At 45.1% G+C, this 276,136-nt stretch overlaps 25 protein-coding genes and 1 long non-coding RNA gene across 57 annotated transcripts in view; 19 read left to right on the top strand and 7 right to left on the bottom strand.

Annotated features, from left to right (window-relative positions):
• The first annotated feature begins 1,625 nt into the window (after positions 1-1,625).
• Positions 1,626-63,797, top strand: znf385c (zinc finger protein 385C). Of its 6 annotated transcripts, none has more exons than XM_057014246.1 (10): positions 1,626-1,766; positions 18,617-18,946; positions 47,865-48,007; positions 51,771-51,881; positions 53,985-54,198; positions 57,601-57,966; positions 58,056-58,240; positions 59,025-59,123; positions 59,631-59,699; positions 60,644-63,797. In XM_057014246.1, the coding sequence occupies exons 1-10, from the start codon at positions 1,703-1,705 to the stop codon at positions 60,872-60,874; spliced, it is 1,812 nt and encodes a 603-aa protein (XP_056870226.1). In that variant the 5' UTR covers positions 1,626-1,702; the 3' UTR covers positions 60,875-63,797. The 6 variants fall into 6 exon arrangements, with proteins under 6 accessions (XP_056870226.1, XP_056870230.1, XP_056870229.1 ...); XM_057014249.1 differs by lacking the exon at positions 1,626-1,766 and adding an exon at positions 1,871-2,428; XM_057014248.1 differs by lacking the exon at positions 1,626-1,766 and adding an exon at positions 17,489-17,547.
• Positions 63,798-65,972: 2,175 nt separating this feature from the next.
• nkiras2 (NFKB inhibitor interacting Ras-like 2) lies at positions 65,973-68,153 on the bottom strand. Its single transcript, XM_057014268.1, has 4 exons — positions 68,108-68,153; positions 67,576-67,685; positions 67,114-67,355; positions 65,973-66,954 (listed from the first exon to the last, which is right to left on the bottom strand). The coding sequence occupies exons 2-4, from the start codon at positions 67,667-67,669 to the stop codon at positions 66,712-66,714; spliced, it is 579 nt and encodes a 192-aa protein (XP_056870248.1). The 5' UTR covers positions 67,670-67,685; positions 68,108-68,153; the 3' UTR covers positions 65,973-66,711.
• On the top strand, positions 68,138-72,958 carry dnajc7 (DnaJ (Hsp40) homolog, subfamily C, member 7). 2 transcript variants are annotated; one of them, XM_057014255.1, is made up of 15 exons: positions 68,159-68,259; positions 68,593-68,744; positions 68,868-68,956; positions 69,067-69,191; positions 69,395-69,508; positions 69,668-69,742; positions 69,816-69,934; positions 70,012-70,165; positions 70,315-70,479; positions 70,740-70,831; positions 70,922-70,995; positions 71,087-71,233; positions 71,316-71,468; positions 71,649-71,711; positions 71,803-72,958. In XM_057014255.1, the coding sequence occupies exons 4-15, from the start codon at positions 69,069-69,071 to the stop codon at positions 71,838-71,840; spliced, it is 1,317 nt and encodes a 438-aa protein (XP_056870235.1). In that variant the 5' UTR covers positions 68,159-68,259; positions 68,593-68,744; positions 68,868-68,956; positions 69,067-69,068; the 3' UTR covers positions 71,841-72,958. The 2 variants fall into 2 exon arrangements, with proteins under 2 accessions (XP_056870234.1, XP_056870235.1); XM_057014254.1 differs by lacking the exon at positions 68,593-68,744 and having other exon boundaries at positions 68,138-68,259.
• Positions 72,959-73,121: 163 nt separating this feature from the next.
• Positions 73,122-75,943, top strand: odad4 (outer dynein arm docking complex subunit 4). Its single transcript, XM_057014256.1, has 11 exons — positions 73,122-73,325; positions 73,413-73,544; positions 73,635-73,788; positions 74,036-74,091; positions 74,181-74,331; positions 74,411-74,629; positions 74,704-74,911; positions 75,003-75,089; positions 75,196-75,392; positions 75,545-75,645; positions 75,728-75,943. Exons 1-11 carry the CDS (start codon positions 73,200-73,202, stop codon positions 75,752-75,754), a joined length of 1,458 nt encoding a protein of 485 aa, XP_056870236.1. The 5' UTR covers positions 73,122-73,199; the 3' UTR covers positions 75,755-75,943.
• A 246-nt stretch (positions 75,944-76,189) lies between these two features.
• Positions 76,190-80,308, top strand: cnp (2',3'-cyclic nucleotide 3' phosphodiesterase). 2 transcript variants are annotated; one of them, XM_057014244.1, is made up of 4 exons: positions 76,190-76,344; positions 77,326-78,689; positions 78,769-78,896; positions 78,996-80,308. In XM_057014244.1, the coding sequence occupies exons 2-4, from the start codon at positions 77,354-77,356 to the stop codon at positions 79,446-79,448; spliced, it is 1,917 nt and encodes a 638-aa protein (XP_056870224.1). In that variant the 5' UTR covers positions 76,190-76,344; positions 77,326-77,353; the 3' UTR covers positions 79,449-80,308. The 2 variants fall into 2 exon arrangements, with proteins under 2 accessions (XP_056870224.1, XP_056870225.1); XM_057014245.1 differs by having other exon boundaries at positions 76,195-76,344; positions 77,340-78,689.
• Positions 80,309-81,128: 820 nt separating this feature from the next.
• Positions 81,129-93,221, top strand: aclya (ATP citrate lyase a). Its single transcript, XM_057015509.1, has 25 exons — positions 81,129-81,290; positions 82,723-82,883; positions 83,865-83,987; positions 85,000-85,062; positions 85,137-85,327; positions 86,393-86,472; positions 87,030-87,160; positions 87,854-87,972; positions 88,460-88,568; positions 88,795-88,942; positions 89,184-89,325; positions 89,418-89,586; positions 89,650-89,754; positions 89,831-90,027; positions 90,099-90,180; positions 90,248-90,358; positions 90,445-90,572; positions 90,703-90,796; positions 90,924-91,078; positions 91,161-91,311; positions 91,387-91,530; positions 91,628-91,741; positions 91,829-91,911; positions 92,281-92,357; positions 92,449-93,221. Exons 2-25 carry the CDS (start codon positions 82,725-82,727, stop codon positions 92,541-92,543), a joined length of 2,970 nt encoding a protein of 989 aa, XP_056871489.1. The 5' UTR covers positions 81,129-81,290; positions 82,723-82,724; the 3' UTR covers positions 92,544-93,221.
• Positions 93,222-93,987: 766 nt separating this feature from the next.
• klhl11 (kelch-like family member 11) lies at positions 93,988-98,104 on the top strand. 2 transcript variants are annotated; one of them, XM_057014243.1, is made up of 4 exons: positions 93,988-94,136; positions 94,311-94,855; positions 95,011-95,078; positions 95,211-98,104. In XM_057014243.1, the coding sequence occupies exons 2-4, from the start codon at positions 94,320-94,322 to the stop codon at positions 96,593-96,595; spliced, it is 1,989 nt and encodes a 662-aa protein (XP_056870223.1). In that variant the 5' UTR covers positions 93,988-94,136; positions 94,311-94,319; the 3' UTR covers positions 96,596-98,104. The 2 variants fall into 2 exon arrangements, with proteins under 2 accessions (XP_056870223.1, XP_056870222.1); XM_057014242.1 differs by having other exon boundaries at positions 95,011-98,104.
• Positions 98,105-98,617: 513 nt separating this feature from the next.
• LOC130514614 (cytosolic 5'-nucleotidase 3-like) lies at positions 98,618-101,702 on the top strand. Its single transcript, XM_057014267.1, has 9 exons — positions 98,618-98,784; positions 99,135-99,233; positions 99,322-99,391; positions 99,488-99,534; positions 100,018-100,103; positions 100,177-100,266; positions 100,340-100,502; positions 100,582-100,782; positions 100,893-101,702. The coding sequence occupies exons 1-9, from the start codon at positions 98,782-98,784 to the stop codon at positions 101,001-101,003; spliced, it is 870 nt and encodes a 289-aa protein (XP_056870247.1). The 5' UTR covers positions 98,618-98,781; the 3' UTR covers positions 101,004-101,702.
• Positions 101,466-104,863, bottom strand: LOC130514607 (peptidyl-prolyl cis-trans isomerase FKBP10-like). The gene is made up of 10 exons (XM_057014252.1): positions 104,560-104,863; positions 104,123-104,268; positions 103,860-104,049; positions 103,612-103,757; positions 103,265-103,454; positions 103,053-103,198; positions 102,793-102,982; positions 102,469-102,611; positions 102,237-102,400; positions 101,466-102,168 (listed from the first exon to the last, which is right to left on the bottom strand). Exons 1-10 carry the CDS (start codon positions 104,754-104,756, stop codon positions 101,980-101,982), a joined length of 1,701 nt encoding a protein of 566 aa, XP_056870232.1. The 5' UTR covers positions 104,757-104,863; the 3' UTR covers positions 101,466-101,979.
• Positions 104,864-105,951: 1,088 nt separating this feature from the next.
• On the top strand, positions 105,952-109,484 carry p3h4 (prolyl 3-hydroxylase family member 4 (inactive)). Its single transcript, XM_057014264.1, has 7 exons — positions 105,952-106,522; positions 107,287-107,436; positions 107,508-107,679; positions 107,750-107,878; positions 107,957-108,102; positions 108,272-108,355; positions 109,114-109,484. Exons 1-7 carry the CDS (start codon positions 106,079-106,081, stop codon positions 109,261-109,263), a joined length of 1,275 nt encoding a protein of 424 aa, XP_056870244.1. The 5' UTR covers positions 105,952-106,078; the 3' UTR covers positions 109,264-109,484.
• A 206-nt stretch (positions 109,485-109,690) lies between these two features.
• Positions 109,691-122,540, bottom strand: LOC130514602 (disintegrin and metalloproteinase domain-containing protein 11-like). 4 transcript variants are annotated; one of them, XM_057014239.1, is made up of 26 exons: positions 122,013-122,540; positions 121,199-121,392; positions 119,673-119,749; positions 119,286-119,352; positions 117,829-117,911; positions 117,661-117,724; positions 117,536-117,593; positions 117,157-117,338; positions 116,824-116,895; positions 116,427-116,593; positions 116,253-116,337; positions 116,092-116,182; positions 115,613-115,664; positions 115,134-115,233; positions 114,899-114,970; positions 114,609-114,701; positions 114,369-114,449; positions 114,245-114,295; positions 114,101-114,164; positions 113,833-113,938; positions 113,635-113,754; positions 113,388-113,556; positions 113,151-113,262; positions 112,429-112,519; positions 111,588-111,605; positions 111,165-111,320 (listed from the first exon to the last, which is right to left on the bottom strand). In XM_057014239.1, exons 1-26 carry the CDS (start codon positions 122,071-122,073, stop codon positions 111,305-111,307), a joined length of 2,346 nt encoding a protein of 781 aa, XP_056870219.1. In that variant the 5' UTR covers positions 122,074-122,540; the 3' UTR covers positions 111,165-111,304. The 4 variants fall into 4 exon arrangements, 3 of the variants coding, with proteins under 3 accessions (XP_056870218.1, XP_056870219.1, XP_056870221.1); XR_008947025.1 differs by lacking the exon at positions 112,429-112,519 and adding an exon at positions 112,794-112,892 and having other exon boundaries at positions 111,199-111,320; XM_057014238.1 differs by lacking the exon at positions 112,429-112,519 and having other exon boundaries at positions 109,691-111,320.
• Positions 122,541-123,951: 1,411 nt separating this feature from the next.
• Positions 123,952-126,179, top strand: 42sp43 (P43 5S RNA-binding protein). 2 transcript variants are annotated; one of them, XM_057014265.1, is made up of 9 exons: positions 123,952-124,123; positions 124,193-124,293; positions 124,362-124,458; positions 124,579-124,667; positions 124,786-124,859; positions 125,078-125,158; positions 125,220-125,449; positions 125,551-125,604; positions 125,747-126,179. In XM_057014265.1, exons 1-9 carry the CDS (start codon positions 124,004-124,006, stop codon positions 125,987-125,989), a joined length of 1,089 nt encoding a protein of 362 aa, XP_056870245.1. In that variant the 5' UTR covers positions 123,952-124,003; the 3' UTR covers positions 125,990-126,179. The 2 variants fall into 2 exon arrangements, with proteins under 2 accessions (XP_056870245.1, XP_056870246.1); XM_057014266.1 differs by having other exon boundaries at positions 125,220-125,383.
• Positions 126,180-133,128: 6,949 nt separating this feature from the next.
• On the bottom strand, positions 133,129-149,018 carry LOC130514611 (SH3 and cysteine-rich domain-containing protein 2-like). 4 transcript variants are annotated; one of them, XM_057014262.1, is made up of 12 exons: positions 148,997-149,018; positions 142,268-142,426; positions 142,078-142,190; positions 141,054-141,148; positions 140,265-140,349; positions 138,777-138,892; positions 138,164-138,236; positions 137,969-138,063; positions 137,783-137,871; positions 136,419-136,470; positions 135,522-135,659; positions 133,129-135,087 (listed from the first exon to the last, which is right to left on the bottom strand). In XM_057014262.1, exons 2-12 carry the CDS (start codon positions 142,339-142,341, stop codon positions 134,989-134,991), a joined length of 1,029 nt encoding a protein of 342 aa, XP_056870242.1. In that variant the 5' UTR covers positions 142,342-142,426; positions 148,997-149,018; the 3' UTR covers positions 133,129-134,988. The 4 variants fall into 4 exon arrangements, with proteins under 4 accessions (XP_056870242.1, XP_056870241.1, XP_056870240.1 ...); XM_057014261.1 differs by lacking the exon at positions 148,997-149,018 and adding an exon at positions 147,518-148,159; XM_057014260.1 differs by having other exon boundaries at positions 142,078-142,426.
• Positions 149,019-149,906: 888 nt separating this feature from the next.
• On the bottom strand, positions 149,907-159,418 carry fbxl20 (F-box and leucine-rich repeat protein 20). 2 transcript variants are annotated; one of them, XM_057014258.1, is made up of 15 exons: positions 158,881-159,418; positions 157,175-157,236; positions 156,570-156,624; positions 156,356-156,430; positions 156,175-156,269; positions 156,028-156,096; positions 155,850-155,945; positions 155,638-155,764; positions 155,144-155,218; positions 154,803-154,930; positions 154,661-154,721; positions 154,318-154,362; positions 154,187-154,243; positions 153,880-154,092; positions 149,907-153,137 (listed from the first exon to the last, which is right to left on the bottom strand). In XM_057014258.1, exons 1-15 carry the CDS (start codon positions 158,920-158,922, stop codon positions 153,030-153,032), a joined length of 1,308 nt encoding a protein of 435 aa, XP_056870238.1. In that variant the 5' UTR covers positions 158,923-159,418; the 3' UTR covers positions 149,907-153,029. The 2 variants fall into 2 exon arrangements, with proteins under 2 accessions (XP_056870238.1, XP_056870237.1); XM_057014257.1 differs by having other exon boundaries at positions 154,803-154,933; positions 158,881-159,391.
• Positions 159,419-160,810: 1,392 nt separating this feature from the next.
• On the top strand, positions 160,811-172,693 carry cdk12 (cyclin dependent kinase 12). 2 transcript variants are annotated; one of them, XM_057014237.1, is made up of 15 exons: positions 160,811-162,722; positions 163,429-163,670; positions 163,749-164,109; positions 164,312-164,491; positions 164,580-164,719; positions 164,804-164,974; positions 165,302-165,491; positions 166,256-166,312; positions 167,489-167,590; positions 168,019-168,096; positions 168,191-168,307; positions 168,386-168,517; positions 169,024-169,235; positions 169,386-169,799; positions 171,150-172,693. In XM_057014237.1, exons 1-15 carry the CDS (start codon positions 161,563-161,565, stop codon positions 171,563-171,565), a joined length of 3,972 nt encoding a protein of 1,323 aa, XP_056870217.1. In that variant the 5' UTR covers positions 160,811-161,562; the 3' UTR covers positions 171,566-172,693. The 2 variants fall into 2 exon arrangements, with proteins under 2 accessions (XP_056870217.1, XP_056870216.1); XM_057014236.1 differs by having other exon boundaries at positions 163,429-164,109.
• An 18,366-nt stretch (positions 172,694-191,059) lies between these two features.
• LOC130515186 (neurogenic differentiation factor 2-like) lies at positions 191,060-195,375 on the bottom strand. Of its 3 annotated transcripts, none has more exons than XM_057015291.1 (2): positions 195,229-195,375; positions 191,060-193,088 (listed from the first exon to the last, which is right to left on the bottom strand). In XM_057015291.1, exon 2 carries the CDS (start codon positions 193,079-193,081, stop codon positions 192,017-192,019), a length of 1,065 nt encoding a protein of 354 aa, XP_056871271.1. In that variant the 5' UTR covers positions 193,082-193,088; positions 195,229-195,375; the 3' UTR covers positions 191,060-192,016. The 3 variants fall into 3 exon arrangements, with proteins under 3 accessions (XP_056871271.1, XP_056871269.1, XP_056871270.1); XM_057015289.1 differs by lacking the exon at positions 195,229-195,375 and adding an exon at positions 194,935-195,215; XM_057015290.1 differs by lacking the exon at positions 195,229-195,375 and adding an exon at positions 193,738-194,817.
• Positions 195,376-201,268: 5,893 nt separating this feature from the next.
• Positions 201,269-212,777, top strand: ppp1r1b (protein phosphatase 1, regulatory (inhibitor) subunit 1B). Of its 6 annotated transcripts, none has more exons than XM_057015569.1 (6): positions 201,269-201,671; positions 208,764-208,853; positions 209,382-209,457; positions 210,721-210,849; positions 211,385-211,503; positions 211,802-212,000. In XM_057015569.1, the coding sequence occupies exons 1-5, from the start codon at positions 201,558-201,560 to the stop codon at positions 211,486-211,488; spliced, it is 513 nt and encodes a 170-aa protein (XP_056871549.1). In that variant the 5' UTR covers positions 201,269-201,557; the 3' UTR covers positions 211,489-211,503; positions 211,802-212,000. The 6 variants fall into 6 exon arrangements, with proteins under 6 accessions (XP_056871549.1, XP_056871551.1, XP_056871552.1 ...); XM_057015570.1 differs by having other exon boundaries at positions 201,275-201,671; positions 208,764-208,847; XM_057015567.1 differs by lacking the exon at positions 211,385-211,503 and having other exon boundaries at positions 201,277-201,671; positions 211,802-212,777.
• Positions 212,778-214,478: 1,701 nt separating this feature from the next.
• On the top strand, positions 214,479-220,803 carry stard3 (StAR-related lipid transfer (START) domain containing 3). Of its 5 annotated transcripts, none has more exons than XM_057015551.1 (16): positions 214,479-214,590; positions 214,680-214,791; positions 215,403-215,641; positions 215,718-215,795; positions 215,971-216,048; positions 216,123-216,176; positions 216,358-216,508; positions 216,584-216,685; positions 216,765-216,820; positions 216,903-216,995; positions 217,115-217,177; positions 218,031-218,126; positions 218,219-218,298; positions 218,380-218,484; positions 218,571-218,664; positions 219,150-220,803. In XM_057015551.1, the coding sequence occupies exons 3-16, from the start codon at positions 215,429-215,431 to the stop codon at positions 219,270-219,272; spliced, it is 1,386 nt and encodes a 461-aa protein (XP_056871531.1). In that variant the 5' UTR covers positions 214,479-214,590; positions 214,680-214,791; positions 215,403-215,428; the 3' UTR covers positions 219,273-220,803. The 5 variants fall into 5 exon arrangements, with proteins under 5 accessions (XP_056871531.1, XP_056871528.1, XP_056871530.1 ...); XM_057015548.1 differs by having other exon boundaries at positions 214,481-214,590; positions 214,680-214,770; XM_057015550.1 differs by having other exon boundaries at positions 214,519-214,590; positions 214,705-214,770.
• Positions 220,804-220,947: 144 nt separating this feature from the next.
• Positions 220,948-223,748, top strand: mreg (melanoregulin). Its single transcript, XM_057015565.1, has 5 exons — positions 220,948-221,861; positions 222,031-222,193; positions 222,298-222,388; positions 222,468-222,631; positions 222,859-223,748. The coding sequence occupies exons 1-5, from the start codon at positions 221,773-221,775 to the stop codon at positions 223,063-223,065; spliced, it is 714 nt and encodes a 237-aa protein (XP_056871545.1). The 5' UTR covers positions 220,948-221,772; the 3' UTR covers positions 223,066-223,748.
• Positions 223,749-225,543: 1,795 nt separating this feature from the next.
• tcap (titin-cap (telethonin)) lies at positions 225,544-227,069 on the top strand. Its single transcript, XM_057015573.1, has 2 exons — positions 225,544-225,834; positions 225,940-227,069. Exons 1-2 carry the CDS (start codon positions 225,686-225,688, stop codon positions 226,331-226,333), a joined length of 543 nt encoding a protein of 180 aa, XP_056871553.1. The 5' UTR covers positions 225,544-225,685; the 3' UTR covers positions 226,334-227,069.
• Positions 227,070-231,603: 4,534 nt separating this feature from the next.
• On the top strand, positions 231,604-234,251 carry LOC130515386 (uncharacterized). The gene is made up of 2 exons (XR_008947185.1): positions 231,604-231,820; positions 233,466-234,251. It is a non-coding gene; the product is annotated as an uncharacterized LOC130515386 (long non-coding RNA).
• A 3,223-nt stretch (positions 234,252-237,474) lies between these two features.
• rprml (reprimo-like) lies at positions 237,475-238,862 on the bottom strand. The gene has a single exon (XM_057015576.1). The coding sequence runs from the start codon at positions 238,427-238,429 to the stop codon at positions 238,094-238,096; it is 336 nt and encodes a 111-aa protein (XP_056871556.1). The 5' UTR covers positions 238,430-238,862; the 3' UTR covers positions 237,475-238,093.
• A 3,702-nt stretch (positions 238,863-242,564) lies between these two features.
• LOC130515358 (integrin beta-3-like) lies at positions 242,565-251,321 on the top strand. Of its 3 annotated transcripts, none has more exons than XM_057015525.1 (16): positions 242,646-242,767; positions 243,538-243,649; positions 243,727-243,812; positions 244,108-244,309; positions 244,454-244,706; positions 244,832-244,994; positions 245,077-245,238; positions 245,328-245,423; positions 245,507-245,596; positions 245,683-245,817; positions 245,885-246,314; positions 248,677-248,899; positions 249,219-249,319; positions 249,463-249,582; positions 249,815-249,981; positions 250,171-251,321. In XM_057015525.1, exons 4-16 carry the CDS (start codon positions 244,294-244,296, stop codon positions 250,234-250,236), a joined length of 2,022 nt encoding a protein of 673 aa, XP_056871505.1. In that variant the 5' UTR covers positions 242,646-242,767; positions 243,538-243,649; positions 243,727-243,812; positions 244,108-244,293; the 3' UTR covers positions 250,237-251,321. The 3 variants fall into 3 exon arrangements, with proteins under 3 accessions (XP_056871503.1, XP_056871505.1, XP_056871504.1); XM_057015524.1 differs by having other exon boundaries at positions 242,657-242,767; positions 243,529-243,649; XM_057015523.1 differs by lacking the exon at positions 243,538-243,649 and having other exon boundaries at positions 242,565-242,767.
• Positions 251,322-252,138: 817 nt separating this feature from the next.
• Positions 252,139-254,748, top strand: mettl2a (methyltransferase 2A, methylcytidine). 2 transcript variants are annotated; one of them, XM_057015559.1, is made up of 9 exons: positions 252,139-252,323; positions 252,615-252,703; positions 252,914-253,173; positions 253,323-253,372; positions 253,454-253,514; positions 253,616-253,755; positions 253,837-253,943; positions 254,148-254,213; positions 254,298-254,748. In XM_057015559.1, the coding sequence occupies exons 1-9, from the start codon at positions 252,250-252,252 to the stop codon at positions 254,483-254,485; spliced, it is 1,035 nt and encodes a 344-aa protein (XP_056871539.1). In that variant the 5' UTR covers positions 252,139-252,249; the 3' UTR covers positions 254,486-254,748. The 2 variants fall into 2 exon arrangements, with proteins under 2 accessions (XP_056871539.1, XP_056871538.1); XM_057015558.1 differs by having other exon boundaries at positions 252,140-252,319.
• A 535-nt stretch (positions 254,749-255,283) lies between these two features.
• On the top strand, positions 255,284-266,070 carry tlk2 (tousled-like kinase 2). The gene is made up of 21 exons (XM_057015527.1): positions 255,284-255,667; positions 256,551-256,633; positions 257,849-257,926; positions 257,995-258,064; positions 258,143-258,186; positions 258,335-258,433; positions 259,221-259,322; positions 259,500-259,592; positions 259,760-259,870; positions 260,027-260,163; positions 260,437-260,589; positions 260,672-260,738; positions 261,333-261,430; positions 261,502-261,583; positions 262,837-262,928; positions 263,036-263,125; positions 263,207-263,376; positions 263,939-264,077; positions 264,396-264,507; positions 264,694-264,801; positions 264,884-266,070. The coding sequence occupies exons 2-21, from the start codon at positions 256,553-256,555 to the stop codon at positions 265,055-265,057; spliced, it is 2,100 nt and encodes a 699-aa protein (XP_056871507.1). The 5' UTR covers positions 255,284-255,667; positions 256,551-256,552; the 3' UTR covers positions 265,058-266,070.
• A 728-nt stretch (positions 266,071-266,798) lies between these two features.
• The window catches only part of mrc2 (mannose receptor, C type 2), a 16,219-nt gene continuing 6,881 nt past the window's right edge, over positions 266,799-276,136 (top strand). Inside the window, exons 1-11 of the mRNA XM_057015521.1 lie at positions 266,799-267,093; positions 270,155-270,565; positions 271,835-272,008; positions 272,120-272,284; positions 272,493-272,606; positions 272,826-272,969; positions 273,052-273,243; positions 273,408-273,562; positions 273,694-273,798; positions 275,666-275,781; positions 275,871-276,019. Of these exons, the coding sequence (XP_056871501.1) occupies positions 266,964-267,093; positions 270,155-270,565; positions 271,835-272,008; positions 272,120-272,284; positions 272,493-272,606; positions 272,826-272,969; positions 273,052-273,243; positions 273,408-273,562; positions 273,694-273,798; positions 275,666-275,781; positions 275,871-276,019 (1,855 nt within the window). The 5' untranslated portion in view covers positions 266,799-266,963. The remainder of the gene's footprint in view (positions 267,094-270,154; positions 270,566-271,834; positions 272,009-272,119; positions 272,285-272,492; positions 272,607-272,825; positions 272,970-273,051; positions 273,244-273,407; positions 273,563-273,693; positions 273,799-275,665; positions 275,782-275,870; positions 276,020-276,136) is intronic.

Raw genomic sequence — 276,136 nt, forward strand, 5'->3', positions numbered from 1 at the left:
CACCTGTAGGGCTGCATTCCCGCTCACATCCTGCAACCCCCCCATCCCACCCCCCCACCCCTCCGTACCGCCCCGCCTCCGCTCTCTCTCTCACCCTCAAGTCCATCAAAGTGTTCACGAAGTGGGGCGCAGCTTGTCATTTTAGTTGCCATGTCGACCAGGTTGACTAATGGACAGGTTGTGAAAGAGCAAGGGGAGTTTCAGTGGCTATCAACTTTGGACTCCCAGTTCTAGAAATCTACTTCTATCTTTTATCTTGATGGGGACAAATGTTGTCTTATAGAATGTGGCCTTTGTGTGAGCAGGTGCTGCGGCCATGTGCATTGTTGACGACGTGTTGCAGACTCTCCACATATGCAGCACGTTGCCACTCTGAGGGGAGTATGGGAAGTTCCAACACAGGCTCGTGTGCAGTGGGAGCCAAAAACTAGTGAGGCCACGACAACACAGACAAGAATAAAGGGAAAGAGATTTTTAATCATGGCTTCCTGTGGCACACTGAAGGTTGGAGCCACTATTATGACAGGGATTTTTCAGTTTGGAATCAGATAAAGAAGTAAATCCTATCTTCTTTTTTCTCCCCTCGACCTCACCGGAGTTCTGATATTTGTATGTAAGCCTGTTACAGTTGATTTATCAGGCGGTGCGGGGGCGCCGAAGGTGACGCCAGCACTGATGGACTGACAGTCAGATGTTTGAGGCCTTTGAGCCTTTGCACAGCCTGCATTTCAATGAGTGGAAGATTGTTCTTCTTCGTTCTTAAAAATGCAAACAGAAAGATTAGTGATTGAAGAGCAGAAGGTTTTAAGACAGAGGTGACAAGTGTGTGTGACAGTGCTGCCTTTCATCCACTAAGGGCCTCACGTTCTTCACCGTAGGTTATTTTTGTGATCAACACTTGCCTGGAGTGCCTGCACATTTGCATAAAGGAGGACATTTTCATCGCTTATAAAGAGGAGAGTCAGAAAGCATCCATCACCGCGACGATGACAACCTTTTTAAAGTGTTTCTGTCACTCATTCTATTGTCAAGAGGCCCGACATGCAGAAATTCATTCAGTCCATGGGTTGAAATTTCAAACGCAATTTGATGAAGCATCCAAGGCTTTCAAGCATAATCAGCAAATTGTGGATGATGGCGAGATTTACCTTGGATGGCAGAATAGAGGCAGTACAGATACATAAGGATTTAAAAAAGGACACATGGAGGTGCTGTTGTAGGCAGTTACTGGTTGAAACAGCGTGAATTTAAATTTGATTCGAAAAATATTTGGAGTAAATATCACGCCATGAAACTATAACATTTTTTTTTTAAGTTTAAAGTTTAAAATCATTATAACAATGCCTAATTCACCCACAATCGTTTCCAAAATGTTAAATCAGAATTAAATTTGTAGATCAGCAACGGCGACATCCGGTTATAAATTTCAAAGTATATATCTGATTTATTACTCTCGGACTATAAGAAAATGGGTCTATCCATCAAAATTATACATATTTTATTCTAATTCTTTCCCCCACAATTTATCATAAACACGACATCTGCTTTGTGATTATTTACCATTGCAGCGTCACGTGTCCCTCCAGGACCATACCTTTATTTTTAAAGGCCGTTTCCGGTTTGAGTGCTCATCACTCCGAGGCTTCGCCAAACGCCGCTCTGGACCTGTCTGGCTGTGCGTGCGTGCTGTCAGTCTGTCAGGATGAATCTGTCTCCAGTGCTGACGGACGCGGACGCGGACGCGCAGCGGAAGCGGAACGGAGCCGGTAAGACGCGCTTCTGTGTTTCAGGGCCACACGTGATGAGGAGCGTCTGTCCCCCAAAGTTACTTTGGATTTGCCATCAATTGGAATGCCAGAGTTTCGGGGAGGTTGATTTCGGTGTTGAGAGGTTTGAATGGATTTATAGGTTGTATTAATTTTTTGCTAAAACGAATGGATTTTTGTCTCAGTGAAATTCTCAGTTTTGTCTTTCGGTTTTGCTTTTGGAGGCAATTACAAAAGCACTTTTACCTGCTTTTGTCAGAGAACAACATGGAGTGATGAACAGAACAAATTCAGATCAGGGTTTGGTTTTTGCCACCTTGTTTTGAGGGATCATATGAACTTTCCTGCCAGTTAATATCTGGACGATTATAATCTGGCAGTTTTCCAGACAGCCAGAGGAAACAATAATAACACTGGATCCTTGTACACCTTAATTGCTTAGAATTCTGTTAGATTTTAAAACTAACCTGAAGCACTCTGCAGTATCCAGCTAACTTTTCCTCTTACCTTTATTTGAATTTTGAAGTGTATTACATTTTGAAGCAGGAAGAGCTGGAAGGTATCCTTGACTGTAGATATCCTGGGTCAGGACTGATGTAGCGAGATACCACACGGCTGATTATTGCTGCAGTCCCAGCGAACAGGTGGACCAAGGAGAAACAGTGCGGTTTGTTTTTGCTTTTATTACAAAGAATCCATCGTTTGACGTCACTGGTTTTATTCTGCTGATCTATTTATTTATTTGGTAGTAGAGAGAAGTGTGAGAGTGTCTGGCACTGGTGGTGGACTGGCCGTGTGTGTGTGTGTGTGTGTGTTATGTAAGACAATTTTCAGACTTCGGAAACATTCACATTGTGTTTTTTGGCTGTTACATACGACCGCACGAGCGGGGTTTGTCCAGCTACGTCGTCATGGTGAGCACAAATGACAAGGCGGAGTTGGGCAAAACTTTCCTGTTTGGGAATATTGTGGTTGTTCTCTGACAGCAGAGTTGAAAAACAGCAGGCTGGTTTAGTGTTTGTGAGCACTCCCCGACCCACAGGCCGGCGCTGCTGCGTGTCTGCAGGGCTGGTTCCGTTCTGTCCACTGTCAGGTGGAGGCAGCTGGTGGCCGTTTTGCTGCTGGCTTGTTTTCGGGCTGTTTATTCTGGGGTCGCTCCTCCGACTCTGCACCAATGAATATGTAGCGCCGACCAGGTGCGCGACATTGATGGGTGAAGGTAACTCTGCAGCATCTGACTGAGCTCTGGGTTCCACCTTTCACCTGTCACGCTCTGAGATTTCTGCTCTTTTGCCGCTGAAGTGGCTTCTCCTTCTTTTCTTTGACCTTGTTTTGATCCTCCTCTGGCTGCTGATCTGGAGCTCTGGTGTCTCTCCTGCTGGGAGAAGGTGACACTCCGCTCACACTGAGAAGCGCACACAGCCGGAGCCCGCAGGCCCCCAGCGCTGAATTTATACTCTTTTTTTTATCTTTGCTGACCTCTCTTGTTCTCACTCTCAGCAGGACTCCTGCCCTTGATTTCCTACTCAACTTGAAAACAATTGCAGCTTCGTGACCTTTAGTTCAAAAGCAAACTTCTGTGCCAAAGTGCTGGTTTGTTTCCTGGTTAATTTCTCCTCTGTTTTCTTGCACCCAGGCTTTTTAACACATCTCACATTTCATTGGATGTGGTATCGCACACAAAAGCGCGGTAAATTATAAATCTGGGTTACTGGGCGAGTGAGAAGCTAAGCAGAATTCTGCGTGGCAGGTAAAATAAAGGCCAACCCCCAAGAACCCTGGCCCTTCCCGTCATGCTGTCTCCCTCTCCCTGAACCGTGACAGGGTGGCGGTGCCCTTCAACCCACTGGGGCCCTGGGATGGCCTACGTTGCAGCTCTGCGCGAGGGCCGAGGTGGCAGCGACAGGGTGGCAGTCAGGGACACTGACAGCTGCACAGGGCCTGCCTCAGGGCATGCAAGCAGCCCTTTTCTCCCAGCGTTGGCGCCTCCTCCCCCAGCCTCCGGCCTGGCAGGCTGGCATGCCTGACCCCTGACTGCACAGCATAGACGCTGGGTGCACCTCAGCAGGGAGAGTAGACAAGTGACACGCTCGACCCCTGGGAGCCGAGGTGTGGATTTCACTTTCTTCCCTTCTGTGTGTCGGTGTGATGCCCCCTCCCGGGCCCCTGTGGTGACTTTTACACCTCTACCGTCCCCTTTAACCCCAAACAGGAGGTGGTGTGGTAGCGGGAAGCCTGCAGAGCAGACAAATGGAAGCCGGTCTGCTTTATTACCTACAGGAGGAGTATGGCAGCACTTCCAGGTACAGCAGCTCTGACTGGCTCTCACTGTGACAGTGGCCCCTGTGTTGTGAGCGCATGTAAAAACACATGCGCGCTCACAGTGCTGCGCTTATGCTGCTCAGATGCTGGTGAATGACGGCACTCGAGGCTGGAACAGTAGTTCAGTGTATTCGTCCAGGTAATCCCAATCAGCACTAAATAGTCTGCTTGTTAGGCTCCAGACGCACCGAACAGGAAGGGAGGCGCCCAAAATCCATTGATCCAAAACATGCGGTCAAGGTGTTTTCTCATAAATATGCAAATATTGCACAACCCCCCCCAACATTTATTAATGTATCTGTAGCTTTCCCCCCTTCAGATACAGTCATATATTCGGTTTTAATCATTCCTGGTCGGTTCCTGCTGAAGTCTGGAGGTGATTTAATTTCATCGCTTTTACAACCGAGGATGTAACTGTTCAGATCTGAATGGTTCATCATCGCTTCGCAGAAGCCGGTTTGCTTTCCACGTCCTGGTTTCAATAGTTGGGAAAAGAGTTGAAATCACTCTTTTCTTCTGCAAGTGTTAGCAGCTTCTGTGGTGAAGCAGCTCCTTTAAGCAGCATAATTAGGCAGAGGAGTGTGATATTTCCAGTGTGGAGTAGTCCCACTCATGCTGCACTTGACCTGAATCAATCATCTAGTGAACTCTGGAGAAGATTAAGCCAAATAAATGGGTGGAAGCTGGTATTCAACAGGGACACACTTTGTCAGACGCAGTCTTCTTGAACGGAGCCGCCTGCTTCTGCCTGACTGCCTGTTTGAATGCTGTGCAGGGTTTCTATAGATTTCTGCCTTTTGCCTTTCACCTTAGCGCCTCCTCTGTCTCCCACAGCTCCAGCTATCAGCCATCAGAGTCATTACAACCCTCAGGAGGTGGCATCAAATCCCCCCCACACACACAGACACCTCCGTGCTCATTGATTAGGCTGGAATGACGTCTGGTCCATGCTGATCGCAGTGACCTCCAGCATCTGGAAGGATGGATCTGAGGAGCACAGTCCTGTTTTACTTTGTTGTATTGAACCTCTCTGCTGGGGGGAGGAGGCGCGTGATTGATAAGCATGTCTTCAGGCTGCCTGATAGCATTAGCGATGCTAAAGACGGGCCTGTGATGCCACTACTGACGTAAAGACCGACGTCGTCAGGATTGCCGATGTCATTCGGCAGCCTTCCTCCACCCAGGTGTGCCCTTTGAACCTCGGCTCCGTCTCAGCGGTGGTCCGACCTTTGATTCAAAGTCAGATTATCACCCACTGACCATGTGTGAGTGGAACCAAGCCTGTGTGGATGTTTTGTTGTACTTCCTCCAGCTCCTGCTCTGTTTTACAGCTGAGGCGCTTTTCATTTATTTGCTGCCCTGGTGTGTGTGTGTGTGTGTGCGTGTGTGTGTGAGCGTGTGGGCAGGTGTGTAATGTGCGTCTGGCCTCTTCATCAGTGTTAATGTGGTGGGCTGAGAATGGGCAACAAATGCAAGGCTGCAGCTCTCTGCTCTTCAAGCTCTCCCATTAGCTCCAGTTTAGAATCCTCTCAGCAGCAGCCGACATCGGCTCTTAACTCCGACAGCTGAGGCACGCGTCGGCATGCTCTTCTATTTAATCACGTGCGCTCGAGGAGCTGCGGTCCAGCAGGTCTCTATCTCTGGTTCTGGTTGTAGCCGAATCACCTCCTTTTTATGTACGTATGTTTGTAAGGTAACGAGTTCAGAGCTCTTTGTTGTTTCTCAGTTGCCGTCGTTGCATTAAACCAAAAAAAAAAAGCTCAGTTCCTCGGGTGGCTCCTGACAACCTGCCCACTTCACAGGTTCTACGAAGGCAGCGTGTAAACTTGGCTGCGGTGGATAAACACACAGCCTCCTCACGCTCAGGTTCACATCACATATTTGAGGCTGCCTGCAGGGAAACTGGCTCCTGGCGAGCGGTGGCAAACACAGAGGGTGATTCTGTTCGTCTTCTGGTCCACGCCTTCGGTACAGTGGAGGCCTCACATGGACTGGAACATAGACCCTCTGTGCGTGTGTGTGTAACGTTTTCCCCCCATCTCCCTCTCTGCAGCACCTTCGAGCCTTTGAGTGCAGTTTGATTCTTGGTTTTCTCGTGTTTTTCCTGTCTGCTCTGTGATCACCGAAGCCAAAAAGCTTTAGCGGAGTTGCTCCAACTTCCCCAGTAGACCAACTGCGTTTCCGCATGAGAGACAGAGATACTTATTCACACCTGTGGAAGCCTCTGTGCCTTGGTGCTTTTACGCATGATAGAGGTGTTACGTAAATGAGAGAATAGTCTCTTTGCCGTTTGTTCTTGAGCTAAAAGCTTTCTCCCCTGTTAGTGTTTATGTTAATAACCCCAGTCAGCATCGTGAAGAGCCTGGATGACGAGCAGTTAGCCCAGAAACAGGAGTGACACTGACCTTCATCCACTTGAGGGAGATGCTCTGGTTTCTGACTAATAGACTGGGCTCCGTTCTTTTTCCCTCAACATGCACTCAAAATAGCTCTGATATGTCCCATTAAGCAGGAAGGAAAGGTTGTTAACATGGTGTACTCTGTCCTTGGCACACATTAACTGCTTTAATTAAATGTCAACCACAATTAAAGAAGGGTGGAGGACGATGGTGCACGGGCTCCGACAGCTGTTTATGTTTTTACTGTTTGGGTTTGTATAAGAGAGGGAATTAGTGGTAGCGGAGTAACGACCCCACCGTCAGGTGCAGTAGACTGACCCTCTGTTACCCCTGGGGAGTATTCCAGTAATAATGCTCACAGAAAAGCTTTTGCAACTGTCACTCGGGAAGTTCCCAGGCCCAAACCTCCTCCTATAGCTGGGGGATTGACTGTGGTCCATGGGAACAGGCAGTTATTGACTTACACTTTTGGATTTTTCTCTCTGGCGCTTTAACAGTGGGAAAAGCCTGCTGATGAGATTCTGGTGCGCACGTCTCTGCGAGGATGCAATGCGTGCCATGCATCACCCGATAATGGCGCCCTGCCTAATGAGTCGCGCTGGCATATCAAGCATAATGTTGTCACGGGAATAACGCACAGGCCTCTCCTCTTCTGAACAGAACCAATGAGCCCGCCGTGATGTGCAAAGGTGCCACAACGCCGGCGCGTACGTGCTCGCACACTCGAGTGCCGGCATCGATCAGCGGGCGAATGGGTGAGCTCTCAGAACGAGCAGGTGCTGACGTGGTCGCCCGTGCTGGGTTTTGTCACTTCGCAGCAGTGAATCACGCCATTACCTGCGCTTTAATTAGCACAGGGTGGCTACAGATGACTCATGTGACATTTGTGGGCCTGGTTCATCACACACACCTCATCATTCGATGCTCCTCTATGCAGCCTCTTGTCTGGGTCTGTCCCCAGCTCTTAGAGCCCTCCACCCCCCACCCATCCCACAGCCATCCCACAGGCCCAATTTCTGTGTGCTGCCAGGCTCCCATGTCTGCCATTAGGAAAGGAAATGAGGCAATGCAAATACATTAGACCCCTTGCTGCTCCCTGACTCATCACCCTGATGCAGAAACATGGGCGCAGCGAGGAAGAGCGGAGAGGATGGAGGGAGGAAGAGGCGGAGGGGGATGCTGATCAGAGAGACAACTGAATGTTTATTATCATACGCGCAACTTTTTTTTCCAGCTCTAATAACGAAAGTCCTGTCCTCTGTTCTGCTTTTGGTTGTTCAACCGTCCCGCCCGTGGTGCTATTTCAGCAGTTTCGAGGGTCATTCCTTTTCCCTCATTCCTGTCTTATCTCTCCCCAGCTTGCACGATTGTTTTGCAGATTGCGTTTTTTTACTGCTGGGCAGTTGAATCTCGCCCCTTTTTTCCAGTGTTACACTCAAAATCTCTCCAGCTGCTGTCAGTTATTTTAGAAGCCGCGATAAGAAATGAACTGCGACTGTGTTCCTCTGTGAATCTTGTGCATTGTAGAAGGATACAAATTTACACGTTACGTTTGCACGTTTACGGTGTCATTTTCAGGTGTCAGAAAGGAACTGTTTAACTGTTTTCTTTCCCACTGTAAGCAGTACTGTAAACACATATATAATAAACTGCAACTGTTGTAAATTATAGATCCTTCTATATTACCCATTATTCTACATTTCTCACATATAGAATGGAAACGACAGTGGAAGGTTGCTTTTAGCGCGCTGACACTGCTTAGTCAGCGTTAATAAGTGAACGTTGAATATTCTGGTCAAGTTCAGAGTGTCGGCATGCAAACATGAAGTTGCCCAGAAAGAAAAGTAAAGACAGAAGAAGAGAAGGAGTTTTTGTGTGTTCCAAATTATAGAGCAATCCACGCTTCACCTCACATGCAATGTGCAGATTTGTAATATCAAAGAATATCCAAGCGTGCACGCCTCCCAGCTTTTAAACCCTGCAATGCCCCTAAAAAGATGTTGAACAGTACAAAATTTGCTGCGTTCTAATCAAATTTGCAGTACTTTGGGAGCCGTAAATGCAGTCACATTTGAGCGGCTTTAGACCACTCAGCATTTTTCCCTCTAAACACATTAAACAAGAAATTACAACTGCTCTCATGTGCACCGGCGATGCCTTTTTATTTCATCTCCAATGAATAAACTAAACCAAGATTAACTGTCTTGTCTTTCATTCTTGGCTGAGAAGTGTTTAAGCCTCCCTCCTTTTCATCAGCTTGTTTTTATCAATTAGCAGTTCTTCACAAAAGGGAAAGGGTTTTTTTCTGCTGGGCTTAATTGGATCAAAAGTGCAGATTTTGCTGATTGCTTCTGTTGTTCCACCTCTATTTTGTCTACGGCTGCTGGAAGAATTTTCAGGATGTTTTGTTTGACCCAAGTGCTCGCTGTTGTAACCGTCAGCTCCTCATGCCATGTTTTTCCCATGTTATTCCCAAATCCATGACTCTAGTTTCATCCAGCCCGGACCTGTCTTTCCTGTGCAAAAGCACATTTATCACATTATATCAGAAAATCGCAGGGCTGACAAGGAAAATTGGGTCTTTCACAAACACAAAGAATGTCGCAGATAAAAGTGGCGCGTCTCCCTCCAGGCTGTTCACTTCCGGAGCAGAACGTGGGTTTGAGAGCACTTTCTCCTGTCTGTCAAGTGTAGGTTGATTAGAGATTTGGAGTGTTTCAGTCTCATTTGAAAAGGGTCAGGGGGCCCGATATAAGAGAGAGTGTGTGGGAGGTGATGAACGAGTTCTCGGGTTTGAGTGATGATGTGTGCAAATCTTGCAGCAGCAGACAGTCAAACCGTACCTGAGCTCACCCAGGAAAGTCTTCATTTCACCCTGCAGGAAAACTACAGCTCTCCCAGGAGTCTGTGGCCGTCCCTGGGGACACCTCGGGCTGTCTCCTCCCTGGACTGGAGAATATATTAAAAATGCTGCCCCCATTCACATTAGTGACCTTAACAGGCTCCAACATACTGATATATATTTTCAAAGGACAACAAAGCCAGCACGTAGGACATTTTCCATTTCCGGATGATTTGGGTTAATATGTGTAGGAAGTGCTTTTAGTGGCAGAATCGGGATCATCCTGAACACACAGAGCCGAAACCAGCCGGAAGTCACATCTACTTTAGTTCAAATGGAACAACCCTGATACATTAATGTGACAGCACCACTAAATTAGCCTGATAGCTGATGCTTGGCTCAATAGAGATCTATAGAATATCAGCATCACTTAGGCAGCTCGCTGAGGGGAAATGCTGCTGGTTGCGAACACATGGATGCTGTTGTTGGATCTGGCCTCACAGGGATTTCCCTCCACACTCATTCAGGGCTAAAAGCTAATTCTGTTGCATGGCATCATGTTGTTTTAAACTTCTGACCTTCTCTCAGTACCATCTTTCATTATGTAATAGGAACATTATCTGATGGGATCTTGCAAAGAAGGCAGAACCTATACTGGTACATGGGGGAAGCCTATTTCCCGGAACATTTATGCCTTCATGGATGAAAGATAATCACCGGCTAAGGTATGCATGTATATATAGAGGTCATTCTTATAATAAAACCAGCCAAACAGCTTCTCAATATACAGCTGGTCTCATCCAGGAATGTCAGCCATTGTTCATTCTCAGACAGTAATAACTGAGCATGATTGGAGTCACGTGCACCGTTCATAATCCCTCCTGTCTATGTGCCAGTGCGTGCTTGTGTGTGTGTGTAAACTAAAACCAGAGTAATCCACCAGAAAATGCTAGTGTAGCTGTATGGCTACGACATGTCTCTGGGACGTAGGTGGGACATGGAAAATTCCCTTAAATAAGGATTATTATGTGATTTAGAGTACCGGTGTCTTAAAGTGACAGAAAATAACTGTTGCAGCAGATCCAGAAATGGTTGATAAATGTATGTTTGTGCGCCCACGTGTGTGTGTGTGTGTGTGTGTGTGTGTGTGGTGTGTGTGTGTGTGCGTAGGTCACACACCCTCTTTTACCTGGAGGGAAACTTTCAGGGGATATCATCCCCAAACATCTGCATCTTTATGTAAGGATATTATAATATCTTAAGTGCATTTGAAATCCATTTATGGGTTAAAATAAAAAGGTAAAAGGATGATTTAGAAAATACCACTTCCCTGTGAAAACATGAGGTTAAAAACGTTTAAAAGTTTTTGCCTGTACTACAGCTGTTATTGGAGGTAATGGTAATAAGCAGTAATCCAATATAATCTCTGTCTGACTCTGTCTGTGTGTGTATGTGTGTGTGTGTGTGTGTGTGTCTGTTGTTTTAATGATAGTACAGTCTGCACAGCAGGTGCCCTCCCCACTGACTGGCATGTTAATCAGCTGGGATCAGCCATCGAGTGAGTACAAATGGGAACAAATGTGATGGAAAATGGTTTGAATTACACGCTAAACCCCGATGACCTGTAATCCACTGTCCTTGAGTGTGTGTGTGTGTGTGTGTGTGTGTGTGGTGTGTGTGTGTGTGTGTGTGTGTGTGTGTGTGTGTGTGTGTTTGACCTATATTGTGAGTGCAGAGAACACACCGAGTCTTCCCCCTCACACTGACCAGTTCAGGAACCGTGGGTCAGGTGATCCGGTGGCGCCCCGCCCTCTTTTCTGTTTCCTCCGCTCGGGACAGTTCGTCCTTCATCCCATCACACATTCCCTCTCTGACAGAGTCCCACTGACCTGTCACAATTTGGCTGCCTACCACTTTTCTGTCATCGTCATCATCATCATCAGGTGTAACAGATGGTACATAATCTGCACAGGGGAATAACAATCCCCTCATTAGGTGGGGGTGCGAATTATGTCTGATGTGCTCCAATTTGCAATCTGGGTTTGGCTCTGAAAGATAGGAACTGAAGAGGGGCAGAGTCGAAGTGACCTGAAGGACCCTGAACGAGCTGGAAGGAGCCTGAAGGAACCAAAAGTAGCTAGAAGGAGCCAGAAGTCAGAAGCCTATTCTAACGAGATATCAGACGTACCATTGACCTGGACAATACAGCAGAATCCTTAAGGTCAGGGTCTTCTTCTGTATGTATGTATGTATGTATGTGTGTGCGTGTGTGTGTGTGTTTTGCAGGCCATCCCAGCATCTCCTTCCATCTCCATCTCTCCCTCCCAGTGATGGAGTGACACCCTCTATATCAGTAGTGACAGTTCATTTGCTGTCATTACTCTGCCTTCATTTGACCCCCCCCACCACCACCACCACCACCATCCCACCCCCACCCTCCTCCTCCCTCACACACGTGAATGAATTAATGCGTAATTTGTCACAGCAGCACGTGCATCCTGTGAGGAAGGTGTTTGCTGTCAGCGTGTTCATTCGCCCGCTGACGACTCAAGTTCCCTTTTCCAGGCTGTCTCATCATCCTCATCCTCATCCTCATCCTCATCCTCATCCTCATCATCATCATTTCAGTGATTACCTTGACAACCACACTTAGAATCATTACTTTCCTCTATTCTATCGCGCTGTAATTTGAATAATTTCCACCGCTGACAAATGTGAATATCGGTCATCGCGATAATGAAAAAAAAAAGAAGTGAAGTCTGCCAATGAGGTCTTGGAAATGGTTTCAAAAAGCGTCTGTGTAAAAAATATATAAGAATAATGATTATTTTTTTAATCAAAGAGCAAGAACTTAATGTTTTTAAAGAAGTTTTGCAGACTTCTGCTGCAGATTTAAGAGTAGCTAAGATTTCTGGAACTAGTGTGTGTGTGTGTGTGTGTTTGCATACGTGTGTGTGTGTGTGTGTGTGTGTGTGTGTGTGTGTGTGTGTGTGTGTCTCCATTAAATTGCATTGAAACTCTGCTCTGAATTCCACCCACATCAGAGTGGAGGCTGATTTAGGTTCTCATGTATGAATCAGTCATGTATGAATCTTTCCTTCATGGGCTCTGAGGGTCTCTTTTAAGGACGCACCAAAGGGCATCTTTCCTGGTTCCTGATGTGTCAGCATGCGCTTTGTGCAGGGTTGGGGGAGCCTTTCACCCCAACCTCATACCCGGTGACATTTGTGCCCGTGCTGCTGTCGCTCAGCTCCGCAGGAGCGCTGCTGTGCACTCTCGCTCTGATTGCTCCCACTTTGTCGGTCACAGCAAGAATGCCGAATTAGGAGCACAGAGCCAACCACTTATTCACGTTCGACCTGATTATAACGTCTACTATGTCAGGAACACAGCGTGTGCAGGTTTACAAGATTTTCCCCTTGACACAATTGTCTGTGTGAAAACGTCTCTGGATATTTGAGTTGTCATTGTTAATTATTATCTTAACAGAATGGAGTAATTTGCCATTTGGATGCTATGCTGATTAATAATAAATCTAAATATGTCTTTTCCAGCATCTTTAAATGTATAGCATCTTATTCTTCACACTCCGGCCCTCCTACTTTCCTTGATTATTGGTTTTCACCACATCAGGGATTATTTTGCAGATGGATTTAATGAAACTCACTTGTGGTTTCAGACACTTGAAGGTTCCTCCGGTGATTATGTGATCAGAGGAAAGCGGCCCAGCTGCTCTTGACCCCATCGTGACAGCGTTGAGTCCTGCCGCTCACGTGGATGTTCCCTTTGTTGTGCTGCAGATGCGTACGCTGCCCCGCTCCTCGCTGACCTTGCACGATTCAGGCGTGTTCCTGCACCTCCAATCATCTCTTTTGCTTCATTGTGTGCTGTTTTAAGTAGAATAACAACCCAAAATGGGCAGATAATCCTCCCTCTAAATGATTCTCGTGCTGAGAGTGCGACAGGAGCTGATGGACACGGGGCAGCTTCTTGGACGGACAGCCTGCACATCACAGTTCGTTCCTGGATCACACTTTTGATGGGCAACGTGCACGCCTGCAGCCGGACCTGAGCTGATTGCTGAAACGGCGCTTTGGGAGCAGCGGCGGTGTTTTTCGCCTGTCCTGGCACATCGCATGTGTTTCCATCAGCGCCGTCATTTTGTCAGTGTGTCTGTCCACGGTCCAGGAGGACCACCTCCAGAACTAATGTCCTAATTACCTCTCCTCAGAAAGGCCCAGATATGGAATACAGATGAGCGGACTCGGCTCATTAGGAATGCCTGTACGCAGCGAAGACTCTTCCTTAAAACCTGCCCTCAGCTGGATTCAGGAAGAAGAAATTGATGAATTAAAGTGGTAGTGAGAAATGAGTGGGAGAGTCAGTGTTGGCGGAGTTGTGTTATTCTCTGTTTAATGGGGACGAAGATGAGGGATGAGAGGGCACCGCTGCCCTGTGACCTGGAAACGTGCAGGTTGGCTGCATGATGTTTGCTGCTCCCTGTAGCTGTGACCCCTGGAGGCTTTAATAATAATGAGCATCAGAGAGGCAGAAGTCAGCTTCCTTCTATTCAGAACCGCAGCTCCAACAGAACCCGTCAGGAGTCCGAAGCATCAGTCTCCACTCATCAGGGTTCATCAGGGTTCACTGTTCATCAGGTGACAGAGGAAGATCTTTCCACTGGTTTCTGTACGTTCTCTCTCGTCTGCTGCCGTCACCGACGCTTTAACTGGATGTCTGAGATAATCCACCAATCAAATGCAAATGTTTATGAAGGAGAGGAGGGGCAGCCCTAAACTAGCAGAACATGCACGTGGAGATGACGTAATCTTCGGAAGTTACTGACTCTCCGAGGGAAGACGAGTACATCCAGCGGCTATATTATAATATTCCACTGTTTCCAAACCACCGTTCACAGTGTAAATTTAATTATCCTCCACCGATAATAGAAGCAATACGTTTGTGCTGGCTCAACACGCATCTCTGGCAGCTCCATCTTTTCCATTAGGCCTCTTCTAATTGCAAATGCAGCGTCTGACGACGTCACGGCGCCTCTCTGTCCTTCGGTATGTAACGAAGCCTGAAGCCTGGAGGAGGTTTGCTCCACGGCAACGGCTTCAACAGATTCAGGGCGCAGCGCCGCCGCGTGCGGCTGGAAAAGCCCAACGCGACAGCAATAATGTCGTCGCTTGCCCTCTTTCTGCTCACACGCGGTGGCGTCTGTTTAGGTCAGCCAACCACGGTTCCTCGTGATGTCACATCTGCAAATGAGAAGCAGAGCCCAGCTGTTTATTACATCTAGGCAGCTGGCATGAGATGTGTCTCCCCAGTTTAAAGCACATCGTGGTAACGATCATTTGTGTGGTGAATAAACCAATGTAGAGACAGAAAAGACCCAACCGGGCTGCACCTGTGCCCCGCCTCCACCCGTCTCCCTGGTTGCTTCTATCCCCAAGGCAATCTGTTTCCTCCTTTCTCCATCAGTCACGCTTTCAGGGCCCGAGCGGCAGCCTCCGTTCGTCAAACTGTGAGGGGAAAATTACAGTGTTTTGTGGGAGCTTGGATGGGCTTTAGCCAACGCTGCAGTGTATTAGAGCAACACACCAGTTGTATTTACACAGAGATGTGTGGAGTCCAGATGTAAGGTTGATCCAGGATGCTGGGCTGCAGCAGCGTCTGCCTATTTTTCTGTGTTGGTTGGTTAGTTAGTCAGTGTTTGCCTGAAGCGGTGCATGCATGTGGCAAATGTCCCGGTGCTATTTCTAAATATGGTGGTCACTGAATGCAGCACGCCCCTTTAGGGCCTCAGAACGCCACGCATTAAGTGGATTAACATCAGTGTGGAAACAGATGCTAAACACTTTGCTTGGCTTTTGTGGCGGGGGACAACGTAAACAGGAGTTTCCTAACGCTAACTGGCTGAAGCTAACTGTCCTCCTCCCTGCAGAGGAGAACCTGTGGGGGTGTTTTGTCACTGCGAGCGGTTTCACCTCAGACCAACTATCTACTGATGTGCGGAACTGGTCCTGACATCTGAGGCTCCCTTTATCGGCCAGTACTTTTGTTGAATGTGTGGTGTAAAGCCCCTCTGAGCTAACTTTAGCGCTGTTGCGGTGAATGCTTAACTGGCCTTTTCTGTGTGGTTGAAACCAAGCACTGTCTGATGATGTCAGCCCATTCAGTAGTTTTGCTGATTGTGCAACCTGTTTTGTTTTTTAAAAACCATAATTTGGAAAGTTCAGTGGAATGCACTCTGATAAACACACAGTAAAACGGCTGCAAAAGTACAGACCTATATGTGAGAATAAAATAAAATAAAAACAGAGAATGAGACATTTTGTGCTCTCTTTAGCTTATTAAGACATGCAGCACCTGACATTGGATGTGTGGTGAAAACGGCATTTTTCTTTAATTTAGTTTAGTGTCCAGAAGCAGAGAAATATAAATAGAAATCTCATCCAGAGACTGAGGGGAAAAAAAGTATTTGAAACCATCTGTGACAGATTAGGAGACCAGAAATAAGTCTGAGAACAGTAAAAAGGATTAAGAACACACACACACACACACACACACACACACACACACACACACACACACACACACACACACACACACACGGACGCTCTGTATGAAAGAGCTCCAACAGTCATGCAGGATGTGATGACGCCATGCAGCACAGCTGGAGTCACCTCACCTTCGCCAGGACGGGCACTGACTGTTTGATTTTCAGCATAAATGAATTCTCCTCATCGCCATGGATACACCCAAAAGGCCTCTTCTTTACTGTGGTGCAGCTCAAACAAACAGACAATAGACTTTTCCCCTAAACTCTAATGAACAGCTCTGTGCAGAATGTGCAGGTAAAATGCTGGAACAGTATTCAGACTCTTCTGTCGATGCACCCCCCCCCCCCCCCGGTAATCTTTCTCTTTTTAATCTAACTTCTTGTTCTTTTATCTCTTCCAGTGCCCTCTGACGTGTGCACGCACGCATGCACATATGCAGTGATAGGATCAGCCTGATGTTGCGTAATAAATTTCCCCCGGTGAAACAATTTATTTTTTTCTGCTGGGATAGATGCACACACACACACACACACACACACGGATGGGCTTCCTGTGAGCAAAGATTAGAGAAAACATGCTTCTTTCCTCTCAGATTTGGACGGAGGCTGACAGATTTGCAAACCTCACCAGTGTAAAGTGTCTTTTTCCGTGGCGCTCGCCATTGTGTGTAATTACGCCCCTTAGAGGGAGCTTATTTCCCTCCCTAACCCTCTAAGGGGCGTACAGTGAAAACATCGAGGGGCAAGACCTCCGCCTGCTCTTTGGGTGCATCGGCACAGGAGCAGTGACATTAATGAAGGGCAGATTGTGCAAATACGATGAGTGCTGGAGCTTCATTTGTCAGTCTCTCGCTCAGTTTCTTGTATTTTCTTGTCTAGTTGATGCAGCGAGCTGCTCCCGCTGTTCTTTCATATCCTCCCCTGTGATAAAGAGAATCTCCTCCTGACACCCCCTCCCGTCAAGGTTATTTAATGTCAGGAATGAGCTTGGATTGATGTTTTGTACATCCAGATAGCGCTGATTGCCGTTTCTTTCTGCTATCACCTGTTAGCTGTTCTACACGCTGTCGCCTGATTGTGGCTCTCGCTCGCTCGACTGAATTAAATTTCGGTTGAATTACTGGAATTCATTCCACGCGCTCCAGGCAGCGGAGGATAAATTTAGTTTAGTTTGTTCATTTATGCATGTGTACCGCACTGCTTGTGATCTGTTTATGAAATCCGAGGGCAGCTGCTGTTGCCTATGATGGCGGACCCACATCTGAGGTCGGTGAGGAGCCTGGACGCCGGCGCCCTCTTTGCCACGTGCTCAGGTGCCCATCGCAGTGGGCTGGTGGGCAGAGCTGTGGTTTTGATTGCCGAAGTGATGAAGTGGGCTTCCTGGACAGGTCACAGCTGTGATTGGTGCCTCCCTGGGATGAGGGGAGTGGTGTGTGTGAGGAAGAGGAGTAATCGGAGCCTCTGGAATGGGTTTTAATATTCATTATGGCATAAGCAACAATCCACCTGACAAATCGGAAGCAACTCCCGCGTCAGTGTCTGGCAGTGTTGCAGAGTAAAGGGGATTTGAAAAGCAGGCTGATGGGGACCTTTTCGGCGACTTCTACTGACTTCCTGTTATCGTGGCTCGTTTTGTCTAAAATGGAGGTGGCGGTATGTGATTGCCGGGTTGTCACGGATGGTTTTGTTTTTAGAGCCATGCTAATTTGAGGCAGCTCGCAGAGGCTGGCAGAGGAGCCTTTGTAGGTTGTGCGGTTCAGACCACAGAGAATTTTTTTCATTCGGTGCCAGAGCTGCTTTAGAGAAAACATCTGATGGAGCCTCTCGAGTGCTCGCAGATTGGCGACGTGAATAGCAGCTTTCATAGACGCTGGCCTCGACACTTTTTTAACCTGTGTGTGTGCGTGCGTGTGTGTGTGTGTGGGTGGGTGTTTACGTAAATAACCTGAGGTGGAGGCAAAAAGCCAGCAGCTGAAATGCACAGCTGGGTGTATTTCGGGGACTTTTTTCTGTGGTAATGTCTCTGTCTTTTCTGAAGACCTACCTTTCATTTATTTATGGATCTGCAGGGGCGACAGCTGAGAGCGGAGCGCTGGGAGGGATTCTTGTGTAACCACAGGAGCGTGTGTAAAGAACAGGTGTTGACGTGAGTTTTCTTCATTCCAGAATAATCTGGAATCTTGCTTCTGGCCTCGTCCTCCCATCCTTTTCACTCGCCAGTCCAGGTCGGCCAGGCTGGTTTCACTGTCCTCCCAGTTCCGTGCGCACAGTGGGAGAAATAATTCAGCCTGAGCGTCCGCATATATGTATATTTAATGAATTCGCAGCAAGTGTTCTTATTTGAACCTCATCTCCACGAATGTCGTCAGAGCTGTTAAGTCGCTGACTCCTGGTTGTTTTCTTGTTTGCTGATCCACACTGGCAGTCAGCTGCAGGCCTGTCCAGAAAAGTGGACCCATTTGACTCAGGGGCCACTGTGGTCCGCAGAGAGCCCCTATGAAGCCCTCTGTCTCCCCCAAGTGGTGCATCGGTGAAGTCAAAGAGCGGCGTCACCAGGTTGTCCCTGTTGTAGTTACGAGTTAACAGTGTCGTTCATGTAGCGGAGCACAGTTGATTTGTGGAAACAGGTTTTTGTACAATATCGAGGCTGAAAATGAGAGAATCCTTCACGCCTGACTGGTGTTTGCAGCGGTACCACAGTGTTGTTTTTCTGTTTCCACAGGCATGAAACGTCCATACAGCCCATCAGCTGTGTTAAAGACTGAGCTGGACGGCAGCAGCTTCTCCAGAGGACTGGACGTGCAGATGGACGACGAGACCAACAGCGACAGCCAGGCTGAAGGTGCGGCGCAGGACCAGCACCCACAGGGGGTTTCTCTGCCTTCTGCACTCCACAAACCCAAACGGGAGAGAAAACAGCGCCGGTACATGTTGTGTGAAGTCTGCAACATCCAGCTGAACTCCGCCGCGCAGGCCGAGATCCACTACAACGGCAAGTCCCACCAGAAGAGGCTCAAGCAGATCAGCAACGGCAAAGCATCCAGTAACACAGGTAGATGCTGCTGGGTGTATTACACGTACAGTCTAGCACAACAGTACAGCACACACACACACACACACACACACACACACACTGTCCACTACTCCCTGCTTGTATTATTAGAAGTTAAACTAATTGGATTCAATTTTATAAAATGTGTTCAGACAGAGCTCTGGGTGAAGACACACACACACACACACACACACACACACACACACATGTGCACTCAAGTGGAGCAGAACTGAGTGAAGTCAGCAAGTGAGAAGCTAATTAAGTGCTGCTGGTGTTTGATGGTTTTGTTCCTGGCAGTGATGCTGCTGCACTTAAGCTGAACATTTTGTCATTCCAGTCACAGTCCCGGTCAGGGCTGTGCAGCGAGGAAGTTGCTCTTCTTCAGCCATCTTTAGCCTTCCTTTAAGTCCCAGATGCACAGTAAAACACAAAAATGCAGGTATTGGTTGGTAAAAAGCCCTCAGCTGAATGCAGAGCTGGGTGAATTTCATACACTTTGCACAGCCAGTGTGAAATTAGAAACAATCTATGCGCACAATCAAACTGTGTGTGTGTGTGTGTGTGTGTGTGTGTGTGTGTGTGTGTGTGAGGGGTGTGTGTGTGAGGGGGTGGGGCTGTTGTGTTGTGCAGATTCTCTCTGACATGCAGTCACAATCACACACTCTTATCTCTGCTCACCTTCTGTTGCCTCCCCAAGGCAGTCTGCCCTGCTGTGTCCTCATCTTCACCAAAGCTCCCAGCATGTGTGTGTGCGCGTGTGTCTCAGAGAGCGTGTGCACACTTGTGTGTTTCACATCATTTCAGAATGCGTCAGTGCTCTAATTTTTCCCGAAAATGAAGACGCAGAGTCTGCTGCATCTGTGTGGATGTTAGCTGCTAAACGTACAGTGAGGAAACGCTATGATGTGTGTGCCCGTGAGCGTGTGTCCATGTGTGTGCACGTGTTAATTCCAGCAAATCGTCTCCTTGTCTCCCCTCGTTTCCCTCCCTGTCTGCTTCAGTGCGCTGACAGTAGGTTCAGGCTCTTTTCTTTCTGCCTTTCGTCCTATGATGATGCAACGGGGGAAAAACCTGCATGACGAATGAGGCTAAATCTTTACATTTTGACCTTTCCCTCCGTATCTTAATGTGAGACTGCAGCCAAACCTGCAGTTCATACAAATACTGTTAGGATCTCAGCAATAGTGGTGTTTTCAGCTAAATATGAAGCTCCATCGAGATTCTGGCGCATGTGTAATTCTTCGCATTTTTCAGGCCTGGATTTGACATTTTCATTAGTGTAATAAAGGAAAGGTCCATCGCACAAACCCTGAACTTTAGGCTTGTTTCTGCTTCCATTTTTATTAAAACCAGAAGGTTCCTGCTTTAGAAAATCCAACACGGGGAGAAATCAAATAACGAATAATAATTACAACAGCAACAACAATAATAGTAATAATAATAATGGGTATAATAATTAATAATAAGAATGCTAATAGTAATAGTAGTAATAATAGCCTGATAACTGACAAGCATTTAAATCATGAAGTGTGTGTGTGTGTGTGTGTGTGTGTGTGTGTGTGTGTGTGTGTCCTCTAGTTTCTTCATCTCGGCCTGTGTCTGACTATCACTCAGGTTGTAATAAAGCGTGAGAAATTGGATTAAAGTGTGGATTTTCTGCTTGGATGCTCTGGCGCATCTGTGTTTTATTTTGGTTCTGCCTCATCATTTTCCTCTTTTCTGCCCCTCCCAGCAGAGCGAAGTGGCTCTCGCTTGGCCACCACAAGGTCTCATAGCAATTTGCAGTTTAGGCCAGTGCAAGAGAAAAACAATATCAGGAAAATCTGTAATCAATCATCATCATCATCATCATGCTACTGAATATTTTTAAAGCTTTTTCCATCCTCTCAGTGTGACCAGGATTGAGGATTCCTGCCCTTTGCCCTTTCTGCCCGTTGTCCTCCTCCCCTGTTTTGCCCCGGGCTCTTGCCCTCGGAGCGGGGGCAGATTGAGCTCTTGCGAAAAGGTCAGCGGTCGTGTCCGGTCGACCCACGAGGCTCAGCGGTGCGAGACGCATGAGGCGCGGCGTTCATAAGGCCAGGGGCCGAGGGGCACGTCTCTCAGAAATCATTCCATGTCTGCGTTTACTGGGACGGTGACGGGTCAAGCAGCGGAGAAGGCCGAGCCATTACGGGCCGGAGCCCTTATCTGGCTCCTTTCAAAGGCGCCCCGGCCCAGTTAGCAAAGACGCACCCGTCTGTTCAAGATCTGCTAAATGTCAACAAATCCCACCAATCCCCCCCCACGCGACCCCGCCTCGCTTCCCCGCCCATCTGGGCCAATTCTTGCTTTACAGTTGGAATCTTTTAGAAGCGTGACGATACAGGAAGAACCCGAAGAGCTTCTCTCTCCTTTAGATACATTAAACCGCTGATTTGTTGCACAAAGAGGCCTTTTCAGCCCCCCCCCCCCCGTCACACCTCCACCTCATCAACCTTGAGAGGGGCCAAACTGGCAGCTGCACGCCAAGAAAAGAGAAGCGGAAAACGGGCCGATGGAGGCAGAAGAGAGCAGCTCCACTGTAAACACGATGCAGTTGATTGAGATGGAGGGGAAATAGTGGAGTCAGGAGGGTGGAATCTGGCGGGGGCAGAGAGGAGAGGGTGCGTTCGCTTCCGTCTGATGTTTGCTCTTCCTCACACTTCCCAAGTTCACACACGCTTTTTCATCCTCACTCAGCTCTGGACCAGCAGACGGGTGCTGGAACCAGCTCTGCCCGCAGCAAATGGGAGCTGCTGGGAAATGGATCTCGGAGGCACCTACTCAAGCTGAAGTAGTCAAGGTTTAGCGAACAGAACTGGGTGAACTGGTTGAGACTGGAGGGGGCACAGGGCCAAGTACCAAATGCAGAAATCAGCGTCTCAAGAATGTAAATAACACGCAGGCGATTTTTATTATTAATAATACATTCACAGCAATCAAATGTCAACCTTTGATCCTTTGTTGTCTTTAGAATCAGGATAAAATAAATTTTTAAAAAGGTTCCTGATTCTTACGGCTGGACATCTGAGTTGTGATCTGGACTGGTTTAATGTGAATACAGAGCGAGTCGAGCTGAGCAAAGACAAATGTGACAAGTGCACCTCCTCCCGACAGCCACACACACACACGTGCGCGCACACGCAGCTCACAGAGTCACCGAGTCATGGCGACTTTCATTGTTATTCATGTATTAATTTATTCGCTCGTGGCAGACGTGAGGCAGGCCTGTAATATGCAGATGCTGGTTTGTTTCTCGATGGGAATTTTCCAGTCCACTGCCACAGGCTGCCACTAATAATAAAGATAGGCAAGCAAGGTCGTGCACGTGTGCCTGCGTGCATGCGCGTGAGGTGTGCGTGTGAGTTAGCAGAGATGCTGGGTTATTAGGATGCCTGGAGTGATACACGGCTCAAAAACAATTCCTCTCATTCCCCTTTACACAAACAAACACACACAAGCACACGTGCACACGCGCAGCCAGTGACCAGGTGCGATGTAGCTGTGAATGTACTTGTCCTTGACACAGAGGTGACGGTGTAGAGTTTTCTCTCTCCACTGCTGAGGCGTCGTCGGTGCAGCTGGGAGCTCTGTTGCTCCTCCGCCTTTAGATCGCTGCCAAACTTTGACATTCTGCAAACATCAGTGTGTCTCCCGTTCCATCCAACTACCTTTCCCTCCGTGTAAACATTACCTCCTGCACCCAGAAACAAAGTCTCTTTTGGAAAAAAAAAAAAACAACAAGAAAGAAAAGACACGATAGCTGAAATCGCAGAATAAAGCACATTTTGGCTGCATATGCAACCCGTCAAAATAAAAGCATTTATAATAGCATCTGTAAAGAGTAACCTCCCAGCATGCATCATGCACACTGACATCTTCCTCCAGTGATGTGTAGAAACACTTGCATGGCTATCTGGAGCTTTAGCCCACAGGCATGCACCCAGGCCCGAGTCCAAGCTGTGTCAAATCAGCACGGTCGTCACCAGAGGCCAAATCTGTAGCGTATAATTAGCTCTTAATCAGCACCCTCATTCAGGCAAGCAGCAAAGATTAGCTCTGCTTGGGTCTTGCTTAAAATACGCATTCATAAATGCGTGTGAAAGCCTCTGACCCATCGCATCCAATCATACACACAATGCGGCTCCCTCCCTCCTGTCCTCTCTCATCTCGCTCATGCTGCAAAGCTCCTATTTGTTTTCCTCTCTCTCCCTCTCCCTCTCTCTCACACAAACATACAGTCTCTCTCTCATCCCCTGGATTTTTGAATTAGTTAACATTCTAAACTGATGTTGCTTCTAGGTTTATAAAGGAAAATGCCCTGTTCCCTTATTTGCTGATTATTTTTGTGTGGATGGGAACACACAGACGCCTGTTTGACCTTAATGACATAGAGCGCCATGTTGGATAATCAAATACAGAGAATTTAGAGCCAGTTTCTTCATTAAAAATGCTGCTGGGTTTCAAGAGCGTAACATTTTAGATGAGCTTGTATCATTCTAATCCCTCCCTCTCCCCCTTTTCTCTCTCTCTCCCCCTTTTCTCTCTCTCTCTCTCTGGAGTGATCTGCAGCATTTATGCCAGTAATGAAGTGCAGTGAGATGAAAGCTGTTTTAATGGGATTTAGTTAAACTGGGACACAAACCAGAAAGTCAGGGAGCACGGAGCTGAACACTTCCTCATCGTGGCAACCAGGGCCCTTGTTTTTCAATGTGTGCTGCACTAAATGTCACTATGCAGAACATAAAACACAAAAATATGGATTTGAATTAGTAAGGAGAAAAATATTATGTAAAGCGCTCCCATTATAGGGCTGATTATGACTGTCAGAAATGAGCGTTTTCTTTGAACCAGTTAAGGATTCTTGTAGCTGGCTGCTGTTGTCATGCCAGTTGTTAGCCAGCTGTTCCACTGGTCTTTTGTCTGTGTCTCAGTGCAGAAGGCAGCACTGATATAGGTGACAGGTTACTGTGGGACGCTTTAATGCACCGGCGCTTTTCCTTTGACATTTAAGTGGTGCTTAACGTTAACTACATCTCAGATACTCTTCAATATCTCTAAATATCATTTTCATGTACGTATATATTCTCTAACATGGAAAACTGGATTTAAATACAGATAAAGGATTGAGTTGATCCAGTGTGTGTGACCGACACTGAGTTGAGCTCCAGCCGGCCAATGATCCAGCTGCTGTTTGGCTTGTGACCTCCTCAGTGTCACGCCGCCATATTGACACCCCCCCCCCCCCCATGCTTATTGTTCTGTCAACAGCATCTGTTGGGCCTGATAACAGGATTAGGCCGGGCCCCAATAGTCTGGCTGGATGAACTAACAACAGCCATTTTATATATATGTGTGTGTGTGTGTGTGTGTGTGTGTGTGTGTTTTGACACCAGCTTTCATCCTCCAGCTCATTTTTATTTGCATCCATACTAACCTTCCCGATTTCTTATATCTCTTAAGGAATCTATGAGCTTGCTGCACTATCGATGTCAGACGTGTTCCGCTCTTCACCCACTGAAGTGAAGGTCACATCAAGGTCACATTCGTGTCTGACTCATATAAACTATTTCTTTCTTTCCGCTCACGTCATTACACGCAGGCCCTGATTTCACAGGCAACAGCCCAAATCCCAGGTCATATAGCAGCCGTGCTTTTGATTCTCTATTAAAGGATTTGATAATAATCTCTGTTGGTCGTTTGTCTTGTTGGCACCATTGATCAGAAGGAAAAGCCTTGCTAACAACACACAGATGATAATGGTGACCCCCCCCCCCCCCAGGCCCCGCATGGTGCATCTGTTTGGATTCACATGAAATCCACAGACTTTTGGACAGGAAGGGGAATACTGGGTGGTCTGTTGGTGCAGGGACCTCGGGTTCAATCCCAGCTCCGTGGTTCTCTGTTGTGTGTGTGGATGGGAACTTCCTGTTTTTCCCTCTTGATTAGTTTTAGACCAGCTCGTTAGCTCAGTGGAAACTGCAGCGCCTCTCAGAAGAGTGACCAAGGAAGCGAAACTGAGCTGAGAAGTAACCAGCTGGACAGCACTTCCCATTCCCTCCATCCTGCTCTCCTTCCACCATGACCAGGGAAGAGACTTCCAGCTGCTCTGAAGATGAGGGTATTTTGCAGCTTCCCATTATGACACACATCAAGCCCGCTGCTTCTCCCTCCCCCCACCACCATTTCTCTCTGCACTGCTGTAAAAACACTGTGGGACATTTCACTGGAGCTCTCCCATTTCTTCCTCCTCCTCCTCCTCCTCCTCCTTTTCATTTTAAAGATGCCACGTGCAGCCGGGTGATTGTTGCCACTAACAGTGTGTCACCGTGACCCTCTTTGTCGCAGCACCCCATTCATTCCCATCCAGTCGCATTTATCACACATTCTTTGGAGGAGCCGCCGAATCATCTGCGCTTTCGTACAGAAGCAGAGCCGAGGGATCCGCTCGGATGGGCGCAGCCGTAATCTCTCCCCTCAGTCTCAGCAGCCATCACACGCGCGGACCGTCGCCTCGTCGCAGATGTGCTCAACGCTGCGACTTCGCAAACAAGATTCTTTCAATCGTAGGTTCAATCTTGATGGTTGCCCGGAGAGACGCACTTCCTGTCGCGTCCGCCCAACATAAACTCGCTGCACGAACATTTCAAGCTTTTTATAGTTTGAAATGAATTTGGATGTGGTGGGAAAATGTGTTGTTGTTTGATTCCAAACCTCCTGCAGGGAAGATTGGCTTCAGTATTCATCCAGGTCCCTCAGAGGTGGATCATTATCTTTCCTTCCATCATGGGAGGAAGCTCCTTCTTCTTCCGTCCCTCCTCTCCCTTGTCTCATTCTCTTTCTCTCACCACCTCTCTCTCTCTCTCTCTCTCTCTCTCTCGCTGGTTTTGTCTGTTGCTGTCACACATTTTCCCTCCCCCTCAACACCAGCCTCTTTATTCTGACACTTTCTAAATGGACAACCGTCGATCAATCGATTGCTTTAAATTCAGCTACATCTGCGTCTTCCACATCGGGTGTTCACAGAAACGCAATCGGGCGAGACGCAGGCGAACGCCGGCCTCCAGTCCAGACCGCCGTCTCCTTCAACCGCCACTTGGTTCCAGGGTTGCGGCTCATTTTTCCCCTTCCTGTCACTCTCCCTGCCTTTGTGAGACCATATTTCTCATCCACCAGTGCGTCCTTCCTCAGATATGTTTGATTTGTGTTTATCTCCTCGTGGGCCTTGCGCTGCTCCTGCTGCGCATCAATCACGTTGACCCATTTCAGGACATCCGGTAAAACTGCGGCAGCAAAACGCTGAAAATCAAATGCTGCCTTTGATTTATGTTGGCGTGTTAGCCTGCAATCATTGTTGTATTATATTTTTAACGGGGTGGTGATGAATCATAACATCTACCGAGGGAATACAGCCAGCAGCACGCTTGTGCCCCGCGGTTTGACTCATATTTTCAGAGCAAGATCACACACACTGGTTTGCAAACACACAGCTTCCGCTGTCTGGCGTGTTTGTGCTGGGGTGTTTTTCTGTGTGTATTAGTGTGGCAGAGATACAGATTGTGCTCAGTCCAGTAGACCCCTCCCAGTCAGAGCGGAGCTGTCTCAACGTGTCAGCGTTAGACTCGCGTGGCCCGCTGATCCACCCTGACAGTCCTCCACGGGAACTGATGGGAGGTGAAACAGCCCACAGCACCCATGTGACCCAGTGCACAGACAGGCACTGGGGTGCTGCAGACTGGGAGAGCCAAGGGAAAAACACGGAAGGAGTTGTCGGTAGCACATGGCAACGTGAACACGGGGCAGGCTGCAGCTGCTGTGACGACGGTTATTGAAGGAAATCTGCGCAAGTAGTGACTCATATATTTCCGATGATTGCCTTCCTACATTCATTTCTAAAAACATTCATTTTTTTCCGCTTTAGCAGGGGACAAAAGGGCCTAATTCGGTTATTCAGGCTCCTTCCTTCCCAACAACCGACTGACCAGGCAGAGCGAAGCCAAGGGCTTTTTATCAGGCAAATAACAAACTGTACTTACCCCTGTTCAGACAGGGCACCCAAAAATCCATAATGGAGCCTCATCCAAACGTTCTGCAGCTTTTCTGCAGACACACGTTAGGGTTAAACTCGGAGTACGAGGGTGCACAGCCGCAGCGTGCGCTGACTGTCTCCCATTATGGGCAGATTATCATCCACCACATTCACGCACTGAATAGTAAACAAATATGTCTGCTCAGAGTTATTAGACGTCTGCAGCCCGTTTAGATGATTGGTGTGAGCATCCGTCAGCAGGGTTGGTCTGCAGCATGTAGCTACATGAATGCTCACCCCATCATCGTCATTATCATCATCATCATCATCATCATCGTGAGTTTGTGGTTGTTCTTGACCGCAGCTGCACCAGGTCCACTTCCAGATGCTCTCATTCTTTCATCTCCTTTCTGTTGCCCTCTCATCTCCTGCTGGTCTTCATCCCAAACACTCTTCCTCGTTTAACACACAAACCTACTGATGGTTTAGATGTGTGAGATACATCCACTTTCTGCTTCCATTTTTCCATCTCCCACACGCACGCATGTGCACACACACACACACACACACACACACACACGCACGCACGTTAAATCTGTCTCCTCATTGGTCTGGCTGTGAAACTTCATATGACATTGATGCTAAATGTGGCGCCCTCAACCCTAATGTGATAATCTCTAATATTCTTCCTGCTGCATGATTTTCTTTAGAGATTTCTTTAGAGATATTTGCAGATTTGAGCTCATTCAAAGGTGGAGCTGTTGTATCAAATATAATAGTTGTCAACAAGTGTCATTTGGTTAGAATCTGTCCAACCAGTGTGGTTAGTGTCTCGTGTCTGCTGTGCTTCCTGTTGTCTTTGCAAGCGTTTGCAGCTCCGGGCAGCCTGGTCAGCCGCTCTCTGCAGCGTTAGCTTAACAATGGAAGCCTGTTCAGAAAAACTCAGACATGCTCCACGTGACGTGCCCACTTGCCGTTAAATGGTTTTATTTGTGGATTGTAAATGGTTGTGTTTATAAAGCCGAACATTTGCCTGACAAATGTCTGAGTGGACCAGTTGCCTCACAAGCTTATTTACCTGGAAGTCTGTAATCAATCCCTGCTATGAGCACAGCTGGATACCAGAGTAGAAAAGATCTAACATTTTCCTTCGAGGTGTGTGTGAGTGAGATGGAAAGATGGAAGCAACCATTGAAAATAACAAGCAAACAACAAAGATAAAAACATCTTTTTCTGGGGGCAAATTTTGTGAAATTTGCTTTAACTGCTCACACACTCTTTAGCAAGATGTGGTTCTCAACGGGCACATCCCTCAGCGTCAGTCAGTCAGCTCGCTGGCCTCGACATACAACTCTGCTCCCTCTTGATGCCCTGGAATTTATCTGTCGGAGAGGTAAAGTGCAATAAACAGAGAGAAGGAGGGTGAAGAGAAACCATCACTGCAATAAATACGGTTGAAGAGATGGATATTAAAAATAAAGTAAAGATAGAGCCCACATGGTCTGGAGCAAGTTGACTCTTATTGCAGAGGGGTGAGAGGAAAAAAGTTGTTAGAAGGAAGACAGTGAAAGATGGATGAGTGTTTGCTGCCAGTCATCGGGGCCGTAGTCAGACCTCAGTGGCGAGGCAGAGTGAGCGCCAATTAAAGAGGCCGCTGGCTTAGAACGGCAGAGGGGGGGGGCGAGAGCGGGAGAGATGAACAGAGATCTTTATACATGTACAAACTTCCGATGCTTATCTCACAAGAATGTTTCAAAAGTTTGGTTTCAATCATTCGTTCAACTGAATTTCCTTTGAGATTAATGATCTACTTATTTAAACTGTGTGGGCTAAATTCATTATTACCTAGATGTTCTAAAATGGTTTTTCTTTTCCAAAGTCAGGCTAATAATATCTCTCCTCTGTTGATTCTTCAGCTCTGTTGCAACACCTAATCCAGCGACAACATGCACACGTGCACCCACGTGCACGCCCATCTTTCAGCTGAGAGTATTGTTTGAAAATCTCTTTGGATGATGGTTGCAGACTCAAACTGCTGCCAGGAGAAAAGAGAGCGTGGACTAAAAAAAGACAGGAGAAAGCTTTGGAGGCAGCAGAGGTCGGGTGGCATCAAGAGAAGAAGGTCGAAAATGAGAGATGCTGCTGCACTTGCAGGAGAATTTGATCATTCTTCCAAAATGTTGAGGTTTAAAGAGAGACACGGGAATTTTTTTTTTTTGTTGAGACCACGTTCTGCTGGGGTCCGTTCTGGTTTTACCCATTGTACCCCCCGTACTTGCCCTCTGCCCACCCCAATTTTTCTTCTTCAATGTAACACGTGGTGCCTTTCCCTTTATTTAACATGTATTTGAATCTTTTAACTTATTAAACGCCCGGTGGCAGGTTTTCTCTCTTCAGAGTCCATCTGACCTTCTGTCCGTCTCCCATCAAACTGAATCACTCAGTAATGTCAGCTGGAACATCTGGAAGTCGTTTAGGCTTCAGCTTGACAAACTTCTCATCATTTTTCATGTCGGTGCTGTTTTAAGCGGTTTAGCAAATATCATTAAAACGATCTTCTGACGCGTGAAGCTCTAAACGCTGGAGCAAAGACCCCCATCCTCCTTCCCCGTGCAGGCTGGAGCCGCATTAACCCTGACTCTGGTGTGCCAGCCAGCAGGCTGACGGCTGGCATGAGGCAGAAGGAGCATCCCGCTGCCCTCGTCGTCCTCCCCCTGCAGGACAGAAACTCAAACCTGGATCGGAGGGGAGGACGCTGCCTCCCACCTGGCAGACTCTCTAAAGCAGCCGTGTTTCACATCTAAAGGGGGCCGACGCCTCTAACGGGGCCTTCTGATCGATTAAAAGAAACGGGTGTGGGATTGAGAATGAAAGCAAACGTTTTAAATGCAGAGAGAGGCGGCAGAGCAGCATTATTCAGAATGGTCCAACACATGTGAAAGCCTCACGAATGACGTCCACGCAGCAGCAGAGGAAGAGTGCACTAAGGGTGAAACAAAGGAGAGTGAGCTGAAAAAGGCAGAGAGGGAGCGATGTAATGGTGTAATTAGGCTCCTGATAGCACCCCGGGAGATGTGCTTTGGCTTAACTCCAGGACAGCTTAGCGTTGCACCGAGGCTCTTAAACACACGGCTCACACGCAGCACAAAGACACACACTCCACACTCCATTTGAACAAACAGACATTTATTATGAGCAGGTTCTTTCTGCTCCAGAGCCAAAGCCGGATTCACCCAGTAACGCGTCCATGGGAACAGACAACAAGGAGGAGCAGCTAGCAGGAGAGAGGAGGCATCAGTCCCAGCAACGTGCACGCGTGGTGCACACAAACCACAGCCAGGAGAATCCTGACTCAGATGCGAGTCTTCTTTGCTTTTAAGTGTTTTCCGCTGTGCTTCTGTCCCCCTGAGCTGCTCAGCTCTGCCCGCTTTCAACAATTACAATATTCTCTGCAATTCAAGGTGATGCTGACCTCTGAGTCTTCGTCCCCCAGCATGTCCTGTGGAGAAACTTAGGAGCACTCTTGTTTTCATTTGGCCAATTGTGAGGATTCAGCAGCATCAACGGTCTTTTCAGAACACACCAGAGCACCTCAACTGAACTGAACCAAACTGGCCCTGATGCAGCCCTCAGAAAGGTCACCTTTGGTCTTGTCAGTCCAGAGGACATCATCAGAATGACAGATTTTGTTCTGTTGGGTTTTTGGTTTGTTTTTCAAAGCTGAGGTGAGCTTTTTTGTTCTTTTTTGCTGCATGATTTTGACCTTGGTCCGGTTGTGTAGATATTCTTTCCTGGAGTCACAAAGCCTTAAAAATGGCTTTGTAACCCTCCCCGGATGGATGTTGTCGACTTTATCGCTATTTTTAAAAATGCTTTTAGATCCTGGCACTATAGTTTGCTTTTGAAGATCTTTGTCAGACTGGTTCATCAATTAAAAGCTGCACTGTTTATTAACCTGATGATCCGAAACATTTTGCTGCGGTTGACGAGCCCGTTTGACTAGAAAGGTAATTACTAATGTCGGATGGGAGCTATGAAAATATCCAGAACGGAGCATTCCTCTGAAGCTTGGAGAGAGAGGGGGGGAGAGAAAGAGAACAAGTGGTTCCACCCAGCTCTCTCTTCGACCCAGCTGTTCTTGGTTCAGGCGGCAGGACGAGCGGCGGGAGCGTTTGTTGGGAGGATAACGCGCATCCATCGGATCGCAGATTTCTGGAGCTCTGGTCATTAAAACAGACAGCGGATATATCAGGATAAATAGGGCATCGCGGAAGAGCGCGCACGACACATTTTGGAACTATCCAAAAGCTGGAGAAGCTGGTCTCCGTCTGGCACCTGTGCGCCCTGCGTGTCCTCGCTGTCTGCGGGGAGAAGAGCACAATTCCACCGCTTTTACGCACGGAGCCACCGAGCTGGACAGACACGCACACGCTCCTGGACGCACGATGTTGATCGGTGAGTGTAAAGCACCTCTCATCAGGCGCTGTGTCTCATTAATGACGGCGAGGTCAACATCGCGGCCATGTGGATGTTTGCTGAGATCAAATGTTCGGGTTCGGAGTCTGTGCGAGGCTGCGCTTGTCTTCGATGATCTCTCACTAGAGGCGCGTTTTTAAGAGGAAAAAACTCGTTTTTAAGACGCGGTTGTTTAAAAGCTTTTATGGAAGTACGCGGAATTCTTCGGTCGTCTGATCTGAGGGACCTTTGCGCTGCACCTGCGCCCGTCTGGTCCAGCAGCACATTTAAAAGTGTTTCGATGAAGTTACGGAGCCCCAAATCCTCCAGTTCTTGCCGACTTGTCGACCTCCGCGGCCCCTCGTTTCTCCTCCAGCCGTCTGTCCTGTCCGTGCTGCTGACCAAGATGACGCTCCTTATTATTGTGTCTTTAGGCCCAAAGAGCCGAAAACCTTTTCTCCTGTCAGGAAATAGAACCAAGTGGCTGGACGCCGTGATGCAAACCCAGAAAAATCCTAATTATTTCGTTTGTGCTCCCTGACCCTGGAGTGTTTCTGGTGTTTGGAAAGCAGATTTTATTCGCCTTGTAAAACGAGGAGAGTGTGCGCGCAAAATAGGGTTCCTGATGGAAAAATTATCTGGTTTTGCAATCAAATATCCTTCGTTATAGGCCCGAATTCTTTTTTTAAAGAAACAAAAGAAGACAATTTATTTGTTCTTATTTCCACAATGTATCATTTCATTTTATTAATGTATCATTTGCATTTTTCTTCTACAGAAGCAGAAATGGGCTCATTTATCAGATGACCGATTTTATAAGTATTAATTGTTTATTGGCTTTGACATAGTAAATCTATTTTCATCGGCCTGCTCTTTGAATGCAGAATGTTTTACTCTCTTGGCCTTTAGCAGCGCTCTGATCTGACTCGTCTTTGTTGGTTTCACACTAAATGAAAATGAAAATCTCTGACTTCAAAGGGTGCAGACCTGCACAAGCTGCTCACCTCTGATTTTTTCCGTAGCCTAAATGTGACACAACCCACCTGAATACTTGTCTCTCCCTCTCTGCTGCTGTTAGCAGACACAACACTGACTGACACACATCAAGTTATAACCAGCAGCTTCCTTAATACGCTTAATAATAATATTAAAACACATTTTATACTAAACCAAAAATTGATGAAACAAAACAAATGTTCCACAAGAAGAATGTGTATAACAAAGCATTTTTGTCATGAAGTGTAAGGAAGACACAGAGGAACCTTCAGCCACTTCCTCCCTCACTAAGAGCACCTTAAGTGACATTCAGGGGCTGAGGTGGAGGACTTCGTGCTTCCAAGACCCCCCACTGGGTCCCCAGGCAGGGAACAGTTTGTAGGTCTGTGGGAGGTCTGATTATAGGGCTGTTCTCTGACATTAAATGCCATCCTTCCTCTCCTACAATGCCTTTATCTGCTGGATCTGAGATGGGGGGTGGTTGCATGGGAAACAGGCTTAATCTTCACTAAACAGGGCCCCGGCTTGATCAGGGTTAATTACAAGGAGGCAGGGTTAAAGTCTGGGACCACTGAGTGGGGGCTGCCTGACAGGAGATTGATGGGTAATTAGGAGAATGGTGTTATTCTGCAGTGTTACAAAAATAACGAGGAATAATGCTCATCTCAAAATGTGCAGCTTAATCCACTGCAGAGATGATGGTTCTCGGTCCTCCCCAGCTCGATCGTTTTAAGGCCGGAGGGGCTTCTAAGCAGCAGGGGGCTGTAGAATGTCAGTTTTAAGTGGTCCTGCAGGTGGGGGGGTGCAATGAAGGGGTTAATGGAGGGTTTTGGTCCATTTCCCACCAACTCAACATCTGCCTCTCCACTGAAACATCGGCGCCTCGGTCGGGCAGGTCTGGCTGTCCTGTGTGTGTGTGTGTGTGTGTGTGTGTGTGTGTGTGTGTGTGTGTGTGTGGTGTGTGTGTGTGTGTGTGTGTGTGTGTGTGTGTGTGTGTGTGTTAGAGAGAGAGAGAGAGAGATTGTGTGTGCAGGTAGAGACTGAACGTCATTGGCTCATTATGATAGATGGATTTTCTGGGCCTCCAGTCTCTTTGTTCAGCCCTCGTTGCACCAAAAAATGGCACCTTTCCAGGCCCCCCAGCCCCCAACCACCCCCAACCCAAACACACAGCAGCAGAGACATCTACCCTCCTGCTGTATAAGCTCACAAATAACCAAATAACTGATCTGTAGTGGGCGAATCTGCACATGAGTTTAAACTAAAGGATTAAAAGCTATCTGCTATCTTCATTTGATACCTCGTCCCTCTGGTGTTATCAGCCTCTTTTATGGAGGCGTCAGCATGTGTCTGTGACTGCTTTTCACTCTGATGTGCCAGTCAGCCAGTTGTTTCCACGTGAGAGCAACAACTGGATGCGTCATCGATCCAAAGATTTCCGTTGCTCTACTTTAGCAGCTGAGGTTACTGTTCCTGATTTAATATTTATCTTTGATGCGGAGCACGGCGCAGTGCCTCTCAGGAGTCTGTTGTGATGATAACTTGATTTTTCAACATTCCTCACAGCCACTTAACAAAAACTATTCTATTATTGCTGCATACATTGATTTTTGAGGTTGGTGTGGGCAGAAAAGTCTACTAGTGGTTTTAAATGATCTTATTTCTGTCACACACCCCTTATTTTAGCTTGATGCACAGACATGCCTTAAAACACTGACTGAACATCAGCTGAAGTGTCAGAAAGAGAGTTTTGGCTTTTGTGCTCCATTGATTTCACACTCAGCTGTGACTTGCGCATCGATGTTCCTTATTTTGGGCGTTTCGGTGTTGTTGCACTATGAAAATGTGGAGGAAGAACGTCTTCCTCGCTCGCTTCCTGAGGTTGCTGATACATTTAGGATTATGTGGGACGCATGCAGCAGTAAAGCCCCCCCATAAATCAAAGTGAAATGCACATTTGCATGTAAATGCATTTGTCAGGTTGTGCATTTATTAAGGGGCGCTGCTTCTGTGGGTGGGCTGTGGTCAACTGGTCTGTTCATGCTGCCCTGTGCTCACATTTCACATAGGTTCAAGTCTGCTCAGCAAGGAATGTGCTGTTGCACGTGCTGTGGGCATGCCAAAGGTTGGCCAAAGGTTTGCCTTTGATTGACAGTTATTTCTCTGAAGTGATAGCATGCCTTTGATTGGGCTGCCTGCTGGAGTTATAGCCTGTGGCTGCTGAGAGCTGTTGGCATATGTGAGGCGCAGCGGGAGCTCTGACAACCTGAGAAATGGTCCCTGGCTGCACTGAAATCCCTCCACTTAGCCTCTCTCCCTCTCGCTGGGTGCTAAGAACAAATATGAACAGGTAACAGGAAGCCGCAGCGCATCGCCTCCCAGTAAGCCGCCTGCTCGCGCCAGTTTGCGTGCACTTCTGTGCTCGTAAAAGGACCCATTTTAGCGCGGCTTCAGGGAGTGAAAGAAGGGTTTAAGGAGACGAGAGGAGAGGAAGATCAGATTGAGAGCAGTGAAACAAATGTGAAACTCGAGGGAGTGAATCCAACAGGGGAAGCTTCCTCTTATTCTCTGCTGTTCTCCAGTTCTCTGTCCGTCTCAAGTGGATCGAATCAGATTGCCCATAAGTGGCCCGACCCTGTCGCTGAGAAAACAACAAAAGACAAAAGCTTGTCTTTTCTTGATGGTCAGCTGTTGCTCACCTAAAAGGGTGCCCTGTCCGCCCAGGTGCGATCCTGCCCGCTACAGTGCGTTTAATGGAGAGCAAAGCTAAGTCAAAGGGAAGACATTTGATCCACCTGGATCAAACAAGGAAAAAACAAGAAACAAAAGATCTGGGAATGTGCTGTTGGCACCTTTAACCGCTGCACGTTTATACGGTCAAAATATGCGTGCGTGCGTGCCCACACACGTGCACTGGCTCGTCTCTGTGACGGAAGTGCTGAGCGGCAGACTGGGAATGATCAGCTCTAATGATTCCATGAGAGTCTACGTGATTAATGTTGGCACAGCAGTGTGCTTGTGAACAAACCTCCCTCTCTCTCTCCCTCTCTCTTCTCTTCTCTTCTCTTCCCTCCCCTCCCTCCCACACCTCCATCCCTCCCTCAGCTCTGTGTGCCGGTGTCAGTGGTGCTGGCTGCCGTTTGCCACATCAGTGTGTGACAATGGTTTTCTTTGAAGTGTGTTATTCCAGTGTGGCTCACAGCCCAGCGCACTGGAGAAAGATGCTTCAAACTGGGCCAGCCGTGAGCGAGCGCGAGGAGGGGAGGCAAACACAAAAGCCGTCTCCTAAATATTCTTTACATAAGCGCTCCTATGGCTACAGGAACAAAAGAGTGCACTTTTACAGGCTGTGTAGGAGCCTGCGTCGTCCTCCATCGTCGTCCACCATCCACACCTTTATCGGCCATCTGTCCAGCCGTCCTTGCCTCCTATATGCTTTCCTCTCCTCTGTTCCCTCTGTAGGCCAAGTTCAATCTGGAAGCTTAGCTGAGCTCCGACTCTCTCTCATCTTATCTGCAAAAGCTGCCTCTTTCATTTGAGTAAATGCCTTCGTTCCGAGCTCCTCTATGCGGAAGATGATAAGGGATGTCTTTTATCCACAGAAGATTGGCTTTTTCACCAATCCCACCCCACCCCACACACACACACACAAATACACACACACACAACCAAGTGGGCTCATGAATTCACACATCAGCATGACATTATGCAAAATTACTTGTGAGGAGATTATATGTTTCTGGATGAATATTTTGTGCGAAAAGAGTTGGGATGTGCGAAAAGGTCAGCTTTTAAATTCTTGTGACAATGTCTGGCCTAGTTATGTAATTAAGGACACGATACAGTGACTCCATAAACATTTAGGACGTTTAACTGAATCTATAACATATGTGATTTATTAGAATGCGTAAAATCTGCAGAGATGCACCTGTTCTCTGCATCTGTGCTCTCTCTGTCTGTCTGTCTGTCTGTCTGCAGGTAATGATTAGGCTGCAAAATATGCAAATGAGTTGTTTTTCTAACTCTAACTCTCAGAACTGCAGACCAAATTAAAATGGATGCCAAGTGCACGTCCGCGGCGCGTCGTAGCTCAGGTTTCTCCTCTTACTGTTTATCATTCAGACGTGACATTTGTGTGATTGCACATCATCACAGCAGACCGCTGCAGCCTTGCAGGCGGCTGACGCGGCGTGATTAAGCGAGACGGGCTAATCATCGCCGCGCCTCGCTCCCGCGCCTGCGAAGGCGCGCCTGTCGTCGAGATTCCGCCGCCGTCACTGTCTGAATGTGAAATATTCCAGGCTTCATCTTTCCCGTCTCATTTTTGCCTGCATCCTGCTGCTGCCGTGCCTCTGCTGCCCACATTAGTTTGGTGCATTTCAGCTGCTGCTCTCCTCTGAAGCGTTGCGCAGGCTGCTCTCTCCAGGGATGGATGAATCAAATTTGCTAAACTGTTGGAGAACGCAGGAGGAAAATCCTCGGCGCTGCTCCCTGCGGAGCCCCAACCTCATTGACTGAGGGTTCGTTAGCTTGAGGCCAACAATGGTGTCGGGGCTGATCTCAGCGAGAGTCGATGGGAACGATGCGTTAGCAGCTCTGCATCTATTAAAGCTGTTTGCTGTGTTGGCGCCAGACGCAACTTTGACAGGATTTATCAAACGCTTACGGAGGAGGGGGTGCTTGAATTAATCTGCTTACTAATGAGGTGGGATTGCAAATTGCTCACTTCCCCAGCTACACTTCCACCTGTTAAAGCCATTTGCTCATTACTGCAATCAAATGCCATATTTGTTCTCAATCACAATCAAACCTCTTTTCTTTCCCCATCAGGCTCCTTTTGTGCTTTTATGTGCTGCGCGAGCTTGTGGAATTGTGGAACAGCATTTTTTGTTTTTTTGTACTAGAACTGAAGGCATTCGATTAGCTTTTAGCAGTAAATCCTATGTATAAGCAGGTTTTGTGCAAATGCAGATGCGTTTTATTCTCTTATTAGTATTTTTTAGTCTTTTTACCCCCTAAATCTCTTACATTACATTACTCAAACATTCAATCAACCTGTCGGTTCTTGCTCTTTGTCTCAGCAAATGGACAAAATAGATTTGATTAGCGATGGTTGTTTGATGTTCAGGAAGTCTTGATTAGGCCTTTTCTCTGGAGGGTTGTTGTAAAGAGGACCTTCTCCCAGATTACCAGTAAATCCTCTTTTGTCTGAGCTGTAGACATGCTGAAGTGGGTTAACGGTGGCCCGTACAGCCGGGCAGGGTTGTCAGAGTGTAACCTGAGCAAAGGTCAGCCAAGCGCTAGATCCTCGGGACTTACCGCGTGTCATCACCTGAAGAGACGACACCCCTGATGTAACCATTAAAGACGTCTCCATCCTTCTCTTACAATTCCTAGCTCATATTCTTTACTCGTTACTGGTTATCAAATGAACTTTAATGTAACCTCACCTTAAATTCAGAGATTTTTCAATAAATTAGGAACAATTTTCATTGATTTCTCAGTAAATATGACTTTATTACAGTCATCTCAGAGCATTGATAAACAGGCACTTCTGAATGCTGAATATATAAATGTAATAAAAGTTGTGCGCTTATTAAAACATGATGTTCACAGTTGTGATGAACGATCGTGATCACATCACATCCTGACAGGTCGTCATAACTCATTTATCTGCACCATAAAAGAAATGTTTAGGATGCAGAATTTACAGTTTGCTCCCAATAATAAATCAGAAGCCAGCGGAGACGCGGGACTTTGTTCCAGTCTGGTTAAAAAAAAACTGTCTAATGAAATGCTAATTTTTCTGACTGGAAACTTAGTTACAGCACACATAAATGCTGCAAATAGAATATTAACTGCACATTTCCTTCTTTTGGGCCTTCTGTGCTGCTTATCATGGTGACCAACACGTTTCTTATTGCTAAATAAATCAACATGACCTCCGTTCATGCCGAGATTACTTGAGCAGAGGCCAAAAATAGTGCCAGTCTCCTGTAAAAGGATGGGTCTGCGTGGCGGAAACACAAATCCTGTAGTTTTGAATTGACAAGGAGCCACAGGCAGGAAGAGACAACGCCTCCTAACTTAAAATTTCACATGACATGATTTTAAAGTCCCGTCCATGCCACATTTCAGCCCCGTTGGCTTCCTTGTATTGTCGTTGGCTTCCCTCCCACAATAAATATCAGTGCTGTGATGCTGGAGGACACTTTAACAACTTTAAATCAGGATTAATCTGTCTTTGAGATTGGCCAAGGTCTCATGTGAGACGGAGAGGTGGAGTGGGTGCTTATAAAGATGGGCCATTTGTAGCTGCTGTCTCAGACGTGGTTCTGAAACCAGGGGGGACGGCTCACTTCATCATTCAGCCATTTGTTATTTGGTCTGAAGGAGGAGTTGGAGAAATGTCTATCTCTCTACGCGAGCTTGCCTGGAGGTGAAATTCATTCATCATCCGGCAGAATGAGCGTGTGTGAATGTTTGCTTTTGCTGGCGTTCTTTGTGAGGCGTTCATGCTCACACGCTCACGTTCACACCAGTGTTTGCTTTTATGTGGGGCAAATTCTTGGGCTGTCTGGTGTCAGAAACCTATTCAGACCAAGTGAAGCAGACTAGATTCCTGTGATTCTGTTTGGAATTTCTTTGGTAATAAAGCAAACACGCCGGACAACCTGTCCCCCCCTCCTCTGCCCAATCACTCCCTTTTTTCATTTTGTGGCCTCCCGCTGACGATGAAAGTCTGAAACCGAGTTTGACTTCACGCCGTTATAGGTTCTGTGTGGCCAGGAGCGCTGGGAGATCCATTTGTAATTCCCAGTGAAACGCAGTGATCCGTGTTTCTGCAGTTTTGATGCCGGTTATTAAAAGCCAGGGGAAAGGTTACAGCAAATGCCACCCAGCTGATGTGCAGCTCAGGCTTGGCAGACCTCTCTCACCCCGGTCACATGGTGGAATTCACTTTTTACCATTTTTGGAGTGGAGTCGTTTCCCTTAATTTGCTCCTTTTTTTATCATAGTGCACATGCAACACTGGCATCTGGGTCAAAATTCTTAAATATGTAGCATTTAAAAGCAAACCCAAACTTAAGTCTGTGTCTTCCCTCCTCCTCCTCCTCCTCCTCCTCCTCCTCCTCCTCCTCCTCCTCCTCCTCCTCCTCTGCCTTTGCCTCATCAGTCCTATTCCACCGAGGCCCCCCTCCCCCCCGCCTCTCCTTGTCACCACTTCTCGAAGACGCCCTGAGCTTTCATCACAGAGGTCACACACCTGTCGCCTGCTGTAAACAGGAAATGAATAATTCAGGAGTCTGAGCTGGTTGACTGCAACAGCTGATGGGCTCTGAGAGAAGATTTATCCCAAGGATATGCGTTATAATCCTCAGCTGGAATCATATTAATGAGAGGACTCTTGAGAGGCCGAGGACCCATTCTGAGAGTGACCACATGTCCTTGACCTCGGCGGGCGATAAACTTAGTTTGGACAGCCAGCAAGTATATAGCGACAGACTCGACCACACGCCGATGCTGGAGCGTTTGGATTTGCAGGAGAAGCGAGCAGATCAGCATGGGTCAGAACCACAGCTGACCATCAGCCGCGGGGAGCATCTGGAAGTTCTGTGAGTGTCTGTCATGTTCTTTATTGCCCTATAGCAGGGAGATTTTCTCTCTCTCTGATGTAAAATACAGATAACAATGTTAAGTTGAGCTAACGCGCCCGGCTAGTGTGATTGAAAGTGCTCCAGTCGGCCTGGAACGCGATGAGAGGTGCCACACATGTGTTAGAGCTCTGTGCTGAAGCCTGACTTCATGGTAAAGAAAGAGGAGCTTTAACTGAAGAACCTGGCTGAACAAGGCAAAAACTGGAGTTTGCTCTTGAGAAAGAGACGTCCGTCTGTTGCCAACTTGCGGTGCTATAGCTGGACTAAGCGGTGCAAAAGTCCTGACTGTTGTGTTTTTTATTTTTGTCGCACAGATGAGGATATAGACGCAGCGTCCTCAGGTTTCACCTCAGCTGAGTGACACACAGAGACGACTGCTCTGTCCTTTCAGCCTGAACAGTTCCTCCATGCAGCCTTAGCTGGTACAGTAACTACAGCTTGCTTCTAACTGTCTCTCTTCTCCACTCCATGGAAAAAGCTGCAGAGGGAGCTGAAGTGTAACACAGTTCAGTTCTATTTGGGAAAAGTACTCGAGTCTCAGCTTGAGAGGTGCCGAGATGCCAGCGTTTGCTGCAGGCTACTGTAGAGTGATTGCTTTTGACTCCTTATCACCTCTCCAGCAGGTGTCTAAGGTACGCTGTACTCTACCAGGCTCTGAGGGACTCACAATTATGATGCCCTGGCTACCAGCTCCACCAACATCCATCCATCCATCCATCCATCCATCTGCACACCTTTTCTTTCTCCACATGTCAATTCAAGCGGCGCCACCAGAGTTACTTAGGAATCCTGTTATGGCTTCCCACCTTCAAACACCTGTACAGACCCCGATAAGAATCCTTATCAGCTCCGTCCCACATCGCCTCCCTGCACCCAGAGAGAGCAGATGGGCCCTGAGGCTGGAGCCGAGGGTTTATTACACTACCGGTGGGGGTCACAATTGATTGTTTTTCAACCGCATTATCGTGTCTGGTGAGTAATGTTGGCGAGCGGGTTTGGGAGCACGAGGGCGAAGGCAGCTGCAGCAGTGGAGCGAGGCGTTAAATCCTTTGCTGTGATGAAGTTTTCTATTTAAAAACGCTCCGGCTGTGCTGCCAGCAGTACAGAGCTCGTATGAGGAATCGTTGCTATATTGTGTCCCACCATCTTTATAATTACAAATGAGGAATGAGAGGAGACATCTGCGTGCCAGTACTTTGAGGAGAGGAGGGAAGGGACGACAAAGGACCCAGCAGCTCCTCACAAACGCTTTCCAATTTGCAGCTCGCAGCTGTTTTTCCTTCAGAGAGCTTGTCGAGCAGCCCATCATCTCTCCGCCTGAAAATGTCTCGCAGTCCTCTGGCTGATTTCTCTGCCGCTGATTAGAGGCCAGCATTTGGCGATGATCACGCATTCCTTTTTTAAAAATGCGAGTTCACCCGACTCGGGTCCATTAGCAGGTGTTTAATGGGGGGGGACGGAGGATTTTGCATGACGGTCAGACTGAGTCACGCTGCCCCTTTTAACGCTGCCCTTCTTGCATGTGTTGTCTCGCGTGTGGGGAGACGCCACCCAGAAGAGCGTGCACAAATACTGAGGAGTTGCTGTTTGTGTTCACTCGCTTCCTGAAGTTGCCCCATCGTTGCGTCTCCTTTGTTTACTGTAGCTACATCTGCTGAACAGCACCTAGAGTGGATCTAATAAATCCACTCGCAGAGCGCTGCAGCCCATAAATGAGGTCTCCCAGATGTGCTTCTGTAGATTAATCTTCACACTCACGAGCAATTATTCGGCCTGTGTTGCAGAGGCTGATTTTAAACAATTACAGCCCAGGTTGGACAAAATTAGCTTGTTCATTTTTCTGCTGCTGGTTGTTGAGTGAGGATATTTTACAGCAACTTCGATTCTTCCAGTGAATTATATAAATGTGAATTGTTGCTATCATATATTCTGTATAGCAACGTTTCACAGATGGAGGTGTGTGATTGCCACTTATTTCTATAATAATACAGCATACAGCAGTCAAAGATGACGCAAACACAATCTGCCAACCATTCTGATGCCACAGCTTCCGCAGGACTTTGTTAGAACAGAAAATGATAGATTTCATAGCCTGCAGATAGCTCTGTTATTTCGTAATTGGCTGTAGACGCGCCCCTGAAAGTGAAATTTAAATGAAGTCTAATAAAAACATAAAAACGGAAGCGCGAGAAAGGAAAAACAAATTTGGGGTGGATTGGGAGTTGATGATCAAGCTGTTAGATAGATGATGGAAAACACTTAAAGGCAGTTTTAAAAACACAAATAACTTGGCGGGAGATCAGTTCTCTAATAATAGCAATAATAATAATATTGTTTAGATAAATAAAGGTGTCATGGGCGCCTTGATCAGCTATCGCAGGCTTGCTCTGAGACGTGATGCTTCCTCCGCCTGCAGCGCAGCTACAGCAGCAGCGTTTTCATTTCACATTCGTCACAGCCTTCCTAGCAGCCCGGAGCGCCTCTGTGAGCTCCTCTCCTCTCATCTGGGGAGAGGTAAAATTAGCCTTTTTGCTTATTTTCTCCTGTGCGTTCCTCCTTTTTAAAGATCCCATCACGCCCACCATTTTTAATCGGTTTGTAATGACTGGTTACGCTTGCTGTCGCGGCCCCGTGACGCCTGATTGGCCAGCCTAATATTTATTCATGTTCAAAACGCTGTTGAACTTGATGCCTCCTCAAATTATTCCATTTGCTGAGGAAATGAAGCTGATCGGAGTTGCTGTCAATCCTGCCGTGCGTGGTGGCATTTTTAATCGCTTTGAATTTGTTTCCTTTTTTTTTTTTATTAACAGGCTGCAACGTGTCAAAGTGAAATGATAATGAAAATGAAGACGAGGCGTCGGATGTCAGGCTTTTAAAAAAAAATTCCATCAATCTAACTAAGCTTAACCTATTTTAGCCAAAGCAAAGACAGCTGATGTATCTCTGGAAGAAGTCAGGAGATTAAAAAATGGGAGGGGGGGGGGGGCTTATGAAGCTGCTGCCCCTAAAGACTTGGAAAGATGGGGGAAAAAACCCAAAACTTTCTTTGCTGTTAATCATCTCATTGAAGTTGCCATTGCTGTGTGGCCACAGGCAGCATCTGCAAAGATGGATGTGTCTGATAATTTTCTCCTCCCCCTCTCTTTCCCTTTTTTCTGTGGTAGCATCAGGACGCCGTAGCAGCTCTGCTGCCTGCCCGTATCTAACTGTCTCCGCGGGGGAAAGCTGAGCAATTTGTTTCTGGATGGCTCCAGGCCTGACAGATGGGCCTTGCCTCTGCTCAGGTTGGGTTTGGTAGAACCGTGCTGCTGCCTTCTTGCCCGACAGAACTAATTATAGACACTCTGTGGGAGGACGCACCTCTCCGTGAGGTCCTGTAATCACTGCTGGACTGCAAAGACTCACTGCTGAGCCGAGACTTGTCGAGCTGACGTCCGAGGTCCCGGCGACAGGACCAGACGTGACAGGACCGGCTTCCTGGTTTGTTGGCTACACTCTTCTTCCTCCACAATTTAAAGGAAGCATTGTGAAGCCACGTCCCTTCCTGGGAATACTCACTTTTCAGTCTCAGGTCAAACCGCTATTCAGGGAAAAGAAAGGAGGTCAGTTTGTGAGGTTTCTAAAGAGGAGATGAAGCTAAAAGTGGGATGAGACATAAGCCTCGAGAGAAGCGTCTGGACTCTGGTGTCACAGCCGGACAGATCCCAGCTGACATATTCTGATCATCTAGAAGTCCTGCTCTTCTGCCCACACAGAATCAATCAGACCGGTTCCTCTTGGCTGCTCCCACTTCAAAGTTGAGACTGCGCTCTGCTAAGATATTCCGAGCAGATATGTAACACTTTAAACATATCTGTCTGTCCATGTGCTCACCGGAATTCTGATTTGTGCAGCTGGTCAGGTGTTAGAAGCACTGAGAGTGAGTCTTTAGAGTATTTACATTTGAGATTATACTACATTCCTCCCATTGACGGGGCAGCCATGAATACTGTGTATTATTCTGCGTCTTTGCTTGTATTTAAAGTCATTTCCTTGGGTCTGCAACACTGGATCGGTCCAATGTGGTCTTTAACTCAGGTTTTCGCTGAAGTTGGAGGTTGGGTGAAAAACCGCGAGCGTTGACAGATGGAGGAGAATAAAAAGTGTCAGCTTTTAATTAAATCTGATTGCAGCTAATGCTCTCCTCCATGCTCTAACAGCTCCCACGGTGGCCTTTGCACCACCTAACCCATGAAGCCAAAGCCAAATGGCTGCTATTGCAAATCAGTTTTCCCTCTTTCCTCTGCCTCCCTCCTTGTCACTCTCTTTGTCTCACTGTGGGTCCATTAGTACTTCTAAATTCTACATGCATTCATTTATTCACACCTGGGTCAAATATGTCCTGGTGGTTAAGTCAGAAACATAAAGGCTGCAGTCTCATTAATGGGAAGACTGGCTCGTCCTGCACTGATGGGTCTGAAGTTTGAACAGCAGCTGGGGGGGGGCAGATCAGTGGAAGGACAAACAGCATCATCCTGCTATCACTGTGAGTTGCAGTCAGAGTCATTAAAATGGAAAACCTACAATAATTACCACTAACCGGCAGCTGATGGAACCACATAAAGTGCAAAGAGGCAACACTGGAATTAAGGGCCATGTGCATTCATGCTATAGGAAAGGGCATAAAGGCAAGAGTTTAAGGAAGGCTGTTAATGGAGAGAGAAGATCTACTTGCATGTTTTGATTGTCTGCTCTCAGCATGCTGATTGATCGGCTACTCGCTGTCTTAACCAAACATGGCTGGAGGACATTAAAGCTGTTGAACCAGACATCAGTGCCACATATAGAGCTTTATATTTTGAGTGGATGACAGCATCATTACACACATTGTCTCGGCACATCATCCTCATCAGTTCACTGGACATCAATTCAATTAGAAATTTCTATTCATACATTCCCATTGCGATGTGTAGCTATTAATAATCGCTGGCTGATGATCAAATCAGGGGCCTCCTGAAGACAAAGTGATGTTCTCCATATACAATCACTTACATTTTTATTTATTTCAGCTGTAGATTGGTTAGCTTTTAGGTTATTCTATTTTTAATCATGGAAACTCATCAGGCAGAGGGAAAAACAAGTGAACTCTCTCACAAAGATCTCCAGTTCTGTATCTCCCCTCCTTAATTACACTGAGTCTTAAATGAAATGCAGTTTTATTTGCTCCCCAGTGCCTTCCATTTCTTCCCCAAGTGTTGCTCGGCAGCAGATTGCAGGGGTCTGCAGAGCATGTGGGTGGGACGGGGTTAAGATGTGAGAAAAGGCAATTTGTCAAACACCTGAGGGAGCTCGGAGTGATGAAAAGGTGATGAAAAGAATCAAACAGCATTTTGCTAAATAACTGATTTCAGGTGGAAGAATGCGGATGGAGAGTTGTGCGTTTTGTTCTGGGATCCTGTCTTTTCCCAGATAAGCAAGTTGAAAATAACTGCACAATAATCAATGCATGGATTTTCCAGCTCAGATGCAACACGAACGCATATCTGAGTCAATTTGACATGACGGCGACTGTTGTGTAACCGGGCCCAGTGAGTCATGTGGGGGAGGAAGTCATTGTTGTGATGGCTGGAGGAGGAGGAGGAGAAGGAGAAGTGAGGAGGAGGAGAAGGAGAAGGAGAAGGAGGTGGAGATCCGCTTGGGGGAGACAGCCACATTCATTTGCAAAGTCATCTGGGAGACTTGGCAGTCTGGACCCCAGACCACATCAATCCAGAAACGTTAGCACTGGGGCTGACTCCATATGTGCACAGATTACGCATTCTTTAAACGAGTGGGGCATGACGCAGCATGAAAGAAGGAGGTTATCTGGAGCTGGAGGCAGTGTGTTCCTCCTGCAAACACATTCAAACCGTCCTTAAACTCTGAAAGTATCTGATTTTTGTGTCCTCCTACTGGAATCATCTAGTGCCAACAAAAAAATAATCCCTTGTTTGTAGGAGTTTGAGTCTTCAGCGGCTGTTATATTGACTGGCCTCCCTTCCTGGAGCTGCTTGTAATCACAGGTGTGCAGGCAGCTGTGTGTGTGCGTGTGTGCGTGTGTGTGCGTGTTTTTGTGTGTAAGCTGTGCGCGCTCTCATACGATCTTACATAGCTGGATTCGAGCCTCATCTCTGAAGCTGTGTTATCATTTAAAGAGGCAAACAGCCAGCTTCTGATTTAATAATCAGCCTGGGGAGGCACAGAGAGGTGGAGGAGCATTATCAGCTGATCACTGTCCTGCCTGCAAGCCCTGCTTATACTTCCTCTGATAGTCCAGCCAAGAGAAAATTCAATTTCTCCTCTCTCCCTTCCTCGCTCTCTCTCTCTCTCTCTCCCTTCCTCGCTCTCTCTCTCTCTCTCTCTCCTCTCTCTCTCTCTCTCTCTCTCTCTCTCTCTCTCTCTCTCTCTCAGTGTTTGCATTCCCCCACTGGCTGCTGCCCACATGTCTGAAGGCTGCATCCAACTGTAGCTGCTTCTCTCACTGTGTCAGACACAGCAGAAGATAACCCACACATGGCAGAGAATGCACTGGGAACCATATGCCCCCCCTCCCATATACACACACACACACACACACACACACAGAGTGAGAAAAAGGCAGACTCCAGGATCACTGTCTTTGTTCCTTGTGTTGTCTGCAGGACCTGCGTCAGACCCAAAGATTTAGTGGATGACAGGATTATTGCAGACCTGTAAATTGAGATTCGGTTCCAACAGCCTCTGTGAGGACTGTACAATAATCTCTTCTCTCCAAGCTTCTGTTGATGGTGTGTTGTTCATCTCTGAAATCATTTAGACCCAAGTAACTTTTCTGGTTTATCTCTTCTATCTTCAATCTACTGGTAATCTTTCAGGGTCATTTGTTGCTTCTTTTTCCCTCACTCTTATACACACATAAGACTTGAGCAGCATTGTTGTGTGTGTGTGTGTGTGTGTGTGTGTGTGTGTGTGTGTGTGTGTGTGTGTGTCTTGCTGCAGGGATGCATATTTTAACATGGTTGAATGGATTATTTGGCTCTCTTAGAAAAAAAGAACCTTATAATCTATTCTGTATCACTCCAGAAAGAGGTGTGATCATTTATGAAACCCTCAGACGCTCCGATTAAAAAGATTTCCTGTCTTTAGTTCATGCAAACCTGCACCACAGCGCAGGGAAACATTCCAGCTCCTGCCCTTCTCAGCAGCTGCACGTTGGGATGTCCACGGTGACCTGCAGCTGACACCGATGATTGATCCCGGTGCCGGGGTAAGAGCCTGTGCACCGTGGAGCACACAAGTCCACTGAAATGCAGCCAGGCGGAAAATTAGAAATCTCTTCATCCCTGGTCCATTTGAAATCCGATATCTCCAATCTTCCCTCACACGGGCACCTTTCCTCAGCCAATAAATCAGCAATTAAATGTGTGCGTGTGTGTACGTGTGTACATGATGGTAGCCGCATGTCATCCATGGTAGCGTTCCAGCAACTGGAGTAATGGGAGTCTCCAACCATGCTAAATGCCCCCCTCCCCACCCCAACACATGTCTGCTAGTCTATGTTGCACATTTAAAAGACAATGGTTTAATATGGGAGGTGAAGGCGTAACAGGGCTGCTGGTTCCGAATAAATAAGTCTGCCCTCCACCGAGCAAGGCAGCAGGACCCTGCTGAAGATCGCCAGTGTTTTTTACAGCCCCGCAGCCACGATGGGGCAGAAGCGTCCCTCAAGTCTTTGTAACATTGGTCTCTTTGTGCTGTCTAGGTACATCCGCCCAGGGCAGCCCGCTCCTGGCCTCCCTCCCTCTCCCGGGGCGGCCTCTGCAGCCTCAGCTCGACCTCAAACACCTCATGCCCTTCAAGCTCAATGGATCCTCTCCCCTCAGCCTTTTCCCCAACTTTAACACAGTAAGTGTTTCCCCCTTTGGCTCATTAGAGGTTGAAAGGGAACCAATTACTTTATGATTTTTATGAACAGCAACAATATCATTAAATGTCTCTGTGGGAGTTGGCAGCCTATAAATAATGCAGTGTTTAATCGGATATAGCAGTTATCATGTGAGGAGGGTTTGTTCTTTTCATTTTCCGTGAACCACTGATGAGTGTTATTTATACATCTGCGAATAGAATAGAATAGAATAGAATAGAATAGAATAGAATAGAATAGAATAGAATCAAGTACACGTCCTTGTTTTAAAAGGTCCGCCTGACTGGTAACAGCTTGAAGATCTTCCAGGGAAACACTCAATAAATCTTTATGACCCTCTGAAGTTCTTTCTTTTGTACAGCATCACAGCTGGAGAAGCAGACAGAGTTGTAGAAGGACACATGGAGGTTCTGGAGGAAGCTGTTCCTCCTGCTGTGCCTTCTGAAACTGCCATAGGGGTGTGCTCACGCCCCAGGTCAACTCCTCCTCGATGTGGTCTCCCAGAAAACAAATGTCTGTGAGCCCCTCCACACAGACCCAGCTGGTCATTACAGGGTTCTCTGAAAGCTACCACCCACTCCTTTCTGTCGAAGCAGTTTGGGGTGGAACAACTGACTATTGTGCAATTGAAGATCTGAGCCAGGTCCTCCGCATAGTCCTTGAGTCCCCATCCAGGGACACCGTCAGGGCACACAGCCGTCCTCTGCTTGATGCCTATCAGTGTGTTCTCACTCCACCACTGTGAGGCCGAGGCTGCTCTGTGCCGCTGGGGGGGATAAATTGACAGCAGGGGTCTCTCCTTTGGGTCCTCAATTAAGTAAACGTCTGAGTCAGAGAACAAGAGTTTGAAGATTTTTTGCTCTGCTCGATCTGAAAAATCGAAACTTAACACGCACGGGTGCAAAAGCAAAGACTCCAAGCGGTTGACAAGCCACGAGTCAGAGGTATTGATCATCAAACCATGTCTACATCTCGTTATCGATTTGTATCCTGAAGCACAAGCGCTCTTCCTCTTATGGGCCAGGATCGTGACACCAAAGTTTAAAGGTCACCACCCCCCCATTGGTGGGGCTACTCTTTATTCAGGCAGGTATTGTCCTCTCAGCTGCTTATCGCTGTCTCTCTGTATGTCCACGTGTTTGCACTTCTCATTAATTTGATTCACACGGACTTAGATTGCGTGTGAAGGCACAAGAATGTGTATTCTGAGGCCTTAAAATGAGCTTTCACTACTACCTACCACTCCTTTACGCCTTTTAAAACCAGGCTACAAGAGGGCAGCAGCAGAGCCGCGCAGACATCTGTCTCTGTGTGTTTTTTACAGTTTACGTGGGTGGACGAGACATAAAGGTGTCCTGTAGGGTGTCTGTATAAAGTGGAGCCCCACTGCCCGTAATGTAAAAAGCACTCTTTGTTCTGCTGCCCACCGCTTTTAGCTGCTGGATTGTCTGCATGCTCCTGTGGGAGACTTCATATGGCCAGAAGCAGATTTTATATATAACTATTTATATTAGCGGTGGAGGCAGCAGGGGAGGTCGCCGCTCAGTGTTTTGTCTGCGTTTCTATGCACATGTTTATTTGCACATCACATCCACCCTTTTCAAAGCTTTCAGTGTGTGTGGCAACCTGGAGTTTATCTTTCAGATTTTTTTCCCCACATTCTAATAATACATTTATTTTTTTAAGAAATAGGAGGGAAAAGTCACCTGATGATCACTGAATGCCACAAAACAGAACCGAGGGAGAACACCCCATATTTACCTGGACGTCCACACTTAATGTGATTATAGTGAATCTGCCACAACCAAAATTCTAAAACGGTGATAACTGAAAAACATTAAATCAGTGCTGCTTGAGTCCTGCGAGGAGAAAAATAGGCCCCGTAACATGCAGTGTGGCAGCGCAGCTGTGGCATTAATCACGCAGGCCATTCAGCCGGAGCCGCAGCTTCTCGCCGCTCTGACAAGGCACACAACGTCCCGCACGTGTGCGGGGAGGGATGGGGGGGGGGAGAAGATGAATGCACCCATCTCCACAACCTAATATCCTCCATTCGACCCCCCCTCCCCACCCTCGTATCTCCCAAAACACCATCATGGACGGGGCTGCCCTGCAAAGGACAGGTTCTGTCCGCAGTGTGCTGTTGGGGGTGGGGGGCTTGGACAAAAGGTGCATTTATAGCAGTTGGTTCAGGATGCCTGCGGACAGACAATGGACTCATTCTGCTCATCCTAAAACAAATAGCTGTGTGCAGCCTTCCCTTCCAGGGGGAAGAGAGGGCAGTGGGAGCAGGAGACTGAGGCTTCTGTGGTCGGGATGAAGGGGAAAATTCCCAGAGGTACATACGAGCGAGTTGCAGAAGACGTCAGATTAAAGCAGCAAAGTTGGAAGGAGAGACGTCACTGCGACACGGAGGTCTTGCTTTCTGGGGTGTTTATATTCTTACTCACGCCTGGAGTCAGCAGCTGCCTAGGACCTGGAGCAGGCACACAGGGATCCAGGTGATCCAGGACGTTGGTCCCCTTGGTTGAGGTATGAATGGAGGTTGAATTGTGTGCTGGTTCAAGTCCAGTTGCCCTGGGTGACTGACACCTACACCAGCTGGAACCTGCTGTCGGTCTCCATGGTTGTTGTGATCATGGTGACTTCAGTGCATCATCTATAGAGGGCATCTGCTCTGAGGGTCGGTCGGTTTTAGAACCGCGCTGTGTTTGGCCATCCTAGACAGGGAACCAGCCTGGCCCCATGCCAACCCTGGGAGAGATCCAAGGTGATTTGCGGCGGTAAAATCATCTGACAATGTGGCATCCGGGCCTCCTCTTGAAGCCGCGGCTTCCACTCTGTTTATGTACTACTGTTCAAGGACTCTCCAGTCTTTTCACAGCCTGTTATAACTGAATGATTCCACCCGTTAGCCTCTTCACCGTGGGTCACAGACATTCATCCCCTTTCATACAAGCACATCACTGTGGCTGCAATGAACCTGAGCTGTGTTTGGACTTTTTATTCGGCAAACCAAAAATACTTATTTGGGCATCAGAAGCACAGTAGAACCACAGCATGTTGTGCAAGGAAGCTAATATATTTATTTAACATGTTGAAAGTATTCCCTGTTTGCTTTGTTTGCTGTTGTTCAGGCCACAGAAGAACCCGAATGTCAGAGATGTAATTTAGATATACTCTTTGTATCTCTATTGTAATTCCAAAAGACTAAAGTAGACAAATACAAAAACGTTAGCTTGTGTGGGCAACAAATGTTAAATTACACAGAAGTGTTGTCAATGAATATTTTCAACACAGTCTTTCAAGCCCAAAAAAGAAAATAATTTCACTAAAGTTGTTTACAAAAGCAAAACCAGTAATTTCTCTAAAAGAAAAGAGGGGGGAAAGCAAAAGAACAACTCTCAATTAGCATGTCGAGAAAGGGCTTGATTGGTTGCAGAGACTCTTTCAATCACTTTTGTGTTTTTAACAGGATTCTGCCAACAGAACAGAGTCTCCAAATGATCATTCGATGTAATCAGGGGAACATTTTCCTTTTCAGGATGGCAAATCTCTGTCTATTTTATCTTTCACTCTTAACAAGGAGTCGGCCAACACGTCTATAAACTTCTCAGAAAATGTTGAATGGTGTTTTTCTACAAACATGCTGTTCAGCTCCAGAGGAATTACGCCGCTGACACTCCAATAAAATCAATCTTAAAAGCCTAACATTGCTTCTATTTGTCTTTGTCCGTCTCTCAGATGGATCCCGTCCAGAAGGCGGTGATCAACCACACGTTCGGTGTCCCTCAGCCCCTCAAGAAGAAACAGATCATCTCCTGCAACATTTGCCACCTCCGATTTAACTCAACGGTGAGGAACGGCCCACTGTAAAAGCAATCAATATGAAGGAGAAGAGCATCTGTTTGTTTTATGCTCGTCTCCACCCTGTGCTTTTTAAATTGCACCACTTGATTATCCATCACCTTCAGGGCACGCGGTGAATTCAAGCCCCCTGAAGACCGTAAAAAAGTGTGTTTTTGAGCATAAACTCGACACAAAGCTGAAGCTAACGTACATGTAAATATATTCACCTGCAATCAAAGCGGGCTGTTGAAGTCATCTAAAAGTTTACTTGGCTACCTACATGTGTGTCTGCTGTTGTGCTGTGAGGGATTAGAGCTGCCGTTTATCGGCAAAGAGCAGAAACAATCAGCGGCCACCCGGGGAAGCTGCATCTCAGGCTCTGCTTTCCACTCCTCCTATCGCTGCCACTTCACACACACGAGCCAACAAAAGCAAACATCCCCCGACATTTCATGCATATTCACACAAACAAACAGTCCAGAAGCCCTCAAGGCATCTTATGTATGGCCATTGAAACACACACACACACACACACACCCTACAAAGAAGGGCAGAAACGCAGGAGGCGATGAGCCCGTGGAGGAGAAGAGACTCACAGTCTTCATCAAAAACCGCCCCCTGAACCTGGGCACCACCATAAAAACCGTGTAAGAGCTGATTGTGTGCAGGGAAACAACACTACAGCTGATATAGACTTGACCTGTGGCACTGTTGAATCCTTGGACATGGCGGCTCTCTAAGAAATGCTCTTAATTTTCTCCGGTCTTTGTTTTGATGAAAACTAAAGCCCATTTCACACCTCGTCTTTCTGCCTCCACAGAGACTCCCATCAGTCCTGCCGGAGTCTGTGGGGGCCGAATCGGCCACGGAGCACTAATCTCTGCAGCTTTCCTGGCCGATCAATCGCGTGTTGTTGACACTCACATTCCTATAGAGCTCTACTCCACCAATTCAACAGCCTTATCAACGTGAAGTGAGGGTTGTTGGTCTGTAGAAGCGTTTTGGCGGGCCCAGAAATCAAGAAAATCCTCATTTTACTCTTTTTATATCTGCAGTCCCATCTGAGCATGACTTTCTCTCTCTGGAGGCTTCAAAGCATTCTCCTTTCAGTCTTTTTAGTGCACTAGTTCGGTGACTGAGGATTTGCATGATTTATTTCTTGAGGAAATAAAACTGGGTATGAGCTCAGTAAGTAAACGCTCCCCAGTGAAGAGCAGCTCACCTTCCTCTGCTTGTCAAACCACAAAAGAAATCGGTAGTGTCTTCGTTAACCTGCATCAGGGGTGTGGAAATACGAATAGGGTGATTTTGTGCTCAATGTAAAAACAGTAAACTAAAGACCAAAAATACAGCCACAAATAAGCTCTCAGTTGCCAGTTCTGTGATCAATTATTCATCTGTTTTAATCCCAGTGAAGCCATATTTACCAAGGAAAACTTGGTAATATATGAAGCAGATTTATCAAGAAATATTTCCCCCGAGAACGTAAAAGAGTGAAAGTCAGTAGAAACAGGAAATGGAAATCTTAATGTAGCATTGCACTGAAACTGAAGATTTCACCGGAGCAGGGTGATAGCATGACTTTAAGGTTGCACATTTAGCCGCTATTGTCTCGTATAGGAGAATCAGTGGTCGCGAACGGCCTTTGTTCCTCTGAGACTGCCTTCCATCCAGTTCAGGGTTGATGAGAATCCATCCCCAGAGGTCGTTTGAGTTTTAATGAGTGATCTCTGTGCTGGTTTCTCTGCTGTCCTTATTCATGGCAGCCTGCTGTTTGAGCAGCACTCAGTGAATAATGAGACTGTGGAGCCCATGTGGAACTAAAACCGTATGAACACACTCACTATTGTTTGATCCACGTTTGTGGTTTTGTGTACACTTAGATTAATGTGTGGTTGTGAGGTGGGACGCTCCCTTTGTTTGCATATTAAACATGCAATTATAGCTCCGGCCTTGCAGATTGTCATCACTGTTATCAAGTGAAAACAGGCGGTTCATTAGCTATCGCTGCTAGAGGGCTAATATTCGGGCGTGGATTTTAATATTTATTGCATGTGTACTAGTCTGTAGAAATGCATGAGGTCACTTCTTGCTTTCTCCTGCTTCCAGAACCAAGCAGAGGCGCATTACAAGGGCCACAAGCACGCCAGGAAGCTCAAAGCCATAGAAGCCCAGAAGAACAGGCAGCGACGAGCCGCCGAGGCCTCGTCCACGGTGAAAGAGAGAGACCGAGACAGAGAGCGTCATCGGGACCATAACAAGAACTCTGCGTCCGAGGCAGCGCCGCCCGCTCTCATGGATACAAGCTTAGAGGAAGGATCCAGTACGTACCTGATTTGCTTCACGCTCTTGTCGTCTGTCTCCTGTGCATCTGTGCATTATAATCTGGGAACGTGCGCCCAGCTCACATCCTGACCCCTCTCTCACACGGATCTGGGGGGGGGGGGGGTTGGATCCATGGCTCTGATGAATGAAGAACAGGCTCCAGAGCTGCCAACTGTGGGATGTCCGGGAGAAAGAGGTGTTCTGTAAATAAAGGTCCTCTCCGAGATCAATCGTAGCCTCACTGCTGCTTGTTTTCCCCCCTTTGCCTCTTAATTTCCAGAGCTTGTCTCATTTGTGTCTCCTGCTCTCTAAGAGCTACAACAAAAAGGCCAACACATTGAGCTGCAGAGTCTTTATTTGGGAATGGTCACATAAAAGAGTAATTAAAGAGAAAATAACATCGGATGAGTCAGGAAGGTTTGTTTTTCTCCAGTAGAATGTCAAGGTTGGGCCAGAATCTTTTATTTATCTATGACCTTGAATGGAGTTATTCAAAGTTTGGACCCAGACGAAGAGAATTGAAGCCCACTTTCCAATTTCTTCCTCTTTTGCTGCATCTAAGATAACTATCTGATCATAATGCACTTGAAGAGAGAGTGAGATATCAGAGAAGGGATAGAGACTTAGTGAGAGTTTGTACACAGCCCATTTTAAAAAAAATATTTTGAGCGCTGCGAATCTCCTTCAGAAGGAGAAAGTGGGACTCTGGTCTGGGACTCTGATATCACTCTCATCGAATCATAATTTAACGGTGCCAATGCAGAGGGGCGCTCGGAGGGAGTGAGGAAAGACTCGATGAGAGGAAATGAAAGATAAGATGAAATGAATGAAGGTGACAAAGAGTCGGAATAAAGGAAGAACATGGAAGGAAGTGAGAGCGAGGATGCTGCGAATAATTTCACACTTCTGAGGCAATTTTGTTCGGAGGAACAGCCCTTAATAAGCCCAATTGTGCGATTGGCCTAATGTGAAATTGAAATGCAGCAGTGCGAGCTCGTGGTGGCTCGGGCCACAATGCCGACCTGTAATGAAATAGCTCTCCAAATTAACATTCTATAAAATGGCTTGTGCCTGTCAAGAACTGAAGGCTAGTGGGTGGCCATCACGGGGAAATGGCCACATTGTCTGTCACCAGACGGTACTGACGCACCCGCTCGTTTCGATAAGTGGCTGTTCTGCCTGTGAATAAACTGCTGCTGAAGCCAGCAGTCTGTGCAGATATGAACTTATTTGCAGCTGTGGCAGGCCAGCGCCCACAAACAGAGGCTTCGCTTCACTCCTGCTTCAGCGTGACAGACGTCAATCGCTCATGCTGATGACTGAAAGTCATCTCCTGTCAGTCATCACTGCAACCATGGCCAGAATTCCAGCGCAGGGACTCAGATCAGAGCTCATCTGCTGGCCATCTGGGTCTAAACATAACGAGAGGCTCACTCTGCTCAAGTAAGACCTGTCCACTCCCAGGAACTCTCTAAGACCCCATTACGATATTTGGATGCTTCACTACGTGATCCTCGATCCAAGGGTGATGTGTTACTGTGTTCGCTCTCGCAGGGGATCTGCTGGCGCCGCCAGTCCGTTGGCATTTGGTGGGACAGTTTGCCAATGTTAGTGACAGTTTCCCTTATAGAGACGATCAGATAGAACGATGGGAGCTGCCGCGTCATATCGAGTTGTTCCGTATTTCCAAGAGGAAGAATGCAATGTCACCAAAAGGGCAAAGAGATTAATAAACAGAGTGAGGTAAATAATGTTGCCCACTCTGTTTACTCCCAGTTTTCAGTTTTGAATTATGAATTCAGGGAGAGTTTCAGAGCAAGACGGTGGCTGGAAGAACTACCCAATTCGGTCTTTTAAGTTTTAATAGAATACCACCAGACAAACTAAAAAAGGATAGAATGTGCTTCTGTGAAGTCGATCAGGGGTAATTCTGCTTTCAATTGCAAATTCATCTATTCAATTGGTGACGATTATCAGTCATCTTAACTGTTTAACAAATGAATAAACCAACAATCAGCTATTTATATTAATCACCGTCTTCTTTGTAGTTACCATATTATAGACTTTCCCATATGAAAATGTCTTTCAAAGTTACAAGGTTTATTCTAGTAAATCACATATAAGTATATATGTCATATGTATATGAGTATATGTCAACAGTGATCTCAAGCAGAATCAAATTACTGTTCAACCAAACAGTGTGCAGCCTCTTGACGAGTCTGGACCCTGAATGTAGTTACAGACAGGTCTTTAAACTATTCTGATGAGAGCTCCCTCGCGTACACCAGTTTTCCAACTAGTGAAAGATTCATCATATAGGGAACATGAGCACATCTGGTCCTCAGATAAAGTACATGATAAGGAAAAGGTACATATTATACAATCATTACAATAGTCAGAATCCTTTTCCATGACATCAACTATGTTAGAAAAAGGCCTTCTGTCCCTTTAACATTGGGACTTTTTTTAAAATATAAAACCCTTAAACTTAGTAGAGATAATGAAACTAATCTCTGTTGAATGAGATCTTTGGGGACCCAGGTTTTTGGATTTGAGACAGATTTGATTCTCTTGAACCACCTTGTCTTCCTTGCCGAGGTTCCAGCTTAGTCCACTGATCTTTATCACTCCCCCAGAGACTTTTCAGGTGGCCCCGTCTTTCTGTAAGCTCAGATCAGATCATACCTCCCCCTGCTCTCAATGAGAGGCTGAAATCCCTGGAGGGGTTCACTCTCATTACCGGGAGGGGACTGGCTAATCTCGCTCCTTTATAGGCCCTTTTTCTTTACGAGAGGAAGTCTCTTATCTTCCATGAAGAATTTACTTTAAGGCATAAAAGGGTAAATCGATGGAGCGCCGTCGCATTGTGTGTGTGTCTGTGTGTGTGTGTGCGTGTTCAGCAGGTGCATTGTGCAGTGATAGGGGCTGTTGTGTGTGACTCCTCCAAGGGGACAGTGGGGTGAAGGGGACAACTGTAATGGACTGCAGTGACTTATTGGCTGGCCACGGCAGTCGATGGGTTTGTTTATATTGACTTGGGACTTCAGGTCCACTTGATATTTGAGTGTTGAGGGGGGAGTGAAGGAGCCAGAAGTGAGGGTGATGGCATTTACTGAGCTGATGATGGATCAAGTGGTTTACAACAAAGGCTTCAGATGGCAGGAAATGGCACAATGACGCTGAGAGACAGACCTGCAGATTTATAGGCATTTATACAACATTTGTTTAAGCTGCCAGTTGCGTTTTAGCTCATTTTCACCTTCAGTAGGGTTATTTTTATTTGGGTTTATGCAGGGAGCTATTTTTAAAACCATAAATCAGAGTGTTTCAAAAGATGAACACTGTCTGATCAAACATAGACTCCACAAAAAGAATCACGTTGGCTCATCTTCTTGTGCAGGTCCTCAGTCAGATCAGGGACCAGCCAGCCAGGACGTGAAGCACGAGGACGCTCCCAAGAACGCGGTTGTGTTACGGCTTGTGTCTGAAGTGTCCACGGTGGAGCTGGTCGCCCTTTCCTCGCCTCAGATTTCACCATCCTCGCAGCTGTCGGACGCCGGCTCGGACACCAGCACGGCCGACGTTTTAGAGGCCGCTGATGCCACGGCGCCAACCACTGAGGGCGGCCAAACGGAGGCGACGAGCACGAATGGAGAACAACGCACTGATGAGGACAAGGACCCTAAACAGAGCAAAGCTCACCTCCACTGTCCAGTCTGTAAAGTCACAGTCAACTCCATCTCCCAGATGGAAGCACACAACAGCGGTACAAACGTCTCTTCTTTTACCTTTGAGTCTGTAGCGGTAATGATAAGAACCAGACAAAGCCCAGTCTTCTGCTGCTCTCTGCACCAGGCACAAAGCACAAACTGATCCTGGAGGGTCACAACGTTCTGCCCCGACGCAGAGGAAAAGTGGCAGTGGCTCGTGTCGGCAAGAGCAAGAGGCTGAGCAGCAAAGGCAGCGTCGGGGTGCCCAGCAAGACACTTCAGTGTGAAGTCTGCGAGATCGTCGTGAACTCGGAGACACAGCTCAGCCAGGTAAAACCAACACGTGTGTGCAAGTGTGATCAGGGGTGGACAGGCACCTCCCTCCTGAGGGTTCTACACAACAAACACAGCAGAAACGTTTCTTTAAACCCACCGAACTCGCGTCACCAAAGTCATTTTACAGAGGTTAAACTTTTGTCAAGTTCTGTCAGTCCTGCAAAGATGAACTTTACTGTCCATTTGCATGAAGAGATGGAGCCGGATCTCATCTAACTGGATCCCAGAGACTATTTAAACATAACCATGATGGATAGCGACCTAGAGTACCGCAGCAGTTTCATTTCCAGCTGAATGAAGGAAGCAGTCAGTGTCTACTTCAGACATTCAAGTAGCAGCTCTTATCCTGCATTAGATGGACATGACACCTGACCCCAGAGCTCTTTGGCAGAAGATCATCACTTACATTCAGAGCCACTAAGGCCTCAGAGAATTAAGGTTTGACCCTCAATGTTAAGGAGGCGATCTGGGCAAAAGCATTTTGTGTGTGTGAGGAGGAATGTGTCAAAAAACCAGGACAAGCCTCCCTGCTACTTTTGATTTAAATGCATAAACATTCCTTGTCCCAGGAGGACGGACAATAAGACTGTTTGAGCTCCTGGCAGAGAAGTACATGATGTGTCTGTGGGCAGGAAGTAAAGTGATGTTATTTGTGCTCACTTCACTCAGACTCGACATGTTTTCATTAATAATTCAGCAGATAACATTTGACGTTGCTCCGTTGTGGCACAACAGATGCTTGTTAGCTGGTCGTTGATAATTCTGCTCTTGTCTGCAGCACATGAATAGCAGGAGGCACAAGGATCGGCTGGCCGGAAAACCGCCTAAACCAAAATTTACGCCACACACTAAAAGCCAGCCGAGCTCCAGCTTAGTGGTAAGTCACAGCATAAAGACAGAACAATGAAGCCTTGCCAGTGGAAATGTACATGCACGCTCTCTGTCTCTCTCTCTCTCACACACACACACGCACACACACACACGCAAGAATGAAACATAACTGGCTTTACTCTTGTAGCTGATATGCTGCATCCATGCAGAAAATAGAGCAAATTCAGCCATGCTTGCAGACTAATGTACTTATAAACACAAGTTTTCATCCCTCTACACTTATAAGAAGGCCCTCGGATGAGGCTGACTGTGTGTGATGGGGAGCCAGCGTGCTGTCGTTAGGTGCAGCGCGCGGTGGCAACGGTCCCCTACCCCTGCGGCAGGCCTAAAACATTTCCTGCTCCCCCACACAGACCGGCTCTGACATCAGCAGCCTGACTCAGCGCTCCAGATTAATCACTTCTCTGCTCCTGTCATACACACCTCCTCATCTCTCCTTCTCCCATCCCCCTCCTCCTCCTCCACCTCCTCCTGCCCCCCCTCCGTCCTACAGAACATGAGATGGACTAGCTGTTCAGGTGTGGCGTCCAGCCAGTACAATCTCATCTCCCTGTGCCAGCAGGTCAGTGACAGGAGAGGCTGAGCCCGGGGTTAAACAGCCGAGGAGGCCTGACCGTGTTCAGGGGACTCAGCACAGATATTGATAATCATTTGGTTATTGATATTTAGTTTTCCCATCCGATGCGGCTCATTTTACTTTCTGCTGGCGAGGTTAAGTGGGAGGATAACTCTGTGTTTTATCTGGTTTCTGGCGTTAAATAATTCATAATTGTATGTAAAACATTAACCTTTAACCGGTTCTACCTGCATGATCTGCCACTCTTTCACAGCCAAGGCTTATTTGGGCCCTGATGACCCAGCAGCCATATTGTTGGGAGCAGTTTGCTCCATGTAATTTTTGTGATTACAAGCTGCTCCCCAACTCTTTAAATGGACATTAGTTCAGTTCATCTTTTTCATACTTAAGGGTTTTCATACAAAAATGTTTTTGCATAAGAAACGTATCTCTGTGGTGACTTCTTTATGTCATGAAACTGCTTTTATTTGGTAGCCGAAAGACACAGGAAAGCAGGATTTAAAATATTCATAAAATATTCATGAAGTCTTCTGCAGCCGAGTCTCCTTCCGACTGTTTGTTTTGTTGTTTATTCTAAAACAAATCAAATAGTTTAAACTAAATTAATAATCCAACCAAAAGCCTGGGGAATGTGGTAATGACAGTTTTTGTGGGACAGTTATAAATATCTCTTTAACATAAAATTCCTGTGACTTCATCACTGACGGTGAGTGAAGCATGTGTACCGGTAAATGCTGCTCTTTAAGCCTGAAACAAAACAGAAGTCAAGCCATCAGTTCTTGGTGTTTATGGCAGAGCAACACACCAGGATGCGTGTGCAAACCTTTGTGACAGCATGTTTAGCCAGCAGGGGTGCTCTGTCCTCTCTGTCCTCTCTGTCCTCTCTGTCCTCTCTGTCCTCTCACACTTGCTCCTCCTGTCTTCTCCAGACCAAACTGGCCTTGCAGAAGCAGCTGACCAAGACTTTGACGACTGGCTTCCTGCCCAGTCCCCTCACCCAGCCAACTCTGTGCACGGTGGCCACCAACCCACTGGCTTTGCGCCACCCAGTGGGCACCACCGCCTTCATCCAGACCCCCTTCCTGGGCCCAGCACTGTTCCGGCCTGCTCCGGGGCCACTGCGGGCCACACACACCCCCATCATCTTCTCCCCTTACTGAAGACTTCACCTGCTCTCCGTCTGACTTCAGCCTTCCCTCCTCCATCCCACAGGCCCTCCTGGAAGTGAGCCACATGACAGAGCTCACACACAAACTATGCAGCCAACCTGACTCACAATGGAGCGAGTGCACAAGTCCTGATGCTCAGTAGGCCACCAGACCTGAGAGCTCTTCATATCGCTAAGGCCAAGATCCCCCATCATGCCTTGTTTCTGCTCCTCTTATTCTGACCTAAGAGGAGGACAGTCCCCAGAGCAGTGGCTGGAGCACAAAGGCCAGTTTTAATAGCCATCGGTCAATATGGTTTGGATATTATTGTGTAACTTATTAGAGAATAAATATAGACAAGTTTAGATGTAAGTTTAGTGTGGTTGCCACAAAAAGTCCCTTTACTTGATGTTTGTTTAAACATTCTTAACTTATTTCTTTGGTGGTTTACGACACAACAAAAGCTGTGTGGCTGGAAGAACCTGCCAGTGCTTGCTGAACATGTAGGGCTGTTAGAATTAATGCGTTAATGCGGGATGGCTGTTTTGAAAAGCTGGCCTACCCAGCAAGGCCCAGTAGAGAAAAATCACGAGCTATTGAGTAAGTAGTGATTTGCACACACTGCAAGAAGGAGTTTCACATTTCACCGAAGCACTACGTGCTTGAAAAGCCATCTCGGCTCTGAGCGTCTTCTCGTCAGGCCTCCAAGTTCTGGTGCAATGCAGAAAACTGGAATTTATTGGCCGCGTTTCTGAAGGTGATTAATCATGATTCATCCTCAGCTACCCTGTGATTACTCTGGGTTAAATTTGACAGCCCTCCTCACCAAAATCAGAGCTTTGTTTCAGAGCGGAAAAAGTTGCTTGACTACTCGAAAATCTGCTCGTTGTGTTCTCGTGTGCGAGTCTAAAAGCCCCATCTCTCAAGCTCAGAGCTTGTGTAATGAAAACATTTGTTTCTCTCATTCTGAGTCAGCCACAGTCGGAGCATTAAGCACTCTTTAAAGGCCAGAAAAGGTCAACTTGTCAACTTGACTTTGTTTCATCCCGCTAATTTGTCAACTTTTTGTTTCCTCCAGTGCATCCTTCATGCAAATACAGCCTGAACATTAAGTTCCAGCCAGGCTAATGGCATGGATGCATTTTGCAGTTAATGTTGTCTTGTATGCTGCCTTTTGTCTTATTGTTGCATTTCTTTCTATTTGTCTTTCACTGCCATCATCTGGGGCAGTGAAATAGACATTCCCCACTCCCCGTGTGTGAAAATAACGTGGACAACTTGAATACTGGGATGACAATGGGGGAAGAGGCCGTTAACCAGTACTTGATTGACGTTGAGCTGTGACGTCTGCACACAGCGTGGGAGGGAATTAAGCACAGTGCCATGGCAACCATATTAAAAGCACCTTAAAACAATTTTTTTACCGAAGAAATGAAAATTGTGTTGATGTTTTTGCTGTAATTGTAGGTTTTACAGTCCCGACTCTGTTTAAGCCAGAAGGTTGCTTGGAGGAAAAAACAATCATGTGAGAATAATCACGTTATGGTATATTCATAACTGCCTCACATTTAAAGCAATAGATTCAGTCTTTGTGTTTATTAGTGTTTCTAGTGTTGCCGTGTCTTTGTGTTTCTGTTCTGGACACACCTCCAGTGGTGTGTTGTGTACTCCAGCACAGCCAAGAGCCATCTCCACGTTGTCAGCAAAGAGTCATTTGAATGAGGAGCTGTTGTGATGTCTCTTGATGTTCGCGGTCAGTCTCAACACGCTGTGACTCTCGGCAGAGACGTGTCCATTTATAGCTGCTCTCACGTTGCAGAAGAGGGGGCTTCAGCGCCGCACCACGTTGCTGTTCCGCTGTTTGAGTGGGATGGTGGGACTTTTGGATGACTTCCACTGAGCAAAACACTGTCAGTCAGAAACAAATGTTTGGAAAGAGTGTCATCACAAGTCCAGCATCGACTGTAAATTACTGTGTGCCCCCCTCCAACTGAGCAGTCGCATGGAAACCTATCAACACCGTACCGCCCCTCTGCCAAAACAAACTGTCTCTTTCACCAGGACTCAGAACATTCATTTTCTTACACCGTATCATGTTATTCTGGAATCACAAGAACCCAGCAAGTCCTATGCATTTGTCGTTGTGCAATATGTGTAGTTGTCTGTTGTGCAACAGTGCCCCCTACCGTGAGAAACCTGCAATTGTCATTCAGTACAGTCCAAGACGCTGAACAAGGAGCCCCCCGACACACACACACACACACACACAAAATGACCCCCTGTTGTACTACTCAGAGAACCATACAGCCTTTAAAATTCATTGTTTGTTTGTTTGTTTCTATTGCTCAGTGGAAACTGACCTGAAGAACTGGAAGTTTCTTAAGATAAAGAATCTAGCGAAGGCAAATTATATGTAGAAACTATAAAGTAAGTATAGAGAATTTATCAGAGTGTCTATTGTTATCTGTGTCATACTGAACTGCTATCATAGAAGCGAGTAGACGACTGTGTTATTGTGGGCTCTGTATGGCTGACAGGGACGTGACACATGTTTATTTTCTTTTATGTCATTTGTTATTTACATGGTTTTACTGAAATTTTTTTAAGTACAAGAGAAAATATTTCAAATCTTTTTCCGAGTGAGCTTTATGTGTCCTCGTTGACAGTGACTAAATTAATAATGTACTTCAAGGCCTTTTTAGAGATTATCTTCATATTAGACGGGCCTTCTCAGGGGTCGCAGCTTGAGCAAATGCTACCATTAACCATCCATTCAGGGGATCCCTCCATAGCTCTTGGGAGCAGGAAACACTGTAAACATGGATGGAATGGAAAAAAATAAATCAACAATGTTGTACCATAGAGAGGACAAAATGATGGATTTAGGAAAATAAAGCTTTTAGAATCCATAAAAAACCTTTTAGTTACTATGTAATTGTGTGTGGATGTGGTTTTGTGGGAACAACACAGACAGGCCTGCACTTTGATGGTAATCATAATAACAATGTGAAAGGTGGGCGTATTTGTGTGGGAGGTTAACAGACGACTGTTCAGATTCATGAAAGTGCTCCAAAAATTGCATTTGAATTGTTTAATCATTCATTTAAGAACAGAAATGATTCAGTCAAATCACCTGAGAGAGGAAATGGACAGATAAAACACAAATATTGCATTAATACACGCGTGTTTGCGGGTGCAGGCTGTTTATCAAAACGCCTAAAAAAAAGGTCTTGCAGCTCATCTGGCAACCTCCAGCTACTCGTTCTCCAGCCAGTTTCAGAATCGTCCTGTGGCAGCAGGATTGGTCTCAAGCCAAGATTTGACCGGAAGCTAATGGAAACAAGTTCAGGCTCTGCTGCATCTGTGGTGCACAGGAGTGAATGGAAATGCCTCTCCTTCAAGGTTCTCTACAGTAGGAATGGACTCACTTAGCTGCATACGTGAAGGTTTAGGACTAAACGGTGAATCCTGCTCAACCGTGAAGCAGCAGAAGATCAAGTCTAAATCCGCCGGCGCAGCTGTGTTACTGTTTTGATGTGCTGAGAACCAAAAGGTTCTTCACTAAATGGTCCCCATTAGTAGTCTGACTTGTGTTAATTCTGCCGTTGCCTCCTGTCATTGAAGGTCAAGCCATCAGTCCTGTTTTTTAGTTTTATCACCTAAATTTATAGGTGTCTTTCTCAGCCTGTCCTTGGATAATCAGGAAAGGCATCAAGCTCTGCGTGTTCTGTGGAGCCGGAGGAAGGATTCCCAGCATTCACGGCTGCACGTTGCTCAGTCAAGGACACGGTGACCTTGATCGGCCGCGATGCCGGCGTATCAGCTCTCTGCGAAGGCAGCGAGACATTTATCTGCTGCTGTGGTGGATGATAAGGAATTTACAGCTAAAGCATGTGTGTGCACTGTGCTGTTCACGGATGCATACGAGAATTAGAGCCACTCAATCAGTAACTCAACTACTCCATTACATAATTACCAGAGTGAGAAATAATCAGATTAAATATCCACAATTTCATTTTGGATTTAAACTCCTTCAGAATCTACATTTTTTTCGGTGTTGGTCTCCGAATGAATTGTTACATTTAACCACATACAGTAGTTTCAGCTGTAATGATGCCTTTATGTCTTTAACTCTACATATATTTCTTAGATTAATGAGAGTTAATGTTAGCACAGAGAAAGAGGTTAGAGAAGAAATGAAAGCTCAGATTGCCTTTCATTTAATTCAGATTCAGTCAACTAATATCAGACCTACCTGATGATGTAGAGAGGGTTGATGTCTCACTTTCCTTTTTCTCACTGGTGTAAAGACCTGGCCGGACGTGTTCACCCTTTACAGATCAGTTATTACTCTAAAGCTGGACGGAAAACAGGAGCAGCTTCTGGTGTGACATTGTATTTTTTTTTCCTTTGACAAAATAAAGGAGATAAAATGGGATCTTGTCATGGAAGGGTGAGAGAACTAATGGCCATCACACAATCACACACTCCCAGGAAAACCTGGGGACTAACGGGAATTCCTCTTTTGTGGTCGGTGTCTGCTGAGGGAATAAAAAGATCCATGAATCACATCCCTCATCTTGAGCTGTTTCTTGGAAGCTACTGTGTGTCCTTACATCAAGGTCTGAACTTGTGAACATCAAATTTGCAAAAAAACAACACTGGAGCAGGAATAGAGAACATGACTGAACTGAGAGCGTACATGATGGAGCCCTGGGGGGAACTGAGGTGAGCAGAATATCATTTTGTGAACGTTCCACTTGAGGTGTTCTCATTATCATGCATTAACCGCTCCATTCTCCCAGCGCCTGTGGAACTAGGAGATGCTTTTGTGTTCAGCTCTGACCTTCCCTCCACAGCAGCTCTTTTTCACTCCTTTCACTTCATCTCCAACAGCTTTCTGACTGAACTACGAGTTCAGTGCAACAGTTAGGCACAAAACAGTCTAATTTAACTACGATTCCTATGGTTTTAGAGGTAAAACAAAGATTTCTATATACTTTTTTATTATTTATTTATTTATTCACACATTAATATTTGTACACAGAAGAGTTGCTGTCGAATGGATGACAGTGCTTTTGGCAGGAAATACAAAAATATGCGAGACAAATACCAACAAACTCTTCACCTTTAATTCGTTTGCACCCTGAATTAATACAAGATCGGACAGCTACATTTTTACTACTAAAAATAGCAGCTTTAACTTCAGCAGTAACTTATTAATGGGTAAAAATGTTTTGCTCCTTAGTTTTACAACAGCAACAGCAAATTTCACATGTGGCCATCAAAAAAAGTAGCACCCGAGCCTGCAGAAACCACCTTTGACCTGAATATTTTTATCTTTAAGTTCTGTAAAGGCAATGAACACACATAACAAATGACAATCGTTCAGATTAAAATATGTAGCAGTGAATCTCAGCTGTAACAAATCAGCAGGTCAACAAACCTGTAGCAATAAAAGACCAGCCGTTTAGCATATAGACGGTCCAAAATAAAGTATAATAACTCTAGGGATGCATGTGCTGTACAGGTAAATAAAGTGGTAGTGTTATGCCACGATTTCTGTCAAATGAACTGAGATCAAGTGTCAGTAGTTCAAAAACTACTTTTCATGACTATAGGAAGGAGACCTAAATCACAGGGAATACAGAATAGCCCTTGAATCGTGCAGAGCTGTTCTGTTTCTTTAAAAATGACAGGTATTTTATCAAATACAGCATAGATCTGGAATTTTCTTTCCACATTCTGCAAAACTCACCACCTAATCCTTCATAAAATGAAAAGACTTTTTTAAAAAAAATCCCTCTCATGTGACCTTTTCCTCTTTCCCACACCTTCCCAGTGGTCCTTCAGCTGTCTGTTGACCCGCTGCCCTTATTCTTATTGCGACTGAGCGGAAACGTCGACTTGCTCTGGGGCTGGGTCATTTTGCTTGCCAGGTAGACAAAGGGTTCAATCAGTGTGCGCCGGTCCACCACCGACACCTCCCACAGACGCACTTTCTCATTCTTGGCCCAGTTCTGCGCCATGTTAGCGTCAACCCTCCGCTCATTCTGCTTGTCTAGCTTGTTACCCAACACAACAATGGTCACCTGTGGATCCAGACCAACAAACACGTAAGGAAATCTTTAAGGCCGTCTTCTACAGTGGTATGTAAATAGATGAAATCTGTAAATTGGACAGTTCCAGCTACATGTATTAACCATAAACAAACTCTCACACTTAAGGATGTCACCAGCTTTAGTCCTCACCTCTTTCTTGTCTCTGTGACGGTCAATGTCCTTCTTGAGAGCTTCCATCCGCTTAAAAGACTCTTTACTATCGATGCTATAGACGAGGACAAAGCCATCTGCAAATGTGTAGTAATGTCGAGGAAATTCCATTCCATCACGAAGACCCCGGGTGTCATAAAAGCGTACCTGCTCTCTTGTACCACGATCTGTCTCTATAGAGCCAATATAGATATCCTCCAGGGTCTCCATGGACTCTGACCCTAATGGTGGATAAACAATGCCATATTTTAGCGTGGTGTTGGAACAAAAGGTGATGGAACAAACAGATGTGTATCAGCAGAAATGCCTGTAAATTGAAAATGCATCTTTTTTTCTTGCTGACACGAGAATAATAATAATCATGCAAGGTCCATTTAAGGATTTATTCAACTGAATCCAGCACAGTGGCTTACTGGCTTTCTTTGAATGTGTCTTAATTACCTGCAACATGATTTGCATACAAAAGTTGTTCCAACACAGCAGTTTTACCAACTGCCCACTGGCCGCACACAACCACTTTGCAGCTTTTGCCCATGATTCAAACTGTCAATCTGTTTTAGGAAGACACACACACACACACACACACACACACACACACACACACACACAATTTAATGAAATAAACGGGAAACATTGCCAACGTAGGTCATGCATAACTGCACTGATACACCCATTAGTTGCAAATATTTATATAACGCACATAACAGTAAAGGCAAGAAAACTTGCCATCTGTGATGTTACGGCGACATTAGCTACCCGTATACCAATAATAAGCGCTAACCAGAATGCTAAATGGTTAGCTAATAGCAAAGAATTCGATTACGACTGAAAAATCCTCACATGGCGCTAACTATAAGCTTAAAACGTCTGCAGCAAAAATTAAAATATCCATAGGGTTACAATCTGTCTAACAATAGATAAATAATGACACAGTTCTGAAAATAAACGGGAACATATGCTACCGTCCTCTTACCTACAGCGCTACTTCCTGTTTACACTTTGCCATAGGAGCGCTTCGACACTGCAGCAAGTGGCCCCGCCCCTCCTTCCCATTGACGGCAAAATGGCGGCCGACAGTGATATGGATCATGACATGGAACTGCTAAGTGACGAAGAATTAGAGAGGTATTGCACTTAAGACTTTGATGTCACGGTTTTATGTGTATACCTATGATTGAATGTCGCACTGCCAGGTCTTAACGAAAATGATTGTCACGTCATCTTTTTCATATAGCACCTCGAAAGCTAACTGGTGCTACCGCTAACTGTTCATCGCCTCGCAGCGTGTTAGCTTGGTGGTTCCTCACTTTGTATCACCCTTTGCTGCAATTCTCGCCCTAGATTACTTTGGGTTTCGTAAAACATGTTCAGGCGGGTAATGCGTCTTTTACATACGTGTGCTATCTAAGTATGGTGCGTGCAGGTCAGCTCGATATTAACATTTATCCACTTTGCGAGGTCTGGATGATGTGAAACACGAAAGACTTCCAAAAAAAGTCATGTCAGTGGCCGGCGGGATGGTGTCATATGTTCCTGGCTCGGCTGCCCGATGTGCATCGCAAATAGCCATCTGATGGAAGCCATCTATGTTTAGCTAAGTGGGGGCAGAGGTAACGCTGGTTATGTCGGGGCCATGCTGTTGTTCCATGCTGATGTTGTGAACGTGTTTCTTATGTCTTGTGATAATGACATTTTTGAGAAATGCCTCCTCTCATTGTACCTTGTTTGTCCAGGGAGGCGGAGAGCTTCAAGGAGCAAGGCAATGCTTTTTATGTGAAGAAGGATTATTCAGAAGCATTCAATTACTACACCAAGGCCATCGGTAATTAGTTGTTACTTTCCGCGATCTTCCTGTCAGTTTTGAAGAGCCAAATAACGTTTTGTCTATGATTGCATGTCAGTAATTTGTATTCATATATTCATGCTTGGCAGACATGTCTCCGAAGAATGCAAGTTATTATGGAAACCGAGCAGCCACGTTAATGATGTTGTGTCGGTACAGAGAAGCTTTAGAGGATTGTCAGCAAGCTGTGCGACTAGATAACTCCTTCATGAAGGCAAGTCCCGGGAAAAGAAGCATTTTATTACTGGGAAAGTCCTCTTGTGTTTTACAGTTTCATCAGGTATTTCTTACACTATGATGTGATTAAGTTGGACCGTTTGACAACATTGTACAAAAAGCAGATGGACCTCAAGAAACAGAACTTAGATCTATAGTATTTAAGATGTAGATTGTGAGCTGTAAATCTTCTACGCACAGGGGCATCTACGAGAGGGAAAATGTCACCTGTCCCTCGGCAACGCTATGGCTGCCAGCCGTTGTTTCCAGAGGGTTCTGGAACTAGAGCCAGACAGCAGCCAAGCCCAGCAGGAGGTCAGGATAACTGGGGTTTGAACTCCAACAATTCACACCTGATTATCCATGAACAAAAAAGTCACGTTTGTACTGACCTAGTTTGAGCATCATATTACTGTGCATGCTTAAACAATACTACTGGGCACCAATAAATCCTTTATCAACATTTACTTCCAGCTGAAAAATTCCGAATCCATCCTTGAGTATGAGAGAATGGCAGAGATTGGATTTGAGAAGAGAGACTTCCGAATGGTCAGTTGTCTAGTGACTGGAATTTTGCCTCTTTGCAGACAAGCGCCGGAGAGTAACTGTTGGTGATTTGCAGGTTGTTTTCTGCATGGACCGGGCCTTGGAGTACGCACCGAGCTGCCACAAGTTCAAGATACTGAAGGCAGAATGTTTGGCCCTTCTGGGACGCTACCCTGAGGCTCAGTCTGTAGCCAGGTACAACAACATCACAGATGATGGGATTCGCTGTGACAGTCGTGAAAATGTTGCTCATGCGACCTGTCTTTGTATAGTGATATTCTGCGAATGGACTCAACTAATGCAGATGCCCTGTATGTTCGTGGTCTATGTCTGTATTATGAGGACTGCATTGACAAGGCCGTCCAGTTCTTTGTCCAAGCCCTGCGCATGGCTCCTGACCACGAAAAGGCTCGACTGGCATGCAGAGTGAGTATATTTTTACGCACGCTTGACTTTGAACGTTGTGTTTAGGCCCAAATGTCGAAATCAAATGCTGCAACTGCTCTTTGAGGTGTTTTGGGTTACTTTTGTGAACTTGTTCGATAGAATAACGCTAAGGATGATCACCTTTGCAGAATGCCAAGGCACTGAAAGCCAAGAAGGAGGAGGGGAACAAGGTGTTCAAAGAGGGAAACTTTGAGGCAGCGTATGACCTGTACTCCGAGGCACTAACAATAGACCCAAACAACATCAAGACAAACGCCAAACTCTATTGTAACAGGGCGACGGTTGGATCAAAGGTGAGAAATACACACCGGGCAGACGTTTGTGTTCATTCGGGGAGAATCTTAACCGTGTGGTAATCAAGTTGTGTTAGAAATGAGTTGTGATTGTCTAGCAGCATGTTTTGAGATGTACAGCCTCTGTAGTCTAAACGCAACACAGATGACTCCTCTCTCAGATGATACCAGATTTATTATCCATTGGTCATATTCTTCATATTTCCATGCTGTTCTGTCTCTCAGTCTCATGGTGACGCGTTGTTCCTTTTCTTTTAAAGCTTAACAAATTGGAGCAGGCCATTGAAGACTGCACAAAGGCCGTTAAACTGGATGAGACCTACATCAAGGCCTATTTACGGAGAGCACAGTGGTAAGTCTTGGTTTTCCTTTTTTTGACGTGGCTGGAGGGAGCTTTGATTTCAGTGTGGCTGTCAGGGTGATTAAATGTATTTTGCTGCAGCTACATGGACACTGAACAGTACGAGGAGGCCGTGCGAGACTATGAGCATGTTTACCAGACAGAGAAGACAAAAGGTCAGAACCAGGATGCTTTATTACTACTGAGATGATTCCTTGTTCTTTGCTCTGCTTGTTTTTACCCTCTCCTTCTGCTCTGCTACTGTAGAACACAAACACCTCCTGAAGAACGCCCAGCTGGAGTTGAAGAAAAGCAAGAGGAAAGATTACTACAAAGTTCTCGGAGTGGACAGGAACGCCACAGAAGAGGAGATCAAGAAAGCGTATCGCAAACGGGCGCTTTTACACCATCCAGGTGCTTACACACGAAAGGTCCCCAACGTGTCCTCACAGCCTTCGTTGTGCAGATTGACATCGGGTCACTGTTCTCTGTTCAGACCGCCACAGTAGTGCGAGTTCTGAGGTTCAGAAGGAAGAGGAGAAGAAGTTCAAGGAGGTCGGGGAGGCTTTCAGCGTGCTGTCAGACGCAAAGAAGAGGTCTCGATATGACAGCGGTCAGGATCTTGAGGACGAGGGCATGAACATGGGAGGTTAGTAACGGAGGAACACGTCAGGTTGGAGGTCTTGAGGATCGGTAAAGTAAAGATGGAGTGTGTGCTCCACTCAGTCCATTCAGCTTATTTAACTAGCTTGAGCTTGTAAAGCCTTAGAAGAACTATTATTTGTTTGGTGTTCTTTGTTCTAATTGTGCTCTTTGTGTCCCTTTCCAGATTTTGATGCCAACAACATTTTTAAGGCGTTCTTCGGGGGTCCCGGTGGTTTTAGTTTTGAAGGTACATTTTGCATCATATGTGTGTATAAAACTGTAAGAAACCGTATTAGTTGTGTTAATTTTTCAGCTAATTTGAGTGTGTTAACTTTCAGCATCTGGACCAGGGAATTTCTTCTTCCAGTTTGGTTAACTGGAGGACCTCTCTACCCAAACAGTTCTTACATCAGGACCTTTCAACAATGCCAACCCCTCAACCCACCATCCATATTTAATGACTGACTCATAGTCAGATTCTTGTCTATGCCACTGACTGAATGATGCAGCCTGAAGACGACATGCAATATAAGATTTAAAGCACGTACAGAAGGGAGACCAAAGGTCTGGTTTCCGTTCTCCCACAAATGGAACAAATTTACAGTCTGTTGTAGCTTTTAGGTGTCCTGGTCCAAAGGTTCTCTCAGCTGTTGATAGAATGTGCAGCTATTGTATCAGAGCTTTTAGGGGGGTCATTGCTGGAAATGACATCCTGGGGAAACTCTAAATGGAGCATTGAGCAAGTTATTACCGAGCTGCCTCCGACTTATTGCTGAGCAGGTATTTTTGCATAGAAAAACGAATAACTTGCTCAATGATTCGGGAAGAAAAACAAAAGCCTCTCCACCCTCTTGAAGAAACTGTCAGAGCGTTGGCAGCTGTCAATTCGCACTGAATCCTGCCCACCTGTCGAAAGCCAATAGGTAGATTTGAGCACTGTTTTCACCCGTCTAGTCTGGGCGTATAAAGCGTGAAGACTGCAGTGGAGACAGCTGTGCAGTGTTTGTTGGCAGCGCGTTCTGCATTTACAGGTTGCTACATACTTTATACTGGAATGTAAAGTCTTGTGATGATGCCTATTTTTTCCATTTTTTTTATATATGTATTTATTGACCACCTGTATATGATGAGGACACTTTTCGGCCATGTGAAACTCTAAACCAAGTACAGATCAGGATTGTCGGATAGATTCGGGGCGCTAACTTCGTGAAGGGAACGTGTAGAAGAATGGATGCTTGGAGGTGTGAATGTGATCCGAACCGGTTAGTTTTACTTAAGACGGCAAAAAAGTTTGGAGGAAGAAAGTTTCATTTTGTAAGAGAGACCTGATATGACAGTGGATACCTTGTATTGTTATATTCCTGATTGTACGCTGGTTTATCTTGTGATCGAAGAAAAGCCTCCTCATCTTTTTCATTGTTTTGGTGAAATCATCCTTTCTTTCCCCCAACCAGCCGTTTCAATAAAGTTGGCCATATCTTGGTTTCCCCAAAATTGTTTCCTTTGTTCTGGTCAAGTAACAAAAGTCATTTTACATATATCACATTTTTAATACTAACCCACATTAAATCTCATGTATGAACTTTAAAGTTGACCACTAAATGAATCCCCGGCGTGGCCGCTAGATAGCGCTGTTGCGCACGAAGTTTGTTAGAATGGTTTCTATGGATACCACAGGTGACCTGAACCCGGTGGCCAGTTTGGACAACTAGAAATTTATTTGTGGCAAAATAAAATGTCAGACGCAGAAGGAGACGATGAGCGGCGAAAGCCAAAAGGGGTTTTTTCGACTTTAGTGGCCAATGGAGCCTGGTTGTACCAGAAAGGAGAGTATAAAAAGGCCATTGAAAGCTACACAACGGTAGGTAGCTAACAGGATAGCTCCTAGCAAGAGTTCATCATTCTGCAGGGAATAAAGTAGAATATGGCAATCATTCTCTTTCCTTAGGCACTGACCCTAAAGCCTGGTGACACGACCTGCTTTGTTGGTCGGTCCAAATGTTACCTGAAGATGGGTCAGTATGAACGTGCGTTAGAGGACGCAGACGCTTCAATCGATAAAGATAAAACATTTTTCGAGGTAATCAGCACTTTTTGGGAGTCTCTTCTTAATCCTACATCTTGACCCTGTCAATACCCCCGAACGCCTTTGTATGGTAATGTTTTGTAGGGTTTGTACCAGAAAGCAGAGGTGTTATACTTGATGGGGGAATTCCAGTCTGCACTGGTGTTTTACCATCGGGGACAGAGGATCCGCCCGCACACACAGATGTTCAGATTAGGTATCCAGAAAGCAGAGGAGGCTATTGAAAACTCGGTTGGCAGTAAGTCTTTTAACCGGTTTCTTTTATTAAAAAGTCTTTGTGTCCCAAAATATTGACTTCTATGAAACCAGCAGTTGCTAGAGACGTTATAGATTTTGTGTAGTTTAATTTCTTAATTCTATGAAATGCAAATAATTAAGTGGCTGCAACAGAGAACCTAAAAATGCATGCTCCTGCACCTGTATCTATAGGCCAATACATCTTTCCACTTTAAAGTCCTTTGCTTGTGTGTGTGTGTGTGATTTAGGGCCAGAAGATGTAAAGACCAAGATAAAAGAGCAGTTAGTTTTACAAAAAGATGCGGTGAGTGATCATATTAGGGGCTTCCTATAGATTTGGACAATAGTTTTGTGATTATTCCTGACCTTTTTCCAAATGAATATCCTGGGAAGAGAAACCAACCGATCGCTGCCGTCGAGCATCTGACACGGGAAAAGAATCAGAAGATTCAAAAGACTCCAAAGAAAGAGAAGACAACCAGAAAACTGCTCAGAGAGTTTTACACTGACCAGAAATATCTGGAAGGCCTGCTCAAAGACAAAAGTAACTTAGCAAAATGAACTCGATACTTATTTCCCCCACTTTTATTTCTAATAATTTACAAATTTTCAATGTTTTGTAGATTTGGTGAAGAGTAAGATGAAGAATGGGGACAATCTGAAGGATGTCATTGAGGAAACTCTTGCATATCTTGACATTTGCACTGAGTTTTGGAACCAGGAGTGCCCTGAAACCCCAGAAAAGGAGAAGAAAATGAATTCTAAAGGTACTTCGTCCTCTCCCCGAATGCCAGCAGAACCTGCAGAGTTTCTGCTGAAGAGTCTAGAGGACATTGATGAAGGTAAACTGAACCTCGGCTTGAACTTATTGCTGATTTATTGTTTAAAATACTTAGCTGTATATTTTCCAACATAGAGTTGACATCTGGAAATGCAAAAAGTGGCCTAAAAAAGGCAGAAGAAGTGCTGAAGACTGTGCAGGGATGGTCAGAGAAGGAGTTCCCAAACAAGAAAGAGGTTTTAGGGAACCTGCACGGGTGCATTGGAAATGCCTGGATTGAGTTAGGAAAGATGGACAGAGCATTGGAGCATCATCACAAAGGTCTGGAGCTGGCAGAACAGTGGTGAGAGCTCTGAGAATCTTCACCCGCATCATCAGTCATTCTAACCAGCAGACAATGATTTCAAACGGCCGCTGATCTGTCTGATTGTCAGTAAACTCCCAGAAGCCACGTCCAGGGCTCTGGACAGCATCGGGCGGGTTTATGCCCAAATGGGAGAGTTTCAGCAGGCCATCCAGGTGTAAGTCATTTATGTAAAACTAACTGTGCTTTTTGATGCTTCGCAACGAGGTTCCAAAACATTTGAATGTTGGGCGCCGACTCATGATCATCATTATGTGATTTAGCTGGGAGAAGAAGATCCCTTTGGTGCGAGGTGATCTGGAGAAGACCTGGCTGTTTCATGAGATTGGTTGGTGTTATCTCGAGCTCGGACGCCACGAGGACGCCCGGGACTACGGTGTCCGTTCAGCTGCCGCCGCCGATGAAACTGCTGATGAAAAATGGCAGATCAACGCCAACGTTCTGGTAGCGCAGTCACAATGTAAATATTCTTAGTGTCTTTACCTAAAAATGCCGACCCAGATCTTTATTTTCTGCATGTCAGTCATTTAAATTAGGTTATATGATATTATATATGCAGTAAATGTTATTTACCTGATTTCAGATTGTAAATTTCTGTTTTCTTTGTCTCAGTGAAACTCGGAAACATGGAGTCAAGTGTCTCCTACTTTGAGAAAGCCCTGAACCTGGCCAGACGACACCAAGATTCTGCCATCATTAATGCGATCCAGAAGGTTTCTTCCTTAATGAGCTTTTTGGTTTTGGTCTGCACGTTACTTAAAGGATATTTTTCACCAATTATCATTCTGGTTTTAGGCTCTTGATGAGGTGGAGCAGCATTGAGGATGTCATCGAGTCCAACTAATGTTCATTAACATGTGTTTAAACAGAATCAATGATTTAAAATCAACTTGTGAGAATTTTCCTGTTTCTGTTATTATTGAAGACAGCAAAACAAGTCATTTCAGTGTCATTTTGTCTTCAAAATTAAAATACTTCTGGGTGTGAATGCAACGTGAAATGTTCCCCAAACACGGCAATCGAAATTCTATTATTGCTAAAATATGTAGATAAATGAAATGTGTTCAACAGGATGGGAGCAGACCATCATATTGATCATATTTATATCATTCGTTTTTATAAATTAGCCCTTTAAATTAATACTGAAGAGTCAGGATGGAAAGTTATTCATCTCCTTTTTGTGTAAACACAATTAGCACAATTAGTTTTAGTTTGTTTTTATTAATAATTCTCTTTTTGGTGGGTACCTGTTTTTTCCTCGTGTCAGGGGCGTGTGCATGACCACGCCCCGTCGCGCGTTCCCGTGAACTGGTACGTGCGTGTACATGTGTGCCCCGTAATCGTGCTTTGTATTCAGAAGTAGCGCGTGGTCAGCAGCAGCAGCATCTCGAGCTCCACGGCGGCCTTTAACGGTAAGCGACGCGGCGTACGAGCACACAAAAGGAGGCGTGTGGCGGCCTTCGCCTCCCTTCATATCGGCCTGTTTACAGCGACAGCCTCCAGTAAATTGCTCCGCCGGCATTGATTGACTTGCACGACGCCAGAAAATGGCAGAAAGTTTGTCCACGGCATGCGAACACGGTTTACCCGCTGGTGCTGGTCGTGGTTCGGGTCGTGGTCCGGGTCGTGGTCGTGGTCGTGGTCGTGGTCCTGGTGGTGTGGGCGCTCGCCTGAAGCGCACCCCACTCCCGCCTCGTCACATTGTGCGCGTCAGGAAATGTCGGGGACTCTTGGTTCGCGTTTGAACCCCGCTTCTCGCTCACATTTGGCCCTATACCCACCGCCTAATGTCACACATTGTGGTTAAATGTGCCCAGTTTTGATGCCGCCTCTTACTGCGCAGTTTGGTGCTGCGTTTCCTGACTTTTATGCGTGTCAACATTTCCTTTTCTCACTTTAGTTACAAACGACTTTAACATAGGCCGTTTGATTTTAGCCTTAAATAGTTCGCAAAATGTGATGTTTATTTAAGTCGCAACTGCTTCGGCTTCCCCTTTTGTCTCATGACAAGATTGCGTTTCGCGTGTCTGCTAAATCCGTCATAAAGGGTTAATCTGCCGCCCAAGAGGGACTTTAATCAATCCTCCATTTTCTTGACGATAATTCTCTTAAGGTTTAGCGAAGATATAAAAATAAAGCAATAGCGGAAACTCATTTAAATTATCTTCCTGTTTCAGACACAATATTTGCAGCCTTCAAAGCGCTTTAATGAGCCTGATTATCAGATCTGTAATACAAAATCTGATTTAAATGACGCTTCTTCAGGGTATTGACACTGCTTCATCTGCAAACATTGTCAGTGAATTCATGGTTATTCAGTAACTGGTTCACATGTGGGCTAGTCTTCACATATCAATGTTGACCTTCTAAAACCTTTCTCCTTTTTGTGTAAGGTGCGTTAATTCAGACGTGAAAACAAACATGGATGCCGAAATGAGCAATGAGGTTTCAGATGCTTCCGAGCCTGTGCAGCCAGAGGAGGCTGTAATGGAAAAAGAGGCTGTGTCATGCGTGGAGATGCCAAAGGAATCCACAGAGCCTGAGAAACCAGCAGCTGCAGAGGTCGCTGTTAATGGCCACGAGACACAAGCCATAAACCTGAAAGAAACGGAGGAGGTGGTTGTGACCGAAGCTGTTAAGCTGTCAGAAGAAAAAACGGGAGTGGAGATTGAGGTGAATTTGCCCGGAGAAGAATCAAAAATGGAGTCAACAGAAAAGGATGACTCGTCAGAAAAGGCTTCTGGACCAACTGCGGACAACATGGATCCTGAGCAGCCACCCGGGGCTGTCCCAGAGCCTGTCCACGTGCAGACGCCTCTGGCAGACAGTGCCCCTGAACCGGAGCCAGAGAAATCTGTACAGTCGGCTCCAGAATCCCAGCAACCAACCAGCCGAGAAGAGTCGGCGCCAGTGATGAGTGAGGCAGAACTGCAGGTCACAAAGGACACTGGAGCGGGTGGTGATGTGGCTGACACCACAAAGGAGAAAGAAGCCAAAACGGAAGCAACAAGCGATGCCAAACCTCCAAATGATGAGAAGGACGTTGAACCCGAAGCCAAAGAGCCCGATGCTGTGAAGGTAGTTGATGAAGGAGCCAACAACGAAGGCGTTAAGTCTGAGAAAAGTGATCCTGAGCCTGAAGAGGAACCAGTCTCCGCAGCTGGCTCCCTGAGTTTTGCTTTCCTGGAACAAGAGAAGACCAAAGAGACCCTGCGACTCTCTCGCACCATTGTTATCTTAAGAGGCCTTCCAGGAAGCGGTAAAAGCTTCTTGTCCCGCGCCATAGCTGATGTTTACCAAGATCAATGCTCTGTCATCTGTGCTGACGAACACGGTGTGAAACCAGAAAGCCCAGAATCATCGGTGGATGCTTACAAGGCTCTGGATGAGGCTGTCGTGGCCTGCTGTGGTGCAGCGACATCTTCGCCGCTGCTGATGGTGGTGGACGACACCAACCACTCCCTGGATCGCCTGGCTCGCCTGGCGGAGATCGCGGAGCAGCACCACTGCGTTACCCTCTTTTTAGAGCCGCGCACCGAATGGAGCAGAGACGCGGCGCAGCTGAGCAAGAAAACCAAGCGTGGATTAGCAGAAGCCCAGATAGAGGTCATGAAAGGTCAGCTTGAAGGAACATCACTTCCTCTCTTCTTTGGCTGGTTCCTTCTCTCGCCTGCCAAGGAAAAGATTTGCTGCACCTCCATGGATTTCCTAAAAACACTCGACACCTTGGAAGCTTTCAAGAAACACTTGAATGACTGTGAGTGTATACAAAATTGCATTTAAGTATCGAATACTTTGTAATCTGAGACTAAATAGCTGTTGGTCTTCATCCACAGTCACCCAGGAAGCTGACAAAGAGGTGGATTTGGAGCAGTACTTCAAATCTAAGGGGCCCCTCCACTGTACTACAAAATTCTGCAACTATGGAAAAGAAGACGGCGCCAAAGAGTACGCACAGAATCCGGTATGTTATCACAAATGTAGCGCGCATGTATTTTACATCACACACCCGGTGTATTAAAACTAATCCTGTGTTGCCTCATTTTGCTTTGATCCCCTCCAGGCGGTGAGAGAATTCTATGGTTCTGTCTCAGAGCTGTCTCTGAGTGCTCTCTTTGTCACTCCTCGCACTGTCGGCGCCTCGGTGGCCCTCACCGAAGAACAGCTTCTGCTGTGGCCAGCCGATGCCGAAAAGGAGGTGGAGGGTGCTTCCTCCCTACCCCTGGGAAGCCGCGCCCATGTTACACTGGGATGTGCAGAGGGAGTGGAGCCAGTTCAAACAGGTTTGGATCTGCTGGAAATCCTGGCAGTGCAGCAGGGAGGGCAGAAGGGGGAGCTCGTCGAGGAGATGGAGCTGGGCTCGCTGAGCTACTACGGAGAGGGCAGATGGCTGCTCAGTCTAAGAGAGCCGATCCGCACCCCAGCCTGCTTCTCCAGCGTCTACGGACCCAGAGAGGTCGTGCCCACCAAGAAAGAAGGCGAGAAGAAAAAGAAGCTGAAGTGCTCCATTCTTTAGATGGCAAACTGGAGGGCCTACATGATCGGTGAATTAAAACACAGGCTTAATTCTGTGCAAGGTTTGTGTGTTTTTGAGTGTTAATTTTCAGTTGTAGTCACCCCAAATCCACAAGCTGTGTGCCTTTTTACTCTTGATTTGCACCACAACCCAAAATGCCTTCTGACCAGCTAGGCTCTTTAACATTAATGCATCATATTCCACGTAGACTTTTGCTGAAGTGTGATTACAGTTCCTGCCATCTTAGACAAAAGTAGCATAGCCTGTTCCCACAGCTCTACAGTTATCTAAAAGATAGATTTATCTACCAGCATCTCTCAATATTCAGCTATACAATGACTAGGTACTCTGCATGCATTCTCTTACATATAAACACATTTCAAACATTCTACACATGCATTGTTGCTTCAGCACAGTTGCTGTTTCTTTTGTCTTAGCTGGAAGGTACAATGGCGAGCTGTTTTCGTGCAGATATGTACGTGCATCCAAGGAAGAACTTATACTTTATGGGCCGAAGTGTTTTGGTTTAAATGTATTATGTAAATGTTGTTCAGAGGTCCTTCCTTGTAAAATCTTTGCACTGTGCTTGGTTTAAAAGGGAGACTGCTGAAGAAATTGTTTCAGCACCTTGCACTTGGTAATTGTCAAAAGCTGTGAATTCCAGTCCATGTTTTGCAACGTTTTTGTAATCTTTTCTACTGCGCAAGACTGCACCATTGATCCCTTTTTTATCTCCATGCACTTCTAAAGTATTGCATTTCAATTTGTATCCTCTATGTTGTAACGGGCAAGTCCTACTTAATGTAGCTCACAATTTTGCACTTGTTTTGTACACTTAATAAAAAACATGCTTTGCTCAAGTCGTGCAGGTTATTGTCTTTTTACTGAGAATAACGCCTTTGGCTTCTCGTCAGCCTCAATTAATAAATGAAGTAATCGTGAAAGGTCTCTTTCGCATGATGTTGGTTTAACCAGCAGATGGCGCTCTGTGCTCATGTAGTTTAACAGCTGTTTTGACGTCACCTATATATTACATAATTTTTTGAAAAAGTTTTAACAAATGTAATCGAATATGACAGGCTGGTATCTAATTTAGGTCATGGCCAGGTGAAATCACCATGAATTGCTTCACATTTGGCACTTTTTTCGGTCAGAGGGCAGTGTGCTCGTGATTTGCTGGCCGCGTGCAACATGAAGCGATCACCTTATTGGTTGATGTGTGAGTAAAGGACAATGTTAACCAATCACCGTCATCGAAGCCCAATTATCTCGCTTTTTAGTGGAGTGGTGTGAGGTTTAACAAGAAAAAAAATTATGCCACTGTTTCCCATCATCTCATTTTAAATTTATGTATTATACAGAATAATTTTATACAATCCTAATTTGTAACAGAAAAAGGGAGACGCTCAATAAACAAAACTCCAAAAATTGACTGACATTTGTTGTTGAAATAGTTATTATACACAACTATGCAACTGTGAAGTTTGCCTAAAAAGCGTGAAAGTGATTTTGCTTCAATATTAGAAATAATATACAATTTTCGTGGAAATTCTACATCGTAATCGTCCGCTGATGTGGCCTAATTCCCACTGTTCATGAAGGCAGCAACGGAGCATGGTCGGAAACCAACCAATCAGAGCTCAGGAAATGTCCGACAACCTATCGGCAGATGAACAGTGGAGACAAAACCGAGACGAGCCGTTCTCGTGCGCTCTCGTGCGCTCTCCTCCGGCTCCTCTCTTCCTGTGTTCGGCCAGAGAGAAGCGACACATCGGTGGAAATTCAGACCTCCACACAAAACTTACTTCGCCTTTGAAGAAGATCGAATTTAAAGACAATAAGGTTGGTTTTTCACTATTTTCAAGAAAAAGAATGAATGTTTTTTCCTCCCTCCGACCAAACAATTGTTTCTTTGTGCCTCTTTGGCAACAAAAATAAAACAAGTTGGACCGCTCTGTCAGCTACAGTTTAAACCTGTATCCTACTCTGTCATCAGTAGATTAGAGATAAAGTATTAGCATTTTTGTAATTCATCCGTTTTGACCGGCTTGGAAAAGAACTATGTGAGAGAAAATAAACGAACTAAATGGAATTTAAGTGATCTCCATCTTTGGTACAGCTGCCAACAAACTGGCCCTTTCTTACCCGATTCCATGTTTTGCTGCTGTGATATTTAACATCGCTGGCAGGACACATGCTGAAGAAAGTGGTTGACAAATTAAATCTGGGTGCAGGAAAAAAAAATAAATGAAAAAGGCTCATTGCTCACCGCAGTACGGCTGTGACGCTGGGACACTGCTGATCAATAGTGAAAAAATGTCCAGGACAGTCCCATTAATCCACTTAAGAAATGGGTGCCAGGGGCAGCAGGTAGTTCAGGGAGCCTTGTTGGAGCTGACATCAGGGCTTTCAGCCTAATGAAGCCCATCGGAGGAGTAGATGGAGCAGGTACATCAACCTGGAAAAGACTATGCAACGGCTGTTCCTCCTAGAAAAGGTTGTTATTAGTCAGCGTGTAATATTTTTACCCTTGATTAGCCTCATTTCTTATTAATAATTGACATGAAAGGTTTATTTGAGGACTTGAACTGAAAGATCAAGCAGACCAGCCCCCACATTGTAAAAATGTGCATAAATTTAATTAGACATTTAGTCAATGAAACTTAATTATATGTTAATGTTAAACTGGTAATGCAACAGTTCTGAGAGTTTTACCAAATTAGAAGTCAAACATATAAAATATGAGCCTTCCTCCTAATATGCAGTATAATTTTACTACCCTACTGCTTGCATAATGTGATACAAAACAGAATAATTGATGTTTTTTCTTGACCTTCATACAAGCATTTAATTTGTCTTTTAATTAGTTTCTTCAGAAGAATCGCTTGGCTGTACTCTGCTTCCCATATCCTCCATCATAAAAATGTATCTCTGCGTTTAGATAGACCTCTGGAGTACACATTTACAAAGTAGCAAATTAGCATTGATTGTCCTGATTAGTGTGCGGCTCAAAAAGATTGTAGTTGATTATTTTTTTTAGCGGCGACATCCGTGTCGTTCTGAGGTCACTCTAAACCAAACCTGCCCGTGCAAAGAGCAAAATCCTGCAGATAAGCTGCAGAAACTTAAATGCTGCTTGCCAATAACCTGCGTTTCCACGCTGTTTCTCCTCAGTACTGCAGAAAGATGTCCTTCCTTCTCTTCTGTCTATGATGGATATTTATTAAATGTCTTCATTCATGCCACTGCTCGTCTGTTTAATCTCCCTGAACAGTCATGTCTGCCAAAGCCATCTCTGAACAGACGGGAAAGGAGTTCCTCTACAAGTACATCTGCACATCTGCAGCTGTCCAGAACAGATTCCGTTATGCTAGAGTGACGGCTGAGACAGACTTTGACCGACTAGCAAAGGAGCATCCATGGCTCCTGACTGAGGTGAGCCAGAAGAACCACTCTGAATGACGCTGCATGTGCACAGTCAAGTAAAAATATAGATATTTTTTGACCCAAGTGAAGATTTAATTACATTAGACTGATTTATAGGCCATAAATGAATTGGAGCAGGCACCAATTTGAGCCTGTGGAAGGTGATCTTGTCTTAATGGTGGCAATTACTTGGGCTGGCAGTGGAGTGGTCTAATGTTAGATGACATCACAGACAGCAGAGTGAGCCAGGAGCTCTATTAAAATCTTAGTGGAAATAAAATCTCAATGCACAGAGGAATAAAAAGGAAAAGGCTTTTTCTTTCTTGGTTCAGGTGGGGGATCAGGTCGTATAGAGGGATACACAGCAATTCTTATCACACACGTTTGCTGTCACAATGAAGCAGCAGGAGAACAGCAGATGCTTTAATGTCATTTAAAAGCATTCTTCTTGCATCTTGGAACGTAAAAGCCTCAAGTCTCCAGCACCACTGCAGGTTTTTATCTGGAGGATACGTAGAGGATGTGGAGATACAGCTCCGGTAGAATTGATTACAAAATTACATTAACTTTCACCCTCTGCCCTCTCTCTCTCCCTGTTCACTGGCGAGCACCCAGATACTAATGGACCCACTGTCATAACTCATCCTCTTTATCTGAATTGCATCTCTCGGACGCTGGGGGTTCAGTCTAAATTTGCTTCTACGTCAGAAGTGACGTTAGTAAAATTCTGGTTAATCATTTTCCACAATCACATTAACTGTTGGCACACATTTGCATCTATTTAGAATTTTTGATTTCACTGCAAAACATGGCTGTTTTTAGAACAGCCGTTCTGTGCATTACAAAGTTGACGTATTTGTCTTGAACTAAAAATGCTAATGATTTCAAGTGGTTTAAACTCCACCAAAAGTTGCACAAACCTCACCCTCATGTGTGTTAATCTCCTCCGTGTCCTGCTAAAATGGGCTGTAATCATTTACTGTGCTGCAGAGGCTGGTGGTGAAGCCAGACCAGCTGATCAAGAGACGAGGGAAGCTGGGCCTGGTGGGCGTCAACCTGGACCTGAATGGCGTCAGAGATTGGCTCAAGTCCCGCCTCATGAGGGAGACGACAGTATGTTATCCACCCACTCCCTGTCTGATATTTGTTAGCCAGCCAAACGCTCCTTCAATCAATATTGTTCCAGTGCTTTAGTCAGATCCGCCTCCCGTGACCTCACCCTTCACCCTCCACCGTGCATTTGTATGATTGTCTAGCTTTTTTTTGTTGTTAGATCGTACATGTTAAATGGCCGCTTACATCATTTAGGGGTTCGTAATCGGTCAGCAGTTTGTCGGCTGAAGCTTGAGGTATCGGTGAATAAACATCCTTCCTGCTGCCGGTGTAACCAGAGCACAGCAGCTTCATCACTGAGATGCTGCTCTGCCTCATAAAACAAGAGGTCCCGGGGAGACCAGGACGGCCCATAAAGCTCTGAGGGATGTGGGCATGTACAGTTAGAGGCATCTGCTCTGAAATGTAATGAAACCTGGAGCACCATGCTGATTGTGACTTGTGCTTCTAGCATGGTTGTAGATTTGCTTTATTTATAATGTTGAATTCCATAATCTTGGCTTTTACATGGCTGGTCGTAGCAGTTGCTTGTTTACTGTCAGTAGAGTCAGGATATAGATGTTCAAAATTCACTAAAGACAGTGGCTGGTTCATTTCCTTGTTCCTCACCCTTTAGTAGCCTCTTGTGTTAGTTTCTCTCTTCAGAATGAAAATGGGGTCTTGACCTTTTCATGATTTATTTTGGCGATTTCAGGCTGCCTCTCAGCCAGTTTTTACTTATTCTTTTGTTCCGGAAACAGTGAGGGCTTGATCAAATGAGCTGAAGCTTTGCCTGAAGTAATGAGCCTGACATTTCATTTTTCGTTCTTTTCAACCTGTCTCCCTCTGTTTCCAAATGTCACCAACTGGAGCAAGTAACAAGCCTGTATTATTCAATATTCTAGTTTCCTCACACTCCTCCAGTAATAGTATATGGACTCAATATGTAAATATTCATCCTCATATGGTGTTTTTTAAATCTCTTTGTATGTCACAATCTTAAAAAAACAACTGTCATCTTGATTATTTCTAGGTTGGCAAAGCCAAAGGTGTCCTCAAGAACTTCCTCATCGAACCATTTGTTCCCCACAAGCAGGTGATGCACTCATTAGTCTTTTTAATCATTATACCACACAAATGACTAATTTTGGCGTCCTTTCACTTGTTCAGGAGGAGGAGTTCTACGTGTGCATCTACGCCACTCGGGAGGGTGACTTTGTGCTCTTTCACCACGAGGGAGGGGTGGACGTTGGAGATGTGGATGCCAAGGCCAAGAAGCTCTTAATAGGAGTGGATGAAAAGATCAGTGAAGATGTGGTGAAGAAGCAGCTGCTCACCCTCATCCCCAATGACAAGAAATCGTGAGTTGGCTGGAAATATGATTTGAGAGGAATCTGCAAAGCACAAGGTCGTTATAGTTTGAAATAAATGCTTGTTGCACTTCATGTGTAGGAGAACACAGAGTTGTAAAGGTTGCAATTGTTGGCATTTATTAATTTGCGAACAGTGGCTGTGTTGGTGGAAGTGTAGTTAAAAAAAAGAAAGCCTGTTTGATATTGGCTGTAAGGGTGGGAGGGGCAGAGGCTCTTGGATGGATATTTTCATTAGAAAAATGACATCTTACCTCCCCTGCCCTCCTTCAATCAGCCCTCCCCCAGCCCTCTCCTCCACAGCCTCATTCCCAGCACGTCCGTTCCTTTGACAGTTACGACTCAGCCACTCCACTGCTCACAGCTCACCCATTTATCTGTGCAGCGGTGGCTGTGTTTACGGTCTTCGCTGCCATGGAAAAAACGGCACCAGAAGTCGCTCACCCCGTCCACTCCTTCCCCATCACCCTCCTCTGTTGCCCTCATGTCAGAAGCAGTCATGGAAAGCTGCGTCACGCTGGGCTTTGGTCTCACTTTTCGCCTCCCGGGCCAGTCATAGTCCTGACAGGAGGCTGACACGGTCACAACGGCCCGGAGCTGCTTACAAAACTGTCAGACAGGAGAGGAGTGCAAAATACTGACACCCCCCCCACCACCACCACCACCCCTCCTCCCCCACTCCTCATTGCCTTGTTTTGACAGGTGAAGACAAATGTGATTTTCTACCCTGCAGCGCAGTTTGCTGAATCTAATTTATAGGTGGATCATTTCCTGTCCAGACATCTTTAAAAGTCACGGATCTATATTTATCTGTTGTCTTTCCGCAGGAGTTAAAGGTATTTTTCCCCCTCAAAGATTTGCCTTTTTAAGGGAAATCAGATTTACTAACATCATAGATACTGTAGCAACCTGATCACCACAACAGGCAAGTGGGGGGAAGTCACCCTTTAATGTTGGATTACTATGAATGTGCTATTAAAAATGAGAGAAGCTCATAGACTCAATGCTAACGTCTACAAAGGAAAGACCTCAGGCTGTTTTGTCGTCTGCCTGCAGGGTCCTGTCCAGTTTCATCGTGGGGCTCTTTAATTTCTATGAGGACTTGTTCTTCACATATCTGGAGATCAACCCACTTGGTAGGTGAATTATTTTGATCTCACTCTCTTTGCTACCTGGATGTGCCCCTTGTAAACAACCATGACGTTTAGATTTTATTATTAGTGTATTAGACATTGCATAGAGACAAAGGTAAAGATGGTATATTACATGGATTATAACAGATCCAAATGGATGACACCAAACTTGTATTTGTAATAAAAACACCATCTTGACTCTCAAAGCCTGAAGTAGATACTGTGATATTATTAACACTGATGGAGAAAACGTTAAATAATTCAAACAAATGCCGTTTGATCAGGGCAGCTTGTGTTTATGATACAGTAATTGGGTGCCAGTACATGCCCTCTGGCAGATGTTTCTGTGGCTGTAGCAGAGCTGCTGAGTATGCTTCTGCTGCTTTGAAGTCACTCCGGTCCCGATTGCCTCTTGCAGAGACAGCAGGAAAGTTGTGGTGCCCCATTACGATCCACCATTACCTGTTTGCTGCTCAGGCCCTCTGCTGAGACAAAGAATCTCACTAGCTAGGAGTTTGATGGATGAGACATTAACAGTGTTCCTTCTCCTCCTCTGCAAGTGGTCACCAAAGAGGGTGTTTTTGTGCTGGACATGGCGGCCAAGATCGATGCCACAGCTGACTACATCTGCAAGGCCAAGTGGGGGGATGTGGATTTCCCTCCACCATTCGGCAGGGAGGCTTATCCTGAGGTGAGGGGCGTTCTGGAGAATCGGCAAAATGACGGACTAAACTTAAGCCGGTCGAGGTCAGGAGGAAAAAATGGAACAGAACTTACTAATTGAAGGGAAAAACAGTTTTTTCTTTTAAATTAACTAATTTATTTGAGTATGAATATTTTATATCTAAATAAATAACAGATCAAAACAAATCCCTCTTCATCTGTCGTCCGCTGCAGCAGTTGATGAGCTGATGATTATAAAACTAATCAGGTACACTTTGTTTCTAAATCTGGGTCCTGAAAATAAACTAATTTTTTTTTTTTATTGTCCACTCTTGGTGTGATGTGGCCATCTTTTCTATTTTAAGCCTTATATACAGCAGCTTGTTTGAGACTGTCTGCCTGTGTTCCGTCCATGCTCTAATTGGGCTGCTTAGCATCTCGAGTGGAGGTGGGAGACAGCAGGAGACTTTGATTGGTACCCCCCCTCCCCCCGCCACCATCACCCACCAGCTGGTTTCCAACTGTCACAAACAACCACTGTTGCACATCATTCATCATCTCTTGTGTATTTCTACAACATTTCATATTAATGGCGCTCTAAAATCCAAACTTTACGACAGTGTGGAGCGCTGCTGGTGCAAACCACAGCATCCACCATATGCTGCTGTGGGCCCTGCTCATATCAAACCTCTGTTTCACATCTTTACCGTGAATTTCACAGGAAGCCTACATCGCTGACCTCGATGCCAAGAGTGGTGCCAGCCTCAAACTAACCCTGCTTAACCCCCGAGGAAGGATTTGGACCATGGTGGCCGGAGGAGGCGCCTCAGTGGTGTACAGGTAACCGGTCCCAATCCTAATGGAACAAAAGACCAAACGAGATAAAACAAGGCAGACACCAGCACACAATTGCTGTACCACATAATTAAATGAGTATTTTTTCTTGTGTTTGTCTTTGTTTAAATGATTACATTATCCACAATTGGGTTTAGTGTTGAGCGCCTGCCAGGGATTCAGTATTGAGACTGATGCTGGTGGAGCTCAGACCCGTTGAGCTGTCTGCTAAACTTGATTCATAGATGGCTTCTGCCCAGGGAGAAATGAGCAGCGTCTCCATGCTGCCGTCTGCCGGGAGCATAAAGCGTGACAGGCACTCGCGTCAGCCGTGACTAATGGTTCCCTCTGTGTACACTCGTGTCTGCTGCAGAGCAGCTTTAATTGAGGACGGGCAGCAGAACTCCATAGGGATATTTGGTTCTGATCATGGTGACTTTTTTCAAGTTTTTCCCAGTTGTGACTGACAAATGACCTCGCGTTATTCTTCTAGCGACACCATCTGTGACCTGGGTGGTGTGACAGAATTGGCCAATTATGGGGAATATTCAGGAGCTCCAAGCGAACAACAGACGTATGATTACGCCAAGACTATTCTATTAGTGAGACCTCAGCAGTAATGCATTAGCTGTCCCAAGGCAACCATTAAGGCTGCATTGCATGGGCTTTCTGAAACCTGTGCACACACATGGCTGTATTTTTTTTCTGTTTACTTTAAATGGAGAAGTAAAAAAACCATAAGGGTCACTGTTCTGCTTTTCTGTTAAATAAAGGAAGTTATCCTCTAAATTATGAAAGACCACTGTTTTACCACGTAAAGCAGATTAATCTCCACCGAACCATTACTTGCTTTGCTCAGCAGCACTACAACTCTTTTTTCAGACCCCAGCATCCAGCAGAACGGCCTCTTTCTCTGAGAACAAAGCCAAAGTGGAGAGTTCTCCAGCCAAGAAGGCCAAAACTGGAGCACCAATTGGTGAGAACACGATGGTTAATATTGCCCCTTAAGAAAATGGATGGGAGAAGCCAAAATATTGATTTGTCCAGGTGCTCTTTATTCAGTACCTGTTAAAGTATTCAGGATAAACCACACAGCCTCGGTAAACATCCTCCAAGATTTTTCAAAACGCTTCAGTGCTATCAGTGTAATATTGCTATTAATAGATTAATCAGTTGATTCTCCATGGGAATAAAAGGTGGATTTCTTTGTCTTGCAGCTAAAGCAACAACCCTTTTTAGCAAACATACCAAGTCCATTGTGTGGGGTATGCAGACCCGAGCGGTGCAGGGCATGCTGGACTTTGACTATGTCTGCTCCAGGGAGGAGCCATCTGTTGCAGCCATGGTCTACCCGTTCACGTAAGCTTTAAGCTACTGTCACTGTTGTGGATCTCAATGGTGCATTTCATGGAATGAAATCAGTTAAGTGAGTGCTCTTTTCCACCTTTCAGCGGAGACCACAAGCAGAAGTTCTACTGGGGCCATAAAGAGATCCTCATCCCTGTCTATAAGAACATGAGTGATGCCATGAAGAAGCACCCTGACGTGGACGTGCTCATCAGTTTTGCATCCTTGCGTTCAGCCTTTGACAGCACTATGGAGACCATGCAATACCCACAGGTAAATGCACAGTCAGCCTGCACCATGTGGAGTGAAAGCTAAGCACCACTGTTTGTTTTCTAGATTCACACCATTGCCATCATTGCTGAGGGAATCCCAGAAGCTTTCACCAGGAAGATCATCAAGGCTGCTGATGAAAAGGGTGTTACTATCATTGGACCAGCAACTGTAAGTTTTCTTTCACTTCCCATTGTCGGTATCAATCTATGCCCCTAACTGAGAAGACGCTTGCGTTTTTGTTCAGGTTGGAGGAATCAAGCCAGGCTGTTTCAAGATTGGAAATACCGGAGGCATGTTGGATAACATCCTTGCTTCCAAGCTCTATCGACCTGGCAGCGTGGCTTACGTGTCCCGCTCAGGGGGCATGTCCAATGAACTCAACAACATCATTTCCCGCACCACCGATGGCGTTTTTGAAGGTGTGGCCATTGGTGGGGACAGGTAAATATCCCTGATCTGCTGGGCACAACTGTGAAGTGTGAACTGGTGTGTAACCATACGTTCTTATTTAGATACCCAGGCTCTGTGTTTACTGACCATGTCCTGCGTTATCAAGACACTCCTGGAGTGGAGATGATTGTTGTCCTGGGAGAGGTGAGGAATAATCAACACCGTTGCCTTTGATTGGCCTCAGACAGTCACGACGGCCTGTGTTCTACAGATTGGAGGCACAGAAGAGTACAAGATCTGTGAGGCTATTAAACGTGGCAGGATCACAAAGCCCGTAGTGTGCTGGTGCATCGGCACCTGCGCCACTATGTTCTCCTCTGAGGTGAGTGTGCAGCATAGCACCATTTTCACAATTTAAGAAAAACCCGGACTATTTCTGACAACTCCCGGGCCAATTCCTTCTCTTAGGTCCAGTTTGGCCATGCAGGGGCTTGTGCCAACCAGGCGTCTGAGACGGCGGTAGCCAAGAACAAGGCTCTGAAGGAGGCTGGTGCCTTTGTCCCAAAGAGCTTTGATGAACTGGGAGAAGTCATCAAGTCAGCACAATTTTTCTTTTCATACATTCTTCAGTTCAAACACTGCATTATGCTTTTTTTCTTTTCAGATTGCTCAGAGTGCTCTTTTAAGAATGAGTGCTGATTTAATTCATTTGTTTTGCCTGTTTAGATCTGTATATGAGGATCTTGTTTCCAAAGGGGTTATTCAGCCAGCTGGAGAAGTGCCTCCTCCCACAGTCCCGATGGATTATTCTTGGGCAAGAGTGAGTATGCTTGAGAGAGTAATGTGGATCAAGAGTTCTGACTATACAATCTCAGACAAAAGTTGGCTTTAAATGAGAGTGGAATCACTGATGGAGAGAAATGTACCTTTCTCTTTGTGTGACGCAGGAGTTGGGCCTCATCCGTAAACCTGCTTCCTTTATGACCAGTATCTGTGATGAGAGGGGTCAGGAGCTCATCTATGCTGGCATGCCCATTACTGAGGTCTTCAAATCAGAAATAGGCTTGGGGGGAACTCTGGGGCTGCTCTGGTTCCAGAGAAGGTTGGCTTCTTGATGCAGCTGTTGTAAGAACCCTTAAAAAACCTCGGAGCATCATAGCCGTTGTTGTTGCTCTTCTCCGCAGGTTGCCGAGGTACGCCTGCCAGTTCATTGAGATGTGCCTTATGGTGACTGCCGATCATGGGCCTGCCGTTTCCGGTGCCCACAACACAATTGTCTGCGCTCGAGCGGGCAAAGATCTCATCTCTAGTCTCACCTCTGGCCTTCTCACCATTGTAAGACTCTTGTCTGTGCTTAAGGTACATTAGTTTGAATGTTGGAGAACCTTTTTATCAATAATTTTTTATCAGGGGGACCGTTTTGGAGGTGCATTGGATGCTGCAGCAAAGCAGTTTAGTAAGGCATTTGACAGCGGAATGCTCCCCATGGAGTTTGTGAACAAGATGAAGAAGGATGGAAAGTTGATCATGGGGATAGGACACAGGGTTAAGTCTGTGAGTACATGGGTCCTTAGAGGTTGTGTATCTGCTTTAGGCAACCCTGATCATAGAGCCATTGTTTTAAATAAAGGAAGGTCTCCTTTCCATCTAGATTAACAATCCAGACATGAGAGTTCAGATCTTGAAGGACTATGTGAAGCAACACTTCCCCTCCACCCATCTGCTGGACTACGCTCTAGATGTAGAGAAGATTACCACGTCCAAGGTCAATATGGTTATATCAGTTAATAACATTAACATTAAAAAAACATTCTTTTATTTATACTGATTTATTTTTTTTCTCCACTTTTAGAAACCCAACTTGATCTTGAATGTGGATGGCTTCATTGGTGTAGCCTTCGTAGACCTGCTGAGGACTTGTGGTGGTTTTACTCGGTGAGATGACATGTTTATATGTTCTTTATAAGAATACACATCAAGTGCCTCTGCTCATAGGGTGTTAAGGTTTTTGCAAGTTTGGAGAACATTTTAAATATACATTTATGTGCATGCAATTAACAACACATTGTTTTAAAATGTCCCATTAATCACACTATTTAAACACCCTGATTTTTCATACAAATACTGTAAATGTTCAAATTCAATTTGATATGGTCTGACCACACTTTGTGATATTTTCCTCACCTTTTGAGACAAAACTAAACTCAGTTAACATTAATAGCATAGCACAAGTCTGTTTTCCATACTTTATTAATACTATAAGAAAAATGTGTAACTGCTGTTGTCCTTCAACATGTTTCCCAGAGATGAAGCTGATGAATTTGTGGAAATTGGAGCATTAAACGGCATCTTTGTCCTCGGGCGAAGCATGGGCTTTATTGGTAAATAAATCATATGTTTTTTTTAATGCTGTAGTGCATCCTGGAGGACACTTTTACCGTGTGTGACAATCACTCTTCCTTTCCACTACAGGGCACTACCTGGACCAAAAGAGGCTAAAGCAGGGTCTGTATCGCCACCCCTGGGATGACATCTCTTACGTCCTTCCTGAACACATGTCCATGTAATGAGAGGGACCCAAACATCTGCGTTCCGCCTCACACTGATGCGTCACTCTGTGGCAGAATGTTTCTGTTCATATAGCCATAAACGTACAATATTTGCTGCAGTACCATTCGTAAAACCTGCTAAACTGTGAACCCCCAGATTTAAACAGCCAAACATGTGAAACGGGACTCTAAGGTGGGCTTTCAACTCGCACCTGTCACAGGTTTTGAATCACAGCTTTGTTAACCAGTGTAGCCCTCTTCAGTGTCGTGAGCTTGCAGAAAGAGGTGAAATTATAGTGCAATAATATCTGTACCAAGACATCATATAACGGAAAATGAGTAGGTGTAATAATGTTGAAAAATAATTGTACAAATGTGTCAGATTTGTTTTCATATGTAATGTCAGTGTGTCAAAAATGGAACTATTTTACAAGTAATTTGTAGATGTCACTAGAAGATATTATTTCTCAGCAGGGATAAAATGTTGGAATATTTTTTTGTTGAAGAAGCCAACTAATCAAAAGAACTGAACAATTTACAATAAATGTAGATCTTTATTATTTTTGCTAGTACTTAATGTAGAATTATGTGGCACTGTTGTCACAGCTCATTGTAGTCTTTTGATGTGATCTAAATATACTGTATGTATTTACTAAATGTTGATCAGTAAAATAAATTAAAATCTGTGTTGCATGATTATGGTCTTTTAAAAAGTCTTTTGAGAATAAGACGTGACTGAAGGGTTTCGGGTCAGGGCACCTATGATTCTGGTTAGAGAACCAAGGTGCTGGTGGAGAGAGGTCTGAGTTGGTCGGCTTAACAGCATCTAGAACAACTGAATTGACTAATTACTTCTGTATATTTAATTCACAACTCTGACGTTGGGCGGGAAGCTTAAAGCACAATGTTGCATACAAAGGAGCTTTGTGACCAGACTCCTGGTCCTGGTTTGAAGATCAACACCCTGCAGGTCCTCGATGATGGGTTAAGTAAATTAATATCACTCACACAGCGGCCTAGAGCAGCAGTTGTTTATAGAAATGGTTTTTCTTTTCAGCTTTAAGTATCTGATTTATGTATCTGTGTAGTAGCTATGCATCCAGTAGAAAGCACCCGCTTGCTGTAAGAATTGAATGACTATCAGTTAAGTCTCTGAAGACGTTTCCATGAAGGTTTCAAAGTGGCTTTAATGTAATGCATCTGACTCCGTCTGCATGGTTTCATTACCAGCTTTATGTACCTGACTCTTTCGTGCAATTTTCAAAGTATCATTAATGTACCCGACTCTCACTTCTTGACACGTTGACGTCGAGCGCCGAGTGCCTCTCGGTGGTGCGTCAGTCTCTCGGCCTTATCGCCGGAGAACCCTCCACGTCATTGTCTCCGGGGGAACTCATCGCTGCGGGTTCGTGTTCCATTTTGTGCGCGCTCCAGTCCAGGCTTTCATGTTACCGCCCCGGTGTCGCTTCGCCGCACGCGCGTCCATTGACGTCAGCAGCAGTCACGCCTTTCCCCCACTGCGCATGTCAGCGGCGCTGTTGCTGTTTACTAAACTGAAGATAGTTCCTGCATTTATTTTCCCTGCGCTTCAATCACTCTGACACAATCGAGGTACGTTAAGCACTGGACAGCCCACGAAAATCGACTCGGTGCGTTTTATGCATCTGTGTTCGGCTATCTGTGTAATTTACCGTGGCTTAAAAAAAATAAATAAAATGCATACTTGCACCGCTTGAAGTCGCGCAAGCGTCTGACATGAAACGCACTTCCTGTCGTTCCCTCTAGGCTCCATGTATGTGTGGCTGCGTATGTCGCCTCCTTTCCTTCTCTAGTTTCCTTCATTTCCCTCCTCTGGTCACATCCGACGCCCGCAGCAGGATGGCAGCGGCGGCCCCGAACCCGGAGGACACAGGCAGGAGCAGCGCCCCCCCGACCCCCAGCGCACTGACGGGAGATGGGGACGCTGAAGAAGCCGAGGACTTCACCTCTTCCTCCCACTGCTCGGAGCTTTCTCGGCGGCAGAATGAACAGAGGAAGGAGGGCTTGTTCTGCGACGTGACGCTAGTTTTCAGCGGGGTTGCTAACGGGAGCGTGCAAAGCTGCGAGGTCTTCGCGCACAGATCGGTCCTGGCGGCGGCCACTGATTATTTCACCCCCCTGCTGGGAGGACAGTTCTCCGAATCGTTGTCCGGACGGGTAGAGATGAAGGAATGGAGCTCAGAACTAGGGCCTGATCCGGATACGGTGGAGGGTGTCATCCAGTACATGTATACAGGAGAAATACGCGTTAGCACCTGCAATGTTCATGAAGTGCTGGAGCTGGCTGACAGGTAGGATGTCTTCCTCCTCTCACCTCCATGCATGTGCACGAGAGAGACCCTCTTGTTGATAGGCAAAGCAAGGGCCCATAAAGTGTTCATCTGGGTTGTGCACTAACTCTTCTAAATGGTATTTTACTGTCTAATTTTGATTCCTGTTACCTTAGGTTCCTGCTGGTGCAGTTAAAGGATTTCTGTGGCGAGTTCCTGAAGAAGAAGCTGAGTCTGACTAATTGTATGGCGGTACACAGCCTAGCCCACATGTATACCTTGGATCAGTTAGCTCTACGGGCTGCAGACATGATCCGTCGCAACTTCCACAAGGTTATACAGGATGACGAGTTCTACACTCTCCCTTTCCATCTAGTCCACAACTGGTTGTCTGATGCGGAAATAACTGTGGATTCTGAGGAGGTGCTCTTCGAGGCTGTGGTGAAGTGGGTGCAGAAGAACTCAGAGGAGCGTACTCGCTATTTCGAGGAGCTGTTCCGTCTGCTGAGGCTTCCCCAAATCAAGCCTACCTACCTGGCCAGGGTGGTGAAAAACGAACAGCTGGTGGCTGGAAATGAAGCTTGTCTTCGGCTGGTGTCGGAGGCAGTGGAGGGCCACGCGATCCGCTTTGAGAACCTTAAGTCTGCAGATATGGAGTTCTGGTCATCTCACACGGCCTCTTTCCAGCCTCGCTTTGGCCAGAACATGGACGTAATCATGGTGGTTGGTGGGGTGTCCGAGGGAGGGGACTACCTGAGTGAATGTGTGGGCTACTTTATTTACGAGGATCGTTGGGTCAACCTGCCACACATCCACAACCACCTAGATGGCCATGCCATCGCTCCCACAGAGTCCCACGTCTACGTGGCGGGGTCTATGGAACCGGGCTTTGCTAAGACAGTGGAACGCTATAACCCAAATCGCAACACCTGGGAGCAGGTGAGCAATTTGACCACACGTAAGCACTCATTTGGTCTCACCTGCATAAAGGATGTACTGTATAGCATCGGAGGCCATGGGAACTTCAGCCCAGGTTTCAAGGACGTGAGCGTGTACGAGCCTGAGCAGGACAAGTGGCACAATCTGGAATCTGCGCCCAAAATCCTGCGTGATGTGAAGGCAGTGACTGTAGAGGAGCGCTTCGTATACGTCACAGCCCGCACGCCCGTCGATACGGACAACGAGGATGGACTGAAGACGGTGACCACTCGCTATGACACGGACAGCCGCCAGTGGCAAGACGTCGACTCCCTGCCCCTCATCGACAACTACTGCATTTTCCAGATGGCCGTGGCCTCCACCAACTTCTATCACACGGCCTCCTGCTGCCCCAAGATTTACACAATAAAGGATGAGGTTGCTAAGCAGAAGATCAGTGTGCGTATCTCTGATGAGATCTTGGAGAGCCTGCCGCCAGAGGTGACCAGTATCGAGGGCGCTGCTATTTGCCACTTCAACGAGGACGTCTTCATCATTGGCGGTTGGAAGAATAGCGACGATGTGGACAAGCAGTACCGTAAGGAGGCCTACCGCTACTGCGCTGAGAAGAAGCGTTGGATGTTGTTGCCCCCCATGCCGCAGCCTCGCTGCAGAGCCACTGCTTGCCACATTCGCATTCCCTATCGCTTTTTATACGGCTGCCAGCGCTATCCCATGCCTCAGAACCTGGCCCGCCAGCGAGACCGCATGCAGCAGATGCAGCAGCTTCACAGGCGCACGCTGACTTTGCGGCGGCAGCTCCAGTCTCAGATCGAGTGTTGAGCAAACCATCGGCGGTGCCTTCAAACAAGCGTACAGCTCTGGGCGAGAATACAGGGGTTGGTCATCATTCCATTGCCGCCACCATTCGTGATCCCCTCTCATGTGTGACATGCTGGGGCATGTTTTGTGTTGCACTCACATCGGATTTCGTTCAAATGAATCCTGTGCTATTGACTTTCATGCTGTGTTGTGATAGTATCAGTTCCGGGGAGTAACTAAGCATCTGGAGGTCACTGAGGAGAACATGGCAAATGTAAACATGTGAATAAGAGTGTTATATTGCAGCCAACAACATGATAGCCTTTTGTCCAGTTATGTTGATGCTGTTTAAATATAAATGGTATAAAGATGTATTTGTAAATATTTATATGGATCCTCTACATTCCTTTTTATTACTGGGGCGGCTGTGTGACCTTAACTGTATCCCAAATCCACTTATTGAAGGTTCATTCCATTGTAACACTGTGACAATCTCTCTGTGAAATTAAGACAAGTTTATGGTAAACTCACAATCAAACCAAGTCATAATTACTATCAGAATTGTCATTATAACTAGCAATTAATAAATAATTCCGGAAAGCTTAATCCTAAAATCTTTGAGTTTGCTTGAGATGACAGATTCTCTTCGACAGTTGTGCAGTGTCTTTCTGTCATAAAATACTTGAACACTAGAAGACTTTTGCTTATATCTGAATCTGAATATATAAGTAAGATGTCGTGTTAAAAAAAAAAGGGTGCAGTGGCAACATTTCTTTGATATCTTGAAAGATGACTTCTCAATCTTTGCTTTCATTTGCCTTTTGGTGGTATGTTGATGTGTATGCATATGTATTCAAGGATCCATAGATAATTGGTATGTAAATGTGTGAATGCCACCATGTGTATGATTGATGGTCGCGGGGCAAAGCTTTCTCAACAGTTGCACCTTTTGACATCTCAAAGTCTTATAGTAACATGGATTTAATTCGCCACTGCATTTCCATCTGTTATTTGTTTCATGTTGGACGAGGTGATTGTATTTGTAAAATGGTTTCTTTTACCTATTCAGACATTTGTCATCTATAAAAAAAAACGTTGCAGGGTTGCTTCTGTGATTAAATGTGTTAAAAAACAAACTTAAAAACTGTTATTATTAAATGTGACTTCTGTGTGGACATGCAAAATGCTTGATCTGCTCCATTTCTTTGTGATTTCCTTTCATTCCAACTCTCAGAAATTATATGAAAAGCAACATTAAAAATAAAGCAAATGACACGATCCTCTGGATGTGTTGTGACTGACATTCTGAAATTACCACTGCCCATACAGAGCTATCAATTCATACTGGTCACAGGGTGTAGAAATGATATTCATTTCTACTTTCTAACCAATATAGATGGCACTGGTAATCTATTGTGGAATAAGCTCCATGATTTGCTTTGCATGTGATAGTCGGACGCTTAGCACTTATGCTGAATGTAAGAAATGCTAATGTCATCACCTGTAATTAAAAGCTGTTTCATCAAACAAGTGCCTGCTTATTTCCTTGAGCTCTGCAGTTTTATTTACACTTTACACTTAGTCTAACCTTCTAGCAAGTGACGCAAAAACGTAGTTCACCTCTTCACCGCAACTAATTGCAACTAAATAACTGATTACTTCTGGGTTCAAGTAGCTTGTAAAGCGTTTTTATTTCATTTTTTTCTCATTTCAATGGGCCGGAACTAATAGCGGTGTGGTGGAACCTTAAATTGGCTCCTTTGTTTTCGGGGAAAGTTTCAACGTCGTCCCATTTTTTCCCTCATGTTACGGAAGTTGCACTGCTGCCTTTGGTGTTTCTGGCAGGCTCGTACAAGTGATGTCTCAGAATGACTGTATGACTATAAACCAGAAGATGCGCTACATGAATCAACAACATCGGCTAAAATAAATCATCAAGCTAGATATTTGGTGTGTTTTACCAGGAATCACATTACACGCATTATAAATGATAAACTCTCCATTTTTTAACCTCCTAATGTGAGTCTTTAAAATTTTCGACGTTTGCGGCAGGACGGGAAGGCATCATTTGAACTTCGTAACGCGCAACCAGCTCCGCGTACGTAGGATCGAAAGAGACCATCGGTTACTGACAACCTAGCTGAAGACTTGCTAATGAGACGTTGTTTGACTAATTGATAAAGAGGAACTCAACCGGCAGCAAGAAAATGGTAATTTCATTCAGCGAAATTTAAAAAAAATTGAAAATACTTTCATGTGTACGAAAATGCACTTAAGCTAGCTGCCTTTGTAGCCGTGAGTGTTAGCGGAAAATAAGCCCGGTATCATATCGTTACATTATTTAAGATATTCCTCAGAGTGACGCTCTCTTGTTAAGGTGGACGTCGTTGCGTATTTGCAATAAAGCTGTTATTTGTCTGGTTTGACGGTAAATGACAAATGCTTCAGCATTTTTAAGAAGTTAGCTTCCATGTGATATTCAGCCCAGTTAGCCGTGTTACTTTAAACGTCTTCAGGTTTTAAAATGTCTTTCACACCAGCGCATGTTTTCACTGTCAAGATTCCAGAATTCTCCAAACCCTCAGTGTTTATGAGAGACCCTCAGAAGGTGCAGGAGATCATGCAGAGTATGGTGAAGGCTGGTTTCAACACCCTACAGGTTGTACAAGAGAAAGAGTTTAATATATATACAGTATATATATTTTTTTAAAAGCTTCCATTAAATCGATGCGTTTTTTTTTCTGCAGGTGATTTCTGATTTTGACATGACATTAACACGATTTGCCTACAATGGAAAAAGGTGTCCCACCTGTCACAGTAAGTTTTCTATTGAGTTAAATCCAACTTGAGGAGTCACAGATCTAAAAGTTGTTTTTTTGGGCCTTTTGCTTGTCATTTGAATCTTATTTGTAGATATTATGGACAACAGCAAACTCATCTCCAGTGAGTGCAGAGCAAAGGTAAGCGAGGCTGCACCATAGCTCCTCTTTATTTAGGCATGAACAATGTTATCATCGCATATCTCAGAGATTAACCTTGTTTTCTGGGGGGGGGGGGGGGGGGGTTAATTGATCTAAAAAGCTGTACAAAGTCTGGCGACTTTAAGGGTTTGCTGGTGTTCTTCTGCCCCCTGGTGGACATTTACCATAATTCAAACCTCAGCCGGGGTCAGGCGTCACGACATGTTATTATTGTTATTGTTATTATTATTAATTATTATTATTATTATATTATTATTATTATTACCTCCTGTTTGGTTCCAGTCATGTGGCACCTGCGTTGCTTCAGTAATCCTCAGACCTGTTTAGATTGTTACGTTCTAACATCGGGGTTTTTAACACATTTGTGGTTTTGATTCCAAAGTGCCATTATGGGGTAAAATGTTGCAGTTGTCTTTATTTGAATTTTATTTATTTTTTCCTAATTGTTGTATTTCCCCACAGTTGAAAGAGTTGCTGGACACATATTACCCCATAGAGATTGACAGTTCACTGTCAGTGGAGGAAAAGCTGCCTCTGATGGTGGAGTGGTGAGTGTGAAATGCCGTCAGGGTTACTGTGGAGTTGAGTTGTTTAACGAATGATGCTCGTCCCGTTGCACAGGTGGACCAAAGCCCACGACCTGCTGATCCAGCAGGCGATAAAGAAAGACCACCTGGCCGTGATGGTGAATGAGTCTGATGCTATGCTCAGGTGGGAAGACTTTCCCAAGAACAGTTATACTGTTGAATTCTGGAACCATTTGGGAATGTCTGTGTTTTAATAGAGATGGCTTCCAGCTCTTCTTTGACCACCTGCACAAGCACAACGTCCCACTGCTCATCTTTTCTGCTGGCGTAGGAGACATTCTGGAAGAGGTTATTCGCCAGGCGGGGGTCTTCCACCCCAACGTCAAAGTCTTCTCCAACTACATGGACTTTGATGAAGCGGTGAGTGTCCACGTCGTAGGCTGATGTGATGTGGAGACTGGAACGCTGACGTGCTAACCATCCAGATGTGCTGCTACAGGGAGTCTTGAGAGCTTTCAAAGGGGAGCTGATCCACGTTTACAATAAACGAGAAGGCGCGATGCTCAACACCGGCCACTTCCAGGAGCTTCGGGCGCGGCCCAACGTGCTGCTGCTCGGGGACTCTCTGGGAGATCTGAACATGGCGGACGGTGTGCAGGACATGCAAAACATCCTCAAGATCGGGTTTCTCAACGATAAGGTATTCTAATTCCAGATGTGTTGCATCTGTCTGTGACCTTCAGCAGACGGACGTGCATAACCTACCTTTGCTTCCGGAAAGTGCTGCCACAGTTCCTCTTTTTTTCCAAGGTGGAAGAGAGGAAGCAAGCTTACCTGGACTCCTACGACATCGTCCTGGTCAAAGACGAGACGATGGAGGTGCCCAACGCCATTCTGCTGTACCTGACTGGAACCGAGTAGAGGTCAGGCTGCACCGCCGGACCAGTGACCTGGACTCTCTGGTGCGTCCCCTGAGGAAGAACCACTCGGAACGCTTTGCCTTTTATAAGCCGGAATAAGAATGTTCAGATCCTCCTCTGAGGCTGCTGCTGTACAGATGGAGGTCAGATGTTTAGGTTGTTTTTGTATTGGGAATGGGAACATAAAGCAGGAATTGGGATATATCAGCTCATTTAGAGAATACGTGGGGCTTATTGGGGCTTTTTAAATCCTCTTCAGCAGCGGTGGATCTTTTCCTTTACTGTATATCTACAAGTTTAACGTACAACTTGTATTTTTACGCACATTTTCTGTGACACTAGTTCATAAAAGTAATGAACCATAAAAACCTCAAAAAAGTATAACTTTGTATGTCCGAGGGCCCAATAAGGAAAAGAAACACAGCCTTGTACTTTTACATGTTGTATAATTTTACTGCAGCTGTTTAAAATGTCCTTTTTTTTTCTCAGAACACTTTTGATACACTCACATTTCTACCATCTAAAAGTTTGCCCTTTTTACCTTTTCCATCGTGAAATAACATGTCGAATCATCCATTTCTAAGCACGTTTCACAGGAAAATGTTTTCATTCCTTTTCAAACATTTATACATTCTGATCTGTACACAACAAATGAAGTCGCTCTTCATTTAGTATTAAAGTTAATGTTTGAATTGTACAATCTCTGATATTCTTTACAAACATTGACACTGTGTCGATTACTGATTTGTATAAATGTAATATTGTGGGAGAGGGAGCCCAAACAGGTGTTTCAGACCCGGTCCAGATGTGCACGTGTGGATCTTCTCAGGTTAACCGGAACAGTTGACGTAACCTCGGCCTTTAACTCAACCCAGCAAAGCGAACTCGCTCCGTCACCGACAGCGCGTGTGTCCCAGAAATGCTCTTCACAGTAAGTGCACGGCGGTCGCCATGGCGACGGCCTTACCCGAGACAGTTCACAGCTCGTCCCGCCCGGTTTTCTCGGCCTTGTCGTCCTCTCTGGGGCTCAGTTCGTCCTCGGTGACCTTGCCGTCCTTATTTTGGTCCTGGTTGTTGAACATGTCCCTGATGATGCTGTCGGGGTCGACCCCTGGACGGAGACGACCTTTCCCCTCTTCCACTTGGAGCCGGATGAAGGCTGAGAACTAAGAAAAGGGACAAACCATCATCCTCGCTGCTTGCGCGTGGCTTGTTCTACCGTTTTCAGCCGTACCTCTTCTAGCAGAACCTCTTTATCGCCGTTGAGGTCCATGGCAGGGAAAAGGGCGTCCGGCCCGTCTCCCAGCCACACAAACATGAACCCCTCCGGAACGCCCTTCTGCAGCTCCACTAACTCCAGCTGGAAGAACAGCACTGCACTCCTGGGAACTCCTCCAGCTGCAGACGCACGGGAACGGAGCATTGAGAGGAGCTGAAGCGCCACCTGTGCATTTCAGACGACTCACCTCCGTTTTCACCGTGTCCCCAGTGCGGCGGGACGACCACCTCTCTCCTCTCACCCACGCACATCCCGCGCAAGCCCTTCTCCAGACCTGGGATCACTTTGTCCGCTCCAAGAGTTGTAAAGGAAGGCGAGTCAAAGTGGTCTCTGAAAATGGAGAACGAAATCAAAATGCCGTGCACGTGTGGGCTCATCGAGACGCAGGCATGCGCGCTTTTGGAGCGCAGACAGCACGCAGCTCCACGGAGATCTGCCGGAAGAGGAGGCAGCAAGGATGACATGCAGCTGAGGATGCAGTGCGGCAGAGTGACCGGCAGAGGGCGCTCACGAGGAGTAGAGCAGGGTTCCATCCATTAAGGAGCAATTATAACGATACTGGATCAAATCATCGGCTTCGCTGGTCAGGCTGCAGTCCTCGGGTTTGTGGATCACTTTGATCTGCACCGGATCTTTGGGGTTGTGGAAGTCGATGACGTGGATGTCAAAGACCAGAACGGCGGAGCTGGGAATGAGCTCCCCTGTGGCGGGAACGCGGAAAACATCAGGAAGGCGCTCTCAAACGAGCCTAAACGCACGTGCGGGACTCACCGACTCCCGTTTCACCGTACGCCAAGTGAGGCGGGATGGTGATCCGCCTCTTCTCCCCCACGCACAGACCCTGCAGGGCCTTATCCATCCCCTGGATCACGTATCCCAGGCCGATGTAGGTGTTATAGGTGCTGTTCCGCTGATAACTGATAAAAACGGGAGTCGGTTTATTCGACCTACATTCTGAGGAGGGACGGTCCATCCCGAGGTACCTGGAATCAAAGGCCGTGCCGTCCTGGAAGCTCCCGTTGTAGTGGTAGCGGATGTAATCCCCGACCGCCGACCTGCGCGTGCACCCATCGGGTACTTCCTTCACCTCCACGATCAGGTCGTCTTTGGGATTGAAGACGTCGACCAGCAGCACGTCGAACACCAGCGTGGCCTGGGGAGGCACCAGAGTCCCTGCGAGGGAAAAGGCAGCGTCACATGTCAAGGAATGTTTGTGGTTCTCCTGCTGCCTTCCAGGCACCGTTACACACGCGGAGCTACAGAGGAAACCGGCTGCTCCGTCTTGCAGAGACATGCAGCATAAACTGGGAATTTGACCCAGAATGTGTACCGGAACCAGTCTCTCCGTACGCCAGGAAGGGTGGGACGATGACGATCCTCCTCTCCCCCACACACATGCCCAGGAGACCCTCGTCCATGCCTTTGATGATGTCACCCTGACCCAAGTAGGTGTCGTAGGTCGCATTCCTCGAATGACTAAGGGAGGAACGACGCAAAGTGTTTGGGGAGCCCACAAACGGCAGGAAGAACCGCTGACATCACACGACATGTTGGCGTCCCACACAAGAGTCTGCTCACCTGGAGTCGAAGGCCTCCCCGGAGAGCAAGGTGCCGTTGTAGTGGTATCGGATGAAGTCCGACGACGCTGTGGTGCGGTTGCAGCTGGAAGGCTTGCTGATTGTACGGATCTCGACCTTGTCCTCGGCGTTCCACACGTCCAGAAGGAGCACGTCGTACACCAACACGGCGTCGGGAGGAATCACGCCGCCTGTCAGCAGAACGCACGTCATCAACATACACACATCGGCGTGGACGCTGGAGGCGGGGGAGGCTCGGACCACCTGTCCCGATGCTCCCGTAGGCCAGGTGTGGCGGGATGGTGATCCGCCTGCGTTCACCGACACACATGCCCTGAAGACCTCGGTCCATCCCGGTGATGAGTCGACCCAGACCCACCTGGCTGATGAAGGCTTTGCCTCGGTCATGGCTGCAGAGAAGGACAAACAAACAAACAAACAAACAAAAGCAGCAAAAAGCACGCAGTTATTATTTCAGCTGCACAGATTCCAGAGTCCACCACCCCCCCATCCTTATAATAAAGAAAATACACGCATGTACATATGTGTCTACTTAAGGACACGTCAAATGTGGTTAAAATCATAGCATGCTAACATATTTTAGCAATGTTCAGGGGGTTTAGACCAACTTTCTCTAGACCGACACGCAAAAGGTTTAACAGCTCGATGGAGGAAAACAGTGGGTTTTGCTGTAACTTCACCTGGAGTCAAACTTCTTTCCGTCCGTATAAAAGCTTCCGTTGAAATGATATCGGATAAAATCTTCTGTTTCAACTTCTCGGGGACAATATTTCGGTATCTCGTACCGATCCACAACGACGTCCACCAGCAGTCCGCCGCTACAGACCACGGTGACCGCATGGAGGGCGAATAAAAGCGAAAGTTTGGCCCGTTCCATTCGGAAAAGTTGTTGCAACAGCCGCGGAAGGTGGCACAGCAGAAAGCCCGTCTGCCAGCGGGATGATGCGGCTTGACTGGAGAGAAACAACGCAAAGATCCGGACCAACAGCACCGCGCAAAGGCTGCGGAAATTACACCAGCTGCTTCCGGTTAGGATTAAAAAATAAAAGTATTTCAACCCGTCGGAGCCCACGACAAATACCTGCCCAAATCCACCTACATTAGTTTGCACCTCTTATTATATTGGGCATATAATCATTTTCAGAATAAAATGTCAATCGTAGTTAAAATTGTGATTATTTAGGCATAAACCAGCAGTGTATTTGCTGAAATCGTGACATAAAAAAAGAATTGTGGCATTATGCATTATTCGACAAACCCACTCTGGCACTAATTACAGTTAGGTGCGCAATTTATCTTCTAATTTTCCTTTTAATGGCATTTGAATTGAACTGGCCATATTCCCCCCGTGTTTTATTTTGCTTAACGTGTGTGTTGGCTTCTGAAGTGTCCCAGCAGCAGCAGGAGGAGCAGCGGGCCCCGGGTCTCCACCCTCTCCGGTGGAATTCTGCAAACGTGTAAATCCTGGCTCACAGGCCCGGCCCAAAGAGTCGGTCGCGTAGATGGACTCCGATGGACTTCTTCAAGGCCCACGGCTCATAAAAACATCCCAAATAGCACACCACAGCTCATATAACTAAGAAAATCAGCACCTATGAATCACTAAGTTGTAATCGACCATGCATCGTGAGATGGGAAAAAATACAGCAAGTTGGAAACTTTGAGAAGTCTTCACATTGTTTATTATCATTATTATTTATGATGACACGTTAGGACCTGGCATAATCGTACATTATAACAGATTAAAACAGTAGTTTCATATTGTTTTTGTTCATTGGCATTAAACGGAAAATACAATTACCGACTGTTATGATCGTCAAGTCAGACTAGATCGTCAGACTGTATACCGGAAATATATTTATTTTTCAAAGTAAAGCGTTTGTTTTTCTTTGTATTTGGTATATGCATTATTGCAGTTATATATAAAAATAAGCAGAATATCAGTTTTATGCAGTAAGCAATTCTAAATGCTTTCCATTGTCTAACAAACACACAAATAGTGTTTAACCTTAGAAAAATGCGCCATTCAGCTTTAATTGTAAGGGCTTGAGCGGAAGTTCCTGTTTTCGGTATCTGTCTTTACGCGGGTTTCACAGTCTACGTGCAGGCAGACATGAGTCGAATTCTCCGGTGAAAACGGGGGAAGTTTGTGGAGCCACTAGGACAGTGTCCTCCTGCTGGAGCCGGTGGAGGTGAACGATGCTTCTGACCAGTTTGTCTTTGGCCCTGCTCCTGTCGGCCCTGGTGGACGCCCAGTATGAGACGTACAGCTTAAAAAGTTTCCCCCAGAAGGACATCATGCCCCTGGAGTCGGCGTACAGCTACGCGCTGGAGCAGTACGGGATGAAGAACTGGGCAGAGAGCATCAAGTACCTGGAGCTCAGCCTGCGGCTCCACCGGCTGCTGCGGGATAGTGAGACTTTGTGCAGCCGCAACTGCAGCTCCGTCAGCCGGGACAACATGGAGAGCGCGCCCGCCGACAGCAGCCTCCGCGTCATGCGCCACATCCTCCTGAGAGCCGCCTGCCTGAAGAAGTGCAAAGCAGAATTCCCAGTGTTCAACATCGCATACCCAAAGAGGAGTTTACTGGAAATCTTTGAGAAAAGGATCCCGTACCAGTACATCCAGTATGCTCACTTCCAGGTGAGAGGGGGGTGTGGGAGGAATGTCACGGAGCTGTTGTGAAGAACGGCTTTTGGCCACCTGGTCCTACAAACTCATCAGTTACCACAAGATTTAACGTTGTTGAAAGTGTCTGTGCGCAACGGTGGCGAAGACTCCATTAAAATACCTGCAAACTGGTTCCGTTTAAACTGGGAGTCATGGTTTTCCTGCCTGCTGAGCAGCAGTTTGAGCATGTGCCACGTCTCTGCGTGTCCCCCCCGAAACAAACCCCCTATTCTTCTGTCTGAGGTCGGCCTTTGCTTACCAGACAAATAAGTTAACATCCTCCAATAAAGCGCGGCTGATTCTGCGGTCTTTAAGAAGGTTTAACTCACAAAAGAAACACTTTCAGTGGGAACTTCTAGAACGTTCCCTCAGTGGTGTAAAATACCTGTAATTAATCCCCCAGCAAGAGGAGAGAAATTATTCTAAAACCTTGCTGAGGCAACGAGACAGTGAGCATTTTAAAGTCCCATTCAATTTGATTCAGATTCAAATGTTCTATTCTAGCAAACGAAAGTTGATTTAAAAATCAAACTAAAACTGACTGGAACCGTCTTCTCGGCTTCCTGCTGTGGCCAGTGGAAAATTCTTGATTGATGAGGACTCGAAAAGGACAATAACTTGACTTTTAATGGATTCTCTATCAGAACAAACTGACCTTCTGACCTCAGACTTGGATCCAAACAGATTTTCCAAATGTGGGAAAATGATGCGGCTAACGGACCGTCTGCTGTTTACAGCTCAACAACCTGGAGAAAGCGGTGGCAGCGGCTCACACCTTCCTGAAGAAGAACCCAGATGATTACAAACTGACCAAGAACATGAACTACTACAAAACTCTGCTGGACGTGGAGGAATACCTCATCGACCACGAGGAGCAGCCTTACGAAGTGCGTATTCCCGCCCCACCGCTGCGTCCTGGCGCCTACATCGGACTCACCTTGTCACATTTGTTTTCCAGAGCGTTTTCCTGAAGAGCGTGACGCTTTACAACAGCGGAGACTTCAGCAGCAGCGCCCGGAACATGGAGGAGGCGCTGGCGCAGTATTTTGAGATATACAAGAGCTGCGTGGCGGGATGTGAGGGGTCCTACGAGATCTTAGAGTTCAAAGACTTTTACCCCACGCTGGCAGGTAAGACCAGGCCAGTTCCAGACTGGCGCCGTTACCGACGTGCTCGCCTCATCTGCTTCTCCTCCCTCAGATCTCTACACGGACGTTCTGGACTGTAAGGTCAGATGTGAGGAGAACCTGACGCCGAGCGTCGGCGGCTTCTTTGTGGAGAAGTTTGTAGCCACCATGTATCACTACCTTCAGTTTTCCTATTATAAATGTAAGAGCGCCGGCAGAAGACGCCCCTCTGGGCGGAGGCTTTTGGACCGCGCTGACTCGGTTCTGTCACCTCTTCCAGTGAACGACGTGAAGAACGCTGCCCCATGTGCGGCCAGTTACATGCTGTTTGACCCTAAAGACCAGGTGATGCGGCAGAATGTGGAGTATTATCGCTTCTACCGGGAGCAGTGGGGGCTGGAGGAGAGCGACTTTCAGCCACGGCCCGTGAGTCGCACGCACGTTTGCTGCCTTTCGGCGCGTTTTCAGGTTCTTGCCGACCTGAACGTGATCCTGGCGCCAACCGTTGTGGCTCTGGATCGGTGGAGAGGACGAGAGCTCCTGGCGACTTTGTTCTGCTTCAGCACAACAGCTGATGTTGCCGTCTGTTTTTCAGGAGGCCCTCGTGTATTTCAACGTGACCACCAAGCAGAGGGAGATGCTGGAGTTTGCGCGGAACTATCTGCAGACCGACGAGGAGGTACGGTCCCGACGCCGATCCGCAAAAACACGATGAAGCTGCTGATTAGCTTTGTTAGCGAATGAAAAAGATCTTCGGGGAACATCAGAAATGCTCTTTTGTCTCCAGCACTGTGGGGGTGTGTGTGTGTGTTTGTCAGTGTCTGCGTTTGACTGACAGCGGCTGCTTTTTCCTTTTTGCTTCCAGACAATAATGACTATTAATTTGGTCTTTTTTCATTTGAAACGAGACCACATGACAGGGCCACATATTCATCAAAAGGCGCCAACAGTTCTCCTGCAGCCACAAGTGGCAATTATGATGGCTAAAACACACTGTAGCGGCAAATTAACATCTTCAAATCACCTCACTCTAACAATAAAAGTCTGAGGAAGAGTGAAGCAGCAAAGGATCCAGGAGGGGGGGGGCTGAAGGCAGCGGAAGTGAAAGCAGGAGGGAGGCTGTATTTTCCGTCAGCAGCATGTGGAATGTGACTGGGAGCCGTTGGCCACGTCTAATTTGCCGGGTGGGCCTCTCCCCCCCCCCCCCCATCCGAGCACAGCAGCAGACCTGAGGGGGGAGCAGGGGGTGTAAAGTAGCAGTAGACCTGAGGGGGCGGTGAGTTACAGGCTGCAAACGTGACTCGCAGACCCAAAAGAGTGAGAAAGTAGAATTTTGAGGATGGGGTCGGTGTGTGGGTGTGTGTGTGTGTGTGTGTGTGTGTGGGGGGGGGGGGACGACAACTGCTGCTCCTGACTGAGGGTTCGGGTTTGTTGCAGGACGTGGTGAGTCCAGAGGAAACGGCCTCCTCCCAGTCAGAGCACCCCGACACCGAGTTCGAGGGGATGGGGGATTACGAGGAGTCCTTCATAGCCGACTGGTGGCAGGAACCCAAAACGAAGGGGGACGCTGGTGAGGTAGAAGACTGAAGGAAGCTGCTCCCCCCCCCACACACACACAAAGACACTCGTACAGCCGAACCGATGCAGACTGAAGATTGACGCTGTCTTCGTGAGCGCCGCCTCACTGGCTGGAGCGCCGGCGCCGATGACGTCCCATCTCTTATTTAATGGAGCCGAAGCCTCTGCTGTCATAAGGAAGGTGACATGTAGCTTTTCTTATGAACTTAATAAAGTCTTATTTAAATATATGTCCTGAATTCATAATGGAAAAGCTCTAATATAAAGGTTGATCAGAGGAATGTTTAAGGGTGGGAAACAAATTATTTTTGCTCCAACAACTCCAAAGTTAATCCAGAGGAAAAGCAGAGATTTATAAATCGGAGCCTCGCTGATCAAAATAGTAACACTTCCAAAGCTGTTTACGTCCTCCAGTCAGCACAAAAAGTGACACACGTTTCTCTCATGTTCGACTTTATTTTTAGAATTTATTTTCTTCCACATCAGTTCAAATGCAAGCCTCACTTTTCTTTTCAAAAGGTAGTGCTAAAAATATGGAACAAGATGAATCTCCCCCTAAATTTCTAAATCAAATCCAAACAGATTGTACTTGATGCCGACTCTGACCTATCGTGGGAATAGTGCATTCTCCATAGTGCAAAGCTCAAATAGCCCGAACTGACCTCGGACACGTCGAGGGTCCAGACAAGCTTTCTCTTCCTTGACAGTGGGGACCAGTACAGAGCCACTGGGAGGAGGCGCTTCTCCACGACTCTGGGCTCTCAACACATGTAGACTTCAGTGAGGGCTGTGATGATGGAGGGAGGCCAGCGTAGCGTAGCCGCTACACAACACAGAAGATCCAGGGAGGCCGCAGGAGGTGCTGCAGGTCAGGTCCACAGACCGACGTCTGGAAACACGTCCAACCCATCTCAGAGCTTGGAGACCAACCTTCAGTGCTCCAGCGCCTTTAACATTCAGTCCATCGTGCACATATCTATAAACAAGTGTGCATACAGGTGGCTAGTGCTCATTCTTCAAAGGTAAATAAGAAACCATGACTTTTGATTCAGTGCTGTTTTTTTTCCCTGTTTCCATGGCAGCAGCACTCACAGTTTGTAGAAAGAAAGGATGACCTAGAGGTAAAAACCTGCCTACCTACCTGTGATAGGAGGAGTGTTAAAGTGTCCCTAACACTACTGTAAACACACATACATTCAGTCTCTTTGAAAAACATACATTCTCTGGTGAACGGACGCACAGGTTAAACCTCTGGAGTGTACAAACAATGGCCTGAAAGAGGACGTACACACACACACATACACACACACACACATTGTGGAATGTAAGTTGGTCCGTTTGTGGTTAAAAAACACTAAGTTATGGTCTCGGCTGATTCAAAGTCCAGCGTTTTAAAGTGTTTTCAGAACCTAGCTTCCCTTTTTTATCTACCTGAAATCTTGTGTGCGGGGGGGTTCAAACAGTTTTTTCCTTTTTGGAATGCTCATTTTACATGAATTTTACTCCTTTCACAATCTGTCTTTGGGGGAAAAAAACATGCTAGTGACAGTTTGCTTTAGGATTTCTTTTTTCAGTTGATTCCCGAAGAGGATGAAACGCCGCCAGTCAGTCGATCCTGCAAAAATGTAAAATGTTCAGCAAAAGTGTAAAATGTTCAGCTTCCTGTTTGTAACCCGAGTCCCTCGGCTTGTTTAGTAGTCAAACATTTAGATCCGTTTGACATGGGTCCATTGTTGACATGTTCTTCATCACACTGTCCAAGATGGGAGAGAGATGGGAGACACATTCTTAGACACCAGGAAGATCCTGGAGCCCCCCCCCCCACAGGGAGAGCCACCTGCCCACGACCTGGCTGGAACAGTGGGAGGAGCTCCTCGGGCCCTCGGGGCAGATGGAGCGGGAACAGACATCGGAAGAGATTTGGAGAGATTCAGGGACACAAGTGGAAGACTGTTGTTGGTTCCCCTCTTCTCTGATGTGGAGACGACACAGTGTGAAGAGGAAGACGGGAGGAGACAGAACACAGAGACGGAACGAAGGACCAAGCGTCTTATCCTCCCCCAGATCTGAAAGAGAGAGGAAAATGTTTAAGAGCAGATGAGAAGACCGACACTTTCCTTTGCATGTGCGGAAATGAGAAAACCTGCTTCCGTTTTTAAAGATTAAAGCAATGAGATGGGCTCAGCTGCTGGGAGGAACACTCGAAACTACACAACTGAGCCTTTGTGGGCTTCAGATTTTTTCATGTTGTGGTGCGAGAGTGCATGAGGTCAGCTCAAAGGTGCCCCCCCAGGAAGGGGGCACTGAGAAATCATCGTCCTGCCAAAGCATACCTTCCCCTTCGAATGTTCCTGCATCCCACGGGTGCATGTCAGGAGAGAAGACAACATGTTAGTGCTGGACTAGAAAAAACCCACAAACAGTCTGATGAGGATCTACACGTAAAACCCACAAGAATTCTGAATCAAAATATCTGTTAATTATCCTTTAAACCATCAACTTGTGTTGATCCATTAATTATCCTTCAGTTCTTCCTGGTAGTGACGAGATCACATGCAGCAGGACGCCAAACGCCCCCCCCCCCCCCTCTACACTGACACGACCCTGCACCTCTCAGGTCAGAACAGGAAGAGGAACCTGCTGTTCCAGCTCATGCACACGTGCACAGACATCCCGTCTGACGCTTAAAGGACAGGTGTGAAACGGAATCAATTATCTTCATTTGTGATCATTTGTGTGTTTGACGTCCTTTGAGGCCAGAATATCGACGGTAGAAACAACGGCAAGCATGCAAGTGGAATGAAGCAGGAGCGTTTCAGCAGAGCTTTTGGGTTCAGACGCTGCTACCAGGAAAACGCAGCTAAACAGCAGCCAACTGTCACCACCACGTCACATCTTCAGGATGCCAGCTAACAACTTTGGAGCAGCGCAGTGCAGGTTCCTGGCAGAGCTACACCTCCGTGCTGCAGGCTGGGCAGGAGAAGGAGGAGGTGCAGGATGGAGCTGGGGCCTCATTCATGACTACAACTAAACCAATGTGGGATTTGATGAACTCCCCAGCTCTCTTCTCCCCGAGTGGCAAATGGGCATCTATCTCAAGGAGTGGGGGTGAAGGTGGCGGAGTTCCTTAATGTAGAAGCAGACAGGTACACAAAGGCATGCCAGAACTCTTACTTAAATCCCCATCCTGTTCCCCCTAGGACTATAGCTGCCAGGAGAATAGCACCTGCGATGGACCCTATTATGATATTGGTGCCACTGGGACCTGCGCAGAGGAAGGAGGGAGGAAGGGTGCGGAGGAGGAAGAGGAGGAGTAGAAACAAAACAACCCCACTAAAAACACACATCAGAGGACAGGATCACCGTACATCAACAACGTCAACTCAGAAAGAGAAAAGAGGCGGAAGGGGAAGTACCTGAAGACCGAGAGAGATGGAGGGAAAGAAGACACCAGCAAGTGGGGTGGAGGTGGGAGGAGGGGCGGGTGAGCGAGGGAGACAGCAAACAAAGACAAAAAGAGAGAGAGTGAGTTTGATTACTTTGTTCTTATTCTCCCTCTCCTGCTCTCAGCTGGAGCTCAGGGTGGGTTTTTGGCTCTATGAGAGCAGCTGCGTGTTTGGCTGTGTGTCAGCGGCAGACTGCAAGAAAGTATAAGGAGACATTTGAGGATGACGGCACCTACAGGAGCTTCAGGGTGCCCCCCACAACACACACACACACACACACACACACACACTAAACATGCACCAATGTTCTCCTAGCATCCAAAATCAAAAGAAGACCAAAGAAAGCACATTAGAACAGAGAAAAACTACAATGACAATGAGCATAGACTATGAGGGGGGAGACGAGACAGAGAGAGACGGAAAGAGACGATTTTAAGTTGCTTTCTAGACCTTTCTTCTCTGGGCCCATTTGGACCGTGGGCTCGGGGATGGGGTCAAAGACGCTGCAGTCCTTCCCCGTGTAGTCTCTGTCACAGATACACTTCACCTCATTGCTGCACGTCTGCAAGAGAGAAGGAAATCATGATCAAAAGCTCCATTACAACAGGCATGAAGAGAAAACTAAAGCCTGGAAACAGGCTTGTTGCTGCTTTGCGGCCCCTGTTGGGTTGTTTGTTTGTTTTTTACCCCATGGTCAGAACAGATGCGCCCAAAGTTGGAGCCGGCGCAGGTGCTGAGGTTGAACGCGGCCACAGGGAGGCAGCGTCGGTCCAGACACATCATGTTGGGCCCACAGGGAGTGCCATCCTCCACATAGCCCAGGTCTGATCCATCCTCCAACAGAGCATGGCCTCCTCTGACGGAAACATTCAGGCTCTTCAGAACTGCAGGCAGCCTTAGCGACAGCAGCGGGGGGGGGGGGGGGCGGTTTTACCTGCAGTCCAGGTACTTGTTCTGATGGTACAGGGTGAAACTGGTCACCTCGCCCTGCAGATCTCCAAACTTTGGCTTCATCGTCACGTTGGCACAGAAGAGGAAGCCACACAAAACGTCCCTACGCACAAATATCACCAGTCTGGGAACCATCGGTGCAAGAAAAGCGCCCAGGATGGAGGGAACTGGCGTGACTCACGGTTTATTGCACTGCAGCCAGCCTCGGCCTTCGGGGCCTGGACCACAGTTGCCTTTCTCCGTCCCCTCTGCATTCAGCTTCTCATAACAAAATCTGTCGGCCGAATCTGTGAGGGCAAACAAAGACACAAATGAGTCTGTCAGGAGGAGAGAGAGACACAAATCCACAACCACAAATCCTCAGTGCATACAGTAATAGCAACCATGGGGCATCAAAACTACCTGTATACGGCACATAAAGAGGTAATGAGCAACATGTTTATGCTTACTGTAACCCCAAAGTCTCCTGCACTGTCCATCATGAGTCCTGCATCGTCCACTGTAACAGCGGCCCTGGGGACACACAGCAGCTGTCACCCGCCTACATGGGGGAGGGGGGGGGGGGGGGGTGAGAAAACGGGCCACAAACATACCTGATTGTTGTCGCACATGTATCCATCCAGCTTGTGCACATTATGAGGACACTACAAAAGAGCAGAACCAGCAAACGTCAGGTTTGTGAGGTTTTTCTTCTCCGTCCTGATGTTCGTCTACTACCTGACTGGAGTCCCCGGTGCAGGTTTCTGGAATGTCGCAATCGTTCACAGTGTCTCGACACACCACGCCCCTCAGCTCATACTGTGGAAAGGTGAATTAAGGATGTCAGGCCTCAAAACTAAATAGGGACTTAATTGTTGCATATTGCTGCCTTTTGCTCACAATTGTTTTATCAATTTATAAATAGGGACGTGCACTGTGTTACACCCTTTCATGGTCTGCATTTGGTTCCACACACACCTTGCACCCACTGCAACAGAGTCCGTTGCTGCACATAGCATCATGGGTAAGAGTGCACTTCTTACAGCAGGCTCCTCCGCTCCGTGCACACTCCTGCAGCCACAGACAAGAAAATCCTTCAGCTTAGGTCCAGCACACACACACACACACACACACACACACACACGCGCACACACACACGGACACGCACACACACACACACACACACACGGACACGCTGGTGCGCAAAAAGTAACAGCAGGTGCAACCCGTCTGGACCATACTTAAAAGACGTCCAACCACACACTCACCACCTGGGATCCACAGTCACACTCCTCCCCTGGTTCCACAAATCCATTACCACACTCAGGAGGGTCCAGCAGCTGAGAGACGGACAGAACTTATATGAGTACATGTGAGACAGATGGATGGGACGTGCTGGCAAAGAGCCACAGACATTTGCATTACACAAACACTGTTTTACAAACTGCGGTGGTCAGAGGCAGCAACTCTCACGTCCATCCTACGGCGCCACATGGCCCTCACCTTGTTGGGCTTGTTAAAGAGGCAGCTCCCGCCCCCCTGGAGCAAGAACTGAATGTACTCATCAACACTGCAGCGAGAAAACTTCCTGGGCAAATGGAATCTGTGTTTAAGAAGCACACGCGCAGGGATCAGGACATAAACAGGGACCGGAATACGAGGACAGCGCCGGCTCACAGCTCCACTCGGTAAACTGACAGTTACGTTGCCATCTGTGGTGAAATACCATGGCTGGAATCAGCACTGTTCCATCTGGCCGGTTCAGTCCAAACCAGTCACACTGCAAAGAGTTTTAAATGACTACGCTCTGATCTTTTAGAACATGCTGAAAAGAATTCAACAGTAACTATTTTAATGACCTGAACACTGATTAAAAGTCAATTGCTCCTCTGTTTCAGCTGCGTAACACACAAAGTGCACCTCAGAATGAGAGCAGCACGTGTTCGTGCAGCTGTGGCTGTCTGTGTGATGTGGAACTTTACCCGGTGTCCTCCATGATGCAGCCCTGCCAGGTATCCGGGCACCTGCAGTCTCCTGCAGAGAGCAGCAGAGAGCAGAGAGCCGGGTCAGAGGGGGGAGGACAGCACCAACGTGTCCTTTAGCATTGAGACAAACGGATTTCCAAACAGCAAAGGAGCTGATCCTTGAGGAGAGAGGAGGAGGGTGCCGTGTGCTCTGAGCTCACGTCCTGGCACTGAATAATGACGGTTCTTCCACATTAATCACTGAATCTTTTGTTCTGCGGCAGCGCTTCAACACCCCCCCATCCCCAATCAGGTGACTAATCACACAATGGAAAAAGAGTCCTAGAAGAGAACGTCTGGCCGGAGACGCTAACACTGCAAACCGGAATGTCACCCAGCTAGCTCCCTTCATCTGATCATTTATTTATTTCAGCCCTTCCTCCATAGATTTCTCTGGTGCCCCCCCATCGTCAAAGCTTTCATCTGTGTTTTTCTACCTGCGGAGGTGCGCGCATTGTTCCACCTCATGCCGATATTCTGGCCCAGACTCTGGCACAAGGTAATCGCCATGGCGGCAACATTCCCAAACTGGAAGAGGGAATACATCGTCACTTGTGTGGGACGACAGCGTCTGAGAGCAAGAGAACATTCTCCTCACCTCGTTGATGCCCCCTCCCCTCATCAGAGAGCACACTCCTCCAGTGAAGGCTGTCCCGCTGCGGCCGCTGTGGAACGTTCGCCCTCTGAAATACGGGACGCCAGCAAATCAATATCCAGAAAAATCAAACAAATCTCAATTCATTCAGTTCAGACAAAATCTTTTCCTCCATACGAGAAAAGTTGGACGACATCACTCTGGTCTCTGATGTTGTCCTTCCTGTATTTCATGAAGTTCTGCAGAGTTATCAGCAGATCCTCCATGACTGGCATCCTGTCCTTAGAGGTCCAGGTCTCCATGGCAACCAGCACGATCCTCGTGTTCAGCTGTTCCTTGTAGATCTTGGAGGCAGGAGGAGAAAAAACAACCCAACATGCCCATCAATCTACCGTGTTGTTGTTATGACACCTGCACTGATCCACTTCACAGAACGTGTGTTTTCTGGGATAAATCATCTAAATGTGGTACCAAGATCACACACACACGCACACACACACACACACGTGTGCTCAGAGGGTTTAAATAGAGTTTTGGAGTAGGAGGCTGAGAATCGTGTAAACAAAGCTCTCACCGCGTCGGCCATGTTGACCACTGCTTTGGCAAAGTTCTTGGTTTGGCTGCTGGAGCGGTGCAGCTGCACGAACTGTGGAGACCAAACGGCAAAACTGAACAACCTGAAATACGATTACGGACGATTTTAACACTTTGAAGTCCATTCCAGCCGTTCCACTTTCATCAAAGGGTCCCACGGTTTATCCACGGTTCATCCCGGTGCTCCAGGAACCACAGAGACCCACTGGGTAGATTATCACAGGCTTCATAGATTACCCTTTATCACAGCCTTTTTTTGGTGGGATTTTCTTTGGGCTTTATCAGGATTACTGATTTCCATTTTGAATCTCACCATATCATTGTCGTTGACCACCATCAGCTCAATGTATTTGGTCTCGGTCTGGACTGAGGGTTTGCGGACGGATCTCTTGGATCTGCTCAGCTTCGCAGACGCCTGCTGTTGCCTGGTTTCAGGCGGTCTGTCATCCTCAGCGTCACCTCCTCTACGTTCCCACTCGCTGTCCTCTGTACAGTCTGGTCACAGACAGGAGCAGAGCTGCAGCCACTTGGGTACTTTCCCCTTTCAAAATCAGCTACAGTGCACAGAATCACTGCCAAACAGTCACTTTCTCATTCTAAAATGTCGTCACCCCGGTTAAATAGAAAGAGACTATAGAGAAAACCTTAATTTTTCTGGTGTACAGTCAAAGCTTAAAATGGATTTTAAGTACCTGGACAGCGAGGGGAAAGTCTAATATCAGGCATCCTACGGATCAAGTGAGCGCCGTCCTGCGAGGCGATACGTGACATCAGACGCATTCTCCAACGTGAGCATTCAACAATAAAACCCAGTTACCTGAGTGCTTCCATTGTAAACAGGTTCGATCCCATAGGAGAAGAATCCATCGGAGAACGTCCCACTGCGGTCAGCGGCGGAGCAGACAGGGCGAGAAAAGTCAAGATAAGTGTTACTCTGTAACACACACGGGTCATCGCATGAATCCAGGCTTGCTGTCATTCTCACCACAGGCCCCGGCAGGTGGAGAGGGCCGCCCAGGACTCTGGGGAGCCTCTTAACCTTCCCTGGTAGTAGCAGTGCTCCCCTCCCTGCGGACACCACACAACGCATGATGCGGCCTCTTCTGACACACACCAGGCTTCTAGATTTCATTGGATATCTGCTCCTAGGTAAAAAGCAGGCCCCCTCCGCTCTCCCCACAGCTGCGTTAATGGCACAGTTTGTGACCTACTTGTCTCCAGTGCTCCACTCCATCCCAACCCTCACAGTCCCAGCACTCAGCCTCCACACAGTTGGTCCGGAGGATTTAACACAGAACGACTGCACAGGAAGCAGCCGGCAAAGCAAAGACACACGAAGGGTGTAATGATGAGATCACACCTCTCGATATAACCTTGACCCTTTAGAACGAGGGGGGTGCTGCTTCATGAGGTCACAGCGCTGGAGAGGGTAAGGGCAGAACTGACAAAGGCCGTGCTGGTTCGACACCTCCAGTAGGAGCATTGAGCCAGATCTGCATCCAGCTAAGTGACAATCTGGCCTGATCACAGCTCTCCATCCCCGACCCTGCAGGTCCCCCCCCCCCCCCCCCCCCCGCCCCCGCCCCAGCACCAAAGTGAACTGCACATATGATGCCAAGGCCACATTCTGATTTTCTCCTAATATTCCCTCCTCCCAGTTCACCGGCACAACCCTTCACTCCCCTTTGGTCTTCTTTCATTTTACAAGCTGCCCAGAACTTAATGACACTGCTGAGCTGGCTCATTGCTATGGAAACAGGTTTGTGATTGGCCCGAGGGAGAGTTTGGAAGGATTGTGGGTGGGGACATGAAGTGCTGGCTGGTGGGGTGGGTGGGTGAGAGGGAGCATGTTATGGCTTTTATCCATTTGCCTATTATCTTCCAATTCATCCTCTTCACTTGTGCTTTGACACCATGGGCTCCAACAGCTTTCAGGACTGTTGGTAAAATGCCACATCAAAGAGATGCGTGCATGCCACCGCCGACACGTCGACCTGTGTGCGTGGCGCCCACGTCAGTAACATGTTATTGTTAACATCAGCTAATGATAACAGACATCTTAAATGGCAACCTAGTACAAGAGAGAAAACGAGGTAGTTTCCTTCAATAGCCGAGGAAGCAAGATCAAAGTAAAATATCGCCAATCCGTGAAAGGAATTCATGTTTTCTGCTTCTAAATTTAGAATTTCAGAACAAAACACTGTGAGACATGAGCATTATATTATATAATAAAATCAAGTCTGCAGGAGGCCACTGAAAAACCTAAAATTCCGAACATTGCCTGGCAACAACAGTGAGAAATGTGACAAAATCAGACTTTCGGCACCCAAACAGCTCATCGCAGCCACTCCGGTCGGCTAATTAAGAAGCAAGCGGCACTGTGCCAAAACACGAGGTCACTCATTAATATCCCCTCAGTACGCCCCATGTCGCTGGTCTTACCACAGATTGTGAGGGTTCTCCATCCTGGTTAAAGTGCCTTTCCAAATATTCAGAGGACAGGAGGTGACTGGGGAGTGAGAGTGGACACCATGAGTACAACAGCACAACCTCCATCCTCAAAATTACACAAATGTTAGCATATTAGCATGCAATGTTGATAAAACCTGCAAAATCATCTTCTGTGTGTGTGTGTGTGTGTGTATGTGAGAGAGAGAGAGAGAGAGAGAGAGTGTGTTGTTGGTATTCCCCATCTTTTCATGCAGAATCGCTAAGTGCTTTTGCTTAAGTGCAAGGAAAATGCTAATGAGAACAGCTGCAGTGAATTAAGAACGCCGAGTGATACAAACGTTTGTGTAAAAGGCTGATTTTCTGTGAGGGAATACTAACTGGTTCAGCTCCAGATCCAGGGTGAACCTGTGTCCAAAAGCTTCCACTTGGAAAACACTCCGGGCCAAATGGACATACTAAGAAGAAAAAAACCACAAGAGAGGCGCGACAGTTGATCAGTTGAAGGGTAACAAGTGTGGGTCGGTGTGTCGTGCTGTAAAAGACAGAGTCTCATGAATAATTCACCCCAGTCAATGGTTGTAAACTCTAAGAGCATCTCAGCTGATATTAAGACTGATAGAGTGCCCATTGATCAACACTTGCTTGCCAACACTGACACGGGACTGCGCCTGGCATTATGTCCCAGCAGAAAGGGGCAGAAAACTGCCGTCCAAACGTCCCTGGAGACCAGGTGGAGACATCAGGAGCCACAGAGGTGAAATCCACTGCAGACTAAACAGCGTCGCTGCTGGCTTGTCCACAAAGAGGCCAAACCATCCAGGCATTACTCTCTCCTAGTGCAGACAGCAGATGTCTGACTACACAGAGCCCCCCCCATCTCCACACTGGTCCTCAGTTTGTCACTGGTTATGCTTGCACGCTCTCCAGTAGCATCCATACGATGTTTCAGCCCGACAGTGAAAATGTTGCGTCAAGTTGTGTCAACGTTTATCTAAATTATTCAATTTCCCACCCACGTGGGCCTCACCTCGTCCTTTAAAGTGGAGGTAGCAGGCAATAAAATGTGGACGTTCGGATCGAGATAAGCAGATCGGGAAGATAAAAATGCTGCCTCCAGCCTTTCCAGAGCTTCTCCATGTAACAGCAGAGAAAGAAAAAGCTGAGCTCATCTCCGGCGGCTCCTAAATTTAGGCTGCGCCTCATTTTTGGAGCCTTAAATATTTTGAGATGTGCAAGAACAAACACGTTGAAACCAACAACCTGGCGGTCGGCTGCACAACCTGCTCTGTAATGTTCTCAGTTTAATTCCCGCTAAGAAATAAGTTCTTCTATTGTGCCACGGTCACAAAGGCGACTAATGTGTGTAATAAAACGGCACATGAGCTCCTCCAGCAGTTACTCGACAGCCTCTTGATCCATGCAGCACTTCCCACACGGGCCTGCTTCATAATTAATGGGGACATCAACACGCCATTGAATAATGAAAGTTGGGCTCGGCGTCCGACGTGACGGCTGCATATTTTAGGAGGACTAAGCTTCTTTTTTTTTCGCGTGAAGATGAATAACGCCGTACAAAAACGCTTATTGTCTTTCAAAGCGGACGATCTCGGTGGCGTTCACACAGAAGCGGGTCGGAGGGGTTCTGCTGCGCGGGGCTGCAGATGTTGAACGAAGGAGCAGATCCAGATGTTTCCCCCAGCGACTAACTGGGTCAGAGTCCAGGGGAGCAGCAACTGCTGCCCTACCTGTTCCTCTAATGCCCCCGTCCGCTCAGACGGGTGGATGGGACCCCGTGAGGAGCCTCCTAAAACCTGACCCACATGTGCTGATGAATGATTCGCTGTGAGGAAAACCAGTCAGTACAGGAGCGGGTTGACAGTGGTCTATTTTTAGCTCTAACTTACGGAGGTGTCCCCGGTGCCGTTCTTCACTCTGGTATCCAAGTGGTCGTGAGCCATTTCCTCCGCTGAATCAATCTGCTGCACCAGACGCTTGGGGTAGGTGACTTCAGTGGCGGCGGCGCCCCCGCCGTCTGCCCAGCCCGCTGGGGTAAACCAGTCCCATATGCCTCCATCCTGCACGGGGCTCCAGCGCTCACCTGCGTGTGACAGAGATGCTCACCCAGGTGCTCTGTCTGGAGGGGCCTGTGGACCCGCCCGAGGCCGCTCCAGCACCACTGGGGTTCAGTAAGCGAGGCAATTTTTTTAGAAATCCTCTATATTTAAGAAGCTGCCCTCCGACAGCCTTCAGCCCTGTTTTGCTTTGGTGACCTAATTTATCACCCTTTTAAAATAATCACCTTTTTAAAAAATCCTAGCGCACCATTCTGATTTTTCTCAACTGGCTATTTGAAAATGAAATTTTTTGTAATATCAACCGTGTTTAAAGGTCAGCAGACACCAATATTAGCCTAAAGTCAAGCAGTGAATCAAATCTCAACAGTCATCTCTCATGCGCAAATATTTCACTGGTTTGAGTGTTTGGGGACAAAACTGGTGAATAAAATGTTTAGGACGCGCTAAATAACAGGGGTGTGAAGGAAATGTGTTGATGCAGCAAATCTACTGCAGCTGAGAGTCAATGGGACGGTCGGTACCGCGATTCCACCTCACTGAAACCACAACCAATATCGATCCTACACATTTACAGGTGCAAAGCGGAAAAAAATAGAGAAGCAAAAGAGACTAAAAGGTCCCCAAGCCTGCCGCTCTCCCTTACCTGAGACTGCGAGTCTCTCGCCCACTGCAGCAAAGACCGTGAAGCACCACACCGCCAGCATGATGTTCACATTCTCCCCCGGATTACAGCATCGACAGCCGCAAAATGTCACCAAGTCAGCCGACGGCGAGGCGAGAAAAAACCGACGGGCGGAGATGACGGCGAAGCTGTGGAGAGAATCTGCTACACATCTGATGGTGCGCGTCCTCTCATCGCCCTCTCATCGCCTCTCACAGCCTCTCACAGCCTCTCAGATGATACACTCGCAACATTCACATCAGACCGATTAAAACGAATCGCTCCGATCGGCCTGCAGCAGAGATGATCAATACGGGCCTGCAGACTGATCATTAAAGGAAATGGAGATCGGTGGGCGCGCGTCGCGGATGCGTGTCTCCGGCGCGGGTGCGTATGGCTCTATAGATGAAGGTGCGCGCGTGTGTGTGTGTGTATGCGAACCTGCGGTATGCGGAAACAAAATGATGGGGAAGCTGAGAGAAATGCGCTGGGTCTGCGGTGAGGAGGACACGTGGGGCCGTGGGACCCTCCCTCACCCACCCACCCACTCCCCCCCCCCCACTTCCCTCACCCCCCGTTGCCATGCAGCTCCGTGCAGAGAAGCGATGCGACAGCCCGGCCGAGTAAAAGCCACAGGCGGCATGGAAACATGTTCCCTGACGGTGGAATAAAACACTGTATATGTGCACTAGTGAACCCAGCACAGGTGAGTGATTGATAAAGGCATTTGGAGCTCACCAGCTCTTATCTGTATTTAAATGAGGCGCCAATAAAACGACAAAGCATTTATGAATTGTTTTACTGGGAAGAAAAATCCAGGCCAGTCCCTGGGGAAGCGGCCGTGTCAGGATCACGACCTGTCAAAGTCTAATGCGGTAAAGTCCTCCAGCAGTGGTCCAGCTACATTTCCCACTAATGGAGGCACATTTTGCACTGACAGCCCCTCTGAATATTTCATCTCCTCCCCCCCTTTGAGACCAGACTATAGGAGAAATGGGTGGGGAGATGGAAAACGCAGCTGAGTGTGGCGAGTTGTCATAATGTAAACAACAACAGCAACAACACAAACAAAAAACAGCGACTTTCATCTTGACTCAAGCATCAATTTAGTGCTACTGGTAAAGAAAGTTCCGATCTATGGCCATGAGTATCATAAAGAAATAACTATAGCTGCAGAGTTTCTGCCACAGTATAAATGAATGAAAATCCATTAATTCTTTATCAAGTTAGACATCAGCTGGAAACGTAAATACTTTGTATGAGTTGGGTTGGCGGCGCCCTCTAGTGGACAAACCGAGACATCACAAGGATGAATAAAAAATTGGGTTGACGTTCACAAGAGGATTTTTCATAAAGAAATAAAGATTGTTAGAATTACTTTATACATGAGTTTAAATGATTTATTCTAACAGTTTTCTTATGTGAGGTTAATATAACTCAATTTCCAAAAGTACTCGATTTATGGTCAAAAAAGTGATCATGTAACTTAACGTTCCCATGCATACCTTATAACAGCTGCCCTAATACTGTAAAAAGTGGAACTGTTGGAAAACTTAGATGGGAAGATAAACACTATTATGGACAATATTCGGCTTGTTTAAATCCAGACACTACAATTGTCTTGATGCTTCTAACTTAAATTAGAGGCTAAATCTATCATTAATCCACATGGCCACATTATAATCCATATTATAACACGACGGGTCGTCTTCAACGGTGTTACAGTTTTCTGCTCTCAATTGATTTTAGAAGTATTCTGCACAGCTGTAGGACACCGACCATTTGGATTAGGTTAATTGGATTCAGCCCTACTTCTACGTTTAAGGAGTTTGATCAGGGGAAAGTGACGCAGCTGAGAACGCTGATGTCGCCAATTATCCAATTAGGACCTTTGGAAGGTTATAAGACAGGCACACATTAGCGGCCGCCGCTCCATTAGGATCAGGTAAATAGAAGGTTCAGATTGGAAGAACATGGATGGTGTTCGCTGTGCTAGAACTCTGCAGCTGTTCAACTGCACTCACGCAAACTGCGGAGCCACTTTCACCAGGCAGTGGAGGCTGAAGGAACATGAGACTGTCCACACCGGAGCGGTGAGAGAGAGCGTGCAACAAGTCCTCTGCCACCTACTGACATTAATTCTGACATTTAACTGTTCACAGCGGCCATGTCAGTGCGCGGTTGCTGGCTGTGGGCGTCGATTCTCACGGAAGTCTCACCTGAGCCGCCACATGCTTCAGCATCGAGGAGTCAAACAGTTCAAGTGAGTCAGGGGCCAGTTCGTACTGCCCCCCCCCAGGCCACTCACTGATTGAGATGTTCTTTCTGTAGGTGCAAGGTCCCGGCCTGTAATCTAAGTTTCTTCAACGCAGGGAAACTGAAAAGGCATGTGCGCTATCGCCACGAAGACAAGAACAAGTACTTCAAGGTATGTCAATGCCCGCTGGCGTCCACTAGGTGGCGCCAGGCGCCGCGCCACGACGGCACATGTCAACGTGTTCGATGTTTAAGGTCATTTTAAGCACACTAATGTTTCCCATGCCCACAGTGCAACCAGCCGAATTGCTCACTGACCTTCAGAAAACGCAAAATGTTTAAAGAGCACCTAAAAGAGCATAACGATTCTGCCAATTTCAAGTATGTCGAGTCAAATCAAGTCAAACTGTAAATGTGTGAACATAAGATCAGACCAACAAAGCGAAGATTTTGTAGGCTAAATGGGAATGATTTGAAGTAGACTTTCCTCTTGCTTTAGGTGTACTAATGATGGATGTGGTGCCACGTTCAGCTCCCATGCTGCCCGTAAAGCCCACGAGAAGAAGCACGCAGGTTGGTCTATTTCAGTCTCCGCAGGGGTCCTGAATCTTCCATCTGTAACTCCTTGATTAAAACAGGACTGCGGCTATATTTGCATGTAACCTTTTCTCATTCATGGAAACAGTTTCGGGATAAATGATGTCTGTGCTGTGTGGGTTCTCGAAGGGACGCAGAATCGTCCGAGTGACCTTTTCCTCTCATTTTCCCTGCGTATGGTTCTGTCCATGCAGGTTACCGGTGCCCTCATGCTGACTGCCCGGTTCTTGCATACACCTGGGGGAAGCTTCAGAAGCATGTGGCCAAACATCCAGGTAGGTGTGCTGCGGTCAGCGTGAAAACACACCTGTCTGAATGGGTTCTCCTCCTCTGCAGCCAGGTTTACGTGTCAGGTGTGTAAGAAGGTGTTCAAGAAGGTGGATCTGCTGCGAAGGCACAAGCGGATTCATGCTTCCCACAAGCCTGTGCTGGTTTGCCCCAGGGAAGACTGTCAGGCCTACTTTTCCACAACATTTAACCTGCAGCACCACATCCGCAAGGTGCACCTCAATCTTCTCAAATTTAAGTGTCCCTTCCCTGACTGTCCACGCATGTTTGCCATGCGGGTGAGTAAAAGGTCTATTTCAGGTCCCCAAAGAGGATTCTAGATTCCCAAGAGCATTTTTTATTGCCATAGTCTGAAATTGTCCTGGTTTTTGCACAACAGGAGAGCATGAGCAGACATCTGCTTCATCATGACGCCGATGCCGGCCTTCAGAAGGTTTGTCCCACAGTGCAGCTGTGAACACCATGTTTGTCTTTTTTGTATCTTTAAAAGGTACAAAAAGGGCTGTTTGTAGCCAAAGTGATGGATGACTTCACATCTACTGTTTGTTATTCTAATGGCTCCTCCGCGTTGACAGAAACGCCATCGGCCGAAGAAGACTTGGCAGAAGCGTTTGGATGGACACCATCTTCCTCTTGTGGAAGAAGACTTGCGTCGCCTCTTCGCACTGCGCATGCGAGTGTCACGACGCGCCAAAGTGGAGACCAACCTGTCGGGTCTCTTCAACGAGCGGAAGATCCCTCGTTACGTTGACCCCGAGGTCAACCTGCGCAACCTGTTTGCCTTGAAAAAGCCTCAGATAGAGAAGCCTGTCGCTTAAAGGTTCTCACTGAAAACTTGTGGAAAACAGTTCTTTAAGTTGTCAGAAATTTTTAAAAACAAATGTGGGTCTCTTTTGTTTTCTAATGTTGCTGAAGTTAACAGGACATACGAAGAGTATGATGGAAGGTTTTGATTTGATGTAAAATGAGTGTTTGACCCAATAAAATGAGTTGTATGTTCATAAATGAGATGGATAGTCGCGTAAGGTTCACCAGCTGTTCTTCAGCATCCAGCTTTGTGCTTGATGTGGCTTCATACTGGTTAATATTTAAACATGCTGGTGCTCATAAAATATGAACAAAGGCAATGAGCAATGGTTGAGTCACACAGTGTCACTTTGGGGGTGGATGTGACTGAATGCAGAATATCAGCCGTCAGATCAGGTTGAGCTGGTTTGTGTTCTGAGAGTTTAGCTCCTGAAATATTTCTGATTAGTGTGTGTAATGAGACAATCTGACTGTTGCTGTTCACTATTAATCTAAATACCACAAAATTGGCTGGATAAAGAAGCAGAACTGATGTCAGTACTGTACATCTGCATAAAGTTTACATTCCAGGATATTCTTATACTGTTTAAATTTTTGTCCTGAGGCTGTAGTTCATACATAATCCATGGAAACTTTCCTGTAACCAAGGACAATCAGAAAAGCTGACCTTCTTTAGAATAATAAAGGCTAAACAAAGATGGAGGGAGGGGGACTAAATCCACACGTCAACTGTTGCGGAGTTGCTCCGGCTGTCAAACAAGCCCTTTTTCTGGCCTAATGGAGCGCAGCGGAGTCCATTCCGAATCTTCAGCTCAGCTCTGTAACCGCTTGTCAGTTTGAGGTTAGACAGCATCTTCACTGTTTTATTTTCTTTCTGTTTGGCCAGAGGTTGTTCTCTTGGCTTCAGGCTGCTCTGCCTCTGGGCTCCCATGAATTAGCCACTGTATGACCCGCAGCATCCAGGCCTCGGCAGCTGCCACTTTCTCTTCTATCCAGGCGTATTTTTACCTCGATGGCACAGAAAATGGCAAGAAGCTGAGCTTGTGGATTGTGAAAACATGTTTCTATGGTGATTCAGCGTTTCTTAAACCTTCGCTGTGTGAGTTGTCCTGCTGCTGGGGTGTTAAGAACAAACATGGTTGCAGGTGCTCAGCTGTTGTGGAAAGTTCTCGAGTGATTAGATGTTCCTTGTTGACAGCAGAGTTCGTAATTGTTTGTGTCTCACGGTCCCATAGGAGTGCTTACGCTGCCTGCTGTCATGGCAGCCGAGCGCTGGACTCGCACCAGCAACACTAAAACACGGTAGCATAATCGCACACGCTTGGCCACAGCTCCAGCAGCACTCGCCGGCTGCCTCGCGGGAGAGGTGAGCACCGCCTTTGGTGCGAGGGATCAAGCTTTGTTCTGGAAAACAAATAAATAAATCATCTCATCACAGGAAGGGAGGCTGCAGATGCTCAAGGTTGACTGATAAAAGATGTATTTAAAACAAATCCTCCTTTAATTGATAGGATCAGTTGCTGCCAGGAAGTGAATCCACATGATTCTAATCTTTCATGGATACATAAGCTTTTTTAAAATAACTACGCCCACTTATTCGACTCTATTTACACATGGTCATATACTTTAGCAGCCTGTGAGCAGAACACTATCCCTGCTGGTTCCTCCCACTCACACTAGCCCTCATAAATGATCCGAGGTGCCTTCATCAAGCTTGTTTTTAAAAAAACCACCAAAGCAAAACACCGTAAAAACTTTATGATGCGAGAAATAATAATTATAAATGTATAATGAATAAAATTAGGCGTTTTCGGTGCTGATGTGAGCCTGCATCAAAGCTCATTTTTAAGCGAACGGACTGTTTGTGGTGTGATATTCAGAAAAGGGAAAAGCAAATGTGCTGGAGAAAGGCAGGATGAATGAAAGTAGGGTAACCACACAGCCGCGGCGCCCTGCTTTAGTCTGCTTCCTTTCAGAATAGATGACCCAAAAGCTCTTCTCCCCTCCCTCGTCTCCCTTTTCCCACTGCAGTCTTACCGATGAGCGCTGCAACACAAGCACGTGTCTCAGTTCTGGCTGGATTAGCAAAATAAGCAGAAGATAAGGAGCTTTATTTCTGCACAGGTGAGAAGAGGCGCAGCCCCCAGACCCACCTGCCTGCTTCAGCGTGATGCTCCCCCCTCCAGAAACATTCTGGAATTTACATATGAGATGTTTAAGATATTTTTTAAACATTATTTGGTTTAAACCAACAGTGCAGGTCTTGTTTCGGTGACGTTTGGTGGCATCAGCTGAAGGAAGAATTACTTCTTGTTCAATGCAAACAACCACGAATGATCTTTAACTTGTGGTCCTGCTGATGTTCCCGTTCATGTGAAGTGAATTCTGTAAATGTCAGCTTCAGATCCATACAACCTGTAGCGTTATTAGGTAAGAACATGTGCCCCAGCCTGCCGGAGACCAACATGACCTCGACCACTTCCAAATTAACCTTCAGCCCAGGAGCAGGCCTGTGGGCAGGCTTCATAGGCGTGGGAGGGAACAACACAGGCTGAGGATTGTGATTGGGAGCACTGAAGATGAGCAGCCGAATGTAGAGTAATGATGCACATTAGACCACGAAGACCAACAACCTCTCTAATTAAAGACTGGAGAGTTGGCTTTGCTGGTCTGTCAGAGAAATTGAACCCAGAAACATCTTTTATGATGTTGTTTTTCCCCTCAAAAACAGCTTTTTTGCTCTCCATGTGTCCTTCAGAGCTGTTGCAGTCACAGATCAGGTGGAAATGCTGGTTGTGAGTATCTTTTTGTGACAGCACTCGCCTTTACTCATATATCTGGCTCACAGAATTGGCTATCCGAAGGGGGCATGTCCTTGTTCCAAAGGAACTGGATCAGAAGACCAATACATACAATGATGGGAAATCTTTCTTTCTGATATTTCATGTCTTACAATCAGAAACTCCAAAAATCTGATCCCCTGTTTTTTTGCCTGTTTTGTTGTATACATTTGGTCTGACAGCAGAACAGATTTTTTTCCCTTTATCATCTCATTAGGAATGTCTTTCCCTGCCATCTGCAGACGTCATTATAACTGTGAAATCATATCACACGTATTAAATCTCTCTTTTGCCTTCCGCCGCTTGTATTTTCTGTCGCTCTTTATCTTCTTTTCAGAGGTTTATTTGCTGGATTTGTGGTGCTTTTTTTTTTTTTTTTTAAATCTTGCTGTATTTGTTTGTACTTTCCTTCCAGTGTGTGAAGGGATTAGGATGTATTTAGATGAGCCTATTTTAACAATGACTTTTTAGGCGTTGCTATAATCTACTGTAGAGGCTAATTATGGAGACGGAATTTCAATGGCTCCGCGGGGTGAAAACCATTTCATGGGGCAGGTTAATTTGTCACTGCTCTGACATTATTTCTGTAAGGGAACAAATAAAGAGCCTCCTCAACACACTGGCATGATTTATCGTGGCACGCTATCAATCATCTTGATCAGATCAAATGTGATTTTGGTAGCCTCTGATCTGCGCTGCCTGAGATGACACTCGATAACCAGAGCTTTGCACGGATCCCATTTCCTTCCACCGCAACTCCCACCGTCGGCCCTGTTTGTCATGTTTCTGCTGCTTCAGTCTTCGTCTGGCTTTATAATAATTCTGTCTGCTCCTGCCAGCTGCACCTGTAAGTTGAGATCTCTCTTGTTCTGTAGCCTTCTTTAAAAATGACCTGCCAGTTTTGTGACCATTAAAATAGTTTATGAAAGCTGTCACCTAGCAAGGAGTTGATTAAATTCATCTGGATACACATCACGCTGCTACCCAGCTTTTATTCATATTTCATTATCTGAAAGATGCAGCGAACCGCTGATTGATTTTAACTGGCTCTTTAATCATCAAAGGATCATGCACACACGCTTGAGTGTCTAAGGGATCACTTGGCATCTGGGTAATCTTGACTGAGAGAAAGATAGAAGGTTAGGATGACATCGCCTGCTTTATATCATATCAATTATTTGCGATCCTGAATGAGCGCTGGAAGCTCTATTGATCCTTTGGAGGATTTTAGTGATGTGGTCAAAGAAATTCTGCTCGGTTGAACCAAAAAGAGAGCAAAAAGATTTATGTTGTCATAAGGTAGGAGAGTACAAACCTTCCTGTAGATTTCCCCCCTGGGCGGCATTGATTTTTATTTCCTGATGTTCTCTCAGAGCAAAACAATTTAATGTTTCATCAATTAAAATCTGTAACATGCTTGTATTCTTTTTTCATGCCGAAGGTCACTTATCAAGCCTGTAGAATATCTATATTTGATTGAGTTCTTGTCCAGAGAGTGATGGGTTGCATGGAATCCTTAAGGTGGTGATCTTAGCCTAACATTAACATTATCGCACTTTTAACTGGTGGAATCAGTGGGAGGATTTTTCATCAGTTGGTTCTTTTCAAAACTCCCTCATCATTGTGTGAATTATTTGACCCTGGCATTAAAGATGTGGACTGTGTGACTAACACATAAAGGGGACTTGTGTTCTTGTCAGCCGCAGGCACCCGCGGTTGCATCCCATACAGAACATCTACTGACAAAAGAAAAGGTCGGCCATGTAGACATGTGACTTGTTGAATATCAGCTCGTGTGCGTGTCTGCTTGGGTTTGTGTCAGTCCTTTTTTTTTTAAAAGATGACACACTAGCTGCGCTCACTGGACCTGCTGAAGCCCAAAGTTCATTAATTAGCAACGCCTACGAGCGCACGAGCTCTGCTGTGAGAAACAGTGAGGAAGGCCGGTTCAGTGGCCTGGGTGAACCATCAGTTATCATCTGGCTGAGTGCTGAGTCACTGTCAGAGAAGCAGTTTATCCTCCGCATGCAAGCACGGAGTCCATCAGTCATCCTACCTAGATCCAACGTTGCCTGCCTCTCACATTCGTCTCTTTGGCAGTCTGTTGACTCCTGTACACTCGTGGATTGACTGGTGTCTCTGGTCACCTGTCTGTCCGTCCGTCTGGCTGTCTACCTGCAGAATGTACAGCTTTCTCCCTCTCCTGTGCAGAAGAGTAAAGGCTGTACAGAGCTTCTGGTTTTGTCTCTGTTAGCACACCTGTGGTTTTTTTGTGCGACACCTTGATGTTAAGGAACATTGTTGGATTGTATTTTGGCGTGTGGGTGAATTTCGAAGTGTAATGGTATGTTACAGGCGAACAAATAGTTCTTTATGCATCTGTCAGCGTGTGTCGGTGGCAGGTCTCTGATTGTGCAATTTAACAACCTGTGATTACCTTCTATTCTTAGAATGACTGTTCATTTAATCAGAATCACTTCTGTGTTTGCGGATGGATTCCGCTGCCGGGCTTTCGTTCCAGTAATCGCAATTATTACCTCTTACAGGCACAAAGTGTGAATTAAATGCATATTAAAGAGATGGTGAAACACCTTTCTGTTTATTATGAACTGTTTCTAAAATGTCAGAGTTCTTTTGATTACACGTGTGCACGGTTCCGGAACCTGCTGCGGCGTTTGAAAACGTAAATAGAGTCTGAGCTAAAACCCAGTCACGATTTGAGTAAAACACCGCCTCCATGCAAACGGAATAATTAGAGTCCCTGTTTAACGCGACACTATGCACTCGGAGCTGGGGAACCTTTGGGGGGGTTGTTCAATGTTTCTTTAAGGAATTGTGCTGAGTTATTTGGTGTATGTCAAGGGGCTGGCAAAGTCTGGAAACTGTCTCCAAAAATAATCTATTTGAGAGGTAAAAGAGAAAGATCAAAGTGTTCAGAAAAGCACATTTTCCCTCTCTCTCTCACTGTTTTTGTCTGATGTTATGGGTCCGTGTTCACCTGCACAAGCACGGGAGAGCAGAGGCTGTTAGTCGTGACACTTGCTTGGAGGCACCTCGAAAGGTCACGATATGTAATATTAACAGCAGGGCACATTTTGAATAATGATAATGGACATTTATTATAGAGGAGCACAAGGGGACCCCTGCAGGGTGTGTTCAGGGTAGACAAGATATGACCCTGGGATGGAGTTCAGGGATAAACACATTAACAACAGGCCTTAATTGTCCCCTCCTGTCATAGGAGGTAAATGTTTCCAAGCTGAGCTGAAGCAGCCAGGAGAAATGAGGCATCATTAAAGGTGAATTTACTTTGAGGCTTTCATCACCTCCTTGAAAAATGCTCCCTGAAATAACCAGGCCAGATGAATCCATCTTAAAACAACTTTACCAGTAACCAGTTAGAGGAAGGACAAAGGGCTCTAAGAGAGATGGCTACTGGCGTGAAGGTAGAGGCGCAACCTCAAACAGACAAAAAGAAGCCAGTAAGGACAGACAGTGAATCAGGGGAGTCAAAGGCTGAGCAGGAGAAGATCAGAAGACATTCTTGAACAACGCTCTTCCCACACTGGCAAAGTTGCCTCATCTTGAGAGGACTGGCAGTCCTGTGAGTCACAGCAGATGGGCAGCAATGGCGAGTGATAATGGAGGTACAGCAACAAGTATTAGTGGTGAAACTCTGCTGCTTCATCCCATCTGTCAAGACGCCACTATTGTTCAGCTGAAGCCAGATTTACAGCCGAACCTTTAAAAAGGGAAGAAGACACGAAAGAGCAACAGTGGCAGTGATCCTTGTGATTTGCAGCGAGAAATACCAAACCCAGGAAAAAGATATGACTGCAATAACTGCATTATAACTACATTATAAGGCATCAAGAGCAGACTGTCAGGTGTTCACTTACTTGACCATAATACTTGGGAAATTAGATTAAAATGACCATTTTATTTGAGATATACATTTTAAAACCTCAGTTTCATGTACCTAGAAAACTCCCATGAAGCTGCTGCGAACACACAGAGAGAGACAATGAAGTCTGCATGATCGGGTTGGTTTAGCTATTTGCATTTAAATAAAAGAGCTAAATGGCTCTCGCTGCAGCCGTATTACTGAGTGATATTTCCGTGGGTGCTTCAGGCGTTTCCCTGATATTCTTCTGTGCAATAGATTGGGTTTTGATGGTGTTTAGTTCATGGAGTGAACTGAAATCTGCCCTTAAAGCCACCTCATTGAGATGCTCGCGAGGGAAAAACTCTCCGAGAGCTTCATGCACCCGGATCACATGTCATAAAGCACGAATATATGCAGCAGCTCCTGCGACGGTCTGTGCAAAGACAGGCACAGAAATTGAGACCTTTATTGAAGTACAGGGTCACCCAATTATTCTGCAGTCAGAGCACATCCAAGCATTTAATCTACATTATATTCATATAGGTTTGAACATGACTTACATACAATTGGTGCAAAGCAAGACACGTGACAGGATTAAATCATAACTCCAGTTCTGGTATTTTGTTTTCTCCAGGATTGCTGCTTATTAATTAAAGTTTAATTCCACCCACAATGTTTCTTTTCAGACATAACATCAAAGACAAGTGACGGGCCCGAGGGTCTTTGTGCTGAAATGGAAGGAGATAACTGTAGCCACTAGAAAAGGAGATACCTACTGCAAAGGATGCATTGCTATCATTTTATTTAGAGGACGCAAAAAATGGCTATGGCTCTCGCTAAACCAGGTTTTTCTTTACAATCTCTGAAGCCTTTACATCTGGTTAAACAATGACTTTAATAACTTCCACAAGATCTCTGAATCTACTGATGGCGCACAACTTGTCATGACTGCGTGTCACTTCCTTTCAAGGAAATACAGCGACAAAGCAAGAAGGGAAGCACGAACCGAAGGAGCCGAAACATTGGATGAGTACTTACAAAGCAGAAGAAAATGTTTTCACTTTATGTCATATCTGACGAGTCACATCAATAAAGTGAGGTGAAGTGAAGCGGAGGAGGACAGGCTGACATTTGATCGATGATGACTTGTGAACCCATGGGGGACAACACTACCTGCATGCACGCCCTGAGTCACTGCACTTGCGTCGCCTCCTCCTCTCTCCCTTCTTTTTTTCTGATTCCTTTGCCGTGCTGTCGGATAAAGCCCCTGTCTCAGTCAGACACGTCTTCTTTTTGTTGTTTTTTTTTTTTTTGCCTTGATAGCTTGGCAACGATATCTTTTAGACGGTTCCAGCTCTGGTGAAGTCGTGTTAAAATGCTGCGCAACACTTGCAACATCCCCTGCGGCCGATCCGCAAGCCTATAGAGAAACTAATCCTTTTATACTCCCGAGAACTGTCAGGTGAGGGGGAGGGAGGCTTCTGCATGTCACCGTGTCTGTTTCACATGAGGATCAATGTTCTCGCTTTTAATAGATGTGCACATTTGAATTTGATCAGCTGAATTTCACCTCAAAGAGATGAAACGGAAGAGGTCAAAGGTGATAGGATGCTCCGATATCTGAGAGGGTCATTTCACCTGTTGAAGAGAGATTTTGAACTGAAACTTCTCTGTTAGTAGCTTGAACAGAAATGGAGGTAAAAAAAGTTTCAGTTCCTCCAATTTCCTTTTGAAAGGCTTCTGATTTCAGCAGTCTCATGGTAGCGAGTGTGGTTGTGCCTCCGGCCGACCCTGTTGGGGATTTTTAGATTGTGAGGATTGCTTCCATGTCGCTCTGCGTCCTGCCTGATTGTCGCTGGCTTTCTCTTCCTGGCAGTGTTTGACCTTGGCAGGTTTCCTCATGGTGAAAGTTGCCCAACGTGAAAGACCAGGGTCCCGGTGCTCACAGATAAGGATGAGGGGAAAAAAGCGTGAGTAGACTGAAAAATGAGACTTGTTCTTTCTACAGGTTACGTCATAAAAGTGACATCCAGAAAGCACATTTAAACCATCTTAACTTGTGTTTCCATGACCTACAGTATCTAAACAAATTTACACAGAGAACAAAAGCAACAGTAGACTTGGGGAATGGGTCGGTCCAGACACTACGTGCCCATCGGGAGAGTGGCCAGTCTGCCTGTTTGATGGACTGTTTTAGAGTTCTTTGTGCTAAATGGGAAATGGAGATGGTATGATGACGGTGAATCCCATCAGAAGGTTGCAGTGGAAGGAGAGCGGTGGCTGCTCAGATCTCCTCTATGGAGTCGGCTGGAACCAGTCCTCTCTTCTTCCCGCTGCTCAGTTTCAGAAACGTCTCACCATCTTCTAACTTCCCCACGCAGATCTGAGGAGAACAGAGAGTTGCTCCACTGAGGGAATATCCAAGACATATTCATCATTACCCAGAAAGACCCGAGAACAATCCTTCACATCTCTCTAGGAACATGTGAAACCTGTTAAAAGACAGTAGATAATGACGGGAATGATGTGGCCTTCCAGGCCTTTGATGAGCACCCCACAGCCAGGATGCACGAAGCGTTCCCCCACTGATGGCTGGGACCGACTCCAACCCCCTGCCACTGGGCTCAGGATTAATACCGCAAATAGATGAAACCCTTTCATCAGGAACTAGAGCGCCAACGATTATTCGACTAATAGAAGATGAATGACTAAACTGATTATTTGATCAAAAGAAAATGAGCAGCTATTTTCAGAGGTGATTTTCAAAATTTTGTCAACATGATGAGAATGAGTGAAGGAATTATGACATATGCGTGCCTGCGATTCTCTCACGGCCATATGTCCTCTCTCTCGGTTGCCTGGCAGACCCTGGACAACCCTCCACACACGCTCTCCTGGGCGAACCCTCTGCACAAAATTGGATGGGAAGAATCCAACTCTGTCCCCACTCTTACCCTGAGAGTCACAGCAAACAACACAATCAGGCGACATTTTAAACGTTACGGGTGGACTTTCACGCATTTAGTTCAAAATTCATCCTCATTAATGAATGTGAAATGTTATTACAACTATGAATATCATAAACATTAAAACACCTTAAAAAGCTAATATTTCTTCACCTTTTAACACAGAAAGACGTTTCATTGAGTGATATTACGTGGAGCAAACACAGTTTAACACAGGTACCTCTTTTACACAGGTCCAACACACTTTATTTTAGTAATAAGCCCACATTTCATAAATTACACACAATTTAAAGCTTGTTTTAAGCAGCGGTACTTAATCATTGCTGTTTTGCTTCAGCTAAATACAGAGTGATAAACATTCTGTTCTGCTCTTACACTCAGTCTGAGAGCATCTTTCTTTCCTCTTATACACACATGCACACACATGCAACCCCCCCCCCCCCCCCCCCCCACACACACACACACACATTTTCATTGGGAGCAAATGAAGCTGACTCAATAAAGAGCCCTTTGTGGAGGAGACATTAGTGAAGTTCAATCATTTCCAGAGAAAATTATGTTCTATTTCTGTCTAAAGCAGCCTGCATGTTTATGACATGCAAATATGGAGCAGGTGTTACACAATAATAGCTTAATTTAAAGACACACACACACACACACACATATGCACACGCACACACACGCAAACACACATTAAAAACACAAGAACGCAAGACATGTAGATGTTAGCAAACGATTTATTACCCACCTTCCACCACTCTTCATTAGAGTCATCAATGACCTGCACTCGATCGCCAGGACTGAAGGACAGAAGACAAAAGAGAAGATGTAAAAAAGGAGTGCAAGCGGGAGGTGATGGAGGGGTGGAGGTGAAGTGGACAGAAGATAAGACGTGAGCAGAGGGTGGAGATGAATTGGTTGAGCGTGGTGAACAATGAAAGACAGAAACAGTAGAGCCAGAGCAGGGACAGATAGCTTTATCAGGCTGTCACATGAAGCTGTTGTATCTACAGCTGCGGAGGTCAAAATGTGAACAAACGCGTGTCTCTCGACCGACAAGATAGAAAGGTCCACGTGGAAAATGACCCTGTGATGCTTGAAGCGATGATGAAGGTGGAACCTGTTCTGTAGCAAACCTGGTCTGCATGCTAATGATGCTTGTGCTTCATGAGAATTACCCATGTATGCAAAGCGCCTCTGTCCCAAAAACACACAGACGAAAAGCTGCCCTTATTATATTCCTGCACATTGTGTCTCCAGAATGTCGCTTCTAACGACTCTTTATTCTTAATATTTATGCCGGTAATCTCATGCGGGAGAAGTGTGTTTCATTGATTTATTCATTTTTCGTTGTTTGGTGCTATGACAAGAATAAATCTTGGGGTGATTTTGTTAGATGTGTAATTTTCTAGCTTTTACTAGGACACAGGCTTGACATCTTTCTCTTATTTGCACACTGAACAAAAGTGAATTTATGATTGATGGAATCTAACATATGTGTGTATCATGTGCCGATCCAAAGCTGTACAAACGATCTAGCACAGAGAATTGTGATACATGTGTTTATTAAATCATTAAGATACAATTGCCACAGTGAAACAAGATACCCGTTAATTCCTAATATGTATGAAGAAAAATTGATTATCTGCATTTTCAAAATGAGCCCTCACATCCTTTACCCCCTTTTTAGTGCTAGTTCTACCCCTTCCTTGCCCTATTTTAGAGGTCTTGCTTCTACATGTGGATATTTCTGGCTGTGCCTGGGTCTCCCATCGTCTGTATAACAACCCTGCCACGTTCATGCCATCTCTCCTCATGTTCTTTCATCTCTCACCCTGTTGGGGACACAGCTCAGTTTCTAGTGCCACAAAGGGACAGCAATGATGGCCTTTGCGTTTATTATTAGTTGTCCTTAAGGGCACCTCATCACTGTCCTCTGCAGATGGTGCAGACAGTTTCGCCAGAACAACAAGTGGGGCAAAACACAGAGGGGAAAAAACAGACAAAGCAAGTGCATGCATGTACGTTAGGAAAAAAAACAGAATGACACATCCATGAAGACCAATATGGGCACACACATTTTGGAACAAGCTCTCTTTATCTTTTACTCACTGAAGTTCCAGGTCATTCTGTTCCTGAGGCAGAAACCTGTAGAGTGCTACATAGGTGTGAATAGAGTGGACTTCAATGCGCTTGGGCACCTGGATACAGGAAGACAGCGGAGGAACTGAGGTAGAATATTGTGAGCAGCCCAACGTGTTGTTCGTGTTGGCACAGGTTGATTAAAACAGGCCGTACCTTCACGCTGCTCTCCTCCGCAGCAGTCTGAGCTTGTGTGCCGGGCTCTTCTTCTTCTTTCTCAGCGTCGGTGCTGCAGACAGCAGCATCTGGAGCTGCGGGGGGAAAGAACATTCCTGCTTGTGTGGAAGCAGACATATGGACCTACCAGACATGGACATGTGTGCGTCCACATGGATACGTGAGGGTGTTTACCTGCTGCCTCTTGACTGTGCTCCTCCTCCACGCTGAACTGTCTCCTCTGCTCACTCTCCTCACCCCCCTCCCCCTTATCACAACAGAAAATAGGTAAAATAACAGGTAACAGGTGAGTATAAAATGCTTGGAGAGTGAGCTTTTTCCCTTTTTAAAACAATCCTGCCCTAAATCAGTCGCCACAGCGCGTGTCTCAGTAATTCTCAGCCTACGTAAACTGACTTACAAACATGACCTATATACCGTTTAAGGAACAGAGAGGGACACAGGGACCAGCATCATCCATTATACTCACCATACGCCCCAGCACTCGCGTCAAACTTCACTATCTGCTGAGTGGGGTTTAACTACTGGACTAACACAACGACCTTGAGTGAGAGGATTTAAAACACAGTTTTGTGTTTTCGACGATAATCTCTTGAACTCTTTTGGCTTTGATTTCTGACAGTTTATCTTTCGCTTCAGGACTGATGGCTGCACTTCCTTTACAGATACGGCGGAAAAGGGGCATTTTTGGCGGTCAGGGCTGTTAGAAGCAGCTCAAACTACTGCAAATGTTGAAGGACCCCGCTGTCCTCCACCCCCGGGTAATGGGTGCACGATGACATCATACCACACTGCGAGTGGGTGACTCAGACAAACTGCCAAAACTGGAGCGGCTCATCTGCGCCAAGGACGTCCCATAGCGCAAGGCAGCGTACACTGGGTCCACACGTATCCGCGCCGTCTCTAAAATCAAAGTCAAACGTGCAGGCATGAACAAGTGATGTGCCCTCCCCCCCACACACACACACACGCCCACCATCCTTTGTTTACTTTACTTAGAAATATGGTTAAAACAACTCATGCAGGGACACAGGTCCACACACCCTTAATTATCACTGTGCCAGTCTGCAGGAACCATTCCTGAACCTGACTGACCCAGTTAAGAGCTTTTAGAGGGCGGCAGCCAACAGTTAAAAAGATACCAAGACATTCCAGTAACTCTGTGATGCACTGGTGAGAGATGAGTCTTATTTAGAGAACCATGGCACAGCTGCAGTGCAGCTGCAGGGAGAGCTGAAATATGGTAGTGCTGGTCTTCCCTCTACATCCATCCATATACACACACGTGATGAAAGTCTTTGTACGCTCATGACATTGGTGAAAAATTCAACAGGAACGCTGAAAACAGAAATTCTGCAGCTTGAGCGGATATTTCAGAGCCGACAAAGCTGCTTTGAACTGAAGTGTGATGCAGATACTGATAAATACTCTTCTTTAATAAGTATTTACTTTGATAGATGGCCTTTTTAGAATAAACAGGTTAAGTAAATGTAAGACTTCTTAAAACTTTCAAGACTAAATGACATTTTAATGATTTATAAACCATCCATTCATCCATCTTCTACTGCTTTTCCCCTGACAGGTTTGTGGGGAATTCTAAACAGTATTACATAAATTATTTGTAGAATACGTCAGGACCAATTGGATATTTAATTGCAATTTTTTCTGATTTCACTCTCAGCTGACCAGCGGTCTGAGCTGATTGCTTTATCGTTTCTAACCTGATCGAGAAAGAATACATGGAAGTGACACCAACTCAAGCAAAACAGAGGAGCTACAGCTACATTTAACGTTAACCAGCTCCAACAGTAGAAACAACCAAATGTGACCGGTTGGACTTTTTATGGATCTGATCTGTTTTCAAGCATCTTCTATGTGAAATATGAGTGATCGTTATGTCACTGGGAGCTAATTATGACTCAGACTAAACAGAAAAGAGGTGACTGTAATTGTTTATTAAGCTTTAAACATTCAAGCACTAGGGCCAGACAATAAATTCGTACTGTGCATCAGGCCAACGATACACCGTACAGATCAGAAACAGAAACGCTGGAACTTATAAATATTTATTTCATGTTCTTTGCAGGTGCTGCCCATCCAGCAGCCCCCAAGAGAGAATGAATTTGTTCATCCTCTCTGGATTTTTCTATTTCATGGTCCACATACACCAGGTGTACTGGACAGCTTTATGACAGTCTCAGAAAGCTTAAAATAACCACAAGACCAAAGCGCACATGGAAATAATAACGTGCATGCACATTTGGAGTCTGCTCACCTTGGCTCGGCTGGACTTCCTTGACGACAGACAATTGGTCATTGATGAGCATTGGTGAGCTAAAGTTTCGCTTGAACGCTCCAGACTAATGGATGAGAGGAGAAAGGAGAATATTTTAAGCCTCCATTACTTCCTGTTTATAGGCTGAGCTTCTGGAAGAAAGTGGCTCCATGTGGTGCCTTAAGGACTTTAAAAGCCTCATTTGAAATTACTGAATCAGAACGAAACACTGGTAGCTGTGAGACCCCCAATACACAAACAAACAAACAAACTAATTTTGAATTTAAAAGATCCTTTGCTGTCGGAACAATGAAATCGATCAGCCACTTACAGCGGACATGTGACTGTACGTCCACACGCCTGTTATTTCACAGTAAATTAAACACAGCAAGTGTTTTCAGCTATGACTCCGTTTATCTTTGCCTGGCAAATGAGCCGCTCATATTGTCATATTATATTGGAGAGAGAAAAAGAGAGAGAGAGAGAGACAGAGAGAGACAGTAGCTCAAAGGCAGCAGGTGCTATTATGATGAGGAGTGCGGGGAGATGTTGTTTGCCTACTGACCTCCCTGTCACTCCCTTGTCTCAGACAGGGTCAGCCTAACAATGGTGATTCCATTTATTTTATGCTAACGCTAGAATACGAGCCCAAACTATCCACATGAAACCACTTGCTTTTCAGCAGGGTGAATAATACACGCTGTGGTCTCCCACCTAATGTAACAAATATGAATTTTGACAGCTTATATATCCAGACGAGTGAATAATACAACATAAGCTTATCTGCACCTTCCCATGACATGGCTGCTGCGACAGTTCGGACGTGCACCAAAGGTGAGCAGCTATCTTGCATGTTTTACAACGCAGAGCCTGTTTGGAGTTCCCTGCAGAGAAGGAGAGCAGATGATTTAGATGGAGGAGGCCGCGCACAGCTGGCAAGACGAGAAAAGTGTTGATGAACAAAGGTAGAGAAGTAATAAAGAGCTGTCCAAACTTCATCAACCCACTGTGGCGCTGACAGCAGAGACAGATTCATAACTGACGTCTCCCCTTCTATAGCAAACTGCAGAGATTTCAACCCAGCAGGGCCGATTTCAATTAAAAGCCAATCTGGCATACAGCTGTTTGGTTTATTTCATATTTGTCTTAGTGATAAGAAGTGATATGAACCCAACTGAGGATTGAGTTTTCTCTACATTTCATTTTATTTTCTATATGTTACAACTCAAAGGTTGAATCTTTTTTCTCCTCCACAACCAAGAATCTCATTGAAGTTTTCATAGAGGGGATCACAAAGAGCAACTCAACAAACACAGCGACTTAATAACAAAGGTGTGTTTCTGAAGAGAAAAGGGGTCCCAGAGGCTGAGTTTGTGCAGAACAGACAGGCTGGACAACACTATTTCATCTCATCAGGCTCTTACACATGAAACACAGTCAATAACAGTTTCCTCAAACTTATAAACATCAACAGGCACAAGGACTTGATTAAAAAAGCTCCTAAAGATGTTGGAACACGTGTGAAAAGTGTTTTGATGTTGCTCCTGTTTAGGGAGCGCCTGTGCTGTATTTATTACCTGTTTTCTTTCCCTCAAAATATTAATTGTGGTCATAAAACACAGCCGCTAATTACTTTAGAGGTTCTCACTTTAACAAACACCATTAAGGTGTAATTTAATTCACTTGTGTTATGTAGTACATAAACACTGAAATAAACACATAAACACATGAGCACTGAAAGCTCAGATTTTAAATATCAAAAGCTAAATGAATGAATGAATGCGGATCTAGGAAGTAGAATGAGGCTCCTTACCCACTATCGTGTTCATGCAGTGCTGACAGTTGGTGGGTTTGCGAAAGACGTGGTCCTGGAAGCAGTGGGTGATCTGGGGGTGGGGAGGCTTGGCGGGCAGTGACGGAGACAGGCTGAGAGAAGGGGAGTGGGATGAGATGGAGGGGTTGGGGCTGACAGACGGAGAAATGGATGGCGAGCGGTTGTTTACAAGAGGAGAACCGGGCAGAAGCGGAGGAGAAGGAGGTGGTGGGTCAGTGATGAAATCCGGAGGCATGCGAGCATCGCTGAAGGACCTCTGGAAGAAGTTCTCCACACTTTTGCTGCGCATCATGGTCTTAAAGGAGAGCGAGCGCTTGAGTTGCTGGAGCTGCATTGGCGGAGAGAAAGAAAAAAGGTCACAAAAAGACAATCAAGAATAGCGCGCCACATCTGGGAGTAATAACAAACGTCCAACACACCCTCAGGACAAAATAAGCAATATCCCAACATCTATAAAATCAACACTCTCCTCTCATCTGTACCATGAAGGCAATGGGAGACTCATAAAATCTAATATCGCCTCACAAGGAAACAACACATTAATTGCAAAACAACATGTTCCCTTTGAGCACGGGCAAAAAGATACGGCTTACACAGAGCAGTGTTGTGATTAAAAGGTAAGTCCTTGGCAGACACAGGAAACATGGCAGTAACAACTATTTTCAGATCTCCTCGTGGGAGCAATTGATGCTGCAGCTTTGCAGCAACATAAAGAGTCAATCAATCTCATGATGGAGGCCAAACAAATGAGTAAACGCAGCATCAGCTGCTGTCAAGTCTGTAAATTGTGCCGTCTGCGGCCATCTCACATTGATTGGCTAGATAAATGCACGTTTCCTGACATTCCCTCCGGCTCTGCGCGCAGATGATGATGCTAGTTTCCCGGAGGATAGGCGGCCATTCATTACTCTGACGTGCAGCGGTGGCGGGGGTTTGTGGCCAAGTCTTCAGGGAAGAATGGATTAACATTAGCGGTGGACACACAGACAAATGATCAGTAAGACACAGACGCTCTGCATGCATGTGCTTTGTCTACCTGCCGCTCTGCGCTTGCTCTGCTCTGCGCCAAACATAATGACCTTATTGGGACATTCTGTTTACAGCTCGCTGTGCCGGGGAATAAGATATGAAAACGCTTTGTCTACTTTTGATTGTGTGAGAGAGACGCAGTGTAAAAGATTATTTGTGCAATTCAGAGCAAATTCAATGCTGTGTCCATGAAAGAGAATCAAAAAAAGGAGTTATTTATGGTGCTTGAACCCAAAACAAGTTCCTAGACATGTACGTTCAGCACTGATGAGGCGGGCAACTTTGTGTCTCCATCACAGCATGTGTTGTCATAGCAACATACTCTTAGAATTGACCTATTAAAGTAGACATGGAAATGTTTCAAAAGCTTGATGAAACTTTCAGACTCTGTCGAGTAATCTTTATGAATGCCTCAGCAGGAACTGTGACACGGTGACGCAGCACAGGGCTTTGACATATATGTCTCTGTTCTGGGTTCTTCATCACATTTGAGTTGAGCCCCTTCAGCCAGATGAGTGCTGCCATCTCACAGCTCCAGCCAGGGCACGTGTCTCATTTACAGCTAATCTAATCATCTGTCAGCGTGCGTCAAACAAAAATCATTCCCATCAGCTTCCAACATTAGTGCGCCATACTTCTGAGCAAAAGCCTTATCGGAATTATTGATCAGTACGTTCTGATCCATGACTGTATCGTGAGGTATTTTTTGGTCACTGATGAGTGAAAGGGGTAGACTTCCCATAACGGCTGTTGTCTTTCCTTTAGCTGTAGTTTGGAAAGGAACAAAGTTCTCTACCAAGAAATCATGATGGCTTTTTTCTGTTGCTTGGATAAATCCGCAGACGTGGCAGCAACAATCAAGCTCTTGCAGTTTTTCTTTGAGCTCTCTCCCTAAAGTTATATTATCATGGTCTCGCATGCAGAACTCTAATATTACTATTTAACAGAGGGACATCAAGGTGGGGGGACATATGCTGTCATAAAAATGCTTTTCCTTTCATCCAGCGTGGTTCCATTACAGTTTAAAGGGACGAGGAGCCAAACTGAGGTATATGAGGGATGTTGTTGCCATCCTGGAGGTCCAGACTGAAGAACAAAGAGTTTGCTTGGGCACGCAACATGCACGAGCATACACTATATTAAAACGCTCCCCATGTAGATACCGCTTCACATCGCAGCAGTAACTGTCATTTGGAAGCTTTAAAGGGCACGCTTTGACAGTCCGCTCTCAGACGTCAGCATTAGCCAATTACATTACTGTAATGTTCAGCCCAGGTGGAACGATGCTATATTTTATTTGGTCCATTTCATTTCCTCTAACATTTTCTCTAGAGTTAGTCTGTTCTCTCTAAAAAAGTGTGCCCAATTCTATTCTTTTCTGCCGCGGTGAACGTCACTGTGTCTGACCTTGTTGTAATGTTTCAGACATTGCTGTGGGTGATAAAGTTTGTCAGTGAAAAGCACAACCCAGATTAAACCTCCTGAGACCAGAACATTCTATAAGTGTATATAAGGCCGCTCGTATGAAGAGACGGTGGCCCAAGAAGTAAAAATACCTTTAAAATGGAACTACAATAAAGAAATACGGGTAAAAAAATCATTGTATAGAGTCTGCAAACAGCTTCTGTTATCATTAGGAAGACAAACTGAACTGTTTTCATGTGCAAATGTTCCCACTTCTGACTAAAGATATTACATATGGCAGCCGAGAAGATGACCGCTCTGAATAAGAGATAAGAGGAGCATAATCGCAGGCTGTTACTATCATTCTGTTCCTACGGCATGTGCACATACACACGTGGTACCAGCACGGACGCGCGGCGCATATCATTTTCACCTCTCCCTGTGGTTGTGAACCACTCCATCGCGCTGCAGTCATTAATACCTTCATCCTAGCACTTTGCTGTAATAAGTGGCAGCTGATAATCCCTGTTTTCTTTCATTCCTAGGTAAATGCAGTGATGCTACGGCCTTCTAGGATTCATTATTCCCATAAGATCACACATTTCCCTCTAGTGTCACATCAATAAGTATCTCAGCACCGAAGGTGTGACATTAATTAATTAGACCCTTGGACCACTATGTGCGTCCTACTCAGCTTCTGGCTCTTCTGCATCACTTGAATTGGCCTGTGGGTTAACTCAGCGGTACGCTTTCTAGAAGGTGACAGTTCTGACACCAGAAACCATCCATTCGTAGCCTGTAGACAATTAGTTACGCTTGAAACACGTGCATAAATTTAGCGGATCAGACACCCTTGTGTCATCTTTGATGCCGTCAGCGTCTCTTGTTTCGGGTTTCAGTTAAACAAGCAGCTGTGTTGATGGAGGACGACACAAGATTCATGGGTACGGGACAGAAATACATCAATGTTTCTGATAGATGTGTGCCTGAGTTCTGTGCTTTCAAATGGAATATTCCAAAAACAACTCTCTGTAAACTTGGCAGGAACTTAACAGGCTGAAACATCTGACCGCGTGAACTTTCCAACTTTTAACCACCAGCGTCTCGATTGAACAAGTTAGCGTGGCTACATTAAAAGGTGCTGCTGAAAAGAAAAACATAGTGTAGCTGCCAGCGTCTCCCATTAGACTTACTGAATGGGAGTCATGTTTGTTATGTTGTCTTGCTTATTGGAAACTACACTGTCGCAGCACTGTTTTGAACCAATTTCCTGTAATGTTTTAAATCGGTAAACACAGGATGAAGCGTAGGCCTATCAAGAAAAGCTAAACTAATCCCTGCTTCACTCCTAAAGTTATTCAGCCTAATTTAGCCTTAATTTGTGAACAAGGCTGAGCGTAAACAAAGTCGGTGCAACTGTGCTTTGTTATTCGCATATTCTAAGCCATCACATTTAGAAATGGATTAAAACATCCAACCAAATTTCCCTGTGCGGTCAGAAGTAACAGTAAAATATCTAAACCCCTCCAAACCTAACACGCAAAATGCACTAACTTGTCATTTAGCTTTTAAAGCTGTGACAAGTTTGGAATTTCACACCAAAGACGGAGCTGGTCACCTCGCATCACTCAGCCGGCTGTGTGCTTAAGTGTTCACACTGAGTGAAGAATCCACAGGGGATATGAGGATGAATCGTGTCATCCTTACGGGCAAAGAGACAAAATCTCACAAATATACAGTGCGCTGTATTCCCACCGGTCTTTACATCTCAATCTTCAGACTCCTTTTGTGTGTTCGCTGTGAATAAAATCTGTTATTCTCTCAAAGAAAGCCTCCCAAAGCAGCCAGCACTCTTCACAATGACACCACTCTCCACATCCAGGGAGGCGATTTGCTGCTGATTGCTCCTCTGGTATCATCTGCTCCATCGCTCATGTTTCTGACAAAAGATATGATGTTGTTGAGAGCAGCCCGAAAATGAGCAGGCGTGACCTTCATGTTCCTGATTTCTGATAAGGATTTAGTGGAGCAGCAGAGCATCTCTGTCTCTTCCTGTCATCCTCATCTAATTAAAACACCACGGAGTCATGGAACGGATTAAGTTTTAATTAGAACCAAAAACTTACGCCCTGTGGCAGATTGTTTTTAATGTCATATAATTTCAGTCGTTTGAGATTCTGGGGACAACACTGGCGTGTTAGAAAGAGAGGAGGACACCACGCCTCATAATCTGGATTATTGGATATTGAAAATGATGTTTTATGTTGGAAAAACTGATTATCCCAAGAGAAGGTCAAAGAACTGGTCATCCGAATGTTAAAGATCCGACTCGTTTGTGGTGTAAATGGTCATGATATGGCACTAATGATGTGAAGATGAACTGCAGCATAAACCAGACGGAATCAACCACAGACAGGGACAATGGACTCGTCCCACTTTCACTTTAAACTTCATAATTGCACACAGAGACGACAACTAATCATCTGAGCTGCAGTCAGCAACGTGTTTGTGTGCGGAGAGAGACGACAAAACAACGACACGGCAGCTGGAACATCGAATAAAGTGTTCAAAAAAATCAAAGGTCTGTTAATTCATCAGTATATGATATCAGAACTGTTAAAGTAACTGATCAGTATTTACATTTTGGGGGGATGCGCGCGCAGAGAAAAAATATGGTAGACAGAGTGACATCAATCCTTACGCATGAGATTACACAGTGACGTCAGCAGAGACTACAAAGCTAAAGTGCTGTTATCACAATGAAATAAAACAAAACACTAATACATCAAGAATCGTATAAAACTAAACCAAGTTACAGACGCAACAGACTTTTCTTGTTGGCTCCACAGTTCTGCGAAGTTCAACTGGACTCTCTAATTTGACGTGTTTAGTGGAATTTGAGCAGGATGTAAGCAACAATTTACGATGATCGTGCTCGGGTGAGAATGTAGGATAGTTTAAGGTGCTCAGAGCTGCGGGTACTCGCCTTGGATGGCATGGGTTGGATGGACGCGGTGCTCGGGGAGCGCTGCAGCTGCGCCTCGCCGCTCTCCATCTCATTGTTCTCCGTCATCATTGATAAGGAGGTGAAAGGAGACGCTCAACCAAGCAAAAATGTTGCACAAACTGTGTCCAGTAGTTAGGAGATGCCCATCTTAATCCATTACAGCTGTGCAGTAGGCTACATATCCACATCACATGGACCTGTGCGCGCGGCGAGGTCGGCGGCTGTTTGCGCTCCACACACCAGTTGCAAGCTTGAATGTTACCTAAAGAATTCTAACCACACGCTCTCTTACACACAGCAGCTATTCTTAAGCAAAGCTGGGACGCGCAGTCAGTAACAGGAGGAAACCGCTGATCTTTTTGCCCGTTGACGCGCACGGAAAAGCTCCAGTGTGGCACAATCCCGCCTGGCAGCTGCCATTAAAGCCTGGGAGTTAAAATATCAACCTAACTTGAAGCTGTGGAAAACTGCGCTGCTGGAGAACGCAGTGAGGTGTTGTAAATCCGGACCCAACAATAATTCTCCACTGTGCACGGACTCTAATTTAAGCTCAAGGCGAGGCACACCTCCCCGTGATCCCGGCGTGCGTGATTGGGGCATCTTCGTTTACAACTCTATTACTCTGGCAAGAAGGATCCACGACTGAGGGCGGGGTTTCATTCTAGAACCGAACACAGAACAATCCTCCTCTGGAGATAAGGCGCCTAATAAAAGGCAACGTTCTTTTTCCGTCCTTCTGTTAAAATAAAGATCCAATTAATTTAAAAGCAGTGTGTGTGTGTGTGTGTGTGTGTGTGTGTGTGTGTGTGTGTGTGTGTGTGTGTGTGTGTGTGTGTGTGTGTGTGCTGCACAGATTGGGAGTTGCATCAGGGACAGGGTTGGTGTTATTTGTAGAAAGCAGCTTGAATAAGGCCAGAGGATTGGTGCCTCTGACTTCAAACTGCAATCTCATTTCCTATCGGGGCTTATCTGCATTCTGAGGTGAATTCCAATTGAGAGTATAGAACAGAGAGAAAGGAGACAGATGCCCCAGGCCTGCGTTTACCTGATGTTGTGACACACAGGAACATTTGGTCCGCATAAAAGCAAAAACACTGCAACGCTGGGGGACAAGGGGAAAAGAAAATCTAACAAATCGGACAAGTTTGACATCAAAGTTTGTGAGCAGGTTTGCTGCTGCCGTGTGGGCGGGTTGTGCTAATATAGGATAGACAGAAGGAGAATAGCCCTGCTATGACCTTAATTACTGCTCCATTCAGACCAAGGCTACAGCAGAGAGCAGAAAAAACACATACTCTGTGAACAAAAAGCCAAGTCAAATGTAGCATGAAGGCATTTGCTGTCAAAAATAGGCAAAAAACATTTTAGTGGGGCTATATCCATCTTCAAATAAAATCACGATATAGAGAACTGCTCAAGGAGGAAAGCATTTAAATTCCCTCCCTGTGCACCACCCACCTTTCATCCTGCGACACCCCAGGTACCGGAACACGGCAGCTAAAAATGAAGACTAAAACAGGGATGAAAAGCGTTGCTCTCTCGGTGGTTTAGAGGCTGGGAAACGGTTGAAGGATGAGAGGAACAAAATTAATCCCACACGGCGGCAGATAAATCCCAGCTTTGACAGCAGTCGTTATGTTGGAGTCAGAGGACAAAAGCTGCCTCTCTTCCAGCTGAGATGCCCTGAACAGTGTTCGTATGCATTTACCTCAGACAGGTTTAAATACCTTCACATAAACACAGTATATATAGTCTGACCTTTGACTGCCAATCCTTTGGCTATTTTCTGTACGTCTGAACCCAAGTGGATGCCTCAGTATTGTGGACCACACCTTGAAAACGTGTTAGCGTCAAAAGGTGACAGACTCAAATGGTTCTGGCCATACATCTCAAGTCAGATTCATCGCACTTCTATGGGGAGGCTATTCTGGGCTCTATTCTCTGAAAATTCACGTTTTATTTCCACAGCTTTGCAGATGAGGTGTGAGCCTATTTACCACTTTAACTACGGTACTTAAATAAAACCATTCAAGATTTTATCATAATTAAGGCGCCCACCTGGAACACTCATCATTTCTTCATCAGTTTTAGTCAAATCAAAATTCTGCAGCTTTTTAGAGTGGAGGGAGAATCGAGCCCTGGTGGTCAGTTTTGAACCGCAGAATGTGGCTTTTTATCCAGTCCAGGATTGGTTTCAAGATCATATTATCCATCTTTAAAACTTAAGATGGGTTTGGCACCACTATATCTATGAGAAGTTTCAGGCTCCAGTCCCACTGACAAGTCATCACAGCCGCTAATGAGAGACCTGGTTGTTCACATAAAGAATACTAAAAAATACCATCTTTCCATCCATTTAGACATCTCATTTTTGTGTTTACAATAGGAGTGTGTGCGCTCGCTTTTATTTTTATGTATTTATTTTCTACAGCTCACACCGCTTTTGTTATCTTTGGATGTTTTCAAGTAAATGTGACAGGACAGATTAATGGAGCCGAGCTGAAGCTTGAACAGCGTTTAACTGGCTCATTGCTGCCACCTGCTGGTTCAACATGTTCATACACACGGCATACAAAGCGCGGATAACGGGGCAGTCTTAATAATATAGGTATATTTTTTATTTATAAGTACATATTCATTTATATCAGTTAATTGTAAAAAAAAAGAAGAAAATTTACAGTAAATATATGAGCTACAGTCATTGTCAAGATCGTTTTTGAAATTTCCCAGGTGACAATCTGAACACTCATTCTGCCCTAATCCTCCCTCAGGTTTGGGACCAAATGTGTGTGTCAACAACAAAATCAATGGCAATGGCTGACTCTTGTATAACGTGACTGGTCGATCAGGCATTTGATGCAAGGAGACGCAATTAAGCCCCATATCCTTTGTAGTGTATGTAGCCTAAAACGATTGACAACAGGCTTTTCTGTTATAAATGAAAAAAAAAAATCCAGAAGGTTGACTTAATATACATGATTCACTCAATGTTTTCAACTAAAGTGCTTTGCTTTAAAACACAGTAGTTGCACCACTGATCTAAACCCAGCCACACACTGCAGAATAACGACTCGGAGTGGGTCTGTTGAGCAGATTTCCAGCCTGAATCTAACAATATTTCCCTTTTCACTTCTAGGTAATATTTTTAACCTTGGAGCAAAGTGGTCTGTACATTACTCTGTCACTTGTACTCCTTATTGTTCCACAATCCTCCTTAAACCCAAATGGGGAGACTGGATTACACTGCGTTTATCATCGCTTGTATTGTCTTGCCAGCTGCTCTCAAATCATAAAGTGACTAAAACCATCACTCCTTGTTTTAGTGTGTGCCTCAAGCCGAAATGGGGCAGTTGAAAGAGATCAACATTTCATGCTGGGTTTATCCCTTTCTGTTTTGCTTTGTGTGTTTGGACAGGGCACATTATTATGGAAAAGAGAATTGTGGGGGGGGGTTCAAGGCATGAAAATGAAAAAGAAAAGCACTTCTATGGGTGAAAGAAATCAGATTCTGTGAAAGCCAAACTCAACGTCTTTAACAGCCATCCTGAGAAATTCTCCTCGATGGAAACATTCAATAAGTAAACCTGTATCATACACACATGTCATCCTGGAAAGATATCCAACTCAAATTCTAACAACTGCTCTGGTGCTGATGCTTGCCCTGGACAAAGGTGACACTCAGGACTTGAAGTAACACTAAACTCTTAATAAAAGCACAAACATAATCTGATCAATACGAAGGACTGGGAGAAGACTCAAGTTCAACTTAGAGACACTGAGCTCATTACTTCAAACACAAAGCAGGGCTTTTCCAAACCACACCAAAACAGAAATGTAACAAGAGAGCTAAAGACCGATCAGAAGGACACACACACATAAAATAAAACAAGAGACACACAGTAAAGCAGGTGCAAGTGCAGGAGAGAACCCATAAAGAACGGCTTCAATACTTTATACAGCGGTGAGCTCAAGTACATCATAGCCCTCCACTGTGTTCGGATCCATCAGCAGTTCAGAGCTGTACGCTCACAGTTCTGCTGACATCCACCGTCGGATCTAATCGTTGCCTCTTGTGGAGGCCAAAAGAGACAAAGGTCAGAGGTGAAAGGGTGCAATAATCTGTCCCTTCTTCCTCCGCAAGGCCTCAGTTGAGGAATCTCAGGTGCTGCAAAAGTATCCAACCTGACCCCCCCGCCCCAGTGTTGTGAGTAGTTCACACCCCGTGTCATCAACCACCACCCACGCACGAAAAAAGAGTGACTAAATGAAAATGAACCAACTGAAAAATTGATGTACTTTGATTGTTTCAACTGGGTTTTTTCTTTCCTTCACCCTGGTCTGATAGCACAAATTTACATAGTGATATCAGACCGTTTCCCCTCCGTGAAGCAGGTGACAGCCAGCACAGCAGAATCCATCCAATCCAGATTTCTGAGCGGTCGGACTGTGAGGAGTTCCGGCGTGAACGTCGCCATGGTTCCCTCAAAAAAACGGCCGGCATCAATCTCTGTTCCACCGTACTGTCTTTAGCTGGCTTTGATTCTCAGAACGAAACAGTCCTCAAGTATTTACAGTTTGACTTTAGAAAAAAAAATAGAAGTGTTACATGCTTCATTTGGCATTGTAGAGTCACCACTTTAAGTCTCAACTGGTGTCCATCTTTAGAAAAAATATTTAACCTCTTATCCTTCGGTATATTGAAGCGTTCTACTGTAACTTGGAGAGACAAGAAGTCAGGGTGCAGGTGTAGCTGTGTGTAAGTGAGGGTGTGTATTGGTGTGGGTAGTAAAATGACTCAAATTGTGATGCTTCACTGCGAGTGCAAATAGCTGCAAGTACTCTTTAAAAAAGAAAAAACTATCAACACAAAATTGGGTTTCCGAGGCTTCATGTGCAGTGTGCTGGGGGCGTAGGAACATCGCGCATCACTGTTTGGTACAAACAGCTTACACAACAAAGAGGTCTTACTCAAGTGCAGTTCCTGTCTGGAGGTAGCAGTAAGGTGAGCTTCAATATGGGGAACTTGTGTCACAGATTAGAGCTTTTTTTTATTGATATTCAAAGATTTGTTTTGTTGGCAACAACAAAGGTCTTGGTTTATCGTGTATGGCTGGTCTTTTTCTGTCGTGTAACCATTTAGTTTATATATCTGACCCAACTGAACCGACCCTCTTCTGTAATGCCGGTTTGTCCACAGACACAGAGCAGGAATGTGCTGACATTCTGCGTTAGTCTCTGCGTACACCTCTGCAAATGACCTCCTGTTAAAGCCTGCTGTGCATGTATTGTATGAGTGGTGGAGCGATGTGGGAATGTTTTGGGGAATATGTCGTGCTCTCCGTCTCCCTCTCTTTGCAGCTCCAAATGGGGCGGAACACCAGCGTGTACTCTGTGGCAGGGGGGCTCATAGGGGCCGCAGCAGGTTGGGAGTCAAATTACAGGCTGTGGAGAGTGTACAAAGAACATTTGGGGGAAGGTCATTGTCTTTACATCATAGCAGGACACAGCAGCGGCAAAACCTCTGACGGCTGCCTCCAACGGAGGGGGGCGGAGTGACGGGAGCAAAATATGCGTGCACTTTGATGTTAGGCAGATGGGTCTGTTGAAGGGAAAAGACAACACATGTCGGCATGAGGATCATACAAGTGCTCAAATTACACATAGATGTGATTTTCTACAACCTGCAAGCTACTAAATATGGTTCAAACCTGAAACCCTGAATTAACACAAAAATAATTAAGAAAACAAATCAAAACACGACGTCGATAAGATTGTTTTTCTGTGCACTCACATCCGTTTTAGCATTCTGGTGCCCCCTGTTGGCCATTGTGAGAGCAGTACAGTGGGACCTCTACTTACGAAATTAATTGGTTCCGGAAGTTGTTTTGTAACCTGAAAATTACGTAAGTAGAGACGCGTTTTCCATGTAAATGCCCTAATCTGTTCCAAGCCCCCAAAAATTTGGACATAATTTTTTTTATAAATCATAAAAATGCATCAAAACATGTAACAAATACATCTTTCGTAACAAGAGGAAATATTTTCCCATTGAGATGTTTTGTAACCTGAAAATTTTGCATGTAGAGACGTTTGTTAGTAGAGATCCCACTGTATTACAAAGGGCTACAGTCACATATCTGGAGACCATGTCAATGCTACACATTTAATGTGATGTTTGGCAAATTTCAAAGGGTTTTACATGAGAGGGAATAGTGCGTTTCAAGTGATAAAACTCATCTCTACATCGTAGGCTAATGTATCATTTAGGTATTGGATCATATACGATCTAAAATTTCAAAACTAACCAGCACAGTATGCAAAACTGATGCTTCGTTGCTCACCCTTAGTCTCTTGATGCCGGCCCGGGTAATCTGTTGGCAGTCGTAGAGCTCGATGCGATCCAGACTATGGCAGCTCTTCAGGTGCTCCAGAGAAGCGTCTGTGATCAGGGGGCAGTTGTCCAGTTCGATCACCTCCAGGCGATCATGGGCACAGGGGCCGCTGCCAAGATGTCTGATGCCATCATCAGTGATCAGCTCGCAGTGAGACAAGCTCTGCAGGAACACAGTTTCAGCTTCATTAGTCAACTGCATGTGCTCATCAAACCTACAAGAACAAAATGTGTTTAACGGGCGGACGCACGCTCACCAGGACTTGCAAACGAGGGCAGTGGATGGACAATTGTATGAGAGTTCCATCTGTGATCTGGGACCAAAACAAGCATTAACACTACTGCCTCCACTCAAGAGTTGTGCAAACACTATTTGAGGGTTTTTTACCTGAACACATTCTTCTAAATCCATCTTTTCAAGCTCATGACAATTCTGAAAATGAAATAAGATACAGAGGAGAGAAATGCAAACATTTGTTCATTAATAGGCCTTAACAGGTAGAATACACGATTACATAATCTCACTTTGATGCAGGTTGAAATGCAAGACAAAGCAAAATCTCACAGAATGTGTGGTACATTATCACATCATGTCAGTGAAATATTTCCTTATGCTCAGGGCCTTAATCCTACTTGTGCTTGTAGGCAGAGGAATATTTCTTCTCAACAATCTCAACTTTTAGCTGTTTCTTTGTCTCGGCTTGAAACCAAAAGGTAAAGGACACACGCACCCTTGCTAATGTAGTGAAGCCCACATCTGTAAGCTGAGAGCAGCGAGCGACTTCTAATATTCTGAAAGCAGAGTAAAGACATTTTTTTATCCAGGGAGTCACTTTACAGAAAAGCGTGGAGAGAAAATTCTCATCAATTTACCTGAGTCGAGGACAATTCTGTCCCAGGGCGTGCAGGATGGCATCTGTGATGTTGGCACAGCCCGACACACACAGAGACTGCAGGCGGTGACAACCCCGGCAAATGGTGATGAGTCCCTCATCTGTGATCTGCTGTTTACACAAAGACAAAGTACACGTTTGTGGGGTCACTGCGGGAAGACATAACAAATTGACTGCTTGGTTTGCACAAACATGCACTTCTGAGAGTAAAACAGGAGGATGTGGAACACCAGAGACAAGAACCAGGAGACAGGGACAGATGATGAATGACCCCACACATTAATTCTACAGCTCCAATAAATAGCTAAATGTTGGACTTACTGAGCATGTCTGCAAGTTCAGCGTGACCAACTCTGGGCAGTGAGCCCCGATATGTTTCAGAGCCTCATCCTCAAGCTGTGGAAGGCCAAAATACAGTTATTTTAAATAATGGGAACGTACAGTTGTTAAAAACATTATAAAAAGATGCGTTACCGAACTGAAGCACATGCAGACATTTAGCATTACAACCAAAATTAAATACTTTAGTTATTTTGAAAAAAACCTCAGTTGTTACTAATTCTTAAAATTGCTCAATATAGCAGAAAGACTTCTTCCAATAAAGCTACACAATATCAGTGCTTTCAAACAGAAAATGACCTGGGGCATTGAACCGATGACGTTTCACTATATTGCCCCATTTCCCAACTCATGTGATTGCAATCTCTGAGATATTGCAACAGTAACACTGAAGCAATCCAAACACTAATTAGTTCAAGGTTAACAGCTAATCAAGAGTCAACATCATCAGCTCTGCAGGTATAAAGGAATCCAACCTGAGTGCATCCTTTGAGGAAAAGGCCTTTGAGTCCAGGGCAGGACCGCACCAGTGCCTGGATGCCATCCTTGGTGACCTGATCACACCAGGAGATGTTGAGCTGCTCCAACAGGGGACAACCCTCACTGGCAGGAGGAGAGTGGTGAGCAAAACACACCATCAGACATTCAATAACGTTATCACACGAGGTCACTGCGTGACCTTTCTCACCTGAGAGCTTTAAGTGACAGGTTAGTGATTGAGGTACAAGAGGCGAGGTCTAGGTGCTTCAACTTTGGACAGAACTTACTGAGGCTATTACACGTGCTGCAAAAGAGAAAGACCGTGAGAGTTTTGCAGCTGGCACAGCAATTTTTTATACGTTTGACCTGCGTAACAGTTCCCGTACCTGTCGGTAATCTTTGTGCAGCCATTTAAACTCAGAAGCTCAATGTTCCTGCAGTTCTGTGCAAACGTCCTAGAGGGGAAAAACAGGACATGCATAGAGCCAGTCTGAGCGGGCACTTCAGCCATTCCCAATTTTCCCAAATCTCACCTCAGGGCACTGTCACCCACTCCGAGGCAACCCCGCAGACTCAGTTTCCTCAGGAACCCGCCACAGCGCTTGGAGATATTCTCCACAACGCGACCCTGCAGCAAATTACAAATACACTCAGCGGGACATGTTAAAAGTCAATTCTAGAAAAAGAGGAAGGCAGCAAGATGTTTTTAATCACCTCGATGTCCCTCTGAAAGTCAAAAAGGTCAATTCGTTGCCAGTTGCTGCCGTCCAAGGCCAGAACATTCCAGGACTGAGAGTAGGATGAGAAAATTCACACCTTTATGATCCAGAATTATCTCAGATATATAAACACACACACACAGACACACTAAAAGCACAGCAAACACACAGTCTCACACACATGAATACACATGTGAACACAGACTCACCCGTGAAACCTGGGCACAGCGGCAGAGGGTCACCACATCCAGAAAGGAGAAGATTCTGGAAGACAGACAGGGATGGTTCAGAGACCCTGACCACTGCTGCTAGAAGCTTCCTCTTTGTATTAAAGTCTGACCCCCGCTCAGCCACGCTTCTGCTCACTGTGCTAATATTGCCTTTGAGTGACAGAAGCAACAGAGCTGCGTTTGCTCCGTTTGCACAGGTGAGACATATTTACACAGAGTCCTGTCCTAAAAGGAGAATATCCGCCTCTGCCAAAAACTGGTGGAAAGCTATAATGCACCAATGCAGCGAAAACTAAATTAGTGCTGAAGATGGGCTGCGATGGCTGCTAGCCTCACAAATCAGGATGATGAGTCTGGCCAAGCAGCAGAGTCAGCAGTCGCAGGAAAGCCTAGCTTGATTTATGGCTTTCAATTCTTGTCTTCTTATGGGCTGTGGTATTTTTTACCCCTTATAGAAATGCTTTATCAAAGCAAGATAATTCTAGAATCAAACCATCCGAGCGATGAAAGTGCTGGGTCAAATATCCATTTATTCTGTGGAGGGATGTGCTGAGGGATGGCTCTCTGACTGAACCGTCACTCACCGTAGCAGCAGCTCTTTGGGTAACTTCTTATTAATGACCGCCTCATCACTGTTGGCGAACATCTGAAAAGGTGCAGAAGACAGTCAGAGCCACGGTTTCATCATAGGCAGGGCGCTGCCTTCAAACCCTCACCTCACTCATGAAAGCAACACTAAATTGTTACAATCTCATCAACAAATGATAAGTTGTCATGGGGAGTGGGGTTCTGAGTCTTCTCCACAAGACAAGACTTTGTACTTTGAACTAATGAACTGTGCTTTTCTCTGGGTTATTTTTCCTTATTTTGTTTAATTTTGTTCACTTACAAATTCACTGGAATCATTTCCATGTAAGATTTATGATAACTTTGCCCCAGATAATGCACTAATGCATGGACTAAAGAAGACCTGAAAATCTAATGACATGATTTAAAAGATTAATCAATCAAAGGCTGTCATGTTCCATGAAATTAAATTATGGCGAAATAATCTCGGCAGATTTCCAATGAATCAGATATTTTGCGGTCCACAGCCACACAGTGCTCCCTTTTGCATTCCGAAAAATGTTTGCCAAATCTGAAGTATTCTAAAGTACTCCAAACTAACTTTTAAAACAATAATTGTTCCAGAGGGGTCGAAAAATGTTGCATTACAAACATTAAAATCTGTTACTTACTAGATCATTCGAATGATATTAGCAGTTTTGATAAAGAACTTTAATAAACTACTCCTACTCATTCACACTTATTTTGAAAAGAAAATCTTGCACAACTTCCGGACAACTTTGCAGGCAAATGCAGCTGGCTTGACCAACGGCTCCGGTGCAGCTGTCGGTCCAGAAGGTAATGGCCTGAATCTTTGAGTCGTCAGCTGTTGCACCGTTAAAAATAAATAAAACCACGCACAAATCCCATTCCGTCAGGGGATTAAACCCCGCAAGTGGCGCAGACGACAGAGTCACCAATGTCACCGACCACACACACACACACACACATCACCGGCCAAGTTTCCTCCGAAATATTCAGCCACAGTTATGGCTGCGGAACAAAGTTGATGGCAAATACAGCAGCATCGTGCCTGTGTGTTAAGGGAAAGCGCTTCCAGAGCTACAACAGGTTACGGTGGATTATGGCAGCCCGGGTCCATTTGTTGACAGTGCGGTCCCCAACACGGGGTGAACATAGCAGCCGGGACCGAGAGGCCCCCACAACTGCAGCGGCCATGGCTCCACAATCTGCCTCATTAACCCGACAAATGGCGTGTCAAAAGCAAACAAAACTTCACCCGAGCAAATATGTGGGGGGTTAGAACCACTGGTCTCCTTCGGAAAGTTGGGTCAGCAAGTTGCTGAGTGGAGAAGAGGCCCGTGTCGCTGTCGGAGCTGTGCTCCGCGTAGCCTCTTTGTTTTGACGGCGCACAGGAAAACGAGGACGGCATTTAAAGAGCTTTCAAGAAACCGTCCCTTTACCGCTGGAGCACGCAAAACATGTCGACTTTGGCGTTTGGGGCAATAAACACGGGGTCTGTTGTGTGTGTTGTTTGTAAAATACACGAGCCTTTGACCTAATCCCAACCATGGACTGCGGAACCTGCGGCTACAGCCTGGCTAAAAACGCCGTTTTACAAAGAAAAACAACGCCGATTGCCACACAGACTCGACTGTAGTGTTTTTAATGTTATCCGCAACGTGTGCCAATAACTGTCAGTTCTCATCTGTGGTCAACTCACCTCAAACCGGCTCCGTGGAACACCGTTTACCTCCTTCCCCATGTCGGACACTGCTTACGGACTCGATTAATTCCGTATTCGTTGAAAGCAGACGCAGAAACGGGTGCTTTTGCTCCTCGACTACCATGCTACCATCTCCTTGGTAGCATCTGGGGTGGCGATGTAGCCGATTTCTCCCTGTAACAGACGGAAAGCCCTCCTCTGTCTGATGAAAGTGGGCTACGGGAAGCAGCCAGGTCTCTTATCGGCTCCGTTCGGCCTCTTCTCCTCAACCTCCCCCTGCACAGCTTCTGTCCACACACAACACAATAGCGTGTCAGGAGTAGCAACCGAAGGGCTTATATGGAGCTGCTCCTACACCTCGTTTTAAAATGAATAAATATCCCGAAGCCTTTGACTCTGTCGTCGACGAGCCAACTTCCTTAGTGGCTGAGCATTTAGCAACAACCAGCAGGGCTTCTTTCTCTCTCGCTCTCTTTTTAATTTTGTTTCAGTAGGAAAACAACCAAACTAAATTTTTAAAAAGTCAGCTTGTCGAAATGTTTTCTTTGCTAAAACGACACCTTCCGGAAAAAAAATTGATATAACTTGGATTGTATTTGTTATAAATTTGATGCATTGGGATGAGAATCGTCTAACACTAATGCATTTTAAATGACTTCATGTGTTATTGTGTATATAGCTAATTCCATCTGTAGCCTATCCCAAATAAAATAAGTTTAAATTACATGAATGTGTTTCCTTTTAATTCATTTTCATTTTTAGTTTTTTGTTCTACAAAGACGCTATGTAAGATCTGTTGACCACCCAATCACACACTACCCTTTCAAATGAGCAGTAATCAATAGCAATGTTGACTAATATGTTATTATTGTTAGGAAACGTGCATGGAGAAAGGTATTATTTGTGTTGAAACGCCACTTCCTGGTTTTAGTTGACCACGCCCCCGTTGGACAACAGATCCAATCATCATGCAGAGCAGGCAACGTTATAAAACGATGCGTATTTATCAGCAACCGTTTATATTCATCTTATTCCTAAACACAAGCGGTAAGCTATGTGTTATAAAACGTGCAATACCTATAAAGAAAGTTTCACAACACTGATGTAACTCATATTGTCCAATTGTGCATCATTCTGATGTCACAAACCTAGTCTCTGGTCTTTCAAACTAATTTTAGTTTACCCGAATTTACATGTAAATAATTCTACATTACATTGCTCAGTTAATCCGTCATCAAATGCAATATTTAAAAAAACAAACAACTGCAATATTTGAAAAAATTAACAATATTAATTAGGCCTATAACTTGTATGCCTGATAGATAGATGAATAGTCTATCTTATCTATCTTATCTATCTATCTATATCTATCTATCTATCTATCTATCTATCTATCTATCTATCTATCTATCTATCTATCCATCCATCCATCCATCCATCCATCCATCATCCATCCATCCATCTAAATAATAAGTGCAACGAAGGGTATAGTCGTTAATAAATAAATCCTGACCATTTAATCAGGCTTTATCTTGAGTCAATAACTGCGCGTACATTCATAAAAAAATGAAAACTATGAACTATGGTATTTACGTTTAGGTTTTACCACATAACACTTTAGGTGATATAACTGCATATCAATCTTACGTGGACAGATGGTTGCAAAATTTGTCACTGAAACAGATCAATGATGTTTAATTTATGCAAATACATGTGTTCATTTGCTAACGTCAGGCGTCACTTACTACTTATTTGTACCAAAAACCTAATATATTATATTACCCAAAACCCACTTGATGCGGAAGTGCTGTAATAGCTGTCCAATCGCGAGTAGCGCATGTAGCAAAGAAGGCGGGACTTTAGTTACAGATGGGTTGTTGCTAGGATACGACAATGATTGACAGAGTCATTTTATTCCGGCTCTTTCCGCTGTGCGCACGCAGATCTTGCTTGTCACGGGAGCCACAATGGCGCTTGTAGTCTTCATCAGATAGGGCTGTGGATGTTATTAAATCCACTAGCATCGCCCTAAATACAGGCCTGGTTGATTCCCAGAGCCATTAATAATAAACTGGAACATTTACTGCACACGAAAATACTATGATTTCTAATCAATATTGAATTTAAAGGGGATAAAACTTACATTAAAGGGAATATGCAAACAGTACCAACCGGGTCAAGTTTTCATTTCGTTCGAGAAATGAGCTTCCTTAATTGAAGGCATTTGCTCGTTTCTGAATGCTCAGAAGGTGGTTCTATGGAATAAAAACATCTACTCAATTTGCCACCGGACAAGGACACCTTTCACAGAGGGACTTTTTCTTTTTACCATACTCACCATCGAGCATTAGCTAGCGGTGCTAGCTAAACCAAGCCGGAGAAGCCACCACAATACTCCGATGTTAGGTTGGGATTTTTTTTTTTCATTGCCAAGTATATTTAACGGCACCAGGACCTGCTTTGGCATTTTTCTCTCCGAACATAAATGTTCACGACCCTGAAGGAATGAACTAGCTCTGAAGACTGGATGTGAGCGGCCTTGTGTTTATTTCTGTTTTCTTGTACTTTTTTTGGTAGCAATTTTTTTGACATTTTGGAGGAGGCACTATTTTCCTTTGAATGAATCGCCTTGACAAGCGAGGTTCAGTCGCTGGAGTGGTACCGACGCCGGCGTGAGGGATGCCTGGGTCGGACCGACACCATGGGACCAAGAGGAAGCTGGATTCCAGAACGAGCGGTGTGCTGCAGGCCTCGAGTTATACGTCCATGGGAGACAAGACGACCAGAGACGGTGAGGCTAATCTAAACTGTTCAATGTCCTCTTCTTCCTCAAAACGAAAAGGACATAAAAACAAACATAATCGGGACTCATTAGTAGCTTTGGGACCTGAATATTTTTCCCTCAGCGACACGGCGCCACCTGGCGCCAACGCAGTGAAGCCTCTAGTGGAGTACGACGATATCAGCTCGGATTCGGACACATTTTCCGACCCGCTCTCCTCCAGGCCTTCAGACAGAGGGGGGTTTGATCGACTGGATCATTCACCTGACTTCGATCGGGACAGTATCATCAGAGAGGTGAGCGCTGTAGACATCAAGGGACACAGGCACTCCCGCAAAAAGTCAAAGGACCCCAATAAATTTAGAGACCCTGGAAATGGGGAAGGTGGATCCAAGAAGAAGAACAGTAAAGATCGCGAGAAAGGGGGTTCCACAAAGACCAAGGCTTGCGCTGGCCTCTCTTCCAAATATCAGGCCCACCCAGACAGTGAGCCCAAACGTGGGGAACTGATGGTCCCCGCTCACACTCAGTTTGCAGCCAGTGTAGGTAGCACAACTTCCTCCACATCATCATCTCGCAGCAAGGAAAGTGGTCGATCAGGAAAGTCACATAAAGACAGACAACAACGGAGAGAAGGCAGAGGAGAGGGCAGCCACAGCTCCTCTCAGAGGAGCCGAACAGAGAGGAGCCATCGCAAGTCTTCAAAGAGCCGGAAATCCACTCCTAAAGGCAAATCTTCAAGTAGGGGAAGCCCTCGGAGGAAGGGCACCAGCTCTGCACTTTCACCGAGCCCTAGAAGAGGGGCTGGAAGTGAAAGTCCACAGGGCAGTGGGTATGGACCACAGGGTGATGACTGCTTTTCCAGGCGGAGGCTGCCACAGCAAAGCCCCAGTCCCTACAGAGACACGTCACGTCGGAGCAGACAGAGGTCCGAGAGCCCCTACGGCAGCAGGCACAGGTCCTCCAGCTACGAGCGGGACAGCAGCCCCTATTCCAGGAGACGCTCCATCAGCCCCTACGGTAATCGCAGATCCTCCAGCACCAGCCCAGTTTCTCGGTGAGTATTTTGGTCTAGGTGTCGCAAAATGTCCACCAGCAAAGCAGATTTGTCCTGAAAAGCCAAGAGGCAACAAATTTGTCCGGACGTACACACTTTGCTAATTTAGTTATCCACATTCTTCCATGATATGAAAATCACCGGCCATTTTAAGTCAGGGACACTTGTTTGATCAATTTACTTTCCACAACACAATGATCAGATTTAAGTATTGTCAAAGCGGGTGTGTTTTTCCATTGTCTACTGTGCCCCCCCCCCCCTTTTTTTTTTTAGCTTTTTTTTTGCCAGGAAAAAATAAGTTGGAGACCAGAGCCCCCATTTTGTAACTGAGACTTTAACATTGGTGGGACCATTGAAATTTTTAAATCGGATGTATATCCGTGTGTTAATGGAAAACCTTCAAAAACCTGATGCCAAAGTGTGGCAAGCTTTTACTTCAACGTTAATTTACTCTTTCAAAGCGAGACATTTCAGGGATGTGAAAGAATTACAGGGACACATCAATCCGCGTGTTTGTGTGTTCAGCGTTTTCCTGTATTTATTTTAAGGAACTAAAGTCAAAATAGTGAAGATGAAGTGAGTGCTTTCGCTGTGGATGTTCTCGTTTTAAGGGTGGCACATCTTTCACTGTTGTCAAGATTTTTCAGCATCCAAAATGTCAGTGCCATTGTTTGTTATTAAAACTAAATGTGCTTTTTCTATTTAGACGTTCTGGCCGCTCCAGGAGTCGCTCCCCTTTCCTTTACTCCTCTTCCCGCCGCTCCTCTTCCCGGTCTCGTAACAAGAGGCATACTTCCTCTGGCCTAGGAGGGGGCAGCTCCCACAGCAGCCGCCCAGCTAGCCGCTCTCCTCCCTCTCTGCTGCCTCTGAATTCCAGCCTTGGTGCAGAGCTGAGCCGAAGGAAGAAGGAACGCCTTGCTGCTGAGGCAGCAGCTCGTGCCAGCGGTGGTACGTCCCCTCCTTCATCAGCTCACAAACCTGTAAGCTCATCTGTACGCTCAGCTAAAACCGAGGCTCCACACCTAGAAAGAGACTGTGGAGCAGTAGCGGAACCTCCGCCACCCCCACCACAGCCAGAGGATCCTCCCAGTTGTGAAGATCACACTGCTGCTCCTGGAGGTGCACCATCTTCGCCCTCTACACCTTTTGCCCCTCCTCAGCCCTCTCCTCCCGTGGCACCAAGCCCAGCCACCAAAGTTCCACCGCCTCCATTACCACCTCAGCAAGAACCAGTTACTCAACTCCCCGTTTCTTCAGTCACATCCCAGGCAAAATCACCGGCTCCAGTTTCTACATACAGTCCACTCCGGCAGACTGCTCTCCACAAGACATCAACTCTACCTCCCCTACCTTTACCCCCTGCACTGCTGGGAAATATCCTTGACAGGTAGGAGATACATAAAGTAAATATCATGCTGCACATTACATATCGCACATACTAATTAAATTGCTATTGGTATAAACATGGGGAATAGATGTGTATCTACAAGCGCATTTAAGAGAGAAAACCTAACTATAAGATGTGTTGGATGTATTTATCTGCCTTTTTTTTTATTCTGAAGTGTTCTTTTTTGCATTTTACTAATCAGTCCAAAGAAGTCTACCCCACCTCAGAAGATATCAAGGAAGGAGAAGGATACCCGCAGCCGGCCATCTCTAATAGACCTTCCTTTACCACCCACTCTGGCTGGAATCGACTCTTCACCCCCACAGTCCCCTATTCGCCATATGCCATCATTACCCCAGCCAGCCCTTAAGAAAAGACCAAAGTTGGTGGCTTTTATCGCTCATCATTTCCAATATTTATTCATGTAACCGTACCCCTAGCCCAGTTTCTCTTTTCTTTTTTAATTACAGGATTTGCTGCCCAAGATATGGTGAACGCAAACATACACAGAGTGACTGGGGCAAACGCTGTGTAGATAAATTTGACATAATTGGCATCATAGGGGAGGGCACCTATGGCCAAGTCTACAAGGCCAAGGACAAAGACACAGGTAAGGACATATTCCTGGACACCAGGCAGTGCACTACACATTTCTCATGTTAACTGTGGACCTTTTCTCTTCTTGACTTGAAAGGGGAACTAGTCGCTTTGAAGAAAGTACGTTTAGACAACGAAAAGGAAGGTTTTCCAATCACAGCCATAAGAGAGATAAAGATCCTCCGGCAGCTCAAGCACCGTAGTGTGGTCAACATGAAAGAGATCGTCACTGACAAGCAAGATGCACTTGATTTTAAAAAGGACAAAGGTAAGGCGAAGCCAACCATTGTCAGACGTTAGCCATATCCTGGACCGTATCTAATTACATTTGTTGGCTTTAATGGGTGGACTTCTTCATGTTGGCACCGTCTGTCAAAATACAATGTTTAAATTTGAGTTTTAGAGGGGTGTGGTAAAAGTTCATTGTTGTATAGATTGCTGTCTAGCTTTTTTTAAAAAGTACTTACCGGTAATCTCTCAACAACATATAGACTAGTTAAATGTTCTGAGTAATGGCATTAATAAATAATATTGTTACAAATGTCAGACTAGTAGAGTTGAGGGGATGTTCATGGAATTATGTTTCTGATTTCAGGTGCCTTTTATCTGGTGTTTGAATACATGGACCATGACCTGATGGGTCTGCTGGAGTCAGGTCTGGTTCAGTTCTCACATGAGCACGTCCGCAGCTTCATGCGGCAGCTAATGGAGGGTCTGGACTACTGCCATAAGAACAACTTCCTTCACAGAGACATCAAATGCTCTAATATACTGCTTAACAACAGGTAAGACATTTTAAAACAACAGCAGGAATACCATGCATAATTTGTCTAACCAGTGTTAATTTGCATTTAACCCTTTATAACGATTCTTATTGAGGTTAATGAGTCATTATCAACTATGGGCTACTTCATCTATTTGCTTTTCTCCGGCATCCAGCTTATTCTTTCCAGACCACCTAAAAAATGTAAATTATTTAGATGAAAGGCAACACGAACTGCTCTGATGACTTGAAATAAAACCTCTTTTGCACTGTCAAACAACCTAAATACTCACAATTCCATTTTAATGGCATTTAAAATTAATCCCGATTGCAGATTAGAGTATATAGGGTTTTTCCTCATGTATTAAACCCTAGGAAAGACTTGATTTAAATAGATAAGAAGGCAAATAAGAATAACTAAAAGTAGTTTAATGCTATCTGCTGTGTTGCTGTACCACTGTAAATAGACACTTGGAGTTTGGACATTTATTGCCTTCACTGACGTTTGCTGAGGTCAATAATTTGTTCATAGACTTGTTTGTACTTAGTGCTGTATCATTTACAAGTTTACTGAATGAATATGTCAATATTCCTGAACTGGACAAAATTAACTGTTATATAATGGGGATGTAAATATCATGAATGTGTCATAAATTTCCATTGTGAAATTTAGAAAGGTAAAAGGAGAAAACATTGGAATGGATGTTTTTGTCACGTGTACTATTGCTAGTTTTCTCGCACATGTTGGTGCCAATGAAAACTTGGGGCTTGTTTTTCCCTGTCCAGGGGCCAGATCAAACTGGCTGACTTTGGCTTGGCTCGGCTCTACAACTCAGAGGAAAGGTAGGAGCATTTGACGTCACCTCCGCTTGGGTCTCTCACCATGTTGCTTCTTTATGGTCGCGTATCAAATTTAAAATGAGACGGTGTGAGAGGTTTAGACCTTTAAGGTTGATTTAATGGGCTTCTTACAATACAACCATTTCAGAAATAGAATTCTTTCATGGTCAGTCCAGTTTCAGTTTTCTGCGTGTGCATTAAAAAGCAAACCGTGCAGCCATTTTAGTTCCTGTTGTCAGAGAACAGGTGGGTGTTTACTGACACTCTTGTTTCTTACCTAATATTTTTGGCTCATCATCCATCTGCACTTTGTCACATTGTCTTTGGAACACTCGGTTCAGGTTAAGTAGAAGTTCTCTGCCCTGCACAAATGGCCCCGTTTCCATTTATCAGAGGTTACATCATTAACAAACTTGACTCAGCCAGTTCCATTGGCAGCTATGAAAGTATGCTTTACTGTGTCACACATGCACGAGGATCCTGAACTTATCCAGACTGTTCACGTCACTCTGCTACCAACATTACTTGGCTTAATCAGGCCGGAGAATGTCACTGAAGTTCTCCATCTTAAATCTATTCACGAGTTAAATCTAACTGACTCTCCACTTTAATAAAAATGGGCCTAATTTGCCAACTTTGACACCAACGCACCTTCATCTCTGTGGATATTCTGTTTTTGGGTGGATGGATCTTCAAAGTATAGTTTATGCCGTTATCAGATTCTGCCATGTTCAAATTTATTTTTAAACCAAGTTGTAGTTGGGTCACAGGATTTATTTTCTCTACAGTTCAGCTCTGTCACCTACATGGAATCGATGTTGCTCCATTTAAATGTCACCAAAATAAACTCTATTCAAGTTCTATTTCGGTCAAATGCCCAAATACTTTTGAACCTTTTAACACTTGCATTTTCAATGATTGACTGGTCTAACACTAATTACCATTCAAAAGAATCTAGAGTCCTGAACTGGTATTTAGTGTGCTAGAGTACCTGTGTAAGACCATTCTCATCAGGGTGGTGGGAAAATGACTTGTTCTTCCCATGATTTTATTTGTAATGAATCTACAGATATCCTTTCATCTCCAGCGACTGTCCACTAGAGGGCGATATTTGTCAGTTGGGAAATGTAGTGTACGACGTTTCAAGGGGGCTAAGTCTGTTTTTTTTGCTATTTCTAGTCGGCCATACACTAATAAAGTAATTACACTATGGTACCGGCCCCCTGAACTCCTGCTGGGAGAGGAGCGATATTCTCCAGCCATCGATGTCTGGAGCTGCGGGTGAGTACGTTTTGGTAGCAACACAAGGTTTTCTGATAATACTGATATCATTTTACATTATTCCGTCTGTCGACAGTAGTTGTTTCTTTTTAAGGAGAAAGTATTTCGCCCTTACTGTATTAGATGAAACAAATTGGTCACTAATTACTTGTTCATATTTCTTCCCCCTGGCAATATAAGGAAAGAAATTAAATTTAATCCTTCGAATCTTCTGTTTTGACATTGTTACCAACTATTGTTTTTCTGTTGGTTCATTTACTTTTGTCTTGTTGACCTTTTTGCTCTGCTGCCAAATTGGGAATTACTAAACACAGTTAGCTTCTATAATAATAAAACACTTGTATACACCTAAAACACGTGCTTATTTCTATTTCCCTCAGCATGGTTGTACAGTGTCTTACTTTTTTTCTCCCCCCATCACGGCTCAGATGTATTTTAGGAGAGCTCTTCACCAAACGGCCGATATTCCAGGCTAACCAGGAGCTTCTACAGTTGGAGCTCATCAGGTAGCTGCCACATTCATGACTATATCCCTCAAGAAATAATGTGTGCTGCCAACTCAACACCCCATTTTCCTCTTCACATTCTGTCAATGATCAGCCGCCTGTGTGGGAGTCCCTGTCCTGCTGTCTGGCCTGACGTCATAAAACTTCCTCTCTTCAACACCATGAAACCCAAAAAACAGTATCGGAGGCGACTGCGGGAAGAATTTGCCTTGTATGTACAAATGTTGCCATGCCAAGAAAGTGCTGTGATTATCCATTTCTATGTTGGTAACCGCGTCTTCCTGTTCAGTTTACCCGCTGCTGCTCTGGACCTGCTAGACCGAATGCTGACGCTAGACCCTACGCGGCGCTGCACCTCAGAGCAGGCGCTCATCAGTGACTTCCTGTCTGACATTGATCCCAGCAAGATGCCGCCACCAGAGTCAGTAATTATAATCCAAAATATAAGCTATAAAACCATATGAAGTGTAAATATTAAAGATTCTTTAACACTGAAACGCCCAACCTCAGGCAACGTTTAAAAACAAACAATGTTTTGATACGAGACTGGTCTGAAATGATCCAATTCAAGGATTTACACAAGGAATTGCTGGTTGCGCCTTTAAGCTACAATAGCGGCTATAAACAATGGTTAAAATAACAGGACCAACTGTCTGAAAAACATCTTTTCAAAAAGGAAGGAGCTTGTTCTCCACAGAGGAACAATGCATTCCAGACTTGGGAAAACTGGCCAGACGGCAATGACTCTGCAGCATGCTGCGGTCCCATTTTACGTCTGCTGCTTTGTTGTTGAAATGATTACACGCCTTCTTCAGGGGAGGACTCGGGTGTCAGCATGAGTGCCGGGCAGATGACAGGATTTCCGGTCTGGTGCAATGGTCTTTGCCAATCAGGTGTTGTATACTTATGTCTCCCTGCTGTCTTCAGCCTTCCTCACCATCAGGACTGCCATGAGCTGTGGAGTAAGAAGAGACGACGTGCACGCCAGAGTGGGGTGCCTGAAGAAGTGTCTGCGCCTAAAGTGCCCCGTAAGGAAGCAACAGGGACCAGCAGTGGCGAGAATAGCCGCCCACAAACAAGTCCGGCTGCAGCCCCACCACCCCCACCAGGAAAACCATCTACTACAACTAATTTGGAGTGTGAGTTGTCATGATCGCTACCACTTTTACCAGAATTACACGGTGATGCGTTTCATTCAATGTTTCCCTCCCCGTGTGTGTGTGTGTGTGTGTGTGTGTGTGTGTGTGTGTGTGTGGTGTGTGTGTGGTGTGTGGTGCGCGCTCACGCAGGCCTGGGACCTGCAGCAGAACAGTTGAACCCTGCAGAGTTGGCAGTGCTGCTAAATCTGCTCCAGGGCCAGACTGATCTCAGTTTGCCCCAGGTAGCACAACTCTTAAACCTCTCCAATCCAGAGACTCTCAGCCAGTCGTTGTCTGCACTCAGCGAGGCGTCTGACCACCAGGGGGCTGCAGACGACCACGCCCAGGCCGCCGCGAGGCCCCCGGAGCCACCTCCTGAACCGCAGGAGCCTTCGCCTTCTGGAGACTCATCACTGAACCAGGAAGACCAGGCCAACCTCCTGGCTCTTATTTTGAGCCATATCATCAAACCTCAAACTGAGGAGCAGGGTGATGAGAGCAATGGCGTCCCATCAGAGGAGGCACTAGCACGCAATTCATCTGCCTCTACTACTGATCGCAAGGGCAAGTCTGGATTTAGTCTTTAGTGTGTAGTACAAATGATTTGGTTTATGTGGGAAACGGTTGAAGGCTGTGAGACAGTGGTGCACAGAGCAAACCGCCTGGCTGTCTTCGTTACTCTAAATTCCTGTTAAAAACCCCTTTGATATATTTGACAAAATCAACAAAATTCTTATTTCTCAAAATAAAATGAGCTGTTATGTGTTCTTGGAACACTTCTTTATCCGTTCTATTCATTAGAGACACACACTTTTTTTTTTCTGTCGAGCAAAATGGAAGAAAATAGTCTTTAAGAGTGTTTATGGCGCATTTGTCATCATTTGAAGCTGTGATCAGGAAAAGGTTTGTGTACACTGACATCACATGCTGGTGTCCTCTAATAAACCAAATGGAAGCATAGTGCCGCTATCGTGTGAGTAAATAGAGGTTCACGCTTCACCTTCCTCCCTTTTCTTTGTTTCTTTATCACGGTCTCTGTTTCCATATCTGTCCCCTCTCCCATTTTTTCTTCCTCGCTACATTTTCATTCTAACACAGGTGTGACGGAGTCGACACGCAAAGGTGTTGTTTTAGTCTGTAATGTCAGCCTTTCATGAAGAAAATCGAATAAACTGAAAATAAATGTTGGGAATCTTTAGACCTCACCTGCACGTGTTTCTTTTTGTTTTGACACTTTTTTTTTCTTTTTTTCTTTTTTTAAATTTTGTCTGTAACTGTTCGCTCTGGATAAGTAGTTTAAAAATGTGATCAGTGAGCTAAATAAAGCTACAGTCTATGCTGCTGACACTGGAATTGTAACCGTTCTAGTTTCTTCATTGAATTATTTTCTGGGAACCTTTTACGACGTATGCAATCCTCCAACATGAGTCACCATTTGTTTGTCAAGCTGTCCCTTCTGTTTTCTCACCAAATTCCCACATTTCCTTCAAGTGCAGTGTGTAGGAATAAAACGGCTCCTTCGTTTGAATCCATACAGGGGAAAAAATACTTAAATAAAACAGTCATGAGCAGACATTTTAAATTTTAAAACCTGATAGTTGAAATGTGAATGATTTGGCATTTATATTAATGGCCCAAAAATGTGGATGTATCAATAAATTCCACACGTGTGTGTGTAAAATGAAGTATTCATTGATCAGTCACTGTTCATTTAGGTCCAAATGGCTACAATGATCATAGCTGGTCTTGTGTCTGAGGCCCGATTGGTATAAGTAGAGTTCTGTCTCCCTCTTATGGTGGATATGAGAATGTTAAACTTCCAAGACTCTTGACAAATGTAGATATTAGAGGATTACAGTCATGCTCAAATGCTGTATATTATATTTTGACAATATTTTGTCCTGTCTTTTTCAGATGGTGAAGCATCAAAAATAAAACCACCTGGGGAGAACCAGGCTCCTCCACCCAGTCAGCAGCGTCCGCCCTCTCCGCTGGGACCACCTCCAGCTCTTGTTGCACAGCAGGCCGGGTCTGAAACCCAATCCAGGCGGGACATTAGCCCAGCCGTTGCAGCTGCCTTGCTCCACCTCATTTCTCAGCAGGACGCGGAGGCTTCAACCCTTCAACAACGCAAGGAGCCTTCTCCTGGTGTGGATGCTCCGGCTCAGGGACAGCCGCCTCCAACCTGGGTTGCAGACTCGCCACTTAAATCTTCTGAGGCCCCAGCGGGACTCGTGACGTCTGTTACTACAACTGTTGGGCAGTTCCCCAAAGACCAGGACCTCCGGTTTTCCCATGGAACCACCCATTCTCCGTCCATCCCTTTCTGAGGCAGACCTGTGTATTTGGGGAATGGCCATAGCTCCCTGGCAAGGGACAGAAGAGAAAGCACAGAACGTGATTCACTGGATCGTAAACATAAAAAATGCTGGATCCAAAAGAAAATGAATGTCCTTGAACATGAGATCATGATCCCAGACTTCAGTGCCTGCTGAACACGCTGTCCTGTTGGAGAGAGCGCTTGGACCTGGGGTCTATTTGTCAGTTCAGTACGCGTGTACTGGCGCACTTCCATATGTTACTCTTGATCCCTTGCACTTTTCTGTCTGATAAACGAGTTTATGTGAATTGAGTTTACAAGTAACTCCCAAGTTGAGCTCCAGGGACGTGACACTCAATGGTGAAAAGCAATTGTAATGGTTTTCCCCCTTAAACAGATGATTGTTAAATCTGCTGCAGTTCCCTCTTCTTATTTATCAGTGTTTAGCACAACATGGTCGCTGTCTGCTCTGGTATCTGAGCTTACTTGGGACGTTACCGGAAGCTCAAAGAACCTGTCTGGGCACATTGAAAGTATTGATTTCAGTGATGAGAACACTGTAAGACCGTGAGATTTCCCTTAAAAACAACCCCACGCTGGCTAGCTTGTGCCTCATTTCTAATGCCAGCAACCCTTGGATGATTCTGACGTCGTCAGCAAATGTGACCTGAGTTTCTGCTTGGGCTGCAGCAGTGTACATGTGTAGGAAGATCATTTTCCTTTACCAAAAATGCCAATGTAAGTCTGTCTGTCAGCTGCAACACCCATCCTTTACAAACACCCACTCTGGCATAACAGGCCTATATGAAGTACGAACCATGTTCCACTGTTTAATGCTACACATGCGCACGCGCTAGTTAAGATATAAAACTAGACTTGATCAGCTTTTCCCGATGGGCTTCTCTGATATTTTGCCTCCCTGCCAACTTGTGCTACAAAAGCTTATTTCTTTTTCATGCAATTATTTTCTGTTCAAAGAAAATGATGTACGCTTTAAATGGTCCATTTTTATGTTCCCTTATTTTGCGTTGGTAACAGGAAACGTGTGAGGAAATAGCTTAAATTGTCTGTAAAAAGAAAATATTTTGGAATATATGTTTTCTCAGTTCGGTTTATTAAAGGAAAATATGCTACCAGAGTTGAATTCTCTCCTGGCGTTTGTAAATGTTTTCGGCAGCGGCCACTAGGTGGCGGGCTTTCTCCCACTCTGCTGGGACTCCTCATGCTTGGTCTGCAGTGGACCTGAGACAAGAACCCTGGGCTAGTCCACACTCAAGGTATTGTCCCCCTCCTATTTTCTACAACATTTCAAGAAAGTAAAACAAGAAGGCAGCTAAGAAGGGCTTTTTAAAAACGTTGAGCCTGACACTGCAGTGGTTAGTTTGAGAGTGATTGTTGCAGGTACATGGAGCTCGGTTCAGTGTGCGCTGTCCATAAACCCTTATTTTTCACTGCGATGTAAAGAGCTCCTTATGCATCAATCTCATTTATGTCTCGATGCCTTTACTAGGTGTGTTGATCTCTTTATGAAGATGTTGACAGCCAGACAAAGATCGTAAACGCCAGCTTGGCAAAGACGAGCGTAGTTGTGTATGCGCGTGATTGTGTGTGTGCACACGTGCACGCTGCGATTGATCTCATGCACACCCGGACCAGTCCCTCTCTTGGCAGGCTTGTGGAGCTACTTACCCCTCTGGCCTATCAAGCAGCTGAGCCTTCTGGGTGAGAGATCCTTTCTGAGTGGCAGCAGTGGGAGCCTCACCTGCCTTTCAACACAGGCCCAGTGAGAGTTTCTGCTTCTGTGCGTGTGTGTGTGTGGGTCTGTCTGATGCGTTTGTCCAGCGGGACGCCAAATAATGGTGTATGTGCCCACAGGGAGTTTCCATAGAAGAGTAGTGGGTGATGCCAGTGCCAAGTCACAGAGTCCAGACGCATAAATCAGAGCTGAAGACCGAAGAGAGGGAGGTGAGCAAGATGGTGCCATCAATCAGAGCGAGGCCTTCTGTGGAATGCCCATAAATGTGCCATGCTAACCATCTGAAGCAGGTATTCTGGCAGGATGAGCCGAGGCCCCATTCAAGTTCATTTCCATGTGCCGATGTACAGACATTTCTATGGAATTTTTGACAAATGGTAAATTTGTATTATTAGTTGGTTGTATTTTAGTTAAACTCTGTATGAGCAGTCAATGCACACATACACAAATCTGGAATCCACATCAGACTGTGGTATTGGGTTTATTCTGAAACTATATTTTAAAAAGTCACATTTGTAAATCAACTATCTCCATAAAAAAATTTAAAAAAAGATGTTGGTTGAAGCGGCCTTAGTCTTCAATCATGGTGGAGGGACTGTGTAACGTTTTAAAAGATTCTGGGCAGAGACGGCCGGTTGCTGACTTGATGTGACACAGCGTCAGTACTTGCTTCCGTGAATGAGGCTCATCAGACGCCGTTTCCCAGGATCACACTTTACATGTTGCTTTTGAAGCTGCGAAAGGAGACAGTGACCTTTCAGATGAGGCTTGAGAGCTACTTTCTTGGGCATCAAGTTTGTAGAATGTCTGGTCTGTTTTCTGTCTCAACTGGGGAGACGTAATTTGGCAGAAAACTCAGAATGCAAAAAAAAAAACAGGAAAGAGGAGGTCATAGTAAAATGGAGGATGAGTTGATGGATGGGAGGAGATGTAAACTTGTGTCATGGAGGGAAAGGATCATTTTAGATTTTACTTCCTAACTAAACTTGGAATTTGTCAAACAGGAAATGGTAATCTACACGTTCCCAGTTCAACTTGGAAGTCGTTATTCCAGATCAAACATTTACAGGTGCAGAGTTTCAGACGCCTGTACGATGAAATATATAATAATTGTGGTCATTAATTGGTATAGGTTCTTTCAATAATACTGTCTTCATCAGATTATTGCCTCCCATCAACCCTTTTTATGGCTCCATCTTTATTTGTGTGTATTTGACTGAATTTATCCCAGCAGTGAGATATGCTTTATGAATGCCATAACACCAGCTCCATTCTTTTTCCTCTTTATAGTTGTGAGCCATAGAATGCTGTCACGCAAACATTATTATTGGTATAATCATCATCATGTGCGTTTTAGTGGATGACAATAAGAAGCCAAGCCACACATGACAGATGGGTGCATATTTTTATGTGACAATAAATTCTGCACTAGTATTTGATTATATGCCCCATATCACAATTAAATAATTTTTATAAAATTAAAGTGACACCATTTCAAAAGCCAGTTCTTAAACATTTTTACGTTGATTAGCTAAAGACATCTGCAAGATGTTTAGCTTCTGAGGTGAAAGTCTCTGCAGCCTCACAGAAATGTTGCCCCTCAGTCTGTAGTTGCTACTTCTTTAAGGGCAGAGGGGCTTCTGGGAAAGCAGGGTGAGGGTGGTGGGAAAGGAGGAGGAGGATGTGGTAGGTAGTGGTGCGCGTGCACGAGTCCGTGCTCGTGCGTGGGAGGGGTGCGGGGGTAGAGATGGGCCCTGCAGGACCATTTGTGCCGAAGCTCATTTGCGCAGCGACACTTAATTGGCTACAACAATTAATTAATGTGTTGGAAAGTTGGCACAAAAAGTTCATTTAAGAGGGTTTTAATAAGCAATTAGAGGAAAAGCAGTGAAGAGGGGGAATTACTGAAGAGGAAAGAGAAAAGCAGGGATGGAGCAAAAGGCTGGCTCCTGGAAGTGTGTGCTCCCCGCTGTAGTATGGCTGTTTGATCCTTCCGTTTTAAGGAGCTGATGTAAGCTCAGGCATCATTAGAACGCCGCTATATCTCCTACTGAAGCTCTTCCACTGTTCAAACGAGGAGATGAAACTCATGCCCCTATATTGTAAACACATCAACCCCAGTGGCCTCCAATGCCCCCTCCCTCTCCTGCCGCTTGTCCCAGTGCCCAGTGTAAAATATCGCATGACTAATGAGCGGAGCAGGTTGAAATCCTGGAGAAGATGTCCTTGGAAGACGGATGCATTTTCAGCAGAATAATTAACTTAATTAACAAATTTGCATGCATATTCATCAGCCTATTAATGTCTGCTCCGCGCTGCTTGATGAGCAATGCAATAATAACCACGTCATTTGCATATTTGCATTCACACTCGCACCTTTATGTCTGAAACTCAAAAGACAAACCAGCCACTTCACGCTGTGTCCTGGGCACGTTCCACCTGCAGCGCCCCTACGACTGCACGCACATCCCCGGTGCGTGTTTCCATTCTCGCCACCAGTTTAACATTAACAAGATCAGAAGTGTGTGTGACAAACTCTTTCTGCACCCCCCAGCCTCTTTCCAGAGATCACTGCAGCTCTCCCTGCCTGCTTCCTTTCTTACTGCTGCACACCCGCTCTCCTTCCTGTTTTCATCTCTCTCATCTTGTTATTTATTCATCTCGAATAGATTTGCCTTTTATTTATTTATTTCTGGCTTTTGAAGTTCGGCTCGTGTGCCCGTCTGTGTCTGTGTGTGTTTTGCTGGAGAACTTGTATCTGTGCGGCTGCCTCCGTGAGCACCGCTGACAGTTCATTCTGGTTTGAAGGTAAAGGAACATCTAGCAGGGATCAAAATAAAAAATGGATGTCTAATATTCTCTTACTTCCTTCATTTCAGTTCATGTCTTTCAGACCTGTGCGTGTTTTCTATCACAGTGGATTTGTATTGATTACGGATACGACACATCCCTCTGTCTGTCAGTGATGAAGCACATTTGTCTCGTGGTTTCATGGGAGACTGGAAACATCACAAGCTTTCATCACTGTGCTTGTTTGTTTGTATTTATCTCTTTTAATTCGGCTTGTACCGTGACAGTGGTGTCTCTTGTATATTTGTGTGAATTCCTCTCCAATATTTCAAATGACAGTGATGGGAAAATGGAAAGTGTACGTTGCATTTAAACCAGACATGTGCTGACTGTGTGGGTGTCTTTCATTGTCTGAGGGCGGGTTAGCATTGCATGGGTAGAAGAACGTGTCTGTGTGGGTGTGTGTGTTTGTGTGTGTTTGTGTGTGTGTGCTCTGCCAGCTTGTGTTCAGACAGCAGCAGTTTTGCAGAGCGAAAATTAAAAGAAGGGAGAGATGCCAAGCGGGTCCCAGGAGACAGATAGATGGGACAGAGAGAGAAGAAAAGGGAAATAAGGAGTTTACACACACACACACACACACACACACACACACACACACCACACACACACACACACACACACACACACACACACACTCATTCGTGCACGCACACACATCAAACCCTCTATTACTTACATCATAATGTTTCATTACATTAATAGAAAAGCATCAATTATCCTCAATCTTCATTTAGGATTATAGTGATTCAAAACACCCGCACCCCCCACAAATGTCCTCCCCCGTACTTCAAGACCTCACAAAGATCAAGGGAAGAGATCACAAACAGCCTCAGCCAAGAGCAGGCGTGTATGCCGACAGACAGACACACAGATGCACACTCATGCATGAACGCTCACAAAACTTTAGATAGATCTCTCGCATTTTTTCCCTCTCCCTCTCCCTCTCCCTCTCCCTCTCCCTCTCCCTCTCCTCTCCCTCTCCCTCTCCTCTCCCTCTCCCTCTCCCTCTCCCTGTCTCCGTCTCCGTCTCTGTCTCTCTCCCTTTCAGCCTGGTGAGGTGACACCCTGTGTACAGTGTGACACAGTGCCGTCACCTCCCACTCTCTACATCACACCTCTGCCCCCTGCTGGGCCAGTCCTGTCATGGCACCCAGACACAGTCTCTTCTTCTCTGCTGGCATGAAAACCAGTAGTGGTAACTAGTTTACACAGCTTAACTCCTTTGATTCACTCATTCAGTTTAATGCACATGCACCTGTGTTTTCCCTCATCCTTTTGTCTGTGCAGATTCCTTTGGACTCAGAAGGTCATATTTTATGTTGAAATTATGAAAACATTGTATTTAATCATTCATTAAAGATCCCATTCTAATGACTTGCTTTCTCACGTATTTGAATTGTTTCAATTGAAAGCAGAGGATCATTTAAATTGAATTTTGACTCAACACAAACCGTCTTTGCAGACAGAAAACATCAATCCAGTCCTCTGTCTGATTAGCATTTATTCGAGCTGTGTCGGAGTTACACCAGATAAGGATGTCCTGGCTTTTTCTTGCTCTCACAATCAGTCTGTTTGTGCCACCATCTCAATACCTGCACATCTCTTAACCTTGTGCCAGTGTCCGGCCAGGCCAGTGGCAAGGGATGGAGCGATTGAGATATAGAGCATTAGTTGGTGTCAGGAGTAAATTAGAGGTTAGATCTGTTTTCTAATCAGAGCACAAGCACCGTGTTAGAGGAATTAGGGCGACAGCTGCTGGGAGCTTTTTATTCCTCTCTCTCTCTGAGCCAGAGACAGGCAGAACCCAGCTCAGGGACCACCTCTTTACCACAGCCACCTGTCAACACCGGTGTGTGTGTGTGTGTGTGTGTGTGGTGTGTGTGTGTGTGTGTATGCCCCTCCCCCACTGAAATGCTCACTCACATACATGTGAGAACACATATATGACCCTGCAAGCATGCACTCATGCTTGCACACAGACACACAAACACCGTCTGGCACAATGACCTCCCTCCATCTCTGAAATTAATGACAGTGCAGGCTCCGTGCACACGCAGCCATTTGTGATGTGCTTATGTTAAGTGTTAAAAGCCCTTATGAGATATCAAATTTAGATAAGGTGGAGCTGTGGGCGGCTTTGCATATGTCTATTTACTACCACCGAAATCCTCATTCCTTCACTGTGCAAAACTTGGGGGGGGGGGGCGAAACTTGTCAGTCATATAATGAGGTTAATCCTAATTTCCTCGGAACAGCGTATGAATCCATCTTCTTAAAAACCACAAGGATACTTTTAAACTTTATATAAGGCTGAGAAGAGTTTCATTCTTTGATCGTGTGAAGGGGGAAGATTTTTAAGGGGATGCAAAGATGAACACATGAATATCGTGATCTTCCAAACAGAGATTTGTTGTGGGAAGAGCTGTAGGAGGGCGAGAGGTGTAGGAGGTGGCATCAAGATGTCACACTTTCCTTGTAAATACCACTCATTTCTTTCACATCATCTTAATTCATCGTGTGTAAGTGTTCAGGTGATGTGGGTTCTTTCAAGCTGTGCAGCTAAAAATCCGACAGCTCTGCACTTCGCTCTTTGCTTCCGTCGTCGGCGAAACTGTTTTCCATCTCCTCCGTCCTCTTGTGTTCCTCTCATCAGTGGTGTATTTTTAATTCACTGACAGTTTGAGCAATGAGCCAACCTACAGTATGAGTTTCAATAGCGAGCCGGCCAAATCATTTTCAGCATCTTAACAAAAATATCCTCACTCCCACCACTATTACCTCGCACTAAAATAACCCAAAGTCCTCTATTCTGCTTATAACACTACGACACACACGCACAGTTGCAAACCATGCTGCATGAAATTTCTGGAAGTCGAAGCACGACTTGCTGCAACATCCCTCTCTCTTCCTAACTTCAATCTGGTGGCAGTCTTTGGGCTCTGAATGCTAATTTGGTGCTGGCTGAAGTCTAATAAGGAAACACGAGCACACACATTCAGTCCTCTCACTCTTGCACATCCCACACATGTGCGTTGCCACACAGTGTCATAAATAGATAGACAGTGCCAATCCCAGGCCTGGATGGGAGCCAGGTCTGCAGCAGCTCAGTAGTTAAATTATTAACACCAACCGGGAGAGAGACAAAGAGAAGAGAGGCTCAGGCAGTTCAGCGGAGAGGAGATCTGCAGATGAAAAATATGAGGTGTATCAGGACAGGGCAGAGATCAGAGGGACTGTGGAGGTTAAGGGGGGATTGCTTGAAGACGCAGAGAAGGAAATGATAAACTCCATGATCATGTTGGATGTAAGAATGGATGCTGAACTGAGGGTTTGCTTTTAGAATATGAGACCTTGTGAGTGAGAGGACTGGAAAAAGGTTGATTCTGAGGTTTTTTTGTTTTGCTTTTCACAAACGACAGTGGAATACTAATTGTGTGTGTGTGTGAGTGTGTGTGTCGGTCTATGAATTTGGTAGCAGAGTGAGGGGCGGGGAAGAGAGATGGAGAGAGATCTGGGGATGTTGGTTCTGATCCAGAGAGTTAATGTTGCGCTCATTGATGGATAGAGTGCCAGCCACGAGGCTCCATCCTCACATAAGATGGATTGAACACACCCTCTTCCTCTGTCTCATATGTTCCTGTTATAGCTTGATTTGTCTTGTCTTATTTCCCCCTAATTTTCAAAGTTAAATCAGAGAACTCTGCCACGGAGCCAACCTCCCGAGCAGCAGGAGTACGTGTGTGTGCGCGCCTTCTGTGGAGCGGCTTTAACGATTTGCTGTCACATAATTTCCATCTCTGCGTATGTGTTAAACAAAAATACAGCAGGCCTCAGCATCCCCTGTGACCCTCATTAGGTATATGTACCGGATAAAGATGGATGGATGGATGGATGGATGATGGATGGATGGATGGATGGATGGATGGATGGATGGAGGGAAGGATGGAGGGAGGGATGGATTGTAACTAATAGTTCCTAGTATTTCTGCGTGGGGGTTCTGTGCTATCCTCCCACAGCGCTTGGATGCTTCTTTACCTGGTTGGTGACCTGGAGTCTGGTGCCAAGAGCGCCTTGAAAAATAGATTTGTAGGTGAATTTCTAACGTGTGATCCACACGCCGTTGACGAGGCCAAAACAGGTTTTCTCCTCCCAGACTACAGTGTGAAATTGTGTTCTGAACGTGCAAGCATTGTGTGCCTGCGTGCGCGCACGGCTGCTCAGCAAAGGCAGTGTGACGTGATTTATAGTAATAGTTTATGGTTGTTTTTATTTACACAAGGAAGTCTTGAGTATAATTTTTTCTCTGGTGGGTGTGTGGTGGTTGGAGTGGGGGGGGGGGGGGGTGAAGTGATCTGTGCGAAAGCCTCCTGTTCTATGCGCTGTGTGGTTGAGGCAGAGGGGGATTGTGGGTAGCTGCTGTCTGCAGGGGTGGGGAGGGGGGTGGATGGGTTGCTGGGGCGGGCGGTAGCAGATGGCGTGCCACACTGTGAGGGCCGTCGGCTGGCATCCAGAGGAGGAATAGGAGGGAGGGGAGGGGAGGGGATGATGGGAGAAGGTGGTGGTGATGAGGGAGGGGAGGGGATTGGAGGGGCACTGCTCCCAAAGTGCCAGCAGGCATCAGGATAGTGAGAGAGAGACAGAGGTGAGGGGCTTCGGTGGGAGACAGGCTGGTAGACAGGCAGACTGGAAGGAGCACGCAGACTCCCAGATTAGAGCTTAAGCAGGGCTTGGAAGCAGGATTTTGGTGCTAATTGCATCCACTGAAGAAGAACCAAAATGCCAGATTTGTCTTTGAACCCTAATTCACTTGTGTCTTTTGACCTTTTCCACTTCCATACAGCGTCTCCGTGTGCCTACAGCCTGGAGATTAGCATGCTAGGCCAATCAGACGCCCATCTCTGACATATTGTTGTCTAAGAATGGCCACTGATGTAGCATGAGGTTGTCATGTGGAGGCCACAGGGTTGGCATATGTACTGTGAGGAGTTGACACAGGGTCTGCTCTGAAGTGACATAAGTTTGGCAGGCCTGGCATCAAGGTGGCATCAGACTGGCCCTGGGTTAGTGAGGCTTGCTGAATGGGTAACGGCTATTGTACTGTAAAGGTTGTGGAGTCTGGGTTCTGGGGTCTCTGCTTCATAAGTTGCATAGGTTTCTGATAAAGACAAGAAGTGTTCACAGCTGCTACAAACACTTCTAAAAGATACATACAAGCTGCACAACAATATTAAAAGAGTGTATTTTAGTGTAATATCACATAGGGAGGTGAAGGTGTATAGAATTATGGTGAAAGTATAACATAGGTCTACCATATGAAGCATACTTTTCATGCATGCTAATGCTAACCCACATCTTTTGATGTAATCTTGAATCGTTGCTATATAAAATACACTTGGCAGCATGAGCTAGGATTCAGTTGACCTACTTGATTTAAGTTTTGGCCTTTTTGAGATGCGTCTCACATTTTTATTCTTTTTAATTTTTAACAGGTTGAATTGCTACAGACAGCTTTATATATATATATTTTTTTAAATAGCAGCCATTAAACACTCAGGTCATTCATGGGAACAGAGGAGAAGCTTTCAGGACGCTGAATGAGTCTCTTTCACATTGCAAATATTGACAATTAGTCGCTGTCTCCTTCTAATTAAGGTGCAAGTAGGAACCGTCAGCATCAGCAGAGCATACGTACACATCTGCAGACAGACACCAGAACTTACAGATTCTCTCTCTCGCGCTCTGTCTCTCACACACACACACACACACACACACACCGACATTACGACTGCTGCTATTACAGACAAGAATGAGCAGATGTTGAGGAATTTAAGATGCACACACACACACACACACACACACACACCTCTTTTTTGCCATACCTTACTGCACCCTAACAGACACACCCACCCTCCAATACACACATTAATCGCTAAAACTATAAAACTATATCTTTATTTTTCCTACTCCACACCTTGTTAACTTGTACGGATTCATGCATCCACATGATGCACATGTGCAAGCACACAAGGATACACACACACAAACATGCGTGCACACACTTATGCATTGTGGCCCACATCCCCCTCCAGGCTGGCCCTGCTCATAAGGGGCACCATGTGGCACTGTATTCCCTCTGGCACGAGGCACCGACTCTGCCAGCTCTGCATTGTCCTCTGCCTGCTGGAGAGCACGCGCCCAAACCATTGCCCACCTCTTCTTCTGTCTTCATCTTTCCCTTTCTGTCTCTTTTATTGCCTTCCTCCTTGCTTACCAAATACATTCACTAGACTGATGACATTTGCTTGTGTTTGGCTTCCAAAGTACACTGAAACTTAAGATAAATGTGTGTGTTTGTCTGCAAGAACACTATTGGGAAATCTTGTCTGCGCCTCATTGTCTGTCTTTGTGTCCTATCAATTTCCCAACTGATCTGCAAGTGTGGGAGCAAAATATTGTCAGAGCACAGGTGCATTTGTTTATAGCTCAGATGTCTGTCAAAGGGAAGCCAAATCTTTTACATGTACTGTCCTTTAGCAGCTAAGGATAGAATACAATTTATAGACAAATGTCCTTAACCCTAACCCTATTCACATAGATAGATAGATAGATAGATAGATAGATAGATAGATAGATAGATAGATAGATAGATAGATAGAACAAGGCAGCTGCTCTGAGGACAGAGCTGCTCAGCGGGGCTAGCATTAGCTTTCTGTGTTTGGGTGAGAATTAGCCAGCATTATCGCTTGCATCGCCTCTTAATCCCTTAATCTGGCATGGATGAGGAGGAAGATTTTGCAAAAGAGATGGTGTGTCAATCCTCGGATTCACATCGTTCCTGGCAACAACAAAAAAAGGTTGACAGCAAATATATTTAAAAAAAAGTTTGTGCTGCGTAGAGTTGTGCAGTGCCTTGATTTATCAGGCTTTTAATGGTCTTAAATAAAATGATGCCAGACCTTATTTTAATATTGCCAGTGATTTGTGACAGCATGCGCAAATGATGATGAAGACGAATTGTGCATTTCATGACATTTTATTAAAAGAATATTGTTGCAAGAAATATGGCCTAAAAATATAATCATATAATGTGTCGTTTTATGGTTTATTAGAAACAATGCCACTAATTACTCATTACGTCTGTAAAGATTGCTTTTATAAAAAAAACCAATCCAAGCCAAGAATGATATTTAAAAAAAATCGTACATGTTGTTGAATAATGACCAGAAATCTTCATTAGACACATCCCCTTACAAATTTATCACTTTTTTTTTTTGCTTTGGCTCTCCATCTCCTCCAATTGGCAGTAGTGTCTTGATCTACTCCAGCATTTATTTATATAATCCCAAATATTTGCCCAAAGAAGTCTTAAACCATGATACATACACAGATTTATTCTGCCGCCTTTTGCGTTCTCACGCTGTGCTCGATGTCATTGTAAAAATTGTTGGAGGATCGTGACCTTTGACCTTTTATTTTCAAACCAACTTCCTGTCCCTTCGCCTTTATTGCCACAGAGCAACTGGCAATAATTTCCTGTAGAATCATTTTTTTTCAACAAAGTCGGCGATCCAATGTGACATGAAGAGTCTGATAATTATCTTGGAATAACAACGACATTTCCATGAATGCAGCAACACAAAGGGGAATGAGGGGGCGACCTTTTTGACCTCACATGGTCACAAAGGGCCGATGTGCTGGTGCAGAGCAGGGATCCATCAGCATGGCAGCCTGTCCTGAGCCTGTTAATATGATCAGTTCAAACCCTTAAACTGGGGAGCGGTCACTCACACACAAAGACACATTCAAACATCAACCTGTTATTGTTTTAGAAGGGGGTGACACCTTACCTGTCACGCTGCCCCCCCCTCCTCGCTCTCTTTCTTTGTGACACGTGGGACATACTGAGCGCCTGCAGCGAGATTCTTCCCCATGAGTGGCATTCCAGAGCAGGCTGTCCCTGGGGAGCATGGGAGTGGGGTTGGGCAGTGGTGGGTCTGTGGGCTGATTGGACGGGGAGCAGGGCAGGGGGCTTGTTGATGCAAAGCTCTGAACAAGGGGAGGTGTATCGTTGCATCCCGTCCACTGTCTTGGTCCAACGTTGTGGCTTTGGAGGAGGACAGCGTGACCTTCACTGACTGTGACCTCAGCATTCATCACACTGGGCATCTTGGCTGCCTTTCAAACCGGTCTTGTCCAAATGAATACAATTAGCTTCATGGAAATAAAGTTTTTCTCCTCTGATAGGAGTAATGGTGGTGTGGTGGTTAGCAAGGTTGTGGGTTTGAGCCCCAGTCACAACAGGCCTCCCTGTGTTGAGCTCTGCACTACTGTTCTGAAAAGCAGAACGAGCTTCATCCAGAAGAGCTCTCCCTGATCTTGACTGCATTTATCTTGTCTCTTGTGCACAGGAGGATGTTCTCATGTTCAAATAGCACATCTCGGCATACTAGGCCTCTTTATCATTAGTTCTTTTTACCTCCTATCTTTGACCGGAATGACAACTTCGTGTGCATGAGTGCAGGAGACTTCTGCATATTTTTGTCACATGTTATCATGTCATTTTTTTCCCGTCCTCCTTCTTTGTCCTCGCTTCTCTCCCCATTCTTGCTGTCTGGCAGTAAATATTTCATTTGCTTTGCTGTTGTATGCCGGTACATTAACCAGTGGTGCCAGCCCAGCTCTCTGCTTGTGGCTGGCTGTATAAAAATAAACACACTCTAGTTGTAATGAACAGATGTCACAGAATTTAAATGCCCACCACCCCTCCTCCCCCCTACTCATCCTCCTCCATATACATAAACACTCTTCGTCCTCCTCTCCCACCTCTTCTTCTCCTTCACCTCTCCATTTTTGTTCATGCATAAAGGCGCACATGCCTGCATGCACACTTGCAGTCGTACATTAGTGGATGTGCATTCAGACACAGACACTGAGGAATCACGACACTTGTCCAGTTTTATACATGTAAACATGAAAACTGACATCCCTCGCTTCTGCCAGTCTTCCTGTCCCCACTTCCCTCTTTCACCTTCTCCCACCGTCCTCTTGATTGACACTGTGGTCATTTTCCAGGCTGTGGTCGTCAGGACCACCCATCTACTTCACAATATCAGTCTGTTAACTCACAATCCCCAATGGCATCATCAGATCCCATTTTGGTACTGCGAGGACAGACTGGGCATAAGTGCACAGAAGTGTGCACGAGTGTGTGTTGGTGTGTCCACCCCTTTTGTCACTCCTGCTCTTTTCCCACTGAGTGTGTGCCAGCTCTCTGTGTTTGCTGGCTGACAGGAGCGAAGGAGAGACAATTGTTCTCTACATACCCAGAGACCCTCCCCTGCCAAGTCTGGGATGAAATCCTTTCTATAATGCTAACTCCTCACAGTCAGGCTTCTCACAGCAAACCACACACCACTCCAGCTCTGGGTGGGAGGCTGATACCATGCTAAAGTCAGACAGATACACAAAGGTCTGTTGACTGCAGCACTAATATATGTTAGCGAGTGAAAATGTCACATTTGGAAGCTCCTCGCAGAATTATCTGTACGTCCTGATATTGAAGAATTACAATAGATGCATCTTGAAGTAACACATGCATGGATGAGCTTTTTAGCAGCATGCTGAGTAAATATTTTTCTAAACTTTGCAATGTTTCCTACTTTAAAAATGATGCTCCTAAGATAATTTTATATGAGTTAAAGGACAGGTCTTGATCAAAGGTTACTCCAAGATCCCTCACCAAGCGATTAGAGGCTAAGGAGAAACCAGCTACAGTAATGATGTGATCTAATATAACCCTGAATTTAGAACCAAACGCAGTGAAGAAGGAAATCTCTGATCATCCAAGACTTTATGTCTTGAGCTCCACTTACTGCTCTGTCTCCTCTGGTTTCACGGCTGAATGTCATCAGCAGAGCAATGAAAGTTTATTACGTGCTGCCCAATAATGGCTCCTAAGGGAAGCACGTACAAAGTGAAAAGGTCTGAGGACAGAACCATGTGGAACTCCATGACTAACCCCAGTGCGTGAAGAGAAAACACCGTGAACATGAGCACACTGGTATCTTCTGATAAATAGGATCTAAACCAGTCCAGTGCCATCCCTCTAGTCCAGTTGAAGCCCAGTGGAACCAATATAGAAAGAAGTCCATTGTCTCAAGCTTTGAGAAGATTTTTAGTAACTTTAACAAGTGCTCTTTCTCTGCTGTGATGAGCTCTAAAACCCAACTGAAATGTCTCCCACAGACTGTTCCTCTGCAGGTGGTCTAGTAATTCAGTCACTACCACCTTCCCCAGAACTTTACATATAAAAAGGTTTGATATTGGCCTATAATTTACCGACACATCTGGATCAAGTGCTGAGGTCTGATTACTGCAGCCTCTTTTTTTTAATACTTACCGCAAAATTCAGTATTTTATAATCAGCAATATTATACATGATTCATTTTATTTTGTGGCTTTGCGTCAATTACGGTATTAAAGCGACGTCTCAATAGCACGTGGAGGTAAACCTCATTTCCAATAAAACCGTGGGTCTGGTTTTAAACTTTGAGTTGCAGGAGCGGCTCAGGTGAGGAAAAGTTTTGGTGGACGCAGGTCACCTCTGGTAGCAGAGGAGGTGTGCAGTGGAAGATTAAAGTTGAAGGAGAGAAGGCCAGATGAAGGGATGGATGAAAGATGAAAGGAGATGGGGAGCGGCGTGGAGGTCGTCGGGGGGGGTGATCAGTGAGGTGGATGGGATGCCATCTGACAGGTCCAGCTGGGAGACTGCCCGCCCCCCAGCGCTGCAAACTGGTCAATATGGAGGCCAATTACTGCTGCCCATGTGACCAGGGCATCATCCAACCCTATCATAACACACGCGCGCTTATGCGCGTGACCGTGCCATCTGTGCAGACCAGCAGCGACCCCCTTCTGATCCAGTTGTGTCTCCGTGCACGCTCCTACTTAACCTCCTAAACAGGGGCCAGCCACGCCCCGTTACCGGGCCCAGTGGAGTGTATACCACAACTGGGCGACCGCACAAGAGGCCAAACGAGTCCAGAAGACTTTCTGCACACGCTTGGAGGCTGTCTTATTAAACACTGCTCTCCCCAACATGGCGACATCTGGCATCACCCGGACCTCCAAACATAACTGGCCACCTGTAAAAGGCCCGAAGCCTGACTGGCTCTCCCCCGGATCTGCACCTCTGTCCTTCCTGGACCCCTTTAGCCCCCTAATCCTTTCTCCCCCGACTGAATACCTCCTTTCTCCTTTGGCGGGACCTCCAGCAGTAGCACACTTGCTTCAGCCTCATCTTCTGCCTCAGTGCCCGTGCTGCCCCAGCGCCTCATTGTGTGATAATAAACAGATGTTGCGGAATTTTTCTGAAAATGGGGTGCCGCGGACAGGCCCGCTATCTTGTCCGGCAGTGCTGGGGCAGCACACTCTGGCACATTTACCTATGCTGGTGCCAGAGAATTTAATAAAATACAAAACCAAAATACATATCTGACTCTCAAAATCATTTTTGTCCCTACCAGTCAATATTTATGCCATTGGCCCCTTTAAAGTTGTATTTTATATGATCTAATGCATATCTGAATTTTTTTTTTCAAAAGCATTTGATTATTATTTTAACTAGATGTTAATTGGAATTCACAGTATTCTACTTGTGACATTTTGATAATCGCACTATTGACTGTTATGTCGGACAAACACTCTTGAATTTTTTCTCTATCAAGTTGAGTGAGAAAAGAGTGGGCACGGACATGATAATTTAAACAGCGAGATTCATTCACTCACTTTTCATCCTGAGTACAGAGTGTCACTTGAAGTTGTTTTTTTATGGTTAACTGCCAATGCTACAAACCTTTAAACTATGGCAAATGAAATAATAAATTATTAGCTTGTGTAAATGAGAACAGCTTCAAAAATGACAGGTTGACATGAATTATATAACTTGTGATCAGTTCAGAAAACATCTGTAAGATGAATGAAAACTCCTAAAGTTGCAGCATGCCGGACACTCTTGGACTAGTTGTTTTTCATAATTCCACTTTACATGGCCCAGACAGCGACAGAGAACATTTCCTGCACGTTTATCACATGTAGGAATTCAGTGCAACTCGGTGAGATGCTGCTGCATGTAAAACATATCGTCAGACACAAATATGCATATTCATATGCCAACGCTTCAAAAACGCAATGCTGCGCGCGCGTGTGCGCACACAAGGTAAAGAGTTATCCGGGATGAGCGCTCTCGTTTTTAAACGTCCTGGATAATGAACAGATGCTGCAAAAATTAGGAAAGAAACATCGACTCCTCCCAGCAGGGCCACTCTGGCCCGGTGAACTGGCACACTGGCGCACACGCGGGTTGTCCTCTCCGGAGCTCCCGGTGCTGCTGCTGGGGAACATTAAGGGACTTGGCACGGTTCTCCTCCGCCGTGCCTGCAAACCCTTTCTCTCCTCTCTCTCTATCTCTCTCTCTCTCTCTCTCTCTCTCTCTCTCTCTCTCTCTCTTCTCTCTCTCTCTCTCTCTCCCCTCTTCCTCTCAGACTGTGGAGGAAGAGGAGGTGACGGTGTGGGATGGCCGGGGAGTGTTTGATGGATACTCTCTCCCACTGCTCCGTGGCTTTCTCAGACACATGCACCTTTTCCCCGTTTCAACATTTCAATCATGGGGCCTAAAACAGAAACAAATGCGTCAGCACGACCCCTTGTAATGCCCCGGTGGGCAGTTTGAAAGTGAAGTACAGACCTGCTGATTCGACTTTAGAAATAAATGTTATGCGTAATTTGACACAGAAGGAGAGAGAGAGGTTGTAGTACCTAAAGAACTTATGTTGCCTATATTAAAAGGAAAATCAAATTATTTACTGCAAAACCAAACCCTATATGTAAGTAGTTTGTTTCGGTTTTAATTATTGTAAATATATCAAATTCGTATTGCCTCCCTCCGTCGACTTGAAGTTAAAAACATTTTAACCTGTATTTTTGAAGGCGTTCGCAATAATCATCTATCCTTGCAGAAAAGTTTTAATTGGCCGACTCTTATTTCGATAAGGTTAAATATTATTGAGCGATTGTCGCCATGTTTTGTATCGTTCTATTCATATTATCGATTTTTTAAAATGATTTTTAAAGGAGATTCTTTTCTCTATAATAGAGAAAGTCCGTATAAAGGATACCGGCCATTAACAGCTTAAATTCCAGGCAACAGGTTTTAGTAAATATACTCCGACGTGTCCGGTCAGATGATGCTTGTCTGGTCCGTGTTTTTCCTCTTTTTCGCTGTTGCAGTTTTGGCGCAGTGATTTAACCGGTTCAGGAAACTTAAACCTCAAGTCTGCAGATTAACCTGAACGACGTCCATGACATAATCGTCTTGGGGCTGTTGTTAATTGATATTGATCTTATATTGATTTTCGCCACTTGCCACCATAAGCTCGCGTGTGTCCTTATAAAAGATCCAAGACATTGGGGAACATATGGGTCCGGGGGCAGCTCTCCAAACCCAGGCGGGGTGGCAACGGCTGCCCCTTGTGATCGCTCTCTCTCCATCCTTTTCTCTCTCTCTCGCCCTCGCTCTGTGTGCCTGTGTGTGTCTGTGTGTCTGTGTGTTTCTATCGGTCTGTCTGTCTGTCTCTTCCTGTCTGTGCGTGAGAGACGACTGGGTTGTTTCCCCCTATATGGGCCCTGTATGAAAACATTGAGAAAACATTTCATTGTGTTGCGTTGGACAAAAGCGTCTGCTAAATGTCTTAGATATAAAGTAATGCAATGTGCATTTAATACATATATACTGTTGGGTTAAAGGCCCCTATAATCACGTTTATAATATATGGCATATGAGATGCGTGTTTAAACTTACAAGAGGTGAAACTATGCTGGGAGGGTCGATTCCATAATTTATAGGAACCTGATGTTTAATGTATTATCGACATCAAAATGAATGGCCGATTTAAAAGAAGAAAACAGATTTGCTTATATATTAAATGTATCGGTGGCCTGAAAACTTTTAAAACCAATGCAATGTCTTTTTTCATAATTAAAGAAGCTAAATGTCACAAACTGTGCACTATAGATAATATGCTCTTTAAGGTAAATACGGAACATTTTGAGTGAAACTGATTTGATTGAATTATATTCGTCGACAGATTTGCTCCCCACAGATAACAATGACACCTGTTATCCACTGAAAACCCAGTAAAATATCCCCGTAGTTTATGCGCAATGCCAACATCGTGTCTTTAACGTGCAGTATTATTGTATTCACTTGGGTTTAAATGTTAAGTCTTTCTTTTTTCCATTTATTCCATATTTTCAGCCCAATCTGGCTGAGCCGTGCAGCTGTCGCTGGAGCTCACCGCGGTGCTGATCCAACTCTGCTTAACCTTTCGCTATCCGAGAGCTTCAGACCCGATTGAACCGGTTTCCTACGTTACACAATCACTCTTTTCCATAAGTTTCAGGGATTTTTTTTCAAACCGGATTTAGTAATCAGACTCATCAAGTTAAGATGGACGCGTCCGCCGCGGATAATTAGGATTAAAAACAATTGCTCCTCGCTCCTGCAAGGCCTTGAGGTTCTGCACAGGTCAGACTCCATTTTATGAATACTCCATTCCCAGAAATGCAGCGTCTTTTTCTCGCAAAGTTTCATATCTAACGACACAATTGTCATCAAATTACAAGTCTTTAAATTATGGAATTATAAGAGAAGGAAATGTGGAATATGCGTAGCAAATAGGCTGCATCTTCTCCTTCAGTTTAATTTGTTGTCGGGGTATCTATTTAGTCACGGTTATAATTTTTTTTAAAAAGTAAATATATCCACTGTTTCTTTCATTACAGGTTTTTTTTATTTTACCACACGTTTGGAAATAATTAGGTATAAGAAAAATGCTCATAAACATGTGCATGGGGTCCTTTTATTTTCATATATTTCCAACATTACAAAAGAAACATAATAAATCATTGCAATAATAATCGATCAAACAAATTCAACTTTATACAAACCAAAATACAGTACAGTGACATAATTATAAGAACAGACGCAATATGAAGAAATAAATACATTTTTTTACTGTAATTTAAACAATGTTTTGGCAGTTTCACCGTTTTTGGCGATTTCAACCATCGTCGGATTAACTAACTGTGTGTGTGTGTGTGTGTGTGTGTGTGTGGTGTGTGTGTGTGTGTGTGTGTGTGTGTGTGTGTGTGTGTGTGTGTGAACAGTGCTGATGATACATACAGTGTCAGGGCCATGTCTTGTCTCGCGGTGTGGTCTCGCCGGGATTTGCATAGATGCGTAATAACGAATTGATTGATTTTAATAACTTCCGATTGTTCTAAACCAACCCCATCACCACATCTGCATCGACTTCACATTTCCCTTTCTCCAGAGTTCCTTTTGTGGAACTCCAATAGGTTTCCAATAAATAAGATTACACGTGGCTTGCATGTTTAGTCATTAACTTATTGTATTTAATGTATTTGAAAATATCAGTTTGACGTGTAGCAGCGTGGTAGTAAAGTTGGAAAGGTATTCCAATCATCAAAATGCAAACAACCACTGATACAAACACAAATGGTACATTGAAATGTTTTTTTTTTTATCAAGTGTTGACTTCAAGAGTTTCTGTTTACTTTCGTATGGATTTTTTTTTCTTTAGTTGCATGATGTGAGTTGTGGACTGTACCTAGACCCCTGGCTACAGCAGAAAATGGATAGATAAGAGGGAAACACACATGAGAACGAGTGAAAAATCTCCCAGAAGCCGAGTCCTGGGTGCTAAGTATGTGTCAAAAAGTGTGTCGTGGATGGATATTTGATTGCAAGCGAACGCACGAAATAGGTTTTTCATTTTAACTGTGAAAAAAAGCGTTCAGTTCATCATACGCGGGGGCCCGTTCGTGGTGTAAGTGCATGTCGTGGTAAGGCAGGACATTTTCAGAGTGAATGCCACCCCGGGTCCCCGAGGAGCCAAACACAAGGTTGTGTGCCGCGGTGGATCTGGATCCAGGAAGGCTGGAGTAATGCATAGAGTAGTGGTATCCCTTCTCGTTTTCGGGTGAGGCAGGGCCTTGGTGCTTTAGTGAAAAGTTGCCGTTGATGCACAAGGGTGGACTTACGGGGGGCTCGTATTCTGGGCTGTTGTATTCCGGGGATCCACTCCCTCCATAAAGAGAATCGTAAGCAGAGCAGTAACCTTGCGTCCTCAGCGCATGTGAGTTTGAGCTCGGCTGGCAGTGGGGACTCGACAGGCGCGCACACTGGTAGGGGTATGAATGCATGGAGAAAGAGCCGGCCCCGTACCTCCCCCCATCCTGGCATTGTTGTTCTGTGAGAAAGTTGCGGGAGTTGAGCTGCAGGCACCCCGCCACCAGGTTGGTCGTGGGCTGGGACAGTCCTTTACACAGCGTTTGGACGTACGATACCAGGTCGGGTCTTTTCCCAGAGCGTAAAATCTCCGACAGAGCCCAGATGTAATTTTTGGCCAACCTCAAAGTCTCAATTTTGGATAGTTTTTGGGTTTTAGAGTAACACGGAACCACTTTACGCAGATTGTCGAGCGCAGAGTTCAGGTCATGCATGCGGGTCCTCTCCCGTGCGTTGGCCTTTATCCGCCGCACCTTGGAGCGCTCGATTCTGGCCTGGGTCATTTTGCGCTTCTTTGGGCCCCTTTTCTTGGGCCTGTCTCCCTCCGTTTCGTCTCCATCGTCCTCTTCCTCCGCCCCGTCGTCATCGTCGTCTTCCCCTGCGTGTTCAGACTGTGTCCGGCTGTCGTCTCTCAATTCCGATCCATCATCCTGCGCGTCTCGGTCGTCATCTTTGAGTTTGTTATCGTCAGAATCGCTGTCCTCCCCCCATCCAGAATATTTCTGGACGTCTGGAAGCAAAGATGGGTCGCTAAAAAGCCTCGTCAACATTGTGGTTCTGTGAATGACAGAAAGAAAAAAATATAAAGCACTCTCACGGACGACGACGTGCATCTTAAACAGAAATAAATGACCCTGAAGGCGAACCTAAACCTAATCGGCGTCCTTGTTTCATCTAAAGGACACGTCTTGTAACTGCTGTGGGGGAAAGGAAGAAAAACGGAGGAAGAACCCATTTGAAATATTTCTGTCAGATGGATCCGCATTTAATTCCCTGCTGTCATCAGTGCCCCGTTGTGTCCTCTCACAGCGAGTCCCACCGGCAGGGGCCACATTATGGGTCCCACAGGGGCTCCCTTTCACTCCCTCTGACGCCTATACACTCCTGGCTGCATTCCAACACTATTCATTCACCCCGTACACCTCTGCTCTGAGGGGATTTTATTTAACCGGTAGGCAGGTTCTGGTCAAAGTCACGGTGAGGATTAAATTAAAGCTCCCAGCCTAAAGGTAATGGAAAACTATAGTTAAAAAAAAAGGAAATTTAAAATAATTAAAAGACAAAGAAGTGGCTCTTGCGAATAATTAAAAAAAACCCACACATTTACGCAATGAGCGACATTAAATAGGTAAATAAGTTGAATACAGATGCAAAGGAATGATTGCAGCCTAAATACAAATTTTAAATGAAACAAATTTAAGCCTACCGCTTGATTATTCAGCGCAATCCATCCCAGAGCAGTAGATCGAGCTGAGGAGATCTATGACAGCTTCAATAAGCCTTCATCGGCCCACACTCCACTACACGCTTCACCTTCCATCTATTATCACAGTGCATCCGCCACACGGATTTGCAACACCCCCACCCCCTTCCAGTAAGGTAGACTGTGATGGTTGGTTAATTATCTCGGGGGGTGTGCCAGGGGCAAAATCTAGTTTTTAAATCTCTGGCTCGGGAGGTTCGCTCAATTAGATGAAAAAAAATAAAGACACGCAGCAACGTTTAATTAACAGACCATGTAGCTTACATGAAATAGATTTCACACATAATTCAGTATGCAAGAGTGCTTGATTTCTAAGCAGTTTCTTAGTCAGACGTAACCTTTACAGATGGAAATCACTTGTACCCTTTTAGCCTTCGTTAAATATAAAAAACCCATAATTCAGCTGGCACAATTTCCGATTTCGCACAACTAACAGTTCAACTAAATGACAAGGTCTAAAATAAACGAATAGATCATGATGCCATGGAGGTCCATCAATAGTCCCACCCTTTCCTTAGAAAACGAAAATAAAAATCATCGAGGAAAATCACTAATGCATCCCCAAACATGCTGATGGGCACCTACCGCAGATTTATTGTACCCAAGCTTACTTTCTTTTGTTTCAACCCTTTTTAGGTCCAAACGTAGAAATCTGGAAGTCAAATCCTACGATCTAATTGAGGCGCGGCAGAAAAAGGTCCGCTTCATCCTTAGATCAGCTCCCTGCCTCGATCTTGTCTGAGTCTATCTTTTATTTCCAGGTACTTCTCAATGTCAGAAGTTGAAGGACACGGATCGGGACAGCAGGGGATGGCGCGGCCAATTAAACGGAAATCCATCACTTAAAATACATGAAGTAAATTTTCCTCCCAGGGAAATTGAGACAATTAATTTTGCCCATGTAAATGTAAAATGCAATCCAAAATCACACACAGCGTTATTTCCACAACAGTCAATACAATTATACTTTTAGACTACAAACTATAACATATAAATATGTTTTAAACAGCCGTTGAGGCTACGCTGCATAAACTGACACCGATAAATCTCCACCGTTTAATTAGATTAATTTCTCCCTCCATTTTGGAGGAATAAGAGCATCCAGAATTTTTGCTTTCAATGGTTCAGGTTGAACCTCACCTTGGCTCGATGTCTCCACTAGGGATGGGAGGGAAGAACGCGGGTTCGAGTTTCAGAGCATCTTCAGGGACCGCAGGAGTGAGCGAAGCAGCGCTCCCCGTCAGAAAGGTGCAAGCGACGCGCGGCTCTCTCGTTTGGCGGCGTCTCTCTCGGCGCGCGGACTAATATGAACGAACGTTTGCCTTCGCTTCGCGTGTTGCTGTGTTAATGTGCAAGTGGCATGTAAATGTGTGTGCGCGCGCACGCGTGTATGTTTGAGTGGGACCGTGAGCTACCGAGGAAGGGGTTACATACCAGCTAAGGCTGTGATGCCAGCGCCCATATGGCTGGCACGTCACCGGCAAGAGCCATCACATCAGAGCCCAGTGATTGACATGCGCCCGCATTTGGAGAGATTTGCCCGCGGGGGGGAGAAACTGGGAGACTTGGGGGGGATTGAGAGAGAGACAGAGCGAGAGGGAGAGAGGGAGAGGAGCGGGAGCAGGAGGGTGAGGTGGTGAGGAGGAGGAGGGCTTCGCCATCTGTCACCACGCTAGAGCTCACACAGCCAGAAAAAAGGAGGAAAAGGAGGAGAGAGGGAGAAAATAAAATGGTGGAACAACAAATCTCATCAAACTTGACCCGTGCTGCTGTTTCAAGGAATTAATGCCACCTTTTTTCTAATCGAACCTGCAAATTTTTCCTCATCATGTCTTTATAGGCTTAAAAAGGAGACTCAGACATACACGGCAGCAAGATGGTTATAGGCATTTATGTTAAATATAATAAGCTCAACATAGATTTCTCCATAATATCCACATCTAAGCAGTGCTTGTAAAGAAGATGCTGATGCTAAATCAATTAGAATCTTCACAAATTAGAAATATCTTTTTCGAAAGAATGTCTCCATCATTATTTTAATTACAACATGGTCTGATGCAATGTTAGAGGGAACTTATACCAATTAACTCTTTAGCAAATCATAAGTGGGTAAACAGAGTTGAGCCGCACACTTCACCTTCTTTCATATCTCTGGTTCAGAAATAGAAAATGGGTAGGGGGATGGGGATGCATTATCACTGCATTAAGGCTGTGGAACAGACGGCATATTGTTTATTTATTTACCTAATTGGATCAAATTGTGCTTCAATTTATTCAGCACAAGGACAAGCAGAACCAGTTGTGATTTGTTCCGACTCTTGTGCACAACCTTGGTGCCGACTTGTCCATGCTGCAAATTAGTCAAATTAAAAAGTATAATAGTGCATAGGTTTCTGCAGTGTGAGGGTGGAATCTGCTCTTGTCTGAGCGGTTAGGGGGAAAGATCAAATGCTTACTAGTTGCTGCCTCTGAATGTGTGAGGTTTGCCAGCACTGCTGCTGGTGTTCAGCTCAATGAGAAAAAAGGTGCCCGCAGGGGCAGAGAGAGGGAAACAGACTCATAAACACAATGAGAGAGAGAGAGGTGGAGGGAGAGGGAGAGAGAGACCCAGGTGTGCTAACCCACTAGGGAAAAAATGAGGAGGAAGGGGGCAGATAATAAAGAGATGATGCTGGTAGGTTCTGGCACACGGTGCCCAATATCTGCATGCATGTTACATACTGGTATAGATTTAAAAACTCCTGCCACTGGCATTCTGATCCTTTCTTTTTACATTGCTGCTTCACGTTTTGGTCTGCAGCAAAGATCTCTCTATTCATCTAGAGATGGATTCATTTGCATAAATGAGGTCCACAACCACCAAGTCCAACCTGGCACAAAGACTACCGCACCGAGGGAACATGGTTGATAGCAGCTCGTCGTGTCCTTGGGACAAAATCCCTTCTACATCTCTGCAGCAGACACAGCTGAAGCTCTTTTGGGGGGCTGTGGGGGTCATCCCTGGGGTCACCAGCAGTGTGACAGCTGTGGTTAGGGAGCTGTGATGCCTCACATTCACTAATGTATCCTTTCCCTTCGGGGAGGAGGAGATGGCGACCTGGCACTCCCCCAAACCATTGTGGGATGGGTTTAAAGGTGTGTATGGTCGCGTATGTATGCAGGGGATTTGGGGGCCATCTAACATCACAGCCAATCAGTTGGATCGCCCTGCTCTAGGAGGAAAAGGGTAAGGGCTTTTCTCAACAAGTCCCAGGCAACCTTCACGTTACCTTGCCAAAATAAATGCTAAATGTCAACAGTGTGGCTGTTGCCCAGCACTGCGCTCAAGGCAGCTACAATCAGGGATGGCTTGTTCTGGTACAGGCATGCCAGACTAGAGGTTGTTCGGAATTATGATATTTTATAATGACTTTGCATTGTGTTTGCATGAGGATTACTGTGCAGTACAGGCCACCTGCTGTGCTTTCCTATTCGCTAAATTGTGCAGTCACAGAACGGAATTCCATCCTGTTTCAGAATCTGAATTCGTCAGTCTTTCTTTTGCTCTAAATGGCACCCATATATTTTCAAAGTTATCAAGCCACACCCCCATACCGTTGTCATCCTTTGTCATTTTTATTGTCAAACATGGAAGGTGACGAGCTGCACTTAGCTGGTTTTTATAGGAAAAGTGCAAACTTCTGCTTACACACACACACACACACACACACACACACACACACACACACACACACACACACCAGACACTCAGACCCCATCTGCACTCTCCTTTCTCCAGTCTCCTAATTGCATATGCACAAATGCAAATGCCTATTAATTAATTACTTGACTAATTAGTGCAGTGGTATTTTAGAGTGATAAATCAAGTGGAGATGGGGCCGAGGACAGAGGGGCAGAAGGAGGGTAGTGTGGAGCATCTACAATGAACCCACGCCGGAGGACGTGCGCCCATCGTACGCCAATGTGGACACGCACACTGGAGCTTCTGAAGCGGAGCGTGTGGGAAGAGGTGGCGGGCCAGGTGAGTAGAAAGAGGACAAGAAACTCCTGACGAACATGAGATGTTTGACCTCTGCGCTGCCAACTGTCTTGTTGTTCTGAATATGTGCCAAGTCTCATGTCACCTATTTTCACAAAGGAGAAAGCAGCAGCTATGTACTGTTATTCCTATTTATGCCGCTATTGTAAACCTTGTACAAGAGATCAATGAGCATAACGGTTGGCAACATTTGCACAGTGATACTGATGTGATAATTGTGGCATCTGTGATTGGGAGGTGAAGGATTCTGGCAGCCAGTGTCTGTTGTGTATCTGTGTGTGCCTGTGCCTGTAGGTGTGCCAGGCCCCCACCATAGGTACCCATAGAGTTCTCCTGACTGAAATATTCATTCTTGTTTGCTTGCCCAGACAGTGTGGTTGTAATTGCAGCATCAGAGGGCTCCGCCTCTCCCTCTCCTCTGATTTGGCTGGCAGAGAGAAAAACCTCATCTGGGAATTGGATTCCTGTGTAAGTTGAGTGTGTATTACTTGAGTGTGCAGTTGTGAAGCCAATCTAATGCATAGGGCACATTTAAGGAGCACTTCCTGTCACCAGTCTGGAGAGAGTCAATCGTTACAAATGCCTTGTGTGTTTTGTTTTTCGCATACTTTCGTTCAGGCATCATTAAAACTACTTTGGGATCATGATTGATCTCCTGGTCTGAATGCATGCTTGTGTCAGTTTGTCAGTCCACCTGTCGGTCCTCAGGGCATGTTTGAAGCTCTTGAGTTTTTCATCAGTTCCCATGCCAGTCCAAGCCCTTCCTGGCCAAGCCAAACCATCTTGTGGGATTTTTGGCTTTTAATTATAGTAAAAGAGGATTAATTGTGGCAATGGAAACAAGGGGCCATGCATTATTGATGCTATGAGTGAAGGGCTGGAGGGGGTAGAGGGTGCTAATTAAATCGCTGCCCTACTGCCTTGTCCTAGTCTCCTGCTCCACCATGTCTTCCACCTCCTACATCCCCAGCAGCCCGAGCCATGTCAATGCAAACACCCACCCACGCATGTTCATACTTCAGTCCTACCTGTGTCTTCTTTCGAACGTGTCTTTGTTTTTCTCTCAATATTTTAAAGCTGACAAGTACAGTTTACAAAATGTTTAGTGCTTTAAAAATCCACTCCTCCATGTCCCGTATCAGATTAGCTCTGCCTTCTATTGCATGTTTGGTAATGTTGTTCACATTCTACGTAAGCTCATGTAGATTTCAATGCCCACTTGAGAAACTGAGCTCCGCAACAGTGGGATGAGCTTTACCACAACCAAGCTTAACACAGGGGCGCCATCTACTGGGCATATAGGGAATCATCAAAATAATAATTTTTAAAAATGGAGCAACAAAACACCACAACAAAACCAAGCATTCATTTCCCCACACTTTCCTGATCGTGAATGCTCTTCATTAAGATACTGGTACATGTTGTGTTATTTGAGTTCTAAGCATAGAAAATAATAAAATATTAGAGTTTTAAAACAACTCCTCTCTGTCAGTGGTAGCAGCCAGTACTGTAACAGCTAATAACGCAATACCTGCCAATAACATCGGATTCTTATCTACTCTCTTTCCCATCTCTAATACGTCTTTCTTCTTGTTTTTCCCAGGATTCCCTCTCTCCACATTCTTAGGGATTATCCAATCATTAATCTTGTATGTTATTTCAGTACATTCCAGATGGAAAATGGTTCCCTGGCATCTGACACAGCAGTGATAACAAGCGCAGGAGATAATCCCTTTTCTCTATCCTCTTGTAGCGCCCCAGTTAATCAGACTACTCTGATCCAATTTCCGACCCTATTTGTCCAATAGTTATTCCAATATTACAAGTAATACCATTTGAAAAACGTTCCACTCCACAGTGTAGTTACTTTCCCAGGACAGCAGGTAGAGCAGTTTGGCTGCACGGTCATACTGTGCAACGTAACAGTTACTGGAGGTCACAGGGCAAGTCCTGGCAAGAGTTTGGATATGAATTTCCATTCATAATGTAACAGGTTGTTATGTAACCGGATCAATGGTAATGACGGACCTGTCAAGAGAAGTGCTGACAGGGACAGGGACTCTCTGGGCCCTCTCTGAGGACACCTGCTTCAGTGCTATAAAGTCTTTTTATAATCCTGATTAATGTAGTGTTCTACAATGATTATTTGTACATTAATTCCAATGAATCTGCTTATTAGTGCAACAAAGAGCACACTGTCACAATATATCAAACATAACATTGCTCGGCCTCTTACTTTAGGTCTCCCTCTTCAGGATTGTGTTAAACACATAAACCTGCACAAGGACACATAAAAACTATCTTCTGATCTTTTTCCAGGAGTATTTTTCCAGACCTATTGAAGAGAAATGGCTCTCTCCTGTTGACTTTAATAGTTATTTTTAAAAATGACTCAAACATCTTTCCGAGCCTATTCTACACCAACCGTTATGAAGACTCGTAATTGTAAAATGTGGTTTACAACCTTTTCAAAAACAAACAGCTTTCAGCCCCACCTGAGTAAATTACATGCAATTATTAGTTATAGCCAGGGGTATAAATAAATGTTTAATGAGTTTCCTGAACACTTAGGAGTCCAGTCTAAATAGTTTAAAGAGCAGCAGGTACACAATGACCCTCTCTCTTTTCTGTCCACCAATCCCCTCCAGTCATCATCATCATCATCATCATCATCATCATCATCATCATCATCATCATCATCGTCATCGTCATCGTCATCGTCATCGTCATCATCTTTGTCATCCTCAGCCTCCTGCTACTTAGCCACTGCCAAAGCTCAACTTTGCCTTTGGGCCAAATCCATTTCTCTTCACTGTCCAAATCCCTTAAATACAGTATGTGAGTGAAACAGTGAGGGTGCTGAAAATAACGTTGGAAGTGCTCCCCCGTCTATCTCTCTGGGTCTTGCAATGACTGTATATAATCTTTAGAGATCCCAAGATTTTATATATTCCTGTCTTGTTCAGTTATTCTATTTTGCATGCAGCTTATTAAACATTTTAACAGGATTTGCTGTAGCTAGTCAGAGCAGTTGACTCTGTTAATGAAGGGCTTTTCATTGAAGATCATTAGTCACAGCATCACATAACAGGCCAACCTAATAAATCAATGATGTTATCGTTGCATGGGCTTAACTGCTCCTGGTGTCCATCCCCCCTCCCTGCAACCTCCCTACATCTCTCCTGTTGTTTATCCCACCCTTCCTCTCTAAGCATAAATCTCTTTTCCAAAGAGGCTCAGTCAATGTGATGAGATTACTTTTTTTTTCTGAAAACAAATCAACATCAGCCTAGATAGACAGAAAAGTACCTCCAACACACTCCTCTATGTGATCTGGCCACTCCCCCTTTCCAGATGACCCCACCTTTATTTGAAATAGACCACTCCCCCACACTCTGCCCGCCCACTTCTCTCTCTCACACCACCCAGATGAAGAACTGCTTCATTCACTCCAGGTGCTCTAGTTGTGAGGGAGGGGAGAAAAAGGGAGAACAGGGGCAAATGCTGAATATATTCAACAGCTGGAACAGCAAAGAGGACACGAGTTCTTAATTTCTCGACTACAAAAGTCAGAGAGAGAGACAGAACGAGACAGAGAGAGAGAGGACAAGGGCTTGGGAGTGGGACCACTCAGTAGGGGGAGGATCTTGCAGGGTGGTTACAGTGATCTTTGCCAGTGACCTCTCCTTTCCACTGGGAGTCAGACTCCTCAGGATCCAGAGACATGGATGCTTCTGTGCCAAGCCAGGTCGAAGTGGAGCCCAAGGAGAGAAAGAAGATCCAATTTGCCGTTCCGTCTTCTGCGCCCACCAACTTGGACCCTCGGCAAGTGGAAATGGTGAGCAGGTGGTTGACAGGACAGAAATGTTCAGAGGAAAATATAAATTTAGGTCTGTGGGGATGATGATTCGAAGGCAGATCGGGGGGGTGTTGGTTCGCGGTACACGTTTCACAGGGGAAATTGAATTTATTGATTTGCCCCCTTTATCCAGCTGCTCTTTCAGTGACCCTTTTATTCCTGTTCTTTCGACTCTCATCCTGGCCTGCTCGACACTTTCAGCCTGACATTATCTTGCAGAAGCCAGCTCCCCTTGAACTTCTTGAACTTCATCTCTTTCCCCTCTGTCCAGTGTTTGGTCACTGGGTGGTGCGGTCCTTTGCCCCTTTTGTTTTTTAATGTACCTAATGTCATTTTGGGATTACTGATTCCTGGTTCCAGTGCAAACTTACATATTCTAGAGAAGAATTTGGGCTGAAGTGCTGAGGTAGATCGAGACCAATAGCTCGGCCCTCCTGAGGAGGAGAGATGGGGTGGAGAAGCAAGAAAGCAATGTGTTTGCAAGGATAAAACTACACCATCAAGTCAAGTTGAAATGTTTTTTCCTCTGACACTTGTTCACTACCTCTGACCTCTTCCTCACAACAATTTCCTCTTTTCCTCATGCCCTCTGGTCACACTCCAATCTCCAGTCTTTTTCAAGAACCCGCAGGATATCAATCTACCATATGTGAGCTTCTCCTTCCTTCCGTTTTGGGGAAAGGTTATTATTCAATCACCTTATGGTCAAACAGTGACCAGCTATATTTAGCCTTCCTTAAGTAGGGCGACTCTGGCATTTACCTTCTGTTATTTTAGGTGTGATGAAGCTTTTATGTCAGCTTGGAGGTTCCTGTTTTCTGTCCAAAGACTCTTCTCATGGACACGTTTCAATAGCAGGAAAGATGTACGGCCTCGGGTTGGTTGTTGACAGATTAGTAGCATTTGTTTAGAACCGAAGCAGAGCGCAGGAAACTGACTGGCATTACTGGTGAGACGTTTGTGTGTTTTAAAGCAGATAGCATCAACCCAAATCTGAAGGGAGTCTGCAGGGACATGTGGGTGTGCTGGGGTAACAGTAAATGACACTCAGTTCATTCTCTTCCCACCCATAAAAATGACTGTGGCCAAGCAGTCTGTTTGCTAATGACTTACAACTTGTTATGCATTTCTGGCATTTCAACTCCAAAAATGCGAACTGGAGTGAACTGTCTGATTTTGTCACCATGGAGACAACCCCCTCAACTGTGGCACTCAGGGCTCCCCCACAGATGGCATGGAAAGGTCAACTTTAATGGACAGCTCTGGGTTTCTGATAGGTTGTTTACATTGGTGCAGCTACATGTTAGTAGATATGTGTGACTGCACTTTGATATGATGCCATGTGGTGTTAATGTGAGCGATGCTTTTATACCACCCACACAGTGGAATATTGTGCATTTACAGGAAAACACTAAGCCTTTTTTTTACAGTACAAACCTCAGAATTCTAAGATACACACACACAGGGTATTTGTCTGTGAATGTTTACGCTGGAGTCATAGAAAAATAATATCCACATCTACTCTTCTAACCCATCAAGAATCAGGTTGAACATCCTGTTGTTGGGGGCTGGTAATAACTTGTAATTCATGTGAAAAGCTATTCCCAGTTTACGGTAATTCAGATGAATTGGTCTTTCCTGGTAAAAGGACTTCTTCCTTTGCTTCAGGAATTTTATCTTATCTGTGAATTGACAGTCATGTTATACAGTCACACTCTTGTCAGTGTTCACTCTCACCCAAAACCACTGACATCAGAGTTATTCAGTTGTTATAAAGTGTAACGTTAGGTTTGATGCGTCCTTGGTTCAGTCATCGTCTGCACCGCCACAAAAAGCAGAGGTGTAGACAGCTTCTTTCTGAACCCACTCAAACATGAAGGGTTTATTCTGAAGGACAGGACAAAGCCCTCTGATGCACATTTAAATTAGTTAAATTGTGTTTCTCTTGACCACACACACACACACACACACACACACACACCATTTCCCCCTACTGTAACTCTCATCCACCACAATCTTTGTTAAACTTTGAAAAGCAGTGACCTTTGATTCAATGTGTATTTGTGGCTAAACATTAGCCGTCTGAGGAACTGTCAACATGCACTCTCCAAAAGATCATCTTGATGGCTCACCCCAAACATCCTGGGACTGGACAAGAGGGTGTGTGAGAGCGGGAAAAATGGAATTTAAAAATAAGCTGGCTTATCACGTTCTTTAATGGATACCTAAAATCTTTAGGTCAAGGGTAGAATTCCCACTCGTGCATTTGTTGCTTCCGTTAAACCATTAAATGTGATTGGGTTTACCCAATGACACATTCAATGTCCTGAAAAGGAATTGTCTTAATATCAAGGTTGCTTGTCCAGGAAACCAAGAAATGTGTCTTTTTCCAGCATAAATCACCTGACTGGAACCAAAGGTTTGTAATTACAGTCTGGACACTATCAATGGTGCTGAAAATGAGTTCATTCCTCCCTGTTTTTGACAGAATCTGCGGGTTAATTCATCAATGACCACAGAGATGTGCTTCATAACTTACGTTAGCAGTTTTTGTATTTGCTTACCAAAGCTCATTTATGTTAGACGTCATTGTATAAACTCTGCAGTTTTTAATGATAATGTCAAGTGAATAACTTGCTGGCTCCTGATATTGGTCTGTGTGTCATGTGTACACACTGAAAACATAAATATTGGCCCTGGGCGTATTTATTTGTTGACAGTGTACACAAGGAGCTGAAATGCATTATAAAGCCAACTGGGCCTGAGTGCTGGCACCGGTGCAAGCATGGGTGCTGTGTCACACCCTTGGGTTGGACTTCTGGTAAACAAATCACTTGTCATCATTGTTGTCGTGACCCCAACATGGGCAGAGACTCAAATTTTTAATCAGACCTAATATGGTTTCCATCAGGGAAGCGCAACTCCCTGCAGTGGGCACACATTCTTGTCCAAATACACTGCTGCACTACATCGTTTAACCTTGGCCATAGCCACAACATCAGCAATCATATCGGCGATGGGAGTAGAGGAAGAGGATTAAGGCAACAGAGCACAGCACGGTGTAGGGGATAAGTGCTGGCCAGGATCTGGAGCCGACTTGTCACCAGATGTCATTAAATGTCACAGCAAAGCAACCTCCATCTGAACCTTTGAGCTGTTTCCTGCCTGTTGAGTTCACTTTCAAGTGTCTTCTTCTCCACCCAGATCAGTGCAGATATGCAGAATGGTGCACTGAGGCGTGACTCTAAAGCAAATGAGATTGGTCTCCATCCCCGTTTCATCAACACGGCAAAGATGTGTATTTATGTTATTGCTGCCATGTCGGCCGTAATCTCTGCTTTTCATCTCAGTTGTTGAGACATTGTTGTCATGTTTATCGGCCTGCAGCTTAATGAGTCTGCACTGATGCAAACTGGTTATCTTCACGTGCTTGCTTCTTTGTCCTCTGTACCTGACTAATGACCTCCAGAAGTGGTAATTTTAGCTGAGCAGTATGAAGCCACTAAACCTGCACAGGCATGATTATTCGTGGGCTGAGCAATTGTCTCAGATTGGCATGTCCCCCGTTGCCTTGCTCTAGTGTCGACTGTGGCCTGGCAGGTGGTTTCCTATCACTTATCGTCCACTGGCACATTATCGCAGTAGTGCGGTGATAAAAACCTCTCTTCTCATAGTCTTTGAAATGGCATGCGGCATAGCTAGCAGCAGCTAATTATGTTAACGCGGGGCAGGGTTGGTGTGTGACAGAGCAGGGGGGGTTTGAGTGAATATAATATCATTCTGCCAGTGGGTGCAGCATAATTAGATCACCTATTTGGGGTCATTGGAGAGCCCTCCAGATGCTGCCTCGAGCCCATCTGTTTATTCAGTTAGCCAATGGTGGGGACAAAGGTCGCTGCGGAATTGTAAGGTGAATGTTGAGCAGCCTGTGAGCATGATGGGAATTCAAGGCTGTTGAGAATTCAAATAGGAAGGAACACACACTACACAGGCCGTCCCGCTGTTAATGTTGTAGCGTTCATCGTTCTGTTCTTGATCCAGACTGGAGAGTCAACAAGTGTGCGTAGCTCAGTGGAAGCTTTGTTGCCGTTGCGTGTCCCTGCCGTCTATCTCAGATGAGCGTCGCCTCAAAATGAGTCATGTGTCACTTCAAAGGCCTAAAGCCTGACCTTTAGTTGTGTATTTGTTACGACCATGGAAAGAGTTTGTCTGCCAATTTATGCAGGAAGGACATGGGTTGGCCTGTAATCCTGGCAGCACTTTAAAATATCTTTATTTAAAAAAACATCTTGGTGCTCAATCCTGCTCAATGAGTGACCTGCCCTTTCTCTCTTACACAATGCTATAAAATAAAACATTAATGTACTTTTTAAAAAAAAATCAAGTGACTTTTCTAATTGGAATTTGGGCACCAGTGCCATTCCGAAAAGCTTAAGAGGTTGTTGAAATCCTTAATCTTGCATTCTGAGGTGCTTTCTGTTTATGATGACTGTTATCTGTTATGTTCAGTGGATTCAAACACATCAACAGTGACGTCACAATTTAATTTGTAACATAATTAAAACAATAACAGGGAAATATTACAGGATAGCAGCACACAATCAGTGAATCCACAATATTACAATAGTATAAAAACCCTTTCAGTGGAGTTCATTTCTGCTCCATTACTGACTCACTAAAGGCTTTTTCTAAAGAGGCTAGCTTGGATGAGATGGTACTCTTAGCATTGCAGGTATATCCCCCCCAGCCAGTGTCTCACAGCTACCAGAGAATTAAACTAAGGTGTTTTTTTTATCAGCTTTGTGTTTGGATCTCATCTGCACCAACAACGTTATCAAGATCCACCAAATGTCAGCACTGGTGCGGAGCAACGCGTCTCATTTCAGAGCCTCTGGAGACCCCTCTGATCTAGTTTATGCTGTTCTACTGCTTTATATAGGCCCAGCCCTGAACTCACCCTGGAGAAGAGCCTATCAGGAGCAGACCCATATCAGCCCCTCTGCACCCAAGTGCATATGTGGAAGATGGGTCAGCACCAAAACATCCATATGTGCACTCTGACATACAAATATGCAGAGTCAGCATTTGTTGGCAAAGAAGGCACTGGAAGTTCAATATTAGGGTCCTTTTTGAGAGTGAGAAGAGAAAAGGATTAACTGTGGGGAGTTTACATAAGTAGTACACGTGCACGCCTGTCTTTACACACAAGTATAGTTTAGGTACATCGTTCACGTCGTCTCCTGTGGGGAAATTGACGAGGAGCTGCAGCATCTTGGGAAAGCCTGAAGGTCTACACCTGTGGAGGTGCTGGAAAGGTAACACCGCAGCCTTCTTAGAGCTCTTCCATCCAAGATCACAGGAGCTTGGCTGATTTTGACTCAAACAACAACAATAGCTGGTGCTGAAGGCAAGGTTTGGGCAGATTGAGGGCAGGAGGTTTAGAGAGGTACGAGAGGGTGGGGGAGCGGGATAAACCACAGCGGGCGTAATCTCACATGCCCCAGTGTTGGCACAAATGAGGAAGTCACATACATATTATATAACTCGGGTGGATTTAAGGCTGGAAAATTACTAGAGTTGTGTGTGCATATGTCATCTGGCATCGCCAAAAGGATACAGAAAGCTTTTTTTTTGCCTAACTTATTTCTTATTTAAGTATAATAATTGCACATGAATGTGTGAATGTATTTTCTGCACACGTATAGCTGCCAGTTTGGGTTGCAATACTAGCAGGTGTCACGCACGCAGGCGGCTGCAGGGTTGGATAATCAGGACTCAGCATCGGTAAAGATGGAGGAGTTTAAAGGAAGTTTTGGTTCTCTGCATCCATAAAAACAGGAAATAACAGAGGTCAGGTAATAAAAAAGATTATACTGGTGATTTTAGTTAGCAATCATACTGATGATGGAGAGAAGTGAAGATCTTATCAAGGAAATAAACAGGCCGGAACCGGAGATATTTGGTGACAGGGAGATGAAGAAATATCATCTGAGTGACACAGGAAGTCGAGCAGCTGCGTGACAAGCTTAAAATGTGTTTCTGGTGTCATAAATAAGGGTGAAATCCACGCTCTATTACTCGTTGTCGTTGTACTTGACAGAGCAGCTTTTCAACAAGAGGCCTGGGAACTTCTGCTTTGTCAACAAGAACCTCATCACACCAAAACTGGAAGGGAACCAACCACAAACACAGATCTCAGCATGAAGGTTTTACATAAATAGAGCCAGGCTGTGCAGCTCTCCACCCTGACACGTTAGCAACAGATAGCAGCAGTATGGTGAGTGACTTGGTCAAGGTTGGGGAGGACACGGCCATTCTTTGCTCGGACTTCCTCCTGGCTCAGCATTTAGCCTCCAGTATTTGTGCTGTCACTGTTTAGAGCCAGCAGGACTGTCCTGCACAGACATTCCAGACCAAAATGTGATTCTAGAGCACACTGCTCTGTTGGGGGGGGGGGGGGGGGGGCGACAAGGGCTCTGATCAGTGTTTCCAGTGAAATCCACGAGGAACGAATCACAGAAGCTGCGTTCCATCCGACCATCTGTTCGGAGACGTGGCTGAGGTCTGCGGGGAGCACCGTCTGGGGTGGGTGTGCTCTTTTCTAAAATCCTCTCTATGAGAAAGTGTGACCGTGCACGGCGCTCGTGGGCGACCGAGCACACGCCGCGTCATGTGATGGGGCTGGGGGTTCGTTTCCAGGGAACACTTCATCAGCACCTTCCCTCCATACCTTCAGCAACCAGCTTTGGTTCTGTCCTACACATAATCTCTGGGTTTGTCCGGTCTGTTGATGGAACGAGGCAATAGCTCATCTTTAACTCGTGACCACGCCGTGTCCTCTGACCTCTGGTGCACGTTGAAACTTGCCTGTGGGCTGTTGACCCATCCGCCAGCTGTGCAGCGGCACTAATGAAGCTCATAAGGTCTCACCATGGGCTTCACCAGCGTGATCTCTCATCATTTGCCGTCTAATGAATGAAGCTTTGCACTAAGCTACTATTAATAATACAGTGTTGGTGAGTTCAATTATGCACGTGTTTATGGCTGCTCTCTGTTTGTGTATGTTAATAGATCCGGCGCAGGAGGCCGACACCTGCTACGCTGTTCAGAGTAGCCGACCAAACGTCTCCCGAGGATGATCACTCCACTCATCAGGTAAAAGTAAAGTCAAAACTCTTTTTGATTCTAAATGTCTCATTTGTCCTCTGTTTCACAGCAATAACACCTCCCACAGGTCCCATTCCTTCATAACACTGTGTTTTTATACATCTACTGTGTTCCCTGTAAATATCACCTTTCAGATGATATTTACCGTCTCAACCAGGCTCCCCTGACCCTCCATCTTCACCTGCTTTTATTTCTTTATATCAACAGAGTGAACCACACTCAGCTCTATAATAAGAAAGCCCTGAACAGATAGGTTTCTCTAATAAATCTGTGATGATGCTGGCGACTTCTCTTCTAACTTCCTGTTATTCAGTTATTTTTAAAGCATGAGTGTTTTTCTATGCTCTGCTTTCAAACTCATGGGAGTGTTTTGGATGGTTAATCTTTATTCTGTAATATATGTTCAGCAGAGCAATAATTTATCCAGGCTTGACCTGGTATTTGTGTCCTGCGGGGACATTATCATCCCACAACATCTTTAAACTTAGATGTTAAACATCACTTTGTCTTGTTTGTTCACAGTGGGTTGTAGGCGAGAACGGAGTGCTCAAGCCAAAACGCGTCAACCCTAATGTGTATCAGCCTCCATCACTCAAAGGTGGGTTTAAAGTGTGTTGCTGGTGTAACAGAGTGGGGTCGTGTGTGGAGAGTCGTCCTCGTGTTTTAATCCCTCTTTGTTTACCGGCTTCGCTGCAGCCAACAGCCTCCTCGCTTTTCTGACAAAGGGAAAAAACGCATGCAACAGATGGGTGATGCACACTAAAGCCCTTTACGCCGTCCTCGTCTACATACAGAGACTACATGTGTTTCTTTTCTGACACTTCATTGCAGGGTCTGGTGGGGGGGGGGGGGGGGGTAGAGAGAGAGGGGGAGAGGGAGAGATTAGTATGACAGCTGTGAGACAGTGAATGTGAGTCTAGAAAGTCTGGATCATCCTGGATTAGTTAGTGGTGCGTGCTGCTGCCCCCCCGCCACCACCACCACCATTCACACACACACACCCATGAACACACACTTTCTTCTGTCTCTGCATGCACGATGCTTCCTGCATATGGGCTCGTTAGAGACCAAACACGGTCGTGCTTCTGCTTTAATGGGCTCTCTGGGTGTGTGTTGCATCTCTTGAACTGTGCCTTCAACAGCACAGACAGGCAGGCAGACAGACAGGCAGACAGGCAGGCAGGCAGGCAGGCAGGAAGACAGACAGACAGACAGACAGACAGACAGGCAGGCAGACAGGCAGGCAGGCAGGCAGAACAATGTGAATTTTTTGGAGGGCCTTCAAGGACACAGGCTACGTGGAGAACCTGACCTCTCTCTCTCACACACACACACACTCTCTCTCACACACACACACTCTCTCAAACACACTCTCTCACACACACACACTCTCTCTCACACACACACTCTCTCACACACACACTCTCTCTCTCACCATGTACCTGAAGGAGGTGATCGGGAGATCGTATGATTAAACAGAGGTGTGAGAGAGTCAATACTGGTGATGAGCTGAGAGAATGGAAGAAAGGGCAGAAAATCACAGCGGAGCTGGAAGTGTTTTCAGTTGTCTGTCTGCCTGTCTGTCTGTCTGCCTGTCTGTCTGTCTGTCTGTCTGTCTGCCTGTCTGTCTGCCTGTCTGTCTGTCTGTCTGTCTGTCTGTCTGTCTGTCTGTCTGTCTGCCTGCCTGCCTGTCTGTCTGCCTGTCTGTCTGCCTGCCTGTGCATGTGTGTAAAGCCTGATAAAACCTGAGTGTTGAAGCCTGGTCCAACCCAGAACCAAATATCCCTCTATCCCTGTGTCCATGTGTTTGTGTGGCCGTCTCCCTGTGTGTGTGTGTCTGTGTGTGTGTGTGTGTGTGTAGCTGTGCAGAAGATGGCTGAAGCGCACATGCAGAACCTAGGGGTCTACCCCCCTCTGGAAGACCCTTGTGAAGGGGAGGAGGATGAAGACTGCTGGCAGGGAGAAGACTGGTCTCCCACCACAGCTGCTGGTGAGAGGGAGGCTCTCTGATGACTGACAGCAGCAAGGCCACACGGTGGCAGGGAGCAGCATCCGCTCAATAAACTAGAGCCTGTGCCATTAATCTCTGCTTCCAACAGGAGGTCAGACCTTTGTCTTTGGGCTCCAGGCCTGGGTCGGTGCTGCTTCATTCAACACGACAAATCTGATGTCAGCATTTAAAACAGATGCGCTTTAATTGGATGACAATGATTTGATGAGAACTAATATAAGAACTAAAATGTAAAAACATCCCGTCAGCACTTTCACAGCCAAAAGTGAGGTGATAAAGAGAGAAGATCAGGCTGCTGCTGCTGTAGTAACAGTGTTGGAGTATCTGATGGTGCCTCTCCCCCCGTTCGCTGTGGATGTTCCTTTCTCCTCATTTCCTGTTTCCCCTGAATATCCTAAAGATGTTTGCATGTGTTTTATACAGTTTCTTTAAGTCTTTCATTATCGTCATCGGAAAACCAGAAAGCCAAAAAAGTCTGAGCAGCAAAATGAAACATTTATCATCTCCCCTCCAGGAAAACAGCTCAACCAGCAATTCTGTTCTGCAGCTTTGCTGCAGCACTCTGTGCAACCACAGGTGGGAAATTCAAATGTGAGCAACAGGTCCAAAGATGTGTGACGTGGTGATCACATGGTGAGCAGATCCTCCAGAGATCAAATCCGGTCTCTGCAGGACAGTACGAGATAACTAAAGGCACCTAAAGTGTGTGTAAAATGTAAAACCTGCTTTGTATCCTGACTCCTGGTGAGTGTTCCACTACAGAGGTTATAAAGCAATTAAAATAATAATAATGGTGATTAAGAGGATGTTAAAAAAGACGACTCGCAGGCCCAACTGTGAGCATCTAATATCATCGATATCTCAGGTTTTTGCTGAGCGGGCGTGCCCTTCAGGCATCTTCTGCTTTTGACACCAGGCACTGTCTCCTCAGATCACCATCAGACAGACACCAGTGAGCAGACAGACAAGTTGTCCAGTATGAGAGACACAGCCACAGAGGTCCAGGCAGCGCAGGAGGAAGACGAAGATGAAGAGGAGGAGGGTGACGAGAATGGGGACAAAGTCAAGGAAGTGACAGAGGAAAACAGCCGGGCGACAAACTGAAGAAGAGGAGGGTGAAGTAACTTGGGTGGGGGGAGTTGGAGGAGGGTGGATGATAAAATCTGAAGAACTCAGATCATGTTGTGAGACGATGCAGTTTTGTGAATGACAAGTATGTGAAATGCAAAAGTACAAAGTGCACGTGACAAGGATGAACAGAGATTCGCAGGAGAGCAAGTGGGTGAGTGGGTGATTTCGTGTACTCGCTCACCTCTAAAGGGTGAGGTGGGTTAAAGGGAGGGCAGAGAGGAGCCCAAATGAGCAGGTGAAGAATGATGTCCTGACAGAGCAGAAGATAAGCTTTAATGTCCCTTTGTTATAACGAGAGCAGAGGGGCCAAATTTACCAGGAACCTGGAGCAGCGGCCCTCTCTCAGAACTGAATTCTTCTGCACACAGCTGCTGTAAATAGACTTTAAAGTTTGTAGTTATGTTCACAACTATTCAACAACACTAATAAGCACACGTATTTTACAAAAAATGTATATTGTACGACCTTTCATAAAAAGATCGTAGCTTATATTTAACATTGCAGATCAACTTTACCCGCAGATTTTAGTTATTGGATTTACTCCCATCTAGTGGTGGAACATCAGAACTGCATCAGCGATACTCCAGCCCAGAATCCACTTTGATACGAGAGAATCTCTAATGGATCTAAGGACGCTGGTTCTGTTCTCCCCCCTTGATGTTTGTTAAAAACACACTTAAATATTTCTCATCGCATATTTGTATCATTTCAAAACTGTCATCGTTTGTGATCGCAATGACTTACACTGATAAAGCCAATAAAAATAAATATTTGGGTGGGAGAATCGCTTATTTATAACACTGTAAGCACCAAAATGTTTGACTGCAATTGCATTTAGACCACGAACATGTCATTATGCCTTTCCCCATACACTTTATATTGTAAAACTAGCCCTGCTTATAATCTGTCAAGGACCAAGCTACCTCTAATTTGTTAAAATTGAGAACCAAACCGCTGCCTCGGCTGCATTTCACATTTGAACCTGGATTATTTCTGAACAGTTTCATCCGCTTACTCATTCACTTATTTGGGATTTAATTTCCCTTTTTCTATCACTGTATCTTGTCCATTTCATTCTGATCTTATCTCAGACACCCGTTTCCACTTGTTAATACAAATAATTCGCTGCCGTTTCTCAACATTCAAGCGGAATTCTCTCTGTATAATTTTTTTTGTGATCGTTTTATTCGTTTTCGTTCATGAGGGTTGTTATTTCTATGCCGAATGAATAAATCCTGCAGGTTGTGGCTTTTTGTAAATAGAAACAGTTTGAATTTTTTTTTTTTTTACATTTCTGACCTGCTCAAAGTGCTGGATGATTCGGTGAGCAGCTTCTGTGTCGAGGCTCTGCAGCTGATGCTTCCCCTTCCCCATTTTTGTCCAACTTCCCTGCAAAAACAAACAAAAAAAGAGAAAACCTGAACAAACTTCTTTCAATCTTTTGTTCTATATGTTATGTGGTTGTTTTAAATTGAACAACAACAATAAACAGTTTTCCTTTCCTCCACCAAACTGTTTTGCCTGGCCACGATGATAAATGGAGATTTCACGGATTTTACTAAAACAATTGTAATAAAATAAGTTTAAGAATGAATTCGCTGAACACAAACGTGTTTTACTTCCGGATGTTTTCAAACGAAAACGGATGTACGTGGTAGTGTAACCATCTTGTAATTATTCTTTAAATAAAAAGCAGCGGAGGGATTCAGGGAATAATCATGTGAATATAATACATACTTTGGAGAATTTCTATATTGATCGTGTTTTTTTCCCACGGGTCTCTGTTAAGGATGGTTGTTACTTTCTGTTTTGAAAATGTGCATTTAAATCCTTACCGGAAGTAGTGAACGGTTAGTTAATCTAACTTTGCCAGTCAAACCCAACGTGATGATTCGCAGCTGCGTGGACACATAAAAAAAACCAAAGAACTTCAATTGGTGTTTGGACCATCCAACACAAGCTTTCTCCATTGATTCAAAGCAAAATTTTGATTTGGCTTTCGCAGGATTATATCAAAATAATGACTACATATTGAGCCTGGATTCCCAACTGAAAACCATTTTCAAATTATTTGGAGACAATCTTAAAACCAATTTATTAAAATGTTAAAATGTATATACGTCCGCCAGAGGACTAAGTTGGAAATCCATTATTTACGAGTGTTTACTGCCATCTGGTGGTCATTATAAAGAACTACGAGAATTTTAAGAAATTACCAGTTTCAGAAAGAGTTTTGATATATCGATTCTTTGAGGACTCAGAGTGTGTGTAAGTAAGTAAGTAAGTAAGTAAGTAAGTAAGTAAGTAAGTAAGTAAGTAAGTAAGTAAGTAAGTAAAAGTAATTACTGCAGTTTCAACTTGGTGCCACTAGAGGGCATTAAGAAATCGAACGGCCATGAGTCGTTAAGCTGGATATTTGGCTTGCTTCTATTTCCGGTTAGTAATGTCAACATAATAGTCGCTTATACCGTCAAAAGGGTTTCCACGTGACTTTTGTTCGAATAAAGCTTGCAGCAGAGTGATACATCTTGCTGTAATTTACACTCTTTGTAAGGTCAGCCGGAAGCTCCGTTAGAAAACGCAGATTCGGTAAATGAAATATTTTTTCCAATTCCTACATGTAATAATAGTAGTAAAAAAGTGATTTTTGAGTTATCTTTTCATTTTTTAAATACCAGTCTCTCCTGGGGCTGTTGACTTTAGACTGGATGTATTCGTGATTTTTCATCATGGCGTGACAGCAAACGAGTCATTTGCTTTCCAACGAAGGTAAGTTAGCCTGAGCTAACGGTAGGAGCTAGTTTATTATGATTAAACATCCAAGTTTATTATGAATTCCATTTTATTTGACAGTAAATGTTAACACCATTAATTTAAGCCCCATTAGCAGTCTGTCATTAGCTTCATTAGCTTACCTCGCAGATTCTGAAATAGCTTCAGACCGTTTTTTTAAGGATTATATTTCATAATTTAGATTTGTTTTTAAGTGGATCGCGAAGCCAAATGGCTTTTCAAAGGTAGTTAGATGACCAGAGTGTTCAAAAGATCATTTTGTCGGCTCAAAGATGAATAAATAGTTTTAACAAATCGCCACTAGACTTGGTTCAGCCAGTGAAACGAAACTATTCAAGAAATAGACTACATCCTCTTCCTGCTCCGACTGGGTGTAGAAAACCATAATAATCCTCCCTTAACCGATATAAAACACGACGGAGGAGAAGCAACAGTTGGGTTTGGGTCAAACTGCCTTTAATCATTCTTTACAAACAGCTGTGAAACGCATCCATTCATTTGGAAGATCAAATTCCGCAGATGTGAGCACATGTGGTGTTCGGAGTAATTCTGCTTCCTCTAGAGCAGAGGCAAGTCTTCTCTTGATCTCTGTTCTTCCCTTGTTGCAGGGAGAGATTCCCGCCTCACCGCAGGAATGCCTGTGGGGGAGTACGGGGTGCTGGGGGGCAGCCTGCCCATCGTCACCACCTTGAATTCCTCCTACTCCACCTCCATGTCCCTCCCTTCCCCGTACCTGTTTGTACCCCCTGCGGAGCGCAAGACCATCTCTGACGTGCGTCGCACCTTCTGCCTCTTTGTGACCTTTGACCTGCTCTTCATCTCGCTCCTGTGGATTATCGAGCTGAACGTAAGTTCCGGGTGCCGGATGCGCTTCTGCGCCGTCACAGGCGAGAGTGAATCCGGCTGGTTCTTGTCTTCAACAGATCTCCAACTCCATCAAGGAGAGCTTAAACCACGAGGTCATCCATTACAACTACAGGTCATCCTTCTTTGACATCTTTGTAAGTGTTTATCAGCTACCAACAGCTCAGAAAAATAGTAGTTCCACTTTTTTACTTGCGACAATAACGTCATTGACTGTATTTAAACGAGGTCGTGAGCGGAGAAAACGTGTGCGCGTATGTCAGCGCGTGTGCTCCGGCGGTCATCGTTCTTTTCTGTTCCTTCTGCTCTCAGCTCCTCGCTGTGTTTCGCTTCCTGTGTCTCCAACTGGGTTACGCAGCCTTTCGTCTGAGGCACTGGTGGGTTGTGGCGGTAAGTCAGCTGGCGTCCCTCAGACACGCCTTGTTCTCATGCAGCCTCTCATCGGCCTCCTACCCACTCCACAGGTGACCACTCTGGTGACCAGCGTCTTCCTGGTGGTGAAGGTTATCTTATCGAACGTGAGTGAGCCCGACTTCACCCTCTCACCTCTACACTTTCACACTCGCTGTGTATCCGTCGATGCCACTGAGGCTTTTGGCCTCAGGGCTCCAGCTTGTTGCTGCCTGCCTTTACCTCCTTATAGACTGGGTGTGTTCCCTGATTGGAAGCTTTACTTGTGATATGTCCGATGCTCTGCAGCTTCAGGGTAACACAGTCTCTGGCTCTGAACAGCTTCTGTCCCAGAATGCATTTGGCTACGTGTTGCCAATCACGTCGTTCGTGGTGGCCTGGCTGGAGACCTGGTTCCTCGACTTTAAGGTGCTGACGCAGGAAGCCGACGACGAACGAGGTGAGAGCGGCCGTTCCGGTTGATGGGGCCGTGATGGGACCACGCGTGTTACCACATTTCCTTCTTCACCTGCAGCCTATTTAGCAGCAGTGAATGCAGCCTGTGAGCGAGCCCCCATGATCTACCCCCGCGCCGTTTCAGATGGACAGTTCTACTCCCCGCCCGAGTCTGTCGCAGGTGATCCGCTAGATCCCGTCTTGTTTCGGTGGTGACCTCAGAGCCGCAGACTGAGCATTTTCTTCTAACTGTTCTGCAGGTTCTGAGGAGGACCTGGATGAGGAGGGCCTGGGACGCAGGGCTGTAACTGCACAGGTTAGGTGTCCGGGGGCATTCGGGGCGGGGGGGCGGCTCAGCACCTCCTTGTATCTGAAGTGTCTGCGTGCTTCATGTGCAGGAGAAGGAGTATGTGAGGCAGGGCCGGGAGGCCATGTCTGTGGTGGAACAGATCCTGAGCCAGGAGGAGAACTGGAAGTTTGAGAAAAACAATGTGAGTTTCTGACTCTGGCGAAGTTTTAGCCCTTCAAAACCTTTTATTTCTAATGTAACTGGAGCGAGTTGAGATTTCCCTGAAATAACAGACGAACCTGGTGGTGTGCTTTATGTCAGGACGCTGGCGACGCTGTCTACACTCTGGAAATTCCCTTCCACGGCAAGACTTTTATTCTGAAGGTACAGCCGCCTGAAAGCAGCCGTATTTACTGGACGTCCACCGTCCGGCTCTATTCCAAACCTCACTCAAATCAGCTGCTTGTGTTGGGAGCCGTTATGTTTAACATGGAGGCTCTTGTGATGGCTGTCAGATCTTAAACGTGCTCCTAACGTGTACTTCAGTGGAACAACCAGACCGGCGACACCTCAGAAATAATGTCTTTAAACAGCAGGACTGGTTGCTTCCCTGTGAACTGATCCTGGTGAACCAGCAGCCAGCACTGGCTTCATTGTTGTGGTGTTTGTTGGCCTCGTCACGCCCTCGGCTGGTGGACAAAGCAGCGTGAAATTGATGGGAATTTGTGATCCACAGTCAGGATTTGTGATGCGCTCAGAGGTCGAGCGTGCGAATATAAATAGTGAAGAAAGAACATCTTGTGACATCTCTGCTAAACCAGCCTCATGTGGATCCCAGTCAAATAAATTCTAAATCGGTTACAAACCTTCTTATTATGAACTATTACTCATGACGCTGAGGCCGCCTCCTCAACGTTTCACCCCGTTTGTTGAGCCAGTCAGGTAGCATTTAGCTTTAGCATCAGTCAGTCAATCCAGAGAGTCCTGACGGCGTGGATCACCGACATTATGGTCTCATTTCACCGAAACAAAGCTGAAGAGAATCTAAATAGGTTCTTTTCCCCCAGGAGAATAGTTTGAAGGCTTTAGCCTGGAGAGGTCATGTGATCAAACAAACATTCTAGACCAAAGCGGCGCAGATTTAAGTGACGTTTGTCAGAGCGAACCGAAGCTGGTGAGCGTCCTCCAGCGCCTCTGCCTCGACCTCACGGCTGCGCGCATGTTCGCTGGTTTTCAGGCTCTCATGCAGTGTCCCGCCGAGCTGGTTTACCAGGAAGTGATTCTACAACCGGAGAAGATGGTGCAGTGGAACCGAACCATTTCCGCCTGTCAGGTGAGAGCTTGGACAGATGTTCGCTCACATCCATCCCTTTCCTCGACACCTTTCTGCCCCGTACGCAGCAGCAACGTCTGCCCTCTCCTCAGATCCTCCAGAGGGTCGATGACAACACCATGGTGTCGTATGACGTCTCCTCGGGAGCGGCGGGAGGAGTCGTGTCTGCCAGGTCCCTCAGTGCAGCCAACACGCCTCTGCATCGTCCACTCGCTCCCGTCACCTCAGTCACTCACTCTTTCTCTCCGCTCAGGGACTTTGTTAATGTTCGACGGGTGGAACGTAAACGCGAGTGCTACATGTCTGCTGGCATGGCGACCAACCACGACAGCAAGCCTCCGTGCGGCCGCTTCGTCAGGTCAGAGCACATTTCCAGCCGTTCGGCAATGCTTTCAGCAATGGTTTCGGTCTGTAACCTTCTCCCTCTGCTCACGGCCGCATCAGGGGAGAAAACGGACCAGGGGGGTTTGTGGTCCTCAAGTCCAGCATGAATCCGTCTGTCTGCACCTTCATCTGGGTCCTCAACACGGACCTGAAGGTACGTTGATGAGCGCCGCTGCGTTCTGACCCTGCGATGGGGGAACTGATGTGAGCACGCATTAAAAAAAAAAATCCCAACTTCTCCTTTGGGTCATTACCAGTAAACTGGTCTGGGGGGAAGTCCACCAGAACCATCAGGAGATTCATATCAGGGTAGCGTCAGCTGATTCTCTCACATGTTTATTTTGAGAGGAGCAGATTTAAGCGGCGCGTCTGCTCCTCAGCTCAGGTAAATCTTCAGGATTTATGCTGCTAATTCTGACGGATCCGCTAGCAAACACTTGACAAAACGGCGTATCGATGGTTGAGTTTGCGATGGCGTTAACTTCAGCTGACCGGCAGCCGTCGCAGAGTCCATGTTCACGTCCCTCTGGAATCACGAGCGTGTCCGCGTGAAGGCGGAATAATCGATGGTTCTGGCAGACGTCTCTGTGAGGATTGGTGTGAGACAATGACTTGAGCTGAGTGTTTGTGTCCCGTCAGGGCCGGCTGCCCCGCTACCTCATCCACCAGAGCCTGGCTGCCACCATGTTTGAATTCATGACCCATTTACGCCAGCGGATTGGCGAGCTGCGGCCCGCGCTCTGCTCCCACCGCTTCCCCTGAAAGGCCGTCCCGAGGCTGGCTGTCTGTCTGTCTGGACTGCTGCGATGAATTCTTCAGAAGAGGCCATGCGGGTCCTGCGTGACAGCAGGATGTCAGACAGTCTTGTGTTCCATCCTCACCATTTTATCTTTTGGGGGTTTTTTTTCTAATTTTTCTGTGGACCTTTAATTGTTTGGCTGTTCACCACCACCGAGCAAATAGACCAGGCCCTCCAGGTGGGTGACGAACCTGGGTGGTCCTGCTAAAAATGAACTGGATGGAATGAAGCCGCTGTATCACTGAGCCTTATCTAACACACACAGTTTGCCTTTTATTTTCTCCAGTTTGTTATTTAGATTTATGCATTATGCTTTCACAGCACCATCATCATGTAATTAAACTAACTCCGACCTTTTAACAATCCTTAAACACTATTTCCACCTTGAACACACGGCAGTTGAAGACCTTCCCGCCTGCTGCCACTAGGGGGAGACACCACTTTGTTGCAATCTCCTCACTTCAAATGACCTTTGTGAGGGTACAAATGACGTCATCTGATATTTATTACAACAAAAGTGTTTTTCTGTTGCAAAAACATTATGCTTTAAAATTAGGAAGAGGGCTCTACCACTTTAAAGTCTGCATCACATGGTGGCTAAACGTATTAAAAGTCACTGTTAGTTGATAAAAGGTCTAATAGTGATTTGTTTATTATTATTTAGCTTCTCCAGATGATTTTTCATCAAGAAAAAAATCTTGACTGACACAAACCTGGGAAAATCTTACATAATATCGCCTATTGCAATGCCATGAATCAGCAGCTTTGAGTTGGAACTCTAGTATAGTAAGTATTATTTTTTAATTGTGCTAAAAGCCTCAAGTGCCCTTTCTGTGCTCACCAGATGTGTTCCAGTCAGATTTGAATGCAACAGATTGGCCTCCCCTTTGGGCTCAGATGTGGTTTTGATGGTGGCTTTTCTCTGGCATCGTGAATAATCGCCATGTTTTTAATTCATTAGAAATGTTGCTCTTATTTCTAGGGTCATCCTCCTCCGCCCGACCGCCCAGACTTCTAACACACAGGTGACGTCTGGTTGTGTCATAACTGAAGTAGCCAGAGGATGACCTGTGCCTCTTTATGCTTGAGAATTACCCAATTCTGCTGGTTTGCTCCGATGCCGTGGCAGTATATACGTATATAAGATGTAAACATTCAGGAATGTGAGCTTTGGGTCATGGTCATTGGTCACGTTGCACTACCAACATGGCCATAGCCCCGTTTGAACTGTCTGTGAGCTGCACTGTACAGGTCCAATACGGCTGATATCAGTGCCTTCATCACTGTAACATTACGTTTGCTTTCATGTTAAGCGCTTAACTCGATCACCAACGTTTTCAGTTTGTTTTATACATTTGAAGAGTATGTACATCATTTACAAGCCTGTTGCGTTGGCAGAGATACTGACCATTGGACGGAGTCTGTCAATAAAATGTTCAAAAAATCGTTGCCTCATCGTTTAATTCGCCAATAAATCAGGTTATCTTTCCTTCATTTGCTGTGGTCGCCTCATTGATCTTTATCAAAGATCAATATTTTCAGCCTCTGCCTTGCTGGAAATGCTTCCAAAAGGTGGAAGGAATTGATTTGCTGGTGTGTTTACCATTTGTGGATGCAGGGGGTGCACCTTGTGACTGCAGCCGCACGTGTGTGACCAGCTCTCCGTATTAAGCCGTCTGCCCTTCTTCACCTCATGCTCGTTACTTTCCCGATCACATGCTCGCGTCGCTGTGTTCTGTTGACTTCAGACTTAAATCGATGGAAATGAACTTGATGGTCAAGAGGCCGTCCAAGTTCTTCAGGTTATTACAAAATCAGGTCACACACAACTGTGCTTAATCTCATTTGTACAGATTTTGTTATCTACATAGGGAGTAATGTTAAAAGGAAGGCGAGCTGTGGTGGAGTAGATTACCCAGATCTTCTGTGAGGATCTGCTGCTGATGGAGAGATGTGATGGCCCAAGGGAATGAGCTGGGGCTTGGAGGGAGAGCGGCTCACATGATTGTGTTATGACTGTCTTCTGAGGCTGTGGGTGTGTGAATATGTCTCTTTCTTTCTTGATGACAAGAGAGAGGCTCATTATCTTCCATGTGAGGCTGAAGAGAAGGCTCAGACTCTGGGCTGCCTCCGCTTCTAAACTCGGTCGGGTCCTGGCTGGAGGTTGTGAGGACGACCCTCTGCGTGGAGCCTGGTCCTCGTGGGGGGGGGTGAAAGGGAAAATTTGAACTCGGGGACCAGTGTTTTGCTCCAGGTTTTACTGCCTGTTGTCAGTTCTTTTCACACCTGCAGGCGACAGCGAAGGTCTTCTGAAGCAGCTGCATGGACGGCAGCATAGTGGAAATAAAGGAAACCTCCTGAGTTCATGCATCCGAGACTCACCGGGGAAGCTGCTGTGGAGGCCTGAAGTTTTGCTTCTGCCGGGATTACCTGAGAACATCCAGCACCTTCTGATCCGGACAGATGGGGTCAGCCTTGAGGTTCTGCATGCAGTGCTGCTGCTGCTGCGCTGTTAATGATGATGACGAAGATGAGAAGCAACCTTTACTACCGTAAGAAGCCGCTAGAAAGGCCAGAGCCATAATTTCTGTCCTCTGATTGCTGCATGATTAATGCTGATGAAAGAAAATGTCATTGAGTTGCTTCTGGTGACACGTATGAATGTCGGCGTGTTGATGCGTGAGCGCTTGTTGCTTTTGTGTGTGTTGACCGACTACGCAGTGAAGATCCTTTGGAGTACTTTAACCGGGAGGTCCAGAAGCGTCGTGATGAGGAGGCCAACCTGTGGAGCACACCCGGAGACCCCAGCCACTCTGAGAGGGAAGATGATCGGGTCCTTTACAGTCTGCTTCAGGCCAGGAACAAGACCCGCATGGGATCCTCAGTATGTCAGGACTCGCTGATGCTCCCAGCTGATGCACAATATTTCTTTTATATGAAATATGTATTCTGTAACAGGAAGCTCAAGCTCCCTTTTTTCCTTTTCAGGGGTATCGCCGTCTGAGTGTTGACATTGAAGCTATGAGAGACACCCGTCGAGAGGTCCGAGACAAATGGCAGACCATCCTGGAGAACTTGGGTAACGGCACACGGGAGATGTCACGAGACATAACCCCCTGCACGTTTCCACAGTAACCAGGACTGATCTCCCTCTCTAGGCTTTATGGCGGAGGCAGAGTCGCTTCTAAACGTGTCTGCCGGGGCGTCACATGACCGCATGAGGAACGCCCCGGCAGCCCGAGCTATGCTGAACAAGCTCCACAGTGAGACGTCCATCTTCAGCAACAAAGAGCCCCCACCTGAAAGATATCTGTTCATCCTGGTGAGATCAGATCAGAATAACTATAGGCACAAACATTACGCTTGACCTTGCTTATGGCCTCTTCTAAAACGGGCCAGGCTGGTAGAAGAGCGTCTCTTTTGCTGGTCGGAAGGTTACGGTTGGATGTGGCTCACTGTGACTTTAGTGCAAAGGTGTCGCTCTCTAGGAAATGCTTGATTTTTCATCCTCACCCGACCAAAACCTCTTCTGTCACCACCTTTTTACAGGATCGCCTCATATATCTTGACATCGCTGATGATTTTATGGCGAAGGCGAAACGCTTCTACCCTCCAAGAGATGATTCTGACGAGGACATCCCCGGCCTGGCCATAAACCTGCCGCTGCTCTTGGCCCGGGTAGAGGCCCTGAACGGGAGAGACAAGGAGGAGGAGGAGGATGACAGTGAAAGAGAGGATGGAAATTTGAGTGATTGATCCTAAGACCCACCTGCAATAATAAAAGACACAAGGCAGGGGGCAGCAGCCATTAGGCCTGGAGACCCAAGACACAAATGCGTAGCTTTTCTTTCCCCTTATGCAGATTTCAAAGTTTTACTGTGTCAATCTTTTCTTTATTCTTCTGTCTGCAGAGCTTGATGCTAATTCTGCTTTGTGCTGAAACATGAAAGGGTCATCAGGCGAATGTGACAGAAATATTAAGTGACAGTTCTCTCCGGTTGAGTCCTTTCCAGTTTTGGCCCTGTTCACTGTTCAGCTGTTGTGAGCCTTCAGGGGAGCAGTGTTCTTGATATTCTGTCCTGTGATTATCAGCACTTGCTTCCTTTGATCACATGACCCAGCCCAGAACTCTGATGTCAGAATATTTTTTTTATGTTTCACATGATTGGGTTTGTGTAATTGCTGGATTTACCTTACATTCAGCATCTCAGATGCTTCGGGAATAGCAGATGGCGATATTATGTACGGTGAACTTAAAAACCGGGTTTGTACGTGACTGACGTTTCTTCCAGGATGTCTTTGTGTGTTTAATCTAACAGTGAACTGAAATCAAGGGTAATTTCTCAAACTCACATGGTCGATTGTGTGTGCATGTGTGTGTGCATGTGTGTGTTGTGGTGTCCAGTTCAGGATGAAATAAAGTGATGTGAAGCATGTTACGGGCAGCGTGTCATTAGAAAGTCAAGCTGCTTCTTTCTCTTTTCAAGCGCTCACGTATCCTGTTGGCTGTCAACCATGGGCTGAATTACTGTCTGATCTGCAGTCATGCCAGAAAATCCCGGCCTCTCTGGTGTCTGACCGTGCCGCTGGGACCAGTCAGGGAGGAAGATGAATGGTGATGATAGTGTTTTGGTGCTCAGCTGCTATTTCTTGTTGTTATTGTTATATAAGAGAGACATCGGAGGGGGCGAGGGTGGCACATGTTTCAACACGGCACCAGAGTTTTAGCACACACACACACACACACACACACACACACACACACACACACACACACGCACACATTGCTGGTAACCCTTGAGACTGCAGTGCTGAAGTAGATGTGCAGGAAGTTAACTTTCTCGTCAAGCACGCAACGTCACGCTGACCAGCCGACCTTCTCGTTGGTGACTCAAGTCGTTCACTTTCATGATATTTGGCTCTATTTACCACCTTCCGACAGGCCCGGGCTTCATCCAGCGATCGCCCTTCTCCCTCTCTCCCTCCCTCTCCCAGTCTCTCTGCTGGCGACAGCTCATTTAAGTGTCACTTCCCAGCAGCTGTGGCAGCCTTGTTATGCAACGCCATGTTCTTCCGCAATGTCGGCCTGTTACAGGTGGAGGGACGGTGGGGGGATGACGTGACTTACCTCATCGGTGTTCCTCCAAATGGACTCTTTACACCCTCGTCTAGCACGAGTCTTAAGAGCGACATGACGAAGTTAAAACAATAAATCATCCACCCCCGTTAGTGACTGCTACGTCAGGTTCGTTCTGGAGTGACATCATCTCAAACCAACTTACTGGGTTTCAGAAATGGCATTTTATGGTTGTCATGGTGTATTGAATGACCCCATGAGTGTATTCTTGCTCTGGGTTCTTTCAATGACACCAAGCAGTGGTATGCAACCCTACTGAGAAGAAATTTAAATACAGTTAAAAGCCATTGGAAAATAACATGTAACTGATGTATTAGAAGTAGATGTTATTGGTCAGTGGAGAAGAGTGGCGGTTATTTAAGAGCTCTAGTTGTACGGAATTGCTTTGATCATTTTTTAAGAGACCGGGCTTTTGCCACATGTGTGAAATCAGAAATTTAATGTCGAATGTGGATCAATGCGCCACCGAGTGGCACCGGTTTCGCATCTTTACATTCTGTAACCTGAGTCAAGTAGACATGGAATGACCCGCTGTCATCGATGTACTGAACAACGGTGCTGTCATGGCATATTTGGACATCGTGTTTCATGACTCTCAGCAGTTGAATGGTTCCCCGCTGTTTTATTTCTTTAGAATTTCAGAGGTTTTGTCACATTTATCTTAACCTCCTCTGTGTATTTGAGACCGCTCCGTGGTTATCTTCCCACATTAGCATGTTCTCCTGCTCCCCCATGTACATTATTGCCTAAACTTTATTAAGACTCCCTCTAATCAACTAAACCTGTTGTTTGTGTCGGTCTGCATGTTTATCTAATCTAAGTCTTATCTAAGTCCACATGTTTCCGCCGCGCCCGAGTGATCCTCTCTGACGTGTCAAGTGTACAGCTGAGTGAGGGACGAGGCGACTGGCCACATAATTCCATAGAATTTGAGCATCGGGGGATTTTCAAGCCTATTACCCTTAACCCCTCGACTGAGTGGCTTCCAGTTCTCAACAGGAATGAGACACAGAGCACTCGGTGTCAGATGTCTCTGCACAGTGATTGTCGAGTGACAACATGACTCAGAAATAGAAACAGAAGATCTATAAAAGCGGTGGGTGGATCAGAGCTCGGACACAGACGGTTCAGAGGAGTGAATCCGGGAGCCACCCCGAGCGTCACAGTTGCCTCATCACAGGCATCACTTGACCCCCCGAGACGCATCTTTCTGAGACGAATTTCCCTGCAGCAGACATAATGCCAGTCTGTTCAATCCTGGAGAAGTGTAATGATGAGGTGATGGGCGCTGAGCTGACCTGCAGTTTGCAGGAGGAGAACAAGGCTCAGAGGGAGAGCTACAACGCCGAATGGAATTGTGTCAGTCTCAAGACTCAACCTCAGGACAGGTAAGAAGAAAACATCCAACTATCCTCAATTCAAAGCACAAAAAGACTTCTGATGCTCCATAAAATTATCCCACGACTAACTAGAAATGTTCTCTTTACCTGCAGGCAAACAATGCACCTAAATGACGTCTCTCGTAGGGAGACTCTGTCCCGACAGTGGCAGGCCCGGTCCCTGAAACAGCAGACCTGCCCCTCTGGGGTCTTCAGAGTGGGCACTTTGGAACAGGGGGTGAGGGAGCACCAGCTGCTGCCCAAGAGAAACACCCTCCCCTTGCCCATCTTTATGCCCACTGAGCTCGGCGTCAGACTCGGACGCGGAGCTCCACACACGGAGCAGGACCTTCCACCATTCCCCATCCCAGACGGAACCTGTCCCAGCAAGAGGACCGTGGACGAGATCACGAGAGACCTACCCCCGGTCAAGCCATCGCTCATGGAGTTCTCCAAGGCACCCAAAGCTCTGGGTCGCTCCATGTCCCTAGAGGCTCAGAGAGGGTGAAGGTCCAGAAGAAGGAGGGGCTGCCAATGAGACAAAAAGGATGAAAGTTTGGATTGGCCAAATTTAGCAGAGGATCAGGGGAAATGTAAATAGATTCCTTTGTAGATACATTGAAAAGTTATGAATACTTTAGTCCTCAGCGCTACTTTTGTTTCTTGGTGACCACAAGTACCTGTCATGCTTTTAATGGAAGGACGGTGTGTTCAGCTGTCCCCTGATCTATTCTGAGCCAAATCCTGGCCAAGTTTTTAGCTCTGAGTTTACCCTGAACGGTAGAATGGTAGACAAGCGTATTGTGTTTGTGGAACGAGTGAATCTAGCTGAAGGTTTGCAATGACACAGGAAGGGGTGAGCAAGTAAAGACTGACGTAAAGGAGAGGGATGGTCAGGTGGGGGGGCAGGTGTGGGGAAAGTGCTGTGAGCAGGTTCAAGTTCCCAACTGATGTTGATCTCTTTGAAGAGAACAGAAAGCACAAGTGTGACCATGTAATTAAGCTGTACAGTGTCTGCATGCCCGTGCGTGCACGTGTGTGTGTGTGAGGGGGTGTGCCAGTTGAACTCTCCAATCAAGAGAACTTAGAGAACAGTAATAAAATGTTCATCACCGAGGATTACCTGGCTCTGCCTTGTTGAGTGACAGCTCATAAATAAATGCGTATTAACGGAGAGTCCAGAGTGAAATGTGTGCAATGATGGTGATGTTTTCAGTATTTCTACTAATAAAGGCTGAGCTGTGGCTGTCGTTGCTCTTTTTGTACAAAATAAATACAAACTCATGGACGGTGGGTTGAAATTGTGTTCTAAATACACCAAAATTGAAAAATAATGGATGAAAGGACAAATATACACAGATAGAAGATTTATTAACAGTTAAAGAAATATGCACAATCAGAAAAAGAAAAGAAACTACTAAAAGTGCAGAACATGGTAACCAAATACGCTGGAGCCTGGCCCCTGCTCCAATACCACCGACCCCATAATTTGGGCACATACACACTGTGTTCCAGTTTCATCCCTCATTAATTTTTCAAGTCCCTCCTGTTTGTTCTCAGCGCAGTGTGCTCCGCTCTTGTGTTGGTTTTGAGAGCTTAACGGAGGAAAGGCGTTTTCTCCTCCTTGTTTCCACAATTCCGTCAATTTAACTTAGAATTAAGCTGTCATCCACTAAACCTCATCCAGCTGGAAGATGTATTTTCACCATAACTCTTATCGCCCGTCTCTCGCTCCATTTTATCACTGACACTTGTGTGCTTGTGATAGGCACTCAATATTTGGTATTAATAGCTGGGTAAACATTGGAATTACCCTGGAGACAGCGGGGAAGCAGCCATATTGCTGCGCCCTTCCTTGTTGAGCTCTTAATCCGCATGCTTTATGAGAGATTTGAATGCTGTAAAATCCCCCTACAGCACTGCACCCCTCCCAAACACACACACACACACACTGTCACAATACAGTCCAGTTGTCAAAATCCATATGAAATACCAGACCCCAGAACTATTTTCCATGCATGAGAAGGAATTGAGTGTGTCATTTAAATTCTTTCCAACTCAGCTGTCTCAGCCACATTTGGTGCTCTTTGTCTTCAATGTCACATAATATATTTTCCTTTAACCTTTACCAAAAACTATGATTCCCTGACAGGGACACATGCGCAATCACCCATATTTATATTCCAAGCTCACTGCAATTTATTTAAAGAACAGTGTTTCAAGCATTACTATTTTTACGCGGTGTCATGCATGTGTCATGGGTGCCATGAACCTACATCAGCACAAAGTCAGCACATTTAAGCTCAAACTAGTGAGATTAATGTGATTAGTAATAATAACTCATGTGTAATTCTAAATATAAAATACATCACGGGTGACTCTGTGTTCTATTTAATATCTTTTCGTATCTACGGTAAGTCCCTCCGGCTGTTGCTGCCCCCTGGTGGAAGATCTCGATAATGCAGGTTGAACGATGCCGCAATCGAACAATATTACAATATATTTACTGATATAATTTGACCAATGTAATTACCCGCTTTCATTCCACTTTCATTCGCTATTTAATCAACAATAGTTAAAAATTTGGTTAATAAATGAAACTATATTCCTTTATAATCAGCAGTTCTCCAAGTCTCTCCCTTAGTCCCTCATTATTGTAAAGGTTGCTGTTGTCGCCTCAACTCAGAGACGCTGGTGACATCACAGGAGAGATCTACATGATAATCAGTTGCTGGCTGGGTGCTGATGTGTGGATGGGTACCTGCTGCGAGCGTGTCGTCAGTGCCCACAGTCAGTGTTGGGTGTTGGAGGAAGGTCAGCAGACAGTCGATTATCATTTAAGAATTATTTGCTATTTAATAGGAATAAGAAACTATACAAAAAATAGGCTCAGTTGCATTCGGATTTCTCAAAATACACATATTTATTCAAATTTGGATTGAAAGAAAATAGTTTGAATAATGATGTTGAATGAATGAGAGTCGAGGAGACCGTCTCCCTGCATTCATGTCTGAGAAGCGTGTGTGAAAGAGAGGATCAGCCAGCCTTTCTCTCCCTTTCTCTCAGTGCTGTGAAGCTGTGAGTGAGAACATATTCTCCCAGCACACCTCCCTCCAAATGATATAGCTCTTCTGCAAAAAGTTCCACAGTTGTCACCTTTCACCGAATGTGTACTTGCCAGTTACTGCAGCAAAATGCCTGATTGGACTTGTGATTAGAGAACCTCTGCCTCGGGCAGTTGAGAGTGCTGGGTTCTGAAAGCAGTCTAAATACTGAATCCAAACGGAAAAATAAAGTGGATACTTTCCTCTGTGCAACTTTTGATTTGGGCGAGATTGTTGCCCGAGGCAGCTTTTAATGGTGTTGTTAAATCTCCTCATCAGCCCCATTTTCTTTCTGAGGATCCTGCTGGAAATCCCACCTCAGTAAGGATGAAAAATCAAAGCCATTACCGGTATATCAAAGATTGAGTTCATTATGGCTGCAAATAACAAAGAGAAACAGTCCCAGCAATGGCTTTCGTCTGTAATAATGACCTAAGAGCCCTGGCTCATATGCGCGACTGCATCCTCTTTGGTTCTAAAGGGTCTAAAAGTCATAATGACCGAGCCCCCCCCACTTTCTAGTCTGCTACTGCCAGTCTTCCCTGGTGACTCAGTGATTAACCCGCAGTGTGTCAAATGGAGGTGCTGAATGTGGGGTGCCGAGCTCAAGTTTCTCCCCCTCGATGTCAGTCAACATTTATTCAGCAGTGACTCACCCCGCTGAATTATTAACTCCCTCCAATATGAATTTGTTTTGTTACCAGGAGCGCTGGAAAGTGCACGCAGGTTACTGTAAATCCACTGTCATTTAAAATGTAATTCACGGAATGTGAGTGGATAAATATGTCGCACCAATGATGAATTATTGAAATCCTTTTAGGGCACAAAACCACATTAGTTGTTCTGTGGAGACGATGCGACATTCAGAAACTTCATTATGTGGGTTCATCCTGGCAGCGAGGAGGTGAACAAATGAAGCAACATTAGACTGAGTGAAACACCATTAATATAAAAGTCTAAACCAGAGGTTCAGCATTTAACAGTGTGATACTCAATTACTGCAGTGAACTAAAGGTAAAATCACCCTGCAGACCAATGTTTTGTTTCAGTTAGAAAGTTTGGGAAGAACTATTCTTTTATAACCATTTTCCAATGGGAGGATTTACAGTAATCCAATAAAAAAGGCTTTAAAACATTAAAGCCTTCCGGGCTCCTGATTTGTTAAATCTGTAAGTCATTTCCTATTTCGTACTTTCATTCTCTCAACTTTTCACAGTAGTTAAAAAAAATACCTTTAAAGGCCTCCAGAAATCCCATGATGCAATCATGCACAACTTTTTCTGATATCCAAGAAAAACATTAATAATGTATCTGAGTGCTGCTACTAAGCCAGTAGTGTGACAGACAGGAAGGAAATGCAGCGAGGGTGAAATCCTGAGAAGGATTTTTTGTGTGTGCGTGTGGTGACAGACTGCCTTACTGTCTTTGACATGACCACCAGGCCTAATGGAGGCAGCGGAGCCAGGAGGCATCGCAGTCAGCGGGAGCTGCTGGAAGGGTGAGGAAGGGGGGGGGGGGTTCGGGAGCCTGGGGAGAAGAAATGGGACAATAATGAGGCTCTGCCTGGAGGCGCTGTGCCTGGGAATAAACCCACATACAGTACCTGGCTCTATAGGTGCTGCCGTCCTTTGGTGAAGCTGGAGCCCTCAAAATTTGGAGGCAATATGAGATGATCACCTTCTGTAACACTGTTGTGTTTTGAGACAAGAGATTACAGTCAATCAATAAGAACCTTTGATATTTGCAGATGATTTTTGAATAAATCATATGGATATAAAGTATCTTCTGTCGGTGGAAGGCAGCGTGAGGCGCCACACCCAGAAGCAGCAGTATGCATATGCAGGCTCGCCCAGGCAGCACACATCTTCACACACACTCCCACACACTGCCGCCACATCGACTCTTGTTGGTGCGATTAAGCCCACAGCGGACGCCAAGCAGCACCTTTGTCAAAGAATTAAGTCCATATTTGTTTCAAAGATCCGCCTTTACTAAATATCACACAAATGGATGATTCCAAACGAACAAAGTGCTTTAAACTAGAACACGTCTGACCAGACGTATATCTAGGAATTCATTTTCAAAACAGCAAATCCTTATCGTTAAAGTCTAACACTGCGTAACAAATGCTGCCTCTTTTAAATGCTCTGCTAGGAAACAGTGACACAATTCCAACTCAAGTTAAACATCTCTAAACATGCTTTCTAATACTAAACATACTAGGTTTAACTCGCTTTCTATCTTCATTTTGTCCCCAAGGTGAAAATGCAACGATCTCCACTGATCCGTGACCTTTGTTTTCTCCAAATATTTGATATATTCAGGCAAAATATTCCAAGCAGGGATGCAGTTTCTGAAGCCCCGGCATGCTTGATGCATGCTGATGCTTGTTATATAGTGTACACTTGAGAAATGCTCACAGATGACTGAGAGAGAACAAGCCATTCCCTTCATCTGGCTGGTTTGATACCATCCACGATCGTTTGAAATGGCCACAGGTGAATTATAAGTATTTAAAAGCGATGCCTCAGGCCCAGAATGAATACAGCTCAATCATTAATGCATGGATAATAGAGCGTTACAGTTTCACAGTGGCAGCCCACACTAATTATCACGCAGTTTATATGAAGCAATCAACAACACACAAACACACCCACCCACACACTCACACACACACACACACACACACACGCACACACACACACACACGTCAGTGAAGGGGTGTCTGCAGCCCCATTGCATCTCCAGCCCTATAATTAAAACACTGTAATCTGGGTGAGTCGTGTCTATTTTAAAAGCTTCCCTGTCATTGCGTGGGCAAAGACGCACAAAGGGAGGCTTCGGGAGGCGAAAGAAGAGGAGGAGGGGGGCTGGATAACGGCAGCCAGCAGGTAAGGACCAACTGCCGAAGTGACAAGACGACTAATAAACTATCTTTTACTGGCAAAGTGTCCAGAAGATAAATCCTCATTCTATCATCCAATGCAGCCCACACACTTCACTTAACTTTTCCTGTTTTAGTAGAGGACCAGAGAGGGACGTGCATTTTTAAGTTTCATGTGCAACCCACACATCACGTATCATGAGAACGTGTCTTTTGAAAAGTTTCACCTCAGCTTTATTACTACTTGAACGATGTAGGTGATTGTAATACCAAAAAGTAGTTTCCTATAAATTCATGCTGTCACACATTCTTACTGACGGAACATCAGTTTAAATTAAGTATACATAAATACTTGATTTTTGAGTGCTGTTAAATTAAGCCTATGCATATACGTGTGTGTGTGTGTGTGTGTGTGTGTGTGTGTGTGTGTGTGTGTGTGTGTGTGTGGTGTGTGTGTGTGTGTGTGTGTGTGTGTGTGTAAAATATAAAGATAGCCTGGAGACTCCAAACCCTGTCCACAGCTCCGAGCAGGGCCTAAACCATCCACGTATGATTAAATCATTAGCACCTCTCAGTAAAGTTTAATCACATGTACACTCACATGCACAGAGAAGTCCTCACTCTTAAGGCCACAGCGCTGCATTAGAGATAATTTATTCATGCAAATGCATCAGTGCTGACAGTAAAATCACATTAGCTGGATATTTCGCTGATTTAAAGAAACCTGTTGCGTGGCATCACTGTTGATTGCAAGCGTGTCTCGTGTGGTTGGTGGAGTTTTCACTGGTAGAGGATGGTTGGTGACAATGAGGTGGTGGATTTAAAATTAAAGCTATTATTAATCCCAGCCTGCCTCCGCAACACACACACACTCATACACACAGGAACACACACACCCATCTTTTACCCCCACCCCTCTCCACATCTCAAGAAACATGACCATTACTTTCTTCTGTTCCTATGGCAACAGCACCCTGGAATCATTATGAGGTGGAAGCAGTGCGCGTGTATGTGTCTTCGCAATCATGCCAGAGTGTTTATGCAAAGGCTTGACGTGCTCGGGTATTGTTTTGATCCCGTCAGCGACGAGTCCAGTCAATTCCTTTGACGTGCGTAATGAGATCGTCTTCTTCTGGCTGCTGTAAAACACTGTTTGAAGTTTTCAGATTTGGCTGCTGACTTGTTGCATTGCACCTCAGAGAGGAGTTATGAGTTCTTCACTATCTGACTGTGCTGTTGTTTGTCCTGATTGGTCCCTGTTGCACCTGATTAGTGCATATTTGATTAGAACAGCTGGACATTCAGGAAATGATTCTCATCAGGAGATTAATGCCACTTCAATGCCTTCGTGTAAAGCAGAGAAGAAAAGACAATGACAAGTGCTAAAGTATGACATGACAGCTGTCTTACAGTTTGAAGGACAGGCCAGGAAGTGTTGGTTTCATATTTTCCTTCAACGGTCTCTTGTGGGGCATCTAAAAAAAAAGACAATGCATGAAGGAACTCAAGATAAGGCTTTAAATATTTCCTCTCTCCCTAAGGAAGAGGGCTGACTGACAGAAGTTTCCCACAACTACAACGTACTTTTCAGACAAGATCTTTGCAATGCTAACCATCAAATTGAGACATTTTCTCCTTCTGTGTCTGCCCAGGTCGTCACGCTAGTCATCCTGCATTCTGCCATCAAAGTTGGAGAGGTGTGTCGTGGGCAAAGAAAGAGCTTGTAGCGATGCAGTGAAACAGTACAGCGCTCCACAGTCAATTGGACTGATTTTCAGTGGAAATCAATGTGTTGAGACACCCAGCATCCCCTGGAAGGCATGGTCATTAGAGGAAAGGGCTTTAATGGGATTTTCTCTGCACAGACTGTGGCCCAGTCGTCCAGGATGACCATTGTCTCAATCCATAGCAGCCAATGTCGGTTCATTGTGTGTCAACGTTCTCTTCGCTCCTGCTCTGCCAAAGCAACGGACCTCGTGAGAATTCGAGCTAACCTTACCAGCGAGAGCCTGTCCGCACAAATACCCTTTGTGGTTCCAAACATTACAACAGCTTGAGGGAAATTCTTTAAGTAGAGCTCATTTATAAAAGCTGCAGTATCAGATTATGTTGCCAACTGTTCTGTGAAAGACTCCACTCCCGCTGGCTTCCTCTATGCTTAATGTTATTGCAGACATCTGCTCTTTCTTAATGTGATTCAGATCTGCACACAAAATACCACGTGTCACTGCCGAACCTGTGAATGATAAGTATAAATTTGCATATTGGTTGTAATGAATCATACAAAGTGTCCTGGTCCTACCTTTTAAATAATTACAGACAACTTTCCATTCGCCATTCAGGTTTTAAAAAAAATAAATAAAAAAGTAGGGTTCCTCTCAACAGGGGCTATTTCACAAAAATGTTTAATTAACTTTGATTAAAAAGCTTTTGTAGTTCCTTCTGTGTGTACTAAAGTCTTTAACCTTTTGTTCTTTCAGCCGCTGCCTGTGAATACTGAGGTGTTGCCGGTGTGACTTTGTTCTTAATTTACCCCCGACTTTGTCTATTAATACACAATAGAATGTTTGCATGGATGTCATAGCTATTTTATCGGGAGAGCACAAACAAACAGGAAGCAGGAGGGGAGGAAAGGAGAGACGGGTAGTGAGAGAACATACAGTAACAGTCGGGGGGGAAAATGCATTAATTTGACTAGAATGTGGCTCTGAATTTGATACAAACACAGAATCTAAACATGGAAGCACATACTAGTGTGAAATGGTGTAGGTGGATCATCATTTAATGGGTGGATAAAAATGTGTTAATTGAGTTAATTGTGTGTGTGTGTGTGTGTGTGTGTGTGTGTGTGTGTGTGTGTGTGAGCACTTGCCAATTTCTCAAATTTACTGTGGAATGAAAAGAATTGGGCATTTTGCAGAGTGTTGTTCATTTGGCTTCAGATAATAGATTGTTTAAAATTTCATGAGCTTGAATGCCAGGACAATTCTCCGAGAACGGAATTTGCACAGGATGAAGTGTGATCATGCCAAAAGGCATTTCTGAGGAGACGGCTTTAAATCTAGGATGTTAAAGCTAACGTGTACTTTGGAAGCTCGCCAGAGGTCTGATAATTACCAAATAATAGTGCGGTGTTATGTCTGGATATTATTAGCAAAGCAATCTGCCTTCAAGTGAAACAAAAGTAAAATATATGTTATGACTTGAGCTTAAATGCCAAGTTACATCATTGTTGTGTTCGTCGGGAGTCTGGGTACTTTAACAAAAGGGTAAAGTGTTTACATCTATTTAGCTCTGTGACCATCTGAGGCACTGTTTACATCATTAAAATGTGTTGTGTGCACTGCAATTGCCTTTCTTTGAATGCAACAAATCCCATTAGAAATAGAGCAAATGAGGCTGAAAACTTGTATATTTTGTGCATTAATACAAATGCTTCTTCACAGTGTCTCTTACTTTTCTTTCCCCTTTTTTCTTGTGACCGGCGTGATTGTTAAAATGAGGCAGTGTGTAACTTTAGGTTTAATCATCATTAGTTCTGCCTGGACTTAATGGTCAGCACGTGGTTCATTATTTTCTGCGAGACCACCGTTGTTAAAGGTCAGTGGTGACGCTTCCTGACAAGTAAATGCACTGTAACTCTGCAAAGAGATAAAAATGAACCTGCGCAACAGCACACGTGTTAACTGGGTTGAAGTTTTAACCTGCGAATGGGTTTTTATGGCACTGCTTCTGCTGGGTTTAGTTACCATTATCTAATTCATGCATGTCTTACATTTATCCATAATCTGTTCTCTGTTTGCAGGTGTTGATTCAGCTCCCCAGAATATACAGGAATGTGGACACATGGTTGTGTGATCTACAGTAACTCTGCAGCATATGTTCAGCTGTGATGGGGCTTCTCAACTCAGGGAAAAAAAAGCATTTTCTCTGGAACCTCAGCAAGAATTTGAGCAAATTTAACGAATCATCTGCCGAGGCTACAGAAGGGTCGCACCGAGGAATCAGAGAAACAGATTGCACAGTTTCAAGTTCTTCCCATAAATTATCGCATAAAGAAACGGATAATTGCAGCACAATCTTTGATTTTTGTGACCATTTCTTGTTGATTGAAATCATGCCGCCTTGCAAATTCTGCTTCTGTCATCTTCCGACGCCAGCTTTGTTTAGGCTGCAATAATATGCAGTGTTGTAATGGGATGTAGTCACATGTTATTGCCTCTCATTCAGTCAGTGTAAAACAAGTCATGTTGGACGTATCCACGCATTTAAAGTGCAAATGACAGATAATAATGTGTAAAACTGGAGGCCCCCATTTCCCCAAATCTTGCAATAAAGAATGACATGAATAAATAATAAACATCTTCCTACAGTGACTTGCAAACTCTGAGTGCTGGTTAACAGGTTACACATCGGTGGAGCCACATTTGGGTGCACTGATGCCGGCTCTGTTTTGCCACAGAGAATGCTGCTGATCGATGGTAGCTGCTATGTTTCTATGGTTGCACGGTCCTCAGAAATGTCAGTGGGTAGCGGATCCTTCCTGTCAACATCTTTTCTCGGCGGACACAAACCTATACAGCGAGCAGCTGTCTAACGTGTTCATTGAAAAATGCACCACTCTAAAAGCTGCTTTTTATTGTTACACGCATGTGTGCGACTGTGTAACGCTGTTCTCGGTCATTAAGCTCTAATTATTTAAGAGGTTTTATTTATTCATGTTGTTTTTCAGCTAAACTTTTGTCTGAAGCGAGGCCTTAGTGGTTGGTCACACCCCAGTGTTCAACGTATCCATGAGTCAAAATACGCACGCGTGGATGCATGGGTGTGTTTGTAAGGCTTCATCTGCTGCAGCTCCCCTAACAAGTGATGAAATAATAATGAGAACATTGGTGGCTTCTGAGAGGGGGATGTGAGAAAGGAGGTGGTGTGCAGAAAGAAATAGAAATGAATTGAAACCAAAATGCTGAGTGGGGCACAATGGAAGCCCAATCTCACACATGTTTGATGTGTTTGTGGCTTTTTTTGTATCTAAAAAGATGTTTATCCCTTTTTATTTGGAAAAAAGAGGCGTGACAAGCAAAGAAGAGCATCTGCTTTGCTCAGAAATGCTTCAGCAGCTGCAGTCAGTCACCACAGGTTTCCTGCTTATTCCTGTATTTGCGTTTTAAACAATTAGGGGAAGGGGAAAGAATTTCCTTAAGTTTTCTGAACAAAACATTAGCCATTCTGAACACTTAATCTTGGTGCCTGAATGTTTCTTGATTGCAGCTGGTAGTACGCCACATAGATCACATTAGATGCAGCAAAACCAATATGAGCCCAGCCTGTTGTCTAGAAGATGGATCGCTCAGTCTAGACCTTCGCCAGCTTTATCTAAAGCTGCTTTAAATGCTTTTACAGAGCACAGAGTACAAACACTGATCTCTCTGTGCTCACTAAAGGCTACTTGTACCTTAAAGTGGACACCTGAATGGGGTGACATTTCACTATCTCTAGTGTGTCTGAGTTGAAAATTACAAGTAAAAAAGGGATAATGCTCGATCCTTTTAAAGCGCTGATTACCGAAATGAATAATTTACTGTATTTAGTCTCCTAAACAATTTGTAAAAAGATCTAATAATACGTGCATTTTGCTTAATAACAGATGACAAAGCCTGCTACAGTCATTTCATTGTTTTAATCACATTTTGCACATTTTAAGTATTTTTGGTACAAAAATCATTCATGCAGCATCAGTGAGTTTTAAAAGTGCGAAACATGTCAAAAGTCACTTTACAGATCATTTAACAGACATGCTAAACAGGATCAAAGTAACGCCATAAAGCTGTAATTCATGTTCTTTGAAAAACGTGCAAGACTTGGTCATTTGGAGTAATTTTATGTACCAAAACATGACCAGAAAAAATACCCATATCCACCACCTTCACAATCATGCGTTTGAACGACTCTAAACACATTCACGAACAATCAGTTCAAATCAAAAGTAAAACCTACTCAATGAAAACATGAGGTAACGTCCTGTAAACATTATTGGTCATTTTTCTGTAGTTGGCAACACTCACTTCACTCGGAGAACCCGGTGTAACCGATTGCCCGCCTTTTACGCACAAACAGTTTGTCATTCTCTTGGAAGTCGTAGTGAAGTTTTTGCATATCTCTCCTCACAAGTACACAGCGCGTCTGTATACATGCAGATACCACTGTTACAACCTGGAGGTCCCAGATCCTTGGATATGAGGTCCAGCTCTTCCTCGCACCTCCGCTCCATCTCTGTTCCTTAGCCCAGTCCAATCATCACCGTCTCCACGTCTTTCGAGGGTCTCCGTTCCCTCACGAGGAAGTTAATCATGCTCTCCGACTTGATCATTAAGTTGCACCCAAGAAAAAATATGCCGAAAACGACAGTAAGTGACAACACGCACAGCACGGCGATTTGCACGACACGCATGACGAACAGTTTGCGCTCGTCTTGCACCAGCACCAGGGACCCACCGCCGTCGCCAGTCACCACGCTGTCGGTGCCATTGCCGGAGTATGCTGCAAGAGTCCCGGCAAGGGTCTGACTCCCGTTTAGCAGAGCGCCTTGTGTCACGTCAAAAAAGGAGCCGTTCATGTTTCTTTGCCGTTGACCGGGTACGGACAGGCGACTCCACTTGGCAGAAACCCCAGATCAGCTCAAAGTCTGCTTTTTTGTGAACATTTTACCTCCTAAGCGTGTTCGGGAAAAAGAAAGAGAGCAATTCAGTAGAAGAATTGGTTGATAAAAGTCTAACTCTCAATGATCTATCACTTTGGTGCGTAATACGCAAAATCTACATCGCTGACTGTTGCTCGTCAGACAGGACTGAAGTTGTGTTCTCCAACTCAGATCCACGGCATTGTGACTTTTAGAGTCTTCTCGAACAGATCGGAGGTGCGAAGCTTGTTTCCCCTCAGTGTAATGTGAGCGTCTCGTAAGCTCCTCTTTTGTGCCAAGTCTCTGGTGCGTTTTACTGCGATGATGAGTTCCCCGTGGACCACACCACAATTCCTCACCAGGGGAGGCAGAGAAGTCAGATGCTTTGTGATTATGAGTGTCCTGCGTGTGCAAAAAATACACACTAAAAGGACCTCGAGGTTCAAATGTCTAATATGGGTTTTTGCTCTAAACAGAGTAAAATATGATATTTACACTTTATACTTTAAAAGTATTTAGGCGCCTTAATATCAAAAACGTCAGAAATGTTTATATACGCAATATATACGTAAATATACGCAAACCTACTTTAAATGTAGTCTTTATGTGAAAAGATTCATTGAAAGCCTGAAAATATTTATTTCAGTAAATAAAAACGAGGCGGTGCAGCAGGACGGAACTTGGAATCAACCAGACTGATCAATTATCTACGTTTGATTGTCGTTTATTTCTGAATTAATGATACAGAAAAGTGGAAAAGGACCTAATAATTATTAGGTACTTATTAGGTACTTTTCCAGTACCTAATAATTTCCCATGTTTATTTTTCATTTGACTTTTACTTGCTTTCATGTCATAAAATAATAGATTTGTTTGAGGTGATGGTTTTCAAATGCTCACATAATAAACTTTAAAGAGTCAAAATAAAAATGAATGCAACTACGTGAGTTCTGGTCTTTCTCCTGGATGTGCTTAGCCAAATTAATCTTCTGTTTGTCTAAAAACAGAAGCCATGAAATTCAATTTGGGTTGCTTGTAATGTCTGGTAAGTAGATTTTTGCCACCAATCAACAAGCTTGTGCACAAACAATAATTAGCTCCAGCCAAAAATACCTTTCATAAGCCCACAGGTGTCCTACTTTCAGATGACTTTTTAATGGCGATTAACACAAGGACATGGACTATTTTCCCCATATAATCTAATTAGTTATGGATTTGGTTGCCACAGATTAATTGACAATGAAATTACTTGGTGCACAGTTTGGTTCTGTTCTATTATTCATTTCCGTGTTATTATGGAAACTAGCTTGTACTTTCAATTCATCTTGTCAATATGTAAATCTTCCGTTGAAAAGAATAATTTGTCTTTGAGGAGTTAATTAGGAAATATTACATTTACAATTAGCTTCACAAAAGGTACAAGCTGCTCTTTCAAGTTACCATCTTTTATGTGTGTCTTTGGTGCTATTAGATACGAGTGTGGCCACTTACAAAAGAAATCAGCCATTTTAGAACCTGTTGCTGGTTTTGAACTTTTCAGCATCGGTTTGAGGAATTTGATGTGAATTGTCCAGATTTTGTGGCTGTCACAGGCAGACATCTGCTTCATTACTGATACTTGAGTATGAAAACACATTCATGAGGATGTAAATCCGAATGTGACTGTCTGACTTGTTCCTAAGCAACAGTAGACCTGTGTGCCCAGTGACAGATGGTTGGTAAAGTTATTTTGGTTTGGAGGAGAGGGAGCTGGGGTGGGTGGGGGTGCCTGCAAAGAGAAGGGGAGAGAGAAACATTTCCACTTAACGTGGGGGAATATGCAGCCTAGCAACACAAACTAATTGAAGACGGCCTTAGCAACAAGGAGGTGGTGTTGAACCCCAACTTTGAACCCCTGAGTCATTCTTGTTTGTGTTGCTGTCTGACATGACTCAGAACTCAGGGACACACCGTTTCAAGACGCACCGCCCCCCGAGGGAACGGACCCCGACCCCTTCAATGAACAGACCTCTGATGATGTTCCCTCATTAGCTGATTAAAGTACATCCGGGATGGATGTGTCCCAACAGACTACAAACAGGCTGCCGTGAAATGCTCGGAGCAAACTGGTTGACAGAGTGCCTTTAAAAAGTATGTTTTGGGCATTGAATGGAAACCAAGTCATAATGGAAGGTGATGAAGGGTGTGGGTTGATCTTTGGGGGTTTGCCAGACTATTAATCACGTTGTAAATGCATCATGCGGATGCAGAGTCATCACCACAGAGTATCGCTGACCCACTGCAACTACAGTAAACAACCATCAGTCATTAAAGTTACTTCTTTAACCATTAACTCCATCAGGGGAATATTAGTCTCTCTCTCTCTCTCTGTTTTTGTCTGCTACTCAGAGTTTGTCACCTTGTGTTTACCACCACTAAACCTGTCTGTTGACATGGATGTAATTGAAGAAATCCCTGCTGTGTCTCACCGTCGCTCCAGGAGCTTCTCATTAACCTCTTTTCCATTTCCACACATCTCTATGCACCAGTAATGCACAGCAGGACGCCACAGCAGGACGCCACATCAGTGCATTTGTCTCCATCTTTTTTGACGTTCAGAAATCCAGTCTTCAATTTCTTTCTTTCTCTTTCAGTTTTTTCCCTTCCTCCAACCCTCTCCCCATCTGTGATTATCAATATGTTCTAGACTGGATGTTTTCTCACTCGATCTGCGGGTGGCTCATTGTTAACCCAGCAAAGGAAATGCTACGCTGCTTCAAGTTTAACTCATCGCAGATTTTATCCGAGAGTGCAGCAATTTTATTTCTGATAACGGCATGAAAATCTGAAAGGCTTTGGGATGGATCTGTAGTGCAGCTCAGGACCTTTTCATCCTGTATTTGCTCCTCTGGCTCCTTCATATCTTCATGTTCATCCTTAATTGGTTGCCATCTGACCCAGTCTTTTCCTTTTTACTAATAAAAACTGCTGTTGCACTTTCCAAAATGGCACTCATCTATGAGGTGTGAAGGTTAGATTTGATTGCCTACTGTGCATTGCCTGCATCGATTCTCCATATTAAGAACTTACAGTGATGTTGGCACAAAGTCTGACTCTTAAACCTTTTTTACTTTGTCTTGATTTGTCTCATTTTGCTGGGCTGTAATTCTCGGACTTGGGCTGCAGTAACTTAGCAACCAGCTGGAGAAAAAGAGCAAGGCACAAGGATAAAGACTCAATAAATGGACAAGTGGCAGATAAGAAGCATTGTCTGCTCCGACAAGCCACAGCAAATGGCACCCAAAGTTCAGTTCTGTGTAAGATAATTGTGCCTTTTATCCATCAATTTGTATTTTCAAGCACTGGAATGCTGCCATATGCTCCACTGGTGAATTTGAAGAATTAAGTGTGGCATGGACCACCTCGGACAGATAGATAGATAGATAGATAGATAGATAGATAGATAGATAGATAGATAGATAGATAGATAGATAGATAGATAGATAGATAGATAGATAGATAGATAGATAGATAGATAGATAGATATATGGAGTATTGTATTTCCCCCACTAGGGGTCATTCTCTCACAGGTCTACTTTCCCTGCTTCAGTTATTGGAAATTATTACGTTTATTTGGAGACGTGGGTGCTTTAATGGCAGAATAAAAACTTCCTATTTTTGAGAATGCCGAAGAGCCTAACTGTGTTTTTGGGTGTTGGGCGGTTGGTGGTCTATCGCATTGAATGTGCAAGAGAAAAAATTAACACAAAACGGATTTTATAGAGAAGCAGCTTGCCCATTATTACACAGATCTATATGTCCAACAAAACAATGAACTAAAACAAGCATTTGTGCACTTGTGAATATTACTGTCTCAGATTTTAATTAATAGTAGTATGTGGTATCCTTTCTTATTTACGACGTATTTATGTTTTCGTAGGTCTGTGGTGCAGGTATTTCGTTTGGCAATACGTTTTCTTTCATGTATCTAAATATGTTCTTATCTTTTTAAAAAAAAATAAATAAATAAAATAAAAAACTCCACCTCCATCCATAAGAAGTTATCTATGTAGGAGGAAACATGTGTCGACGTGCCAGTTAAGTAGTGTGTTTGTACCCTGATATGTCAGCCTCAGTTGTCTGAGCTGCATGAACAGTGAAGAATGAGGAAAGCCTTCAACTTCACAAGTGAACAAGTCCGCAGGGAGAGCAGCCGACTGCCTTCAGCCATGGGAAGTTCTCCACGTCGTCTGCTGATGCTCTTTATCTTTTTATCAACATCAACAAACATTCTCGGTAAGATCATTTTTATAAAATGATGTCTTCTTTTGAAACTCGCGGGTTTTCTTCGACAAAGTTTCACCTGTGTGGACGATAACAGGGAGGTTCCACCAGACATTGGAATAAGAGAAAGGTGACAGGAGAAAAACTCAATATTGTAAAGTGGCGAAAATCACCTTTTAGTTAGTGGTCTCAGAAGAGCTCGGAATAAACTGGGAACAAATTGAATGGAATGAGCTGGTTTTGGGTGTAATCGTGCTGCTCCGGTGGAGCGTTCGCCACTTTCCCATATAAGGAGCGAACGGAGCGGCTCCAGTCCGCTAGAATAGGTTTACACAGCAGCACAATGCTCACCAGTGCCACAAACATCTTTTATGAATCGGGTGAATAAATACACTTTTTTTTTTAAAAAAAAAAGAGGATTTCGTGACGTTAGGGGCGGTGGTAGCTCTGAGAAGCGGATGGTCCTCGGTTCAAGCCCAGGTGAGGACAAAACTTGGGAGGTGTTCTGGTACCAAGGTACCCTTGAGCAAGGTACAAGGTGCCCTGTGATGTGCTGGCGACTAATTCGGGGGTGTACCCTTCCTTCGCCCATATGCAGCTGGAAAGGCTCCAGCACCATAAAGTGTACAAGGGAAAAAAACTAAAATAAATAATAAAAATGATATGGAATAGTTGTAGAATTTAATTTTGTAACGTGCGCAACAGATCAGCTATTTAAAACTCGCTCTTTTTTACCGGTTTATTTGCAAATTCCTTTCTGTTTTAATGGTGAGTGAGTGTAGCCCTGGAACTGTGATGAATGGCAGAACGAACCAGTGAAGCAATCTGTCAACATGAGCACACAAGGATTAGCAACATCCAGTTATGTGCCACTCTTGTGAAACTCCGATGCATGTGGGTATTTTGTCAGTTGTGTCACCAACACACCTCTGTTAACTACTTATTGTTGCATAACTGTCTGATCCTCTCAGGTTCCAACATCTGCACATCCCGGGGCGTCACCACATGTCAACAGTGCTTGTCTGTTCACCCCAGCTGTGCATGGTGCTCTCGGGAGGTACAAACATTAAGTTTTTGTACAGTGCAACAAGTCAGAACAGAGCCCCTCGCTGGCCAACAACATCTTGTCATTTCAAGACGCTGTTCTTCACCATGCGTGCCCATTTTGGAGTTTATTTCAAATAATATCTTGCTGAATTGCATCAGTGGGTGTAATTTGACCAAACTATTTTTCTAAGCACAAATTAGTCTTTTTGTCATGGAGCCATTGTTGAAGTGATTAATTTATGACTTCTTATGATCAGTGTCTGTTTGTGAAATAAATTAGTTCACTAACTAAGCTTTTGTTTCAGGATTTTGGGAAGGGATCCAGCTTATCCCGTTGTGATCTAAAGGAGAATCTAGTCAAGGAAGGCTGCAGTGAGAGAGATGTGGAGTTTCCATTCAGCACCTTGACTGTTCAAGAAGATGCCTCGCTGAGCGACAAGGCCTCTGGGGCTGCTGATGACGTCACTCAAGTGAAGCCCCAAAAGATTCATATGACTCTCAGACAAGGTAATTCACACCCAGTTAGAGAGACACAAGAGGATCTTAAAGTGCATTTTACTCTGGAAAAATAACTCTGTAACAACAGATATAACAGATTGGAAGATATTGGTCTAAATGCATAAATTGTGCACTTTACTGTTTCTGCAACAGGTGATGCTAAACGGTTCACCGTGTATGTAAAACAGGTGGAGGATTACCCGGTGGACCTCTACTACCTTATGGATCTTTCTTATTCGATGAAGGACGACTTGAGCCGCCTCCGCACCTTGGGGAACAAACTTGCACAGACCATGGGCAGCACCACAAGCAAATTACGCATGGGGTTTGGAGCCTTTGTGGACAAGACTATGTCCCCTTACATGTACACCCATCCTCCAGGAGCCGTGGAGAACCCTTGTCTTAGGTACATGGAGCAGGTTTGGCGTTGAGGTGATAGAGCTGATGAGGAGATTAGGCTACTTTAAGCTTAGGTGTTGAACTAATTGTCTCTTTCACTGAGTCCATGTCTTTGCTGACTTGTTGGTTCAGAATTCAGGACAAATGCCAGGCTCAGTTCGGATTCAAGAATGTTCTGTCCCTGACAGAGCAGGTAGCTCGCTTCACAGAGGAAGTGGAAAAGCAGCAAATATCCAGAAACAGAGACGCTCCAGAGGGGGGATTCGACGCTGTCATGCAGGCTGTGGTGTGCAAGGTAGGAACATGCAAACACAGATGCATAAAATGCCAATTCAGAAAATCATCTATCCCACTTGTTTCTTTGCCAATGTCATTAGGAGAATATTGGCTGGCGTAGGGATGCCTCACATCTTTTGGTATTCACTACTGATGCCAAAACTCATCTCGCTCTGGATGGACGTGTTGCTGGACTTGTTCAACCCAATGATGGAAAATGTCACCTTGATAACAACAATAATTACAACCAATCTACCATCCTGGTAAAGGCAAAGTTCCACCAGTCTTTTTGGGGTTCTAATCAAATGATCAAATGATTCCCACTGAAAGCTTGTTTTTCTGTGTAACCCAGGACTACCCCTCATTAGCCCTAATGACAGAGAAAATGTCAGAAAACAACATAAACTTAGTTTTTGCCGTGACCAGCTATGTGGTGTCTCTTTACAAAGTAAGCACCCTTCTACTGTTTATATACAGCAGGAATTTGTTCATGTTTGTGATATTTTCACATCATCTTGACTGATTTCTCAGGAGTACAGTCAACTCATTCCTGGTACAACTGTGGGAATTCTGTCCGATGACTCTGGAAATGTTATAGAGCTCATTCAGGAGGCGTATGCGGTAAAAAACGAAACAACTATACTCTGAAAACATGATTGTATCTATCTCTTTTTTAGTCAAATACTTAATTACACTGGATTTTGCAGAAAATTCGCTCCAAAGTCCAGATGGAGCTTCTTGGTGTACCAGATGAGCTGCATCTCTTCTTTAACGCCACATGCCAAAGTGGAGAAGTTGTCCCAGGCCTTAAGTCCTGCTCTGGCCTCAAGATTGGAGACACGGTACGTATCAGCCTTGAGGAAATCATCTGGAACGAAAGCAAAGTGCCAATCATATCCCCCTCTTAAGGTTTCATTCAGCATCGAGGCCCAGCTTCGTAGCTGCCCCAAAGAGAAGAGCCGTACTTTTACCATCAAGCCTCTTGGCTTTAAAGACTCTCTGGAGGTCACTGTGGATTTTGCCTGCAGCTGCAATTGTGAGGCAGAGGCTCAGGCCAACAGCTCCCTATGTAGCAACGGTAATGGAACCTACGAGTGTGGCATATGTCAGTGCCATCCCGGCCGCCGCGGCCCCAGATGTGAGTGTTCAGTGGAGGATTACAGTCCATCTGATGATGCCAACTGCATCGAGAAAGCAGACGGCCCCGTCTGCAGCGGGAGAGGTGACTGTTTGTGTGGACAGTGCTCCTGCCACGCTAATGAGTTTGGTCAAGTGTGGGGGAAATACTGCCAGTGTGACGACTTCAACTGCCTTCGCTTCAGAGGGGAACTTTGTTCCAGTAAGTTTGTTCTCATATTTAGACTTTTACAGGTCCCTGCGGAATCATTATAGACTGAAAAAAGTGATTGCAGCATATAAGAAGTATTCTGTATAGGTATTTGTTGGCAAAAGGTCTGAAGACTGAGTTTTATGTGGGAAATGATATATTTTTGAGTATAAGTTCTCATTTCTGTAATCACCCCAATCTAAACACTACTTTGCTGAGCCGCATCAGTCATTGGCAGCAACATGAGCGCATAAAATTAAAATCAAAACTAAATGGCTGGATTCTTTAACTCTCTTGTAAATTTGGCCACTTACTTCATGCGAAAGAAAGCAGGAAAGATGAAGCTACCATCCCTTCCTTTTCCCTCCTCAGAGGCCTCATCTGACATTGGAACGCTCTCTGGTTGTTTCTAGGCTGTAAACATACTTTACTCAGTTTACATAGCTTTCTACTGATACTTCGCTTAAGAAATCGTGGACCCTCGGTCCTTTTAAAACACTTGTGGACATATGAACATCCCTGCTTGTTTGTAAAGGTTACTATTTACTGACTGAATATAAACAAGCTGTCCAGTGTCGGTCCTGTAAACCCAATGTGTGTCCTGAGAATGCTGTGCAGGGGAGAGTGGTACAGTATCACTCCTCCATACTCCCTACATGAGTCTGCACAGCTTGTTCTAGTCAGCACTGACACACAACTGCTGTGTACATCTATCACTGACCTCAGTGTAAGAAGGAGTGTAAAATAGGTGAATACTTTGTCTTCTTATGATTATTTTGGAAAGTCTTACTGAACTGAATAAGGGTTGTGTATTGTGGTTTTAGAATCAAAATTAAAGAGAAAAGGCAACTTTCACTGCTCTCATGTTAGAGATCTATGTCAGAAGAAGACAATAAGGGCAGATCCCCATAACAGGAGTCAGCAAGCACAGCTCCAGGGTCAGTAAATAGGGGAAATAAGACAGGAAAGCTCACATTCCTTTACATTTCTCCTAGCAATTTTCCTGACATCCTTTCTCTCCCACATGCCTTCACCTCTTATGGACTTGGTCATATCCACTCTTCTTCTGTTTAAAGGGAAATCTGTTTCCTGTTTTTGCTATTATCACAGTCATCACAGTTCTGTTTAATTTCAGATGTGTTATTAATGAAGAGGTTACTTTGTAGTTTTACACATGACCAGATGCGCCAGACTTACTCACTCATTATTCACCTGTTTGTGCATTTATTGTGCACACAAACTATCAAAAGTATCCAGGTGTTTGCGCGATTGCCTTGACAGCCAGAGATTACACAACCATATTAGCAGTGTTAATCATCATTGATTATACCATTTCAACGACAAGCAAAACCCCAGTGTTGCCATACTTTATAGGGTGCAGACCAGAGGATATTATCTGCAGTCTACAGCAGATGATTTATTTAGCGCTGTAGTCTGAGGGACCCTCACAGCCTCAGTCTTACTTTATTATCAGTCACTCCCCCAGACTGACCCAGCTGGACCATGATTCATTCACCCTGCTCTTAGTCATCAAGAGACAAATCCTGTTTATGTTCTTGCTGAGAATGCTGCAATCCCCGAGGCTACGCCTTTGTTTCTAAGGTTGTTCGATGGATTCATCTGTCTGTACTCTATTGAATATAGTCCCCTTGTTTCACATTTGCTGGGTTCCTAGAATGCTAATATCCCTTCTCTACTTAAGGGTAGTCTGTGGTATTGTTTGTGTTTGTCTCTGTGTGCATGTGCCCATCTGTAAAGAACTGAGGTCTTGTTAATTTCTATTTTCCCAATAGCACATTTCCTACTTTTGTGCCACATGGTGTTTAAAAGATTTAAGTCCGTTGTGAAGTAAGATTAGGTAAATGCAATTAGCCACAAAGCTATTGTTATACTTTTAAATTATAAAAAACATTTATGTCAGAGAGCAAGTCGAAAGTCTAGTTATAGCCAAGTCTTTAGTGGTAGGTCAATGGAATTGCCGCACTTACCATACATCCCGAAATTATATTGAGATGTATAGAGAAAAAAACAGATTTTTCCCATTACTTTATGTTAATATCTCTCATTGTCATGCTGATGGCGATCGTCTTAGATACATGTTTTTTAATACTGGCTAGTTGCTATGTTTCCCTTGGGAGTTGCAAATAACAAATTAGTGTACAACTGAGGCATTAGCCAAACTTTACACAATAGCAGAAATGAAAGGCTTGTGGGATCTAAAGTTCCACAAGAACAAATCCAAGCATGAATACAAATGGTTTCAATCTGAAGTTGTGTAACCTCTACCATCCAACTTTGTTTTCTCTGGATCCACCAATGTGATTATGGGATCTAAACACAAACTGAACCTTTCTGTTGTTTTTGTCACTTTCAGATCATGGGAAGTGTAGTTGTGGATCCTGTGTGTGTGATGCTGGCTGGAAAGGTGAAAACTGTAACTGCAGCACCCGCACAGACACCTGCATGTCCAGCATCGGCCTGCTGTGCAGCGGCCGGGGCAACTGTGAGTGTGGGGTTTGCCAGTGCACTCAGCCTGGAGCCTATGGGGCTACCTGTGAAAAATGCCCCACCTGTCCAGACTCCTGCACGATCAAAAAGTAAGCTCCATTTTTAATAGCAACGAGAGTGAATCAAAGATGTTGTGAAAGAGTCACCATCTGCAGCGCAAACATTGTCCCATCAAAGTATTCCTACATTCCACATTGATCAAAAACATCTCCCACACACAGTGGTACCATATGCTACAGAGAAAAGTCTGATTTCTCTCCGGACTAAACCTAACTTTCATTTTGTGACTTTCATGTTTGTTTTTTTGCATCAATTTACCACTAACCACTAAATTGCATCAATTTACCACTAACCGTGCGTGCCAGGCAGTAGATGCATACAATTTAACACGTAGGCCTTATTTAACAGGCACTGTGTTGAATGTCAGCACTTCAAGAGAGGAGACTATATTGCAGATAACAGCTGCAGCAGGATCTGCAAAGATGAAATTAAAGTAGTGGATCTAATCAGTGAGTAACTCACTCCTTTTAACTTTATTTCTGAATACTTGTAAAATCCTGCATTAAACAGTATTCGCTGGTAAATATTGTTTACATTTAAAAATAATTATTCAGTCATTGTGCCTCTTCTCTTCTTGTCATCTGTATAACAGTTTTTCAGGATAATAATGCAGTGAATTGCTCATACAAAGATGAGGATGACTGTGTTGTGCACTTCCAGTATTATGAGGATAGAAGTGGAAAATCTATCCTGTTTGTGGTCAACAAGCCAGGTACGACAACAGTTTGCAAGAATATCAGACATTTGATCAAATAGAGTGTGTGTCTGTGACCATCCGTTCAATCTTATTTTCTCTTTAAGTACCTCAAGAGTCATCCAAAGGCTGCTATTAATTTGAGAATTCAGAAACATGTTTTTTAATGATCATATAAAAATGCACAATTACCTATCTTGCATGCTTTTTAAGCACTGTGTAACCAATCATGTCATACTCCCACTCTCAGAGTGTCCCGAAGGTCCCGACATCTTAGTCGTCCTCTTGGCAGTGGCTGGAGCCATTCTGCTATTAGGCCTTATTGGTCTGCTCATCTGGAAGCTTCTCATTACCATCCATGACCGCAGGGAATTCGCCAAGTTTGAAGAAGAGAGAGCGAAAGCCAAATGGGATACGGTGAGAAAGACTTGTAATTGAGGCAATAACTTCATACCCCATCAGGTTTCCATTCAGGGATTAATGGAGTGCGTGTTGCAAAAAGTAGAAGAGAACAGAGCTGTGAACTGAAGTTCTAAAATCATGTATGAAAGTGTACTATGAGTGTGTAACTGAATTTACACCATTGTGCCTCTTTCCATTTGCCAGGGTAACAATCCTTTGTACAAAGGAGCCACGTCCACCTTCACCAATATAGCATATAGAGGAAACTAACCATTAAAGACAAGAGGAAGAACTCCAACCATAAACATGGGCTGTAGTAGGAGAGATGTGGATAAAAAGAGTGTTTACAATGTCAACGGGTACTGTAGCTGAAAAGTAGTTATTGCTTTCAACACTGAAATGTAATAACTGAAAATATGTTTTTTATATATATAACAATTTCAGGCAAAAATATCAGGCAAATTACAAAAAGGGATTTTATGGGTGTTTATTTTCGTTGCAGTGCTATATGTGGGCTATTGATGTTTTCATAAGTAAAACATAAAGCACGTTAGCCACTTATAACTGTCACCATAACCTCTTTAAGGATGCACTTGTCACTTTTTGTGGTTCTGTGGGGCTTCAGTAAACAGTAACTTGCAACCTTTTTCTCTTTGTACTTGCGCCTTTTTATGCCTGTTGTGGTAAAATCATAATTGCAAATAAAAACAACAATCCACCAGGGTGAACATGGTGATGTTCCATCCATTCTTCCCACGTGCCTCATTGTCATTCCTATTTTTGTGGTTATTTTTTCTCATTACACTTTGTTGATAGTTTTTCTCTCTTGCACACAAATAATAATTCTATAATGGTTTTGGAAAAAGCAAACCTTTAAACCTTTGTGCCCATTCTATAATGTGACCGGTTTTACAATAATGTTTGTGATCTGTATTATGGTTGTACTGGAGGTTGGTAATGATTAAAATGTGTCTTGTCTTGATGAATTGCTGGATATCTTTCTGCCTCAAATCTTTCTGTATCTGTCATTGTAAAAGTACATTTTATCCCACAACAAATGCTAAAACAGGTCATCTAATGATCCGCTGTTAACTTGATCTTTCATAACTTTAAATTAAAGTACAAAGATCACACAGGCCTTGCAGACATCTTGTGTACATATTTTTGGCACATACAAAAGGGGGTTGTTCTAGTTGTTCTTGTTACAATGAGGGGAAAAAACTCTTCTTAGAAGAGACTCCAATCAATTCATTTCAAATGTTCAGTTTCAGTCTGTAACCATGCCTTTTCTTCTTTGTCTATGCTAATAAAACTTACAATTTTGTTAAAACTGTTCATTAAAGGAAATCCACCAACACTGACTGATTTCTGGTTCAAAAGAAACCAAGGTTGCAAATTTGTTTTCACATTAGGAAGAAGGTTCCCTCCCTGCATTCATCTGGTGTCTAATCTTTTAGAAATATCACTTTCCTATATCAAATCTGTATGGAGTGGAGCTACAGGAAATATTTTTCAGTCGACTTTCAATTGACCCGAGCGTAAGGCCAAGCCATAATTTTTCAGCCCATTAATGGAGAATTCACTAGTCGGTGCTGAATAGAGTATGAAAAAAATGAAAGCAAAATAATCATAGCATTGTGCAGAAAAGTAGTAAACATTTCTAAATCACCAGATGTGTACAGTTGTAGCTATTACAGCCAAAAAGACTGTTACCTCATACAAAATGCTGCAGTTCCTGCATAGAATTTGTAAATCAGCTAACTTAAACATGTATTCCCAATCCTAAACATCCATGCAGACGTACACAAAAACACATAATAAAACACGTTAGTGTGTATTTCACCTGTATTTTGAACTAAGCAACTTCAACACCTGCATCGTTTCTAAGAGTTAGGCTCAGGCAACTGCGCTCTAGCTCCCTCTAGTGTTCTTAAGCGATACACCGCAAGTCATTACGAAAAGAAGAAAGTTTATAAACCTTCTATTACAGCTAACTTATAAATAAAAAGCGTTAATTGTGTAATTTGAATTGGATTTCCACTGTTTTCCACGGTCCATTGAATGCGAGGCGGTGTCAGGAAGAAGCAGCGTGTGTGCTCTACCAAAGTGCGTACTACAGAGGTGGAACGGTTCTCTCCAATAGTCCGTGAACGCAGCACGATGCGGTGTGCGAGCCCTTCTTCCGTCGCGTCACATCGAACATGGCGGCGCCCCATGCTGCGGTGGCTGGGGAGGCAGGTAGCGGGGACACGGAGCTGAGTCTGGCCAGCTCCATCTCAGAGGATGGGAAGAGACCTCAGTTCGGAACACGATTCCTCACAGACCCGCGACAGGTCTTCCAGCACAACGCTTGGTTGGTACATTATTGCAAAAGCACGAGAAGAGTAGATGCTGTGTGGGTCCCTGTTTTAGCCGCTGTTTTTAAGCCTTTTAGACTAATTAGTTGATTAGTTTGATAGATGGTTGCTAAATATACAACAGTTGAGGATTCACATAGGATACACATTCTAACGAAAACACAATGTTCACCCTTGTTAACGGTATTGTAGGGGGATCTTTGACTTGCTGACATCTTTAAATGGATTAAAGATCATCAGCCTGTATTCTGTAATTTAACATTATTCTGCTACTGTTTGTGTTGTCAATAGGGACAATGTGGAGTGGACCGAGGAACAAGAAGCATCTGCTAAGAAGAAGGTTTTAGAAAACTGTCAGCCACTACCTTCAGAAAAACAAGGTTTTGATTGGGGTTTTCAACATTTGTACAACCATTAAACATCACTTTATATAACACGATGCAATGGAGACTATTTTCTTTTTACTTAAAGATTTCAAGTAATTACTATAAGTGTAGGTTGATGATAAATTCTTATAGGAGGTGTTCTGGTTTTATTTTATAAGCTGATTTGTAAACATGGGAGCCTTATTTCTTTTTTTCCCCCCACAGAGGAATATGAAAACCGGGCAAATGAGTACTGGAACGATTTCTACACAATCCATGAGAATCGTTTCTTCAAAGATCGGCACTGGCTCTTCACCGAGTTCCCCGAGTTGTGCCCCCAGTGTAGCCCTAACAATGTGACCCATCAGAAAGTCTCTAGCACGGGTCGCTGTGTCCAGGATGAGGAACGGGCAAAGCAAGGTGCCGCTGTGTCTCCCATTAATGTTAACTTCCCTGGCGCCACTGCCTCATATCGCATTCTGGAGGTGAGAGTTTTGATCATCCTGTACTGTATACAGGACTGTATTCATGCAAATGTAGTTAAAGATGGGATAAAAATAGCCTTTCTAGGAGATAAACATGTTTTATACCAGTACAGGTAAATAAGTGCAATAAAGCTATGTGTATTGGACAGGTGGGATGTGGTGTTGGAAATACAGTTTTTCCAATACTGAAGACCAACAAGTAAGTGCAGTCAAGGCATTATTTCTCTTTGATTCTGATGAGAACATAAAGGTGTAACCACAGTGCTTTGTTTTTTTACAGTGATCCTGAACTCTTTGTTTACTGCTGCGATTTCTCCAGCACTGCTGTGGATTTGGTCAAGGTGAGATGAGGGAAACAATTAAGGCACGGTATGTTGGTCGATGTACTGATGTCTTGGGTTGTCGGCTCGATGCGGAATTGATGTCACCCTCTTGTTGCCAGACTAATCCAGAATACAACCTTGGACGGTGTTTTGCCTTTGTTCATGACTTGAGCGATGTGGAAGCCAATTACCCTATCCCCGATGGAACGCTTGACGTTATAGTCTTAATCTTTGTGTTGTCAGCGTTGCATCCCATCAAGTAAGCCTTTCGTTCCCTGTGTTTTTTGACCTGTTCCACCAGTGTGTATCATTGAACTGGTTTTCTTCCACTCTGCCTCAGAATGCAGGCATCCATCAGTAGATTAGCACGGTTACTGAAGCCTGGGGGAGTGATGCTGCTCAGGGACTATGGACGCTATGACATGGCACAACTTCGCTTCAAGAAGGGTACGTTGGAAAACTAATGGCACCAACCAATTAATAGCTCACAGGATACCCGATTATACATCACCTGTTACTTCTTGATAAGTGATGCTTGAGAATAAGTTTGATTTCATGAGTGTCTTGCATATCAGCCTTAAGCATAAAATATCAACTCAGCCTGGCTGCCGGTGGTGGGTCAGCCACTATTAACACTTAAATTTCCTTTAGGGAGATGCCTGTCGGACAACTTTTATGTCCGAGGTGACGGGACAAGGGTATATTTCTTTACTCAAGGTACCAACAAAGGCTTTATGCATTTACACAGTTCTGTTGGGTGTGTGGGTGCGCCAAAAACACGAGTTTGTCTTTTTTTTTCAGAGGAGCTTCATAGCATGTTTACTGAGGCAGGGCTTGAAAAGGTGCAGAACCTTGTGGACAGACGGCTCCAGGTGAACCGAGGCAAACAACTCACCATGTACAGGGTGTGGATCCAGTGCAAGTATCACAAGCCTCTCGTTCCATCGCCTGAGACTCGTGACGGAGACGCGGAACCCGACTGCAGCTAAACCTCATCATAATCAGGTGGTGTGGGTGTTTTTTTTCTTAACCATATAGAGCGAAGAATGCCAATTGTGGTTGTAATAAAAGGGGATGGAGTCGTACGGATATACTGTACTATAAAGCCCTTACGGTGCCTCGGTAGCCATAATGTCGCACGACTCTTGTATAAACCTTTCTATTCAGTCACACTGAGTTGTTTTTATAGAAATGCCTTTTTTTTCAATTTCAGTTTCAATTTTGTATGCACAAATAAAATTCTTTACTCTAATCTTCTCCATGTTTAAGTGTCTAGCCTGGAAAGAAATTGCCGATAATGTTCCTTGCACTGTTTACTAAGGCTTAACACCCTATTCTTCCTAAATTGCTACCTTTAAACCTAATGCTCATTTGTGATTTGGTGGCATTATACTATTGAACTATATGACTCTGGAAGAGATACTTTTTGATAAGAGATTATTTGTGGTTGTATGGGTGGGTACTGATCAATTGTATTGTGTTAGAAGATTTGCCATTGGTCCAGACGAGATTTGGGGCAGGCGTGGACTGGGCGAAGGTGAAAATACGAGAATAATCTCACGAGAAAATATGAGATTTTGCTGATTATTGTTTACATAGCAAAAACATGAGAACCGAACCGAATCGATCCGGATTTAACAACTGAAACACTTGCAACAGCGGTAACTGTGTCTTCTCCCCTGCAGTGCGGAGGGTGATCGGAGCTGAACTTTGTTTTGATCAAGCTCAAAGCCAGAACCCGAAATTCTTCTCACCATCGGGGGGGTGGGGGGGAGAAAATAGAGGGGCAACTTCACTCAAACCTAAATACAGCATATCTGTTAGGTGAAAGTCAGAATCTCGAAGGTCGCCATTGTGCGGGACGAGGATACCCAGCGAACGCACGGTTTAGTCTCAGGAAAGAGAGACGTGATGGGGATCCCCACCTAAGGATTACAGCAAGACGGGGCTGGGATACCATGAGTCTTCGAGGCCTCTGAGGGGATCCTCCGTCGTCTACCTTGACTTCCACCTACGGCTCCTGGGTCTTCATCGTTAACAATCAGCACGCAAGGGACGCGGCTCTTCACGCGGCCTAGCCTGGGAGGGTCTGCCTAGCACCGGGGAAACAACGGGGACGGTTCCAGGGCTAACACAGGCCCTCCCGAGGACCGGTAAAAAATTCAACTCCAGTAAGTTTAACATTAGGCATTGAAAGAAGGACACATCTGGCCGTTCGTCTTGTTGGAGTGAATCCAGACGTTGTGCCATGAGTACCTGACAACACAGAACCGCAAAGATGCTTCATTTGGACTGACTAGTTAACGCTAGCTTGCTGGCTAACTAGGGTTAGCTATTTTCCCCCAAAACGTTTGGGAAATGTTCCGCAATTGTGGCCAGTAATGATGATATTAGGTTATTAAACAACTTATTTGCCAGAGACGAGTTGTGTTCTATTTGCGTGTGGCTGGTACGATACTAAATCACATGTAATGTTAATAGTGAACGATAAGTTAAACATTAGCTGCAAAATTGCTAAGTGATGATCATTAACTAGGTTTCCTGATTTTTCTAATCTGTTAATCGTATTTTACACGGATACTCTGCGGTCGTTTCCCAAATGTTGAGTCAAATTAAAGTTAAATACGAAATTATGTGCATGCTTGTATGTTTTAAATGTACGATCTCGCATAGTAAATACTGGAATTGTGGCATCTTCTTCATTAATAAACTTTCTTAAGTCCAAAAACATGTAGATTAGACATATACTGCCAGGGAGTGATGACATAATATTCTTGACAATGGCCCTGATATCCTTTACAGTCCATAGTCTGGGCAATATGTTACTTCATTAGTTGAGTTGTATTGCTGATCCTTGTTAACAAGTAAGATGGGAAAATACATTTTAGTTGGTCCGTTTCATGATTCAGAATAGAAATGTTCCAAACTGACATGGCTAAAAACAGCCGTGACTCATCACATCCAATGAGACAGTGAGACATGACTCCCACTTGACTATACCAACAGACCTGCACCTGCAAATGTCTTCCTTTAACTGTGCTCTTGTCTCTGCAGCCATGATGGAAGAACTCCATAGCCTGGACCCCCGACGGCAGGAGCTGTTGGAGGCTCGATTCACTGGCGTCGGCGTGGCAAAGGTTTGTGCGGAGCGTGAACGAATAGTTCTTATATTCATAGATATATTTGCATATAAAACTGGGTGAATCTTTTCCTCTGTGGTGTATTCTCTCAGTTTATCTCTGCACTTCGGCCCTTCTTCTTTGCTTTTGTTGGCTCACGATATAGTGGCTGTATGTGTCAATGGCAATACCAGCTTTAATGGCCACTAAAAGGACAAGGATGGTAGGCGATGAGGAGAAAAGTTAGAGGTGAAATGCAGAGAAACTACTTGGCCACACGTAAATGGGGCACTGTTTACCCTTCCACTCTCTTGCTTGCTACATCGATGGAGCCGTCTTTGTGGAAGGTGATCTTGGAACAGTGAGTGAGAGTCAGCGCCAGGAGTGGGCCCAGTGCCAGCCATAGGCAGAGCAGAGCCCAGAGCATGGCATGGCTGCCGCTGCTTAGAAAATGGCGGCTCTTGGTAAGGCAGGATGCCATGGGCTCCCTGTATGACAAAAATGTGAAGTGTGTGTTTTCAGGAAAATGTGTTAACAGACAGCTATGAAGAGCATTGTCACAGTGCCGCTTCGATTTTATTCACCCTGGAAGAGCCAGGTGACATTGATACTGTTTTTGTCAACACTCAGGAAATTTAACAGAAAAAAACCCCAGTGATCCTCAACAGACTATTGCTATTAATCCTCTCCTCTTTTTTTAGCCATCAGCCCATGCATTTCTAAGCCAGAGTAACTTAAGACATGTGGTGATTCTTGGAAAGAGCAAAATATCCTTGCTGGCTTTCAAGACAAGAATGCTTTAGATGAATGTGAATGTGAGGCAGAGAAGGGATCCTGCCCAGGTGACAGGCAAACAGGCAGGGATACCACAATGGATCGCCTAGCGCCATTTTAGTGAGGCTCGGTGAGAGTGCTCCTGTGTGCTCTGAATGAATAAGTATCTCTCCCTGATTGGACAATGTCTGCTGAATTTTGATGTAATACATTTGACTGACAGGCGTCATCTAGGGAACCGGCTTTAGAACGAATGCTGGGCTACATTCAGGAGAGAGTCAGTGAAGATAAAAGTTCCGCCCAATACCTGCATCATTTTTAAAAGTTTCTTTTTATTTCTCTTTGCTATCTCACTGCAAACCATAGTTGCTTTCTTAAATAATTCTGGCATGTTTTGAACACAATCAAAGGTTTTACATCTGTTACTTTCACTTATCTACTGTTTGTCTCCTTTAACAGGGCTCGGGTCAGAACCAGAATGAGTCGTCTAATCAGAGTCTATGTAGTGGAGGCTCGCTTAGTGACAAGGAGCTTGAGGTTCGTGTTTAGTGTTGGTAAATAGCATTTTCTGCCATCGGTGGCCATTTCATGTTGTTGTCTTATAGACTCCTGAAAAAAAATCAAATGACCAGAGAGTCAGGAAACGGAAAGCTGACCACTTTGACACCAGCCAAGGTAGGTTGTGTCCACTCCTGCAGCATGACCGTGCGTAGTAAGTAGTTTCTCTCTGAAGTGCTCGTCTCCGTTTTCCAGGCAAAGCGGGTACGAGGGGACATAAGATTAGCGATTATTTTGAGGTGAGTAGCATAAACACATTTCTTCTGTTCTTTTCTTGCTGTATAAACTACTTCAAACTTTCTTCTATCTGGCTCTATTCTAACCCTCTCACCTTTTTGACGAGTTTGGATCTGAAATAAAATTTCCTCTTTCCTCTGTCTGTGCCAGTTTGCGGGAGGTAGCGGTCCTGGTACCAGCCCTGCTAGGGGAATCCCACCAGTTGTCCGCTCTTCCCCACAACACTCCCTCTCTAACCCCCCTGTCACGGTGAGCATGTTTTGCTTTATAATCATTCTCATTAACACATTTGTCATTTTCTCTCCTTTGCTTGTTATTAACTTTAATGAAAGATAAGGTTGCTGTGGTTTATTAACCGTCTGTTCACATCTTATGGCCAATTTATGGTAACACGGCCGGAAGGCACAGCCTTGCCGAGTCTCAACTTGTTTTGAAAGTGCCAACTTCAAAATTAGGTCCTAGTTTTCAATTGTGTTACTTTCCACGAAAAAAACAAAGGCTTTTGACAAATAATTTATGCCACGCTTTTTCCTGAATATTATCATTGCGTGTTTAGAAAGAAGCAGATGTCAGGGAAGTGTTGGAAGCATGAGGTGACTAATAATGTGGAGCCGGAATTGCGGCTGGAATGAGATGAAGGAGATTCTTAAGCCAAAAAAAATGCTCAGCCTGCATTTTAATGTAAATAGTTTTATTTGCTGCGTATGCGTTTGAATTTTGGAATTGATATTTGCATTTTAAGTCATAAAAAGGTTCATTAAGTAGTAAAAGGTACCCTTGACCCAAGAATTGCACCTTTTCTATCATTGTATGTGTACCCGAGACCAGAAGAACCTGTTGCTTTTGCCCTGTAGTGCTGTTAAAGAAAAAACAACCACCCAAAAAATGAGGAAAGAATTTTTACAGCTCATTTTTATTCTGAATTAAAATCCTTTGCGCCCGCTTTCACCAGGCTGACATTGTCTGGTCCATTTTGCCAACACAAAGATCTCTTCTGCATCTGTAAGCATTTAGGATGGATGTTTCTACCTTTTAGGTGCAGCAAGGAAGCCCCTCTTCTGTTAGTTCAGCCAACACTGAGCTCTCATCCTGTTCAATAAAACCCGCTTCTCTTCATATGCTACACAAAGCCACACAGGTATTTGAAGCGTGACCAAAGTCAGCATTTTATATTGTTTTCATTTCATGATTCAGTGAGTATTTGTTATTTGACACTAGTCTCACTTGTTAGCTTGTTACCTGCAACTGTACTACTTAATCACTGAAAAAGCATGATCCGCTTTAACAAAATGGTTGTGCTCACTGTTCCCTGTAGTCTGACCTTACTATAGAGAAGTTAACAGCAATGGAGAATAACAAGAACTCTGACCTAGAGAAGAAGGAGGGACGGATAGACGACTTACTGCGGGTACTAATCTCATCTGCACTGCTCTCCTTGTGATTTTAATGGTTTTGATGTGTCTCCTGAACGGGCCTGGTTCCATTTACCAACAAAAGACATGTTAAAATTTTCTCATTGCTTCTATCCAAACAGATCCAAGTTTATGATGAGCAAAATTTTCCCTTCTTTTCTAGGCAAATTGTGACCTAAGGAGACAGATTGATGAGCAGCAGAAGATGCTGGAACGTTACAAGGAACGCTTGAATAAGTGTGTGACCATGTCCAAGAAGTTACTGATTGAAAAAGTATGTTCATCAGAGCACAGTGGGTTTTTTTCAACTGTTAATTTCTGCTGTCAATTCGGCTTTGTGAGTTTTTGGCACGGGTTCTTGTTCTTTTAGAAACCCGACATTAAATCATTACCAGCCTGGGGCTTATGGTTGCATTCTGCTTTCTTTCAGTCCAAACAGGAGAAGATGGCATGCCGGGATAAAAGCATGCAGGACAGGCTTCGGCTTGGTCACTTTACCACAGTGAGACATGGAGCGTCATTCACCGAGCAGTGGACAGATGGATATGCCTTCCAAAATCTTATCAAGTGAGAAATCCTTTGGTTTATTAGTCACCTGTTATCACCCATGAGGCTAAACTACTCAACCAAACATTTTCCACTTTATATGAAAGTTTAATTAAATTACCGTCCCGAGAAAGCTGCAGATTGAATACAAATTTGGCCACTTGCGTCATGTGTGTTGTGAACAATTTAATAAAAGTGGATTCTTAATTCATGCAGGAGACAAACGGGCATTTGGGCACTCGGGAAATTTATAGCACACTATGAGTTGCATGTATGTGCTCCTTCTGTTTCCAGACAACAGGAAAGGATTAATTCCCAGCGAGAGGACATTGAAAGGCAGAGGAAGCTCCTGGCCAAACGCAAGCCACCCTCCATGGCCCAGACTCCACCGCTAAGCCTGGAGCAAAACAAACGCAAAAGCAAGACAAATGGAACAGAGAGTGAAGCGTATGACAATGGCTTTTATCACAATCCTTCCAGTCATGTGCCTCATTTACAGTGTACTTAAATTGGTTTCGTGTCATTGCAGGTTGTCACAGGCAGAGTACCATGAACAAGAGGAAATCTTTAAATTGAGACTCGGCCATCTTAAGAAGGTAATGGTCCGCATTGGGGGTGTTCCAATTTCCCCAATTACTGTTTTAATTTGACTGGATTTTAAAACCATGGCTCCATTTAAACACTTTCTCTTCTGGGGTTGTTTTACGCCCCTAACATGCCGAACTCCTCATTAAGCAACTCTCACTGAAAAGGGCTGCCTGCTGTGTCTACTCTCATTGTGTACTCGGGCAAGGCAAGAATGGAAAGACAACTAGTGACAGTATTTCTGTAATGTCATAACAGCGCTTGTCTGCAATCGTTATGATTTTCATGCCTTTACTCCACACAACTGTGTTGTTATTCTGTTTGACGGATCGGTTGGAAATAAAAGTCACTGGCCGTGATGATTTCCGTGTTTGCGTCCTCCTGAATTTACCGTCTTTCTTAGTTTTTCTTGTATTCTGTTTGCTACAGTTGATCGTTTGCTAATAGGCCTTCAGAGTTCAGATGTCTGATTTGGCTTGGTGTGTGACAGGGTTAAGGATTCCTAACTACAGTTTATTGTTAATATTTAAAAATGTTGGTCAACAGTCTGCATGTTGATGAAGTGGTTAAAAGACTGGCTAATTGCTTGGTCCTTTTGGTTGAAGGAAGAGGCAGAGATCCAGGCAGAGCTCGAGAGGCTGGAGCGAGTGCGGAACTTACATATTCGCGAGTTGAAAAGGATCCACAATGAGGATAATTCACAGTAAGTCTTGAAATTCTGTCCAGTCAATCCACGCTTCCCTTTGTTTAAACAATCTTTTTCTCCTTTTGCAGATTCAAAGATCACCCGACGCTAAATGACCGATACTTGCTTCTGCATTTACTCGGAAGGGGAGGTTTTAGTGAAGTTTATAAGGTAAGAAGAACTTTTAAACTCTGCGGCCACTTTATTAAGTACACCTTGCTAGTAATGCCCAATATTGTCTTCAGAACTGCCTCAAATCTCCATGGCATCCTTTCAAAAAGATGTCGGGAACTTTCCTCAGAGCGTTTTATTCCATATTGACATGAGAGCGTCGCGCAGTTGAGGCAGAGTTCTATGCCGTGCATCTATGATTCGAAGCTCCCATTCTGCCATGGAGGCCAGTTGAGTACAGAGAACTCATGGACATGTTCCAGAAACTAGTTTAAGATGATCTGAGCTTTGTGACATTGTGCATTATCCTGCTGGAAGCAGCCATCAGAAGATGGTCCACCGCAGATCTAAAGCTACGGACGTGGTCATCAATTCTCAGGTTGGCTGCAGCGTTTAAATGATGCTCAGTTGGTGCTAAGTGGCTCAAAGTGGGCCAAGAAAATACCCTCATCATTACGCCACTCGCACCAGCCTGAACCACTGATACAAGGCAGATGAATCCATTCATTCATGTTTACACCAAATTCTGACCCGATCTTATCGAGACTCGTCAGACCAGGCACGGTTTTTACAATCTTCCTTTGTCCTCCAGAGCCTCACTTTCCTGTTATTAGCTGACAGGAGGGGCCAGTGTGATCTTCTGCTGCTGCAGCCCGTTTTCTTCCTCATTCCACGTGTTGTATGTTCAGAGATGCTATTCTGCATTACTTGGTAGTAACCAGTGGTTATTTGAGTGACTGTTTCCTTCCTGTCACCTGAAACCAGTTTGCCCATTCTGCTCTGACCTGTCACATCAACACGGCGTTTTCGTTCACGTACCCGCCCAACTGGATATTTCCTCTTATTGTGTTGAGAGGGTTGTGGGTGAAAATCCCAGTAGATCAGTAGTTTCCGAAATAATGAAAAAGTGTACCTAAAAAAGTGGCCGGGGAGTGTGTATAATAATTACTACAACTTAACGCAGTTTAAACACATTTATGTAACTCTGAGAAAAAACGCTGTTGTAAACATCTTGTACTTCTTGCTTCTGAGATTGCTCTAGGATACTTTTCATTCCTGTACTCTGTGACTGCTCTGGTACTGTGCTGTGGATGAGAACATATATTTAATATACGTTTAACATCATTCAATTGAAATCCCCCTTATCTATGTATAATAAATAAACTGTACCCATTAATGTGATTTAAGAGTCAGACTGTAGCTATTATTGACTAAACTAATGGTGAGTATTGATTTTTTATTTATTTTTCTAGGCCTTTGACCTCACAGAGCAAAGGTATGTTGCAGTCAAAATCCACCAGTTAAACAAGAACTGGAGAGATGAGAAAAAGGAAAATTATCACAAGTGAGTGTTGTACAATCATTTCTTTCACCAATCAAATGTGCACTATTAATATTTCAATATCATCCTAATCAAAGACGTTCATGTTTTCGACTGTCGCCACTTTACAGACACGCATGCAGAGAATATAGAATTCACAAGGAGCTGGACCATCCAAGAATAGTTAAACTCTATGACTACTTTTCACTCGACACCGACTCGTGAGTATATGGAAACAAATCTATGAATTATATCTAAGTTGGTGTGGAGTGGTGAAGAACCTCTCGTATGTTTTGGAGCAGGTTCTGCACGGTCCTGGAGTACTGTGAGGGCAATGACTTGGACTTCTACCTGAAGCAGCACAAACTTATGTCAGAGAAAGAAGGACGCTCCATCATCATGCAGATCGTTAATGCCCTCAAGTACCTGAATGAGATCAGACCGCCCATTATCCACTATGACCTGAAGCCCGGTGGGTCTTCACGCCAGAATAACAGGGTTCATAATCACGCTACTCTGATTAAAAAGAGCTAGAAAACGGATTCACAACATTGTCCCCAATGTTACAAAATGCACTTGGAAAAGAATTACAGGGTTTATTCTTATTCGGATTTGGCTCAACAAGTAAAGTCCGTATAAAATATGGTTGTAGTGGTGTTTTGTCAAGGTTTTATAATGCAAATATAAACACAAGCGCTTCGCTTGAATTTAGACATGTTAGCAATCTATAATTCTGTTTAAATCTTTAATTACAGCTAGTTGAAGTTTTATTTCTGCCGCTGCACTGCAGGGAAGGTGACCGGTGTCCAAAACCTTCTCTTGTAGAGTGACTACCCAAAAAACGTTGCTTGATATTTAGTTGTATGCTAAAAACAGGGCGAGCTGCTCACACACCCGGCCTGCCAGATGTTTGCACACTCCAGAGCAGTTTTGAAAGCATTCAGAGAAAAAGAAACATGATGTATAAACCCTAAAGTAGAAAAATGCAATTTCTTTCAGCTCCATTCATGCCTGAAATACATTTCATTGCTTAGGTAACATCCTGTTGGTGAATGGCACCGCCTGTGGAGAGATCAAGATCACAGACTTTGGCCTGTCGAAGATCATGGACGATGACAGCTATAACTCCGTAGATGGGATGGAGCTGACGTCACAGGGAGCAGGAACATACTGGTGAGGCTTACGCTGCTGCTGCTGCTGCGAGTATTTTTAGAAACATAAATCATTGTTCTGCTGTGTGAAAGCAATTTCGGCTAACGGGGACAGTAAACTACAATTGATCGGTCTTGGCTGTGTAAAGGGTTTTGCTGTAAAGAATTTGATGATAATGGCGCATTGGTATTTTAGGGATATGTTTTGCACTGGTACACCGGAGGATGTCCTGGGAGAGGAATATAGAAGAGTCCAGTAGCCAGGAAATGGGGATCTGTCATCCTGTTGGAAAAATAATGTCATAAACAAGAATATGTTTTACCGTCTTCTCCACTTTAGGTACTTGCCCCCTGAATGCTTTGTGGTTGGAAAGGAGCCACCTAAAATCTCCAACAAGGTGGATGTGTGGTCTGTGGGAGTCATTTTCTACCAGTGTCTGTATGGCCGCAAGGTAGGAGTAGCACACTGACAAAGATCCACTTCAGCGGGTATACTTATTATAAAAAGATAAAAATAATACCCAAGGAGAGTTCCTTTTTTACATGTTTAGGAGAAATGAGGACACTGACGCGGCTCAGCGTAAAGAAGCGCATGTGTTTTGCTGTGATCACTGACAGTGTGTCTGTTTGCTCTGCAGCCCTTTGGCCATAACCAGTCCCAGCAGGACATCCTTCAGGAGAACACCATCCTGAAGGCGACCGATGTGCAGTTTCCTCCTAAGCCAGTAGTCACACCTGAAGCTAAGGCACTTAACCTTCTCTTCCCTTACAATTGTGATTTTGTATTGTTATTTTCTGAATGCGTCTTTACCCCCCTGCTGCTTCCAGGCCTTTATAAGGCGCTGTCTAGTGTACCGAAAGGAGGACCGCATCGACGTGCACCAACTGGCCAGCGACCCCTTCCTCATGCCTCACATCCGGAAGTCTGTAGCTTCCTCCGGCACCTCGAGCATGGCCGTGGCTTCCACATCCAGCTCCTCCAACAGCAGCGCCTCAAACTGAGCTGCAGAAGTGACTGAACATTTTTAAAGAGCTGGTGTGGTGGGGGGGGGGCACATGTGTCCTCTGTCACAGCAGCATCCCAAATTGCGATGAAGAACCCCAGAGGAAGAAAGTCAGACACCAGAACGGGGTGGGGAAGAAGATGTGGACAGGTGTAGAAGGGTAGTCCCCCATCACCCCCATTACCTCTCACGTCTGCCCACCCCCGCCTGCGTGTCTTGGATTCTCAAACGGGTGACACTGTTCTGGGGGGGTCAAAGCCCTGGGCAACGTACGCAGCAGGGGCAACACCATGTGGACGAACAGTGGGGTTCTGTGTTTGGAGGGTTTTTCCTGCTTTAATGTCAAAATAAAAAGAAGCATAGAACTGTTTCAGCTTGGCTGGATGGAAGGACGGCAGAGGGCCTAAAACCCCTTCAAACACACGCATGTGCCACTCTGGTCCAAGGTAGCTAAAACTCCCCAGTCTCACGCCTTTCATCTGTTCTCTTTACAAACGTTACTGAGACGAGCAGTCTGGCCCGTTATTGTACTGAACCCGAAATATCTCTGGCACTATTTCACCCAGCCTGCTGTCATGGGATCTCCTCCCCTGCTTAAATTCTGCACCCAGTTAGTTCATGATGGGGTGGAGGGACAGAAGATCCTGTCCCTTCTCCTCGGCCATCTCCTGTGACCAAAGCATCAAACTTCCAGTTGGTGGCAGTGTTCCACTTCAGTTTTTGTTCTGAACGGTTTCACGCCATTCTACTTGACTTTAGAAGTGAAATAACCTGCTCAGAAAATACCCCTTTTCCATTTAAACTTTCCAGTTTTATGAGGAAACTCATGTGCTTTTCAAGTTGCCTTTTAATTACAACGGTTTTGATTCATTTCCCTCGCCCTGGACATATTTATTTAGGTATGTTTGAATTTATTTTTGGCCAATACAATGCAAGGGACTGGTCAGCCTACTGTTGGGGGGAGATTGGGCCTTAGCAGAGTTGCATAAACCATTAAATACTATTGGTTAACCAGTGTCTGTTCTTTGGTTGCTTTGCCTTGTTTACCATCACTTTATAAGTTTGCAACACAACCTGTGATCTTTCTTTTCATAATTTCATGATTCTTCCCTTTAGTGTCAGGCAAAATCAGTCATGTTCAGTGCTCTGTCAGCCCCCCCACACACACACACACACGCACAGGCACAAACACACACATCTCCATCATCATAGAAGCAACCCTTTCATCGTCGACTCACGGTGGCGTGTAACCACCCCTGAAATTAGCTGTCATCTCTGGAATAACAGAGTCACCCTGGAAGATTATTTCCAGACCTAATGCCAGGCAACTCTGGCTTTTTAACCGGTAACAAGGTGCGTGTTTGCAGGTGCAGGGTTGCACCTCCCTCTCGCAGTGGGACAGGTGAAATCATGTTCAGCATCAAGTCACAACAAGCAGCGTTTGAAACGTAGTTTGCAAAAATTGAGGAATTCTCACAAAACCAAACATAGTCCTACTATGTCTTAATATGTTTATATATATTTATCTTTTCCGTATACAGTTGAGTGTTGTGCAGCAATATCAGGCGTTTTTGGCTTGCTGAGGTCGAAGGATCCGATTCTAAAATGTCGGGAAGAGTAGTGAAACATTCCTCAGCTTGGACGCTGGTGCCAGATCTCACAGGCCCCGAAAGGTCCCCGTCCTGCATTTTTAGAGCCGTATAAACACACGCACGCACGCACGCACACTGTTGACGTTGCTTCATTCATTTCGGTCTGTGGCTGAGAGGCAGACGGAGCTCTAGTGGCCGAACTCCCCCCCCCCAAACCTGCATCGCCCGTCTGCCGAGCGTCTCTGCTCCGGCTCCTCGCTCACTTTCAGACACTTTTCTCGGGTTTCAGCAGCCTTTTCTGGGGCAGAGAACATGCACGGCAGCCGGCGGCACCGCGACCAGGAGGCTCGGGCACCGTGGACCAAGCGGCAACTGGTCCTTTACAAATGCACTTTATATTTATTCGTCGTCTTCGGTCTGGAACCGAAGAGCAGCGCCACGGGTGAGGAAAAAGTTCAGCTTCATTTCTTGGACGGGCGAAGATGCGAGCAAACATTTAGCATACTCCGCTTGGGTCGCTTTTGAAATCGAGTTATTGTGCAAGGGGGGAAAAGTCGCTTCTGTCGTGTGTTTTCTGAATTTGGAACCCTGGAATGCCACGAACCAAAAGTCCGAGCGTGAGTGGAACCAGATGTGCAGAAACACGTAGGAGGAGTGAAGGGGCTGCTGGATTACTGTCTCCATTCTAATTTCCAGTGATGCCACTTGCCTTCAAAGCTGACACCGACGTGCATTCCTCCGGTTTAGATTGTGCTTCTGCTGTGATATATAGATATTTTAGGCTGAGGGGGTGACGCTGCTTTGGCACCCTGCGGGCAGATGTGACCTGAACATCCGGTTACAGGCTGCAATTAACACAAACAAGTCCGAAAGCTCTGCGTGTAAAATAGCATCTGAAGATTTATTCTATTTTCTGACCAGACTGCTGTTTTTTCTTTCTACATTTCTGCCAAAATTTGCCAGGAAATGTTCCACTGGATAGGAAATGGAGCTCAGGTCCGTTTAGTTTAATTAGGCTGTGGCCACTGGCCAACACAACGTCACGATTTCTTTTAATGAACCTTCAGAAGAAATATGCTCATTTTGATGTGAATTGTCAGCTCTGCGCTGCTCCTCAACACATTTAGATTCAAATAATAATGCCATGAATCCAGCTCTCGCCTAAACCCCCTGCAGCTAAATTCTAGAATCACTTGTCAGCTCACTGTTAAACAAACAGATGAGCTGCAAAGCAATTATGGAGGGAAACGATTATAGTTAATGACTGATGAGGCGCTGCTGAACTCTGACAGCCTCAACGCTACCCTAGCCGATTATGCATGAGAGAGGGGGTTCTATTGTGCCAGCGTAACCTATAACATCCCATCAGAGTTAACCGGAGCAGCTTCTGTCGTCCATGATGTGGATGAACCTGACGTGCTTCGGTGGGATCATCTCGCTCAGATCTCCTCCTCCATCTCAGAGGTCAAATCCATCTGCAGTTTTGGTTTCAACAAAGGGCAGAGCTCCATAAAAGAAAACCCCAAAGGAACAAGCACGGCAGGGTGCAATCTGCTGCCTGTTTATTGGTTACCATTTTACCACACTGACTAGTTAGGGCCTGTTTTTGTTGACTCAAGCATCTGTAAAATAAGAGCGATTACAGGAAATGTACTCTGGTTTAACTGCTCGGGTTACTTTAGTTTTAGCGATCTTGTCACACAACCGATTATCCTTGCGGAATGTTCCCGATTCTTATTGTGCCGAGCTTGGACTTGCTTCTGATGAGGCGCCCGCATTATGACTGGAGTGGAGGTGGAAGTTCTGGGAATATCTGCCTCTCTTGGCGTGTGTTGCCGCTTGTTCTTGGCTGCCTGCTTCAGCCCCTCTCTTCAGCAGGAAACTGCCTTCAGTGTTGAGAAAAGGGGTGACAGGGCAGAGAAGAGGATGGGATCCCAGCAGGAGAGCTGTTTGTGGCTTAACGTTCACAGAACCCAGTGGCTTAAAAGTTAATCTGGAATTTTGCACTCCCTTTGATTGCCTGGGAGTTTCCTCACATCAAACATTAAGGTTTTTTTCCTCTTTAAACTGGAATTAAAGCCTCCTTTTGAATTTGCGGGAGCTTCAGACTGGGTTTGTCAAACGTTTCACAAGCTCTTCAACAGGAGTTTAGAATATTCACACATGTATTTTTCATGATTGTAGCTGGTTACGTTGTGTGTCTGTTTGTGTGTGTGTGTCCGTGTGTGTCTTTTTTCCATTCCAACTGTGAACTCACCAAAAATGATTGATTTATAGGCTGGCCTGGTTTTCCTTTACAACTATTCTGCCACTTAATTTCAGTTATGATTCATTTTATTCTATGTATAGAATATTTTCTATTTTGACTCTTTTTTTTTTTAAATACTAAGTACGATGGGGAGTAAGTGGGCACTGCAGCTGGATGTAACAATAAACCAGACAGTTTTACAAGCGCAGCATGCTGATTGTGTCTGATTGTGATGTACAGCCTCTCCCAGCTTATTCTGCCCCTGGTTGACTCTTTTGTTGTGTTTTGTACCAACCGAGTGAGCCAACGCTGCTTCTGAGAAACTCAACCACAGACCCGAGTGCAAGTGGAGGGGCGTGTTACTCGTCTTCTCCAGATTACAGGGTTTTCTTTTTTGTGATGAGACTCCATTGTGTCCATATAAACAGAGTGTTGCAATTTGGGGGGGGTTGGTTTCTTTTTCAACCAAATGTGATCTTTTCCCACCTTCCCCACTTCCTGGCCTCTCACAGGAACCCGCCAAGGTGGAATGCTGTGGGTCTCACTTGGGTCTCAGGTCTCAGACAAGTGTGCATATTAACTGGATCTCAGTTTAGATTCACCTCTACTTGGACTGCTTTGCCTTTTGCTTTCTGTATCTTGTCTGCAGCCCTAAATCTTTTGTTTCTGAAACTGAAGGCAAAATTAGAAATAAACCATCAACAAAAGATAGTAATACGCTGACACCTCTGTATTTTATTTGAATGTATGAATGCACATGAGTGTTCTGCAGACCTGGAGGTAACACGTGCATGTATCTGGAGAATTACAGTAATGCGCACAAAGACGGGAGTGTAACGCTGGGAGAAGCCCAAGACCAAACAGGCGCTTGCTTCATCCCAGTTTCATAGCTTATGACTTCAACCACCCTTCACCCAACAGATTACTCATTTCTATGCTTATTTCCTGTGTGCGAGATGAGGCAACTCCTGGTCAGTTTAAGGGAACATGTTGAGCCTGTTCATCCACGGTAGCTTACCTTGCATTAAACACGCATGCAACTCCTGCAGCGATTTCAGGGTTAAAGCAGGATGGACGATAAACAAGAGTAAATCACACTATAATATGCATGAACACCAGGGGCCACAGCACTAACCAACCCTCCTCCATTTAATGGAGGTATTGATCCTGCCCCTGACCTGTTCTACAGATCAGCTGCTAACATGGAATCCTGTTTATTGATGGATGCTGCTGCTGTTCCTCTCTGTCTGTGCAGCACCGCTGGACTCTGATGATGTGGCGTTCTTCCACGAGGGCGCTCGAGGGTGCCTGGGGGTGCGGGATCACTCCCTTATCCTGTCACCTTCCTGTGAGGACATCAACCAGCGTTGGAAATGGGTGACCCGGAATCGATTGTTTAACCTGGGCTCTTCGTTGTGCTTGGGCATGACCACTGCTAACCTCACCTCCAGAGGTGAGAAGTCTTCTCTGGGGGTGTACACCTGTGACCGAGAGCCCCCCAGAGCTCAATGGACCTGGATCTGTGACCAAGTGTTGGACAACCTTAACAACTACCTTCCCATACCCTCACTTTGGAACTCCTCAAGCCTCCCTACGCCATATTCTCCATTCCTCAAATGGACACTACATGGCGGTCTCCGGGACCTGTGCTCCAAACCCTATCGTGGTACGTGCTTTTCTAATTAAACAGTTTGGCCCTGTGATGGTTTAGCATCATCTTGACCAGCTACTGACCAAAGACAAGAAGGAAGTGGAGAGTGAAACTAGTCACACTGAAAAATAGTTCCTCCTTCGGCATTTATAGTCTAAAAGACAGAAAAACTCAACATGTCTTCAACAAACATCACCTTATTTTGAGGACTCTGTCAGCCAGAGCTAAGACAGGATGGAGGTCCTGTTTGTAAAGTACAGTAAATATAGACAGATGTCTTCAGTTGTGTGTGTGTGTATATATATATATATATATATATAATATATATATATATATATATATATATATATATATATATATAGTGAGTGAGACTGAATCTCTAACTGTGTTGAGTATATATATATATATATATATACTCAACACAGTTAGAGATTCAGTCTCACTATTGTCTCACTATTGTCTCATTTGCATAGTTGGCTGTATTTATTTTTATAGTGTCAGATGTTCCAGTTGTACTGACAGACCACACTCAGAGTCACACGCCTCTGCAAATAAAAGCAGAACTGCTGGAATCAGACGACTGGAAGAAAAGCAGAAAATCCTCCGTTACTTTCTTTGTCTTTCTCTCTTTTCAAATGTCATCGGTTTCATCTGTGGTAAAGTTGCACCGGCAACTTTGACTTTCCTGTTACGATTTTTCGTGAAAACTTCTGTGTGAATTAGGGACGCCGCAGGAAAAAAAAGGCCTCTAACGTTAGTCAGATGTAGTAACAGCCGCACTGCCAGCAGCGGAGCGGAGCGGGAAGTCAGAAATCTCTTCTTTCTCATTTAACACATCTGCCCTACTTTCCACTGACTCTGCTTGTTTTGGTAACTCTACAGATCCATCCTTTCTTCTTCTTCTGTGGTTTTCTTTGGTTCGTGCAATTCTACTGGAATGTAAAACAACAACCTTGACTCTCTTTGCTGAGCAGCAGATCAGATGCGGATTGTTCAACTATCTGAAAACAATCGTGTCATATTTTAAGGTGTTTTTCACATTAAGTTCAAGACCAAAGATATTTAGTTTTCCCCCCTGATAACCTGCCAGTTTTTACACTCCATTTTGCTGACCGGGATTTGTCTGTAACTCAATCTTCTGATTTGCTCGTGTATTTGATTGTTCAAGCCACTAAGCAAACATACAAGCTACACGGGTTCAGCACAGTTCACAGTCATAGTTTACTGGCAAAGCAAACATTTCCCTCTTGCATCATGAACAGATTTTCTCTGTTTGCGTCCCAGAAATTTACACAATCCAGGGCAACTCTCACGGGCACCCCTGCTATTTCCCCTTCCTGTACGATGGCCAGTGGTTCCACAACTGCACCGATATCGGCCGTGAGGACGGTCACCTCTGGTGTGCTACGACCTCCGACTACGGCAAGGACGAGCAATGGGGCTTCTGTCCTGTAAAGAGTGAGGATCACTTTGTCCACTCGGGACGCTTTCACACCAGCTTCCTCCACATTTCCTCCGACTGAACTGTTCACTGCCACTAATAAACTTCACCCCCTCCCTCGCTGTCAGGCAACACCTGTGAGACATTCTGGGAAACAGACCCGCTGACAGACAGCTGTTACCAGTTTAACTTCCAGGCTACGCTGACTTGGATTGAGGCTTGGATCAGCTGCCATGAGCAGGGGGCAGACCTGCTCAGCATCACCAAACTGCACGAGCAAACGTACATCAACGGTACAAACACATTTACATCCATTCCTCCAGTGCTGAATGCCTCTGTGTGTGGCGTGTAAAAGGCCCACACATGCCTGATGTCATCCCTCAAAGGGGGCTGCGGAATTGGAAAAAAAGATGGAACTAAATGCACATTCTGTTGCAACTTGCTCAGCAGTTGATTTCTTTTTTCTCTGTTGTCAAATGTGCTTTTGTGCTGCTGCTGTAGGTTTACTGACTGGTTACAGCGCTGCCCTGTGGATCGGCCTCAATGACCGGGAAATTCAAGGAGGCTGGCAGTGGTCTGACTCTTCACCACTTAAATATCTCAACTGGGAGACAGGTTAGTAAAAGCATCTCTGTTTTGTTTTTTTCTTTTTTGAAGCCTGAAGCATTTGTGGTCTTTTTCCTGCATTGGCAGTATTTTCCGCAGAAAGCCGATGCTCACTTTTAGCATCACCTCACCATAAGTGCAAACACATGTGTCTTCATTCTCGTGCAGCCAAAGTCCCTTCATGCAGGAGTATTTGGACGCCTTAAATGAGTTATTCTCCTCCTTCAGGCCAGCCGAATCATGCCGATGAGCATAACTGTGCTGTGATCAGGACCGAATCGTCGGGTCGTTGGCAAAACCGGGACTGTTCTGTTGCTCTGCCCTATGTGTGTAAGAAAAGGCCCAACGCTACTCTGGACCCCTTCACGACTGGTCAGTGAGGAGCTGTTCAGTTTATTCCACAGAAGGTCATTTATGCAGCTTGGCCAGAGTTCTTTGTTTGTCACCCCCGCAGACTCGTGGACCAACGATGAGAAATATGAGTGTGACATGGGCTGGCAGGCCTTCCAGGCTAGCTGCTACAAGCTGAATTCAGAGAAGACCGAGTGGGAAACGGCTCAGAAAACCTGCCAAAGGATGGAGGCCAACCTGGTCAGCATCCACACCCTGCCTGAACTGGAGTTCATCACACGCAGCGTGAAAAGAGGTGAAACTAATGTTTCCTCTGACCAATCAGAGTCACCCAATATTATAATAGCAATAGCAATAATAACATAAAAAGATCTAAGGGGGGGTATTTTTACACACTGTGCCCGTCATTAATTAGAAATGATAAGATAAGAATAAAAAAGTCATGTCACTTCCTGTCAGATGTCGGGCAGGTGTGGATTGGCCTCCATGACACAAACATGCAAATGGACTTCCAGTGGACTGACCACACACCCGTCATCTTCACCTTCTGGCACCCGTTTGAACCCAACAACTTCCGCAACACCCTAGAAGATTGTGTCTCCATCTGGGGCGCGGTGAGTCAACACACCCTTCCGTCCACCCCCAGAGCGCGGGGGCTTTAATCCTCCTCCCAGTAAAGCACCCCAGTTTGTGTATTCTGAGCAGCTGTGCCCTCTCTTTCTGCTCGTGTCTCGTGGACGTGCAGGAGAGCCGCTGGGACGACAGCCCTTGTAATCTGACGCTGCCCTCCATCTGTAAGAAACTGGGAACAAAGAGCGATGGGAAGCCACAGCACCAAGAGTGCAAAAAAGTAATTCTCCCCTCTTCCTCGTCCTTTCCTTCTAGTTCACTCTTGACCTTTTCTGCTTCTGCTGCTGCTTAGTTTGGACAGGATTTTTTTTTTTTTTTTAAGTCTTTTGTGTCCTTTTTCCAGTTTAGAACAGTATTAGTTAATACTCTAAGTATTTTAGCTTTTTCTTCACCTTTGACCCTTTTTCCCCCCCCTGAGCTCCTCTCAGTCTGCTCCAACCCCACACTGCCTTTTATATTACTCCTTAAGAAGTTTAACAGGCATCTCTCTCTCCTCTCTCTCTCTCTCACACACACACACACACACACACATGCGCGTCCACTGTTATTTGGCAATTACTTACAGCATATTTTTCCATTGGCCCCAACAAACCTTCAGAAATTGTCTTAACTGCGATGGCTGTTGTTTTTAAGGGCCCAGAAATCCACCGTCATGCCCACTACTTGTGCCCACATGATGATTGATTCCATCTGGGCATATCCATCTGTCAGAGATTTCACAGTCCATAATTCTCTCCATATGAGACCTATTTCCTCATACCTGACTGCTTCCAAAACAGCCTTTGTAGCAAATCTTGCTTAAACTCGCTGTGTGGTATAACTGGATACTTTGCCAAGGAAAAAGAAAACTAGAGTAAATCAGTGTGTCTTGGGACGCTTAAGCAGCATATTTTTAGAAAGCATTTATTTTAACATTTAAATTGGTGTTTGCACTGAACAGTGGTTGTTTATGGCCTGGCAGGGCTGTTTTGATGGTTAATATATCATCCCTTCTGTCTCTGGGGAGCGAGGCATCATGGGAGGTAATGTGATGGGGGTCGTTTGGCAGGGTGCACGCCGCAGGGCCTTTCGGCGGTGCAGTTTGTCTCGTGCTCATGAGCTGGATTCATGCAACATGTGAAATAACACAGAGAGAAAGCCTGCTGACATCCTCAGGAGCATTACACCATTCCTGATATTTGGGGCTATTTTGTAATCGAGCATCAACTTATTTTAGGATTTTTACCCCCCAAAAATAGTTGTTGAACTATTTTTGCAGCGCTGACGAGACAGTATCGGCGTATAGAGACTGACTGTAGACACTTTCTATTGACTTTCAGCTGGTTGTTTGGTGGTCTGACCCCCAGGTTTCCTGTTTGGCTTCACTGTTGCTGGTGTTTGGGCAGGATTTCAGCCTCTGCAGGCAGCTGTTTTTAACTTGTCTTCTAACTACATGCTAACCAAAAGAGCAGATACCAAAATAGGACTTCTACTGGAACATTTTATCATATCGAGATACCTTTAGAGCTTCTTTAACTTGACAAGAAATAGTTTTATATAGAAAAGGTAATCATTTTAGTGACGTATTTCAGGATCTATGTATGAATAAATGTGTGGTTACCTAATAGCGAACAAATGAAAAGAAGCACATTAAAGTTATGGATTAACTGGTTCCGATCCTGTTGCTGTTACTAGTCACTAAAAGAGACGTCACTTTGAAATATTTTGCTGCAACGCTACTCGAGGCCTCTTTCCAAATGTCAGATGTGGCTGCGCAGAAAGCCCGAGGTTGAGCTGTCACCCAGCATCACTCTCACGCCATGTCACCCGCTTTGTGTCTGGCGTGCTCTGCATCTGGACACGTCCACAAGTGCAGGAAGGCGGGATAGAAGCCAGGCAAATGCTATTTCTTCATGCCTTGGCATGTTCCTTTTCTTCTGCATTGGAAACACAGTTTCCCCAATGCTGGTGGATGGGGGGGCAGGGTTTTATAACATACCGATTCTGTGACTTCATCAAATGGGGCCTTTTGCGGATAATACTTTATTACTCATTTTAAATGAGCTTCATGGGGTTTTTTGTAAAACTAAAATCCTTTATTCACTCAGGGCTGGAAGTGGCACAGTCCAGCTTGTTACTGGGTGGGAGAAGATCTTGTAACCTTTGATGAAGCCAAGAAGACCTGTGAGGGTTACGGAGCAGCGCTTGTTACCATTACCAACAGGTGCATAGCGCACACAGCCTCCATTGTAGCAGCTAAAAATGTTCAAAAGCTTAATTTTTCTCCAATTGTCCCTTCTATCCCTCCCCAAGGTTCGAGCAGGCTTTTGTCAACAGCATGGTGTTCGGGCGCTCCGACGACATCTTCTGGATTGGCCTTACTGACCAGGGGAGCTCCAGCTCCTTCCACTGGCTCAGCGGGGACGAAGTGTCATTCACCAACTGGAATCGAGACCAGCCAGGTCAGTTGAATGAATGAGGTCAGATCTTCACATGCAGGGTGAAGAAAGATCATGCGGCCTGGATACTAAAGCACAAAGGCACTTCCAAGATTACCTCCCATAAAATCTCGCTGGTTA

Source organism: Takifugu flavidus, chromosome 18 (genome assembly GCF_003711565.1).
Source record: "Takifugu flavidus isolate HTHZ2018 chromosome 18, ASM371156v2, whole genome shotgun sequence".
Lineage (NCBI taxonomy): Eukaryota > Metazoa > Chordata > Actinopteri > Tetraodontiformes > Tetraodontidae > Takifugu > Takifugu flavidus.

Coding starts and splice junctions, on each gene's coding strand:
- nkiras2 (XM_057014268.1), bottom strand. CDS start 67,669: ATGGGCAAAAGCTGCAAAGTGGTTGTGTGCGGCCAGTGGGCAGTTGGT. Junction 67,356..67,575: donor GTATGCAAATCATGTTGCAG/GTAATTAAGACA, acceptor ATCCACCATTAG/GGTCAGAGTCCATGGAGACC. Junction 66,955..67,113: donor GTCACAGAGACAAGAAAGAG/GTGAGGACTAAA, acceptor CTGGATCCACAG/GTGACCATTGTTGTGTTGGG.
- mreg (XM_057015565.1), top strand. CDS start 221,773: ATGGGGTCAGCCTTGAGGTTCTGCATGCAGTGCTGCTGCTGCTGCGCT. Junction 221,862..222,030: donor GAGAAGCAACCTTTACTACC/GTAAGAAGCCGC, acceptor CCGACTACGCAG/TGAAGATCCTTTGGAGTACT. Junction 222,389..222,467: donor GACCATCCTGGAGAACTTGG/GTAACGGCACAC, acceptor CTCCCTCTCTAG/GCTTTATGGCGGAGGCAGAG.
- LOC130515358 (XM_057015523.1), top strand. CDS start 242,635: ATGAGGAAAGCCTTCAACTTCACAAGTGAACAAGTCCGCAGGGAGAGC. Junction 243,813..244,107: donor GTGCATGGTGCTCTCGGGAG/GTACAAACATTA, acceptor CTTTTGTTTCAG/GATTTTGGGAAGGGATCCAG. Junction 249,320..249,462: donor TAAAGTAGTGGATCTAATCA/GTGAGTAACTCA, acceptor TCTGTATAACAG/TTTTTCAGGATAATAATGCA.
- 42sp43 (XM_057014265.1), top strand. CDS start 124,004: ATGGATGGTGTTCGCTGTGCTAGAACTCTGCAGCTGTTCAACTGCACT. Junction 124,124..124,192: donor AGACTGTCCACACCGGAGCG/GTGAGAGAGAGC, acceptor AACTGTTCACAG/CGGCCATGTCAGTGCGCGGT. Junction 125,450..125,550: donor CACGCATGTTTGCCATGCGG/GTGAGTAAAAGG, acceptor TTTGCACAACAG/GAGAGCATGAGCAGACATCT.
- rprml (XM_057015576.1), bottom strand. CDS start 238,429: ATGAACGGCTCCTTTTTTGACGTGACACAAGGCGCTCTGCTAAACGGG.
- znf385c (XM_057014246.1), top strand. CDS start 1,703: ATGAATCTGTCTCCAGTGCTGACGGACGCGGACGCGGACGCGCAGCGG. Junction 18,947..47,864: donor CAAAGCATCCAGTAACACAG/GTAGATGCTGCT, acceptor TGTGCTGTCTAG/GTACATCCGCCCAGGGCAGC. Junction 59,700..60,643: donor TCATCTCCCTGTGCCAGCAG/GTCAGTGACAGG, acceptor TGTCTTCTCCAG/ACCAAACTGGCCTTGCAGAA.
- ppp1r1b (XM_057015567.1), top strand. CDS start 201,558: ATGGATGCTTCTGTGCCAAGCCAGGTCGAAGTGGAGCCCAAGGAGAGA. Junction 209,458..210,720: donor TCAGCCTCCATCACTCAAAG/GTGGGTTTAAAG, acceptor GTGTGTGTGTAG/CTGTGCAGAAGATGGCTGAA. Junction 210,850..211,801: donor GTCTCCCACCACAGCTGCTG/GTGAGAGGGAGG, acceptor CTGTCTCCTCAG/ATCACCATCAGACAGACACC.
- cnp (XM_057014244.1), top strand. CDS start 77,354: ATGGATGCCGAAATGAGCAATGAGGTTTCAGATGCTTCCGAGCCTGTG. Junction 78,690..78,768: donor CAAGAAACACTTGAATGACT/GTGAGTGTATAC, acceptor CTTCATCCACAG/TCACCCAGGAAGCTGACAAA. Junction 78,897..78,995: donor AAGAGTACGCACAGAATCCG/GTATGTTATCAC, acceptor GATCCCCTCCAG/GCGGTGAGAGAATTCTATGG.
- p3h4 (XM_057014264.1), top strand. CDS start 106,079: ATGCTTCTGACCAGTTTGTCTTTGGCCCTGCTCCTGTCGGCCCTGGTG. Junction 106,523..107,286: donor TCCAGTATGCTCACTTCCAG/GTGAGAGGGGGG, acceptor TGCTGTTTACAG/CTCAACAACCTGGAGAAAGC. Junction 107,680..107,749: donor CTTTTACCCCACGCTGGCAG/GTAAGACCAGGC, acceptor CTCCTCCCTCAG/ATCTCTACACGGACGTTCTG.
- LOC130515186 (XM_057015291.1), bottom strand. CDS start 193,081: ATGTTGACGAGGCTTTTTAGCGACCCATCTTTGCTTCCAGACGTCCAG.
- klhl11 (XM_057014242.1), top strand. CDS start 94,320: ATGTGTGGCTGCGTATGTCGCCTCCTTTCCTTCTCTAGTTTCCTTCAT. Junction 94,856..95,010: donor GTGCTGGAGCTGGCTGACAG/GTAGGATGTCTT, acceptor CTGTTACCTTAG/GTTCCTGCTGGTGCAGTTAA.
- LOC130514614 (XM_057014267.1), top strand. Junction 99,392..99,487: donor AAGGTGTCCCACCTGTCACA/GTAAGTTTTCTA, acceptor TCTTATTTGTAG/ATATTATGGACAACAGCAAA. Junction 100,783..100,892: donor TCGGGTTTCTCAACGATAAG/GTATTCTAATTC, acceptor TTTTTTTCCAAG/GTGGAAGAGAGGAAGCAAGC.
- tlk2 (XM_057015527.1), top strand. CDS start 256,553: ATGATGGAAGAACTCCATAGCCTGGACCCCCGACGGCAGGAGCTGTTG. Junction 258,187..258,334: donor AGATTAGCGATTATTTTGAG/GTGAGTAGCATA, acceptor TGTCTGTGCCAG/TTTGCGGGAGGTAGCGGTCC. Junction 264,802..264,883: donor TAGTCACACCTGAAGCTAAG/GCACTTAACCTT, acceptor TGCTGCTTCCAG/GCCTTTATAAGGCGCTGTCT.
- LOC130514607 (XM_057014252.1), bottom strand. CDS start 104,756: ATGGAACGGGCCAAACTTTCGCTTTTATTCGCCCTCCATGCGGTCACC. Junction 104,050..104,122: donor CTACGGGAGCATCGGGACAG/GTGGTCCGAGCC, acceptor TTCTGCTGACAG/GCGGCGTGATTCCTCCCGAC. Junction 102,983..103,052: donor GTACGGTGAAACGGGAGTCG/GTGAGTCCCGCA, acceptor TTCCCGCCACAG/GGGAGCTCATTCCCAGCTCC.
- fbxl20 (XM_057014257.1), bottom strand. CDS start 158,922: ATGGGGAAGGAGGTAAACGGTGTTCCACGGAGCCGGTTTGAG. Junction 154,244..154,317: donor ATTTAGAAGAATGTGTTCAG/GTAAAAAACCCT, acceptor TTTTGGTCCCAG/ATCACAGATGGAACTCTCAT. Junction 153,138..153,879: donor CCGGCATCAAGAGACTAAGG/GTGAGCAACGAA, acceptor TCCCTTCAACAG/ACCCATCTGCCTAACATCAA.
- aclya (XM_057015509.1), top strand. CDS start 82,725: ATGTCTGCCAAAGCCATCTCTGAACAGACGGGAAAGGAGTTCCTCTAC. Junction 86,473..87,029: donor TCTGGAGATCAACCCACTTG/GTAGGTGAATTA, acceptor CTCCTCTGCAAG/TGGTCACCAAAGAGGGTGTT. Junction 90,181..90,247: donor TGATTGTTGTCCTGGGAGAG/GTGAGGAATAAT, acceptor TGTGTTCTACAG/ATTGGAGGCACAGAAGAGTA.
- stard3 (XM_057015551.1), top strand. CDS start 215,429: ATGCCTGTGGGGGAGTACGGGGTGCTGGGGGGCAGCCTGCCCATCGTC. Junction 216,049..216,122: donor GGCACTGGTGGGTTGTGGCG/GTAAGTCAGCTG, acceptor CCCACTCCACAG/GTGACCACTCTGGTGACCAG. Junction 216,996..217,114: donor GGAAGTTTGAGAAAAACAAT/GTGAGTTTCTGA, acceptor GCTTTATGTCAG/GACGCTGGCGACGCTGTCTA.
- mettl2a (XM_057015558.1), top strand. CDS start 252,168: ATGGCGGCGCCCCATGCTGCGGTGGCTGGGGAGGCAGGTAGCGGGGAC. Junction 252,704..252,913: donor ACTACCTTCAGAAAAACAAG/GTTTTGATTGGG, acceptor TTCCCCCCACAG/AGGAATATGAAAACCGGGCA. Junction 253,174..253,322: donor CCTCATATCGCATTCTGGAG/GTGAGAGTTTTG, acceptor TGTATTGGACAG/GTGGGATGTGGTGTTGGAAA.
- cdk12 (XM_057014236.1), top strand. CDS start 161,563: ATGCCTGGGTCGGACCGACACCATGGGACCAAGAGGAAGCTGGATTCC. Junction 162,723..163,428: donor AGCACCAGCCCAGTTTCTCG/GTGAGTATTTTG, acceptor TTTTCTATTTAG/ACGTTCTGGCCGCTCCAGGA. Junction 164,110..164,311: donor CTGGGAAATATCCTTGACAG/GTAGGAGATACA, acceptor TTTACTAATCAG/TCCAAAGAAGTCTACCCCAC.
- LOC130514602 (XM_057014238.1), bottom strand. CDS start 122,073: ATGCTGGCGGTGTGGTGCTTCACGGTCTTTGCTGCAGTGGGCGAGAGA. Junction 119,750..121,198: donor ACGGCACCGGGGACACCTCC/GTAAGTTAGAGC, acceptor TTTTCTTCTTAG/TATGTCCATTTGGCCCGGAG. Junction 115,665..116,091: donor CAATGCGCGCACCTCCGCAG/GTAGAAAAACAC, acceptor TGCTCTCTGCAG/GAGACTGCAGGTGCCCGGAT.
- dnajc7 (XM_057014254.1), top strand. CDS start 68,198: ATGGCGGCCGACAGTGATATGGATCATGACATGGAACTGCTAAGTGAC. Junction 69,743..69,815: donor AGAAGAGAGACTTCCGAATG/GTCAGTTGTCTA, acceptor GGTGATTTGCAG/GTTGTTTTCTGCATGGACCG. Junction 71,469..71,648: donor CGAGGGCATGAACATGGGAG/GTTAGTAACGGA, acceptor GTCCCTTTCCAG/ATTTTGATGCCAACAACATT.
- LOC130514611 (XM_057014259.1), bottom strand. CDS start 147,607: ATGATGACGGAGAACAATGAGATGGAGAGCGGCGAGGCGCAGCTGCAG. Junction 142,427..147,517: donor TCCAACCCATGCCATCCAAG/GCGAGTACCCGC, acceptor CCGCCAATGCAG/CTCCAGCAACTCAAGCGCTC. Junction 136,471..137,782: donor CAGAATGACCTGGAACTTCA/GTGAGTAAAAGA, acceptor TCTGTCCTTCAG/TCCTGGCGATCGAGTGCAGG.
- tcap (XM_057015573.1), top strand. CDS start 225,686: ATGCCAGTCTGTTCAATCCTGGAGAAGTGTAATGATGAGGTGATGGGC. Junction 225,835..225,939: donor AAGACTCAACCTCAGGACAG/GTAAGAAGAAAA, acceptor CTTTACCTGCAG/GCAAACAATGCACCTAAATG.
- odad4 (XM_057014256.1), top strand. CDS start 73,200: ATGTCAGACGCAGAAGGAGACGATGAGCGGCGAAAGCCAAAAGGGGTT. Junction 74,092..74,180: donor TAGTTTTACAAAAAGATGCG/GTGAGTGATCAT, acceptor TATCCTGGGAAG/AGAAACCAACCGATCGCTGC. Junction 75,393..75,544: donor TCTGGTAGCGCAGTCACAAT/GTAAATATTCTT, acceptor TCTTTGTCTCAG/TGAAACTCGGAAACATGGAG.